Genomic DNA, 266,340 nt, shown 5'->3' with positions numbered 1-266,340 from the left:
TTAATTTTCATGCCCTAAGCTTGAAAAAAATAAAGCATATATTCTCTGTTGCTACAATGCCTTTGTCTTCTTCTTAGACATACTTTTTTAATCTTACAAACTTTAGACCCCCTTTTAAGGGCTTTTGCGAAATTTTTGACTCAAAAAAGTTTCCGATATTTATATATACATACACGAGGGAAAAGCACAAGCAAACGAATGAGGTTAAAGGATTGAAAAAAAAAAAAAGAAAAGGGAAGCAAAAAGAGCTTGCATATTATATGTTATAGTTGTTGAAAATGATTTTCGGTTTATATTTATATATAAATAACTTTTAAGTACATTACCTTTATTCAAGTCTTTGACGTTTATGGGCGGAAGACTTACTTCAACCTTAATGACTACATTAAGACACAAAGTGCTGACATTACATCCATTCGTACACTCAAAGTTATCATGTCTCTATTCAATCATGTTTCATGATTTAATTAAATTGAAATTTTAATTGAGACTAAGAATAAATATACATGTCTTTTTTGTGTGTTCAATCACTAATGGATACAAAATTTGATATTTTAAGATCATATGATTAAATTTGCATAAACTTTGGTACTACATAGATATAGGATTTTCGACCATATGTCAAGAAAAACCAAATTTATGATTATTATTTGGTAGGTTTATATTAAAAAAATGTTGGAATGAGCTCTAAGCACTTCTTGTAGAAATGTAGAATGGTCATGGAAAAATTCATAAGGAAAATCTGGACTACCAACTGTCCAGTCACTCCATGAGAGTCCTTACTATCATTACCTACTAGTTAGAATAAATTAATCCAATATTATCTAAAACTTTGGATAACTTTACAATAAACGAATAAAGTTTATATATATCTTAGAAGGAAGTGGATCTTTGACCCTTGGCTGGTTGACTGGCTATACTTGGAAAAAGGTGGATGTAGGCTGTATTTTTCTGATGATGATGGACCCCTAAAAAGGGATTAATCATAGCCAAAATGCTTTTAGGAGTGGGCTAATTAGGCTTCTTTGTTTGCTAGAGGATTAGGAGAGTAATCATAAAGTATTTATCACTATTTTATTTGCCAATTGCTTGGTATTTCAGTTTCTAAAGGCTGAAGTCATACACCAATTGAATCTTTTTGAGTGTTCAATCACTAATTAATTGCCAAACTTTTAATAAATTAATCACAGTTGGTGGAAAATTAGCAAGGCTAATGTGCTTAATTATATAGCTGCCTTTAGGGTCAAGCTAGGTCAAACTAATGGCTAGCAATGAAGGTACACCATTGGGTTGATTCATTTCCTTTAAAACCTAATGCTTATTTGGTGCAATGCATGGCTTATTTTGTTTAAAATATTGTTACATTTTTAAGTAAACACGTTTAATTTAATTATTCATAATTTTTTATTTGATATAGTAATCACTATTTATCAATTATATGAATGGAAAAATGAAAAGAGAAAAGGAAAATCAGAGAGGCTGTCACCATCGGAAACAAGAGTAAGTTGTAGTTTGAGGAAAAGGGAATCAAAGGAGGTTGCTACCGACGGAGGGGAAGTGAGGCGGTGTCGGCTGTTGGGTTTGGGTCTGGATAGGTCTTGGATTTGTATTGTTGAAGAAGACCCGAAAAAGTACATTTTTCACTAATTTTTTTTCTATCATTTTTCACTTGTTTATGTTGTTATAGTAAATAATTCTTATCATTGCAATGTAAAAACTCCTATCCAATTTCCTAAACCTTTACCTACCAATTAACCAGTAAAAAAATTCATCCATATGAACTTGTTCAAGCTTTGCAGAACTACTTATGGTTATCATCAATTGGCATTGTGAAAGTAACCCTAATAGCACTTTTTGCTATTGACTTTGCAAAAATAGAAGAAAGAAAATAATCATGAATCTGCTAATGTAACCAAGTTGGAAACCATTGAATCACCTTGCAAAGGGGAAAGTTTTTTAACCCCTAGTGTTAAAAAGGGAATGAGACTTGGGTCACTTTTTTTTATTATGTCTCTTTGTTTCTTTTGAGTTTGTTGTTTTTATTCTCATTTAGGGGGATATGATTCATCCCTCCTTTTCTAAAGCTAGATATATCCTTACTGGCAAAGTGGGCAAACCAAGGTTAAAACATATTCTCAACTATCACACCCTAGAGTTTGAGAGTTGTGGCCAATGTAAGCTGCAATGGAAATAATACCACAAAGCAAAGGTATATAATTAACTACTATCAATGATATTGTAATTGAAACCTGATGTAGGAGCAGCTTTTGTGAAATGAACCTTGGAAGATAGTGAAAACTGGGAAATATGCAAAAGGTGACAAGCAAAGGGTAAAGGAAGAAAAGCTCTCTAATATCTTCTCTTTCTCCCACACACACAATAAAGAAGAAAAGCTTTGGAGAAGAGAAAGGAAACCCTCCCCCTTCACCCTTTCCCCCCTCCCTTCCCCAGCCCAAAAAGAAGAAAGGGTTTTAAGCAAAAAGTGGGATAAATAAACAAACATAAATGCAAGGTGTGTAAGATGAGGGGATGGGCGTGCTGAGGGGAAGAGAGGAAAAAGGGGAAAATAAAAAAAGAAAGGCAAAGGTAAGGCTTGCCCATACTCTGTCTCATCTCACATTCTCCCATTCAACTTTTCGACTGATGTGAACTTTTGTGGGGACTGAATCAAATTATTATACTTTTCTTCATTTTGACAGCTTAATCAAATACTTAATTAATCTAATCCTTCATTATCCCTTCCCTCCATCTCCCATAAGCAGACAAAATAACACTTAGACAGATTTGTCATCATGGACAATCAGGATATTTTAGACCTAGGCCTCACTCCCTCCCTTCCCCTTCTCTCTTAATTATTTTATAAAATATACAGAGAAATTTATATATTTAAAATGTCTGTATTTAAATAGTTAAATATGTAGGAAATAAATAACTTTTTTTTTTGGTCATAAAGATATGTAACTTTAGTATCACTTGATCATATAATAATACCTGCCCACATGTATATATAATTATATTTGTGTCATAATCATATAGTACTCCCTCCATCCTTTTTTTTTTCATTTTTTTCTTTTGGAAATGTCTCAAAATAAAATTTTGTTTAGACAGTTAATATTTTTATCTTTATATTATAAATTTCTATTTATTATTTTTTTAACTTTTTCATATCAAAAAAATTATATATTTTATTTTAAAATGTTAATATAAAATATATTAAAATCAAAGATTTTATCTTAATTTTCGTGAAAAATAAAAGAGAGACAAATATTTAGAAACGTAAGGGAGTACTATTTTTTTTTCTTTAATGCATGTGCGTCCAAATCTTCAGAGAAAATAAATTAGGATGTTTTAATCTCATATCAAATAAGCAGAAAGATCTTGAAATACTTATAAATGTGAGTGCTACACACATTATTAAATTAACCTTTTAAAAAAAGGATTCTGTGACAAATAATTTTAGCATAATTTTATACAAGAAACTAGGAAAGAGAGAGGAGTGGGGGAGAGTCAATGAGGCAAAAGACTGAAATATAAAAATTGAAAAGGTGGGGCAAAAGAATAAATGATACAGGTTGTATATCACAAAATTATGTTGTAGAGAGGAAGCATACAGATTCTTAGGGTTATTGGCTATGTTTTGTTTTCCACTATGCCCTATGGGAAATGATTGAGAAATTAAAATTCAGAATCGTCTCTGTCTCAAAAGATTCATTAATTATGAAGATTTTGAATTACAATAAAGGAATTATAGATTTTATATATTTATATAAAAGATAAAAATAAACTTTATTGCTTACCTTAAATTGCAAGCTCATAAATTGAAAAAAAAAAGAGTAAAATTAAAATAATGATGATCTTGAAAAGTGAAAGAACACTCGACTTTAAGATAATTGATAAATTTTAATATGATTTTGAGTATTAAAATTTGATATTATATATAAAATAAGATGTGGTAATGATAATATGTAAGTGAAATTATATTAATTTGTAATTACCCTTTTTTTATTTTTCAATATTAAATTATTCATCAAATGTTGAGCAAAAAAAAAATTACTCGTCAAATCAAATCGTGACTTTAGTTGACTTGCGTATACGTATTCAAAATTATGATACTCAAAATTATAAGAATGTTTAAGACATGTTTGGCACATTTAAGTTTCATTTGATTAATATTTTATGTTATGTTATTTAAAAATAATAATAATAAATAATGAAAGAAAATCAAAGGGAAGGAAGTCTTTTAAATTGTTGAGCAAGGACAGTTCCAGTAACATGCATATATGTACTATATGCAGTAAAATTGTTATTGATTTGCAACATTTGAAGGAGCCTGGAATGAGAACAAATGCTGCTTGATATCATGATGATGACAGACCAAGAAAAACCTATTACATTCACCTTAGTTTCCTATTCTTTTTGCCCTCCCTGTCTCTCCCACAATATATATATATATATATATATATATATAATATATATATTTCTCCTTCTANTATATTTCCCATTTCTCCTCCTTCCCATTCAGGGTTTTCTTCTTGAGGGGGAGGGGGGAGAGAGGACTATACCTTTTAGATATAGGGACAAATGATATATTGTCCTTTGAGTTCTATGAAATTATACAAAATAAACTTTGGAGTGAATTAAATTTACATTTAATTAATTTTCATTATCATTCTTTAGATAATGAATAGAAAATTACAAGTATATAAAAGATTACGATATCATTATTTACACCTAATTCTTTAATCAATAAAAATTAAATATAAATTTAATATTTTTTTACATAATGTTAATTTAATTTAAGAAATACAAAAATTTAAATTATATTAGGTCAAGATCAGAATTATGTATCATAATATTAATGTAGGGTTTTAAAATCGACGCCAAGATAAGAAATTTTATTCTATTTTCATTTAGATATCTTGATTCTTTTTCTCGAATATAAATTTATCAAAACGAACAATTTTTAAGAAACGACGCAATAATTACAAGGGAGTATCAAGAATCTTATTCTTATCTACATAAATCATAATGGGATGGTGTGAATTTTCATGACTTTTTTCTTAGTAACCAAAGAAAATAAGTGTAGTTGTGCGGAGGCCCCCCTCTCACACATGGGGTATTCCGACTAACTAGCTAGTCTTCAATAAAATCATAGCTAGATAAGGTCTGAAGCTGATCAATACCCTCAGAGGGTATATCTCAAAACCTTCAAATTGGATTTCAACCACACAAAAGTTCCATGAATGGTAGTGAGAAAATGTGCAAACGTACCCACCAGCATTTGGGTAGGGCAAAGTTCAAAAACATAACTTCACCTCTAAAATGCTTAAAGTTAACACCCCAAAAAGAAAAGAAAATTATATGTTATTTGTTATAGCCGACAGAGTAAATAGAAGGGAAGTAATATTAGATTTTTTTTTTTTTTGGTTTTCTGACTTAGTACTAAGTAATGTTTCAGGGGCCCTAGTTTAGTACTTTTCAGGTGACCAATCACAATGCAAAGAGACACAAGAAATCAGTTAAGGTGTCTCAATCATGTTATTGATGAAGAATATAAAAGGTTAAATCATGTTCCAATGGACAATATTAGAGAAATGTGCAGTGTATTGAGGCCCAGCTAGCTCAGCTGATTGCTGGTGCTAAGCTGATTTAAATAGATAACAATATATAGGATTAGAAGCAATATATAAGGGCCTTTGAACATGTGGGGATGAGGGAAAAAGAGTGAGAGGAAGAGTGGGAGAGGGGGAGAGAGAGGAAGGGAGCATGGTTGCTATCATTTCTCTTCTCAGACCTTTGTTGAAAGTCTTGGGATCGAAGGCAGGGATCTTAATCATAGCGTAGAGGAAGTATAATCATCTTCCTGTAATTGCAGTGAATGCAATAACATAAAGAGAGGGAAAGAGAGAGAGAGTTTTTTAAGCAAAATCTTATATATATTGAGAAGGAGCTGCAAAAAAGCTTGCCAGAAAGGAAAAATAAATAATTAAAGTCACAGAGAGAGAGAGAGAGGGAGGTATGGAGAAGGATTATTCAAGCACTCTTTCTTTCTTTTCAAGTCTACTTTAAGATGGAAACTTGAAAGAGTAAAGAGGAAACTGAGAAAAGTTGCTAGCTAAAAGCAAGAAGGTATGTGGGTGTCACCTGAACTGTTTCTTTGATTAGAGTGAGAGAGATTCCTGGAGCAAGCTGGTTAGTAAATTTTAATTACTCAATCTTGGGATTTTCAAGCCTTTTTAAAAAAAAATTATCATTATGGAGTCTGAAAATGTCCATCACCAACACCAGCTCCAAGACCAGCTTGTTGGGTCTTCTTCTTTACCTATCCCATCCTGTTATGGAGTTGCAAGCACCCATTCTTGGACCCCAACCCCAAGTTTCGCTTTGTAAGTCACCTCTCTCTCTCTCTCTCTCTCTCTCTCTGCTTTGTACAAGTATTTGGCTCTTCACAGGCAATCATGAATTTTCTTTAACTCCGGAATCTCTCTTCTTCTCTTTTCTGATTTGATGTGCATCAATCAGAACTGTGTAGTTCAAATTTTACTTGTTAGATTTTGTTGATTATCAATTGATTTTCCTGTTACTCAGGAATATTGTCTTTGGATTCCTAGAACTTGTGGGCTCACAAAGTACAGCTAGCATATCTCATACAAGCTCTTTTACTTGCCATATCCTCCACCGACTTGTTCATTTTTCCTTCATTTATCCACCTTGATGATCTTGATTTCATTTTTTTGAATTTAAACCTTTTTTTTTTTGTGTTTGTTTGTTTTTGCAGGAGCAGCAGTGAGTTCAATCCAAATCATAATGGAGATATCTTAAACTCAAGGCAGAAAAATGACATTTTAGCATCTCCTCAAAACAGTTCCATGATCCAAGACTGGACTGACAATGGAGGGAGCTTCACCACCAGCCAGTCTTGCTATGACCTACACCTTGCTAAAATTAAGGAAGAGCTCTCAGAATCTCTCACGAGATTCACTGACATGCTAAGCAACACCTCAAGCGTCGGAGAGTCTCATCAGCTGCCTCCTTCACCAAACTACTTAAAGAATGAGCAAAAGGATCTGCATGATCTCAGCGAGAAACTATTGCTCAAGACAATATCTTCTGGTTTTCCAATGTTTTCAGCTGGAGAATTTTACTCAGCCACGCAGAATTGTTCCATCCCTGGAGGCACTGCTTTACCAAGTAGAAGGAATTTCAGCCAGATATATCCTAGTATCAATATCTCAAACTTGAACCAAGCGTCCCCAGCAAATATCCCCAGCTCCTTTGACATGAATTTGGAGGCCTTGGATCTCTTGAGCTCCGCAAGATACTGCAGGAGCAGTAGTTTAAGCCATCCTTCACATGATCATAATCTTGGTATATACAAAGAGAGCCCTCCTTTTGGTCTTCATCACCATATGCAGCAGTCAAATCAGAGGGCAGCTTATAGCCCTAGTAAAGTAAGTTTTCTCTATTCTTTCTTGCAGCATCATTCATTTCTGCCACAAACCATGCCTTTAAGTACAAAGCATTATTGCCAGCAGTATGTATAATTGTAACTGGACACAGCCATGTCTCTGATGTATGGCACTGCATGCAATACATGTATGCCTTTTTTTTTCTTGAGCAAATGGTTAGAAATGGTCAAGTCCATTTCAGAAATAGCTTTCATACATTGACCTTATATCGTGCAACACTGCATAAAATTATCAGCTTCTAGTGTAAAAAGTAATTCGGATCACAATATCTGATGAAATCAGTAAGGTCATGTTCCTAGTTGATGTAAAACAATTTAATCCTCCATTAATAGGTATAGTTGAACGACCTCGATCAACACAAATAAGGTGCATAATATGATTAGTGAAGTACTTCTCTTTAATGACAATGAAAAAGAAATGAAAAGCTGAAGACCTTTATTCATAAGTAAGAATTTCTCTTGCTCAAAGTTATTCCCACTAAAAAGAAATGGCCTTCTCTTTTGCTAAGCAATGGGGCATCTTCAGCTTTAATCGTTAGTATGCATATATCTTTACCAGATTTTCATGCCCTTTTTTTTTCTTTCTTTCTACAACTGCTTTCTTTTTTTTAATGATCATTCAACTGATCTTTATTCTTTGCACTTCAAAGTTATCACCCTTCACCAGTGAATTATCAGAGGCAAAGAGACCCAGCACTTTGCCAGAACCAAAGGCAACAGCAGCCGCAACCAAGAAATCTCGTTTGGAGTCACGCGCTTCCTGCCCTCCCTTTAAGGTGCCTAAAGGACTCACAAGAAAACTTGATTCCGAACACATTCTTAGCTCATGATTAGTGTTCATGGTGGTTATCTTTCAAAGACCAGATGGTTTGCCGTTTTCCAAACTTAAATTATTTGCTTTGCATCATACAGGTCAGGAAAGAGAAATTGGGTGATAGAATTGCAGCTCTCCAACAATTGGTTGCTCCTTTCGGCAAGGTAATTTCTGGGTGCTTTTTCTTGTCATCTGTTAAACAACTTCTTCTAGTAACAAAAGGAGAATGGAAATAAAAAAGAAGAGCAAATTCAAGAATCGAGAGATTAATTATTACTAGTTGTTTAAGGTTTTCTTTTTCGGGTTTAGTGGCTAATTAATGGAAAATGACGTGTGATTTTTGCATGTGGTGGGGGAGAATACCACAGACAGATACAGCGTCCGTACTAATGGAGGCTATTGGGTATATCAAATTCCTTCAAAACCAAGTCGAGGTACGATATCACTTCCCGAACATTCTCCTTGAATTTAGCATTTTCTTACATAATACTTTATGTTAACTACAATTATTCTCTGACACTTGCGCTTAAAATATTACTTACTACCTCAAAACGAGACCCATCAGCCAGCTATGGGAGCTAGCCTCCAACTTGCTTCTAGAAGTTAAACCCTAGATACTCAGGCAATTTCCACTACCCTAGATACTCAGGCAATTTCCACTAGGATTTTTCCCTGGGGGTTTTGTTTTCTGTTCTCCTTTGACCTGCCTTCCTCTCAAGTCCAATTTAACACCGTTGATTAGTTTATTCATCCCATTGAAGTCTGCACAGCTTTAACCATGGAAAGTTTTGTTTCTTGGGACACTCAGATTCTATAGTCTCTAGTTTCTTCTTTTGGCACAAAAAGAAAGAGACAACCTAGGTAGTAGTAGCTACAACACTACAACTTACGATCACCTGGTCTACCATGGCCAAAAGAGAGTGGTTTTTTTGTCTTTTTATGGTTCTTTATTCCTTCAGTTTAGAGTTTAGACCTTACATTCACGTCTGCTCAGAATTCGCATGGTGTGTCTGTGTCTTTTCAAGTTCCCAGAGGGGAGGGGAAGAGCATTACCTTACAGTTGAGAGAGATACCCCTACCTGGAAAACCGTGGAAAGGCAGCCATTAGTGATTTCCAAGAAGTTCTTATTCCCTGCCTAGCTAGCTGGAGACCTCAAATCAGCTTTCTGTACCCCAAAACAAAATAACACAATGCAATTTGAGACAAATGCTGTTCTATGTGAAAGATCTTGCTTCATTAATGCCTTGTCTTGCATTCTTCCATGAACAATTCGTGAGCCTGACAACATTTTTTCTCAGTATTAAAGTCCTAAATTTGTTTTAGTGACAGTTCGCCATAATCCCATTATTTTTCTTACGAATTAATGAACACTTCTGGTTTCACACTAACCTATTGTTTGCCCCATCTGCTTAATCTGAAACTGGCTTCTACATACCTAATCAGCCATTGTGAACTAATTTGATAACCATGTTTCTATCATGTTTATATGAATATGTATCTGTTTTTCTGCAGACATTAAGCGTTCCATATATGAAGTCATCTCGCAACAATGCATCCAGATCCAATCAAGGGGTAAGATGAACCGACGCCCATCTTGTTCTTGCCATTGGGAAATAACTTCTTCATGTCATTTTCACTTTGATTCTTTGCAATGATCGTGTTTAGGGTTCGACGATGGAGGACGGAAACGAAGAACCAAAGCGAGATCTCAGAAGCCGAGGTCTATGCCTAGTGCCCTTGTCGTGCATGTCTTACGTGACCAACGACAGCGGTGGCGGCATTTGGCCTCCGCCGCCGCCCAACTTTAGCGGAGGAACTTAACACAACTAGTTATAGCTCAGCTAGTTAATTTCCAACAATGATTAAAAAAAAGAATTACTGATTATTTTCTAAGCCCATATGTTTGGGTGGGGAGAATAAATTCTAGCTTTGGTTTCAATGGAACAAATTTGGTCATCTTGTTCAAACAAAGATTCCAGGATGGACCAAGTTTGATCCATTAACTACAATTCTTGTACCTTTAAACCTTTTTTTTTTTTCCTAATTTATATAAGTGCTTTTAAAAGAGCTTCTTCATGCATTCTCTTCTCAATAATTTATTGCAATTTATTACTTTTTACGTGTAAATTAAGTTTATAAATGTAAACACTGCACAATTTATCAAATTAATTTTCTAAAAAGAAAATAATGATTTGTGTCAAAATCGATAAATTTTTATTTTTTATCTAAAAAAAAAAAAACCAAAATCTGTTAAAAAACTTGAGATAAAATTTCTTGTCGATAGTAATGGAACTTATTTCATCAATCTAAAAAATTATTAAAAAAAGAATTAAAAGATATCGAAATGAAAAAAAAGTTTTTCTATCTTTTTCTTTTACACCTTTTATTAAAAATATATTAATATGTAAACTCTTTTAAATGCATCAATTATAAATCCAACAAATTAATATAAAATACATAATTAAAAATGAATCCAACTGTTTGACGAATTCTTTTTGAATATGGTTTTTTAATATTCTATTAAATTAAATACGATACTTTTCATGGATCCTATAAGGATAATGCTTCAATTTTGTCAAGTGTTGTTATAAAAATTTCATTCTTTTTTTTTATAAATTATTACATTTTGGGCTGATTTGGGAGTTGTGCCAACTCTGTTGTCCAAAGACAGGCTTCTCTGTTTTAGACAGAGCCCATCAGCCCACAGCTTATTTTCTTTTAAGCCCAGTAAGTATCAAGAAAAATACAAAACCCTTACAGTCAATGTCAATCGGTCAATTCATCTCATGATTTGAGAGCAAAACCTTAGAAATCTAGAAAAGAATTTCATTGATCATAATATTGGTCTCTAAATAAATAAATAAATAAAAAAGAAAATTAATACTTTCCCAGAGTTTTTATATTGCAGCAAAATCTGTATATCAGCCAGCTGGCTGTTTCATCACTAGTATGACAATTTTCCTTTCTTCTTTCATATTCGGCAACATCAATGTCTTCGATACCTGTTTCCTTTGCTTTAGCCACACAAATTTACTTAGAATAAGATATGACAGTAGACCCAAACCTATATAAAAAGGATATACTAACAACGTCTTACTATAATTTTATTCAGCATAAAAAGCCAAAAACCTATAATTAAGTTTTAAATTAATTACTAAAAATAATATTGGAGTTGCTTTCGTTGATCTTGTCACCCTTTTGCTGTTATGTTTATCTATCAATCACTTTGCAAATTCAGTAACGGTGCTAACAGCAAAGTTCTCGATTGTTGGCTCTTAATTTCCTTCACATTTTTTAAAATTTAATAACATAAATTTTTTGTTTGAATGTATGGAAACAACAATTATTTAATGAATTTAATATCTAATTATGCAAATTAATACTCTACTTTTTAGATGTTCAAATCTTTCCAACAAGATTAATTATTAAATTTATGAATCTATCAAAATGGTACGTCAATTATGTATTTATTTATTTATACTATTTAATGTCTTAATTAATATTTTATAAATATATATTTTTAAATCAAGTAAATCGTATATCAATAATTTGTAATATTAAGTATAAGTTAAATATTCTAATCAATTTTTTATTTTTAAATCTTCTCTTGATAACACGATTTAATCAAGACTTGAGTTGTCCATCGTGCTATATTAGCAGGTTACGGTTACGATGTACCGATCAACGCCTTCTGCAATTCACGAAAGAGTAATCGGATCGGATAAAAATAGCAAATCCTACAATGTATAATGACGGCTTTACCCTTTGTGCCAAATATATGATATTTTGGGAGAAGAGGCCAAAAATTGTGATATTTGTTGGAGGCAGAAGGACAGAGCCTTATCCAGATCGTCTGAGGGAATCAGTATACACGTGGCACTCTGTCTAGAATCTTTGATTCCTTCGGCCGCCGGCATTGTCGATCAGACGGCTAATCTTGACGTCACTATGAGAGCTAGGCTCTCCTCTTTTTTTTGTCCTTTCTTTTCTAAATCCGCTTTTACCCTCCTATCCATCACTGTATTACTAAAATGTTCAAAGTTATCTATGAGTGCGAGTGTCATTAAAAACAAATAGCCCTTGTTTGCAATGATCAATTTATTGTCATCCTCAACTCAAACGTTTGAAGGTATTGAGCCCTTTTATCAATTTTTAAAATTATAATAATCAAAAGCTATGTATTTTTTATTAAAATTAATTAAATTTAAATAATAAAAAATTATAAATTATATAAATTCATACAACCAAACTCTTATATTTTTCTTAATTTTCAATAAAAAATTAAAAATAATCAATAATTATTGATTTGATATTTTAAAATGCATATATTAACCCTTTCGAATTTCAACCGAACTCACTTTTTAGTGATTGTAATTGAAGCTTAATTCTTAATACATATATAAATACATGTACAAATTGTCAAAGTATGTGTCATATCAATAGCATCACATCTTGCCTTCTCTCTTACTTATTCAAAAAAGGTTGGGAAGTAATTGCAACTTATAGATGTGCCTTTATCTACCGTTAAATAATGTAATTAGCTTGCATTAATTAAATATTTGGTGTTTAGATATCTATTCAGCTATCCCCATTATTAGTGACATTGGAAACACTATTGATATTTCATAAAGCAATTTGCCATCAAAAAGTCAATGTTGAAATTTTGGTACACGAATTCATGATGAAACTTGCAGCCCCAAGCCCCAACCTCTAAAAAAAACGAAGAAAAAGAAAAAAAAGTCAAGACTATATAAGTTATAAACTTTACCCTTTCATTTTATTCGCAACATAAAATAAGTGATAATAAATTTATATTGGATGTACAATTTTTTTTTAATTGGGGGAGAGGAGATTCGAACTCTACTCTTTAAACAATAAATAATGCACCAATCAAATGCTCGGGTGCATATTGAATGTACGGTTAATATATAGGTTTCGTATAATATGAACGAATTAAATGTTATCATATTATTAATAATTAAAATTTAAAAGTAATTATTATAAAAGAATTTTTATTTTTACATGTTTATGAAATGATATTTTGCGGTTAAGTGTTAATGTAAAAATATTATATATTAACTGTATATATCAATTATAAATTTATAAAATATTTATTTTTATTTTACTAATTTTATTAGGGGGTGTGTCAAGGACACGTTTTAGAGTTACCATATTAAATTAATATTTTGTGTCAATATGTTGAAATTATCATGGACCGTTGTAATTAATACAAAAATATTATCATAAATAATATCTTTAACTAGGACAAAATCTCTAATTTCAAAGATTTCTATTTTCTAGTACTTATTAGTAAAAGAAAAAGTACTAATTTGAAAAAAAATTCAAAATTAAAACTGGTAAATTACCGAATTAAAAACCGCCAGTAAAATGCGGATAAGTAAGGAAATGGAGAACAGGAGAGAATCGTAATTTTGGAAAACAGTTCAGATGTTGATAAACGGCGTAGATTCAATGCAGTAGGGAAGAGGGAAGGGCTTTTTATACTATCCGAGAAGGAAGAAAGAAAAAAAAAAAAAAATCTCTTATCTCCTGCCAATCTCTCGTTCCTTCATCTGATCCCCACCTTGTCGGTTTGCATACTCTGCAAGCTCTCTCTCTCTCTCGTCATTTACTTTGATCTTTTCTTTTCTGTTCTTTGTTGTTTTTACTACTTTCGATTTAGATCTTTAAAGAGTCTGTTGATATCCCACATAGTAATCAATCAGGGACTTTCTTTGAACTTCAGAAGATTCGTGATTCTCGAGAAACTTGCTCTGATCGCTGATCACGAAGCGATCTTTCATTGTTGATCTGTATAGTTATAGTTCCTGTTTTGGAAACCTTTATCAGGTGTAGATTATTATCTGTAACCTTTACTTTAATCGATGCTTTAATTCTAATAAACACTTAACTTATTCTTGGATTGCAGGATCATCAATAGTCTTTGATATAGAAAGTTTTTAATCTTATTTTTGGATTGTTGCTGGTTTCTAATTTGGGAGCTCAAATAAAAAGAATAACAACTAAAAAGTAAAACTGTAAATTTCCTTTTGTAAGTATTTTCTATTTTTATATCATATCTCACAAATATAAAAGAACCTAATGAGGCATAAAGTCATCTATTTGTTTGTTTTTGTTGTGGGGTAGGTGGTGAAAGAGGAAAGATGGCTTCCTTGCAAGGACCGGTGATCTGCCCTGCTGTTCGGAGCAAACAAGTTGGTGTTTACACGCTGCCAGTGAATGGGCCTTTTCCGATGGCAAGGTTGCATAGAAGTGATATGTGGGGATATAGAGGGGTAACCGATGGAAAGAGTGAGGCGCGTGCTATTTCACGTCAACTCAAATTACGAAAGTGCAGGACGACGGTGCACTGTAGTTTCAGTTCATCATCAGATGGGAATGGAAGCATGGCTGAGAATTTCAACGAAAACGATGAAGATTATGTTAATTCTAGTGTGGTTGAAGCTGGTATGTGTATGCTAAGCTACTGGCTAATTCGTAGTAGTTTTTGTTTTTTTGTGGGTTGTTTTTTGCTACCTTTGAATATGTATTGAATTGATGATAGGTGGTAGTTATTAGCTGATGTATTTGAAACTTATCTCGTATAGTTGAGGTGAGGAGTGGAGCTGATGGATTTTCGATCAAAATGAGGGATGGGAGGCATTTAAGATGTGTTCATAACAATCCTCAAGGTGGTCATCTGCCAGATTATGCACCGCATCCTGCCATTGTGTTGAAGATGGAAGATGGGACCGGTCTTCTTCTTCCGATCATTGTTTGTATGTGATCTTACATGATATTGTTAGAAGATTTTTATTTGACGAATGTATAATTGGCTCTGTTTATTACTTCTCCAGTCATGTTTGATGTGAATTGTGGTTTTAATTGCAGTGGAGATGCCAAGTGTGTTGCTCATGGCGGCGGTGCGCAATGTCCACATTGTAGGTTATCGTTCTCTCTCCCCCATTGAGTCAGGATTGTTGTTTACCTGTCGTATCGGATCTATTGGATTCAGACTTCTGCCTTGGTTTTCTATTGAATATGAATGCTAATATATGTTTTGGCTATTGGTTCCAGGCTAGACCTACTATGTATCAAGTGGTGAAGGACATGGTTGACAAGATGGGCTACACGGTATGATTCCTTTCCTGCCCCAATCCCTCTCGCTCTTTCTCTCAAAAAAATGTTAGTATCATAATACCACTTGGATTACTAAATGCTGCCATTTCTATCTTTTGGACATGTCTATACTCCTTTAAGATCTGGATTGTGAATTTGTGATATTTATATTGTTCTTTTGCAGGTTAAGCTTGTCAGAGTTACTAAAAGAGTGCATGAGGCCTATTTTGCTCAGTTGTACCTCACAAAGGTATGTTTTTACTCCACTGTGAAACTTTTGTTGACTCTTTCTCTTTCTTGCTCACTCCATCACAATTTTAGTGCATTTCTCTGACTTGCAACTGTGGGATATTCATGTAGAGTAGACTTCCCTGACTCGTGTTGGATGTTCTCACAGGTGGCTGATGAAACAGAGTCTGTCAGTTTTGACCTTAGACCGTCTGATGCCATCAACATTGCCGTGAGATGCAAGGTATCCTTTATGTGTTATTATCTAGTATGATTGTTTTTTTTTTTTACCAAATAGTCTTTTGAAGCATTTGACTGGTAGCATTGGAGCATCTCAATTGTAACTGTTTTAGAATTACATTTGCTAGGTTCATCAGGTACTACAATCTATCATGAGAAGGTCTAAGATGGATACTTTGTTGGTCCTTTTTGAAGCATGCGACATAATGCTTTAAATTCTTGCTAGGTAGTATTTTCCAACAGCTAAAACATGTAAGATGGTTCAATAATGCTAATTGATGGCTTCAAAGGGAATGCATAAGATATGGTTTTTGACTGTCCCGAATTTCTATGCCAGTTTAATGATCGAGAATACCTTACATTATGTTAGGACATTGTCAGAATTTTTTTCTCCTTGTTTTATGTACTGGTATAACCTGGAAAAGTGGTAATGATCCTGGAAAATTGGCTTTGTCATTGTTGTTGATATGATTGCAGAAATGCTTTATCTTTTGCAGAGAATTATTCCTGTGGCTGTCTATACTTTTGCTTATTTTCTTGCCTATGATGACCGCATATTGTTTTTCTCTTTCTGGTTTTTTTTGGCCACTTAAACTACATCTTCTTTGTGAAATATGGTTTTAACATAAATTTTTGTATATCTATTTTTTGTTTACTTTCTAGGCTGATTAAATGCTAATCCAAATGTGAAAGATTTTCAGAAATATGACCTTGGAAGCCTACCTGATGTTCTCTGTAGGTACCTATACAAGTGAACAAGTACTTGGCATACAGTGATGGGATGCGAGTGATTGAATCTGGGAAGCTATCAATGCAATCCCCAGCTTCAGATGTCGTAGTAGTTACTGAACTGGACCGGTTAGTCTTAAAACAATTGGAGATGGTTTTTACCTTTTTATTGACGGAATTAAACGTTTTAACATGTGGAGGAGATTCTTGTTTTTGAATTTGAGAATCTAGAATGCGACGTGATTTAATTAATGGTTTCAGGCCAAGCGGTCAGCGTTGTCTCGATACAGAGGAGTTCAATATCGTGCGTGATTTAAATGAGGCTATTATTCAGGAACGCTACAAGGATGCTGGTACTCTCCCTTTCTCTACCCGCCCATTTATGTTCCATATTGCTTGTCGCGTAAAAAACCTAACCCCTGACCTAGAGTTGAGTTTCTTGTGGATGCTTCTTCTGCTGGCAGCTGTGTCTAATTTTGTGCATCTAATTTCAAGACACAGCTTGAATCATGATCCAAAATGAACTCTATTAACTATGTTGACTGACGTTTAATCATGTCAAGATCTTGGATCTTCTAATATCTATAAAACCATGTCTTATAAATTAGAAATGATTTATCTTTTCTTGTTAATATTAACACATGTATGATTCTGATGCTTGCTGACAGCTGAGTTGAGAGACAAACTTGGTCAGTTTCGGATTCAAAGGAACTTGAGGAAATATACATAGCAGGTGATGTTAATAACTTGAATTAGGTTGAATCTTGAAGGTGTAATTGTTCCTCGCCTGTCTCCCCCCTCCCTTCCTTTCTCCAAAACATTAACAAGTTACTCATTTTTGTCTCAGTTGTTCCTGGTGATTTAAATTGTAAATAGAAATTATTGTTGGAAGCTCTAAACTGGCAAGTGGCAACATTCACAGGAGCAATCACTTGTCTCTTCTTCTACCAATATGTATGTAACAAAGACTGTGAATATATGTACAGATACAGTTAAATATGCTGATGTAATGCTGTAGGTGTGGTTGGTTTATGCTTATCAATTTATCATTGTGCTACTTATTGTAGAACAAGACTTCCCAACAATTAACGGGTTTTATATTTAATACATTTCCAAAATGTAATATATGTTTATTATTATTGAAATTATAAAATATTTATTCACTAACGAGTTGATAATATAAAATTGATAAATGAAGGAGAAAACAGAGTTAGCGTAAGGTTGGAAGGCAAAGTTGTAAATAAAGAAGGCACGAGCTGGGTCCTATCAAAGCGTAAAGATAAAGAAAAAGATATAAAAGAAGAAACTCAAGAAACACCTGCCCTTAAAAACAGAATAAAACAGGGAATAAAGCAAATTTAAGGCGCCGACTGGACTCTGTTACCCGTCAGCAAATTCCCGCCAAGGCCAATTACACGCGGCAGGTCATTATCTCGCCACCTGTCAACTTTTTTTTTCCAAAGTAGGATCCATCCATTCTTTTCAACTGCCTAACAGACAGGAACATATACTTAACGACAGTCGGGACCCCTCCTCCCCCCCTATCCCTTCTCTCCTCTGCGTTTCGTATTCGCTCCCCCGTCGTTTGCTTCGCCGATACTAAATATTGCCACTCCCACCCCTTTTTTTTTTACAATCGAATCATTGCAAATTTTTTACGCTATTTATTTGTCTTTTTCTTTTTTTGTTTAGCCTCGTCGGTTCCAAAGATTGAGTCCTTTGAACTTCCGTTCTTTTAGATCCTAATAGTACTCTTTATTATTCTCGTTTATTTCAGATTTTATTTTCTCTCGTCTGTTTGTTTTAAGTGATCGCAATCGTGTTCTTGATCGTTGGATGCTTTTTGTTTATTGAACCTTTGAACATGTCTGGTCCTCTCGATCGTTTCGCAAGGCCTTGTAAGTGATTTCTCTTCATGATTCATATTCTCTGCTTTCTATTTTGAAATTCCATCATTTTTACTTATTTTGTTCTATATTTTTATGAATTCTAGGGTTTTTTTTTTGTTCATATTCGTTTTCTTGATTGTTACTGCTGTTCGTTGCTGGAGAAAATTCATTTTGAATCGGCTTTAGAGCATCGTCGATGAACTTTTTCGATTGCTATACAGGTTTTGAGGGTACTGGTAGCAATGATGAAAGGAAAGATAGGAAATCGGATTTCGAAATCTCTGAAGAGGACAGGAAGACTAGAATCGGGAACCTCAAGAAGAAGGCGATGAAGGCGTCGAGTAAATTCAGACGATCACTTAAGAAGAAAAGTAGGAGGAAAAGTGATGGTCAAATTAGATCTGTTTCGATTAAGGATATTCGAGATATTGAGGAGTTGCAGACTGTTGATGCTTTCCGTCAGGCACTAATTGCAGAGCAGTTGCTTCCTGCTAAACATGAAGATTATCATATGCTACTTAGGTACTCAATTTAGCTTTTGAGATTGTGATCTTCTTTGCTTTTATGAGTAATTGCTTGAACAATTGTTACTGTTGACAAAGATTTTTCTATAAGAAAACATGATGCAGGATTGGTTTAGCTAACTCTGTGTTTGTGCGAAGTTCCATCTCTGAAATAGGTGTTTTCTTGCAGATTCTTAAAAGCAAGGAAATTCGATATTGAAAAAGCAAAGCACATGTGGGATAATATGATCCAATGGAGAAAAGACTTTGGTACTGATACTATTTTGGAGGTGATCTCATCTAGTGATTTTATCTCATCTTATTGCAGGAATGTCCCACATCATCTTGTGGGATCTTTGTTAGTTACTATATGAAATATTTGCCTATATCATAAGTTTTTAAACTCCTTAGTTACTGTATTAAATATTTGTGTTTATCATAAGTTTAATGACATAGCTATAAATTTGTTTTTCCAAGTTGTTTATTTACTTATTGCCTGGTTTTATATGGAGCAATGCTGACTCACTTTCTAAAAAATAGTTAGTATGATTTAAGCAGGATTTTGAATTCAATGAGTTGAATGAAGTGTTGAAGTACTACCCTCAAGGTTATCATGGGGTGGATAAGGAAGGAAGACCTGTTTACATTGAATTGCTAGGAAAAGTCGACCCTAACAAGCTTATGCGAGTAACAACTTTGGAACGATATGTAAAATATCATGTGCAGGAGTTTGAAAAGTGTTTTGCAACTAAGTTTCCGGCTTGCTCCATTGCTGCAAAGAGACACATAGATTCCAGCACAACCATTTTGGATGTTCAAGGCATGGTATGTTTCATGTTGTTTATTAGATTTTATAGTCTTCCTTGCCATCATTTTATGTTTGGCCTAAGTAGAGTTTATTACACTTGCATGTTGCTCATTGCAAGTCATTTTTCTTCTTAGGGCTGTAAAAGCTTTAGCATGTCTGCACAAGATCTTGTGAGGCGGCTGCAGAAGATTGATGGTGATAACTATCCTGAGGTATGTTGTTCAAGGTGCTAATATACTTGTGTATATGTGAAAATTGCTTGTCTTTACAGTAGAATAGAAATTTTTCGGGAATCAAAATCAAGGTTATGCATTTCCTTGAATTATCTTTCCTCTGCAGACTCTGTACCGAATGTTTATCATCAATGCTGGTCCTGGTTTTAAGATGATCTGGAGGGCTGTCAAATCTTGTCTTGATTCCAAAACAGCTAGTAAGATTCATGTAAGTTCAAAATCTTTGTAGTGTTTGGCCTTTCTGTATTCTACACTCCTCAGTTGATAAAAGTTACCTTATTTTTTTTGAAATTTCTCTCAGGTTCTTGGTAGCAATTACCAGAATAAGTTGCTTGAAATCATTGATGCAAGGTAATTAATTTTTTGGTTGCATACATGTTGGTTATGTACTGGCAACTAAAGCCTTTTGATATCTTGAACTTTTTTAGTGAGTTGCCACAATTTCTGGGAGGTTGCTGCACCTGTGCTGATCAGGGAGGTTGCATGACGTCTGACAAAGGTCCCTGGAAAGACCCCAACATATTGAAGGTTTGATATGCACTCTGTGATTAAGCTTGCCCTGATTCTCTGATCCCTTTCTTTTCAGTGTTATCTCATATATGTTTTAAGCAATATGATTGTATGTCTTCATGCAGATGATTGCCAGTGGTGAAGCACTATTTTCCAGACAAATTGTGACAGTTTCAAACAGTGAAGGAAGGATAATTGCCTATGATAAGCCACGTTATCCTGTGGTATGGTCCACTAGATTTGTTTTTCACTGTGCACATCACACCTTCTCAGCTTTGAGGTTTACATTGTTAGAATTCAGTCAAATATTCTCTAATCTAGATCTGCTTTCTTACTGAGTCAGATAAAGAGTAGTGACACATCTGCAGGTGAGTCAGGATCTGAAGTGGAAGAAATTGCTTCTCCTAAGACAACTAGAAGCTACTTACATCCAATATTGGCTCCTGTTAGTGAAGAGGTAGGCCATTGCTAATTGTGTTGAATGATTATGTGGCATAACAGGATTTGAATTTTGATTCACAGTTTAAATATCATCAAACACCAGGATAGTCTTTTTGTCTATCCACGTATGCTTCACTTGCAAGTATATATGTGGATGATTTGCTCACTTCACAGATCATATTCATAAAGTAGCACAGTAACATCCTAAGATGGCTAAGTGGGAGTATGGTTACAAATACAGTCTCACACTGTAAATTCTTCTATCTTAAGTTCATTAACAACATACCATGATATTTGTATAGGCTAGAATGGCTGGTAAGGTGATCTCTGCTGGTGGTTCATATGAGTATGATGAATATGTTCCCATGATTGACAAGGTTGTGGATTCGGAATGTGAGATACAAGTGTCCCATCAGAGTCCATATAGTTCTGAAGGTTAGTGATATGAGCTTGTGTTTCAACGTTAGTTTTTTAACTCATGCCAATATGATGAGAGAAACTATTTTGTATACTGCATGCCATCTCAAGTATGAACGGAATGTTCTTGATTGTTTTCCAGCTTCTACTGCAGGATCATCATGCATGTAAATATGTTTGTTTAAAGCAAAATTTTAATGTCTTTGTCATGACCAGAGGTTTTATTTGTTGTCCATATCTTCATGCAAGACATGGTATGAAGGTCAAGATTTATTGAGAGATAATCAATCACCCACAATTAACAGAATGTTGACAGGCTATAGACATCTCTGTTCTCTTTCTCTCACTTACCTTTTCAAAGCTCCTTAGCTCATCATCACAGATTTAATCATGTCATGAGAACACTATAATCAAAACCAGAGCTCGATTATTTCTTGCCATCTTTTTCAATTTATTTGACTTTGATGAAGTCTACTGGCTTTAATTGCAGGGACTCCTCTGCCACTGGTAGAGCAAACACCAAAAGGAATTTATGGTCATATTGGTGCAGCAGTTATTGCCTTCTTGACCCTTTTTGCTTTTATCCGAACAATGGTGTTGCATCTGATGAAGAAGCAGAGTGTGACTGATTTGACACGTAGTACTCCTGACCAGCATGTTGAACCGATATACAAGGAGGAAACTCGTCCCCCTTCACCTGCTCCAAGATTTACCAAGGTAGACCTCCTGTCATCTGTCGTAAGAAGGTTGGGTGATCTAGAAGAGAAGGTAGAGATGCTACAGTCAAAGAGATTTGAGATGCCTCATGAGAAAGAGGAGTTGTTGAATGCTGCCGTTTATCGTGTGGATGCTTTAGAAGCAGAGCTAATTGCTACGAAAAAGGTAATTATTCTTGATTCCAGCTTGAGTACAGATGGTTTCTTTGATGCCACCACTTCTTATTTGATTTAAGGTCACGGCTAGCCTTGAGAAGGCATTTCAAGCCTGTCTTGATCTTTGTCCTCAACTTTCATGCTCCATTAAATGAGTCAAGCTTGACATGAGAGATCTATGATGATGCCCCTTGTTATTCGATTTAAGGTTTTCAGTGACAATGCATGTTTTCTTCCATTTGGGCATTGCTGATTGTGCTTTATATACCTGAGCAGGCTCTTCATGAAGCTTTAATGCGGCAGGAAGAACTCCTTGCTTATATAGATAGTCAAGAAGAAGCCAAGGCTCGGGTAAGTCGAACACAATAACTCTCAACCTGATAATACATGCAAACTAATTCTCATCAGCTATCTTTGAATGCATCATGATGCAGAGAAAGAGGTTTTGCTGGTGAAAATGTGATTTCTGTATCCAAAAGAAACTATATGGCGGAATTTTGATCAGCACAGCAGCATTCAATACTGTACCTTCAAGATGGACAGAAAACTACCTTTATATATATATATATATATATATATATATAGAGCTTGTTGATTCCCGGTGATATGTTGCAATCACAGAGGGGAATGCAATGTAAATAAAATACGATACAGAATATAGCTATTGTAGCACATAAGATGGCCCATACGTTTGTCATCTGGACCGGACTGGTGGCTGGTTGCTTCTTTTTTTATTATTATTATTATTTTTGTTTTTTTTTTGGGAGGTTTGTTGCACATTTTTGAATGTTGTAGTAATATAATAGATAAAAATGGTGTTTTATATTGTATGGCACGTTTTCACATTTCATATATCTGGTAATTGGAAATTGAAATAAAGGGGTATACATTAGTACACGATTTTTCCACAAAAAAAAAAAAAAAGGAAAAGGGAAAAGGGTTTTTCCTTTTCTTTTTGTTGGGTAAGCCCAACGCCCTTAACCCGTAAGCCTTGAGAGGAAGTAATCCGCAATAATCCAGTTGAGGTCGGTGACATTTTGGGTAAATAACAACATTTGACCTGACACCAAGACCGCCGGCGTTCCAGGCAAAAGGCAGAGCAACTATTACTGTTCCCAGTTCAACTAAACTTCTTGAATCTCTGCATAGTAATAACTCTTTTGATCTTTTGTTTCTAAGTTTGAAAATTTCGGATCTTGGGTCTCTCGTTCTTCTCAATGTTGATGCGAATCTATGGTCAGAGGAACATACTTTTCTCTAAGGTTTGTATATGTGTTATATGGCTTACTTATCTTCCTCAGCGTTCTTACTTTCGATTTATCTAAATTATTGGTGTCTTTCATTTTCAGGTTCTTCTGGGTTGTCGCACATATACAAATGGGGTTTCTGATCTTATCTCTGGGTCTGCATCATTACGATTTTTAAGGGGTTTCGACGAGTCTGCAATGCATGGATTTTCTTCAATGCCGGGTGATAATTTAAGGAGTCTGCCTAAGAGTGATTCCCTGAGGAGTTACCAAGTTGTGGTGGCTGCAACTCGTGAAATGGGGATTGGAAAAGATGGGAAGTTACCATGGAGATTACCTTCTGATCTCAAATTCTTCAAGGAGCTTACAATGACAACATCAGATCCTGAGAAGAAGAACGCTGTTGTAATGGGTAGAAAAACCTGGGAGAGTATTCCACTTGAGTATAGACCTTTACCTGGTCGCCTAAACGTTGTCCTGACTCGTTCCGAGAGTTCTAAGATTACAACTGGAGAAAATGTTGTAATATGTGGGAGCATCTCATCAGCTTTGCAATTATTAGCAGAGGTTCCTTACTGTTTATCAATAGAGAAGGTGTTTGTCATCGGAGGTGGCCAGATATTCAGGTAGATTTTAGTTACAGTTGCAAATCGTTGGTTATTGATGAAAGGGATATATATGATGTTTTATACTGCAGGGAAACACTTAATGCTCCAGGTTGTGAAGCCATCCACATTACTGAAATTGATACAAGCATTGAATGCGATACCTTCATTCCAGCTATTGATTTGTCTTGTTTCCGGCGGTGGTACTCATCCAAGCCATTAGTAGAAAATGGTATCCGGTTTTCTTTTAAAACCTATGTTCGTGTGGGAACTGCGGCAACTTTGTCTCCTTTAACTAGTGAAGTTAAGTCTTGTGGGGATTTAAATTCTAACGATTTTGATGTAAAAAACTCTACTTTCTTGCCAAGGATGATTCTTGAGAGGCATGATGACTAAATATACCTGAGACTCAGCAAGAAATCATCTCAAGTGGTCTGACCGGAGAGATCAAAATTCAGTTGCCCAGGTAGTCTGAAACTTTGGTTCTTTGCATCTTCTGTTCTTAACCTTACATTTTACCTTTTCTGTTCTTGCTGGTATTTAAATGTGAAAATGAGCATCACCATGTTGGGAGTTTGCAGATGCAATTTAATCTTTGGATATCTTTTCATGTTGCAGGATGTTCTGTTGTTTTCTCCCTGTTCAACTGGATATTTTTCTTCCTTTTCTAACGTGAACAAATGTTTTTGATACAAAGTTTTCTTGTCCTGTGAATGCAGATTTTGAGGATCAAAAAGCAGAAGAAAGACATATATTCATTATTGCATCTGTGATGCATATCAGAAGCTAGAAAGGAACATAGGGTTTAGAATGGTTGTAAAGGGAAAAGAGATTCACTGCCCTTTTTTTTAAGCATTGAAATTTCTTTCTTTGTTTTTCCTGAGGTACTGATATATATGCACAATACTTTGTACACAATTTTGCTGCTATGAATTCTGTTACTTTTCATATTAGATACCCCAATTTGAATGACAAGACATTGGTTTGATGCTGTAAAATGGTTCTGACATGATGGCTTCTAACTTAAGGAAAATTGCAGGAACTCCCCAGAACTTTGTTCAATGTTTAAACATCCCAGCTTTTGCCTAAACTTTGTTCAATGTTCTAACTTTCCTGCAGCATCTCAGCTTTTGCTCTGTCATGTAGGAATTTGATAAGGCCTTGAAGAGAAACATCTTGATCTTCACTCTTCATCAGCTCTCCTGCAACTGCAGCTGGTGTTGCCTGAACCTTCTCTAACAACCCCTTGATTTCCTCAAAAAGTGGATGATGTTGAATTTGCAAATAATTAGAAGCAAGTGCCCTGAAACCGCTAAATGTGCAATAAGTCATATGGAGATGCATGTCCATGCGTCCTGGTCTGAGCAGCACTGGATCAAGACTGTCCTTGTGATTGGTTGTGAACACTATTATCCGCTCATCTCCACAACTTGACCACAATCCATCAAGAAGTTCAGTAGACCCGAGAGAGTAACCTGTAAGTTAATATCAATGTCATCAACTATTCAACACGAATTAGGAGAAGAAATTTTCTTTATTGATGCATATATCTTGTCATCTTCAGCAGAATATAGTGAACTATCATTGTTCTCAATGACTATTATAGAACGATTACCTGTACCTATCAATAATCTCCTCAAATCCGAGTTGCACTGAACTTCCTTTAAATCCAAATTATAAACGTCAAACTTGAGATGATTAGCCATGGCAGCAACCAAGCTTGACTTTCCAGTTCCATATAACAAATACCCATGCGTCCATGCCTTCCCTACTCTCCTGTAAAACTCCTTCCTTCTTATGAACCTGTCAAGATCTTCTATTAGTGCCTTCTTCACTTCTGGATCCATTGCCATATCAAAAGTTGCTGGATGATCAAGATTGATCGTACCCCAATAATCTGTACCATTGTAATCAACTGTATGAAGCTTCAGAGACTTTTTCTCTTCTCTAATCTCTTTTGCTTTGTGAAGAATGTATGGCAGGTATGAACCCAGCACCATCTCCCTATGCTTCTTATGGAAACTCAGCTCGAAGTATTCTTCTTGTCAGAAACTGACTTATAATTCAGTGAAGAAAACAGTACCCACTTCAACTTCACACCATTGTATACATCAACCAGTTCTTGATTCTTATTGTTAGTCACTTGCAATCCTGTCTCTTTCTCGGCCTTGTTAGCCTTAACCCTTTGGCTCGACGATGACAACTTCTCACCCAAGTAAAGGTTAGCGGCATGGAAGATCTTGGTTAGCAGTGAGCCCATCAGACTCTTCAATGTCAACCGTGAGGTGAGAGGAGAAAGAGGAGGAGATCTTTCGAAGACGAGAAAAGAAGTGATCCTTGATGGAATCTGGGATGAAATCATTGGCAATGGTTCGTAGGAGAATGGCTGAGGCGGTGAGAGAGGCAGCTGATGAGAGAATAGCTTCGTACGAAGGCATTGTCTTGATGGAAACGCACATCTCTATTTCTTTCTAGTAGAGTATTCTCAGGGTTTTAGGGAGGTTTTCTGAATTATACACGGGCTTCGGAACCAGAATTCTCTCGGCTTTGGAGTCATGGACCAAGCGTCACACAACTGGCCGCCTTTCCAGGATATTGAAAGGAGCCCACAAAATCAAAGGCCCATATATTGGGTAGCCCAACAATCGGCCCACAAAGCATTTACCTTGAAAGCCCTGCCGTGGGTAACTTTACACTCTGAGACCATGTCAGTAACATCAAACTTTTTCAAGTAATTTTTTTAATCGAAATTCCTTAAAATGTAGTTAGACAGTTTCCGGGATAAAGGACTTTGGTGTCTTATTCATAATTTTATTTTATAAAATTTTCAATTAATTTCACTTTTACTGTTAAGTTATTTGTTTCTATTGTCAAGTTTTTAATTGATAATATAAAACTAAACACGTGATACAAGTGAAGTACCAAGTGGGGATCGATCTGTAATTTCGAATTTTTTCATGTAGTAAAACATCAGCTGAAATAAAAGAGAAAATGGTAATTAAACTATTCAAGCCCACTAAATTCTTTTATAGATGCAAGCAACACTAGTAGCCACCTAAAGTGAAACAAAATTAAAACATGTGACGATCTCCTTCCAAAGTCTTTTTCCTTGAAAACAAATAGACAATTGAATCAAATGAGCTTTCATGTTGATATCATATATTGATTTTGATTCATCAATAAATATAGACAGCTTTCATGGATTATATCATTATAACACTTTCTTTTTTTCTATTATCAAATCAACATCTCAATTTTGTATGTATAGTGACCGATCCATTGTCGGCAATCGGGATACATTTGTGGTTTTGGCCTAGCTAGCTAACCCCCTTCATTTAATTTATTCCCAATTTTAGAGAAGGAAGAATATGTAATTTCATGTGCCCCACCGGTCCAATTTGCTACTATTATTTTTTTTAAGGATTTTAGGGTTATAGAGAGAACCTAACATCGTGATCCACTGGTCACATCCGTGCTAACTCTAATTAAACCTCGATGTTTTTATCATTGTTAATATTCTTATTAAAGTGTTATTCCTTTTTATGTTTTAAAATGTATATTTAATATATTATCATGTATAAATTATATCCATTATCGATAAATTAAAATTAATGAAGAAACAATTTTGGTCGATTTTATTTAATAACTAAATTTTTCGTGAATTATCATTAACATAATATTTGAAGCAATCTCTAAATTATTTAAAAAATTTTAAACAAATCTTATTCTTCGAGTGCTTTCAAGTCAAATAGATTATTATGATTAATAATTAACTAATTATCTCGAGTCAAAATATCATTTGTTATCTTATATTCACATGATATTAATGTGAATGATGAAAAATATTACCTGATTATATTATAATGTTATATTAACATGACATGTCAATATATCGCATCAACGTCATATAATAGAAAATGATAAAATAACATTTTGATTGATCAACTATTAATCATAATAACTTATTTGACTCAAAATAAATAACATAATAAATAAATAAATAAAATTTTAAAATAATTTAAATTTTTTTAAAAAAATTGTGCCATTATCATTTAATTATTACATGTTGGTCCAAAAGGACAAAGTTGCTTGGGACGGGACATGACATCCCCATGCAAATTGCAAAGGACAGCCTTAGTCAGCACCATTTCACGCACGTCCTATAATATAAAGGTCACTCTTTTGTCTTTTGGTTCTCCTACGTTTTAATGGCAGGGGACCCTACAACTACAAAGAAGGATGGGTAGTTTCTTCAGAGTAATTGCAGCGGCTCACCGGCCTTCAAAGCAATTGACTCAGGACTTTGGGATTGTAAAACCAACTGCTTGAAACAGTTGAAAACAGTAACAATCATTGCCATTTGCATCCAACATGCCTTGGCAAAAATCCAAGGAAGGAAAAAGATCATTCAAAAAAAGAAAACAAGCAACTTTAAATATTCTAAAATTTGCAGAAGACATTTTGGTGGAAGCAATGACGGTTTCTGGTATACTAGGAAAAAGTTACTGTGCCTTATCTTTAGCTGCTGCAAAAGGAATGGAGTTCCTCTTCTGAATTTAGGGTTCTTGGAATCCATGAAACTAGAATATAAATTTACAACAGACGCTAAATTGTGGAATATGGAGATGTTAATTACAGAATGGAACAGTAAGTGTAAAGATCATCGCCCACAACATACCAGACATCACATTTATGGCACGTCTTTGGGGTGTAAACCACAAGATCTCTCCGGTCATCCTTCTTCTCGACCTTCTTCTCATCCTTCTTCTCATCCTTTGCAGCTGCTACACTTACGATCGATGCATGTTTTCGGAATTTCCTGACCTTCTTAATGATCTTAACCGGATCAGCTTCACCTGTCACAGTTACCGTATTTTTGGATGGATCGAGGACAATAGAAGTTATCCCGACAACGTCAGAGATTACCTTCATTACCTTCTGCCTGCACCTTGGGCAGAGGAGCTCCACTGACAGGATAGTTTTCTGCACCAGAAAAAAAGGAGTCAGACTCTGCAGTATTTTATCTAATCTCAGAACAGACATTCAATCCAATGTCATGTGAGCACTAAAAGTACTGTAGGATGTCAGTGCAGGGAGAGAATGGCAGAGCAGAATGATGAGTCAAAAATTAAATGCATAACAGAACAAACATCAAATAGCATAAAGCTATATGGGAGCTAAGTGGGTTTCAGGGGAAAGGAAACCTTTGACATGGTTTTGAATAAAGCACACACTAACTACAATTGTATAATGTTGAATGAGAACAAGCTTTTCCAGGATAAAGTAATGGATCCCAAACTTGCTATATAGTATAAATTGTTACTACTTCTCTCAACTTCATTTGATTACATGTAATTTTAAAAGTGTTTTTGAGTACGGTTTTTCCTATGCTTTCGGATAGAAGTTTGGTTGGAAACTAAATGGACTGACAGTGTTAGTTGGTGACAAGTAAATGCCAGTCAGAAGGTTATTGATTGGGTTACCAATGGCATCATGCTCATTAAATGTGAATTTTTTACACACCCAAACACCACACACACAGTGACACAGGCATAGAAACAAAAACATGGCTTCATTATTCTCACTCATAATGACCTTGAATCAATTTTGAATGTAACATACCTATGTAGCACTTTTCCTGGCTCACAAAGTAACTCCTAGTCATTAAGGAAAACTATTCTAATGCTAAAAGTAAATCATACAAGCAGTAGCTCATACATGTATGACATTGATTCTGTGAAAAGTTCCAGTAGGCTGCCCAAACAATCATTTATACAGAGTAGACAGTCAGATGCTTTATTTGAGGATGTTGTTAGAGTAACCAGATAGAACATTGCATTCTGATTGCACAAGGCTGTCAATCCTAGGACCTAGAGTTTTTCAGTACAACTTTAGCAGGGTTTTCTATTATTAGTAACATTTGGGAAGATGAGAGAGTTTGTGTGTGCGTCAGTGGCAGGTCAAACTGAATGGGCAAAACTAAGACTTGTACCACTCATTTAGGTCCTTTTTAACCCAAGCCTTCAACTATAAAATACTTAGGAGATTATAAGAGGAAGAGAACTTGACCAATATGGTTCAAGCAAGCCTTCTTGGCAGTCTAAAAACCAGCTGATTTTATAGTAGAGATGGCCATTCAGCAATGAAGGCAAAAGCTTAAACTTTCTAAGCTAACAAAACTGAGACCTGAAATAGGAAGTTGTTTTATCCCACTCAAACATTAATGACTTTAGGCTGTGATGTCAGATAATTATTCCCCATAATCATAGGCAAACAAAAAAAAAGAAGCACAGGTCGTTGTAGGCAGGCAGTGGACTAGAAGTTTGAGGCTTGGAGTTGCCTTGTCCACACATCCAAAGTAAGTTTAAAAGCAGGAGTAAAGGGTAGTCTAGGAATTTCCTTGAATCGAAAAGACAAAGAAAGGTAAGAAACAATCTCCAAAGCATTAAAATGGCTTTCTAATAACAAAGTCTGGAATTATCTGAACCTATAGCAAATTACATTGAAGTATAGAACATATATACCTGGCAAGCCAAAAATATGTCGAAGTTGCAGACATATAACTCTCGTAACTCAGAGTACCCCCCTTCAATGGTCCAAGCACTTTAGAACTGGCATCTCCAGCTGTCCAGCTCTGATTGGACAAAAGGTCTACAAAACTCCAATATAAACTACACAAAGGGGAATAACTTCAAAGGAACAGGAGACAGAATTGCACTAATTTGGCACATATGCAAGGCCCCAAAACATCGTAGAGCTTTCATATCTTCAAATCAAATGCTTGTATGATTACAGGCTTATGGCCGAGGAGACCATAGACCATGGTAATTAACCTCACACAGAAGATTAGCTCAAAATTAAAAAACAACAGAGCTTCAAGCTGTCTAGAAAGATGCACCACTTTGTTAAAGAAAAAAAACTACAAACATTAATGTTATCTGAAAATCAAGGTCCCCTTCATATCTTCAAGTAGTTGTTGTAAGAAGTTTATTACGTTAGATTCCTTCACATGCAAACATTACACAAAATAATCAGGCTTAAGAAGGAAATAAAGAAGGGAATTGATTAGATAGGTTTTCACACAAAAATTCTGCTTTTCAATAAGCTTTTAAGCAAGAGTACATTTAAGAAAGTCAGCTAATAACTTCAACATCACCACAAGATACCAACAAAGTTCCCACTAGAAACAGTAAATTTAACATCCAGCTGTATGAATTAATTGGGCACGTGGGCTCAAGATATAATGGCAGTGAGTAGTTGACACATCATTTTCCCTGTTAGCCCAAACCCTTATGGTCTGTCATTTTTTCTTTCTCTCCTGTTAAGCCCCCACTAGTAAATGGTGAGAAGATTTTAACCAGTTCTCCCTCTGAAACCAGATGAGAAATGTATGTGTGGTAGCATTACAATTTACAAATTTATAACATTGCAAGAATTCAAATGCATTAACTCTCTCGAACATGATTAATTATCTTTCTCCACAATACTAGCCGATAAGAGCTGAATACAAAAGCAATTCAAAGGAAACGTTTCAAGTTCAAATGGAAAAAAGGTCTTGCATAGCCTCAGCATAGATGATTCTTGACAACTTAATACCTCAAAAGTGGAAGGTGATTTTACTTCAAGGGGTTGAGAATTGAGAAATATTATAGCTTTACAAAACACAGAGAGAATTTATGTCATAGACTAGAAAGAACAAAGTATAGGAGTAAAGATTTTGGTAAATCATCAAGTAACTGAACTCTGGTAAGTGTAAGACAAACTGCATAGCGAGTTACAGAGTTATGCACATGGTTTATCTGATTTAAAGGCAGTCCATGTTACATTGGTCATTGCACAACAAATTGGAAAAAGGATTAACACATAGGTAAATCTGATATAAATCAGTGAATATCCAACTGCTGTAAAAGTAGAGGATCATTCAGTTTCCACATGAAAAGGAGGGAAACGAAAAAGAAATTAAGTAGTATAAATCTTTAAGCAAAAGATACAGACAACAGATTCCCCAAGAAAGGGAAATCCAAAAGCCCCAAAAAGAGGTGAAGGAAGAATTTGAGCCTAAAGATGAGCAATACCCATCTGCACTTTACAACCTTTACTTTTACAACAACAGTTTAGGAAACATATAAGAACTACTTGCACTTACCAGTAGAATCTTCAATAAACAAGTTGTCTCAGAGGCATATCTTTCATCTCGATACACTTCCATAGGAATCCATTCTAACAGCTTTATCTGCTCGATGCTCAGTTTTCACCTTCTGAGAATAGCAGCTAACTATCTTCTTATCTAATTTGTAATAGTACTCCATTTTCTTCAAAGGTTTCAAATCCAGATCAATGAAATACACCTAGAAATTTGCAAATTAGATAAAATATATATGTAGGAAGAGACGAAACCTTGCCACAGAGGACTTTGATTTCAGCCCAAAAACTTTTCCTCAATATAGTAAAAGAAAGAGCCATATAGTTTTTCTAGGTTCATTTAAAGATTGAGCAAATTAGAATAGCTCCTGAGAACATTTTAATTTCAAACCATCAAAAAATTTTGAATTGAAGTAGTTTTAAACAACAACCCAAAGCATGCAGACAAAGTATTTTGAGCAATTTCATTCAAATGCTATGACAATACTAAATAATTTCAGTACTAACAATGAACACTGAAACTCTATGACAATGGCAAAGGAGCTTACCTTGTACTCAAAAACCTGGTTAGTTGATCCTAGATATACAGAATTTTTAGAGGACCCTGATTGTAACTCTCCATCTTCCTTTGGTCTAAAACTAATCATCAAACTGCAGTCCTTTGCAGTTGCAGCCATCAAATAGTCCTTCACAATCTTCAAGCTTTCATCTAACGGAATGGAGTGCAAGGAGGTATACTGGTGTGATAATTTGTCATTACTTAATTCTCTACAAACCGCACAAGGTTGAGAAATTATGTTATAATAAGCATGAATCGCCCCTTCAATGTCGTAAGCATCAAGCTTCTGAACTTCAAGAAGTTGATCTAATACTCCACAAGTATAAACTGTGTCAGCAACAAGCTGTATAAAACTTGTTGTGCGCAGGCCATTATCTGCCTGAATGACACTCTTAAGTGCATCTTCAAAGGCCTCACCAACCAGAACAGTGGTGTTGTCTGTGCCACCACCTGAGCCCCCAAATACACGAGAACCATTCAAAAATACACGGAAATTGTTCTGAGGAGTGGCATATAGTGCTTTGATAGCTTTACAGATCCTGTCTCTGGATCCAGAGAATAGATCCAGTGGATTATATTCACTATATTCTGATATCTGTAAAGTAAATATTTTTAGAAACTGTCAGAATCATTAAAAAAGTGAGAATAAACATATATATCAACAAAATGGCCATATTAGGTAATATATTGTGGGGGGGGGGGGAAGGGGTGGGTTGATGCTAGAATAGACATTCATCCCTTGCATGTGGAATAATTAATAACCTAGCTCCAACAAACACCCAGTAATGTGAAGAAACAAAAGTTACCTCTTGTTTATGCAACTTCAGTGCTTGGTGCATTCTGAACCTAGTTATGATTCTTTTAAGAGCATTTTCTTCAGCTATGAATCTTGAAATTGGGAGAAATCCACATTTGGGCTACTTTATGGAAACGAAAGGAAGGTAAAACTTAGTAGAGCAAACAAAAATGTATAACGCACCAAAAATATAAGTTGATCACACAAATAAATTGAGGAAAATAGGCATAAAAGAAATCCACCTTTATCTCAACGGTTACACATGGTCCACCTTTCAGAGTACCTGAAATGAGGAAAGTGCAATGATATAAAAACCCAACAGATTCTTTGCTATTTCATAAACTAATTTAATCATTTGCAATGGAAATCTAGGTTCATATTTGTTTAGATTTAACTACTCATATTCTGACATATGAGATAAGTTCTAGGAAAATGAAAAATGCAGAAGACCACATACACGTCTATTAGCTGTTTTCCAGCTCCTGGATTTTCACACATGAATAACATTGCATGAGTATGAGATAGCAATCTAGTCAACAAAATCACATTAAGAACAACAATGCTTCAACTGGCCAGTTTGCACAAAGTAATTTAAGATATACAAATTTCCAAATAAACAATATACTGAGAGCTACTTCCAAATCTGTACTACCAGGTAAACAGTTTGCAACCTACATCCTAGAGAAAGTATGTTCTGCTAGTATGTTCGCTCCTATAAGGATAAGACTGGAAGGCAGCTAGAGACCTATCACCTATGTACAACATGGGAAAATACATCACACTAGATCAGGAGAAGGCGAAATTACCATTTGGAAAGACTGAGTGATCGGATATGATCAGCGCAGTATCACGATTTGCATCAACCTGTGATGAATCCACGCGCCAAGCGGGCCGTTGACAAATCACATTGTTATCAACAGACTCGAGGAATTCCTTAGTAACACGAACACGTATCTGCCAAACTCAAAGACCAAGAATCCAAAAATCAACCACCTTAACTTTCAAGCATAAGCAATTATATAAAACCAGGATATTTATATATTTATATACCCCAGCATCAACATGTTTTGGGCCTAACAACGGGCTCATGACATGCTTAACGTAAAGTTGCTCAACGATCTCTCTGTTTGGCGACGCCGTAAGCTCCATATCTTCTCGCCAAAGGAGCTGCTCCTGCGTTGTTAAAGATCCGTTTCCGTTCACTCCATTTTTGTCGTTCCGTGGTGACTTTTGTATTCGCATCACTTTCCCGATCTTATTATTTTATCAATAAAATTCCAAACAAAAAAAAAAAAGAAATAAGCAACGAAATTGAATAAAAACAAATTCAATTTTCTACTCCACTTTCAGTTTCTTAATAGATTCAAAATTCTCAAAAAAAAGAAAAAATCGCTGGAGGAACCTACAAATGCGGGAGATGATCCAGTGTAAGCGAGAACAAGATTAGCAGCTCCTTCCCCTCTATACACCCAATCAACTGCATCCTTTTGCTCTAAAACCACTTTCTCCATTTATCTAAGGCGGCTGCGATTCATTCACCAATAAAAAGCATAATCAAAAATAAAAACAAAAAGCTAAAATCCAATAGTAAAAAAAAAAAAACTTAAAATGCATTCTGTACCAGATCGGAAAATCTAAGAACAATGCGATTAAAGTAAAAGCACTAAATAATCGAGAAAATCACAGCCGAAAAATCGGAAATAAATTGCGAACAGAAAAGAAGGCGGAATTTTGATTTTAATAAAACGTAAAGGGTGTTGGAGCTATCTTCTTCCTTTTTTTTTTTTTTTGAAGAAATAGAAAAAAGCGAGACTGCAATCAGTATTAGCGCAGCTTTTAGTTTGACTCAATAAAATAAATTTAAAAAATAAAAAAGAATTGGCCGCTTTTTGCTGAAAGTATTGGGAAACGGGGATGTGGATTTATGTGTCATTTTACCCCCAGATAATTAAAAAAGTAGAGAGAATTTTGGCAATTTGCCCCTTTGGATTCGAGATTCCTGGAACGACATGGAATTGTAAAAGTCGATGCATAAAACGACAATTCCTTTTCTCTTTTTTCTTTTTGGTGGATCCAAAAATGGAAAAATAGATTGCCTTTTTAAGAAGTGAATTGGGATGGGGACAGTCCGAGATTAAGCAATAACACTAGTATTATTATATTTGTACTTATTTTATTTTATTTTAAAAAATTTTAAATATTATGAAGACTAAAAAAATAAATAATTATAACAACACTTTTGATTTACGAAATAAAATAAAAAAGAAATATAAATTAGTATTATTGAATCGAATCATAAAATCCCAATTTACGCAAGAATATTTTGCGAAAGCACGAGACTAGCGGTAGATAACAAAGATTCTTATAGCCTAAGGTATTGGCCTTAAATGACGAGAATTATTGACAGCAAATAATTGGGCATTAGGATGAGGAATAACATACAAAAGAAATTCCAAAATAAAATAAAAGGTAGTATTATTCTTTTAAATCTTATCTGCAAAGGGGGAAAATTAGCACGTTTTATTCCTAATAGCTTAGAGCATGACTTTTGGAGTTGAAATGCTAAGCAAAAGGGGAAAGAAAATAAAAAACACCCAATATTCCCTTTTATGTCATCAAATATGGTTGATTGAGTGGATGTCAAATTCGTAAACTTTTTATTCGAGATTGAAAAATTTTATCTTGCGTATCGAATCTCTCGAAACTCAATTGGATGATCAAAAAATTCAACATATTCTCTATATTGTAAATAAATTGATCGATGAATTTGATAAAAATAACATTTTTGGAATAATTGTTTGTGTTTAATTCAATCCAAGATATTTAAATAGCGAAAGTTGGTGCTATTCTTTTCATGAAAAAATATGTTGAAAATGAGAAAATAAAAAGTACTTTCATTTGACTTTAGGAGTTTGTAAGCAACTTAAAGATAAGTCAAGTTTACTAGTACCGTCAACTTCTTCCTTTTTGCTTTAAAAGTGGAGGAGGGGGAAAGTAATGTAACTGAAATCATGGGACACCTTTCTATTGTCGAGGCCCAAATCTCTGGGGCCATAGATTGACTTGTAGTTGCAGAAACAAAAGAATAGATTTCATTTTGTAACAGGGGAGCTAATTAAAGAGACTAAACCCTACATTTTAAGCAGGAGTTAGAGGTCATTTGCTTTTACTTCTGTATATGCAGCTGCAAAACTAGATTAATTCATTTAGGTTGATTACCTAATTAGTAGATATATAACATAATAATATTAAAAAAATAGATGAAAATAATAATCACAAATTTATGTTATGTTATTTGAGTTAGAAGGCTGTTAAAATAAATACGTTATTTTCAAATATACACGTTCCGTTATAAATTTTTTTTAAAATAAGCTCGAGAAAAATAACTGCAAATTGATTCTCATACGCATTAGAGCATGTTAAATTCCCGATAGGGAAGTAAGATCCTTTTTAGCTCGTTGTACATGCAACGCAATAAATAAACGTTTTGATTGAGGGGGGGAAAAAATGGGCGTGGGGCAATATCCTGGCAAATGCTGCATGATGACACTCATGCAGAAAGGGTAATTCGCAAGGTCCAAGTTTGGTCGAATTCGATCCCCACTCCTTATTCGTTGCTGAGGAATCGTCGGTGCTCTTCAACATGCGGTGGAAAACAATTCAATTCATGTACGCAGGCGGAAAGTTGTGTATGTCTCAAGGACACTGAATTTTTCAGTGTCCCTTAGAACTATGCAAGGACAAAAGATTATGTTCCATACAAAATGTGAAAGCGGTGTGACCTCTACGGCTAGACACCAATAGAAATGTTTTCTCATTTGATATGTATAATTTTACATTGCGTGTTTTAATTTTATGATTGATTAGACATTAAATAAAGATAAAAAAATCTCTATTCGGATTAATGTTATTGTTGAGACCAAACTAAATTTTATGGTTGAAACACTAAAGATAAACAGTCTCTATTCGGCTTAATACTATGGTGAATTGGTGAGGACCATGCTATACTTTCGGTTTGGTATTATGTTTTGGTCCAATATTTTTTTTTTTGAAAAGTATGTAAGTAAGAAAATTTACAAAATACAAAAGTCAATATGTATTGAAAGAGACCGAGTGAATGGTGGTTGTGGTTTCTATGGCTTGGTTTATTTCATAATGAAAAGATTATATTAATGTGTTATTTATAATTTTAATTTTAATTTTTTATCATAAATGAAAAATTAATCATTGAATTTAGATTATATATAAATAAGAAATAACCCTCTCTCAGTCTTGTCGTTATAAATTTCAACCTAATCACCTCAAGATTCTAACATGAAATCTCTATAATTTTATCTTCAATTATCGTATTTATGATTTGTCTTTTTGAAAAGCTATAAGAGATATTTAATTAATGAAGAGAAAAAAAAGAATGATATATTATTATAATTAAATTTGAAATTGAGATTTTTTTTGTACACAAAAGTGTTTACATTTGACATTTTTATCCTATCTCTTTTGATGAATTTCGTGTGTGTGTATATATATATATATAAATTTATTTATTTATTATTAATTTTTCATGTGGGCTAAGGTGGTCCTAAAGTAGATAAGAAAGATTAAAAGAAAGCTAGACTTGACAATTCGTGTTAACGTATCATAAATGTGTCAGATACGATTAGATACGAAACACGTTAAGGTTAAATACGAATACAACACGTTTAACATTAGTATTTTAAATTTGAAACACATACACATATACGTTTAATACACGTGTAACACGACGTAATTAACACGTTTAACACGATTAAATAAAAATATTTACAATTAAATATAATTTTATTATTGAAATTTAAAATTTATAATTATAATAAAACAAAAATAATAATAACATCAAATAATCACTAAAAGTTAAAAATTAAGATTGAGCATGTATAATTATATTATATCTTTTATAAAATTAAAAAAAATATTAAAAAATTATTTAAAATTATTTATATAAGATTAAAATAATTTTTAATTATTAATTTTTAATATGTTAATAAATGTGTCACGTATATACATTTAAACACAATAACAAGATTAAGTAAACGTGTTTATCATATTAAACACGAAACACATTAACACTAAACTCAAAACCTGTTTAATCCATATATTATCTTGTCGTATTCAAAATTACCAGATCTAAGAAAAACTGTAAAGACATTGTACATAGTCTTGATCCTTGGGTCGGGTGGTTTCAAAATGAAGATAAAAACAAAAGCTTAGCCACTTAGTTCATTATAATCTTATAATTGGACTTTTTCATTTTATGGGATTTTGAAGAACTTTGAATGTGCAATATTATCTACCGAAATTACTATCATATCAAATTAACACATACATTAAATACTAAGTACGTAATTAAATGTCACAAGTTACTTATAATTAAATATAAAACGTGATACGTGCACTTCATTCTTATCGTTACAATCAATGTTTGCTAGATTAGATATTTGCTACTAAAAGGTAGGCAAACGAGCGACTTAATCAATCAATCATGCATCAGATGCCTAAGTATGGCGAATTGGAGATAGGGTAGGGCCCGCTTTATGTATTTTTTTTATTTAAACGTTTAATGTTTGGTTACGATGGCCATTTTCTTGTCCATCTTTTAATTTTAAAATGTATCAAAATCGAAATTCGTTTTTTAGATATTTAATATTCTTAATTTTTTATATTTTAAAATTATTTTTTAATTTGTTATATTGAAAAGTATTGTATATTTATATTATAAAAAATTTTAAAATTTAATATAAAATATATCAAAATTAAAATTTTTATCTTAAATTTTTATGAAAGTATAATTAAATCCAATTATGTAAGAATATAATCAATAATCCGATTTTTTATCTTCGGATAAGTACCTAAATATAATTATATATAATACAATATTTATCTTTTTTTTATAACCATATATATTACTTTTTACTGAATGCACCTCAACCACGCAGCCACATTTATTACTTTTACAAGAGATAATTAAGCTTCGCCTCCGACCAAGCTCATCAGACCATAAATAGGGCACGAAATACCCTCCACTCTTCGTTCTGCCCTTCTCTGTACAACTCTCAGAGAGCAAAAGAGAGGACGAGACAGAGAAATAATGGAAGTAATGCAAGTACTTCACATGAACAAAGGGAATGGAGAGACTAGTTATGCAAAGAACTCGACGGTTCAGGTGGTTGTCTTCGCCTTTCGAAATCTCATATACCTGTTTGCCGTTTAAATGTTGGTTGGTTTTTTACTTAAATGTATGTCTTGCCTTTTCTTTCGATTTTTGTAGAGCAAAATCATATCTGTCGGGAAGCCAATCATAGAGGAAGCAGTACATGAAATCTCGTGCAACAATGTCCTAGAGAGCATGGGAATTGCAGACTTGGGTTGCTCGTCAGGACCCAACACCTTATCCGTGATCTCCGAGATCATGGACATGGTACAAACCACAAGCCGTCGTCTCGGCCGCCCGGTACCGGAGTTTAGGGTGTACCTGAATGATCTCTACAGCAATGATTTCAATTACATATTCATGTCATTACCGGCATTCTACCACAGACTGAAAGAAGAGAAGGGCATCGGGTGCGGATCCTGCTATATATCTGGTGTAGCAGGCTCCTTCTATGGCAGATTGTTCCCTAGCAAGAGCCTTCACTTCGTGCACTCTTCTTCCAGTCTTCACTGGCTCTCCCAGGTTAGTGTGAAATGATGGAAAAAGAGTTCACGTTTCAACAACCACCTAAACTGTTATTGAGTGACAGCCATAAATTTTTGTTATAGTCTTCCTTTTATTTAGAACCTTGATCGTAGACTCGTAGTAGATGAATTGATTCCTTTTTCATATATATTATGAGAATTTGAGGAACTTTTAGGCAGGCGATATCATCCACTGGAATTACTATATAATATCAAATCAAGATATATATGGAATACTAATCACTTAATAAATATTTTAAGTTATTTAAAATTAAATTTAAAATATGATAGTGTGTGTAATTGTTATTGTTAAAATCAATATCCGTTAAATTAATAATACTTTGCTTGTTGAAATATTTTTCATCCGATTGTTCAAAAATTATGTTAAAAAATATTATCGATACTATTTTCATAATCAAAACAAAAATGACATTTGTTATAAATACGAAAGTTTTTAATTAAATAATAAAAATAACTTAATTATTTACTTTTTATCATAAAATATTTTAATAGATTTAATTAATCATTTAACGCTTGCTGATTTTTGACCAAAGCAATAGTAATAACAGAAGGAAATAGTTTGCAAAAAAAATAATAATAGAAGGAAATAAATACCTAAAGAAATTTTAGGGAAGGAAGACAATGGTAGTTGTGCTGGGCGGTGGTAGTCTTTGATGTCCAATAACTATCGCTACCGTCGTATCATTATCCAATTGTGGGCCAATCATTCACGGGAACCGTGGGCAACCTATTCGTGTCTAATGTTGCATTTGAATTCGGTATATTATTTATATATTTTATATATTCATAATTTTAAAAATATTTATTTAAAAAAATATTAAAATTTTATCTTTATATATGTACGTATGAAAGGACACTTTATGACTAAATGATAATACCGACATTATCGAAAAAAATCTCAAATCTAATATTAGATAAGAAATTGAAATGGTGGGCTGTCCATCAATCAGTTTATTCCCACTTCTCATAGAATTAATTTGCATATAAATCTCATTAATTTGTCATTATATATCTTATGTATATATAAAAGTAAATTAAATCTGCTCTTGAAAATAAAATTTTTGAATTTCATTTATAAATCAAACTTGCAAAAAATAAATATCAAAATTATATCTGATACGAAGTTGAATTCAGATAATATTTTAAATTTTTATTGAAATTTTAGTACAGATGGAGGTCACTATCAAAAATTTCTATATTGATATGAAATTAAGTAGGGAAATTGTCCTACTTAATTAATATGTTAAACTTGTAGCCACGTTGAGAGAAATAATCTCAATGTTCTTGTTATTAATGACTAATGTACGTTAGGTTTAGTATGCTAAGGAAGGAATGCTGAATTTGTACAGGTTCCGCCTGGCCTGGAGAGCAAGGCTCTCGCTCCTTTGAATAAGGGAAAGGTCTATATATCAAAAAGCAGCCCTCAAAGCGTGCTGAATGCGTACTCATTGCAGTTCCAGAATGACTTTTCAATGTTCATAGAGTCACGTTCGCAAGAATTGGTTCCCGGTGGCCGCATGGTTCTTTCCTTCATGGGCAGGAGATCCACTGATCCCACAACTGAAGAAAGCTGCCATCACTGGGAGCTGTTAGCCCAAGCAATAATGAGCCTGGTTAGAGAGGTATACACGAAATTTCACATCATTGTTCCCTTATCTTTTCCCCTTAAAGAAAGAATCACATGAAGGATTGGATTAGAATCAATCCTTGAAAGTGGAATGAGCTTTCCAGGTTGACAAACTAACTAAGACGGTGGACTTTCCAGGGTCTGATTGAAGAGGCAAAAGTTGATTCTTTCAATGCCCCTTACTATGCTCCCTGTGCTGAGGAAATTAAGGTGGAGATACAAAAGGTAGGGTCTTTCGTGATCGATCGCCTTGAAGGTTTTGAAATCGACTGGGATGGAGGTGCTGTCAGTGACGTCCAGACAGCACAAGGGAAACTATTGATCGGACAGCGAGTGGCAAAAACCATCAGAGCCGTGGTGGAATCAATGCTGGAATCTCACTTTGGAATTGGACAAGATATAATGGATGATTTATTCAGCAGGTATGCAGAGATTGTTGGGAATCACTTGTCGAAGACTAGAACCAAGTACATCAATTTGGTGATTTCCCTTATTAAAAAGGGGTAATCAAGTCCAATTGGACGAACATCTTAACGAAAAGGTCTGCATTTTTTGTATGTCTGTTTACATAGGAGAGTACTATAAAATCCAAAGGAAAGAGATATAAGTGAAGCTTCGGGCACTAGAAGCCAGTTGTAATAGTTTGGGATAAATAAGAATGTATTGTTTCCTCCTTGAGAAATAATATTCATGAAGTTAAATTATTCTAAGTCCAACGACCAATCAGGGCATTTGAAATTTTGAACACAAGCACCAGGAAGAAACATGATGGTAGACAGTACAACAATAGTGCAATTTGTTTTGCTTCAAATTTTACCGGCGTTACTCTCATTGGCCTTGGTCAGACCGATTCAACGTGTGAAATTTTCATTACGATGTTCGGCTACTGGAACTTCTCAACGTGTGGCTCTAAGATTATCCGACATCTTTCTCCAACCTCCCAAGAAGTCATCGTCGGCGACCGAAATCTTCGAATAAAATCTGAGTACCAATTTAATGTAGAACAGACTCATAGGTACTATTGTCAGAACGTGCAGAATCAACTATCATCCTCCGAAATCAATAGGGTAAGAATCTAGGCATCTAGCCAACTCACAGCTTGCCGTGGAGGATCCTATAACGTAGGTGCTAGTAGGTACGGCTAATTAAGCTTGTGGAAAACTTGTAGATACCCAAGTCTAATGCATGAAGCTTGTGCCGCTGAAGAATATGACACTTTTTTGTTTCATTAGATGTACAATATGAATAAAAACTTTTTTGTCTCATTTGATGTTTTATTGATTTTTTAAAATTTTATGTTATGTATTTAATAAAATTTTGTTTTTAAATTTAATATTTAAGGATTAAATTTTTTTTATTGATAGTTGAAGATTGAATATATAAGATAAAATTTAAGAAATGAAACTTTCTAAGTACGTTATTTTGTCTATTGAATGGAAGACCTTTTTGTTGGTCTCAATTATATGTGTTAGAAGGAGGTGAATAGCACAAATCGACTATTGATAAAATGAATAACTAATTTTCAAAACAAAAAAAATAAAAACAGAGTATATAATGCGTAACAATTTATAGTGATTCGGTCAAAGATCTACATCCACTATCTTGATTATTCAATCAATAATTTTTTCAATAAATCCACTAAGAATCGGTGAAATTTATAAGCTTTCATCAAGCTTTACAGTGGCTTTTAGCAAGCTTAGCCAAAACCTTTTACACTAATTTTTCACGGACTAAACTAAAACTCAAAGTAATTTTTTCAAAGCTCAACCACAACCTACAACAATCAAGTTGTCCCAAGCTTTAATAATTCCTTAGAGTGACTTCCTCACTTTTAAGAATACAAGAAAAGTAGTAAAAAAAAATACTTATGATCACTGATTGATCTGAGTGATACAAGATTGAATGCAAATTATAAATTCAAAGAATATGTATTTAAGTGCAGACAAATGCAGTGAATATTTTTTGGTTTTTCAACTTTCTATAACTCAAATCTCATTCAAGGTTTTTGAAAAACTTGTTTCTAACCATTGGAATATCTTTTTATATTTGAAGAAACATCTCTGATGGCAGTTTGACAGTTTTCTAGCTGTTGTAGACAGTTGGGGATCGGTTCTAACCATTACTTTGTCTTTTAGTGCAACTTTCAAATTTGCAAGCAGAATGCTCTTAGTTGACTGATCGATATTTTAGTTGGCTAACTAATCTATGTTTTCTGCTCCCTGTTTCTGGCAGTTCTGACAATAAGCACTTAGTCGATTGACTAATTCTTGGTTGACTGAGTTGGTACTGTTTCTCAAACTCTTTAACCCGCCATTTCTCCAATTTGAATCTTAGCCAACCAACATTCTTCCTTATTCATTTAATGAGCCTCCTCATTGTTAATTAGTCATGTCTCATTATTTTTATCTCCCCTTTTCTTTTAATATACACTTTGAATGATTGATTTATTAATTTCATACATTAATTTTTCTGTACACTTAAGTAAAAGCATTAGACACAAATAAATGAAAATATTTTACTATCATAAAAAACTAATAGAGTCAACACTTCTCTCACTTGAAATGAAATCATAACTTAAAAATATATATAAAATTTAAAATAGATTACTAAACGGATATCCAATGAGATAGAGGATATCTATTTTGTACCATATATAGTTTGATCCTGAAAAAAAAATTGAATCTTAAACTTCCAAATAGTACAATTACTTTAAGCAAAGCTTAATTAATTATATATATATATTACTTGTAACAGCATATAAAAGGGATAAATATTAGTTAAAATTTTATTACACAAATATACGTATCGAATAGATAGTATATAAGCAAGTAGAGTATCAATTCAACAGAGAATTGATTTAAAATTTTATTAAATACTAAAATTAGAACAATTTAGTTTTATTTAAATAATTAAAATCTGAATTCTAATTAAATTTAAAAGTACTCAACTAATACTAATTTAATTAAAAATTAAAGCAATAAGATAATTGGGTAAAAAGCAAATCAAACAAGCTTAGAATTACAATATCCCTTACACTTCATCTAAATTTGAACTCTCTTCCTCAACTTATTTCAATAGGTTGAATTGCTAATTTAGAGTCTTCAATTATTTATAAAGATCTCTCGACTCGTTTTAACAAAATATCTATATTAATCAAAACACTATATCCTTATGTCAATTGAAATTAAAATAGACTCATTAAGTTCAGGCTCTAATCTGGTTACATATGGTCTATAGGTATATCTTTATCCTATTGACAAATCAATTAATATGATCATGTGTTATTTTAATTTAGTTTATACTAAACTCTCTTTTCCAAATTTGTTTAAGTTTCTAAATCAATTTAACTGGTGATCAAGCAATTAAAAGTATTAAGAACAAATTGGAATAAATAATTCAAATTCCATTAAAGATAAGTAAGAAAGAGATTAAAAATTTAAACTATATATGAGTTAAATTATAATATTAGAAAAAGAAAATTAACTACTCATAATTGTAAAGACAAATAACATTATATAAAATTCAACTATTAAGAGTAGCAAGAAAAATAAAAGTTAAGGAAAAAAACAAAACAATTGATTGTAGCTTGTTTCCTGAGTTTTTACCTCAACTTTTAGTCACTTGAATCTCCAAAAGTTCTCTCCCCAATATCTCATAAAAATATCCTATTCATACTAACAAACTTAATATAAAATCTCCTAAGTTAGCCCACTTATTCTAATTGGGTTTAAAAATGTAATGAAAGGCCAAAATATCAATTGTCAACCTTAAAATTACCATTCCAGCAATAGTAAACCTAGTCATCTTCTGATGTGATTGTTTTATCTTAGAGGAGAACTGGACAAAGTGATCTCATGAAAGTTATAGCTTTGTCTCTTAACTTTCCAATGGTCTAAAAATCATATCATTTGAAGTTTTATAATATGAGTTATGGTCAAAATACCAAAACATATGTAAGTAAACTTTTGAACCTTTTAACACTTTACCTTTCAAAATTAAATCAAATTCCCTTAATTCCTACAAAAACATAAAAATTAATAAATAATAACCAAATAAAAAAATAAACATAAAATTAAAATAACTCACTTAAAAATAAATTAATTATAAAAATAATTAAATTATAATTAAAAATTAAAAATTTAACTAATATTTAATAATAAATTTGATTAAAATAATTTTATAAAATAAATTTAACAATAAACTAAAATTTCATGACAATAGGAATCAACCATTGCGATAGTAGAATTCTTTATGAATAAATTAACGACTATATTTTCAAGATGCCATCGTGAATCATGATGTCTTTTTATAGTTTACATTTACGGTGAAACATCAAACATCCAGCGACTGGCTCAGAGAGTACTAACGTCCACTCAAAGCGCACTCGGGTTTCCAGCACGGGAGGCCAATCTTTTGCAGGCCAAAACACCAGCACACCGTTTTTAAACCGTACACGTGGTATCCCATTGGTTAATGTGAGGTTCAAGGTTCAAATTATATAGATGCTGTGATGATTCAATTCTCCAATTTCATCTGCCAAAGTGCAGTAGACAAGAAAAAATGTTTCAGCTTTTGCTAGATGTAGGTCCTAATTGCCATTGTTTGTACGCAGTCTTGGTTCTTGCTGCCCTGGTATTTCTTGCGAGTCAGTTGTGGAAGATGCTGCAGCAGCTTAATCAGGAATCCAGGGCTGATATTCCTCCGGGTAGTCTAGGATTGCCTTTCATTGGGGAGACTATCCAGTTTATGGCTGCCATCAACAGTGGCAAAGGATTCTATGACTTTGTCCGAGTTCGCAGTCTCAGGTGTGTAACTCTCCGCTCCCTGAGTCAATGAAAACTCCTGGAGCAGATAAAAGAACTTATTAGTTATTACAGAACATTTAGATTCCTATACTCCGTTTTCAAAACACATCTTTCATGAAAAAGTTTTGAGGTCTGGAACTAGAACAAGTAACATCTTTTAAGCATCCGACCGAGTTGTTACAGAATATAAATTGTTCAAAGTCTGCGTGATTTGAATTTGGAAATTAATTTGTTGTTTCGATGGGTCGTTGTTCTTTGGCTATGAGTCTTTTGACAGATATGGCAATTGCTTCAAAACCAGCATATTCGGAGAGACGCATGTATTCGTGTCGAGCACTTCATCAGCTAAAGCAATCCTCAACAATGACTCGGGGAGATTCACCAAGGGGTACATAAAGTCAATTGCAGAGCTAGTGGGGAATCAAAGCTTGCTCTGTGCTTCTCAACAGCATCATAAACTGCTCCGTGGCCGTTTAGTCAATTTGTTCTCAACAAATTCCATATCGCGGTTAGTTAAACAGTTCGATGAACTCATTGTTCATACTCTTAGTGGCTGGGAAGATGGAGGCACTGTAATCGTACTTGACGAAGCTCTTCAGGTTTGTTAAGAATTCAGATACTATACATAATTTGCCATGAGGGGTATCACTTTTAGACCAAAGTGGTAATTTCAAAGCCCAGATGCCCAGGCCCTGAACACGAGTGCTTTAGGGTCTTTGCATCTAAGCCCCAATAGCAAAAGGTGGAGTAAAGTTACCCTCGACTATCAGACATGATTTTGCCTATCTCAGGAAACTGTTGTGGATTTTTATTGCTGCAGATAACCTTGAAAGCAATGTGCAAAATGCTGCTGAGTTTGGAGAGCGGACTAGAATTAGAGCTATTGCAAGAGGATGTCGGTCACGTTTGTAAAGCGATGCTTGCATTCCCTCTGAGGTTGCCCTGGACAAGATTCTACAAAGGCCTCCAGGTCACTTAAACAAGCTTGTCTACTGCTCAAATCATTTCACTAATGGATTTCAAAAGTACAAATATCAGGCCCAGACTCTAGCCCAACAATCATCGTCTGAGAGTTTTCAGCCTAAAATTGAATCCACATCATAATTAGCACTAAACCCTTTCTGTGATTAAGCAGGCCAGAAAAAGAATCATGGGCACATTGGAGAAGATCATTAGTAGGCGAAGAAGAGGTTTAGATGCTGCTGCTGATGACTTTCTGCAACGTCTTCTGCTGGAGGATGATAATTCTTGTTCGGATGGATTGCATAGACTAAGCGATGCAGAGATTCAAGATAACATATTGACCATGATTATTGCAGGTCACCAGAGTCCCCGAACTAAACCATTTTGCTTCCATGACATTGTTCTGTTTCCTTTTTGTGTGTTGAGAACAAAATGTAATCAATTAGCAATTTGCTTACAAAATCAGGTCAAGATACGACAGCAAGTGCAATCACATGGATGGTCAAGTATCTGGGGGAGAATGAAGATGTCCTTGACGCAATTAAGGTTGGTGGAAAAACAAATTTCTGTTGCATGATAATCTAACTCACATTCTCAATAATTTTATTTATTCTTCTCTGCATTTCTTTGTAATGACTAAAGCAGGCTGAGCAGCTTCACCTCTTGGACAAAACTTCGAAAAAGTTATTTCTTACCCTGGGTGATCTTAACGAAATGCCCTATGCTTCTAAGGTAAACAAACTCAAACAATGCATTTAAAAACTAGGAAGGGTTGTTTAAGTTTTCTGAACTCCAAGAACATGATTCATCAACAGGTGGTTAAAGAATCACTGAGAATGGCATCTGTTGTACCATGGTTTCCAAGACTTGTACTTCAAGATTGTGAGATTGAAGGTTCATTTTCTAGCACCAGAAAAGCAACTCTTATCCTATATAGCAATAAATTTTGCTTTTTCTCCCCACATTTATTATGTTCTCTCTTTTTTTTAAAGGATACAAGATGAAGAAAGGATGGACTGTCAACATTGATGTTAGATCAATACACCTTGATCCAATGGTCTACAGTGAACCCAACAATTTCAATCCTTCAAGGTTTGATGTAAGTCTCGGTTTATATTTCTCAATGAGAAAAAATGGAAAGAATCAAAGAGAAGTTATGGGAGATTGTGTTATCCTTCTTTGCACGCAGGATGAATCCAAGCCATACAGCTTCCTAGCATTTGGAATGGGAGCAAGGACTTGCTTGGGGATGAACATGGCCAAAGCTATGATGCTCGTCTTTCTCCACCGTCTTCTCACAACTTACAAGTAACCTTCCATTACCTTACATTGTTCCCTCTTTTCAATTCTTTTGGGCAGAATTACCTTGTACGATTTTCTCACTATAACATTCTTCAAATTTACTCTTAAAGGTGGAAGGTGCTAGACTCGGATTCAAGTATTGATAAGTGGGCACTCTTTTCGAGACTAAGCAGTGGTTGCCCTGTGCACGTGACACGTCTTTAGCTTGTGCCTCCGGCAAGCGTATTTAGGGGGGATAATAATCGATTAAAAGACTTAATAATGTTAAACAAGAAGTTGGTCTCTTTCCAAGAAGAAAACAGGTGGTGTGAGAGTTAATTTTATATTTAATAACAGGTACTTTTGCTTTAAAAGTGGGAGAAGAAGAGACAATCGTTGGTATTAATATATATTATTTTATAATTAATTAATTAATTTAATTAAAATAAAAAGGTTAGGTAACTAAAATTTTGGGCCTGTTTCTCTTGTCCAGGCCCAAATTGCACAGCCCATAGATTGACTTACAGTTACTGAAAACAAAACAGTAGATTTCCTTTTGCTAACAGGGGAGCTAATTAAAGAGACTAAACCCTATTTTTTAAGCGAGAGCTAGAGATTTGTTTCGTTTATTGGTAATGAGAGCAACAAATTAAATCTTAGCCTTGCATGATCGTGAGCCCAAGTCCACGGCTCCATTTTCCTTTTGTCATTTGCTTTTACCTTGTATAACTAGAATTCATTTAGGTTTATTAACTAATCATGGATATATAATGTATTAGTATCTTTTATGTGGTGAAGAAAAGCGAATAAAAAAATAAAAAATAGAGAAAAAGAGTAATTACGAACTTATGTTATGTTATTTTAAACAAAAAAAAGTTTAAATAAATACGTTCTGTTGTAAGTCTCTTTTAAAATTCGAGAAAATCAATTGTAAAATATTGATTCTCACATATATTAGTGCATATTTTCTTATAAGTTTAATAAGTATGTATCAAACAAAATGTGAAAGGTTTCAAATCAGATTGATAGAAGCAAATTTTCTCACTATGGTCTCTATGGCCTGACAGGACCACAAATGCTCGATCTCATTTGATTTTTTTTTTTATAATTTTATATTACGTGTTTTAATTTTATAGTTGATATACTAAATAAAGATAAAGAATTTCTGCATCCGAGTATTGGACTCATGGATTGATTTATAATCTTCTACTTAAAATATAGGGTTCAAATATCTTTTTTTTTTGGATTTAAACAAAAAGATAAAAGAATTTTTAATGATTGGGACCACGTTATGCTTCGGCTTGGTATTATGTTTTGGTTCAATATTTTTTTTTTTTATGAAAAAGTATGTAGGTAAGAAAATTGCAAAATACAAAAGTCAATATGTATGGTATTGGTTGTTGTGGTTTCTATGGCTTGGTTTATTTCATAATGAATAGATTATTAATGTGTTTATTTACAATTTCATCTTTAATTTTTTATCATAAACAAAAAATTAATCATTAAATTTAGATTTTTTATATATAAAAGAATTAAGTAACCCTCTCTCTTCTCGTCCTTATAAATTTCAGCCTAAATCTCCTCAAGATTATAACATGAAATCTCTATAATTTTATCTTTAATCATCGTATTTATGATTTATCTTTTCAGATAAAAGAAACAATACATTACTATGATTAAATTTGAAATTGAGAGTTTTTTTGTACACAAAAGTGTTCATATTTGACATTCTTTACTTTTTTTTTATGAATTATGTAAAAATTTTTAAAATTTTTTATCAATTATTATTTTTTATAAGATACCAAGTCTGCTAAAGTAGTCTTAAGGTAGACAAGAAAGATTAAAGGAAAGTTGCAAATTAAGACGTGGTACATAGTCCTAACCCTTGGGTTGGGTGGTTTAGATTTGCACCGAGGGAGAGGTCCCCTCGCCCCCCCCCCTCCTCTCTCTCTCTCTCTCATCGCCCCTACGATTTGATACCACAGGAATCAGCATGTTTCATGACTTAAAGAGTTTTTATAATTAAGAGAAGAGATATTTGAATTTTATTTTTTAAGCAGGGAATTTATACACCAATCAATAAGCTAAATGTTGGAGTGCATATTTTATGACTTAAGTTTTTTTTATAAAAATTATCAAAATCATTTTCCTCATATTGTCTTATATATATGTATGTATATATATATATATATATATGTGTGTGTATGTATATATATATGTATATATGTATATGTACGTATATATATATATATATATATATGTATATATAAATGAAATTCAAGGACAGAGTCCCACACATTTAATTTTATGCAGGTTGTGTGGTTTTTATGTACAAATTAAGGGGCACGCCCACACTTGGAAAAGATTGATTTGGATTGGATGAAAACCCTACCTAGGGATATGCTACACATAATTGTTAAAGATGGGAAAGGAATAAGAAAAGTTCAGATGAAAATGAAGATAAAAACAAAAGCTTAATCACTTAGATCAATTATTCTCTTATATCTGGACTACTTTCATCTGATGGGAATTTAACGAACTTTAGGTATGCGAATTAATATATCATTATTATCGTTATGATCAACGTTAGTTAAATTAATGATATTTAACTGTTGGCTTATTTTTCATCCAAAATCGTTCAAAATTATGTTAAAAAATCTTATCGATAACGTTTTCCATAAGTAAAATGAAAATAGCATTTGCAATAAATACAAAGATTTTTAATTCAATAATACAATGATGTAATTATTTTAGATTTTGTGAGAAGAGCTTAGAAGCATGAAAATAGACTAAGATTTGATTGAGATTGATTTTCAAACTTTCGTATTCATTATTATAAAAGGGTTGGCAAAGAAACGATTTAATCAATCGATGCATCAGATGACTAATTATGGCGAATTGGAGATAGGTTAGGGCTCGTTTTATGTATTTTTTTTTCAATTTAGAAATTTAATGTTTGGTTAAGATGGTAATATTTTTGTCCATTTTTTATTTTTAAAATGTCTCATATTGAAATTTTTTTAGATGTTAAATCCAGTTATGTAAGAGTATGATCAATCATCCAATTTTTTATCTTATTCTTTTGTAATTTTTGAATAAGTACCTAACTATAATTATATATAATAAAATATTTATTTATTTTTTTAACCATATATATTATTTTTTACTGAATGCACCCGAACTTAACCGACCACATCTATAACTTTTACAAGAGCTTAGCTTTGCCTCGGACCAAGCTCATCATACTCTATAATTAGGGCACGAAGACCTTCCACTCTTCGTTCTGCCCTTCTCTGTACAACTCTTAGAGAGCAAAAGAGAGGACGAGACAGAGAAATAATGGAAGTAATGCAAGTACTTCACATGAACAGAGGGAATGGAGAGAATAGTTATGCAAAGAACTCGACGGTTCAGGTGGTTGTCTTCGCCTTTCGAAATCTCATATACCTGTTTGTCGTTTAAATATTGGTTGGTTTTTGCCTTAAATGTATGTCTTGCCTTTTCTTTCGATTTTTGTAGAGCAAAATCATATCTATCGGGAAACCAATCATAGAGGAAGCAGTACATGAAATCTCGTGCAACAATGTCCTAGAGAGCATGGGAATTGTAGACTTGGGTTGCTCGTCAGGACCCAACACCTTATGCGTGATCTCTGAGATCATGGACATGGTACAAGCCACAAGCCGTCGTCTCGGCCACCCGGTACCGGAGTTTAGGCTGTACCTGAATGATCTCTACAGCAATGATTTCAATTCCATATTCATGTCATTACCGGCATTCTACCACAGACTGAAAGAAGAGAAGGGTATCGGGTGCGGATCCTGCTTTATATCTGGTGTCGCAGGCTCCTTCTATGGCAGATTGTTCCCTAGCAAGAGCCTTCACTATGTGCACTCTTCTTCCAGTCTTCACTGGCTCTCGCAGGTCAGTGTGAAATGATGGAAATGAGTTCATTATTGAGTTACAGTCTCTTTCCTGCACGTAGAATCTATCAGTTTTCTTAATTTATAGATCCACGATGCCCTAATTTTTGTTGTTTATTTACAATCTCAAAGGTGTAGTAATAGGCCGTTAAAGAAACCAAAACCTCGGGCATAGACTCGTGGTAGTTTAATTGATTCTTTTTTTGACTAAAGTTAGGTAAGCTATATCATCTATGGAAATTACTATAATAAAAAATTAAAAAAATTGTGAAGAATAACCATCCTTAATAAAAGTATTTCAGAAGTAACTATTAAAATAAATTTAACTATTTTTAGTAAAAAAAATACCTTTAAAACTATTTTAAATAAATTAAATCATTTATCACAATTTCTCCCTATTTATACTTTCAATTTCTCTCTCTTACCGTCTAACTCTTTCTAATTTTATCAATTTCTCTCTTTGACATTTGCCTGTTATATTTCTGATTTTTCTCCTGCGCTCTCAAGACGTCAAGTGATGATATTAACATGCTTGAGGTAGGTGGTTATTTGAGAATTTTGATTTTTAAGTATTTTGGATAAAACTAAAACGGTTGAAATAATAACAGATGTTTGAAACAACTTTTAGTTAGATTAATTTGGAACCTAGACACTAATAAGCTTAAGAATTTGAAATTTATAAAACTAAGTTTTCAAAGAGAATTTTTTTCAATTTTTAGTTGAAATAAGTGTTCATATGAGAAAATTTGTGTTTTGATATATGAAAACATGTTGAAAACACTTTAATCAGTGTCAAATTGTAAAAAAAAAAAATGAAGAAAGTTGAGAAGATTTGAAGTTTTGGTTTATAAGTAACAACAACATTTTAAGCATTAAAGTGTAATAAAATTTTTGTTGAACATGATGTGTAATAACAACATTTTTTCAACATAGTATGCAACATGTTTTCATACATAACGTGTAATAACAGTATATTTTTTTCAACATGAAGTGTAACAACCGCTTTTGTGTAATAATCGTTTTTAATCATGATGTGTAAAATGATTTTGTACATAACTTGTAACAATAATTTTTTTTTTTCAACATGACATATAACAACTTTTTTTAACCATGGAGTATAACATATTTTTGTACATGACGTGTAATCATAATTTTTTTTTCAATTTTGTGTGTAATAACTTTTTTTAAACATGACGTGTAATATATTTTTGTATATGACGTGCAATAATAATATTTTTTTTAATATGACATGTAAAAACTTTTTTTAACCATAACGTATAACATGTTTTTGTATATGGTATGTAACAATAATATTTTTTCAACATGACATGTAACATTATGATGTGTAACATCATTAAAGGTAATTTTGTTTAATTTGACTAAAAATAGTTAAAATTATGCGAAAAATTATTTTTAAAAATATAATCCTTTAAGGATTATTTTTTAAAATGTCCTTAGAAAATTAATTAAAACACAACCTAAAATACGTCTAATATTAACTACTTAATAAATATTTTAAATAACTTATAATTAAATTTAAAATAAGATAAAAATTAACATTCGTTTAAATTAATAATACTTAATTGTTAAAATATTTTTCATCTGATTATTTAAAAAATATGTTTAAAAGTATTATTGATAATATTTTCATAATAAATAATAAAAATGATATTTGTTATAGATAAGGATATTTTTAATTAAGTATATATAGATGTGAAATTAAGTAGGAAAATTATCTTACTTAATTAAATTATTAATTAATATGTTAAACTTGTAACCACGTTGAGAAAAGTAATCTTAATGTTGTTTTTGTTATTAATTACTAATATATGTTAGGTTTAGTATACAAAGGAAGGAATACTGAATTTGTACAGGTTCCGCCAGGCCTGGAGAGCAATGCTGTCACGCCTTTGAATAAGGGAAAGGTCTATATATCAAAGAGCAGCCCGCATAGCGTGCTGCATGCGTACTCATTGCAGTTCCAGAATGACTTTCCAATGTTCATAGAGTCACGTTCGCAAGAATTGGTCCCCGGTGGCCGAATGGTTCTTTCTTTGTTTGGCAGGAGATCCACTGATCCCACAACTGAAGAAAGCTGCTACCAATGGGAGCTGTTAGCCCAAGCAATAATGAGCCTGGTTAGAGAGGTATACATACATCATTGTTCCTTTTTCGTTTCCTCTTAAAGAAAGAATCACGTGGAGGATTGGATTAGAATCAAACCTTGAAAGTGGAATGAGCTTTCCAGGTTGACAAACTAACTAACAACTGAACCTTCCAGGGTCTGATTGAAGAGGAAAAAGTTGATTCTTTCAATACCCCTTTCTACGCTCCCTGTGCTGAGGAAATTAAGGTGGAGATACAGAAGGAAGGGTCTTTTATAATCGATCGCCTTGAAGGTTTTGAAATCGACTGGGATGGAGGTGCTGTCAGTGACGTCCAGACAGCACAAGGGAAACTATTGATCGGACAGCGAGTGGCAAAAACCATCAGAGCCGTGGTGGAATCGATGTTGGAATCTCACTTTGGAATTGGACAAGATATAATGGATGATTTGTTCAGCAGGTATGCAGAGATTGTTGGGAATCACTTGTCAAAGACTAGAACCAAGTACTTCAATTTGGTGATTTCCCTGACTAGAAAGGGGTAATCAAATCCAATTGGAAGAACATCTTAACAAAAAAGTCTGAAATTTTTGTTTGTCTGTTTACATAGGGAGTACTATAAAATCCAAAGGAAATAGCTTCGGTCATTAGAAGCCTATTGTAATAGTCTGGGATAGATGGGAATGTATTGTTTCTTCCTGGAGAAATAAAGTTCATGAGGTTAATTATTCCAAGTTTAACGACCAATCAGGGCATTTGAAATTTTGACCACAAGCAGCTGGATGACACTTGTTGGTGGACAATACAGCGATGGTGCCATTTCAGTACTAAACTCGTTGTTTTGCTTCAAATGTGTTAACATTACTCCCGTTGGTCTTGGTCAAACCGATTCAGCGTAGAATTTATGAACCATGGAATTTTCATTACGATGTTAAGACTGTTGGAACTTTTCAACGTGCGGCTATAAGATTATCGAACAACTTTTTCCACCTCCCTTGAAGTTGAAGTCATTTTCTTTACGATGTTCTAATCTTGAGTGTTTTGTTAAAATTGAATATATGATGTAAAATTCAAAAAAGAATACCTAACGTGACATCAAATAAAATAAAAAATTTCTATTTCATATCATATATGTTTTGATCGGTGAATTTTAATATATTCAACTCACACTAATTTAAAAGTCTCTTGAAAAGTTCTAACAAAGAAAACAAAAGTTAAATCTTAAACTTCCAATCCTTTTAGATTTCAATATATTATTAGTCACACAATCCCTAAAACTAGTTATGCAATGTCAAAAATCAATTACGTTATATCTAAAAATCAGTCACGTAATATTCAAAATCAATAACGTAATACTCAAAATCAGTTACATAATGCTTAAGTTTCAGAGATGTAATAATTAAGTCTCATAATAGTTAAATCAAGTAATACCTACAAACCACTCTCGCAATACTAAAAAATCAATGACGTAAAGTCTAATAACTAATTAATTTGCTTCCTAGCAACTAGGTGTAAGTTATCAAAGTCATATAATATTCTAATTTACAAATATATCTAATTAATTTCAACCCCTCAACTTTAAGATTCTATTCTATGAATATAAACCAATAAACCCAATAACTCAAAATACATACCTTAATATTATCTCTGCTTTTTGAGATGACGAGAGAGAATCGAATTATGAGAAAAACAGTATTTGACAAGAGAGAAATAAAAATTTAATTTTAAAATTTTTATCTAAATGGTGGAATAAAGAAAATTTAAATTATTTAATTTATCTGAAATTATTTAAAAAATATTATTATCGAAACATATCAAAATTAAATAAAAATAATTAAAATTATAACATAACACATTTTTAAATTGAACTTATAAAAAAATTATTTATCACAATTTCCTTTTTTTACCTGTCTTTTGGTCTTTGTTTCATGAACCCATAACAGAGACTTTTAATCGAGCTTTATTATTCTTCTTTGCTCGATTGTATCATTTCTTTCTCTTAAAAATCTTATTCTAGTGATCATGATGTTGACTTGACCAATCATATAATTATTCTTTTCATTTGTTTATGAACCTGTTTTGATTGTCGCCGACTCAATGTAATCTAGTGATCTACCCCATATCCGGTCTCCCTCGTTGAAGTTTCTAAGAAACTACCAGCAATTACGCAAAATGACTTCTCACCCACCACAGAAATCAATATTTAAAGCTAAAAAATGAAACAGCAGAGGAGACCTTTCATGGCTGCTGCTTGATGACGAAAGCCCATGGAAATGGTACAGAAAAACTGAGAGTTCGACTGGTTTTATTCAGAACACGACATAAGAAGAAAAAAACAAAAAGAGGAAAAAGGAATAATAAGCGAGGGATGCTCCTTTGATCATATGAGACGAAGATATTAAATTATATAAGTCAATTTTTTGAGACAAAATTTTTTAGATGTAGCAGACCGTTTTTAAACCGTACACGTGGTTTCCCATCCATTAATGTGAGGTTCAAGGTTCAAATTATATACGGAATATGATGAATTGATTCTCCATTTTCATCTGCCAAAGTGCAGTAGACAAGAAAAAATGTTTCAGCTTTTGCTAGATGTTGGTCCTTATTGCGTTTGTTTTTACGCAGTCTTGGTTCTTGCTGCTCTGGTATTTCTTGCGAGTCAGTTGTGGAAGATGCTGCAGCAGCTTAATCAGGAATGCAGGGCTGATATTCCTCCTGGTTGTCTAGGATTGCCTTTTATTGGGGAGACTATCCAGTTTATGGCTGCCATCAACAGTGGCAAAGGCTTCTACGACTTTGTCCGAGTTCGCAGTCTCAGGTGTGTAACTCTCCACTCCCTGAGTCAATGAAAACTCTTGGAGCAGATAGAGAACTTATTACAGTACATTTAGATTCCTATACTCTGTTTTTAATACACATCTTTCATGAAAAAGTCTTGAGGTCTGGTACTAGAACAAGTAATGTCTTCTAAGCATCCGATCGAGTTGTGACAGAATATACTTTGTTCAAAGTCTGCGTGATTTGAATTTGGAAATTAATGTGTTGTTTCGACGGGTCGTTGTTTTTTGGCTATGAGTCTTTTGACAGATATGGGAATTGCTTCAAAACCAACATATTCGGACAGACGCAAGTGTTCTTGTCGAGCACTGAATCAGCTAAAATAATCCTAAACAATGACTTGGGGAGATTCACGAAGAGATACATAAAGTCAATTGCAGAGCTAGTGGGGAATCAAAGCTTGCTCTGTGCTTCTCAGCAGCATCATAAACTGCTCCGTGGCCGTTTAGTCAATTTGTTCTCAACAAATTCCATATCTCTGTTAGTTAAACAGTTCGATGAACTCATTGTTCATACTCTTAATGGCTGGGAAGATGGAGGCACTGTCATTGTACTTGACGAAGCTCTTCAGGTTTGTTAAGAAATCAGATCCTACACATGATTTTCCATGAAGGGTTGCACTTTTAGCCCAAAGTGGTCACTTAAAAGCCCAGAGAGACCAGTAGATTTTGACTTAATTTGGGTTTCTTTATGGGCCTGAACACTAGTGGTTTTGGGCCTTTACATCTAAACCCGGATAGCAAAAGGGGAAAAAAAAAGTTATCCACAACAATCAGACATGATTTTGCCTATCTCAGGAACTGTTGTGGATTTTTATTGCTGCAGATAACCTTCAAAGCAATGTGTAAAATGCTGCTGAGTTTGGAGAGAGGACTAGAATTAGAGCTATTGCAAGAGGATGTAGGTCACGTTTGTAAAGCAATGCTTGCATTCCCTCTGAGGTTGCCCTGGACAAGATTCTACAAGGGCCTCCAGGTAACTTAAACAAATGGATTTCAACAGTAAAAACATCAGGCCCAGATCTAGCCCAACAATCATCGCCCGAGAGTTTTGGGCCTAATATTGCATCCACATCATAATTAGCACTAAACCCTTTCCGTGATTAAGCAGGCCAGAAAAAGAATCATGAGCACATTGGAGAAGATCATCAGTAGACGAAGAAGAGGTTTAGATGCTGCTACTGATGACTTTCTGCAACGTCTTTTGGTGGAAGAGGATAATTATTGTTCGGATGGACTGCATAGACTAACCGATGCAGAGATTCAAGATAACATATTGACAATGATTATTGCAGGTGACCAGATTCCCCGAACTCAACCTTTTTGCTTCCATGACATTGTTTAGTTTCTTTTTTGTGTGTTGAGAACAAAATGTAATCAATTAGCAATTTGCTTACAAATCAGGTCAAGATACGACAGCAAGTGCAATCACTTGGATGGTCAAGTATCTGGGGGAGAATGAAGATGTCCTTGACGCAATTAAGGTTGGTGGAAAAACAAATTTCTGTTGCATGACAATCTAACTCACATTCTCAATAATTTTATTTATTTTTCTCTGCATTTCTTTGCAATGACTAGAGCAGGCTGAGCAGCTTCACCTCTTGGAAAAAACTTCGAAAAAGTTATTTCTTACCCTGGATGATCTTAACGAAATGCCCTATGCTTCTAAGGTAAACAAACTCAAACAATGCATTTAAAAACTAGGAAGGGTTGTTTAAGTTTTTTGAACTCCAAGAACATGATTCATCAACAGGTGGTTAAAGAATCACTGAGAATGGCATCTGTTGTACCATGGTTTCCAAGACTTGTACTTCAAGATTGTGATATTGAAGGTTCATTTTCTAGCACCAGAAAAGCAACTCTTATCCTATATAGCAATAAATTTTGCTTTTTCTCCCCACATTTATTATGTTCTCTCTTTTTTTCAAAGGATACAAGATGAAGAAAGGATGGACTGTCAACATTGATGTTAGATCAATACACCTTGATCCAATGGTCTACAGTGAACCCAACAATTTCAATCCTTCAAGGTTTGATGTAAGTCTCGGTTTATATTTCTCAATGAGAAAAAATGGAAAGAATCAAAGAGAAGTTATGGGAGATTGTGTTATCCTTCTTTGCACGCAGGATGAATCTAAGCCATACAGCTTCCTAGCATTTGGAATGGGAGCAAGGACTTGCTTGGGGATGAACATGGCCAAAGCTATGATGCTCGTCTTTCTCCACCGTCTTCTCACAACTTACAAGTAACCTTCCATTACCTTACATTGTTCCCTCTTTTCAATTCTTTTGGGCAGAATTACCTTGTACGATTTTCTCACTATAACATTCTTCCAATTTACTCTTAAAGGTGGAAGGTGCTAGACTCGGATTCAAGTATTGATAAGTGGGCACTCTTTTCGAGACTAAGCAGTGGTTGCCCTGTGCACGTGACACGTCTTTAGCTAATGCCTCCGGCAAGCATATTTAGTGGGGATAATAATTGGTTAAAAAGACTTAATAATGTTAAACAAGGAGTTGGTCTCTTTCCAAGAAGAAAACAGGTGGCGTGAGAGTTAATTTTATATTTCATAATATTATAGTAATGATATGAGATTAGGCAAACTGTGCCTAACTCTCACTAGTCAATGCAAGATCGATTGCACCACCAATTATGACAACATATATGTCAAAAGGCGGTGCCTTGTAAGTGTTTACCTTTTTCTTGCCAAAGTATAAAACCTATAGGTAAGAGTTTTAATTTTATATATATTATATATAATTTCTTGGGTCTTCACCTAACAATTAACCTAAGTTATAAGTTAAGATTAAATGGTAAAATCTTTCTATTTATCTAGTAGATAAACCTGAAAGAAAAAGTTTCTAGTAACAATATTAAAAGTGCAATCTTTGTTAGTTTATATAATTTTTATAATTATATTTTATTTATAATCATGTTAAAATTTTAATTAAATTACATTTGAGTATTTGGTTCATTTATTAGTGCATTATCTCGTGTTTAAAAAATAAAGTTCAAATCTCCCTTCCTCTAATTATAAAAATAAAATTTTTTATTGATTTATTTTGATAATGGTTATTTTTAATGTTATTTTCTCTTACTCAAATATATGAATGAATATCATTTTTAACTTATATGTGTGTATTATCATAAAAGTATGATGAAGATTTATCGTTTCAATTAGAGTTTAATTCGCACGCTTGATCTTAAGCTATTGAGGGGATAAAGATTATTCGCACTCACATATATGGATTTGATACTATAATGCTTGCTACAACTTTATTTGATGCGAATGTTCTAGTGCACCAACCTTACTCAGGCTTGTAGCGCTTCCACTGCAAAAGCTTCCCATCAAGATGATCTACATGAGAAAATGTAAAATCTAAAAGATAAAATGTTAGAGATTCAAGAGCAAATAAAAGAGAATGATGAAAATCTGAAGAATTGTGAAGGATTTTGTTGAGAGAATCATGTTGATGATGGGACGAGGTAATGAGATGTAGGAAAGGTTGCAATAGGAGACGACGATGCATGGCAGGCTTGATGACCTGGTGCATTCATATTTGCATTTCTTCGTAGAAATTCATTGTATTCTTATTTAATTATAAAATTGAAATAATTGTGTGAATTTTTGAATTAAAATTTATTTTTTCCATATCTTGTCATGTTATAGAGATATATTGAGTCTTAACTAATTATTTCACAATGTGTATGCTTTTCATCGTCACGATACAAATTATATCAACAAACCAAATCCAAATCCAAATCCACTCTTCCAGATTTATGATTCCAAACATATAATAAGCTTTACAAAATAAAAAAACTATATGGTTTTGATCATGTTAATTCAAGATTAGGATGATTAATATACAAATTCAGAAGAGCACTTAGCAACATTAGGGAGTTATGTCGGTACAGAAGAAGCAGACCTGGTTGTAACATAGCCTTATTTTAATTGCGGCTTCAATCATGAGTTATGACACATACTCTTGTTCATGTTTGCTAGCTACTGATAATGTCCTCGGAAAAACCATGGCGGAAAATATTAAATAATTAATGTACTGCATAATTTTTCTTTTTGCTCCATTTTAATATCCATAGAGCTAAGCTAAGATAGCATAAAAATATATAATAGGTTGTCAGCACCTGCCAGAGTTGATAAATCAAAACAGATAATTCCTTACAAGTTAATTTAAACTGTGATATCAAATAAAGATTTACGAACACTTGTGCTGGTAGTGGTTTGGTGATATGCAAGCTTATAGCTTAATAGCCTATCTTGTCCACCTGCTTGCGTATTGATTCCAACAAAACCCCAGTGCCAACCCCTTTTTCTCCACAGTTCAATTTGATAAAAGCCGGCGATCTCTCCAACCACGCAAAAACAATTAATGGAATGGATCCCCCTCACCTCATACCTAATCATACCCTCCAATCATATACCATACTACAATAAATTTAAATTTAAATTTTAATTATATTTCTTTCGGTAATATATCTTTTTATGTACTATTAACGTTCATGATTTACTTTGTTGAATTGTTGATGGACCATTTACGTACGGTACTAAATGGCGAAATCTTAGAAGGAAAGGGTATAAGTAGGTGAAAAAAATCACTACCCCGAAAAGAAAAAGGTCAAGAATTGTAGCTAGTTTTGGTTCTACTAGTTGACTTGCTTCAGCAATGTGCTTCTCCAATTTTAAAAGCACATGCCACCAGTTTCTTTGCAAAGGTCCACAAAAGACAAAGACAGGTCCACCGGTGATGAATTTTCTTCTCTCCCCCCTTTTTTCTTCTTTTAAAAGGGAATGGTTTATTGAACATTGCACTGTATGCTAAGGCCAGCAGAAAGAAAAAATTAGGAGTTGGGGAGGAATTATGCTATTAAATAAGTCAATAATGAAATTATACAATAGGTTTAACCAAACAGAAACACATATAAATAAAGACTTGGGTACAGTTTGGAAGCTAAAGAACAAGCGTGGGGACAAATTTTTCTTTAAAAAATTTTAAGTCGCAAACATGGGTTAAGTTTTTCTTTCTCTTAAAAATCTTATTCTAGTGATCATGATGTTGACTTGACCAATCAAATAATGCTTCTTTTCATTTGTTTATAGACGTCTTTTGATTGTCACCGACTTAATGTAATCTAGTGATCTAACCCCATGTCTGGTCTCCCTCGTTGAAGTTTCTAAGAAACTAAGAGTGATTGAGCAAAATGACTTCTCACCCATCATCAGAAATCGAGATTTAAAGCTTAAAAAAGGAGCAACAGAGGAGACTTTTTATGGCTGCCGCTTGTTGCAGAAAGCCCATGGAAATATGGTACAGAAAAACTGACAGTTCTAGTGGTTTTATTCAGAACATGAAAAAAGAAAGAAAAAATGGGAAAAATAAATGATGGGTCCTCTGTTGATAATATGACAGCTAGTGAGCAGTAGACTTAGACATGAAATGACACTCTTCAGAGACAAGGACATTATTGCTCCTACATGAAGACAAATTTATTGTGTTATATAAAGAAATATTTTTAGATTTGTTTTGCCCTCGTTTACCCGTTCACTTTTTCTTATTATAATTGTGGTATCAGTACTATTACTATGATTATAACATGAAAGTTACACGCAGCATACTTTCGCAGAAACAGTAAACTTCCATTTTCCATTCTGACAGATACTGTATTGGAATTTCAATGGTAGAGGTTTCTAATATTCTGAGGTTCACAAGACACAAGCTGCAACTTGCAAAAGATCCAGAATCATAGAAGTTCACAGCTAAGGCTCAAAATCTAGAGAAATGAGATTTGACAAGTTATTTTGCTCGCAGTTTTATCTGCAATTATAGTACTTGAATGGCACTAACAGGAAGGAATGAATTAAATTGTTAAAGAATATAGTCAATTTGCTGGTGCTGAAGTGAAGCAGATGGGGATGGTCCAAGATAGCAACAATCATGCTGAAATGTGGCATACACAATATTACTGATGGGTTATTTAAGGACCCCCCAGACTATGTGCCATTTGTACGGAACAAAAAAGAGCTTCTGGCAAAGGAGCGAAATAATTGAGAAGTTTAATGTTTATGTATACACCCGTTGGCGGAAGTGACAAGCTGAGGAACAACAAAAGGGGAAGAAATGTTGGTTATTGCTAATAAACAAGAAGAACCTCTTTTTCCCTTTTTGTTGCAGAATTTTCAGAACAAGTGGATAAGAAGCAGGGTACTCCATTACAAAGAAGCTTACGTATATAGCAATACCCCACAGCCCACAAGGCCTCAACCCCACTCCAAAGGCAATGTTCCCCTGCAGCCACCGCCCAAACCACTATTTGCTTCAACCCCAACCCCTCTTATTTATCTCAAAAATGGGTCCCCTTTGTCAAGCACTGAAGACCAAATCAAACCCAAGTTTTTCTTTTGCAAAGATTAGCTTGCAGCCTGGCAGGTAAATAAAAAATGCTTCTCTGAATTATTGTACTGCCCAACGGTTTCAAATTTTTCAGGAAAAAAGAAACTGCTAAAAGAAGAATTTATCGCATGTCACTTCAAGGGACAACATGAAGAATTAAGGAAGAAAAAAGAAAAGCTGGTGGTGGGAACTTTGTCTGGGATTGCAGAAAAATATCCTCTCTTTTTTGGCTATAGGAGTATCTAAAATTTCCTCATAGCCCCACTAGTTAGTGTAGATAATGATGATAAACACAATTTAAAGATGGATTAAGACAAAGCTGCTTAGTTATAGGGACAGGGCGTGCCCAAAGTAGAGCAAAAGTTACTGACTTTTCCGTGGAAGATTTCAAGCTTTTGGTAGTAAATTCCATCTGAAACATTCTAAATTATTACTCCATTATGCAGGAGTAAAGTGCTTTTAATGCACTTTAAGTAGCAGCGTAAAGAATATTATAATCAGAATAACAGTGTCATTTTCATGATTGGGTATTCATGAAGCATATGCCCACCCCTTTTTGCTCTTTCAATGTACTAGAGATTTTCTCGTAGCATTTTTACACTGTTGTTGGCCTTTCATCATTGTACCTTTGGGTCTTTGGGGTTTTGATTAGGCAAAGAGAAAAAGAAACGGTCAAAACACGAGCTGGAAGAAGAATCAAAACTGGAAGTTGGTGGACCCCAAGAAAATGATATGGTAACTGAAACTGGAATGCATATCGATTTCATAATCGTGAAGAATGGAAGGCCATAGGAAAATCGAAACATAATTCAAATTAACAAATGGAATGATTCCTCCAGTTAAACTTGCATGAAGCTGAAGACATTGCCATGGATGTAAAAGGAAGTTTTAAAGGAGTCGAAATGGTTTCTCCTGTCAGTAAAAAACAAACAGAAAATGGAATAATCATAGTCTCTTTTTCTTTCTGAAAAGGAAAACCCAAATATTCCAAAATCTGTACACCCAACCAAAAGCAGCCCAGCCAGCAGGACTTCAGGAGCTTTGTTGTCCCTGAATTGCCGTGTTTTCTAGTTCGTATTTTAAGGCCTTTGATAAACACTTGCTTGTCCGAAAACCCCAAAAAAAGAATAAAACCAGAATTGCATATGATTCAGAGTCAACTGAACTCAGCAAAGCAGGAACACCATAGATTCACAGAGCACTTAAAACGGATGTCCAATTCAAAGATTAAGGCAACAGGCAATAAAAAGACAAAAAAAAAGAGGAAAAAAACATAAAAAAAACTGCACTAGATCGCATATAACTTGTCTTAATTTCTACTCCCACAAAACCAGGGAAATTTTTATCACTGTACAATCCCAGACAGTAATTAATATCTGTCCCGAAAACCTAATAATTCTGAAAATGGAGATAGATTTTCAGAATTTAACTCACTAAGTTTACTCTAATCTCCATAACAAATTCCTAGTTCTTGACCACGATAGACATGCACTTTTCTTTCCTCCTAGTGTAATGAGCAGTGTTTTCCTGCATCAGAGTTCTCTTTCTGTCAGCAATGAAACTATCTACTATCGACCGAAACTCTTCGCTGCTCATCTCATCCATTGATTTCCTCGGCGGGTCTCTGACTGAAACCACCAGCTGCCTGCTGATAGCTGTGTCGGATCTCAGAAACTCCCGGGGTAATTGGGTTCGAGATTCTGAGACCATTGATCGAGTTCTTCGGTACTCCTCTGTCTTGGCTTCAGTGGTCGAAGAAACGGCAGGCTTTGTCTTTTTCACTGCTGTACGGAACATCGTAGTTTGTTTAACTGGTGAAAGGGAACGTTTTGTTTCTGTAACTGTGTCGACTGTCGTACGTTGCTGCTTTACATGGGAAAGAGCAAGCGCATTTTCTACCAGGACGATTTGCTTGTCAACTATGGTCTCCTCCTCAACCGGAGAGTTGTAGGTGGCGGCGTTGGCGGTGGCGACGATGGACGTGGGGTTACTCCGGCTAGAGCCGACGTACTCGTCGTAGAGGTCGGGGCAGCTGGTTTGTTTCTGGGACTGTTTCTGGCTAGACAAAATATAAACAGCAAGGATGATGATGTTTACAAGGATGAAAGTGACAAGAGGCTTGTTAAAGGTGGAGACGAAACGGCGGCGATAGAGTCCGGCAACCTCGACTGTATCAGGAATCAACGTGGGGAACCATGACCACAACAGCAAAAACAAAGCCAAACAAAACCCGCATAATCGAAGACCCATCCTCAGCTTCCTCTCCATGTTGTATCTCCATACAGCATCTTCTTTCTCTGCCTTAACGTTATCAAATTCAGAGGAAGCCATGCCTTGCTCAACAAGACAATGAAGGAATAGGAAACGAAAGGAGAAGGTTTAAGGTTGCTTTCGAAGGATATTAAACAGAAAGAAAAACAGAGTTGGAAGCTGGTAGCAGTCGTATACTTAATAATTCTTGGTACGGTGCTTCGGAAACTGATGCATTGAATAGATTCGAAGGGGTTTATATACACATGGTCCCATGCTTTTTCATTAAAAAATTTAAAGGGAAATGAAATGATTATTGAATAATTATATAGGCATGGAGAGCGAGTAAACCTGAAGGAACTTGGGGTGAACCATGGGGCAGGCCCACACGTGGGGGGGAACGGCTGTGATGGGGGTTGAGTTAGGTTAGGTGGTGCGCAGTCTGCAGGCAGACACCACAGGCAAACGGACGGGCTCGAACGGGTCCAGTGCTTTTTCTCGCGGTGTCGCATGTCTATCTCTCCCATTAGAAAAGTATACTAGTGGGACCTCCTTTCACCTTTCAGCTTTCTTTGTTTCTTCTTCTTCTTTTTTTATTTTTTTTAAACTATATGAGAATTAATAAATCATAAGAAATGTATTTATTATACATTTCCTAATGACCCACTGTAACCTTAGTTTACAAAATTAAGCCCTACCCAACAACATATATATTCTGAAATTTTTTTGTGCACCAAGCTTAGGTTTAATTTGGTTTTGCTTATCAACATTTTCGGAAAAGCATTAATCGGGGGTATTAAATTGATGATATAGGATAAATAAATCGGTTTATATTCTATACATTATCAACGAATTAGATATCATGATTTCGTTAACAAATTTCAAGATTTTTAATTTTTTATTTTTATATATTTATGAAGTGACAATTTATAATTTAGTGATGATGTATAAAAATATTACTAATTTTGACAAGTTTAATTAGCATTATACTGTTGGGAACGTGTGAAGTATTTTATTCTAATTACTAATATTTTTGGGATGGGAAAGAATGGTATTCATCTGCAACTTGTTGTTTGATATAGCTGCAAATTTGCATTGAATTCGAAGGGATTCTCAAAAAATACAGTTGCACATAGTATTATTTAATTATGCATGTTGAGGAAAAAGTTTTCAACTGCTTTAAGTCTTTGAATTTTTTACCAGCATAATAACTAAGAGTGGGATGTGCTCCTAACTTTCATTCAACTCTTGTTCCCAATTTCAGTTTCCTTATTTTCCAACATAATTATATATCAAAAGCAATAAAGCAATTTGGCTTCCTGGACAGTGAATCCTTTAATCATAGTTTCAACCTCAAAAATCAAGAAGTTTTGGAGGAAACCTAAAGAAAGTCCAAATTTCCTGCATATTATTCCAACAAGACAAATAGTTTTTGGGAAACTTTTTGCTGCTTTGCAGTATGGAAAATGGAGACTGGTTGTCTAATTGATTGCAGACATCCTGGAATTGATTGATAGTGACCAGCAGATGAATGTGTGGTGTGGGTTTTGATCCTGGAGCTTTAACTTTATTCCCTGTGGTTATCATACAAAATTCTCATTGTTTTGGAATGATTTACTCTTACTCCTTAATCTTTCACGTTTTGATCCGGATTATGGGGATTGGAGAACCTAAAGATATTTAATCCTGATTGGTGATCATGATTCTATTAAATTATGAGTAATTAGCAGCTGATTGTATATAAAATTCATCACATGGGCTAACTTTGTTTTCAGAATTGGCAATGTATCACAGGTACATTCGAAAAGCTCGAGAAACTGATCAACACCCTTAGCCTATCAGGAATCTCAGTTGGCCATAATCATTTTCTCGAGAAAAGGAGACGGGGGGAAAAAGGTAGTCATGGAAGAGTTCTGAACTCAACTTTTGTGTAGGTTTAGGTTATCACATTCGAATTAATGAGGTGCGAACCGAAAGGAAAAGGGAAAGGCAAATGAAAGCTCATCCTAAGCGTGAAAAATTCTACATCCCATCGAGCTTTTTGCATGGGAAAATCATGAGTTCTGATCAAATGGGAAGACTCTCAATGAAAACAGGCCGAAGCAGGCATATGTAAACTCGTGGTTTGGTCGTGGAAGGTGATGAAATCGATGAAACATTGATTGGTTCAAGGCTCTCACTCTCTCAGAAAAGTGAAGCACCCCCCCTCTCTCTCTCCCCCACAAGCAAGGCAAAAGGTTTGGTTTGAAGATCACGCGCGGTTTCCTTCGAGAAGGCATGACCAAGTAAAGAGTTGAAGCAGGGAACCAGAAAGGAGGTTCTATCACGTGAGGCCTGAAGCAACTGTACGAAAGCAACCTGACAAAAGCTAAGGTAAACAAAAAAAACTGCAGTTTTTCCTTCTGTAGGAAATGATCGCACACTTCAAACTTCAGCTCTGGTCAATGCCAGACGCTGCCAACCGTGAGATTAGGTATCGGGGCAACCCAGTCAGACACGCCCACTCAACCTTTTCCCCAACATTTAATGGTTAAATTTTCGTATACTATAGTAGTTCAGTCAGGAAAGAATTTCAGAGTGAATTTCCACATAAAGTGGTGTTAATCATGTATAGCTTTATATTATTATTGAGACTAACAAAACCAGAAGAATTCAGAAGATTTCGTTGCTTGAGTAGTCAAGCCAGGACAAACAACGCGATGACAGAGAGGGAGACTCCACACAGGGTCAAGATCTTTGGTGGAGGATAAGAACAATGTTAATTCTTAATGCTAGTGCATGTCACTTGAACTTTCCACACTCCTTCTCTTTCAAGACTTTTAACCCTCTGTTCCTAATCAAGTTTAACGTTTTCTTTCTTGTTTTATTTTGTTAATTCTCTGATTGACCAGCTGATGTTGATTCTACTAGTGATCTAAACCAATAACCTTTAGCAATTTGATGACTAAATGGTAATCAAGAACCATTTGATTTTATATTATCTTAGTTAAACTGTCAAAAAAAGCAATAACCCGGAGGATAATTCTAAAGATTAATTCAAATGTGGCATGTCAAGTCAAGGGGGGCAATGTGAAATCAAGTGTCCTCTTAAATAAAAATAGAGAGGTGCTTTAATGAATAATTTAATGTCGAAAATTTTGTTTGCACCTGTTTCAAATTCCAATTAGGCAAGAGGAAGGGGACCATTGGTTTTCTTTATTTTTTCTCTCTCAATTAATTTGTCATAATTGATTCAGTTTTCATCAATAAAAATAAAAAATATGATAAATTTGAGACAGAGAGAATATTAAATTTGTTCGTGTTATAATCTTTGAATTCAGGTTCAAATCGATAATTTTTCGTGTATATTCATCGAAAGCACGACAAATTTGATTAGAGGTATTAAGAACTTATGCAAATTGCTTGTTGGCTTCCTGCAAAACTTAAAGGGAAAAGCCTTGCAATTCCTTGAGAAACAGTCGGCTTTGAAGAAAGTACACGTCTGCTGTTATCTGCTTTTCTGCATTAGGACATTGGCAGGCCATGGGGAAGGAATAGCAGATTAGTTATTTCAGAAAGCAAAAAGGATGATCAGTAATTAACCTTTTGGCTTCATGATTAATTGAGTGATTAAGATTAGGTAAAGGGTGATGTTTGATTGTTAAAAACTTTTAGTTTTCCTTGGAAAAAAAGGCTGCGTTTACATCCAGATGGGTCCCAGAAATCAATAGGTTATGGTATCGCTCCGGGGTTTTATTTTGATTCTGCCGACCCATCTTATCACATGCTACAACCTTTTTCCTACCACACTTTGCCCACATTTCCAGAGGGTTCAGTGGAAATCATGATGCCTGCCACTGGCAACAGTCATCTCACTAATTATTCTAATAAGAGAACAATCTGGTCCTGTTTTAACAGGCTTAGAGATTAACTAATAGACAAGCCAAATTTTTGTTAAGAATCGATTGAAAATATACCAAAGCTCCCCATGTCCGTAAAATTGGTAAAACTCTTTATTGGGTTTGGTACTTTTCACGGGAATAAAACCTAAGACCTGTCCACAAGTTAAGTGTATCAACTTGCAAAGGCTGAGCTCAATGCTTTGACTCCAGAGTCAAGGAATTGAAAGTCCACATATAGTTACAAGCAATGCATTCACATTTTTTATCACAATTTTCTAAAGAATGACTTGCTAGCCAATTTGTACATAGTCTTCAACAAAAATTTATTTACCCGGGGCCCCTCTCTTGCCTCCTTTCAAGGCACACCAGCCAGAAAATGAATAAACAAACTTCTGCCCTGAAATTGGGATTCAAGTCGCTCCATAATTGGATTAGATTGGTTCTTGCTCACCTGTTGTTTTGATGTTTCTGTTTTGAGTTATTGTCGTATCCTGGTTGATTTTGTTTAGATGTTCTTAACTTGTATTAAAGCAATAGATATATAGCAGCCATGGATATCATTCTGTTTATATTCACCATCAAGCTACCTAGTTGAGTTATTTTAACTATAAAACGTTATATTCATGTCCCTGTTTAAAGCAATGTCATGCCATAGCAGTACACAAAATAGATTATTCCCCAGATACCAAATTGGTCGATCGATGAAATCTTATCCGAAATATATTAAGACTTTGAGTCGATTTCAAGGCTTCGCACCCTTTTACAAGAAAAAGGGTTGGAGATTTTTAAAATGCAATGACTGGTTTCGATTGAAGCCTAGAGTATTGGATAAGAACAAGGCGATCCATCTTTCTTTTTTCCCTGTCTATATTCATGCATTACTATACTTATTCTGCTATTGCTGAATCTGCTGCAAACACTTTATTTGATCTTTTCCCCTTATATACTAAGGAAACTATCTTTCGAGACAAACTATTAAGAAAAATTCTTCTGGTTCTGTTACTTTAGATTGGTTCACTAGAAAAGAGAAGAGAAATAAATGAAAGCACTTCATCTGTAACAGCATGAATAAGATCAAAGTCCCTTAAATTTTCAAGGGGCACGAATTGTGAGAACAAATCTGTGTTTGCTGCTATCATCTTTTACAGTATCCATGTCTACCATCATTCACAACTTTGGAAAAAGAAGAAAAGAAAGAAACTATTGTGTGTACGAGGTCTCCACCCGGTGAAAGCTGCGTTGAATGCACCCACGAATTGTTGGAGTAGTAGAGTTTCTACTTTTGCTTAAGACCCATCAACAATAACGCAGCTTCCTGACTTTTTGACCCCGGTTGACACGTTTGCATTGTTTTTAGGCTACATGATTTGACGTCAGAAATTCAAGTGTTGCTGTGGTTTTAAATCTAAACTTCATGCTTTTGCATATGGTTGCTAGTTAAGGTGTCAATTGTGTAGAAAGGGAGTGACAAAGGAAGGAATCGAGACTGGCATATACATACGCAAGTGATCCATTTCCTCTATCATGCTCTCTAGCTACCAACTCAGACTCTCAGATCTTAAGAAATCAATGGTTTCCCAAATTTGTCAAGTACCCAAAAATCAAAATGCATAGGTTTTCAGAGGTAAAACGTTTCAACTATCTGTCATCCTAGATTTCATCCCTTGGTATAGAGATTAAAAAGATGGATAAAAATTATAATTCAAGGTGTCATTGTGTTGTATCCACTAGGGAGACAATCTGACTCAAGATTCGGCGCTGGGATTTTGCTTTGCTTCATCAGATGAATATAAGGGATCCTCTTAACTCAATTCCTCTATAATTTATGCTGTCTTCTTCCGACTTTAATATAAAAAGCTCAATTCATTAGATTATCCTTAAAGCAAGACTGGAAAGCCGAAAAAAAAGAACAAAAAGGCTTTAGTGGTGGAAAATACTGGTTTAAAAAAGAGGGGAATGAAAGCCACTTTTCTCTAGAAACCAGAATTATTGTTCATGACCCTGGTAAAACAAAAAAGTCAATTTATCATAGCTTTCAAGGCTAAGATGGAAAACAAATCAAAACCAACTGAACTTTCTTGCTGGAAAAGGTCTGAATTCAGAGTGGTTGATTCGATGATAATGTTCATCGGAGAGGATGGAGTACTTGTTTGGTGAAAATCTTGAAAGTCCAAGTTTCAACAACTTTTCATCCATATGCAGGTTTAGCTTTGGGAAAGAATGTTGGCACTTGGCAGAGTGCATACAGGAAGGGTTTCAATTGGATTTTTGAATTTGATTGCCTGCGATTAAGGGGTGTAAAAAATAATTTAAAATATACAGATTGTGGGAAGAGGATTAAGAGATGGTTGGGCAGTACAAAAAGCAAGAACTATGTATGGTCAGGGATGTATGAAAGAATCCTACTTCTTGAACTTTAGTTCCAGCTATTATATATTTATTTTCCATGTACCAAATTCCCACCGACCTACAGAGATGATAACATATTATATTTCCTCCTGGAGAAAAAATGCACATCTAGCTGAAAATGGAAATGAGTTTAGTTCACAAACGAGTCAAATGAGCAGTCAAATAGTATTATCATTTGGTTTTATATATATGGCTAAAGAACAAGAATTTTCTGATAAAACGATCTATAAGTAAAATGGGAGATAAGGTTCATGATTTCATTCCATATATAACCAGGTTTAACTTGTTAAATGCCTGGTTATCAGCTATCCGGGCTAAAGACCCTGATTTATGGCTTATCAGAATTTCTTCAGGCAGTCAAATTCCATTAAGAAAAGGAAAGAAATCTTCAGGAAACTAGGCTAACCCCGCAGGTCAGTTGGATCTCTTAAGGGAGTAGATCAACCTGGGAAAAAGCTTTGGGCTTACTCCTTACAAAGAGCAGGCCCTAAGGTCAGAGGAGGAACGTCTATTTGGGCCAAACTATTTTCCATAATGCATCCTTGTAAACAGCAGTTGCGAAAGATCAAAGAACTCACCGCTCTTTCATACCTTTCATCACCAACTAAGAATTTCAAGTTGTTCCAGAAGAGAGTGACGAGCACAACTTGGATTTGAACTCTGTTTGAAGCCAAATATGCTATGCATGTTCAATGTATATCATGTTTTTCAGATAAAGATGACACTACTTCCCAACATTGTTTTCTTGTTTTTTCCTTCTGGAGCATACCGTGATCGGTGGAAAGGAAATTGATCCACCTGTCCGTGATAAAGATAAATGTCAGTTGCGTGTAAATGACTGCTCCATAGCTCTACTTCCATTTTCAGATATCAGAAAGATTGACAGATATGGCTAAGTCATTTGGTCGTCTACCAGCCTATACCTTTCTTTTCCTCTTTTTCCTCCTCCTGGTTTACTCTGGTATTGATCACTATCTTTGTAGTCCGTCACCTCTTTAATTTATTCCTAGCTACTTTCAGAATTCTTTTTTCTATGTACTTATAATACCAGCTTAACTTGAACGAATTGTGGAATGCAGATATCATGCTATTAGTGGAAGCACAAATTTGCCAGAGGCGGAGTTTAACTTGGTCAGGTTTTTGTGGGAACTCTGGCAATTGCGACCTTCGATGCAGGAGCTCGGAAGGTGCCCTTCAAGGAGCCTGTCATCGCCAATTTTTAGGATTTGCATGTTTCTGCTACTTCAGATGTTGATCATCATCTCTACTATTGCAGCAAAACCCTTAAAGTTATGTAGACAGAGTAATAATATTCCTGATAGCAGTGTTATCCAACACCATATATGCTTAAGTGAATGTTTTTCTTTCACCCTTATAAGAAGAATGATCCAATCTGATGCAAGATGGCCGGCATGTCTGTATGAATGCTAGTAATGTCACATATATGATGTATGCTTGTTAGTAGGGACAAAAACTGTCCTAAAAAATTATAACATATATAGCTAAAGAGTTTTAATTTATATTAGTAAGTATAGTAAATATGGGACTCCAAGAAAAGTATATTTAATCCAAATTACAAATACTCCCTCCACTCATCTCATCAAGTGATGCATGGTATGAGCAGAGAGGACCAACTAATTAGAAGTGTCAATCAAAACAATGGTAGCCCTTCCTCGTCATGAATGTTCTCTTCCATCATCACTTCATTCCTTTCAGCAATGAAAGCCTCCATCGAAAATGTAAACTCTTCATTTCTCATATCATCCATTGATCTCCATGGCGGTTCTCTCATCGTGATCACCACTTCTTTGCTCATCCTTCTCTCCAATCTCCGCAACTCTAACCCATGATGACTCCACTCGAAACTCTCAGAACTGTCATCCGAACAGACAGACAGAATCTCCCCAGCAGCATTCTCTACTGAGACGATATGTTTGTCAACAAAGATCTCTTCCTTGTGTTCCTCCCCAGGAGGAGAGTCATCACCAACGTCGACGGGGCGCACGTTCATATGTGATCCGACGTTGTCATGGTAGATGACATAAGGCGGCTCCATCTGTTTTTGGCTAGACAGAAAGGAAAGAACAAAGATGATGAAGTTCATGAAGATGAAAGCAAGCCAATGCTTGCTTGAAAAGGTGACGACAACCTGGTAGAAAGCTCTAGCGATATCCACATGGGTGGACAAATGAAAGAGCAATACCAAAGCCAAGACAACCCTACACAAGGTAGCGATATCCACATGGGTAGACAGTTTTTGCTGCTTGTTGTATGAGTATGCCGTCATTTAGGTCTCTATATAACTCAATGAGTTAAGGCAAAAGGGCAGTGCTCGAAGATGGGGAAGTGGCAATCTGTTTATATAGAGAGGGAATATGCTTAATCCTTATTGTAAAGCTTTTGCATATTTCTCCAATGGAAACAACAACGAAAATGATTGTTTAGCGTAGGTACAGGGAATGATCACATCATGTCGTTTGAAGTTTTCTAACCGGATTGATCGTTCGCATGCAAAGTATATGTATTTTCCAGCGGGTTTCACAATTGAATATTCGTCAGATATGAAGGTTAATCCTGAACGACAAAGTCTAAACCTAAAACTTAAGTAATTTAGACTCGTTCAATCGATTTTTCATGTTCTTTTCAGTGCTTGATTCATAAGAATCGTATTTTATAGAACATTAAAATATTAACTTCACACGAACTATTAATTTTACATTGTTAAGCTATAGGTTCTATACATTATCTTGAATCAAATATTGTTATTTAAAAAAAAACTTTTTTAAAAATTTTTAACTCTTAAATTTATTTATTAATAAAATGATAATATATATTTGATTCACCAACAATATACATTAAATATAAATCTTAATACCATTAGAATAAACTTTGTTCAGTTTTTCAAACACGAGGTCTTTGACTGCATTCTATCAATTTCTTTTCTTTTCATTCTTGAATTTTCAAGTTTCCTTAGTCCTTGAACTTATTGACTTTTAATTTAAAATTCCAGACAGTTATTTGCTTACTTTTTAATTCTAGAAACGCGTTAATATATCAATTGTAAAAAATTATAAAATTATATATTTTATTAATTAAATATTTGGTTATTACCTAATAAAAAAACATATAGATTTTCTACGTTATTAGTGAACTAAATGTTGTCATTTTATAAATACGTTAAAATAAGAATTCAAAAGTCTTTTTAAAATTATGAATATTTATATTTTTAAGGATTTTAATTTTTAATTTTATTTATTAATAAAATGATAACCTTTGATTCACTTTGTTCTATTGTCCAAATACGAGGTTCTTTGATTCCGTACTAGCAATTTATTATCTTTCTTTTCTTGTATTTTCGAATTTCCATGGTTCTTAAAGTTATTGACTTTTAATTTCATTTGGAAAGCGACCAATTTCCCTTTTTTTTTGTATTATTTTTCCTCTTTCTTCGAAAAAAGTCACCACAAGAGTAACCAATTTCTAAATTGGACGAATATTTGAAAGTTAAGTAAGAAAATAAAGCTATATATTTTATTAATTAAATATCTGATAATTATTCTTTGGAAAATACTTTCAGTACAGAACACGCACTTGACCGTAACTCTTTTTGTCACTATCTTTTTCCTAGAAAAAAGGAAAGAGAGAAGTTTTCAAAATTGTATTGCGAAGACGAAGAAAAAGAAGAACCGCTGGGTTGACAAAAAGAACTAACGAGATAATTGTGAAATCTCAGTGCAAAGGGTTTTCCTTTTGCTTTAAAATGTATTTTTACCAATAAACAAGAAAGCCCGGTGTTAGATTACTAATATGAATTTCTTAATATTTACATAAAAGTTATATGGAGAAGCAATGAGGTTTTCGAAATAAGAAACATGAAAAATAAGTACATAATTACTTTCAATTTTGGGGTGAATTGGATTATTTTTATTTTATTTTGTAAAACAAACGTGTCGTGGTTTTTTTTTTTTGTTCGTTTTTTTTACAAGAATGCGAAACCTAAAACTCATCCACGATTCTTTGAGAAATTCGTTTATGCGATGCATGGAATCTATCCGACAAGCTCATTTAAAACTCGAGTATTTGACTTGATTGTGCATAATTTCCTATCTAAATAATATAATTCGAATCCTCTTCCTCTCAATTATAAAAAAAAAAATCCAACAAGTTCATTTGGAATCTAAAACTCAACCTTATTCAGCCGTTTTGGCGAAAATAAAGCCAACAAAAATTCAAGTGAGAAACGAAAGTGCATTGCAACTAGGAATGACAAATTGAGCATTTCCATATGTGATCAGAAATTTACTGCAGTCGGCCAGCATTCTGGCAATTCATCCAAGAACTTAGTTTATTTTATTTTATATATGATTTGCCAGAAAAAAGATCTAAATCCGTCAACGATATACAAGAAATGAGATGATTGTTTACTAATAAAATTGACTTCATACCCAAAGTCTACCAAAGGATGCTGTTCAGATAAGCCAAATGCGTAATATAATAGAGATTCAATTCAACGAAGGAAGAGTATTAGTTTGTCAGGTTTTCCAGTGTTCATGTCGACCATGTACCTAACCTTAACAATGAGTTTAATGCTGAGGGAAATGCAACCAGTTTCCCTAGCTGGGAGCCTGGGACATGTCACTCACTTTGTAACAGAGGCATGGACTTCCTAGCACAAGCTCTGCATGACTCAAGAAACAGAGAGACCCAAAAGTGTAATGGGTTAAGAGACTGAAGCAGGTAAGCAGACACTACAGTTACATCCCAAAAGAACGACCATAACAAGATCATAGCTCCCTTAAAAATTCATGAATATAGCAAAGATGAGCCTTTAGGACGGTATCAGAATGGCAGAATCTGATTGACAAAACCATAAACAGAATACTGACTCTTCACCATATGTTCAACTTCCAATTTCATAACATTCAATGAGTTAGTCATCTTTTTCTACACTTTTTGCGACTAATTAGCATGACCCAAGTCCCAAAATGTCAAAAAGGACTAAAAGAAATAAGTTTTATACCCTGTCGGTCGTCACGAGCCAAGTCCAACCACATCCACATAGCAAATCAGGCATAATGTCAAACACAAACCAAGCATTCTAATACACAGACAATGTTGAGAAAAAAGAAAATCAAGTTACTAGCAATGAATCTACTTCTTCTTGCCGCCTTTAGCCGCCTTGCGCTTAGTGGGCAAAACAATCTCACCCTTAAGCACAGGGATCTCCATAATCTCTGACAACTGCCCGAACTTCTTACGGAACTTCTCGACCTGGTCAGCGTCCACAAGGACGGCCGACCTGTTTCCGAGGTAAAAAGGATGGTTCCCCGACCAAACATCCACCACGTACTCCTTCTGGGTCCCACCAGTCGTCATCACTAATTCTCCATTGCAATAAACTTTCGCATCCTCGTAGAATTCCGGGTGGATATCCTTCTTCCGACACGTCACTTGTGGCCTACAATTCCCCGCCGCTGCAGTCACTGCCTATAAAGAAAAATGAAAAAAAAAGGGGATTAATTGTATAATTAAGGTGTTAAGATGGAAAAAGAGGGGGTTTGGGACCTTGGGTTTTGGTTCATTTACCTTTCTGGGGGCGAGAGACGAGGGAAAAGAAGGTTTGATTTGGAGAAATGTGTTGTGGAGAGTTAGAACCATATCTTCTCTGGGTGGGTTGCAAAGGGGTAGAAAGAGGATGATGGAGACTTTGAGGTTGCCTTCCTTGAAGTTCTGGATTTGCAACAGAACACCGGGGCTTTCTTGTAATGGGCTAAGGTCAATACACTGAATTAATGGGCTTCAACTGGGTTTTGAAAAACAGGTTAGTAATGGAAAGCATTGGGGTTTAGGCCTGTCATTTGGTGGACAGTATTGGGTTTTGGACGAGGTTTCCAAATCTTTCTTTTCCAGAATTAAATTACGGTAGGAGTAGGATTTTGGGTATTGGATCTTTTCTCATTTTGGCAAATTGAGGTTTGTTTGTTTGTTTTGGTGTCTCATTCTGGGTGGCAGTGATGGGTTCATGGCACTGAATTTCAAATGCCTCTCTTCCTACGTTTCAGCATTCTAGTCCACAAGTTTTCATGAAGCAAACTTTTCAGCAGCTGAACATGTGGAAATCCTCAAAGAAAAAGCAAAATCTTGCTGACATTTCAATAAAAACCACCAATTTTACCGGTCCACCTTGCACCAGGCCTTTGCAATTATACGTATTTGTGGTTGCCAATTTGCATCTACCAAACTTTGAAGGTTCTACCGATGATTTCAATGGACATGGACTGCGACGGGGCCAAAAACTATCTGTCTCTGACAAAGAGTAGGCCCAAGTGTTTGATGCTCTCATCACTTCCCCTTAAGATTGTGCGGCATTCTCCCTCAAATCAGAAACTTTTGATTAAGAGGACACTGACATGATGGCCTGACCTTTCCTAAAGCATAATGTCAAGGTATGTACCAAGGTATTCTCTATTTGATCTATTAAGTTTTTACGATTTTATCTCACAAATATTCCATTGAAAGTAATATGAATATCAATTTCACTTTAACATATAATAATATGAGATTTATGATTTTTTTTTTAAGATAGAGCATATAACAAGCTTCTAATTTCGAGAATACATATCATTTTTACTTGTTATTGTTGTATCCAATAATGAGTTTAACACTGTCAATTACAGCTAATAATCAAATCATCAAGTCTTAATCAAGTTTTACAGCTCATGCCCTAGTCTTCAAGGCCTTCATGCCTATTTCCTTCCCACATTGTCACCTACTATTTGATCATATCCCATCGTTCCAGTAAAAAAATTTCATTTGGCCACCATTAATTATATGCTTTCATTGTCAAAATTGACAGAGACACAGATACTGAGTAGGTGACAACCACATGGCAAATTTCGGGCACCCTGCTTCTGTCAGCGTCGCTCACCGCCACCCACCTGTCCCACACGTCGCTCTCACTCTGACGACGGCCCATCGACGGATTGCCTTCATATTCGCCGCAACGTGGTCTTTTTTTTTTTCTTTTTTTGCCTTCTTGGAATATAGTCCGTACAAAATAATCTGATCTCTTGATTTGAACCAGTGACAGGGACAAAATTTTGTATTTTAGGGATAAATAGTCGAAGACAATATAAAATAATTTAGGTGAAAAAAATTTATATAAAAATATATAAATAAATTTTAAAAATTATTTAACAATCAATTTTAATAATTTATTTTAAAAAATTAACTAGTATAATTATAAATAATTTAATAATAATAATAATCTAACTTTTAGATAAAATTAACAATAAACAAAAACTAACAAATATAATATCAAAAATCTCAATGAAAAGTAATCCATTAAAAAAAATATTAAGGATTATCAATAAATAATTCAATGAAAAGTAATTTTTTAAAATTAATTATAAAAATTAAATACATTATCAATGAACAATTTAATGAATAAGTAATCTCGAATATAAAACTTAATTGTTCATAACAATATAAGTAAATAAAAAACACAAATAATTTGTAAGAAAGCAATCAAACAATTCCTAAATAAATAAATAATAACTAACATTAAGTACTTAATCAAATTCTTGTTTTATTGCTTTCAACAAAAAATGATTAAGATGGTAAATCTTAAATCAAAATCACAAAATAGAAATTATTAAATAAAGAAAAAAATTTAAAATTTAAAATATTAAAAATAAAAAAATAAATAAATCAAACTTACTAATTATCATAATATAAAATTTAAGTTATCTACTAAAGGTTTTTTGTACAAAAAATATTGGCAAGCATAAAGGTATAAAAAATCTTTTTTGTTCTATAGTATTTTGTAAAATGGAAAAAGAACGACAGGGGTGGTAGTTAGGTTTTAGAGAAGTAGGATTTGAAATAATTTTATTACAATAGGTTTACAAAAATTTTTAAAATTTTTGTAGAAACAAAATTATTAAATTTTAAAAAATACAAGTAAATTAGAAAAAATTTTAAAATTATTGGTTAGCGGGGGCACCCACTAGCTCCCCTCCCCTTCGCCTCTGGTTTGGACCGTTTAATTGCTCAAATTATTGGACCGTTTTGGATTTTTTATTTTACATTAAAGTTGAAAGATTATAAGACTAGTATAAGAATTAAGATTAGATCTTTATATGATTTAAGAATGATTAGATCTGTTTTTGTTTGCTTTTTGGTGTAGCATGTGAACTATGAAAGGTGACGAGTATCTAATTATATTGAACAGTACTATTGCTTTTATTTAATATCATAAGGAAAATAATTAAATTTTCAACAATTCCAACATGTTTGGCATGAGTGATGTGAAACCTTCACTCTAAAAAGGAGATCTTTTCCACAAGGATCATCACAATTGAAGAAAAAAGTTCATAATCAAGTACCCTTTCTTGTCTTTTCTTATCCTTGATGATTGATGAGTAATGTATGCCTTGAATTTCAATTAAATTTTCTGAATTGATGATTTAAAAAGAGATATAGTTAATAATTAATTAACTATATTTAATTAAAATGTTACTTATTACTTATTATATTTATGTGACGTTGACGTAGAAAGGGATCATGTAGTCATGACAAATTATTGTGTCATGACAAATTATTGTGTCATGATGCTATCCACTTCATTTTGTCAACGTACGTAGAGAATAATAAATAATATTTAATTAATAATTAATAATTATTAATTAAAATAATTTAATTTTTAAAATATTATGCCAAAAATTTAAAAGAATTTTTTATTAAACTAATGAACGTTCCTTCATAAATGGTCCAAATACACTGTGAAATAATGTTCATTTGTTGGTAGGAAAGTGTTGAACCTCGAGCTTATAAATAGCGGAATTTTCATTTTCCGCCTAGTGCCATAGAAGTCTGGGGAACTGCAAGCTCTGGAAATTTAGAGTGTAATCACATACAAAGCAAAGAAAACGTACCGTAATTATATTCTCATCAGATGCAGTGCCACTGTTGGTATATAGGGAAAATAGAGTACACCACACCGGTGCTTCTCGTGACGGCTCACAAGCCGATGTTATAAGTTATAGAAAAAAACTACTACGAGTCTACTACTATTCATAACTCGTAAGTCATTACTCTCTCATTCGTGCTCGTTCCTGCTTGCTTGTTTCCACTTCCAAGTTAAGCAAAGGAGCTTTCTTTTAAATCTTTGATCACATTTTTTAATTACCCATTTCTCTTCTCCCCGCAAATTTTGTGATCCAAGCAGCTTCATGTAGTGTTTTAAAAACAAAAAAAGGATCTTTTTTGCATATGGGTTCTTCGGGTTAGAGTTATTCTCGGATCTGGGTGTTTCTGATTTTTGACTTAGACACAGTCAAAGGTCGTCTCAGCATTTTAATCTCTCTTTGATCAGTACTCTTTTTAGTTACATTTTGTGGCCATGAAATTTTGGGACCACTAACAATGTAGTTTTTGCTTTTTGTATGATCTTTTTTTTTTGTTTTTGCTTTCTATACTGAAGATTCCATTTCAGCTAAGTTTTTATTTTTTTAAAAAAATTTCTATTTAGAATCTTCGGAGAATCATCTCGTTATTTTGGTTTATTGATTAATTAATTCAGCAATGGAATCTTGCTGCATGGCACTCAAGGCAAATGCCAATCCGATTAATGTTAGCAAAGGTCGTAGTCACGGAGGCTCTGTTTTCTGGGGTGAGAGTATCAGGGGAGGTCTTAAAAGCAGGGACCTTGGAGCACAGTTATGGAAGAGTTTGAGAGCTGCAAAGGGTGTCAAGAATGCTAAGCCTGGAGTTGCTTACTCTGTTCTCACCCCAGATATTGACAAGAAGACTCTGGTAAGCAAGAGAAAGCGTTTTTAATGTTATGTTTGTCCCGAGGAGTAGAAAACTAGTATTAGATTTCTTATAATTAGAGTTTGTGATTTTTCTGATTATCTAATGTCTTTTGTTTTGTCTCAATGTGGGCATTTAATCATCACTAAGCATTTGAATCATTCCTGTCAGAAGTTTCAGGCACCAGTATTCGAGACTCCACAAGCAGATCCAAAAAATGTGGCTTCCATCATATTGGGTGGCGGTGCTGGGACACGCCTGTTTCCTCTTACTAGCAAAAGAGCCAAGCCAGCAGTAAGGAACCACTGCCCATAAAAAGTTTAAAACTTTATTTTCTTTTGAAAATAAGCATTTTTTTGTTATAAAGAAAATTATACCGAAATGAATCAAGTTTGAAAATTAAACCCAATTATTAAGTTTGAAATCTCATGATTGATAAAGCTTTTTAGATTTAAAGTTTGCTATGATTTTGTTTGGTTTGCAGGTTCCGATTGGAGGTTGTTACAGGCTGATTGATGTTCCAATGAGCAACTGTATCAACAGTGGCATAAAAAAGATATTTATCTTAACTCAATTTAACTCCTTCTCCCTCAATCGTCACTTAGCTCGGACTTACAATTTTGGAAACGGTGTAAATTTTGGAGATGGTTTTGTGGAGGTAAGCTCCTATTGATTTAGCAATACTAGGAGAGATGTTTGCAATTGTACATATTGCTAGTTGAGGTTTGGCTTCTCATTTAGACATGCATGTTTCTGTGTGGATCATGATTTTTTTACAAATTCCATCCTCATGAAATTCAACTATTTTGTGAAAGTTTAATGAAGCCATGTTGAATGTAACAGGTTCTTGCTGCCACTCAAACACCAGGAGAAGCAGGGAAGAGGTGGTTCCAAGGAACAGCTGATGCAGTGAGGCAATTTGTGTGGGTCTTTGAGGTTAGTGATTAGGATTTTGCATTTGTGCTGAAATCATCAGAATGAGCTCTGGAGTTCACCAGTATGACTTATGTTACTACCAGGATGCCAAAGCCAAGGATGTGGAGCACGTACTGATATTGTCTGGCGATCATCTGTACAGGGCAGACTATATGGACTTTGTGCAGGTACTTAATTCAATTGCTAAGAGCTGCAATAAGCCTCTTCTTTTTTCCATTTCTCGCAGCATGAATATTGTACCTTGAAAATCTTGCTAATCCACGGTTACTGTGCTTGCAGAAGCATATTGACTCAAATGCTGATATCACCGTCTCATGTTTACCAATGGATGATAGGTGATTGTTTTAAGACAGAGTCTAATGGTTATAATATTTATAAATTATTCTCTTATTGTGACATGTGAGTTGCAGGGAACTGAAATTAATTACTATCAAGTTTCTAAATACTGATCCTCTACCTGGCTTTTAGATTCTTTTGATATAGATTATAAGTTTCTGTTGGTCAGAACATAAAGTATATGCCATTGGTTGCCTTCCTTCAGAACTTTGGAATTTCCTTAAATTTTGGTTTGTTGCAGCCGTGCATCAGATTATGGATTGATGAAGATAGATGAAACAGGGCGCATCATCCAGTTTTCTGAAAAACCGAAGGGCCCAAATCTTAAAGCAATGGTACATGTTTGAACTACTTATCACTTCTTAACCCACATTTCCATAATTTTGTTGTTTCCAAACATTATTATAAGTTTTCTTTAATACTGGCATCAATTATTTTCTCTAATCAGGGGTCTTGCTTGTTTCACATTTGTACTACAGCAAGTTGATACCTCCATATTAGGGCTATCAGCCCAAGATGCTGCAAGATATCCATATATTGCATCAATGGGTGTGTATGTGTTTAAAACTGATGTCTTGTTAAAGCTTCTCATGCGGAGCTATCCATCATGCAATGACTTTGGCTCTGAGATTATTCCATCAGCAGTAAAGGAACACAATCTGCAGGCAAGATGACTTTTACTAGAACTTTTACCTCTAGTTTTCTCTCTGGATTTTTCAGTAGTAATCAGATGTTATAATTTTGCCATAATGAGGACTTCTAATCTGGTGATCAAACTGCTGTGTTTCTGGCTGTTTGAATATTCGCAGGCATATTTGTTCAATGACTATTGGGAAGACATTGGGACAATAAAGTCGTTTTTTGATGCCAATTTAGCCCTCACGGAACAGGTTGCTCTAACTTTTTTTGTAAAAGTTAATTTTCTATGTGAGTTACTGACCATCACAGATAATAACATCTCCATATATTGGGGATGCACAATAATTAGAAGATCTTAAAAAAGCTGGCTGCAGTAACAAAAGTTTACAAAATTTTCATAATAGTTCTGCTAAATAAATAAATAAAGATTCTTATTAAGATGCTGCCATGTCGTGTTTGCATTATTACTTCATTTGTCATGTTGCACTATGGGGTACCTCACTCATCCCACTCAGGTACCCCTCATAAGCCCAAACATGGCATTTGGTATCCATTTCCTGAAAACTGATCGTTTTGTATTCTCAATGCAGCCACCAAAGTTTGAATTTTATGATCCAAAGACACCTTTCTATACATCTCCAAGATTCTTGCCTCCTACCAAAGTCGATAAATGCAGGGTATGACTTCAAGCTTTAGTTTGTATCGTAATTAATAATTTGGTTTTCTCATCTCATGGCTAATTGGTTGTTGCAGATCGTTGATGCCATAGTTTCACATGGTTGCTTCTTGCGAGAATGTAGTGTACAGCACTCTATAGTGGGTGTGCGCTCACGTTTGGAGTCTGGTGTTGAGCTTGAGGTGATCCAACATCTTCTATTTTGCTTAGATCTATCTAACAAGGGCTTTTAGAAGGACCTCTTTTTTTGAATTCATCTCCTTATTTCAGGAGTAAGAAATTATCTTCACTTTGATTATATGTTTTTTCTGCAGGATACTATGATGATGGGAGCAGACTACTACCAAACTGAGTATGAAGTAGCTTCTCTGCTAGCAGAAGGAAAGGTTCCCATTGGTGTTGGGCACAACACCAAGATCAGGTGAGATTTAGATTGAAAAACCACATCTGTCACCCAACACCACCTATTTTTTGTGCACTCTAAAATGTTTGAATTGATCATCTCCATCATATAAAATGTAGTATATGTTTTTAAAACAATTCCTTACTCTGTTAACTAATGACTTCTTGCTATTGTGTTTGGAAGGAATTGCATAATCGACAAGAATGCCAAGATAGGAAAAGATGTGATCATATCAAATAGTGGTGTAAGTATTGCTTTCCTCGCTTCTATGAATCATAAATGTCTATCATGTCTAGATATCTCTTTTTCTTTCTATAATCTCTTTACAGATATGTAGAATGCCTGTTCCTAAACAATATACTTTGACCACCCAGGCTGTTCAAGAAGCTGACAGACCAGACGAAGGATTTTACATTAGGTCTGGGATCACAGTCATATTGAAGAATGCAACAATTAAAGATGGAACCGTTATATAAAATTTTTGTTCCAGAGGCTGCTATGTTAGACCGAGGCGGTGACAGAAATCTGAGAATTCCAGTCTGCTGCCTTCTGCTGTTTTGCAGTAAAAATATAGGAGTAATGCTTTGTATATGTGAATTATTAGTTCCTACGCAATTTTCAAAGAAATTCAAATTCCCATTTGCTTTATTTATCTCTTCCTAAATTCATTTAGTAGTGCAAACACTATTGTAGCTTACAGCACAAAAAAAGTTGGTTCATCAAATTAGTACTTAATCACAGAATCTATTACACTTTTAGCTTTTGATGATTACAGTTCATGTTTAGGAGAGAATTCGCCTCCTTATAACAAAACCTCGCTATAAAATAGTAGCACATCAACTTATAACTTTTTTCGTTCTCTTATACTTTACTATTCAAACACCATAAGGACTTCTCTGTCTCAATTTCCTGTGTTACTGCCACCATTCCCAGCCCACCATTGTGCCCTTCTGATATCCCTAGCTTTCTTCCATTTCTCCATGTTCCTTAACCTCACATACATCTTCCTAATCCGATTAAGTTTCTGAGACTCTTGAGTGATGATGTTGACGGTTGAGGTGCCTTCGCTCAGGATTACCTCGTACCCATCTCGGAAAGAGTCCATTCCTTCAGCGAAAAGCTGCCAGAATAATCCACCGATTGCTGTACCTCCACCCCTAGCTGAAGAGTAAATTGCTGTGTACACGGTGTTGAACAGCTCGTCTCTTTGGCTAGGACCAGAGATTTTCAATGATTTTCCAAACTCAGCAAACAGCAATGGCTTCTGGAGGATGTTCTGAGCATCCTGAATGTGATTGTTCAGCCAATTATTCAGGAAGGCAATTTGGCTTTCTTCGCTTGAGCTTTGTAACCTGCTCAACAAGCAAAATCATTCAGGTTCAGGGAAGGATTGGGTACATTGGTTGGCTTCAAGGTGTAAAATTTCTACTGAGTATTACCATTGGTCGGGATAAGAGTGAACTGTAGCGAAATCAATGCCCGGGATCTGATTGTTTGCAATGAAATCAGTTCCTACTTGGAAGTTAGGGTTATACTGCTGCTTTTGAGACGATGATGGGCCATAAAACCCTTCCAAACCAGCTTCTAGCAAGTGATTTCCATCAACGGACTTCACATGAGAAGCCATCTCTGTAATCCAGGACTGTTCAACAAACACAATCAAGTCAAGTAATGGACTAGGTTACCAGTCCCATCAGGCCACCAAGACATATTTGAACATGGGACACGGGTAAATGCTACTCCATCTAATTAAAAAATGCTACTAAAAGTTGTGCAGGTGCAACTTCCAACGCCACTATAATGGATATCATGGGGGTAAGCAAAAAGCACAAACTAAAAACTAAGACCATTCACATTAAATTCAAATGAGAAAATAGTTTAAGGAATTTGTCAAAAATATTGCATTGAAAATAACCCAGAGGAAACATGATGAAATTGATTGCCTTACCTGCATGGTCCTTCCTGATGGGTCCGAGTAGCACCTGGGCTCATTCATAAGCTCCCATGCCATTATTGTTGGTTCATCTTTGTAAGCCACTCCGGTCAGGCTGTTTCTTCTTGTAAGAACAGTCTAATTACAAACACACAAAAGAGAGAGAGAGAAAGAGAGAGAGAGTGAGAGGGAGAGAGAGATTATCAGAATGAGTTAGTTTCTATATATTTAATTTTCCTGTTTGTAATTATTTAGAAATTATTTTAAAGCATGAAGCAGGCAATAATTTCATCAGTTGCATGGAAGTTATTTTTCTGTATGCAGTGTTAAATGACATTGCTGCTTTTACCAGCTAGAGCCGGAAAGGTTCATCTACCACTGTTCAATTTACTACTAATAAATTACTTAATCAATGCAAAATCCATCTTACTAATGTAGAAAAAGTTTTGATTTCACCAACCTGCAGCCGTTTCTATTACTGTCACTCATAGTCATGGAAAGAAGAAGGAAAAGATGAAACAGGCAAAACGTTCAAAATGTTTTATATCAGAGATGGAGACAGGGAGAGTAAGAGAAAGAGAAGGGAGAACAGTGACTGACCTTGATATGGTTCTTGTAATATTCCTTCACAACAGAGTTTGTAAAGAAATCTTCGTCAGAGCCAAGGGACTGTCCTTGATTTCTTGCCCAGTTCACATACTGTTTTTTCCCTCCAAATTGATCATAGTTATTCACAAAACTTAAGATTAGCTTAATCCCATATCTCTTAGCCTCAGACACTACAAAATCCAATCCCTTCAAGGAAATAAAAAGAAAAGCAATCAGAACCCAGATCATGGACAAGACATGGACCAAAAGTTTAATCTGAATTTTGGTTTTTTTTTTTTAAACCTGGAACATTTGCTCATTGTAGGAACCAGGTGAGTACTGAAGAGGTCTGTCTCCACCATCACTGAAAGCCCAAGTTCTGGCTATGTTGAGGCCATGCTGTTTAGCTTCTTGAAATGCAGTTGAGACTTTGCTTCTCTGAGATGGATCAGCGGCCATGTACATGAGCCAGTAAGCATTGAACCCATTTGCATAGAAGGGGCTCCCATCCAACATAAGTTGCATTCCTTTAGTTTTGACAAACCCATCATCAGCTTCCACACGCACAAAACTTCCTTGCTCTTGAAACAAAAGAAAAACAAACAAAACCAGACCCCATTGCTTCATCTCTCTCTCTCTCTCTCTCTCTCTCTCCAAAATGAGCAAAGAATCAAAACCAAAACTAAGCTCAAAAAGAGACCCTGGAGGTTTATATAGCGGTGGAAGTAGAGGTCAATATATTTTGCTTTTTTAAAAAAATAATAAAATGAACAGTATTAGCAATAAATATATATGGTTGAGCTATCTCTACCTTATAGTTGTTTTCTTCATTAAATTACCTATGGGGTGGTTTCTTTCACAAAAAAAGGGAATCGAAAAGCCTTTAATGCCCTCATTCGGGGCAGTGCCCCATCAGAAAAAGAAGGGATTTCCAAGTGTCTTACTGATGCCTGACAGGGTAGGCTGTGGGGACAACCTAAATATCATTTATGGCCGTCCATTTCACTTCCATTCTGCCAGTGCGGTAGTGCCCATTACGTTCTAGATCCTCCCTCGCGAAGCTGTCAAAAAGCCAATCTAGATAAAGGAAGGGGTTACTGTTGTACTTCTATCCATGGAGACGAAACAACCACGAAATTTAACACGAATTTTGTCGTCAGTTGTTTGCCGGGACTTGATCAAATGTATGTAGTCCTGACTCCCTGACAGGTCACGGTTTGAGAGTTTAGTTCTACCATAAAAAAAATGAAACTGCTACTCGAATTTGTCAGAGCTCAGACTGCGAGACAGATTTTGATGAACAAAGTGAGCTAGATTAACAAGCCTTTATTATTTCCTGTTCTTCCTCTTAGCATGAATGATCATGGTAAGGTAAGTTGAAAATTCATCGAAAGTCAAAAGGTACGAGAGGATTTGGAGCCTTTCGGTTTACCCACTCTCGATTTGCTCTAGTGCCTAAAAATCATCACTAATTGAGCGTACATCACGGCGGCATATGGTAATCCATGACAAAACGCTGAGGAAAATCATCAATCTTGACTTAAAGAATAAAAATCTGGTGCTACTTCTTTTCTGCCAACATCAGATTTGATCATGGGAATACTTTTTCTTTTCTTAAACATGTCTATGGAGACAAAATAAAAGGTTCAAAGTCACAATGAGAACCCAAAGCAATAAGAGGGCAAGGAATAAAGAGGTCTTCCAATACTTGACAAAGAGGTTAAAGGAAGGAGATGTGGTCGCTTTTGTGGGTCCTCCATTCTCCATTTTTCCCACTCAATGAGCTCCATCTTGGTGTTAGAGCCTTCACTCCTTATGTCACGCTTGCATAAATTCTGCTTCTTCTTCTTCATTTTTTCTTACATTGGGTGCTGTTTTGTTTGATTTATGTGCAGTTCTTAGCGAAATACTATGTTTTCTTTAGATAGTTTACACTTAAAAAAATCATGGCATCTTGCATTAAAATTTGTTTTTCTAATTTTGATTAATTGATCCCATCATGTGATCTGTTGCATATCATCTTTCTCCGTTTAAAGGCAAGCATTAGAAGTTTAGAATTTTCAAATTCCTTTCTTTCCTTTTCAATTATCCTCCTCCAGTAGTTCATTATTTCTAAGATTTTGGCCTACAATTGATTAGAAACATTAATGGATACCTTACAAAAGAATATCTTGCATTATTGAATCAATTAAATAAAATTAAAGTATTTTATAATAGAATTCAAGTAAAGTTTGGATAATAAATTTATTATTATATTAATAATTCTTTTCAAAAGAAAAATCATTTACTTATCAATTGAACTAAGTCATGTGAATATAATTATATTAATTGTGATACGCGTTAAACTTCATTTTGTGATTGAAAAGAACCCCTTCACGTGCATACGGAAGAAGCAGGCTTCTCTAAACACATGGCAAAATCCATGATGAAAACCAACCACTCCACCTCAATGAGGTCGACCTTATTCTTAATTAAAATCATAATCGTTCGATTAATGGGATGAATTGCTTTAGATTTTGACTGCCCAAAGTTCCAATTATCAACATTAACATGTCTTGCATGCCCAAAAAATCAATTGGTAACTCGAAATATTGGAAATCTTTTACACTAAAAACACAGCATATGAAGGTGTTTTATAAGCCATGTGCGAGGTGGCCCAAACTCGTTAACATTGTTGGGAATCATGTTAATCTTTCTGCTGCTCAAGAGAAGGAATCTATTTTCTGGCATAATGTATCTTTCCCTACCTTTAAGTTAGTAAAAAGGATGATAAAACAATATAGTTTGGTTTACTTGTTGAAGATAAACCAAGCACCGACGCCGCACCCTCCCATTTTTCCAAACATAGTGGTGTGATTTACTGAGTCATGCTGCGCCCAGGTCCAGTGTTCATGGGCCGGGGGCCTCGTGCTCTTGTCTGCTTCTTTGTTAACTCATCAATCAATTCATTTGGCGGTCTGTAACTTCAAGTCGGTTCTTACTGCTTAGGGTCATTGGCGCAAGGTTTCCATTAACCTTGTAGGTTGCTGATGGTACTGCCACTAGAAGTGTGATGTTTTGTAGATATTCTGCAACTGAATCAATTCTTTGATCTGACTGCTCGAGATGGAAGGACCCAGGTTATGGATATGGCTACTGCCGACTGATCATAGGGATTCGTGTAAGAAACCTTTGCACCCTAACCACCCAAATGCATTAAAGAAGGATTGATGGAGAGCATTGTTCATACGAAAATTTGATAAGTCGTTTTTTTTTTCGTACTCTTTAATAAATCTTTGATCGTTTACGATTCATTAATGAATCTTATACATATAATATTCGATCGATTACTTTATAATATATTTTTAATTATAATTTATAAATATAATTTTTATTATATATACGCATGTGTAATAATTAAAAATTGAATTAAAAAATATAAGACAAAAAAAGTCTAAATTGGGATATACCCCAAAACCAAATATATTTACTTCTCTAGGCTCTTTCTCTTCCTCTTTCCTAGTACTTGGGCCCAAATTTCAAGGCTAACGACCTGAATTCTCATGGCATGAGCCGAATCTGACTAGGCCCAAATTCTAGTTAGTGGCTTAGTGGGTCTACTTTTGCATGGCTACAACATCGGACTAGGCCCATGAAAGATCAAGTCACATCCTCCAGAGAATTTCTCCACTCATACAATTTACCATAGTTATTTATTTTAGTAATTAAAATTAATGCGTTGTGTAATGTTGACTATGCACAAATTAAATCATTTGTTGCACGTTTTTATATTTTAGGGGCCGACAGGCCATGCACCCTAAACTAAGGCTGAATTAATTTCTTGGTTGGAAAATGGAAATGCAATCTTCAAAACAGACACCTTTTGAAGACTGGCGGGGAAAGCCTTGAACACTTTCTGGTAATAAATTAGACTTCTGGCCAAACTGGTCGACTTTCACCTTCAAAATCAAAAGTAATTATGTTTTCTGTAGATGGAAGTTGAAACCATGATGAACAGAGTTCACGCTTAATGACAAGAACCTTCATTATCACAGCACCGAACTGGTAATATATATACAAATGACTTCCTCAGTTCTTCACTGACCCACAAATTAAACATTTATAAACATTTGATTGCGGAAAATGATTGGTTTTCGTTCCCAATAAGCCTCTAGTTTAAGTTCAGTAATTTCTGTAAAAAAAGGGTAAAGGAAAGTCCAATAAATGGAAATCTAACTGCAGAGAAAGAACCTAGCAGAAATGGCTTCCATGCCAAGCCCTGTAATCTTTGACATTCTCGTTCGACTTCCAGTAAAATCTCTAGCAAGATTCAAGACCTTAAACAAGCTTTGTGGCTCCTTCATCAGGGATCCACGTTTTATTGGTACCCACTTCAAGTACGGTGCAGATGAAGGTAATGATGTCTGCTTGATCCTTTCATACATGCAGCATGGAAATCTTAACAGCATAGTTCACATCCTCACCGTTAGAGACAATGATGAGCTTGCGCTTGTTGAGTACTCTGCTCCTGTAAGTTTCGACTCTTACCAGATTTTACCTTCTTGCTATGGCTTGGTTTGCTTTTATGGTCTCCATGGCGGCGTTCTTGTTTGCAATCCTAGCACGAAAAACATACTCAGACTCCCAGATATTGATGCTGAGGGCATTCGATCTTTGAGCTGCGGATTTGGGTTTGATCGAATGAGTGGTAAGCATAAGGTCATCAAATTTCTGGAGCCTCTGGAAGCAGAGTACCCTTTTACGGATAATCTCAGGATTGAAATATTCACAACGGGCAATAATTCTTGGAGGACAGTAAGGTACCATCCTTGTTTTCGCTTTCTACACCACCAGCCACCGGTGTTTGCTGGCGGGTTCTTTTTCTGGATTACAGCTGATGCTACCGATCCTGGTGGTCCATCTAGTTTCTCAATTGTTTCCTTTGATATTGGAAATGAAATCTTCGAAGCCATTTCTCCACCAGAAAGTGTTTCAGAAAAGAATTGGTTTAACTTATATCTGGTGGAACTAGGAGGTGAATTATGCTTGGTGGACTTGGATTATGAATTGGATCAAGACAGGAAAAGAATGGACATTTGGATCTTCAAAGCCAGCATTGCTGACAAGAAAGAGCAGTGGGTGCAGGAAACGATCGTTCATCAATCCGAACCTATCGATACCACTCGTCCTGTGGCGTTTGATGGTGAAGAGATTTTACTGCATGGGTTTATCAATGGCCTGGGTAACTTGAACTGGTACAATCTGCGGACTGGTAGTTTTAGGCAACTGAAAATCAAAGGTGTTCTTTCGCAATACTGTCACGCAAGCCATCACGTAGGAAGCCTTTACCCGGTTCTCCATTAATCCATGTGAAAAGCAGGTCGGTCAATAGATAACGTATATTCATCCAGGGCAAGCTAATCTCCAGGGTGTAGACTTGCCCCAACAGACGTAAAGTTGAAGATCCAGCTCCCACCCTCGCCTCCCCTCTTTTCCACCTTTTTTTTTTCTTTGTACTTTCTCTTCCGAGTGCAATTAATGTTTTACATGGTTTCAGCACTTATTAATTAAAGATACATGGCCCCTGCCTCCTGATTCTCTTTGCTCTCTTGATTCCTTGTTCTTGTTCATTGTCTTTGTGTTTCTGCTGCGATGTTCTGCGATTGCTTCTTTCATGTTCCTGACGTTTTTGCCCTGGGACTTCCTTCTCTGCTGATTGATGTCGATGGTTGCTGCTTTTGTTTGCTGCCTTGCTGTGGCTACTTGGTTCTTGTTTTGATTTGTTGTTTTTCTGCCTCCTTCTGTCTTTGTTCCTCTTGAGGGGTTTTTTTATTGCTGCTGATGCTTGTTCCCTTTGTTGGCGGGATGCTTTTTCATCTCCCTTCTTTTTCTCTTTTCTCTATGTTATTGCTTGTTTTCTGATCTTCTTTTGATCAGATCTTGTGTCTTCTGATACTTAATAAAATTCTTCCATCTTAATTACCTTTCAAAAAAAAAAATTAAAGATACATGGGTAACCACAGGTAACCTCAGCTAACCTAGAATCAACCTGAATGGCCAGCCAATCTGTGCAGAGATCAAATGATTATTTTATATTTTCTAGTTCCATGTTCTGCCACCAGTCATTCAAGGTATGATTCATGAACAAGCTCCTGAAAACAAAAAAAGAGGCAACTGTGCTATCTGAAGACGAGTTCAACTCCATTAAACATGTAATTGCAATAATACATGTACAGATTTGTGAATTTGAGTGCAGGCCCGTATTGCTGCCCTGTTGCATTGAGCACGTGATCCACTAGTCCTTGTACAGTAGTACTAGTCCTACTGACCCAGTCCGTAAAGTCGAAGTACATTCCCACCAAAGGCCCAATTAGACTTAGAGATGCCCATAACGCAGACCAGTGTCCTTTTGACAGAGAGAGAGAGAGAGACCTAGGAAGAAGTATTACATTCAAATTAAGTCAATAAGTTTAAAACCATTGATTTTACATACTAGAATAAGTGTAAACCTTCAAGTCATTGGGTTGGTGGTAGGTTGGTAGCCTTGCCATGGCCTAATCCCACAAGCCGATGATCAAATTTCAGAGAAACAATCACCTACCCCATGGTTAGATTGAAATTGATGTGAAGAAAGCATCTGACTAACAAATTACGAAGAACATTTGTGTTCCCAGTGCTTGTCCAACTATTTCAAAGCAGTACAATCATGGCTGATTCGAACATACAAGTGTAGGGAATAGGAGTAGGTAACGGCTCAACCAACTAATGCTCACGTGCAAAACCGTCAGCTGACCACGTGACGAGACCCATGGGTTAGATGGAAAGAAAACTTCAGCCTTTCGTAAATACTCGGCCCATCCTACCTTAAAATGAAAGTACGTGGAGTAATAGTAGTAGTATTAACAAATACTTTTGCGTTTTGTCCAGCCGTTTCAGAAGAAAATTCGATTATGGGATCGGACGGCGAGATGGTGTGCATGACAGGCGCGTCATTGGATCATGGCTCGTCATGCTGCTCTTGGAACGCAGTTATGTCGTACGCGCCACCCTGCGCGACCCTGGTCGTTTTCTAAGTCACACTTTCTTCTCCTCCTTCCTCCACGTTCATTGGCCCATCAATATTTATTTTAAAAGAACAAAAACAATAAAATATCTTGGGGTTTAGTACTATTTTAGTTGTTTTTTTTTCCCATTTGTTTGGTAGCAGACAACTTGAAGAAGGTAAATCATTTACTAGGGCTACCCAAAGCTAAGACACATCTGAGTCTGTGAAAGGTTGATTTAGGCGAAGAGGGTAGCTTTGATGATGCAATTCAAGGTTGCACGGGTGTGTTCCATGTCGCCACACCCATGGATTTCGAGTCCAAGGACCCTGAGGTACTAAAGTAGAAAGCAGCTTAGCTTGGATTGGATGTGTTTTGAGTCCCTGTTAAAGTGTTAAGTGAGGGTTTTGGCTTCTAAGTTCTAAGCTCTAACACACATATGAAAGCTAAGAATACTTTCCATTAATGGTAAGCGCTAAGCAGATGGCCGGAATATGATCATACATGGTGGCTTAAAAGTCAAGAATTAAAGTAAACCATACTCAATATTTATCTTCTATTTGGTTACTATAAACAAAAAAAGATGTACTAGTAATTTAAACCATTGGTAATGTAAGGATAGACCACAGTATCCGACCTGATAAAATTATTTAAATTCATGAGTTTTAAGAACTGTAATTAATAAGATAAAAGCAACTCCTTTAATTTGAAGGAAACAATAGGGTAAACTACATTAAATGAGGAAAGAGAGAGTGAGAAGGGGGCGTCATCTTTCCATTGCTTAGTGCACCGTGTCCTTTATGCCAACTGCCAATCAACGGATATTTTAGTGTTTTCATGCTATAAATTGGAATTCTACATATAATAAGACAGCACCTAAGCTAATCCAGCTGTTGATAGACTGGTAAAGTATCAAATTGAGTGCGCCTTTCTTTTGTTGTCAAAAGTAATTGCTTTCTGCTGTGCAGAATGAAGTCATAAAACCAACAATCAATGGGGTGTTAAGCATCATGAAAGCATGTGCTAAAGCCGAAACTGTTAGAAGGTTGGTGTTCACATCATCTGCAGGAACTATTGATGTTGCAGAGCACCAAAAGCCCTTCTATGATGAAACCTGTTGGAGCGGTCTTGCATTTATCCAGGCCAAGAAAATGACTGGTTGGGTTAGTATGCTGCTAGCTTTCCAAGTTCCTAATTAATCAAGGGGAGAGAACAAAAAAATGTCGAATTCTAATCCTTTTTCCTGGTTGATATAGATGTACTTTGTCTCCAAGACCATGGCAGAGCAAGCCGCCTGGAAGTTTGCTAAAGAAAACAACATCGATTTTGTCAGCATAATACCACCTTTAGTTGTTGGTCCATTTATTATGCAGTCGATGCCGCCAAGCCTTATAACTGCACTTTCTCCCATCACTGGTACAGGCTTCTCTGTGATTTTCCACAGTGAGTGATCAGTGCTTGAATTTGTACACAGAAGATTTAACATAATTTTTCTGCTGAGTTGTTTCAATTCAGGGAATGAAGCTCAGTACTCGATCATAAAACAAGGCCAGTTTGTTCATTTAGATGACTTATGTAGAGCTCATATCTTTCTGTTCCTAAAGCAGAGGGCCGCTACATTTGCGCCTCTCACCATGCTACCATTCTAGATATTGCAAAGATGCTTAGAGAAAAATACCCTGAATACAATGTTCCCACCGAGTAAGTTCCTTACCTGGTAAATATAACTTGTAAAGGTTGGGATTATTTTCTCACACATTGTTTAGAGTTTCGATTGAATTGCCAGAATTTCGATTCCTGGCCTGATGAGACAATTGTGATCAGGTTCAAGGATGTGGATGAGAGCCTGAAGAGTGTGGAATTCTCTTCAAAAAAGCTCACGGACTTGGGATTCGAGTTTAAGTGCAGCTTGGAAGACATGTTCACAGGAGCTGTTGAAACATGCCGAGAAAAGGGTCTGCTTCCTCTTTCCAATGAGAAGAAGATCGATATAAAGTAAAAGATGTACCGTCTGGCAATGATTGCCATTGTCTTCCACTTCGGGCTTTGGAAAATAAAGATTTGAATTGGGCATCAGCTATAGCGGTATTGTAATATGGGGTCGACCATATCTATAAATTATCTTATGTATTTCGAACTTCGTAGAAATCAAGGTCCCATATTCTTTTTCTCTAATTCTTTCCAATTCTTAATAAAAAGGGGAAATTGCAAGCTTTGATCCATGGTGTTCATGCTCAAAGCACAGACACAAGTAACCTTAACTTAACTACCAAGATTAATGGGTTTCCATTTGTTGAAAAACATTAATCAAATAAAAAAAATTATTAAGGGTTTCTACCCTTCAAATTATATCTTCTCACCTGATCAGCTTCATTCCAACACGAGGAGCTGTCACCAGAGAGTCAAAAGACACTGCTGGAAGCAAAGATGAGATGGGAGAAAGGCCCTAACGAGTTAGATTTACTTTGATTAGATGCTAAGTAACCACAGTACCATTAACCAATTCTTGCATACAAGTTTGATGTACATGTTTAATTGAAAGCGAGAGTCCAATTGACTAAACTCTCGCCTTTCAATTGGACTAACAATTATTTAAATATGTATTCAAGTTTGGGCCTTATTCTCTATACTGAGGTTGGCTTGAATTAAGTGGTTCTCAATAGCTATATGTTTGGCAATTTTGTTTGTATAAATGAAATACCTTTTTAGTGATAAATAATTACCCTCCAACTCTTTATGATTTGAAAGACTTTTAATTGAATGAAAATGAGGGTTTGGAGACTTCTGAATAACCTGTCATTTCCATTAAATCTTCTCCAAATGATGTCATTCCTTCCCCTCCTACCTTTCTTTCTTTCTTAATTTTTCCTTTGTGGTGGACGAGATGGAAGACAGACTAACTTCTTGGAAGGAAAGAGGGGTAAAAAAAGAGCTAGAAAAGTCAAACATTGAATTTAGTTACTAGTGACATGAATGAGCAATAAATCTTACATTTCTTAATATGAAACCTTAGTTATAATAGTAGATGTATTATTATTATTTTATTGTTTTAATCACTGTTAGTAAGAAGTAAAAGGCTTCAGTTCTATACCATTACTATTACTGTTTTAATTACGATCATAAATTTATAATTATAATGAAATAACAACAGGTAATTCATATTTAAATTATTTGCAAAACATAAAACTCCACCTACTGTTCAACCCTAAGCTTAATTAGTATTGCTAATAAACTGTAACCGAGGAAAGCAAAGCATAGAATCATAATTTCAATGCGACATATTACCATAAATAGAACTTACAACATATTAAGACAGTTAAATTTAGTTTATACCCTTCTCAACTGAAGACATGTATGTCTTTGTCTGGTATTGAGATGATTTCATTATGAAGAGAATAAATGAACTCCTAAGTGATTGAATTCAAAGGCATCGATGACTGATTTTGAACCTTCTCTAAACAAATTTGAAGTTAAAACCAGAAGTAATTTCGCTTGAAAAGAACAGATTAATTATGTTGAAGGATCGGTTCCTGTTTATTACCAACAACCAAACACGTGCGGATTCGTCAGTTGACCACCCAGGTTTGGTGGGAGTTTTGCTACTGTGTTCTGGTGTAAGTTAGATGGAACTAAAGATCAATCTGCTTGGACCATCCAAGGCTCTTCCTTTTCCTCATTCCAGTTTCGTCAGTTTTCCGGACGCACGTATCCAATCTTATATAAGCTACCAAGGCCGAACCTTATGAAGGCAAACGATTTTTCCTTGAATTGTTATCTCCCTATCAGTGGTCTGTAGGGCTTCTTTAAGCTATTTCCCAACCCCAACTTATCAAATCTTAGGAAAGCCATGGGATCAGAACCTCAGAGCGTTTGTGTCACGGGAGCATCTGGTTTTATCGGATCATGGCTCGTCATGAGGCTCCTGGAGAACGGCTATGCGGTTAGAGCCACCGTGCGTGACCCTGGTTCGTTTTCCTTTCTACCATGATCTTGACCAATCCATGTTGACTCGGTTTGCATCTTTGGGTCTGTTTGATGTATACTCAGCACAACTATTCTTTTTTCTTCTGATGATAACAGATAATGTAAAGAAGGTGAAGCATTTGCTTGAGCTGCCTAAAGCCGACTCCCACTTGACTTTGTGGAAGGCTGATTTATCTGAAGAGGGAAGCTTCGATGCAGCAATCCAAGGCTGCACTGGAGTGTTCCATGTTGCCACTCCAATGGATTTTGAGTCCAAGGACCCCGAGGTTTAGTCTTTTATCTGTTGAAATTTGTCAAATATTACTAAATTTATACTGCTTGCTTTACAGAGGAATTGCTTAACAAACAAACTTGTTTTACATCTCTGGGTTTCTTCTTTTCACTGCAGTATTACTATATTGAGTTTCTTACTTTTTAGTAATCATAAGCAAATAAGTAATGATGGGTTATGGGTTATATTGAGTTTGGTGTGCTAATTCAACTATGGTGCTAAATATGGAACACCATTTTACACTCGAAATGGGTTTCACTGTCATGTTTCTTTAGTTCAGATGATATATATTTTGTTACTGTAAAATGGAAATAGCAACTCTGTTTTTTAATTGGTAGGTAGTTGTTATCTTATTTGAATGATTGATTTTGTTCTTAATTTGCAGAATGAAGTGATAAAGCCAACAATAAATGGAGTATTGGACATCATGAAAGCATGCGTCAAAGCAAAGACGGTCAAGAAGTTGGTATTCACGTCATCAGCTGGAACTGTCAATGTTGAAGAACGCCAGAAGCCTGTTTATGATGAAAGTAACTGGAGCGATTTGGAATTTGTCTACGCCAAGAAAATGACAGGATGGGTTAGTGATTAAGCCTGGTTTCTCCCTTTTCTTTCATCGTTCAAGAACAAAAAAGAAACTTAAAGCCCTTTCTTTCTGGTTTCTAGATGTATTTTGTCTCCAAGACTTTGGCTGAGCAAGCTGCTTGGAAGTTTGCTAAGGAGAATAACTTGGATTTCATCACTATAATCCCTACTCTTGTGATTGGTCCATTTCTTATGTCATCAATGCCACCTAGCCTGATAACTGGCCTTTCACCCATCACCGGTACTTGCCACTGCCATTGCCATTTTTGCTTGAAGGAAATACTAATACAGGGAATGAGTTTTAACATTTTTTTTTTTTGTGAAACATTGTTTCAATACAGGGAATGAAGCTCATTACACTATTATTAGACAAGGCCAGTTTGTCCACTTGGATGATCTCTGCATGGCTCACATATTCTTGTTCGAAAATCCTAAAGCAGAGGGCCGCTACATTTGCTCCTCCCATGAAGCTACTATTGTCGAACTTGCCAAAATGCTAAGAGAAAAATACCCAGAGTACAATATTCCTACAAAGTAAGCCAATTCAATTCTAACAGAATACAAAAACTTGGCATTAAGATTTTGTGCTACTCCCATGGATGTGTTACATATTTGGTTGCTTGATTCCTCAGGTTCAAAGATGCGGATGAAAACTTGGCAAACGTAGTCTTCAGTTCCAAGAAGTTGCTGGACTTGGGTTTCCAGTTTAAATACAGTTTGGAGGACATGTTTACAGGAGCCGTCGAGACATGCCGGGAAAAGGGATTGATTCCTGCTCCTATTAAGAAGGATGCTGTCGATGTCAAGGGTTGTACAACCCCTGTTCCTGTTTAACCTGCAGTCAACGGCACAAGTTAGAAAAACAACATCAATTATCTAACCATGGATGTCATCATGCTCATGGCTTTCGTTTTGATTGATGAAAATAAAAGATTTTCCTCAAGAATTATGGAGTTTGTTCTTGCTCATGTATTGCAACTGAGTTAGGGGGAGGGGGGGGGGGGGGGGGGCAAATTATGTAAAATCTACCCCATGATTGTGGGTTTTGGAAGTGGTTGCACTTTCGGTAATATTGATTATGTTATTTATTCCAGGAATTGGTCAGATTATCATACTCATGGTACCCTAAACTAGTATCAAAGATTCAAATATGATTACGAATACCCTTTTATCTCTCCCACAAAGAACAACTAGACTGAAAACATTTGGTAAGGTAATAACTCGTGACTGGGAAAATTAGCCGTGAAAACAATCAGATGGTGATCACTATTTTGCAAGATATTGAATTGAAACAAGGTTTCCTATTCGAAACGAGGATGTATAGAGCCTTGATTTTGTGAGAATGATGGTTCCTGATCCTGACTGACTGTGGCTGGTAGATGGAGAAAGTTGGGTGGCCGGTGCATTCAAGAACCTAGCTTGGCAGTTGGGTGTGGATTAATTGGGTATTACCATTAAGTTCCTTCTGTTTATTTGGTATTGGATGATTAGAATTTGAATAGGGTTCGAGTTATAAAACTACTATCAATCATGAATTTAGATAATGTTCCTAAGATACTTACTACTTGAATTCGATTTTAAATAATTATTTTTAATATTAAATTTTAATTTATGTAGGACAAGTCAATGCAGAGGTTATATCTGGCATTTGCTTGGCTACATCACACCACCGATTAAGGTAGTTTTTTGTATTCTTCTTATTGACTAAAGAAATTATTAGAATTAGCTTTCAAAAAAATATTAAATTTTAGTTATATTATATTATTTTTAAAGTCTTTATAATTAATATAATATTTGTTAAAATTTATTAATTATTTTAAATATAATTTTCAATTTTAATTTATTTTTGATAAATTAATTTTAATTTCTTTAATAATTTACATAAAAATTGATTTTAAATTTATTTTATTCAGATATTTAACCGATAATGTTTAAGATATTTGGGTAAGATTTGAATAATAATTTTAAATTTTAATATAATATTTTTCAGGCTTAAATACTCCGTGCATTATTATTTTAATACTTTAACAATAAACATATGAGTATGGATCGGGCCAAGTGCAGGCCCTTTACAGGCCTGGCCCATTCTCATGTCCAGTTATTTTATTTTGAACAGCACTCTGCGCCACTACAACGGAAAGGCAGGGGCATTTGAGTCAATTCGGGACTTTATAAAGTCTCCCCTTAAGCCCCTCGCAACTGGTATTTCACTTTTCTGCTGTTAGTTCTCTCCCACCGAAAACAATGGCGGCGATCTCTGGCCACTGCACATTCCGATCACACAAATTGCCTCTCTCCTCCTCCTCCTTCTCCTCATTCTCCGGCGGAGCTGACCGATCTTCCCGCATTTCCTTCGCTTCTCCTCTGTCGGTCCGCCGAAACCACATCCCTTGCCAGGCCTCCTCCGCCACCTCACCACCTTCTTCTTCCGTCAATGGGATAGGTTCGTTTTTTCGTTTTTTTTGAATTCAGTCTTTTAACTGGCTTCTCTTTGTTTTGATATTGGATGAACAATTGTGAAGTTAATTTGGTAATTGTGCTTAGAATTAGGGTTTGCATGCTGCTTTAATTATGGTCTAATCACAGAAATGCTCATTAGATGAAGAAATTTTGCTATTTTTGAATAATGTAGGCTTTATTATACGCTGCTCTATGATTAAGCAATTGAAGGGTTAGGTCTTTTGATTGATTAAGAATACGGAAGTAATCAATACTGAATGCGTCAAAAACTCTTGCAAATTTTTGTTCGAAATTCTGAATGAACAAATTGGTTAGAGTTTACAGATTTTATTGTACTTTTATTCACTTTTGTTTGCTATTTTACAGCAAAAGGGGAGATGAAGGATTTTTTGCATATTAGCGACTTTGATAAAGCTACCATAATGAAGATATTAGACAGGGCTGCAGAGGTCAAGGCACTGTTAAAATCAGGAGATAGGTCATTTGTTCCATTTAAGGGTAAGAGTATGGCAATGATTTTTGCAAAGCCATCAATGAGGACACGAGTTTCATTCGAGACTGGATTTTTCTTGCTTGGAGGTCATGCTATATATTTGGGACCAGATGATATCCAGATGGGTAAACGTGAGGAAACTCGTGATGTTGCTCGTGTTTTATCTCGCTATAATGACATCATTATGGCACGTGTATTTGCTCATCAGGTATGATGGTGAGTTTTTTTTTTCTTCCAAGTGATTATATCTTAGGGTGGTCTCATTTTAATTTGATTTTTTTTTTAAAAAAAATTATGGTTAAAGGTGCAATTTCTTTATCTGTTCTGTTGCAGGACATTCTTGATTTGGCTAAATATGCTACTGTACCTGTCGTGAATGGCTTGACAGATTACAACCACCCTTGTCAAATAATGGCTGATGCCCTCACAATTATTGAACATGTTGGTCAATTGGAAGGGACGAAGGTGTCTTTCTTGCTAATTTACCTTGGTTGTTAGCTTCTATACTGTGGATCTAATATCTGGTTGTATGATTTAACTTTGGTTTGATGTGAATGAAAATTTCAGGTTGTCTATGTTGGGGATGGAAACAATGTTGTGCACTCTTGGCTGTTGTTGGCTGCAGTTGTTCCTTTCCACTTTGTCTGTGCCTGCCCTAAAGGTTTTGAGCCTGATAAAGAGACTGTTAAGAAGGCACAGCGAGCTGGGATCAGCAAGATTGAGATTACAAATGATCCAAAAGAAGCAGTCAAAGATGCTGATGTTGTGTATTCAGATGTGTGGGCTAGCATGGGGCAAAAGGAAGAGGCTGCCTATCGTCGTCAAGTATTTCAAGGATTTCAGGTGTGCTTTAGGACAGATTCTTCTTTCAAAATATTGATATCAACATTGACTGATAGGGGAACTCATTTGGCTCATATGCTATTCCTGATTGATGCCAATGGTGGATTTGACCATGCAATCACCAACTGCACAATTCAAATCCTTTATGCTTTTTTCCTATCCTCTTCCCACCCCTTAATATTTTATTCTAAAATTTATAATGAGAAATTCTCTGCCTGAAACATGAATGAGTTCTTCTTGTGAATTTTTCAGTTTGTGTAGTGTTAAACATGAATTAACTGCTTCTCATAGTCAATTACGTTCTTATACCTTCTGCATTAAAATCTGATGTGCTGTGTTATATGTCATGCCTAATCTGCAATCTGATATTTTGCTTGTTATCAAATTTCTTGCTGTGTTTTGCAATCGCATTGCAGGTTGATGAAGCTCTTATGAAGATAGCAGGCCCCAAAGCTTATTTCATGCATTGCTTGCCAGCCGAAAGAGGAGTGGAGGTGACTGATGGTGTTATCGAGGCTCCCAACTCCATTGTCTTCCCACAAGCGGAAAATCGCATGCATGCACAGAATGCTATAATGCTTCATCTACTAGGCGTATGATTCCATTGCAATGCTGCATTTTTTAAGGCTAGTGCTTCAATGTTTAAATGAAAACCGACTAAGGCGTGTTACCTCTCTAATTCCATTTTCAGCTTAGATACAAACTTTTATTAGTTGAGTTTAAACTTTTTATTCTGGTTTTAAGTTATGAAATATTAGTATATTCTCTGGCGATTATCACCCATATCAATAGCTGTACAGTGCTAGAGTGTCAATAGTCTTTCTCTCTTGGTGCATATATTCGTTTAATTCAATAACAATATGGAATTACAGCTTGCATATTAAGCCAGACGAATGAGTAAAAAAGAATGCCTCCACTAAGACTTTGCTTGCTTCGTGTACCAGGGAGTATGCAGTCACTGTAAGCTTCCACCAAAGTGGATCTCTCTCTAACGTTCTTCTGCACTAAATTTGTTCCAACCCTCCTGGAGATTACACACGTACAACAGGCAATTTAGATTATTTCTTGTTTCCCTCCCGTTGTGGAAGAAATAAATTACTAGCAAATCAATGAAAGAGTCGTATGGGGGGGGGGGAGGTACACACCTTTAGAAGATCAAAAACTTTCTCACACGTGTACTTTTGCTGTATGCTTGCCCCTCGTTGCTGCAACTTGTCAGGATGAACACAAAGCGTGGCTTTTCTGTATGCTTTCTTCACAGCTGCAGTAGCTATGATATCTGTAAGTGGTATCGGCTGCCAACCGCAATCTGGGCCAAGGATCTGCCAGCAGTGCGACGTCAATGTGAAAAATATGATACTACGATCCTATGATACTTTCCACAACACTTGCATTGGGTGAATTAACTGGGCATTCCTGACTAGATTTATGCCCATACATGTTGTAATGTGGATAGAGACATTAGTGAACACAAGTAGAGAGCTGTTACATACATATTGCAAAGTGGATAGCAGTGCGCGTAAATTTCCTTGCTTCCCACTTGACCACCTTTTGACTTCAGCATCCAGGGTTTCTGCTAATCTCTGCAATATATAAATTAGGGTCTAAAACTGTTAGACAAGAACTGAAGCCTTCCTCATAGGTTGCAAAAGATTTCTCATTTCATTTGAATGGATAATTACATTTCTTTCAGCTTGTTCTTTCTGAGCAAGAAGATCACGCTTGTTCTTCTCTGCAAGAGCTTTCGCCTGGAAACGCCAAACCCAAGCAAGAGAGAAAAAAAAAAAAGTGAGCTTTTCACGTGTCTGGAAATACTTGTCCTGACATCCACCAGGGGTTTGGGGGCAGGGGAAGAAAAGAAGAGAGTTGAGAGAGAAAGATTGCAGAACTCGTACCGCTCGTTCTGCTGTCCTTTGATGCCTTTCCAACCTAGCTTTACATCTTTGAGCTGACTCGCCAGTAGCTCCACCCAATCCCTCAGAAGAGTTCGAAGCTTCATGAAGCAAAATAAAGATGATTCAGGAATCAGGATTTATAGGTTTTTTTCTTTTTCTTTTATGCCAAATAAGTAGTCTAATCTTCATAAAAAATGATGGTTTTGCTTCTCTTTTTTGGTAAGTACATGCAGGGGTATTTTTGAATACCACGTACCACTCTGATTTGAAGAATTAGGATATCTGCCAGTTGCAGGAGGACATGAGCCTTTGTAATGTGAATCCTGCAAGAGATTCTTTAGATCATTTCTTTGCCCTTCCATTCCTTCCAAAAACATGCTGAAAGATTAACAGGGAAGATAAATGCATGACAAAAGGAGACACTCACATAAGATTGGAAGCTTTGTTTTGCATCAGAAAACTTTTCAGCCTGGTTTCTGGCTCCAAAGGCGGCCTTCTCAGACAATGCTTTCTCTAGGGCACGCTGCCGGGCCTCTGCAGTTGCTCTCTCTACTGCAGCACGCTCAGCTTTAAGTTTAGCTTCCATAAAAGCCTTATCATTGACCTCTGCAGAAGGCTTGGCTGACTCACCTTGGGCGTCAGCCTTTACCTTACGCCGTCCTTCTACATTTGTTCTTCCAGCAGCAGCCCTTTCACGGGCTTCTGCAAATGCCCTTTCACGAGCTTCACGAATTGCTCTTTCAACAGCTATTCTCTCCTTTTCTCTTTCCCTTTTCCTCTCTTTTGCTTCATCTACTCTTCTTTGTTGTTCCTTCTCTAGCTCAACGTCTTCTTGGGAATTATTTTTGGTTTCCCTCTCTTCCTTTGTCAGGGTTTCATGATGATTCTCCTCATTGTTTTCTGTACTTTGACTTGTTTCAACATCATGAGCTATTTCTGTGGTTTCATGTTTCTCACCAAACTTACCATGTAGCAGAGAATCAACCAACCTTCCCTCATCAGGGAATTCAAAGTTGTTCTTGTTCTCTTCCTGTTTCAACACAACTTCAGCATCCCTGACGTCTTCTTCTGATTCACAAGCCAGTTCTTCAACATGCTTCTCCAGGGTGCAGATTATTTCAGACTCTTTGGAATGCTGCTCATATTGCTTTTGCTCAAAACTTATCTCTGCTGTATCAATATCTATACCATTTCTGTCAAAATCAATTGCCTCGGTTTTATTTTCTGATTGCTGCTCAATCTCATTGAGGTTAAAGTTGCTTTCAGCCAAGCCAGTATTATCAAATGCTAGGTTTTCTTCCAAGTTACCAGCCACTTCAACTGCTTCTGAATCTATTCTAGTTTCCTCACAGCTGTCTTCGTTTCCTTCTGCTATCCCCCCATTTTCTTCGTTTACAAGTAAATCAGGAGTCATTTCACAGCTGTCTTCATTTATAGAGGATTCCAGAGTTTCATCTAGGTTGTTGATTTCATTTTCCTTGTATGCATCATTGGCTGCTTCAAGATCTTCCTCACAGCACTCTAGAGCAGCTTCCGTTAATTCTGTCATCTCATCTGCTTTTTGATCAGTCAGTTTTTGCATCTCTTCAGTTCCCACACTGTCAGGAGCTTCTTTTTGTCCCTCCTCCACTGCTTCCATCTGATAAGCATCTTCAAACATATCACTATTCTCTTCAGCCTCCATAAATTCCTCATCCTCCAACAAGTCATCATCCTCTTCAAGGCTCCCCTCCCTTTCTTCCTCATCATCAAAATTATTATGTCTAAGATCAATTATTTCCTGTTCCTCCATTTCGTCTGACATCTGCTCATTGTCTTCTATATTGCAATCATCTTCTTCTTCTTCCTTGTTTTCTTCTGCTCCACAAGCCTCCTTACATTCTGCCTTCAGTTCTGATATCTCAAAAGCTTCTTCAGATCGCTTCCCCAATTCTTTCTGCATAGAAACATCTGGTAGTAGCATCTCATTCTCTTCCTTCTCAAAAACATCTTCTAATCCACAACCATTTTCTTCCTGTTTAAGCACATGATTACGTTTCTCCACATGATCAATATCCTGAGCAATTTCTAGTGTTTCCATATTATCAATAACCTTCAACTCTTGCATTTCAACTTTTCTCTCATCTTCTGTTGGTTTCTCTGGCTCTTTCAAGTTACTTTCACATGCTTCTAGTTCACTGGACATTTTATTTTCAGTTTCTTCCCACGGTTCAGAAAATCCTAGTTTAGTTTCATCTTCTTTCCGATCATGAAACTCTACATCTAACTTCTTTTTATTCAGACATTCATCCTTATCACATAACTCTTTTGATGCATCTAGTTTCCTCTCAACCTCCTGTTTAGGAACCTCCTCAACAGCTTCTGATTTCTCACCATATTTTTCTAAGTTTTCAATGATTTTTTTCTCTTCTCCTTCATATTCATTCAGAGCCTGCATCACTTCCTTTTCTCTTTCTCCCTGTTTTGCTGCTTCCCTTTTTTCTGCTTCTTCATGCCTACAATTAGCTTGTGGTGATGTGAAATTCTTTGCACATGTTCCTCCTGCAGCTTCTCTGGCAGTGAAAATTTTCTCACTGTCATCTGATTCGGCTGCCACTTGGCCAACTTTTATCACATTTTGCTTTCTTACTTCAGGAGGGGTTTGCACAGAAGCATCTATCTTTTCACATGTCTCCTGCGCCATATCTGGCATGATATCATTTTGTTTGACAGTATCTTTACTTTTCTTTCTCGCCTCAGCTTTCAAAACACCATTAAAGCTTGGTTTTGTACGATTTACATGACCTCCTTTTCTTCTTTCCATCAATTCTTTTGCAATTTTTAACCTGGCTTGAGCCTCCTCTATTGCCTTCTTGACTGCAGCTGCAGAAGTAGCAGCAACTGAATTTGCATCCACTTCATCATCCAAGTAAGGTGGGGAAGAGACACCTACATCACCATCTAAAGAATAACTCCTAAAAACCCCAAGCTTCATAGAACCACGCTTATTACCACCCATGTTATTCAACATGCTTGAAGCGCGAGGGACTTTCGGAGGTGTTCTATGGCCAACATCATAAGAACCAAATAATACATCATTAAAATCAGACCCATTACTGCCAGATTTGCTGCGCAATTCTTTAACAACTGTCGAAGTCTGTTTACTACTGGACACTGGCTTCTTATGCATGCCTTCTACTGTCCCCTCACTGGAATTGCTGGACTTATATGTCTCATTTACAACTGAGGAATCTGGCTTGTCCCTTGATGAAGTGATTTTTTCATCAACTAAACGTGTATAACCAGGAACAGCATGAAGCTGCGCTACATGTGTTGTTCCATTTGCCCCGTTTTTGCTTCCAGGGCTGATTTTATTATATGACATTTTGAACTGCTTCACACCATTACCGGATTCATGGGAGGTTTGATCATTCGACCCCACCGGAATATTCAAAGGATATGAGAATGACCCTTCTGAATACGATCGTGTCTTAGCTGGAGTCCTACAAAATCAATTAACTCAGGCTCAATCTTTCCATATATAAAAGTTAAAAATATTTAGTACTTTCCAAAAATTCAACATTCAACAATCTCTACTCTTGGCAAGGTCTTAAATAAAACTTCTTCTGAAAATACAAGGCCAAAGTATCAATGCAGCCCTTCTCAACCATCTAAGCTACGAACGAACAGTTTAAACAAAAAGGGTGTGCTTGGACTTTGGAGAGCCATGAAAGTTCTCACCTTTGCATAAAAATGTAAACTTCTTTCTACATCAAAACCCGCCCTAACACCTTGTTTAACTATCTAACCATCTCAATCCTCAAATTAACAGAATAAACAGAAAAGAAAAAAATCTTACTTTTTAGCTCTTGGTGGCTTAGCAATGAATTCCTCATGAGAAACAGCATACTCGAAGTCTCCAAAACCGCCAAAAATGTTGGAATATTCAAGCTTCGAGCTCGAAACATCGACCGAGAACTTCCTCTCATTCAGCTCAGGGACATCAAGAACCGGAATCGAAGAGCCGGAACCGCCACCAAATATCTCGGCGTAATCTTCAACACTCGATCCTACCTTACTTTGACCACTGAAAACGCCGTCGTACATGTTTTTACCGTTGAAGCTGTGACCATGGCTAAGTTTCTTAGAAAAGGCCGTAGCAGCCGAAGCTCTCTGGTATTCCATTGAAATGAAAAAAAAAAACAAAGAAAATCCTTAGGGTTTGCTTTCCAGAGTTCTATTATAATTTTTCTCTTGTTTCTGTTTCTCTGCAGAGGAAAAAAAATGGTCTGCAGAGTTCAAAGACCAGGAGAGAAGAAGACTGAGGACGAGAAAATGAAAAGAGTTTTTGATTGAGACGAGAAAACGAGGAGAAGAGGAAGAAAAGAAAAATTACTAATAAATGGAGCATATTTGTCAGTGTACGGCATTCAAGGAAAGGGCAAGGAACGGGGTGGGAGGGGGGATGGTTGAAAGAAAGGGAGGGAAAAGATCGGTCAAGTGACCGGCGAAAGCCGGTGAACCGTTGGTTTGTGTGAGGGGTGAGTTTGGCATTTGGCTGTCACTTTTATCGATAATCAATTTTTAGTTTTGTCTGTTGTCGTTTGTACTAGAATGTCTTCTTTCCATGTCATCCAACCTGTCACCAATCGTCGACGCCGACGCGGTGGTCAATGAAGGGTACTTTCGAGTATTTACAATTTTCATATATTTGTATATTAAAATTATTAAAATTACAAATACAAAATATATATATATATATATATATATATTGGTTATATGATTGAGTACTAATATTAAAAGAAAGCGAAATTATTTGACATTCCAATGCTCAATAATTAGAAAGAAAGAATCCCTTTGATTCACATGGTAACATGAGAGAGGGATGGGACAGTGGGAGTGGGGGGAAAGCCTTTCAAACCAGAGGAGTTCTTGGGACCCCAACCCCATTCCTAGCCTGTCCTAAGTCCCAGTCCCCCACCAGGATTGAAGGAGTACCGAGTAGGTGAGTTTTCCATTCCAGGCAGAAGTTGGTTTTGAACGTGGTCCTGATATTTTTGTATGAAACAAACATTCAACAGCTCCTTGTCATGACATTTTGGTAGACTCAAAATCCCTGGTAGTAGTACCATGTTTGGTACATCTTTCTCTTTCTTTATAATGATCTCCAGCTTCCACATTGCTGGCTCCAGATGTGAAGTTACTGCCAAAATGTTGTGTGAAACCTTATGAAAGTTTTAGCCATCATTTCCAAGAGGATAATGGTTTTGTGACAAGCCAACAATTGTCCCCATTGAAGAAGTAAAAAAGGCAGGGAGGTTAGTGATTGTCAGAGTAGATTATCTTTAAAGGGTTAAGAATCTGTTTGAACGTTTGGTCTGTGGGGGGAGAGGGACCTCTTTTCAATAATTTTGAGGTAAAAATAATCAAATTATGCATTGCTTTTCCCTGTTCTTATCATTTGGGTCTTTATGACTCGTCCGAGTTTAGGATGTTTAAGCTTTCTTTTGCCATTTGAAATTGGCCATGGTGACCCATTGAATGATGGGTGTCTCTTCTTTTCATAAGCTTCTGCCACACTTCCTTCTTCCTCATTGTCCAACTATAACCAAAGGGTAAAATAGCTTTTAGAAAAGGAACTAGTCCTGGAGGTTGGTTTTCCAGGAACTCCTAGGAGAGGAAAATGAAAATAAGTTAAGGCTTTCCATAATTCTTCCTCCTACACCTTTTACTTCCTTTTTCTTTCTGTCAGTACTTTCTCCAAAGGTGATCCAGGAGATCTTGGCTTAACCCAAAGACAATCTTGCGTGGATGGGACATGCATTGAAGATGGAAACCAATTCTTAATGTCACCCCATTTTTGGGTTTTCCCAATTCACTACAACAAAATCTAGATCAAAAATCTGGCAGGCTGATGCATTCAATAATGGGAAGAGAAAGGGATGGAAGAACTATTTCAAGCAATGATTAGGGTTATACTAATTCCATATATGATAATTATTACTAACATGAATCTTAACAAGTTTAAACCAGAAAAGGGAATCACGAGAACATGGATCTTAACATGCTCAAACAAAAGAAAAGAAAAGCAATCTTTTTTGATCTAAGGCCTGGGGAATCTGAGAAAGTGAAATACTTTATGAATTATGATTCAAGGGAGACTCATATTCGTGAAAGTAATGAAAGCCCATTTGATCTAAACACCAAGTGAATCTGCCAGTATCATAAAGAATTCAGAATCCAAAGCACAAAAGCAGAAGCCGATTTAAGATTTCTGCTTTTTTGCTTTGCTTTTGGTCTTAACTACTAATTCCCCAACCCAGTGACCACCAACTCAGCCATGTTGGCCCCTTTAACCACCAAAATAAGTAGCGTTACTTAGTCTACTGGCAAATTTCTTATCTACTGTCAAGACTTGTAAAATTCAAATTCATTGAAAATTATCATCATGGAGACATTACTTCTAAAAAGGACACATTGAGTTTGAATTCCCATTCCTTAATATTTTAATATTTTTGAAACGCACTTGTAATAATTTTTATCAAAATTTTCATATCCAGCCAAGTAAGTACTAGGATGAGAAGGGATACTTTATAGTTAGATATCTTACATTATCCAACCTACTTAAATAAAATTAAGATATTCAATAATTAGATACGAGATAAAGACATAGATAATAAAACTATTACTCATTACGAGTTTACATAAATCTCGAATAAAAATTATAAGATACTCGAATTTGATTGTAAATAATAATTTATAATATTATTTTTTAATTCAATAAATCATTTTAATTAATGTAATACTTATTAAAATTTAATGTATTATTAAGTTGGGGCTTTGATTTGAATACTTCCAGTTCAATAGTATTAATTAATGAATTGGTTTTAATATGAATTTGGAATTTTGTCTCAAAAACGGGCTACTTCTAGCCCAATAATTTCAGGCCAATCGGCCCATTTTTCAAATATTAGACCTCCATTGGGCCATTTACTTATTCAGTGATCCAAAAACTACAGGCCTGTAGGCCCATTTGTACCAAAAAAGACAGGCCAGTTGGCCCATTTACTTGTCGGGTGACCCAAGTTGGATAAATTGTATCCGGGCAGAACCGAATCAACAAAGGGGCCTTTGTTTTTTTCTCGGGGTGTTTTCTTCTCTCTCTCTCTCTGTCTTGAAGAAGAAGAAAAGAAGAAAAACCCTCTTAAATACTTCACTCCAGCGAGAGGGAAAAGAAAAGCAAGTTTTTTCAGTCCAACGAAACCAGCAATTGGAACGGTGCCTTAGTGGAAAATGTTCAGGAACCAGTACGATACCGATGTGACGACATGGAGCCCTGCAGGGCGGTTGTTCCAAGTGGAGTACGCGATGGAGGCTGTGAAGCAGGGCTCGGCGGCGATCGGGCTCCGATCCAAGACCCATGTGGTCTTGGGTTGCGTTAACAAGGCTAACTCCGAGTTGTCTTCTCACCAGAAGAAGATCTTCAAAGTTGACGACCACATCGGCGTCGCCATCGCCGGTCTCACCGCCGACGGACGCGTCCTATCTCGGTACATGCGAAACGAGTGTATCAACTACAGCTTCACGTACGAGTCGCCGCTTCCTGTGGGGAGACTCGTCGTCCAGCTCGCCGATAAAGCCCAGGTCTTTCTTCATTTCTGAAAATCTCCAATTTCTAAATTTTTTCTTAAAAAAGAGTGTAATTTAATTGATGGGAGATGTCAGTGTTTGGGTTTTTTCGAGAAATGGGAAATTGTTTATGGTTTTAAACCCTAATTGGTCTTTGCTGAAGTCTTGACAAGCATGAGGATTTCGAGCAATACTTTGAAACGAATAATCTACAAGATTGAAGCATAAAATGGTTATTGACTTGACCAGAATAGTGTTCTATATGAAAATGAGCTCACATTTAAAGCTGTTGTGTTGGAAACATTGATAGATCAGGTATTGTGGCAACTATAAGTAAATAGCATTACCCTTTTGCATTATTGCTGAAGTGGTCAATGATTAGCAATGTAAAATATATTTTACATCCGAACATTCTATCTGGAACAGAGGAAAATGAAATGGATAATGAGGATTAATATGATGCAAATTAAAAAGGGTTACAATTGTGAATTTCCAACTTATGGTTTCTATATTCCATTGGTGTGTTAGATTTACTTGGAAGTGTAAGGTAAGAGGTTGAGTGTATCCGGCATCAGACTAGGGAAACAATCTCATGTATGCTTTTTGTTTGTGACCAAAAGCTTCAGGCAATAGATTTTGTGATACAAAGAATGATTTTTGAAAAGAATGTTGGTGGCAAGGAGTGTTTCACAATGACCATTTTGTTACCTTGCTTAGGCTTCCATGAAGTGAATGATTGAGAGGATATTAAAATACAAGCTAAATTTATAAGGTTGGATGAGCTAATGGTCTTTGCATCATACTTAAGGAGCTTGGCATGCCTTTGTGTGCTCAGGTTTAGCTGTGCCAGTGTGATGTGATCAAACAGCATTTTTCCAACTTTTTCATAATCATTTGATATGGACTCTGCACATTTGTTGATGTAAGAGTTGAGGTTGTTAGTCTTACTGAATTAAGTGATGTCAAGTCTTTGAAGTTGGTTATAGTTATTAACAATAAGTTTTGATAGATGATATGTGTTTACATATGCTTCTTTCATAGTTATTTAAAAGGCATGGAAGCCTTTGATGTTTATCTTTTGTTTCTTTTCCTTACTATTCTGTGCTTACCTATTTAATTTGCTGCTTAGATTTGGTATATTTCTCAGAAGTATTAGGGGCATGTTCTTAATTCAGATATGTTACATATTTAAAGGTCTAATATAGTTGTATATCATTTTCTGTATCAAGCATGATTTTAGATAAATCTTCTCCCGTTAATCTAGTGAGTTTTATCTTTTAAATGAAACACGGTTGATGCAGGATTGCTAAAACTAGCATTTGCGTGTGGAACACCAAACCTACTGGATTTCTTGAAGATAAACTGTTTTACCACTAGTATAATAATTTTATTTGTTTGTGCAATTGAAAATGGGAAAATGCTTGTGTTTTCGTTGCAGGTGTGCACCCAACGCTCTTGGAAACGACCTTATGGTGTTGGCCTGTTGGTGGCTGGCTTGGATGAATCTGGTGCTCATCTCTACTACAACTGCCCAAGTGGAAATTACTTTGAGTACCAGGCTTTTGCCATTGGATCCCGCTCACAAGCTGCAAAGACATACTTGGAACGCAGGTTTGAGAACTTTAAGGATTCCTCACGGGATGATCTGGTCAAGGATGCTCTTATGGCAATAAGGGAGACCTTGCAAGGAGAAACTTTCAAAAGCTCAATATGTACAGTTGCTGTGGTAGGGGTTGGGGAGCCATTCCATGTTTTGGATCAGAATACTGTACAACAAATGATTGATGCCTTTGACATTGTGGGAGAGCAAGAAGACCCTGCTGCCGAACCTGATACTGATGCAGGACAGGAGGCTGCAGCTGAGCCAGGTGCTGCTGCTGATCAGGGCGGTTCTACTGATGAAGGTGTGGCCCCAATGGATATTTGATGATGAAAGAATCAGTGTTCCACCCTTCTCTTTAGATGACGTTTTCTAGCATGTGTTTGCAGATTTGAGTTAGGCACTGGTAGACATTATTGTGTTGGATGTTTTTTCCTACTTTATTATGCAAATTATCTTTACCCTTGGTGCAAAGATGCAATGCTACCCTGAACTGAAACTTAAAACTACATTTACATTTATACTCAAGATCCAGTCATTGAAGTTGTTGACTTATTTAACTGTTACTATGTTGAATTATGAAATTTGTTTAGTCTCTTGGAAGATTAAGGTGGAGTGGGTGGACATTTGGGATTGGGAAATTCGCATCAAGGGTACATAGGCACCCATAAACATAACGCTACAAAATATTTCCTTGTGGTGATAATGTTAGGTAATTTTGCGAGCTGAATTTCTTATTAGAAATGTCAACGAGTAAACTACTCATTATTTTTCAAGTACTTTGCCTTGAATCCTATTCAACTATAGAGTACTTGAACCTTATCAAATGAAATGAAACCGGAATTTGGCACAGTAGGAGCCATAGCTAATCAAAATCTGGCAACCTTCTGAATTTGGGCATCCACTCCAACTGGGAATTGCATGTTCAAGAAATTTCAGAACTAGTTTGGTAGTCTTTAAAAATTCATGCACAAAATGACAAATTTTCTTTTATGATGCCATTTGATATATCAAGGAAAGTAAAGAATGAGGTAACAGAAGGCATTTGCCTCTGGTAGCACTCAATAGATGGACTGAAGTCCTTGCAAAGAAGTTTCTACAGAATAATTCACTAACATGACTGAACATTGCATATGTTAATGTTTCTGTTGAAAGCGAGGAGTCGTGTGAACAAGTCAATCCAGCCCCAAAACGCAACTAAAGCTGCCTTTTTCTTCGGAAAAATAAATCATAGCAAGGGAAGTGAAACTAAATGCTTCTTTTGTTATGGAGACATCAGTTCCGAATATCAGGAAGTGAAAGGCCCTTGACCTGCATCTGCTTGTACATCCATTGCCAATTCTCTGGCGTTACCTCACCCCCGAGCGAACGAATCACTGAGCCACCACTGCATGAGCCCACTTTGCAACATTCCTCGAGGGATAATCCCTTGACCAATCCATATAAGAAACCACCAGCAAACAGGTCCCCAGCTCCAGTGGCATCAACGGCTTTTGCCTCCCCTATAGCTGGAACTCGGACAATCTGGCACAGAAAGTTTAGTTGGCCTGTCATCAACTATGGACCAAAAGGAGGTGTGATAATGACATCCATAGGCAAAGGCCGGTTCATGCATCACAATTCAACAAGGATATTTATGGAAAACAGCACAATTTGGCCATACTTCCCAAGTTGAGAATGGCACGTAACCATGTTAGACTAGGAGGGCATCCCTAAATGGAGGCATTGATAAGTTGAAACTATCTCAAACAGTAAGAATTTGTAGCTAGTGGACCACAAATCAAAACGATAAGCACTGAAAAGTATGAAAAATGCCTATGAGTTTACAAGGTTGAAAGTGACCGACCTCTTTTCCATGTTTAGCGATGCATCCATTGGGCCCTAAGGTAACTACAGCCCACCGGCAATATTTAGACAGATATTCTAATGCAGCTTCAGGATCAGCATTTTGCCCACCCCTAAAGACGTAAAACAGAAAATAATATCAGCAGCTAGCAACAGCACCAATTTCTGAAATCTTGAAAATCAGGAAGACGAACCCCCTTCATTAGTTATTAAAAAGAAACAGCCACCTTAGTAACTCTCTAGCTTCATCCTCATTGGCAAAACAGAGGTCTATATCCCCTGACTCCAGTAACTGTAGAAGAGGTTCTCTAAAATTACGAACCATCTGACCAAAGTTACAGACTTTGTAAGATAAAATATTCAGACCTGGAAACTTCGATATTAAAAAGCACAAAAATGAGGAATCAAGGAGCAGTTAGATGCCAAACAGAGATGAAATACCTGCACTTTATCAACTATAAGTCTAAAAGTGTACCAGTATGATCATTTTCAAAATTTCTAAGAAAAGAAACTGTTTTGAGTTACACATTAATCCAGGCTAGCTATTTCATTCTGTGCATAACATTGCTTTCACCCTTAAACATAACATAAAGTTATTCCAGTTACTAGAAAACCACACCTCAAAACTGGCCAAATCCAATGAGACAGAAACACCCTCTTGTTTGGCAAATTGAATAGCTGCTTGAATAACTTCCAAATTGAATATCCCATATCTCAACACCAACCACTGCAGTGAAAGATACATCATTAAGTTGAATGCTCTGCAGATATACCAGCCGCAAAGAGCTGACTATGTAATGTGGTCAAAAAGTGCAAATTTTATCCAACTATTTTCATAATTAATTAAAAAAGCATGACCAAAGGAATATCATAATCAGATAAAATGGCATCCGATAAAACAAGTCTCCTTCATTTACAAAAGACAGGAAAAGAATTGGAAAAAGGTCCACAAACATATAATCCTTAAAAACAACTTTTTTGAAAAAAAACACAAGTTCTATAAAATAGGCCTCACCTTAGAACCACTAAAATCCTCTTGGGTCAGTTCATCCGCCTGAAAAGAAAAGGTAAATAAAATTGCTCGTGAGTGTACATCACTAAAGAGCAAACATAAATCCTTAAAATAAAGAAAGAAGCAGGTTTAACCTAAATACAACAAAAAAGGGGGTGTTGTGATATTCACTTGAACTTTTACAGCGGTTGATAGGCAAGGTCGCATCGTTCGATTGCCCAATGCATCAACTAGGCAAACACACTGCATCATAGCGTTCACTAAGAACATTTTAGCACTTACCATTTAAAGCACAATTCAATTTCATAGAAATTGTATCATGAAGATCACCTGAGCCGTAGGTCCATTCTTCTTTCTCAATCTTGAAATATTAACTCCACTAATGCTCATGTTACTTACAAACAATTGACCTTGCTCATCATCCCCAAAAGCCCCAATCATTCCGCAATTAACCCCGAGGCCTGAGCTAAGTCCTCTAATAGTATTTGCAACACTTCCCCCGGCCATCGTCTTCATAGGAGATAAATCATCAGCTGAAGCAAGGATGTGCTTTTTCAACTCGCTTAATATATGCTCAAGCTCCTCGATAGCCACCTACACAATTGATCAATTACATTGTCCTTAAATAAGCACAGAACCTTGCTCGTCCCCAAGATACGTATGATTATTCTCAAGCTTATCAAACAAGATAACCGTTCTATCATTTTCAGTACAAGGTTGAAAGCCATTATTTTTCTAAGGACAAAACTTGGGAAGAAAACAAGAAAAGATTAAAAAGGGTAGGAAACAAAAATGGAGCAAGTTTGGTACAGAAAAAAAAAAGGACCAAAATACCGAAACAGAAACAGATAGAAAAGGCCAAGGACATTGGGATTCGAAATTCTAAAACATGAGAACAAGTAAAAAAACAGAGAATGTGGGAAGTTCAAAGCAAAATAAATCTTGTCTGCAAGCCAAAACGGCCAAAGAAATTACATTTACTGAGAAAGCCCCCCACCACATGCATCAACCAATAAAAAAAATGCAAACACTGACTCTCAAACAAAAGAAAAAAAAATTATTTAAGCCCTTTTTATGGTACACAGAACACAGCGGAAAAGATGGGGGGGAAAGCTTAATCCAGTTAACGGATTGGTGGGAAGTCTTGATGAAAAAAACCCAGAGAGTATACCAATCGCAAAGGAGACAAATTAAAGAAAATTAGCATAAACCCAGTAAGCACAATGCAGCAAATGATACAAAAAAACCAAAAAGAACAAAAAGTTAAAAATGGGAAATTACTAAGAAGGGAAGTTTTAAGGAAAAAAAAATAAAGGAAAACTACCGGAATAGAGCCACCACGTTCACCGGGAATTTGATCGAGCAAGGACAAATCAACACGAGCCACGTGGTCGATGAGGGCGGCTGGTTGGAGTCCAAGTATAACAGGAACCTTGGCCTCAAGCTGAACCCGAGCCTCCCCGTTCGTTAGCAAGGTTTCTGCTCCCATAGTTTTGGTGGTGGCTTCCCCTCAAAATAATATTTCTATCCTCCCAGGACTCCTTTGCAGTGGTCTCTACTCTCTAGGAATTTTCCAAGTATTATATAGGCAGAGGGCTGAACAAGCGTACTCCGCACTGCAGCAGGTGGGGAAGGTCCACGAGAAAGGCCGCTCTTCCGCTGCCCCTATTCAACGCCCTTTATTTATATACTTTATTTAATACGTAAAAGTTGGGCCTTTCGGCCCCTTGAATGGTGTGGATTCTGAATTGTGATTAGGGTAGCCCTAAAAAGGTAAGGAGGTTTTCTGCTCACAACGTGTTCTTTGGGTCTGTCGGTTATTATCCCACGCGGGAAGTTTCGGAGTCGTTCGTTAGTTTCGATTGAACTTGACTTCTCAAGTTCCCAAGATGTCGGTCCAATAGTTTTGATCGACAGGGTATGGAAACTACCCCTTTTTGTTGTTCAAAAGGAGTGTAAATCGGTTAGAATTGTGCAGCTTTACCCGAAGAAACGTTGCTGTCCATTGTCAGAAACAATATTGACGAATTGCTGTCGATGATTAAAGCTTTTTGACGACTTTGGGGTGAATTTGTCAAAGCAAGTCACTGTTTTACAGAATTTCATGGAAACTCAAGCCCATGCTCGACCTTTCTGAAAGCAACTATGGATATTCTTGATGACCAACAACCTTAATCATCACAATATGTCTACTTATGTCTGAAACTCCATATATATCAGATATCAGATATTATGGATGTACTCAGAGATGATAAGGAGTTTTTGGTAGAAGTCATGTCATGGAGAGGAACTGATAACTCATTAAGCACAAAATATATTGGATCCTTCGTCAATTTTGGCTCAATGAGATGTTAACCTTGCAGCTTGTGTGTGGGTGGTGTGTCATCGCGGCTTGACCTCGCTCTATCTTAAAATATATGTACTTATTCGAATCAATTAAAAGAAAAAAGGCCAAAAACTATTTGCATGGACAGAAACAAAAGTAGGGGGGCGTAGGACTGAAAGACAAGGAAAGAATGGCCGTATACTTCCACTGCAGGCTTCAAATATCCATGGACCAATGATCACGCACCCAGCCGAAAGATACAACAACCATTTGGATGTAGCTTTTCCTCTAGATTCTTGCTTAAAACATATCCCAGGCATGTGCCATGACCATGATGTTTTTGTTTGATTGCTCGGCTTTGTCTGCTTCCCATCAGGGAGCTTTCTAGGTTAATCATTGGCTTTTCTTTGCACCTCCCTAGTGCAGTCTATTGACCAGTAGTGGTCACTTAAGCTTCATCCACTGCACTAATGATGCATAATTAAATAAACTATTCTTAAAGTCCAAGGTATAAAAATCTAAACTCGTCCTAAACCAGCCATTATCACCTTGACAGAAGTGCTTATGGTCAGCTTACGTAAGAATTTTACTTTTTTCTGTAGAACATACGTAATGATGGGGCACAAACAATGGGAAAGAAACAGCACTTTACACGAATGTAAGGGAAAGAGCAAGATTACAAGAGAACCAAACAAAGGAAAGACAAATTGTAATGCAGATATGTCAGATTTTGGATGATTTGGAGGAGCGCGTCCTTTTTGTCGTGGCCAATCAGAAACCAGCTGAAATTACGGGGAATGGTTTGGTTGGCCTTTTGTTTTAGATTCCCGAATCAGACTTTAATTATTGCAGAAAAGATCGGATCATTAGCATTAATATACGAGTTATTAGTGCTTTAGTAAACATTAAATGGGCTAAGCATTTTCGCAACGTGGCTAGGATTTTCGCACATGGGTTAGGTTCCAAATTATTGGAAGAAATTGCGCTTGTCTCAAACTTCTCAATCTAGTTGTGAAGTGTCACAGATTCTATGTCAAAGAGGTGGTACTCTTCATTAACGTGAGAATTGAGATTCCATGAGAGATATCAAATGTGAAATATTTTCGAACGCAAGTACAATTCAAAGTATAATTCTCTCCTATATAGATAAAAAAGCCTAACTGTATGAATCTCACAGTCGAAATACTCACATCCACATACAATCTAAAATATGATTCCTTTCTTTTATACATAAAAGAGTCCAATTAAATGAAATAGAATATCAAGTAAGAAATTATTACCTTGAAAGAGCTAAATTCTAACGGCGAAACCAAGTTGGACTACACAAGCAGTCCTTTACCTCCTGAGGCCCAGGGAAGCACGCCAAGCCAGTTGCTTTTCTTTTAGCCCATTTTGAGAACTTCCAACCTCAGTCTCTGCAGCCTGCCATCAAGTCACAACCAGTCACGAGAGATATCTTGAACTTACTAAGCTTCGTGGTTTCGCAAAAGAGAGCAATATGAATGTTTCCCATTCAAACAATTGCTCTTGACAAATGACATTGCTGCACCAACTTGCCACTTATGCAAACTGACACACCAGCTATGGTGTTTGCAATACTTATAAATGGTGGGAAATGACTTTAACAAGTACAAAATGACAATCATCATGAAAACAAGAATCTTAGGTACAAGGAACATTAGACATCAAAATACATTCTTCCGGTCATGGAAAGAGTCTCTGAGTAACCATATGAGGAGCTGAAAGCTAAAAATGAGCCATGTTTCTATCCTACAACATGCCCGGTATTATTGGGAAAGAAAATGATCCCTCCGCCATGTACTTGCACATAACAACAAATATTCCTTGATGCCATATCTCAAGGGTTGAGGCAAACAAAAAAAATGACGTGAAAAAGATCATTTTTCAGAAGACTTCTGTGCTTTATCTGGTAGGACGTTGTCTGGAAGAATTAGTTCTGGAGGAGTTTCTCGTACAACGCCCAGCATTGAGTCATACTCTTCATCCCGATGAGCAAACTTCTTGCGGAGGACTTTCTCAAATTCAATTTCATCGAATGGCTTTGCATTCTCAGCTGCATGTACCTGTGCAAGGTTGGAATAATTGGTGGCTGACTGAGAAATAAAAGCTATCTCCTCATCAGTTAGCTTCCTCAGGAACTTTGCAGGATTGCCACCCCATATCTGTTAAAAACCAACAAAGATAGAATACCAGCATCATCTAATCAGAGATAGTCAAGGATATTTCTATAAGAACAAATTCCAAGTAGGGTTCATAATGTACCTCCCCAGTAGGGATCCTTGTATTTTGTCTGACAAGGGCTCCAGCAGCAACCATAGCATGTTTCTCCACAACTACACCATCAAGAAGTGTTGCTCCCATTCCAACAAATGCTTCATCCTCAACAGTACACCCATGTAAAACAGCACTATGACCTGATCATTTCAAAATTTCAATCATAGCCTGTGAATGGAAGGAACTTTTATCAGGTTAATTCAAATGAAATTTATGGCCAATGCCATTACACTCACCGACTGTAACATTGTCTCCAATAATAGTTGGTAGCACTTTCCCACTTAGATTAGACTTTGCCACATGCACAAGGGAGTTGTCTTGTATATTAGTTCCAGATCCAACACTAATGCTGTTGACATCCCCTGTTAAAAGAAAAAATTAGGATGATAATTAACAAAATCTAGTTAAATAAAATGTCAAAGAAACATCCCTAACCTACACAACTACAATTTAAACTTGTTAAACAAATTCAGATGGACAAGAAACTTATAGCTTCCCATCCACAGGGTGGTTGAAAAGTGGAATATGCTGATCTCAGAAAACTTTCTCTTCCTCGGACATGGTACTGAAGAGTCAATCAATTTTCCTATGAGTTAATAAATATTAACAAAAAAAAGGGGATTTTTCTTTGATTTATTCAGGAGAGATGCCCTGGCATGTTTAGTGCCTCAATTTATGAGCCAAGAAATCAATTATGTGAAATACCTATGAAGTAGAATCCCAATATTACCACCTTCATAGTATAAATAAAGAGCTTCATTTTACGGTTAAAGAGAAGAATGATAAATACTAATAACATAGGTCTACTCTGCAGGAGAATGGAGAATAAGATTACCATCTTATTTATTTTGGTCATACTTAAGTTTTAAGAAGCAAGTGGAGTTGGGTAGGACATGAATCGGGTGGAGGATAAGGTGCAAGATACAAGCATCCTGCTTGTATGAATCAATACATTGTTTAGGCAAGCTACAAAGTTAATTGAATAGTATGCAGATCAGGCAGACAATATCCTACATCATCAAGAGAAAATAAACTAAACATAATACCAACAATTAAAAGTTGAAACTGATAGTTAAAATTACAAGCCACATTCCTCTAAACCAATAGTTAAAGTTGAAACAAGGTACATCCTTCATTACCACAAGCCATATTCCTCTATACCAAAGTGATGAACATCCAACATTTGCTAAAGTTAAAAGATTCTGATGTGCCAAAATAATCAACTAAAGTCAACTATCTTTATTCAACATAGTACTTCAAAATAAAACACTTTGAATAAAAACCAGTACAAGTATTACCATTAATAGTACCTATCTGTTCCTTATGTCACAATCTAAAAGTTAATTAGCATAACACTAAACCTTTTATATGCTAACTTGTAGACATGAAGTCTGACACTGTCCTTTCTTAAGGTAGACTTATACAATTCTGTCATCAAACAAAAATGCCAGATTGTGTACAAACAAGGAGTCAAGGATCTTACCCCTTAAAACAGATCCATACCAAATAGATGATCCTCTTCCCACCTGAACATCACCAATGACGGATGCGCTAGGGGCGACAAATGCATCCTTGTCAACCACAGGAGCTTTATCAAATATGTTCATCAGAGTCCGATGCCTAGAAACTAAGAAAAGAATAATACCATAAGCGCATAGTCAGGTAACAGAAAGCAACCTAAAGCAACATAACCAAATATCCTATCTTTGAAACACAAACCACAATGGCAACATATAAAAGTAAAATGCAGCCGCGTTTCCACATAAACTTAGCAAGTAAACAAGCAATTAACCAGTATAACCTAAACAAGGTCATTATAGAAATTTTTAGGAGGGATTTAACTGTCAGCTTATCATCCATAACTAGAAATTACGCTATTATACAGAGCCAGCTAATAGTTTAACGACAGCATCAAAGAAAACTATAAGCTTAAAACGAAAGAAATTGAAAAATTACAATACAAATTAGTATTTGCTATCAAATCTGCAGAAAATCCCTAGCATTAGGAGAGATTAGCTTTGGCTACATACTTTGAAGAGGAAAAAAGAGAAGCTGAGAAATGGATAAAAAAAAACTCACTTTGCTCTTGGAACAAGTAGCTGCCTTGTAGGCGGCAGCCGAGGCGATCGAGCGCCTGGCCGGTCTCACGAATCCAGAATCCAACGGTGTATACAGCTTTCCCTAGGGTTCCCATCTTCAGCTTCCTTCGGGAAAAACTTGTGATCGGTTAATTCTTTTTTCCTTTCGAGTTCCCAGGTGCGTGCGTGATTGGGAGACAAAGCTCGAAATGGAGGAAATGATGCTCCAGTGGTAGGGTAGAATATACTGGGCCTCCCTGAGGGCAATTTTGGGTTTCCACAACGGTGTCTGAAATTTATTGACGGGGTATAATTGGGCTTAAGCAATTGGGCCCCTTAAACCATTTAAGGTAGCTTTCTATTTTGTGGCCCAATTAATTTTTTCTGCGAATTTACTATTATTAATTAATCAGAAGTAATATCTTCTTTCTCATTTTTTTCTTTTTATAAAGTTTAAATCCTTTAAATTCTATTTTTCTTTTAAAAAGTTCATTTTTACATTATATATATTCAATAAATAAAGAGTAATAACTAAGTTTGGGTTTCCAACTTATTTAACTACTTTGGGAATCCATATTTTCCAAATTCACAATTTATTTATTTAACTTATCGTAATTACATGTTAAATTAAAAATGATAAATATTTTCTAAACTAAATGAGCCCTAGATTTTATAAATAAGGTCTTAATTAAACATTAAAATATTTGATAATCATAGGAAATTATTAGGGTTCAAGGTTTTTGGAATTCCTCATAATTTGATTGGGATAAAAACGGAATAAAAAAAAGAACTTGAAATTCAATAGAAAAATAAAAAAAAATCATTAACATTAAAAAAACTTTTTTGTATAATCATTTATACATCAACAATTTAAACGTTTCAAGAAAATTTTTTTATTAAAAAATTTTTCGTTCAAAAAATTATTATCTGATTACCAAACGGAGCTTCCATTTTCTTCCCTTTCTATACACAAAATAGCAAATTTAATGTTAATTTTTTTTAAGCAAACAAATAAGCACGTTGAAAAAAAAAAGGATAAATCAAGCAAAACATGGGTGAAGTGGGCATGTTTTAACCAAAACGTCGTCGTCGCGATGATTTTGATGAATACGCGCGGCACAACCCGTTTAACCGTAAACTGCCTGCAATTTTGTCCTTTTCTTGTCTCTTATTTCCGTGAAATTCAGCAGATCCATAAAAAAAACTTCTTACCATCATTAGATCTCTGTAATTAAACCCTAACTACATCTTCAATCAAAGGTAATTCGTGATTGTCTTTCCTTTTTACTTGTTGTTTCCCTCACATTTTTAACATTTTGATTATAATTTTCCATTGAAACAGTAATTTTCCTACGTTTTTAATATTAATTTTCTAAATTATGATCCATAATTTGTTTCTTTTTTCTTAGGGATATTAGATTTTAGATTATATAATTAATTTCAAATGGAATCATTGGGGGACGACGCTGCCACGGCGGTGGCGCCGATTGCGAAGTGGAAGAACGATTTCTCGAGGACATTTCAGTACTATTTGGATCGTTCCACGCCACATCTCGCCGAAAGGTGGCTTGGAACTCTTGCCGTTGCAGCCATTTACGTTCTACGCGTTTACGTCCTGCGAGGCTTTTACATCGTATCCTATGGCCTCGGAATTTACATCTTGAATCTGTTAATTGGTTTCTTGTCGCCTAAGGTTGATCCTGAACTCGAGGTGTTGGATGGAGCCTCATTGCCTACTAAAGACTCCGATGAATTCAAGCCTTTCATCCGCCGGCTTCCTGAGTTCAAGTTTTGGTAATCTAATGCATCCCGTTTTCCGATTTGGGAATTACTTTGTCTTGATCAATGAATTATCTTCGGTCGGTGTCTTGCATCGCCAGTTCTTAATCTATGATTTCATGTTGAATGTTCTGACATGCAAAATTCAATGGGGAGGTTGGGAGCATCTTATTTCTGCTATTAATATCAAATTCTTTGCAAGGTTCTGCTCTTGATATGTGTAACTTGAAAGATGTTTAAGAAACTTGGTCGTTGTTGATTGATTACGGTCTTTCACAGTTATAAACTGAGACAATTGGACCTTGGAGCAAGTATATTTATACAGTGTCATAGGATCATGTTTTCTGCTAATGAACATACCGCCGGATTAGTTGATAACTAGTAATCAGATCATCAGAATACTACAAATTGCATGAACATGTTTCAAGCTGAAGATGAAATGATGAATGCATAAGATATGCATGTAGTATGTGACGCGAGGAGACTGGATTTGGTAGAAATTGTTCTGTGCATTGTCTGTTCTGTTTTTCGTTGGTCATGGAATTTCCCTTAGTTATGCAGGCTCAAAGAGGACTTGCTTTTCTTTGGTTTTTTGGTTTCAGGTACTCCATTACAAAGGCTCTCTGCATGGCCTTCTTGATGACCTTCTTTTCTGTATTTGATGTTCCTGTATTTTGGCCCATATTACTCTGCTACTGGATTGTTCTGTTTGTCCTCACGATGAAGCGTCAGCTAATGCACATGATCAAGTATAAATACGTCCCGTTCAGCATGGGGAAGCAGGTGAGAGCTTGGGAATTTGTTCTAATCACCATATTTTGATTCTGCTGTTCCTCACTCTCCCTCCTTTGAAATTTGGAATATCCTATTAATTTGTTCCTTTGTGGCTTTCAACAGAGGTACACTGGGAAGAAAACCACTGCCAGGGGCTTAGGTTCTACGATGGACTGAAAGTTGGAGCCTTTCCAACTTTCATGCTTTTAGATTCTAGAAGGAAGCGTTGTCAGTCACGTATATATGTTGGGGATTCTGTTTTAATTCGCTATGCATGGCCGACTTTGTACCAAAATTTATTTGTATTTTCCTTTTTCTTTTTCTTTTAAGCTTCTTGCAATGTAATTACGGTTTTGGTCGTACAAATTTCAAAATAAAGAAATCAATGGCTGCTTTCCCCTGCATCTTCTTTATTTCCATTGGTTGACCATAGCATATGAACTCTTAATCAAAAGACAACTTCCTTCTAATTCTCTAGCGAATGATTGGTTCCCCAAGGCGATCCTGCCAATAATATTGCTAGCCTATTTCTCCCATAATTTGCTTGCATAGTTGTTTGTTGACCTGGTATTGGCTTTGTTGGATGGGTATAAACAAGGGTAGGCCTATGCTACATTGCCGTTTGTTATGGACCAGCCACCAGGAAAAACTCTCAGGAATCTTTTAAGCTTGATAACTCAGTATTTTGAAGCTTAAATTATTGTCGATTATCAGGTTCTCCATGGTAGTTGTAAACTGAGTGCAGGGGCAGCCTTGGGGAAAATTGACCCAAGGATGATATGCCAGATGGATGCCTAATCATGCACACACGTCTTGAAATAACAACTCTCCAACAACTGAACAAAGAGTAATCTCCATGAGTTTGTTGTTTGTACCTGACTTTTGATTAGTTTAGGGATAGAATATAACGATTTGAATATTAATATTAAGTTTTATAATAACATTTGCTCCTTAAACATGGCCAGCTAATTTGTGAAAGGTTTTGCGTCAGTCTCTTTCCCTCTCAAAAAGGGTACTTTAAAGCTCTCTCAACAACTAATCAAAAATTGAATCAGGGTTCCTTTGAAAAAATGGAAGGGAGAACCTTTGTCGTGATATTCTTCTTCTGGGCTGCTCTCACAGTTATCACCCCTACCCTTGTTCTCTGGTCAGAGTCCTCCAAACCCGAGTTGGAGTTTAATGGTAAGAGCTGGAAACTCTTCTCCACTATTTTCTTTGTTTCGAACCTGGTTTTCACGTCTGATACTGCTTCTGGTTGAAGGATTGGCAGTTCTCCCTTCTTTTATCGTTGATTTCTTTTGCTTTATATTTTGCAGGTCAGAAAAGTGAGGGAATAAAGAATAGAAAAATGATTGGATATGGAGTGAAACAAGTAAGCAATGCAACAAAATCTTCGACTCAATTGGAGGCAGCAGCCACAACTGGGACCCAGAATTGGAGCTGGCTTCAGGAACTTGAAAGCTGTGTCAGCAAAGTTTTCCGAAAAGCAATGGGACTGCTTATCAGGGTCAGCTAAATCCAATGATAAACCTTCCAAGAAAGCGTAGGTTTGCACATCCCACCTTTTCCTGATACTTGAAACAAAATCCTTTAATTCAAGAACTCAAGTTCATCAGGTTTAAGTTTGTCAAGTCGTTACTGAAAGAAAACATGTAAAAGAAGATGAGAGGGGCAAACTTGCAAATATCTTACCCTTGTATACAGATAGCAACTGCACAAAAATTTACATATTTATTTATTTTCCCGAAAGCTTTTTCATCGTGGAAGTTGATTGGTAGAGGTAGATAACTTGATGATGAAAAACTGGGTAGAGTAGGTGAAGGATTTTCTTATGTTAGACAAGTTCAGACTTCTCAAGCAGCAGCTTGTCTCCTGGATATGGCACAGTTCATTTTACCAGACTTTCAAAGACATACTGTACAATTAATGGTTAAAAAACAGGGGATGTTTGACAGCTTCGTTTATAGGAGCTGCCGAGCTGATTTTGTCCTAGTCCGAATTGTCCAAGTTTGCTAGAATAACATTAGTTGGAGAAGTTGACAGATGATTTGTAAGTCATAACTACTGATTCGAAATAAGTTTTCGAGATATATTTTGTTAATCAGAGACCATTGGGACCATACGCTCTTTAATAATCAGGAATCTTCTTGTTGGAACACGAGGTGCCGTGGGATGAATTCAGATAGCTGCAAGGTTTGTCTTTCGTTCCATATCACGAGCAGCACTGGTTCTAGTAATTATTGCACGAACGGATTCATTAAAAGAGTTGAGAATTGAAGATGAAAGTTAAGAAGGGGAGAAAAAGTATTACTAAAAGGGTAATCTTAATTACATAAACAAGTATGGCATTGTGTTACAAAGCCATTACCTTCTCTCCACACCCTTATAAGCTTTCCAAGATCCCTTTATTTACCCGACCTGAGATTGAAACACCCTGCGTACTTCTTTCGAGGCCCTTGCTGTGACAATTGCATGTTGTTGTATAAAACGTGGGGTAGCTAGATTTGATTTATTAGATGCTTCGGTGTTATGTTTGACAATCTTTTTGGGGGGGAAGATAGCTATATCAATTGGGTTTCTTTAGCTTATTAAATTGGATTAGAGTACCTCTTCATAATGTATAAAATACTCCCTAAACCTCTTAAGACCATAAGTTTGCTGGCCATAATCTGCTGTTTTTCCATTAGTGGTCAGCACGTTCACAGACCTGTTAATCCTATTGAAACTTGAAAAAATCAAGAGAACCGTGCGAAATGGTTGGTTTGGCTTTGAGAAATCAGACCATCTCTTTCTATTTAGATAGACTCGGCTCCCACAAACGCTCCTTGAAGACCCAGTGTTAGAGATCTATTGCAGGACAATGAATGATGGTCCAATGCTCATTTTCCATTGCTAAAATGAATTACTCGCTTTTGAAGTCCTGGGTTAGATGCCAAAAGAAAGGGTAGCATTGTATCATGATTCATGTTTTGGTTGAGTAGACCAACATAAGAGGGTAACACCCTTCTGCATACTCAGGCAATTTTACAGTCCTGGGACTCAATGCTTATGGTGGAAATTATATAAGGAAGTAAATACAAGAGCGGCTTTTAGTTTTATAGAAAATTTAGAAGAGCAGCATGGTTCACAATCTGTGGGATGATAGTAGTAACAAGCTTATGAACAAACATACACACACTCTCCTCTAGTACTCTCCATAAATCTCGTTGGCGAACAGATTATTTTTAGTTTAATTAAGAAGAAGAGCCACGGTTCAAGGTTCTTTTCTCAAACAAAACGACTAAGGTATTCTTCCACAGTGGTATATTTCACATCAGGGTACAGCTCAGAAGCCTCGAATCCAAACGATGGTTCGATCTCAAAGTTGGTGTGATCGCCTTTCAAAAAGATTGAGTGATTGATTGACAACACCACATTGATTGGAATTGGGGCCTCTGCAGGAATTGATGAATACCAAACAACACCAATTAACTGACATTGCCTTTCACGTTTGAAAATGGAATAACAATAACAAAAGTAAGAGGGCATTTCACCAACCTTGGATCTGTTTGAGGAGTTGGTCCTCCGGAACATAAGTTTTCTCAAGGGTTTTGCCAATCAATTTCTCCCACAGGGCAACAAGCTCGTTAAGTGAGTAGGTGTTTTTAGGAGGCCTAATGAAGAGGACCTTGTTCAATGTTCTGGGGTCATCAACAGCTTTGATGGTGAAGGTGCCGATGTCACCTTCATGGTTGAAAACAGCTGCAAGCAGAACAGGATGCAAATAGTGATTACACATGCTTTGTTTAATGTCTACAACTAACTAAGCCCTTCAAAACTTTCTGATCGAGTCCTCAGGATTTCTTTTATTTTCTTTTTTCCAGGAACAGATGCTCTGTTTTCCTTTCCTTTTTCTAGCTCACTACAATGACCCATTTCCATTTCGATCAATCCAAGGGTTATTTCTAGCAATGAAGTTAGCATAATTCACAAGCAATCAGCAGAGGTACCGCATGTCAACCTTGTCTCTTGTGGGTTATTGATGAGCTAATAAACACTATTTACCTTTAGGATTTCCATCCCCTAGGATAACGACCTTGTCTCTAGGGGGAGCAGTGGCTCCTGCCTGACACAAACTAGGAAGAAAATAGCCTGCAAAGCAGTTAGCCGGCACGTAAGTGTAAGGGATTCCTTCAGCCTCGATAGCACGGCGGATATGAGCCTTCATTGCAAATGCTGATGTTGCTGGCTCAACGGCATGAACCCTGTCCACGTCATTCCCAAATTCCGAAGGGAAAAATCTCTGTCCAAATAAAAAGAAAACACCATTAGAATGGAATACCAACAAAACTGCACTGTTGCTAGTTTTTTACTACTGTATGCAACCAGGGTGGGTGATTATCTACTCCATTGACAATTTGACAATCAAAACCAGTACAAAGAGGGTCCATTCCACCAAAATAATGTATTAAAAATGAATCACTATGTATACATTCTTGGTTTCAGCAATTTGCAGAATATTATGCATCCCAATAATGTTCATCAATTAATTTGTTTAATCAGCAGAGTCACAGATAAGTTTTTTCTTTTGAAAGGCAAATTTGTTGATGAAGTTTCTTAAAGAGATAAACAAGCTGAACAGCTTTCAAAAGAAGCAAAAGAATCCTCACATACGAGGATTGGCGAGTATCAGAAGTAGTCTGATGTGCGAACAGGGAAAGTGTAACATTAGTGCATTTTGAGTCACAGATAAGTTAATTCTACATAATTACATGTAGTTGGATCCCATGAAGACGTATTAAAAACCAGACTTTAAGTATGTAAAGTAACTAGAAAAAGAGAAAATGGAACAATATGAGCAAGCAGAGAAGCACCAACCTTCACATTCCCAGCTTCTTTGATGGCAGCAATGATCTTAACTTGATCTGCTATCTGCATGTGACCTACGGCTGATATCACCACATCGACTTGCTTTATTGCCTTAACCAAACTCTCGTGATCGTAAAGATCCCCCTGCATGAAAAAAAACATCAAAAGAGATCAAACACCAGAACATTTCACAGCCAGGAAATACACACAAGAACTAAAATATATACTTACGTACAACAGTTGGACCCCTAAGGATTTGAAGTTGTCAATAAGTTTCCCCTTCACAGGATCAGAGAACGCACTCTCTCTTACTAGGGCAAAAGTGGGATGACCCTCTTTCGCACTGGCTTCAACAATGAACTTCCCGATGTACCCAGTGCCCCCAATGATCAAAACCTTGCTCTTTCCGGCCATTTCGAACAACTTTTCCAGCTACAGAAATGAGAAACAGCCTATGAGAAGTAAGCAGAGAAGGTTTTGGATTGTGTTTCCCCGTAATGGAGCTTAACAGACCAAAATGCAGCACTATTTATGGATGAAATGAAAGGGGAAGTGCATTGGCGAGAATATCCTCGGGTATGGGAACCCAAAGTCCTGTAGTTCGAAGAAATTCAATTTTTTTTACCAATTACGCACCACAAATCATTCTCATAGCGGCAGAAATTGTTGGCCTGTCGTCAGGAAAATCTTCATTGGAAGCAAACGGGGAGGTTGAGCTGTCTTTGTTATTGACACTCTTTTGCCTGAAAAGTCTCCATTATCCATGCACCGTTGATCTAGCTGGGTTCGGTGAAGGCCACCATTGACATTTCACTTAATTTATTATGTAGCTTCAAGAGCAAGTACAAAAGGAAATGTAGCTTCAAAGAGAAACAAAAAGGAACTAAAAAAATGAAAAATTGAACACTCTAGATGCCGGATGAATGTGGCCCAAAATGCTGATGAAATTCATGGCCTATTTCAAGAATTGGTACATAGCCCTATAAAGAAAAAAAATAAAAAGAATAGCTAACAGTCCTACTTATAAAACTACAAAAGAATTTAGAAAAAAAAAAAGCTTTATATCTGAACTGTGGTTAGTATATTAATATCTATATACTACCATTTTACCACAAAATATGACATCATAAATGTGTACTTAGTGATTAAACTTTGTATTTATAATCTAATTATCATTATTTGTCCATTTTTTAATCTAATTAAAAGAAGAGCTACCTAACCTAACCTAACCTTACAAGTTTTTTAAAAAAAAGCACTAAGTCCATATTAACCAAGAATTCCTTATCAAGTTAGGTGCCATGAAGACGATAATTTGGCTTGGTTACTGCGTACCATGAGAGATTAGATTCAAACAAAAGTTACAGATACTCTTAATTTTATTATAAAAAAATAATGGATTTTATCAAAAACAGTTTAGTACTATAAAAATGTTGAAAAAGTTATTGGCAAAGATTGTATTAAGCGAAGAAATAGACCCATGGTCATTGTTCTGGTCCATTGGGCTGACAACGAGTTCACCTCTCTTTGTTTCCATGATTATATTATGCTGGCGTCGCAAGCTACCTTTGGAAGAAAGCTCAAAGCCATCTCGGCCGAAGCATGGGCAATGGCCCTACACTTGATACTCCTTGCGTTGGGCCCTAATCTTTAGATACCTTCAGCAAAAGAAGGTGGGTAACTGAGTCAGCATGGGCCACAGCACTCATAGTTTGTTTACTTTTATACTCTCGGTAACGAGGTTTACAGCTGATTATTGTCTGACAATTGACGAGATAAGACTCCACCATTTTTGCCCAGGGCTTAAGAAATCATGATTAAGGGAAAAAAGAAAGATACCTAGCAGTAGGAGATAGGCAGCGTAGAGGCCAAACTTCCATGTCCATAAGGTGAAATTCCTTTTCACCAACATAGTTGGCTTATCTTGGTGATGACATAAAGATGGTTATGATGCGATTGAACATCCTTTGGGATTTCAACATTTTGATTTAGACTGCATAGACATGACGTGTTTCTTCAAGTAGAAAAAAAAATTGAGAACCTCACAGGTTTGATTTCAACACAATTTCAGCCTTTTTCTCTTTGTTTTCTAGTTGTTCTTGTTGTACAATTGTTTCCAGTTCTTGTTGGAATTAACAAGTGACAAACCAAATTATGGATTCGTTGATTGTTGTTAGACATAAACAGAAAGCCAAGGGCTTAGGATGGACCTTGCAGAGCAGAGTCATGCAATCTGGTTAGTGTCTTTTTGATTTATGTTTCCAAGTTGTTGAGCAATTGACACCAACACAAATGGAAGTTGGAACCACACTCTGGGACAAAGAGAATTTTAAGAGATAGATGAATCAGTCAGTCAGAAACAAAGCCCCAGCACAAAATATTGCCACCAGGTAACAAGATCCAATCTCAGTGATCATTCCCAGAAGAAAATCTACAGCTGATTCTTGCCAGATGTAAGTTGTTCTATTTCCTTTGATTGTAACTTATACATTGATGCACGAACTACCACACATTGCAGTGAAAAACAATGAAATCAGACAAGATTTCGCATAATTCTTCTTGTTTTAGAAACGAGTCATCACTAGAAGAATACCTTGTCCTACAAATCTCTATACAGTACAGAAAGCTTAGGAAATATCAAGTGGCCAAAAGACTAGGGACAGATTCATCCCCCTGAAAATATACAGCTACATTTAGTACTACTTTGTACAGACTCCAGACTAGAACACACTCAACACACACACACACACCAGCACATAATAGAGTAAGGTTCTTAGTATACAGATTAGGTATACAAATACGCCCACACAAGATAGGATTAGGAGCTAAAGATTAAGTACTGATTCCAGCATTTGTGTTAAGCTTCGAAGCTGCAAGGTTGGCAATGTGGTACTGTGATGTGTAACTGTTGGTAGGGCGTTCAAGAACAGGAGGTTCATTCAGGAATGCCCAGTTGCTCCTTGTCCACCTGAAATCGTCCACAGTAAAATTATAGAATGTTAGTATATTAATCTAAAATTCTTAACTTAAAGCTTTCTGGTAGTAACGAGTCAACTAAGATTTAGATTTAGCTACTCACCAGCCGTTTTTCTTTATGATATTCTCCAGGCTTGTTTCTGTGTCCGTATCCAGGAAACTCTGTTTTGTATTGGGCAAAGGCATGGAGCTTGATCTCATATACTGTCTTCCATACTTCTCAAATGGAATTTCCTGTCATAGATGTCATCATAAGGTACTAGTTCAGTACCATATTTTCCATGTCTGGTTTTCAAAAACATGAGTAAAAAATGGGGCTAGGCTTCAATTAGTAGTAAAATCTTTTATACAAAACTGTACCAGCTGGCTGCAGCTATCCGATGGACTAGATATAGCCTTAAGATGCTCTTCCTCCGTTTTCTTCTTTGATCTCCAGTAAGCATCAATCTCTTCCTTGGTAAGTGATCGATTTCTTTTGCGTATTACTGAAATATTTTCACACAACCAGAAATTAAACAACAGGGTTAAGCAGAAAGCAAAACACCATGGAAACACTTTGCCAGATAAAATAAACCAGATAAAAGTTTCACTGAAGTCACCTGATTTAGGATCTGATACAGGAGAGTCCCATCCTGACATTAGAGAGCCCATTTTGCTGATGATCTTTCGCTTGCTTGAACCAAGACACAGTACTATGTATCCTTGCAAATATCTCGAGAAAGCCTTTATATATGTGGTGGGGCCTTATCTTTTCCTTTGTTTTCTGTCGGGAAGTCTGCCTTTTTACTCGTTCTTATCCTCAAGAACATGTTTTTTCCTGTAGAAATGGAGACAGCGGCCAATTTATTGAAGTGGTGACAAAAATGATTTAGTCATTTGATTGTGATATTCTCCACTAACTCTTGTAAATGAATACTCTAGTCTTTAGCTGCCCACAGACTCCGCGGAAAGACCAGGGGGATTCATAAAAGTTGTGGGCCTGATGCACGCGTTTTGGTTTTATTTGTCTGTGACATTCTTATCTCCCCTTTGAAGTGTTCAACTCCAAACTATTGACATTCCATATCCATTAACATACCAGTTCCTAAGCCGAGATCCGTGGAGTCAGAAGGATAAACTATAAACAAACGTTTCATCGTGTTGGTATACAGTCAGCAAATTTAGCTGTGAGTCCGAGGTTAATGTCCAATCATCACATATATGTCAGGTTCTTTTGATGAGTTATCTAACTAATATCTATAGATAGTAAGATTTCGTCATGTATATTTTAAATTATCTTGTAATACCATCTATCATATATTTAAAAAAAACTCCAAAGGGCTTCTTCATTTTACCACATCTTAACTTAGAGACTGACCACATCTGTATGTTTTGACAGGTGGAGTCTTGAGGAGGGGGTTGAGGATTAGGTTGGGGGCTGACATGTGATGGGTTGGGTCAGAAGGGTTTTATAGTTGAGGTGTGGAGACTAAAAGAGAGTAAGGATAAAGTGGAAATAAAAAGAAGAATAAGAAACAAAAAATGGGTGAAAAAATCAAATTTGATAAAAAGGGAATCGGTAAAGAAAAGGGTAGAAAGAAGGGATGGAGATCCGTATCTATATCAGAGAAAGGTAAGTCGGGGTTGAGAGGGAGATTTGGGAGGAAAAAATAGAAAAAAAAAAAACAAAAGAAAAAATTGAGAGAAAAGAATGGGTAGTTTTTTTAATTGAGAAAAAATTGAGATTCAATTTTTTGTAATTTTTTGTTATTTTCTTTAATGTTTAATTTTTTTACTAATTACATTTATAATGTTATCTTTTCTATAACTTTTTTTTATTACAATGTAGAAAATAATAAAAAAAAATCCTAACAATGCATTATATAAACTTGTTAGTAATAGTATTGCCTATACATGATAGCACTGTGAAAGATTAAACAAGTTCAAATTTGATAAACAAGTTCATTTTAAATAAGTTTAATACATCATCACAACTTCTTTTGACTTTTAAAAACCTTTCTTTAAACATTAAAATGTAATTTGTGAATGATATTTTTATTTTTTTTATTTTTAGTAATTATCCTTATTAATGTAAATTAATTTCATATTTTGTTCTTATATAAAAAAATTGTGCCCAACGCGTAGCATGGGTTACACTCTAGTACATCTTAATAGTACCTGCTATCTTGGCTATTGTAATAAAATAATAAAGAAATGGAAATGTTTTCTTAATGGATGCTTCATTGATCTTATCAACATTATTCCTCTCCATGAATGATACAAGGGAAAATCACAGTATTTTTAAAATAATAAATAAATGAACGAATCACTGGTTACATGAACAAATTTTCTAACAGGTTCAGGAAAGTAGGAGAACAACATATTCCCATTGTTCTTCATCAGGCATGTTGAGTGGAATTGTTAGAAATGGCAGATGAAGCTTTCTTGAAACGGGTTGGGGTAGACCTGATCCAACTCTTGCCACCGATCATGTTCTTTGTCAAGAAAAGCTCGGCCTCTTGGCTCGTCAGCTTTTGTGACCATTCAACCCTTTTCTTTGTATTGGCTCCAGGTCCGTAACATTTGTATTCTCCGTAGAACACCGTGCTGTGGAATGAAGAAACCAGAAGGAAAGATAGTCAACCATTTGTTCGATTTCAAATTTTTACAGTAATAATGAAAGAAAAGAACAGATTGTTGTTGTTTAATTTTGTTAAAATTATCGTTACCTTTGCTTGGCAAAGTCTCCCCAGTCATCCCATCCCTGGGGCAGTATCACATTAGACATATAGGTTAGGGCAAAGACGACCCTGGAATATGGACCCCATGGCCTTCCAAGTACAGCAGTCCTGACGCCGGTGACCTTGCAACCCAAGAAGGTAAACCCTGTCTGCTCTGAAGGAGACTCCCTACGTTGGGCTGTGATAGCCGCATCTCCTACTGAGAGTGAATGCAAATGGCACCTCTGAAAACAAAAATCGCAAGAGAAATCCATATGTAAATTGGTCGCTGAGACAGGCTAGCTAGCTATAGGAATATTGGCAAGTAACAGATTCCTGAACGATTTACCTCAAAAAGGGACGCCGCGTTCCCACAAATGAAGTCAACGGCTCCTTCAATGTAACAATGGCTGTAATAGTGTCTTCCAGTGTCATCTAGCAACGTATCCTGATAAGATAAAATACTGCACCCAAAGAAAGCTGCCCTATCTCCAGATACCCTTAACGCAACTGCTTTAGCACCAGCACCAGTTCCGAATGTATTCTATTTATGAAAAATAAAACAAAAAAGGCCGGTTAACGAGTGGTATTACAAGTGAATATGTAATATGAAAATTTAACATTCAATGACGTTAGGGATCTTATTTATACCTGAATTGTAAGGTATCGGCCAACAAAATCTGAAGCCAGCACAGTGAAGGTAGGAGATTCAAATATATCCCCACTATCATTCCAAGTTATTATCGTTGCATTTGCCTTTGAACCACTTATTGTAATGAAGGGCTTGTCGGCTGGCACAACAACCTTTTCTTTGTAGATGCCGGGCTTAACCAATATGAATATAAGTTCTGTGTTGTTTGATGGCACGGCGTTAATGGCGTCTTGTATCTTCCGGTAGTCTCCCTTACCTGATTGGTCAACGCTTATAAGTAAGGCTGTGGAAGTTTCAGCAGCATCTGCTCGAGGATGACTAGCCATGAACATGAATAAAGTCATGAAAAAGATGCAAGCGTAGCTAGAATAACCAAGAGCCATTGTTAGGAAATTTGGAACGAAAGCTAAATAGTATATCCTGAGGTTTGTTTTTCGATCAAGGTGATGAAGTAAACCAAAGAAATGAACTACACTAAGACTGGTTTATGAACAGATTATGGTGGACATTGTTCTTTTATACATACCAGGTGGCCGTTTTCTTACCATGGAAGTGTGACAGACATCAATTTCAAGCAAGCGTGTGTGTACATAAGATCAGAAAAGGCTAGGGTAGCCCCCAACACAAGTAGCCGGCAAATAGAAATTTCGGAGGAACTCGATAGGCCATGGCCGCCGTTTGATTTTGTTATATTCTTCTACTTGATTTCACCTTATAATGACACATAATTCGTTTTAAGTAATTACAAAGGTTATGTTTCATTTGTTTACTTTAGCCCGACTTGAAAGGAATTGATAGTTTCGGCTGCTTGAGATAAACGTTACAAATGTTAATTGGGAAAATGAGTGGGATTCAGCTCAGCTAAATCCCAATAATAATATAGCAATATCCATGTTGCAGAAGTCATGAGATAGCTTAGAAACTACCCTTATCAGGTACTTTCTGGTTCAAATTCTTTGTTTCTGTCATCTTACGATAACCCGGTGGCTGTAATCTTTGTTTGAATGGTTAAGTTGACCATGGCTCCGCCGGTTTCGTCTGCTATTAATTGGTGTTGGTATATGTCCAAATTGTCCCTCTGACCTTTGCCAGGCTTGGGCTCTCTGTATATTTTCCTATTTTTGTCTCAAGCCTTTTGTCTCAAGCCAGTGGTTAAGGTCCAATATACGAATGGACTGAAAAGGTATCCAGAGTCCAAGCTCAATCAGTTTGTGAAGAATATCAGATCTTGACCTTGCTTAGGCCCAATATTCAATGTCCATAGACTTTTACATGTACAGGGAAAACAAAGTTTTCCATTTGTTTTCCATTGGCTGCAAGGAGCTTTTTTCACTTTTGTTTAGCTAGAGCCTTGGAGCATTGCTTTTGCTTTTGCTTTCTCACCGACCTTCCTAAATCCTGTGCAAATTCCCATCTGAATTTAGTCAGCAGTGCCTCAGTGAATGATATTGAAGCAAGAAAATCAAACCATTAATTAGAATCTAGAGGAATAAAGAGAATGACATGACAAAAAGCTTAGGGGAAAGAACAAAAGTGGGTTTACTTTCTCCTTTGTTTTTCATTACCAAGATGGAAAAAAAGGTTCCAGCTTGAGTCAAATCCTCACTTACCTGCTCATCATTGGGGTATGCATGGTCTCATGACTGTTAATAATTAGAGACCTTCACGAGCTCTTGATGGCTCCTTAAACCAGTGTTGTCTTTTTGAAGAATTCTCTGTCCCATCCTCGTTTCATCATTGCAAAGAGCTTCAAATTTCTCACTCTTTTTAAAAGAACAAAGAAAGAAATTAATACAATCCAATAAATTTAACACAAAATTAGATCAAACCCACGATTAATAAAGACTTACTCTCTTTTCAGTGGTGAGTTTACAGCGCAGATTTTGGACAGAAAGAGAATACTTTTCAAGGCTTATTCCACTCAAATATCTGGACTGCAGCAGCCAGTATGACCTACCCAACCTGGTTTCTTGAATGCCACTGAATTCAACCCATCAAAATTCAACGCCAGTTATTCTCAAATGAGTAGCTTTCAGCAAGGAAGCCATATAAATTTATGTGGGCTACCAAACAGAGTAAACCATTTATTCATGTCATCAAAGGCATTGGGTGAGTAGGGACAGAAATTTGGCAGGTTTAGCTGGCATGTACTCTGAATTAATTTCTGGCATCCATACTCATCATCAAATCAAGAACAAAACTCTTTTTTTGATGGGAGCTAGCCTATAGTTCCCTAACACCAAACCTTATCCAGGTCGAATATGCCGATCAAGTTCATGCCGATGCACCACCCACATTTTTTGTCCTTGTGGGCATCTCCTACCAGTTGGCAAACTTCCAACTGCAACAACATGATTTCAAAGCCAAATTGGCAATGCCACAGTGCTATACATGAAAGAGAAAAGAAGAAGAAAAGGGCTCCACATTTCACTTCCCTCAGGATGATAGGTCTTAAAAGACACAATCAATAGTTTGCTTTGCTTCTACTTGACCTCATCCTTAGCTTTGGCTGCATTTATTTGTTTTGGTATGACAAAAAGCTAGAAGAATTCGTAACTAAAGCAAACCGGTCCCCTTTCTTTTTTTTTCTTCTTCTTGTATGGTACAAACAGACAGGCACCTAACTTAGCACTTCAATTTTCTCGAACCAATTTGATTCATGCAGCTCATTGTAGTTGTCGAGCCAAGACTCACTCGCCTTGTCATTGTTATTCTAAGCGTTTGTATCTGAGCTGGAGAACCATTTTTCAGGTACCAAATTCCATCAGATCACGCAGGATTTAGTGGCAGTCTGTAGCCAGCAGCCACCAACAGCATAAACCCCACTAGACTCATGAATTGCTTATAAATTTCCTTTGATATTAGCAAAGAAATCCCCAAAAACAAAAAATCCCATGGAAGAGAACACGAACTACTATTTAAAATCACTAGCAGCAGTCTCAGTAGTCTGGTCGAGGTCTCCTCCATTGCATCTAGGTTTCGCCAGTTGGTGAGTGGACCCTAATGTTTGGATGGCCTGTTTCGAAAGCCACAGCTAACATCAAGTCCTAATAATTGATTTCTGCTTGAAAAAAAGAGGAAATTTAACTCTGCAACAAAATGGTTTTTCTTTTGTGTAGAAAAGAGGAAAGGCCATCCTTAGCTTTAATTCAAGCATGCCTTGACAGAATGAATCATGATTCCCATGTATTTTGGTATAGCTTTTGGAGTGAAGAATACAGCCGATGGAGGGGACAGTAATCATACAATTTGTTCATGCTGCCTATCTTTATATACTTCTGCTATAATAATATAGCAATAAATATTCTTGTGGGTCTGTTTAAACATTTTCTTTTTCGGGTAGAAATGATGTAAAACGGTCAAGGGTTTAAACCCATGGACGAAGTACATTGAGGCTCCTGCATAAGCTTTTCTTTTTCCTGATGGAAACTGGACTGATTAAGTTTAGTTCACATGGATTTTCCCACAATTAACCTGCCACTTTCTCAGTGAATTATGACAGGATTAGATGCTCCCCACTCTCTGCCACTTCTGCAGATTAAAGATAAGCTATCATTATTAAGAAAAGCTCCCATTAGCTCTCTCTCTATCTAATAAGCCCCACGAATCGAAATCAATGGTTCAGGTCCCTGAGGAACAAGGCCCTTTGATTATTGACCGAGACAAAAATGACTAATGATTGAACTATGTGCCTGTGGCACGTGCAAGTGTGAGACCTCTTACGTTTCAACTTTCACCATAACTTATCCTTCATCTGACACCGACTCGGTTGTCAAGAGTCGTGGGGGCTCGGGCTCGTCGCCTTCCGCATGCTCTACGAATCTAGAGAACCTAGCTACGATCCACTCGTGCGGGGGAAATAAGTAACTAGACTCCACCGATCTCGGTTGTTGCATACATGCAGCTTCCAGGAGTGACTTAAAAGAGCCCCTCTCGTAAGTCTCCGATCTCTGGTCTTTGGTCATGTCAACCTTGACAGTGGCCTTGGATCAACCCAGTATAATGCATCTCCATTTGTCTCCTAAACGTTTCAATGAACAGCAAAAACATCGAATACAAAAGCTCATAGTCTTGTTCACATCACGTCTCATGTTTGCATGAATTTTCTTCTTTCTTTTCTTTCTTCGAGTTGTTTCCCTGGAAGGTGGGGAATGTAAGAGTGTTTCTGAAGTACGCTTAATAATTTGTGTTAATGAGTCATTATCATGTCATATTTAATTAAAATATCAATCTTCATATAAATAAATAGATTAAGATTTAAAATACATATAAAAATACGTTTGTTATCTTCATTATATGATATGACGTGATTAACATATTTTTTAAAATAATTAAATTAGTTTTACATGACATTAGTAACATAATAAACTTAGCTTTCTCATGATTAATATATTTAAACATATCAACAAGTTTAATAAACAAAATTATATATCTTGTGAATCTCAAAGACTTATTTGGGGATAAGACAGTATTTACTTTACTAATTACCAATTGGTATTAATAAACGAAATCTTTTTGAAGATTGAAATATTCTTTGATGCTAGGGAATCACGAGGGACTCTTTGATTCCAAAGAGCCTCGTGATTATAACATCTAGTTATTATTTTTCTTTAAAATTATTAAATAAAGGAAAATTTTTAATTTAAATACAAGTTAAAAAGAGGATTCTAATCATACTAATTAAACATAATAAAGTAACCATAACAATTTTTTTATTGAAAACTATATATTAAAATTCAATGTAATGTGTGTAAAAAATATTAAAAACATTTTCAAAGAATTTTATTTGGCCATATTTTTATTTTATGTACATGATTATCATCATTTATAATAATAATAATAATAATTAAGTAGATTAATCATGGGTTTTTCTTAATCAGGCAAAATAAAATTGAAAGGGGCCCAATGTCTCTTTTGTCTGCCACGCGTCCCCGAGCGCAATTTCCTTCTAACTCTGAAAACACACACAAAAAACCCGCCAATTAAATTAACGGACAAAATTGAAAATTAAAAAAAAAGAACCGTTTTTTCCGAAAATCACAAGTTGTTTAAATTAGAAGATGAGATAGAAGAATCGAAGCGGAAAAAGAAGAGAGCTTTCATTGTGTGGTAGCCGCTGGTGCAGAGCAGCTTTGAGGCGGTGGCAGCGACGGAGAGAGGCGGAGAGAGGGAGAGAGAGAAAATAAATAAACGAACAAACCGCCGGCGATGAAGGTTTTGAAAAAAACGGTTGACAGTTTCTAGGTTTCGAATCCCATTAGATCCTCTCTCTTTCTCTCTCTCTCTCTCTCTCTCTTCCTCTCTTTCGTTGGAGATTGAGTACATTCTCCATTGTTGCCTCTCCTCTTCTTTCCACGATCCATTGTTTCTTCGATCTTCTCTCTGTCTCCGTTTCGTGTTTTTCCTATGAATTTGTCTCTCCTTTCTGTAAATTTCTGACATTTTCCAGATCTTCCTGTCAACATATTGAAGATTTTTTGTTTGTGTCAAAGGTTTCTCCTTTCAGTTTGGATCCAAGAACAGCAGAAAATCCTCACCTCTTAGGTAAGCTTCGAAACCGAAAAAGAAAAGCAGACTCTTTAAAAACATTTTGCCTGATTGAATTTATCCTTTTCTTTCTTAAGCTCTGGTAGGTCAAAATTTGAAAAAATGCCTATAAAAAGCTTTGTTCGGGAGATTGGAAACATATCAAAGAAAAGTTCAGAGAGGAAGCATAAGCTTCGGCGTGGGCGAGCGCATATCGCTCCTGAAGCTTCTTCTTCTTCTTCTTCTTCATCTGGTTTTTCAACTGCATTAATTGAACAAGGGCAATGGGCAAATTTACCTCCGGAATTACTTTTAGATATAATACAAAGAGTGGAAGCAAGGGAAACATGTTGGCCAGGAAGGAGAGATGTGGTTGCTTGTGCTTCGGTTTGTCGGTCATGGAGGGAAATTACTAAAGAGCTTGTTAAGACACCTGAACAGTGTGGCTTCTTAACTTTCCCCATCTCTTTAAAGCAGGTAAAGTTTAATCCTTTTTATTTTGCCCTTTACTATTGAAAATCCGGTTTGTTAGTTAGTACTCAGCTTTGGGCCTTTTTTGGTGTAGCCTGGACCAAGGGATACTCCGATTCAATGCTATATTAGGAGGGAAAGAGCAACTTCAACATATCGATTATATATGGGTCTCAGTCCTGGTAATTTTTCCTTTTTCATCTTTTTTTTTTGTTTGTGTATGGAGATTATTTGTTTTGGGTGTTTTGATTCTTAAAACTATATTTTTCGGCTTATTAATGCATCTATCATTTGCAGCTCTGTCAGGTGATTTGAGTAAACTGTTACTGGCAGCCAAAAAAATCAGAAGGGCTACCAGTACTGATTTTGTGATATCCTTAGTTGGAGATGATTTCTCTAGATCAAGCAATGCTTATATTGGAAAGCTCAGGTAAGCTTTTAAATCTCTAAGATTATCTTTTATTCTTTTTGAAGGACTGGTTTGTTCTTTTGTGCGTGCAATTTAAGAATGAAGCTTTAACAGGTCTAATTTCCTGGGAACCAAGTTCAACATATTCGACAGTCAACCTCCAGATGACTCTACAGTCCAATCCAGTTGTCAATCCCATAAGAAAATTCATTCGAGTCAGGTGCCTCACAGGGTACCTTTGAGTAACTATAACACAGCCAATATATCTTATGAGCTCAATGTTCTTCGCACCAGAGGTCCAAGGAGAATGCAGTGTACCATGCACTCGATCCCCATCTCCGCAATTGAAGAAGGAGGAACTGCTCCAACTCCAATGGCATTCACAAATTGCCTTGATCAACATTCTTCTCCCTTGTTAGGTTCAAAAGGAAAAAGGCTACGAGTTGGATGCAACTCAACTGGCTCTGGTAAGCCTCTAAAATCAGTGCAAAGTGCACCCCTGGTTTTGAGAAATAAAGCTCCTAGATGGCATGAACAGTTGCAGTGTTGGTGCCTTAATTTTAAAGGACGAGTTACAGTGGCTTCTGTAAAGAATTTCCAGTTGGTGGCTGCTGTGGAGCCAAGCCAAAATGTTACCCTAGTGGAACAAGAAAAAGTGATACTGCAATTTGGGAAGATTGGTAAGGACATTTTCACCATGGATTATCGATACCCACTCTCTGCCTTCCAAGCCTTTGCAATTTGCTTAAGCAGCTTCGACACAAAACCTGCTTGTGAATAACAATTCTCTTGTTACCTCTACGGGCATGATGATGCTAGTGTTCACTACAATTTGGTTGTACATATTCTCTTTGGAAACACATCAGGCTTTGCCATTTTCGTCAGTAACAGCCTTTGTTACTCCGCATCCTTGTTCTATGTAATGAGGGTTACACACATGTATTCTAAGTTTTAGTATCTATTAATTTTTAAAAAGCTAAGTTCCAGACTCTTCCCCTGAGCATGTAGCTTCATCACATTCTGCGAATTTTATATTTAACATCGCGCAATGTATAAGAGAACTATGTTGTTATAGCAACTTTTTCCCTCTATAAGTAGGTATTCAATTGCAAATTGCAGTACAAAGTGCATTGGGTTTTACATTACATAATAATATAACATGAAAATACGAAAGCCATTGGGCTCAGGAGCTTGATTTTGGACAATATGGCATCCTTATTATCAATTTATCATAATCATTCTTTTTATCACGCATGCACATGCTGCATGCAAAGTGATAGGTAAATTATACGGTCAGAGAACCCCTATCTCTGTTTCTTTGTTCTTCTCCCCGCAGCTGTAGCGACAACCATGTCGCCGAGGCTTTTCAGGATTATCAGGGTCCGAGTCACTTGGTTCCGCAAAAAGCCCTCTGAGGCATCTTCTTCTTACTGTGGGCTCATATGTAAGCTTCTCTGCTGGGGTAACGTTAAATTCAGCCTTGCGTGTCTCAAGAGGCCCTGCCTTTGCATTAGACATGGTTGGTTCTGCTGAATTTTGTAAAAATTCCAGATGAACGCCAGGATTTCTTTCGTTCACAGAACTTTCAAACACAACTGAATTATTGATGCTCTGTGTGTTACTATTGACATATGCTCTTGGTGCTGGATTTTCTCTGGTCATTGAATCCTTAGGCTTTCTTCCCCTGGAGCTTCCTTCTCCATCAGTGGTAGTCGCATCAGGGCTGTCATCTGGGTTGATCTTATAACCCCGGTGAATGTGGACTAATCCATCCTTTTTGGCTGATTCTGAACCCATATAAAATGATGCTCCTCTGTTTTCTCCTGCTAGGGTTAGAACAGCGATTGATTTTTCATCTGTAGGCAGCTTTGGTTGCCCTGTGGCCATCTTATGAACAAACTTAGAAATATCTTCCCTGATCTCTTTGTGCAGGGGAACTTGTTCCCAAGTGGAGGTGGCATGCTTTTGATGAGAATTAGTTGGCGTGCTCCCTTCTTTTGGATATGTTGAACTCACAGTTTTGATTTGTTTTTCATCAGTGCTTGAGGTTGTCCATGTCTTCTTTCGTTCAATATCTTCTTGCTTTTCCTGGTGTCTTATTCCTGTCTCAAAAGCTGCCCCCAGTAGCTCTCTGGTTTTTGTCCCAGCATCTGCTGCTGCAGCAAGAAGTTTAGTAATTGTTCTCTGCTCTGGCTCTTCATAAGTTGAACCCTTTGTTTTTGCTTTCCTCCGTTCTTCAGCAGCCTTTTTTCTTTCTTCCCTTTCCTTTGGCTTTAGTGGTGCTGAAGGTGTTTCTGTAGCTGCAATAATTGGTGCAACTTCTTTTACTTGGGCTGATGCCTGTGAAGGCTCTACTGCCACGCCAAATGGTCGAAAGGTGGTTTCTTGTGAGGCAGATAATGGGGGTAGAGTAGAACTTGGAGGCTGAGACCTTCCTTGCGTGGCTCTACGTGATGGAGAAGAGGGTTGTGAAGATGTTTGGCCTGGTGGCTGAGAGGCCAAACGGGATGGAGATTGTTGCTCGGACACTGTCTGCGCTGTTGATTGGGGCTGGGAAGCAATGCGAGATGGGGAGGGAGGCACAGAGGCAGCCCTTGCTTGTGTGGGTGCACGAGTTGGTGCTACTGGCTGAGAAGTGACTTGAGTTTCAGTGGCTCTAGGAGATGGTGATGGTGGAACTGAGGCAGCTCTGATTTGAGTTGTCAGGCGAGGCGGTGATGCTGGCCGTAAAGTAGCTTTGCTTTCAGTGGCTGCACGTGAAGTTGCGGCTGGCGGAGGTTCTGTTTTTTGTGGTGGTGCTTGACCCTGGCTAGGAGTGGTCTGTACCGGGGCGATCCCTGCAGGCCGAAATGGTGGCCGTTGGATAGGGATGGTAGTGGTTGGCTGCGCAGGGGCTTGAGTTTGAGCTGCAGGTCGAGGTTGTGGTTGAGCTGCAGGACGCGGAGCAGTAGCTGCTGATAGCCAAGGGAGTCGAAAACGAAACATTTGCCTCTGATCTCCCATATCTGATAAGAAAAAGAAAAATAACAATGAATAACAATGGAGATGGAAGGTATTTGGGATATTTGCTGATGATGACTCAAGGCTGATGTGAGGTCTGCATATATAGGGTTCGAGTTTGATGCCTTGGAAACTCCAAGTCTACGAGTCATGTTGCATTTGTGACTTTCTTCTAGTTCACAATCCCAACTTTCTTCTTTCTTTTATAAAAGGACATAATCATTTGTGAAACTTTCTGGATTCTTTAGACAGGATTTCCTTGTCTGGAAGGGATAGCATCTAGCTTTCGTTGCCCTTCATACGTTCCATGTCTCTGTTGCCCTGAGTTTATGCTACAGGACCAGGAGTTGTTATTCCTTTCTTAAAGGCATTCCGATTGTTTACTTGCCTCAATGTCTGCTTAAAGAGCATAATCATTCTTCCACGTGGTTCATTTCAAGCCTACTCACAAGTGAAAATTCAACGCAAACAACCCAAGACATTGATTCTATCTTCTTCAATTTCAGAAGAAAAACAAAACCTTTGGGAGAAAGTTTCATACTTTATTCTACTTTTCTAATCCATTGATGCAATTGTTAGCTTCCCGTGGTAATGCCTAACAGGGAGGCAAGGAACATTCCAGCAAGATGGAAAAGCAAAAACCCAAGATTTGTCCTTTAACTTCATCTACTTAATCAAGTAAAGAATTCCTTCAATATAAATTTAAGACAAGATATTCTTGCTTCTTCACCATTGAAATCCCTAGCTTCATTGTCAAAGGAGCTCCCCACAGTCCCAATACCAGCTGTTCATCAAAGGTATGTAATGCAACTTCTCACTTTATTTTTTCTTTCATTTTTAAGCATTATAAATCTATACATACACTTTTAAATTGTTCATTGTCATAGTAAAAAAGGGTTTAAATTAAATTATTAAAAAGTTCTGTAATCTTGATTTTACAGTGCCAAAATGCAAGGGCTTATCCGAGGACTAAGATCATGCCAGGAAACAGTTAAGCTTTCGATTTTAAAGAATTCACTAGGCAGAATCTCCATTGAGGGGAAAAACATGTTCTCCCGTTTTGGGTGCGTGACTTCCTCTCCTTCACCATTGGGAACGCAAGAGAAGGGATTAGAAAACATGACAGTAGCAGACGTGCTGATGACCAAGGGAGAAGAAAAAGTTGGGTCTTGGCTTTGGTGCCGCATCAATGACAATGTTGATGATGCCATGAAGAATGTAGGTATCAACCAACAATCTTTTCAGAAACTAAAATGGACACCTGTTTTTCACCAAGTTGTTGACATGGTTTGGAGATTGTTTACTAAAAGAAACAAGGAAATTTTGCAGATGGCAGAATATAACATTGGGTCATTGCTGGTTTTGAAACCTGGAGAGCAACAACATATTGCAGGAATCATCACAGAAAGAGGTAAAGATCAGCATAACATTCCCTTATGTTGCCTCAGAATCCAGAGTCAAACGACAAAGTTCATCAGTATCTAGGCTCCCCGGGATATAAAACAAACGAAATTCGTGTTCTAAAGGCTTAGGGGCCCATTGTCACGGTCTCAACGAGAAACCATCATCCAATATTGACTTCAGATAATCAACATGAAAGTTTAACTATAACCAGGAATTTCTGTATAAATTTTTCTAACTTTGAGGCCTGTTAATTTCTTAATGCTGGAATGGATGACTGAAAAGACTACCTGAGGAAGATAATTGGGCAGGGAAGATCACCTAAATACACCAGAGTTGGGGAAATCATGACCAAGGAGGTAATTTCCCTCTTTGCAAAACTCTCTTTTTCTTATGATTTAACCTGTCATGAACTATCATTTGTCAACAGAACAAGTTAATCACAGTGACATCTGATACAAGCATTCTTCAAGCAATGCAACTTATGACAGGTAAACTAGTTTGTATGGTGATTTCTGTGATCTGAACACATGGAAGATGGAATCAAAACTCACTTTACATTTGATTTAAGAGAAGAAATGACTATCCTGAATCATCACAGACAATCACATCCGGCATGTTCCAGTCATAGATGGGAAAATAGTCGGCATGGTTTCTATTGTAGACGTTGTCCGAGCAGTGGTGGAACAACAAGAAGGAGAATTAAAGCGACTGAACGAGTTCATCAGAGGAGAGTACTACTAGAGAATGCTACCAAAGTTTGGCTGCCAGTATTCAAACAGGAGCAACGACATCAAATTCACTTTATCCAAACTTTGTACTTTACTTACACTGATCATTCTTTCATTTCTTTCTTCATTTTCCCCCTTTTTTTAATAAATAAAAAGGGCAAACAGAAGAAATGAATGACAAATGGCAAGGGTATGCAGCTGCACATATTTGTATAGCTGCCAAGATGGTGCCAACTTGCAAAAATACCTCTTCCTGTATGATCAATGAAGATGAAAATTACATAGCAAAAATTCTAGAAAAGCACACACCTACATTAGTGTGAGCTATTATATATGTGAGATTAGCATAATCTGCCATCTAGATGCAAACATTAGGAAAACAACAAATTTGCATTACCATGGGGGAAAGCAACCTACATCTATCCGATGATTGTTACCAAAAAATACCGTGATTCCACAAAGGGGAGAAAAAAAAATCAATAATGAGAACCACAGCCAAGTCTCAAAAGAAAATTAGATCAACAAAACATCATAGCTTATCTCACCTCTTCATCAAAGTACATTCCACTGACCTCTCAGTATGCTAAGATATCTAAATTAACTAACCATCCCATTGATGATCGATTGCATGCAAAGGTTTCTGAATCATGTTAATGACAAGGCTATCCCATTGTTGGCCGTCTAGGGCCGTGAGTCTGAGATACCGATAGGGCAAAGTTTAATTGCTGTGATGCAGTAAAGCCCCTGGCCTCCATCAGCCCATGGATCCTTCGAGCATCCTTCACAAAACCACCTGCTATTAGTGCATGTATAGTTCTCTCAAACTCGTGGGGCCCCAATTCATCCTTCTTTGCTTCCAAAACTCCAAGAGCCTGAAGAGCCTTTCTCTCAAATCCAGCCCTTGAATACATATCACAGAGGCTTACATGAACCTTTAATGGAGGAACTTCACCCAGGTCAGCAATCTTGCCCAATAGCTGCTCAGCCTCATCAACCAGCTGCAACTTACCCAACCAATCCACAAGAACTGTATATGTGGCAATGCCAGGTTCAAAACCATCCTTCTCCAGCTGCAGTAGAAGGTCTAAGGCTTTATCCAATAAATTTTTCTTCTCATAAGCTGCAATCATGCTAGCAGTACACTTGTCATCAGGCTTGTGGCCAAGTTTTATCATGTTGTTAAAGTTGCTCCTAGCTTGATCGGAGTCACCAGCCTGCCCATATGCCTCAACAAGCAATGAACAAGACTCCATAGTCGGTTGGAATCCTGCAAACTGCATGGTGATTGCAATTCGTCCAGCTCCGATAACATCACAACTATGAGCATACGACCGAAGCAATGCCATGTAAATCTCCTCTGAGGGTTTGATGTCTCTTGTTTCCATCTCTCTCATCAACGACTCAGCCAACTTAGGTTGGCCAGCATTAACATATCCCATGATCATTGAGTTGTAGAGCTTCATGTCTGGTTGGAAGCCATAGCTCCTCAAGCTTTCAAATGCTTCTTTAGCACGATCAAGATTACCCACTTTGCTATACATGTGAACCAGAACTGTGGTAGTTAAAATATCCGGCATGACACCATTTTCAACCATCATTTTAAGGATTCTCTCAGCATCTTCTATGCGATTCTCTTTAGCATAGGCATCAATCAGTTTTCTATAGTCAGGAATGTTGGCTTGGAAAGATTTTTCGCTCAAGACAAGTTCTGCTACCTATAAATATTCAACATCATAATAACAACTTCAGAATTCGTAGCTCCACTAATCAGAAATTTAATTTCGGAAATACTCTTATTTACATGCATGTTATTCAAACAGGTGGTGATAATAAACATGCATCCAAATGCAAATAGAACAAAATGTAGCATAAAAAGATATATAATTTATCCTGGACTCTTGACTCTTCCTTCAAACAGACCCCTGCATCCAAGGATCTGTGATTTCTCTCTTGTTCTTCATATTAATTATCCTTATAAATACAATCTAAAGAGAGGTAAAATGCTACACAAGAGACTTCTCACCCTCAGTTAAATGCTGGTGCTCTAGTACTAGTATGAACAGGATATAAATATATAAAACAAGAAATGGAAATAAATATCCCCAAAAAGCATGTCTACAGGAACCTTTCGACTAAGAGACAAAAGTCAACTAATATTCTCAACAAACTGCTTTTCAAACTAAAATGCCGATCTTATCAAGATGGTCAATATGGGAAGCAAAACAATATCAATAATGTATTCAGATGGTACTTTTATGATCTCCAGGAAGAAAAAGGTCTAAAACTTCATTTTTTTTTGGCATGTTTTGATATATCACCAACTTATGGAGGACAAGAAATATTCAACACTGATAACGCCATATTTTTTCAATAATAAGGGATGTCAACAGGAAAGCATGCAAAATGTGTGACAACATGAGCTGAACATTAAGAAAACTGTACCTTTAAGTGTATGTCAGGATTCTGTTGTTCCAATCTATCAAGCAAACTGATCCAGTCAACACGACTAGGTTGCAAAAGCTCTGTCCATTCAGCCAAAATCTGTGATGGATCATCCTCCTGTTTTAATGAAAGGATTTTCTCTATGACCAATTTGCACTTCCCAGATAATGACTTTGGCTCCTGAGGCCAAACCATTGCCTCTCTCTCATGAATTTTATCAGCAACTTCAGCCCACTTAGGATCTGATAAATCCAGTCCATAGATCTTATACTTTAGCTTTCCCTTTCTTTTCGGAAGAGATACAACCCTTTGTTCATCCTCGGCTACAACAGCCTGTTCATCAAAGGTCTTTCCATCCTTGGGTTGCTCTTCATCCCTAAGACGTTCCAAACTCCTATAAAAATCATTCTCTTCCATCTTCTCTATCGCCCATTTAAACCGGAGTTCCCTCAACAAATCCCCATGAATCCCAACTTCACTAGCAAACCGACACATTTCTTTCACTTCTTCGGATTGCAAAAACTGCTTTACCTTTTCCTTCTTCCTCGCCTTCTCCATATCCTCCAACACCATATTACTCACTTCCCATACCGTCCTCCACAAATCTTCACTAAAATCCTGTGATGGCATTGCCACTGCAGAATCAAGCATCTGCTGAATACCACCCTTTTCCATCTCTTCCACAACCTTCCCAACAATAATCAAAAGCATCCCATCAATTGTCTCCTCATTGCAATCCCTGTAAGCATCGGATAACTTCCCTCTCATTATCCAAACGAATCGCGATAAAAACTCATTCACCGTTCCATCCTCCTCTTCCTCAGAATCACTAGACACAAGTTTTGCTTCAACACCAGCATAACTTAGCTTAGTTTCTTGGGTTGAGTGAATATATCTAACAAAAGGGAAAATGGGTTTACGGTTTCGAAGAAAAGCAGAGCTTTGACCACTACTTAACGAATAAAGGGGAGGAGACCTTGCGGCGGCAATGGTTGACAACTTTTTGGGATTATAAGAGATTGATTTTCCATTGATTTTCGATAAATTATTGATTGTTTTCCCAGAAATTAAATGCTTCAAGTTCATGGCTACTACAAAAATAGTCAAAACTCTAATACTAGATAGTCTAGATTCCTCAGAACCCTAAAAAGGAACAAACGAAACACTGATTATAACTGAAAATACCTGTGAATAAAAAAAAATTGAGATGAAATGAAGTACGGAAATCAGCTAGTGAGAGTGTAGCCAGTCTGTTTGGTTATCTGGAAAGAGAAAAAGAAAAGGCAACCGGCCGAGAGAGACGGGCGTAGGCTGATCTGAAATTAGAAGAAGCGCCGGCGTTTGCCCGTAAAGCGTTGAAATGGACGGCTAGGATTTGAGGGGTTTAGTGGGGGGGGAGTGATGATGATTAGGGCTTTTCGTTCGGTTTCTGCCTCTTCTTTTCTTATCCCTTTTTTAAATATTCAATTTACTTTTCTTTTTATTCTTTATTAAATATCAGTGTAGCTATTTATTTCATTTTCGAAATTTCTAGAATTTCATTTAGCCATTTAAATTTTTATAATTGTCGTTATTAATATGTTTAAAAGTTAAAACCTTGGGAATTGGCATAAAGTTTGTATATTGTTTTTATTTACTTAAATATGAGTTATCAACAAATTATTTGATTGATTTGAATATCCAAAAATAAGATATTGAATTACAATTTGAAATGAAAATACATATTATGATACAATATAGATTTAATATACTGATTTTGTGTATCAAAACATACCCTTAAAAGTAAAATTACTCTTCTCTCAACCACTTTTTTTCTTCCTCTGTAAATATCTAAACTAAAATCTTGCTTTTCTTCTTTAATACTCTATTAATGTATAATACTCATATTTTATCAATTAATCATATGTTATTACCTCATAAATGAAATATAGCCTATTTTAGAAAATAATCTGAAATAATGCTTTTTTTTATTTAAAAAAAAATTCGAACTCTTCTCTTCATATACCGACCTAAATATTAGAGTGTAAATATAAAGTAATCTAAAATAATGTTAAAACTATAACAATACAAATTTCACACATTAAATTACATATATGAAACAGAAGAAAAAAAAGCATTCTATACAAAAGAAAGCATGGGAATATGAGAAACTACAGCGCTATTACTATAAAGATCAAAATGGAGCAAACAAAATTTCCTGGCTAATCCCCGATTCCTACAGTTAATGGGTTGGGCTAGCATCCTGGGTTCTGAATTAGGAAAGCCATTCAAAAGGGGAAACTCACCACTTGCCACGTAAAAACCTTGATACCTTCTTTATGAGAAATCCAAAAGCCTTGGAAGATGATGTTTTACCTTCATTGCTGCTGGAGATGTGTGAGTTCTCTTGACTCAGGATGAAGCTAGGAATTGAACATTGAGACGCATCACTTCTCGTCATATGTTCCACGAGTTCGATCAGGTGAAATGCGTTATCCTCTGCTCTGGAACTGCCATTGCGATGTATGCTGAACAAGGATTGAATTATGCTTCCTGTCATTATCATTTGACAATACCTTGTATCCTCATAGCATAGAGACAGAAGGACATCGACAGCAAGTTCCTGTTCCTCCTTCTTACCGTCTTCCAAGAGTCTGGCTATTGAAGTAAATAAATTGGCTTCAGTAACTTCAAATCTAACCTGGTCGATATTGCATATATTGTTTATGATCTCAATGCAATAGCCTGCAACATTCGAGTCCTCAAGAAAAGAAACCAGCTTGGGGATATAACCCAAATATGCAATATGGTAACCAACATCACTGCAATCTGATAAATTACGTAGGATCTTCATTGCAAGTGTGTAACATTCTGTGGCTGTAGTGTCAAGGACTTTTAGGATGGAAGGCAATACGCCAGATGCCACAATTCTGGACTTATAGTACTGTTGCCAGGATAAGACTTCCATTATTGCAAGGGACTCTCGAGCCGGTTCAGAATCCAACAATGATGCCAACAAATAGATAACATCTTCATGACAGGGAGGTAATTCGATTCTGCAGGTAACAACACATACTTTTATCAAACTAGTAAACTAGTAGTGTCTTTACTTTGTGTAATATAGTCAATGCAATCAATTATTACCGAAGGGTGTCATTATAAAGTTAGGTACATGAAAACATTAAGAGAAACCAATATGCTTGTTGGCTCCTTACACATGTACCTATTTTCTATCATCTGCATTTAGTCTCCGCATAATAATTGCACATTATTTATTGCAATATTTGTACATTTTCTAAAGATGGATTAACCTTTTTTAAAGAAAAATCCAAGCATTGATTCTAACATGGCCCCTTCAGGTCTGATTATTTCTCTCTAAACTTGGAAATGTGTTTACCGACAACACCTAAGTAGCTAATGAAGGAAAAAGGATGCGAGATATGAATGTTACCTGTTACTGCTCAAAATTGCTAAAAGCACCTCTGCTCCATCTTTTTGCATTTCTATATCACACATTTCGTTTGCATCCTTCAAAAATGTAATCACAGGATTGACATGACTACCTGAAAATGTCAAACGCCTGGCCTTATCATTGTCTTCTAGAAGGCCTTTAACCTTTTCAACAGCCTTGCATTTAGATTTCCAGGAATATTTATCGAGTTCAGAAAGAAAGGCTGCATTGATGTCATGACTACTTGAAGTCATAGAAGAGAGATGACATCTTTGACAGTGAGAATCTGCAGCAACCTCATCATTGCGTGTCCTGTCAGACGAATCCAAAGTAGAACCAGTACTCATCGAGCCAATTGAGACATTTCCTATTTGAAGTTGCAACCCAAGCACTGAACTGCCAAAGCTAGCAATGGACCTGGAAGAAGTTTCCCATGAGGAAGGCAGTGAAGGGATTGGTTTTGCATGTTCAGGAATATTGATTCCATGCCTCAAGCACCACTTTGAAATGAGGCCTTTCATTGCTAAATTTGGAGTGATGGACAACTGCTCCAACCTTGTCTTCGTCACAGGGCATATCTGATTGCCCTCATTAAACCTCTTCTCTATCCATACTCGTTCAAATGTTTGGCCAGAAGCAATAATTACAGGATCATAAAGCAGTCTCATAGAAAGAGGGCATTGGAATTCCTCAGGAGGTTTAGGAATGAAGAAGTCATTAGGTGGAGTCTCATCTTCTTCTTTTCCCACTCCTTGCTTCTGCTCCATGGATGAAGAATAGTTGTCTTCCTCAGGAGGACTGGTGATTTTAGATTGGAGTTGCCAAATTAACTTTCCATGTTTTTTCAGAAGATATAAAAGATAATTCAAGATTTTCCACTTCATTGTCTCCCTATCATGGACTTTTCCAAGTAGTATCTTGATAGATCTTTCCTCTATCAAACGAGCAAAAGGAGATAAAATGTTCAGCCTCAAAGCTGCAAGTTGAAGAGCCTCAATTTCTGATTGGAGTTTGGAGCCTGATGCAGATGTGTCCTGTTGAAGCAGTTCAAGTATGACTGCACCAGCCTCATATTCCGAAGGTTCTACAGGAAAACTTGCACTCCTAAGTTCATCTATAATTCTAGATATCTGTAAACAAAAATTCCCAAATACAATTAAGGAAAGTTTTTAAAGAAAAAGGCTGAAAAAGAATGAACATAGTACATAAAATTTAAGTTCTCCAATATATATCTTTCCACCACTAAAGTAACAACAGCACCAAATAATACATGGAATAACACAAGCAAATCAAGCACTTTACAATTCACCCGCCAGCAAATTTAAAAAAAATGGAAAAAGAAAAATTCATAAAGTATTACATACCTTTTCAGCCAACAATGGTGGAACCATATCTTGAACTTGATTCATAGAAATCGCCAAAGTTTTCCGAATTTTATCACACCTCAAGAGTATCGCTTTAGCTGTAATTGCCTAAATATTTCATTGATAGAGTTATTACCCAAATAATGTCTACGGAAACCTGATAATGATAAATTCACTTGATTATAGATTAAACTCTGTGTGTATAACTTACTGCATAAATTTAACAGTTACAAACCAAATGGCAATGTGAATTTAAACTGCCAAGATATTTGAAATTAAATGCTTACCATGGTGAACAAAAGAATGCAACTGGAGGATGAATATATCAAGAATGTAATGGTGTTCTTAACAGCCCATTTTGGTTGATTAGAAAACAAAAATTATATGCTGCATGAATGTAACATTGGTATAAATTTGATAATAAAACAACAACCTGGGACTAGTGCTATTAGTTTCTGAATTCAGCAGGCATTCATTTCATGCATGTCTTTTATTTATTTTACAAACAGAAAAGTAACAATTAAAAAAGAAAGTACCAAGTAGAGTTTGCTGGATTCAGAACAGTGCTGGATTAGTAACTTGGCTTTATCCACTGCCGATTGTAATAAGCATAATGCCTGCATTCCTGATGTGCATGGCCGAGCAGACTCAAGATCAGAAAACATGTGCGAAATGCTATTAATGATTTTCTTGAGCTCCAAGCACATTAAGCGATGCACCTGCATCCACTGCAATTGTCAGAAAAACAAATACTACTAAACTGGCTTCCTTCTCAGTATGGAAAGATAAAGCAAGAATTTGAAATTGATGACTAGAAAGGGAAATAAATATAACTCTGTTTTTTGGGACAAAAACAGAAGTTAAGTTTCTTTCAAAAGGGGATCTCTTCTAATATCTATTCTCCTGGACTCTAGTGATTAACAACTGGCAAGTCATATGTACCTAATTCTGAAGGCAGCCCAAATCATTCAAAGCCAAAATGAAACCATCCGTTCAGCTAGAGAAATCTGAGTGTGATTCTATTATGCTATAGTGAGGAGAACTAAACGTTTTTTCATGAAGTTCAAACAAATTAGATATTTAACTGATGAGAAATCCAAAAATTAAAAATCCGGTGCCCTTTCTTACAAAGTATCCTATATATTTTCACTCTTAAATTCAACTTGAGATGCTCTAGGATTTTTACTGAAAACACTAGACTATATTAAACCCGATTCTTCTTGAAAAAGTAAATCAAAGAAATATGGTCCAAAAGCTGGATAAAGCTGTTGAGATTTACCTTAATGGCACTGTAATATGGAAGCTCAACACTCTCAGCAGCACGAAATTCCATTTTGTAAAAGTATCCTCACTCTGCACATTGACCAAAACAATTTGAGTCCTCAGAGAGACGGTTATATATGCATAATACACCATTACAAATTTGAATTACAGTTACATGAATACTTCCACCAATTATTTCACCAAAATTATGTAGTCTACTAAGAAAATTAAATAGAAAGAATGAAAACCAGAGGATGGTTGTGAACCAAGTCAAATAAATAGTTTACATCATAAATACTTAAGAGTATAAAGGTTTCTTGTTTAATATCTTTCTAGTTAAAATACTGACCGAAAGAGGCTCATCTAAACGTCACAAAAATTTCTATGAAGTAAAAGGTTGTAATCATAAAAGCAAACTAAGGTCATTTTGGCCTCATTGCCAGAGCAACAAAATTCTGGTAGCAAATTGTAATGATTAGGAGGCAGCTTCAACGTATCTTTATATGCAACCAAGTCAAGATCGTGACTCCTTAGGTGAAGTTAAAACATAACCACAAGCAGGGGCTAAAATTCATTGCAAAGGCAAGCTCTCGAGGAACTGAAAATCAAGCAAAACGGCATCTATGATATGCATGCTCATAATCAGTTTGATTACTAAATATTTCAGTAGGTAAATCACTGCTTACAAGTTAAAGGATAGAGTTACAATATAATTAAAAAGAAAACTTACCCAGTTACTCTACTGGCAAAAACTCAGCGTGAGCTCCACAGAAGACCCAATATAGAAACACCAGAATGAACAGAGAATAAATTGCAAAACTATCAGCTTCTTAACGTCAAGAAGTTCCTGTCATTATAACACAGTTCAAATACCAGCTTTTCTAACATGCACCCCATCAGTTGGCCAAGAGAAGGAAAAGATTCTAGTAAAGAAAGCAATCCCGATGAAAATATAATCTATAAGCACCCCATGGCCGTCGAAGTGGTTGCTGTTGAACCGTTTTATACTTTTATACAATAAAATATAAAAGGAAACACAGTTTATGAGGAAAATTGTTACTGTCTTCCTGAGGAGAAAGCAGTTCATCGGTCAAACCCTACATTTCAACAAGAAAGTTTCCAGAAGCACGTTTAAGTACCCGTAAGAGAGAGAGAGAGGCTGTCCATCTACCTTTTGACTGCTTTAAGGCCCGCTACAATGGTACTCTCAGCACGTTGACTTCTTCCAACATGGGAAAGAAGGTTAAAAAACGAAAATGGGCGGTAACGCCACTAACTCTCTCTCTCTCTCTCTATATATATCACCAAAGTTAGACTTAAGTTTAAGTTTATTATTATGTACTATATCTACCTTTCCTTTGGGGGGGTTTTCTTTTCATGGTGTTTTTCAATAACATATTTATTTCTTCTGCCACTTATGAAATCAGAACCCTGAATCTATGATCCTATTGAAACCGTAAATGGTATAATAACTAACTGGTAACTACATATGTTAAGGATGGTAATTTTAATTAAGTCACTGATAAACGAAGTCAACGGTCAACACTAATTACGAGCACCATAACCTTAAGATATCTTTCGTATAGAGATTCTTAAACGTGTGCCAGCCGCCAAGAAACAACAGTAAACAGACGCAAGCTAGAAGTTAAAACAACTTTCATTGTCACATAGGTAATAGGCCAGTGTCGTTTGCAACGACAGAATTTCCCTTCGAATCTTGAACCAATAAACAGAAGACCTTAAAAGCAGGCATCTCGATGACCCTGGAGTGGACCTAGAACAAGAACAAATTATGTCTTAATCAATTCACGCTGCGGCCTTCAAATAGTGGAATTATTGGAAATTTTGCAGGTCATCTCATTTTCAATCGCTCTTTTAATTATTATTGGTTCTTAACCCACAGGATAAGCAGCATGCACTACCATTAGAAGTACGTTTCTACTCATTTATCTGTATCCTGCCAAGTATGAGTTTCAGCTACACATTTCTAACATTCTTTTCATCTACTTTTTTTGGGACATTAGAAATAAATATCAGAAGGGTTTATGTAAGTATCGGCAATTTCATGCAAGAGAAAAGTACCCGATGGCCAATGGAAACTCTGAAATGGCTGTTTGCACGCAAGAAATTTCACTGAGATGGTACATCCGAGGATTACTTGAAACTTTAATGCTGCTTTAATAGGTCTCGTCCATGGAAGGAATCAAATGAGCAAACGTCTGGAAAAAGTTCAACATTAGAGGATCAATAACCACAGAAATACTTTGTAGTTCCCTGGCGACTAGAATCTAAGCCCATGGCAATGATTAGTACATCTGCAGTTCTGCATCAAAGGGCTCATGCTCATTTTGTGCGAGGCTCCTTAAGAATTTTAAGCAACAAGGATGCTATGAGCAAGGTCTGTGGTCTACTCCATTATGGGTGGTCAAACTTGTTCTTCTCACTCCAATGCCATTCCTAAGAAGTTACTATGAAATATTGCCATATTAGATATTCTTAAATTTATATAAGCATCAAGCTTTCACTTGTATCAAGTTGTGGTCGGTCCAAATAAACATGGCAGAGCAATGCAATATATGCACCGAAGCAGTAGTGAACAAAGCCTATAAACTGATACGGAAAAAGATTATTGGAACCTTAGCAAAAAACACAAACCACCCAATGAAGTCACCAAAAACAATAGGACCCGGTGTTCTTCCCTCCAACCCTTTTGGACTCTAAAGCAGATTAAAAGCAGAATTCTCGATAATGAACAAAGTATTATTTCTTCGGTGATATTTCTTATTTATGCCATTATTCGGATGATGAAGATAATCTCCACTTTGGTCGTTTGAACTAACGTGGCACTTTACTGTCCAGGGGACAGACATCAATAAACTCTTGACTCTATTGTCCCAAACCTGGTCAACAGGGACTAAGAACAATCGTCGGGGCATGGATCGAACCTCTTTGTTTAAAACAGAGGGTTTGGTGGCATAGAAAAGGGAATGACACTTTAGAATCTTTCCTTGTATGCATCAGTGAGGAACAACACAATTATGCATTTATGCTCTAGCTTAGCCACTCACAAATCTCTGACCTATGCCCATATCTTCTCTATAAAAATAAAAACAAGGCAAAGTCATTCGAAGGAGGGCTTTTAAATTAATTGGTGGCCAAATTATTGAACCGATATTCAACTCGACACAAAAAAGGCTTCTAATTCAATCACTTCAAGCTACAAGACTTTGTACAATTCCACTCCATTTGGTTGCTTCACGAACATCAAGCATCTGCTCCTTATCTTTTTGGGACATTCCATGAGCAAAACGCGCTTTTTTACTACTTTCTTCAAGTAGATCCAACGGTATGAAAATCATGCTTCCCAAAATACTTTTCTTTATTGAAAGATTCCCCTCCAAGTGTGGTCCTCAATGCCTTTAAATGCCCAGAGAGTGAATTGTATGTCAGTGGAGTAGACTCCTCCAGCTGCTCAAAAGGAACTGGTTCTTTGGTCCTGGTATTCAATATCCACAAAGGTACAGCAAAAGTTATAGGTCTAGACTTTTAAATCTTTCAAACTTTTGGAACAGTCCACACAAATCTTCCTATCATAAAAAAGGACCCACACTGCCACGATTTCCACAAGGAAAATAGAAAGGAACCCCCTGACTTAACTTTCGCCTGATGCGACTTGAGAAGTCGAGATGAGAAGGATTCAATTGACGGCATTAAGCTAAGAAACATTATAGCATGGCCCTCCTCCTAAAGAGTTATAAGAGTATTTTTGCGTCGAATTTACCCGGTCATATCATGGTTCTCCTCCAAAAGAGTTATAAGAGTATTCTGGCGTCGAATTTACCCCGACATATCATGGCCCTTCTCTGGCTGCTATGGCCAATATCAAGCTAAGAACCAAAGCTATTTGTCTAAAATTCCCCCATCATTTGACACCCAAAAATATAAGATAAAGATATTTAATTACCCCTAAACCAAACGAGTTTAAACAAATTTTAAAATTGTTACTGTTAGGCTATAATATCAACCATTATAGCATATATTGAATCTTCCACAATTCGTTTGATTCACAAAAAGTAGGGGAAAAGAAAAAGAAATACACAAAATTGACATACTTCAAGTATTTAAATTGAATTTCCAATACCGAATAAAGGGTACTCAATAATCATATAATTTCTTGTGGCCAATGTAAATAAAGGCTTCGTTTTTCTCCTTTCATGATTAATTTGTTTTGAGTTTTTCTCCCTCATGCTTCGTTTGTTCTTCTTTGGTCTTTCCAGACCCTTATGTAGCAAGATAAATTGGCACCCTAAATGCAATAAAGGTCTAGGATATAGCAGAAAATCATTCAGTGGCCAAAGCTTCAGTGTTGGTTGAAAAAGTAAAATAAACAGTCTCTTCTTTGATCTTTCAATGAGTTGATTATTATTGATATAGCCTGACTACCTGTTTGCAGAGGACCGTTTCCTCAGATGGCAAGAGCCAACAAGAATAGCTGACGAAACAAAGAAAAAACTTTGATGTGTACTCAGTCCTACCAAGTACCAAGGAGGAAAAGTTTCAAGTGCAAGAGCCAGGCTCGCATATTAAAAAACATAGGAAGGAGCTAAGCATACTAAAAACTTCGATGATTTATTATATGCCTATGGAAAAGGTTATAAATGTAATGTTGCCTTAAAAGAAGGAACTGATGAAGCCCCTTTGTTGGAGGTACGAGAATGCAATGCAAAGACTTTTCAAACGAGGGAAAACGTCAACAAAATGGACCCTAAGCTATACAAGAAATGTCTAATTGTATGGTACTGAATCTCTAATTGACTCATTCCAAGTGTCCAATCACTGACAATGTTAGTAATGCGGTGCCTCAGAATTAATCAGTTTATGAAAGGACATTGAGTCTCATTCTATGGGAACCAAGGAAAATGAAAATCACCTGCCTCAGACTTAAAACTCTGCAGGAGCTGAAAACTAGACTAACAAATTTCCTTTTCTTATATACCTATGGAAATATTGATATCTCAGACGGAAATAGGGGATTCAAAACTGATAATCTTCTAAAAAGTTTCTATTTCTCATTATTTTATCTACGTTTTTTTATAATTTTAATTTTTTTTACATAATATGTTATATTATTCTTTTTCAATTATCATCCTAGAGATATTTTTTTCTATTAACACCTTATGAATAATTTCTATTCTTATAAAAAATTAGATTATTAATTTTATTCAATAAACTTATAAAAATATTCTTAAATGTAAAGGAATAAACTAATTATTAACAAAAATAATTTAATAAATTTATTAAACAAAATTAGCAACTTAACTCTTATAAAATAAAAATTATATACAAGGTACAACTGGGACAAAAGATAATGTGCTAATTGAAAAAGAACCTATAAGGAAAATATTAAAACTATAAAAAAATTATAAGTGTAATTTAACTTAATTAATTAGAGAACCCTAGTGAGAAGGGAGAGAGGCAAAGGGGTAGTGAATGCAGGAAGGGCAACATGGTAATTCAAGGATTTTACATGGCAGCAAGCAAACTGCAACTCATACTCAAAAGACTGACACAGGATCTTGTAATAAGAGCTACATCTGTGGACTCTGCCGATTTACAGGCAATAGGATACAAAGATAAAGACTATCACCGCACGTCTCAGCAAACAGGCAGGCAGAAGAGATTTGGAATGTGGTTCAGAAGCCAAAACTCCATTTTCCAACTGCCCGCATCAATGACGTACTCAATTCACAAATCAACTTGATCAAAGTTAAATATATAAAAAAAGGAAAAGGAAAAGTGAAAAATATTTCTGATGGTAACAACACAGCCGAAAGTCCAAAAATCAGAGCCGCCATTGCCAAGAGAATCATCCCTTGCATTTAACAAGGCTTCTGATTTATGGTTTCCTGTATTCTGAATCATAGGCCATTCTCAGCTACTACATCAGATCACATTATCGTCCGATCTTTGCCATTACTATTTTTCTCCATATTAATATGAGAAAAGAAGAATAAAACATAAATAAATACTCTTTAAATAGAGTATATTTTACCAAGTTGCTCAATTAAGAGAGGGAAGAAAATCCCATCTTCCCACTCAAAAGATGGCAGAATATCTTACTGTATATTTTGCGGGTTTCAAAAGGAGGGCCAGGGATCATATTGTTGGAGCATCTATGCTAATGAGTAGACTCTGTTTTGGGATCAAATCCCCACCATCTGATAAATTCTCTAAGAAATCAACTTGGTGCTGATGATATTATAAAAGACCAGAAAAAGACTTTTATAAAGACTCAGTTGTTTGACACTGGATGCTTGTCCATCAAAGCTCTTGTTTAAGCAGGCGAATCACATCTCGTTGAAGCCCCAAAAAAATATTCGCCAACTTGCACAACCCCACCACCGTTGCTTCTTATAAGTAGCGAGCGTTACAATTTCTTACCTCTACCACCCCTTGACTTCAGTCTTGTCCCTTGACTGAGGCAGCAATCTTTTTTTCCTTCCTAGTTTCTTTCTCTTTTGTTAGTTTCTCCCCTTTTACAATCTTGATAGGCATACATTTCTCTTCTCCAACTTTTCTTCACCTTCACATCCAACTCATCCAAGCTTTACAATATTCGTGTTTGTTTTCATTCATAATCCCACAGCAATGGCATCAAGCTCGATGACTTCATCACGTGACTCTAACTCCTACTGGACTCCAAAGCAAAACAAACTATTTGAGAAGGCACTTGCTGTATATGACAAGGACACCCCAGACCGCTGGCAAAAGGTGGCCGCTGCCGTGGGTGAGAAATCTGCCGAGGAAGTAAGAAGGCACTATGAGATCCTTGTTGCGGATCTCATGTATATTGAATCTGGTCAAGTCCCTATACCCAATTACCGAAGCACTGGGAGTAATCGAAGATGAATTGCTGGTGAGCAAAGGTAGAGTACTTTTGGTATAATTAACTATATCTCTTTATTTGCTAACTTAATATTATTCCTACCTCTTTTGTGCTTTGAAAATTATTACTCATACAACTCTATTTTCTGGCTCAACAATATTCTATTCTCATTCAATAAACTAGCAAAACCACCATATTCACACTGTAATCTTTTTGAAGACTTCCTGTGCAATGCCAAATGCTGTCAACTTATGACAGGGCCGTGGCAGGGCATGGAACCAAGGTCTTCACAAAGTGATCAAGCGGAATATGCAAAATCTGAGAAAACTTCATGTGTTCAACTCCTCTAAGAAGATTATTTCTCTATGTTAATGAGCAGTCGAAAACCGTCGTTTTTAGGGGACACCCTAAACATGAAACATGCACGTGCCCTCGAGCTCCAAAACACAGCATATATATAATATAACTATAAAAGAGATTTCTTGTCTTTCCTGCCTAATTATATGTGGCCGGCCTCTCCTCCCCTTTTAGCTACAGGGGAAATCAATTAAAGTATGTTATCCAGTGTTCTTCCCTAGCTATGATATATGGTATGATATTGAAGATCACATTAAAAAAATTTTCAAATCTTTACATTGTTAACTAAAAAATAACCTTTTAAAGCGGTTGCAATCATCCGTATTTCCTCTAACATGTCATGCACTCTCCTTTCCTATTCTAGTAGCTAGGGTTCAAACCAAACACCGATCCCCATCACCCCGCAAATTTTTTTTATTACTTTATATTGTTTTTATAATACTCTATCCATACCCAATTTCAACTTACTAAGAAAAAGCCCCCATGAAATCCAATCCTCTTGTGTTTAGATCACATGCACATGGTCGTATATAATTCGGAAGAGCTTGAACCCAATATCATAAAATAAATAAACTTCAATGAGGTAGTCCTTAGCCGGTGCTTCTAACTTGTATTCATGCATGACGTAACCCCATATTTTTTAACTTGGATTTCACATTCCTCTGTAACCCTACATAAATAATACGTAGACTTTCCTCTCATGACACTGATTTTTCTTGGATCATGAAGCTAATGTCCCATAGGTCAGCTAAAAACAAATGATTCCGCAATCTAAAATAGGCGTTTGCACATGCTCCACCTCTTATAATAATCATCCAAGTTCTAAAAGGCAAGACAGTTATATTAATTGCTCTAATGCTCTTGTTCTTTTAAATCCTCCACAGGTTCATGAAGAATCTAGAGCTCCAATGAACAAGCAAAGGTTTCTGCTGCATGTCAGAGGATCTTTAAAAATTGGAAAAAAAGAAGAAGAAAGGTATAAAAATATAAAGAAATCGAGAATCCTCAACGTGATTCCCCCCTATCTTTGGCTCCTTTTAAGTGTGTATGTTACCGTTGAGTCAGTTTGTTAATATAACAAAAGGTTGAACTCTATAATTATTAAGCTTGTAAGTATTCTACTGTATTTTCTAGTTTTAAATAAAAATACTCAAGTGTTCTGTACTTTGTGCATTAAGTCTATGATCTCTTTACCTTGTTTGTTTCCAAAGAAATGCAGTAATTGAATCGCCTAATCAAGAGGAAGATTTAAAAAAAATCCAAAATAATATTCAAATTAGCGGATCAAGATTATGGAGCTAAGTATGAAGAGATCAACACAGGATCAAAATGTTTACCAAAAAACAATAACACTAATAATCAACAGAGAAAATTTATGCCTAATTGTATGAAAAAATTAAACGTAGCCAATGAAAATAAAAATAAACAAATATTCATGCGGCTTTATCACAAACATTCAAGGAACAATCTCAAATTTTCATTTTCTTCTTCACCATCAACAGCAGGGCAACAGTTTATTCATTAAGCATAAATTTGATTTCGATTATTGAATCGTAATCGCATCGGATTTACAGAACAAAACGCAAAGTTTCATCACTATGAAATCAAATAACGGCACTAAAAAGAAGCTTAGCAGCTGACCTTTTCGAATTCCAGACTCCAAAAATTGTACTCTGAGATCTGAAGAGACAACCGATCAAGCAATTAACTGAAAATCTCGGTTTGACTTCAACTGAAATCTGGATTTGGTAAAAGGGCAAACAAGGAGCCATTGATTTTGCGAGGGAAAATGAGAGAAAGCCTAAAAATGAAAAGAACGTAATAGAGAAAACGAATTGGCGTGTTTTTAAGTCAGATGGAAAGGCGGGAAAAAATTTTGTTTCCTTCTCAAACAAAAAACTTGGAAAACGTTTCGTTGTTTAGAAAGAGTGGAGATGCGGGGTATCGATCCCCGTTCCTCTCACATGCTAAGCGAGCGCTCTACCATCTGAGCTACATTCCCACGTCGCTGGGGAGTGTTGAAGGGCCACTAATCGAAGCGTAGCAAAACAAATTTGTTTCCGTTTCAAATAAAAGTATGGGAAATGTTTAAACAAAAATGGAGATGCGGGGTATCGATCCCCGTACCTCTCGCATGCTAAGCGAGCGCTCTACCATCTGAGCTACATCCCCACACTGGGAGGTAGGGCTTTGTTGATTGTTCTTTTCGAAAGTTATGTGAATTATTGCTTAAAATATCCAAACCCTTAAGTTTCTATCATAATTTGACGTAGATTCATTAATGTTTAAAATGTATAGTCCACTTCCAAAAAAGATATGTTTTTAGACACAAAAATACTATTGTTAGTCAATCGTTAATATTTTCATAAATTTGATGATATGATAATATTTTTAAAATAATTTTATTTTTCATTAATTTTAAAAATTACCAATATATAAAATATAATTTCTTTCATTTTTACAATTTCTTCCTCTCTCTACCCCAACATTCTCTCTCTTTTTCTTACTAAATTTTCTCCATCGTAGATAATAGTGGCATACGACAACGGCCAGCATGAGAAGCATTGACCAAACATTCCCTAACTGGATCCGATCATGAGAATATTGAAATGCGGTGGATGGGCTCCCATATCAAATTCGGTCATGGGAACGTTGGATTTGGTTGCACTAGAGGAGCTCCTTAAGTGCCGTGGGAACGTCGAATCTAGTTACGCTGGAAAAGCTCCTCTGCACCACAAGAACACTGGATTTTGCATTCTCGACCAAATTCGACCACAAAAATGCCCAATCTAATGTTCTCGTAGTGCCGACGAGCACCAGATCGGGTTGGAGGGGTACAATCTAGCACTCTAGTGACCAGCAATCATAAAATAGCCTCGTTGGCAAACTTGAGAGAAAGGAAAATAGTGGAAAAAAATAATATTTTAGACATTTTATATTTACTCGTTAACGTTATTTACGCGTTCAGAGCAAACTATCCATTTTGACTAAAATTTAAGGGGTTTGGATATTTTACGCTAAATTGTTAGATATATTCTTCTTTATCTTACCATTTCAAATAAAACTCATTAAGTTAATAATAAATAAAACATTTAAATTATGATATTAACAATCATGATTTTATTTATGTATTGATATAACAATTGCGTTTAGCTTTCTTATTTGCTAAACTTAAACTTAATGTAGTGTAATACATCAATGTACAAATTTAGTGTATAAACAAGATCTAACTAAGTAATAGACTATTACATAAACTGTGAACCACAATTGTTACAAATATTCTCTTTGTGTGTGTGACTTAGTTTTGTATTCTTCCTTTTACTTAATAAAAGCAAAATTATACTCATATTAACTAATAATAGTGCAACATCTATTATTAAAAATTGTTGTACCAAATAGGCCTTAATTCATTTTGGTTTTCTAAGTATAGAATTGAGTTAAAATATGAGAAATAAAACATTTCATATTATCATTTTGGTTCAAGTAATTTGGTGTAATTAATATCAAACTATTCCCTTGGTCATAAAAATTAGTATAGTATTTGGTTTTGATATCTTTATAAGCCAAAAAAAAATATTCACTAACATATAATGTTAATTATTTGGTCCAAATAAATGAGTTGATTTTTTTTTAATTGGGAGAAGAGAAATTTGAACATGTTATTTAAATAAAAAAATTATACATCAACTAATAAATCAAATACTCGAATGCAATAAATGAGTTAAAATTTGGTACCGATAAGTCACATAACAAATTTACCCTTGAAATTGACAAAAACTTTTCCACGTTGACTTAATTTCAATCTCTTATTTGTCAAATTGTATAGAAATAAAAATGACACACACATATATATATATATATATATATTAATTTCCTTTCTATAGCATCAAAATTAAAAAGTAAAATACCTTTTAGAATTTGTGTTCAAAATTCTCTTAGGATAAAGAAAAAACGAAAGAAAATTAACCATAGTCAAATGAGTTTATGACGTGCTAATCAAGTTCTAATTAACTTCAGTAAAAGCATATTAAATTTTATAGAAAATTATTAATTTTGCAACCATCGGAACTTAAAAACACATTCTCTCTCGCTCGTAAATCGTTTCACGACTCTCATGCAGCATCGTGAACTAAACAAAGAAAAGCAAATAAAAATCACAAATTAACAGAGAAAGACGCGGCGGCCATTGAAAATGTTGAGAAACTATCTCCGTTTTACTCGTGTTCGCCGATTTTGGTAACCACACCAGTCACCAGGCCCTGGGTTTCGCCGCAGATGTCTCCTCTCCCAAAAGCTATAAATATCTCCCGGTTTCAATCCGTAAGCACTCAGATTGTTTTCATTTGTTCTTTCAACAAAAGTCATAAGTTTCAAGTTTGAAATTTTTAAGTAAAGAAAAAATGGGGAAGATAGTTTTGGTTCTTGCATTCTCATTGACCCTGGTTCTATCAATCCGGTCCGTGGTAGGAGAAGACGCACTTTCACCGGAGCAGATAGACAAGGCTACTACAGAGTTTAAAGAAATGACCCAGTCCCTGTCACATGGTGCAGGAAATGCGGCGGAGAGTATGAAGGAGACCGCGTCGTCCTTGACTGACTGGGCTAAGGACAAGCTCAGGTAAAACGACTTGATGATCCTATTTAGTACTAATTAATTACTGATTACATGCTAATTTGGTATTTGCTTTCTTGGCTAATCACTCTTTTGCTGCCTCGTTCAGGGATTATGGCTGGCTGTCTCCGAAGGGAGCTCCTGCATCCGCCCCGGTAATAGCACCGGCACCAGCATTGGCAAGGGCATTCGGACTCGGACCCGGACCTGCCGCTGCACCCATTGTTTAAGTCTTCTAAGATAGGATATGAACCAAAATGGCAAAGCATATGACTAGTATATTATATTTGGATGAACTTGTATGTATAGGTTAGCCTTGGTCCTCGTCCAATAAATTTGGACTGCAGAAATTTTTTTAATACTTTTTAGGTCTGCGGTTCTTCAGACTTCAGCTAAAGTCTGAATCGAATAATTACTCCAATGTAATATTGGCAAGAATTACTAATATTACTTTCTCTTGTGGTTCTTAATTAACTTCTTTCTTTCTCTTTCTCTCCTTTTCTTTTCTCTGCAATGCACCATGGATTAATCTGAAAGAGAGATGATGAAATTATGTTTTCTTCTAATTCCTCCCACAGTGTGATGATCACCCAAGTGAAAGCACACACAAGCCTTACCATAAAATCATTGAGCAGTTGCTTACCAATGGCAAGAACTTTTGTCCTGGCGCTCATGAGAAAAAGTGTGGCCCGGGTAGGAAAGGGCGCATTTGGGGGGTTTAAGCAGGGTTTATTTTAGAGGGTAAATTGGTTTCGGCTAATGAAGGTCAAAATCAAATCAAATCAAATCAAATCCCCATTTCTGCAGAAACCAAAGTTGTAAACGTCTGAATTAGGTAACAGGATCAAATTATAAACCTGATGGAGAAAACGGTAGGGAGCAAGGTGTTTTCTCCTTCGTTTGTTGTTTAAACATGCCACCACAAATTCAAGCAGGAAAGATGTGTTGGGTTGGGTCACAATCTCAGAGAGAGGACATTGTCCAATTCCATATAGCACTTTTTTTGTTTTGGGATGGAATTGGTGAGCATTTTTTTGTTGAAAAAGAAGCCAAGAGATAGTTCCAAAGTCCAAATAAAAATGCCAAGAGATAGTTGTTTAATCTGGCCAGGTTCATATCAAACACAATAGATCATAAGGCAAGACTTAAATTGTCCCCAACAAAATGACCCTACTCAAGTTTTTTTTGGTTGGCTACTCCAGATTCAGGCTGGCTAGAGCTAATATATATACCAGCTGGATCGAAAGGAACAATTGCACAACAACAGCCGGCATGCAATGAACTCATTCACCATTTCAATCAGGCATTAAACATGAAGAAGTAGACACCATATGCCCATTTGATATTTTCTTTTTTCTGACAGTGTTTTCAGAAGCAAAGGGGCAGAGAAAGGCACTAGCATAATTTAAGGAGAAACAATTAATACAAGATTTTTTTTGGGTTTGAAACAGTGCTCAATGCCAAGAGATAACCAAGGCATAAAATGAAGAATTATACAAATATTCAAGATGAAGGCCAGCTCCCTCCTAAGTCCTCACTCTAAAATGGCTCTGATTAATCCAGGCTAGCTCCTTCTATACATATCTCACATATCGTCACTCTACTCATTTAAGCAAACCATGAAGAGCTCTTACTCCTGTGGCTGCTTCTTCACATTCTTGTTATTATGCATCCAAACCTTGAAAACCTGCCTTTTCACCCCAACCTCAGCGCAAAACTTCTCCACTTCCTCCTCGTCTTGCTTGTTGATCCTCCAACCCAATTTCTCCGCAAACTCCAACATCTTATCCTTCTGCTCCTGTGTAAATTTGGTCCTGAACCTCTTCTTGGACAAAACATAAGGGGGTGGTGGCGGCATTCCCTCAGCGTTAGACTGGAACATAAGATCCTCGCTTGAAGACTCGGTCCCGCAGCCACCGCCGCTGCCGAACGCCACATTCATGGGTGCAACCATTGCACTTGAAGGACTTGTATGAACTGAATACCTTTGATGGTGGTGCAGCATGGTTGGAGATGGCAATGGTGGAGGCAACTGAAGAGGGTTAAGCATCAGGCTTCTTCTACTGGAATTAGGCCCGAATTGGGTCTCTCCATCAACCTCTTTGCGGTGAAAGTTGCGGTGACAGTCACAGGCAGCACATTTCAAGGCCTCGAGAGTTCCTTCTTCTCCACTAGGCATGAACTCACCGCAGCCATCGTAAACGTTTCCACCGATGCTGGCTGCGTGGTTCTTGAGACACTCTCGATATCTGATGACGCTGGATGGCTTTGTGTTCGAACTAACTGAAATGGGTGCAACAGCTGCACCACTGGCAGTGACTCGATCCGGGTGCGGAGATCTTCCTTGGCCGAGTGATTGTTGTCTCTGTGGACGATGAACCTGATCTAGGGTTTCAGTGCAAGTGAGAACAGCAGTACCATTATGATTCCCATCTCTTCTTCTGTCTGCTCCAGGCGAGTGATGACCGAAGCCTGAAGAGCCTGGCGCTTTAATATCATGTTCTTGACCTCTTACTTCCATAATTTAAGAAGTAATTGTTGGAAAAAAAAGATAGAGCTTTATTATGATCTTTTATCCAAGCTAAACGGAAGCTCACTGTTCAACTAATCATGGATCTCTTCCGTGCTTCTGTGTGTATCATAAAAGCTTGAAACGTTTCAAAAGAGATGATGCAAGTAGCTTATCTAGATATCTTGTTGTTTTCCCCTATCCTCCTCCCGATATTCAGCATTATGCTGCCAAAATCCACCGACCCATGCCGCTAATTTCAACCGTTACACAATCCGTAAGCTGAGATAAAAGAAGAGAGAGAGAGCTGTTATGGCAATAAAATGATATGAGAATAACCCTCAAATAACAAACGAAGACATTAAAGTTGAAATGGGACCAAACTCACAGACATGAGAGAGAAAGAGATGAGCAAACGGCAGCAGGCAGGCAGGCAGGCAGCAACCAGCTTTTACGCCTTTACCACACCATCAAGGGGCCTAAACATCTCTAATTAGCAAGAAAGAAAAAAAGAAAAGAGAAGATAGATTTTGGGTTTGGGTGTTTTGAGGTTTTGGCCTTTGAGTTCTAGGTTTAGGATTTGTGCTTCTGTGCTCCCAACAAGCCAACTACATATCCAACAAGAGACAGCTTGGTTGCTTGTGGTGAGGCCGGGAAAGATAAGAGTCAATCTTTTTAGAGAGAGAAAAACAGAAAGAGAGAGAGATTCTGATGAGATTAAGGGGTCTTTCTCTGTACAAAACAACCGACAACGTCATGTTCATCCCCTTCCCACGCCCTGCCACATTTGGGTCCCACTCTTACCCTTCATTATTGCCCTTCCTCTCTTCCTATTTCTTATCTTAGCCCACTTGACCACCCCCCCCCCCCACCACCCCCAACCCCTAAATGACCAAGCAGATGGTCACAGCACTCTCAGCCCTGATGCGACGTAGCTTTGCCTCTCCCATCATCCATAATCCTCCCTCCGCCTAAATAAACCTCAACTTTTCTTAATAAAAACAGGTATCCAGGATCTAATAAACACCCCATTACAGGCTAAAGAATCATCTTTAACCAAGTGCTTGCAGATTCAGATCTCAAAAGAGTAAGAGAGAGAGACGGGAGATAATTGAAAAGTTAAAATAAAAAATAAAAATAAAAATTTTGGGGATGGTCCACCGTGGAGCTGTTGTCCTGTTGCTGAGTGTATGGATCTGAAGCATCAAAGCTTAATGTGCGCATTCTGCAACTCTCTGGCAGCACCACGCTTGCCCCCAAGCAATGTCTTTACCTTTCCGTGATGCAATCGATGGCTTTATTTGTCTCTGCCCTTTTCCACGTTGTTGTTGCTTTGGTACTTGGTTGCTCACTGTTCATTTTTTTTGGGTGCAGTACAGCTCCAACCAATGGCATTTCGAGTTCAAGAATCCTCTCCCCCAGGACTTTATCACATTTTTGTTTTATCACGTCAGTTCTTTTACCAATCTGAAACTTTCCCTTGCGCTTCGTATCATAATTCCCAACTTGAACACCCCCCTCCCCAGGCCTCCCTTCATTTATGTCTTCTCTTGTGATCGCCGGATCATTGGCTAGCTTTAGTGTAAGAAAGCCATACTTTTAGTGTCCTAAACCAATGTTGCCATGCAAGGTTATTACAAAGCTAAAATCACATTCGAGTACACAACCAAGCTAATTCTTTTAATTTCCATGTAATTCTAATGCATGCGCATGCATGAAATGAGTACAAAAAAAAAAAGTATCCGGTAACTTACCATGCTCTTGTACCAAAAATAGTATGTACAACTACAGATTCCTCTCTCTTTAACTTTAATTTGATTGACATATGGAATCCAAACCCATCTTCGATAGCTTGACCCTGAAGTCTAAATGACTTTTGATTACAAAGAAATCATACTAGGTTGACTAAACTCAGGTCGTTCTTTCTCTTTTTCCGAGAAAATAATACACTCCCTCCCCCATAGCCACAACAACAACATCTCTTGAATCATATAGAAGGGTAGGAGTATAATGTTATTATAACGAGAGTAGGAAAATCAAGATGAAGCATGATTTTTTTTCCCCAGTGAGTGAAATTTTCTGAAAAAGATATGTAATAATGCAAATGGCAATTGTGATTTGATATAATCTTAAGGTGATTTTCTTATTACTTAGCAAGAAAGCCATGGTTTACCCCAAATATCTAAAACCAAGTAAATACTAGGATACCTTCCATTAAGCCCAGTGGTAGTCCCGGTGGACCTAGATACTCTAACCCCAGTAAAATGGGCTGGACTGAAGCCATAGACTCTTGGTTTTACTTGATTAACTTTTTTTTTCTCTCTTTTCTAGGAAAAAAAAGTTTATTTTTCAGTTGCCAAGCAAGAAATTAAAGAACCGTGGAAATGGAGAACAAATAAGTTTTCTGCGTATCAAAAGCTTGGCACGCTTTCGTCACCCATCTCCGCCATACTTCCCCTCCCACCACCTCTTCAGGCCATTGCCTTTTCCTTCAAGAAACCTTCACAGACGGAACATTACACCAACTAACTTTGGCTGACATCAAAGACCAAGGCAAGAGCTGCTCTCCACACACTTCCATAACACGTAATCTCTCTTGGGTTGATTGATTCTTGCAACGGTTTGCTTCTGTTTGGTGAGAAACATGGAAGTTCTTTAACACGTCATGTTTTTTAGCCCCATGGAAAAACCAATGGCTACAACTTCGTGTGGCCTTGCGTCCAGCTTCTCGAGTGGTTGCCTTCGATGGGGTGCAACCCCACTTTTAGGTGATATGTCACTTCTTTGAAGAAGCTGATACCAAGAATGGGACTATTACATATCAGATTTTCTCGACAGAGACTTGGGAATGGAGGGAATGTGCATGGATGCCCAAGTCAGCTTTATTGCTTCGTTAAAAGATTTCAACAGTAATGACTCGTCTTGCCCTAGTACTTAACTTAAGGGACAAGTATATTGCCTTTTGTGCCTATACCTGCTGGTTTTTCAGCTCATGGAATTTTTTTTTTTGAAAAAAGTTTCATGCACATAAGGTTGGGGAACCCTGTACATTCAAAGTGTCAAGACTGGTAGGAGATCAGTCTAAACTCTCAGCAAACAAACTGGCTAACAAAAAAACACCATCAGCTCATGGAATTACCGAAGAAAATGCCTATAATGTCTATGTACTGTGGGAAACGCTTATGGGAATCCAAAGAGCGTCTGCAGTATTGTGATTCAACCTATATGTGTTCACGACTAGCACAGCAAGGACTACAGATTAATGTGGTAGCCCAAGCGATGCATTCTATTTGATGAATAGGTACGCAAGAAATTATGACGTTTTTCAAATTCCTGGGGAAAGGAGGATTTCAATCTCACCTATCACAGATAAACCTGTGCTTTTCATGAGGATTTGGAGCTTTTGTATTTACAACTGCCTGGAATCATTGCTGCTTACAGTTTTGTGACTAGAAAACTGGTAAAAGCGCAGTCTGATAGTTCTTTTACTCATTTTTAAATACTTCTACCTTAGGGATTGAAGGGTGTATGCAGCTGAATACTAAAATAATAATATTACTGCCGCGTGATTTTGTCTTGCTTATTGTCAAAACAATGGCAATTGGGGATAAAATGTTAGATAGATCAATTCATAATTGTATAATGATGATAGCATATGGAGCATTGTTATGCAACGCAGCGTAGGAAAGGGATGAACCCTGTTTTACTTCCTGCCACTGGCAAAGATAGAAAGGTTTTCAGTCTTTCTGTTTCTTTAAATCCATTTTCCTATAGCACAGAACAGAGATGAACTAATACTATATTGTATATATAAAGTTGTGCAATAAGCCATTTGGTTTCACCCTTGTCGACCATCCCGAAGAAAAGGAAGCAAGGAACCTAAAGCATGTTCCTTCCCCAATATTTTGGGGCACAAGCAAAACATAACATCCTAGTCCTAGACAGATTTTTAAATGCTTTCACAATCGAGACAACCAGGGATGACGAGTTGGAGCACTTGACAGTGAAAAAGGAATCTCTTCTTTCTCTTCAGCTATCAGGGCTCTTCCCTCTTCACCTTCTCTTCCTTTTCCTATCCTTTGTCCTCTTCCCTTACTTGCTAGTATCATTGCCCCAGGGGATGGTAATAAAACCCCATGGTAATTATCAAACTTCATTTCCATTAAAACTTTCATTTTACCTCCTAGAAAGTTATCCTTGGCCGCCCATCTTTGAATTTTACCTGAAGTAGTTTTCGGAACACTTCCACTTTTTACAAGAACTACCATCCCTAATTCGACTTTCTCTTGATTCAAAACCGTTTCTCTCATTTTTTCACATATGTCCCTCAAAATCTTGTTATCTTTTTCACTCCTCTGCATCTCTGCAACAAGAACGATCATTCTCGAGATATCAAATGCAGCAAGACAACCTCCTCTAATAAGCTGTGGGCAAGTATTATAAGCAGTGGTCTCTATGTAATGAGGGTGCATATCCTGACCGTTTGGGAGCTTAACGACGTCTAGGCAACGACCTGTCACAAAGAGAAATCTTTCTGCCCCTTTCACAATCCCTCTGTCTCCTGTTCGAACAAAACACCGGCCAGCCTTGTTGCTCAGTCTACCTTTAAATATATCTTGAGTTAAGAAAGGATGGCCTAGGTAACCAGAAGCATTGCTTGGAGATGAAACCCAAATCTCACCCTCAATTTCGTCCTCAACAGGCTCATGGGTGTCCTCATTTACAACAATAATGTTCATGTCCTCTTCTTCTTCTTCATTAGCAAGTCTTGCACTTGGTAGCAGCTTGTTGTGAGAAGGAAGATGAGGGAAACTGGAGTTTCCAGAGTTGTCATTGTTTCTCCACGCTGTGGAAACAAATGTGCAATTCTCTGCTAAGCCATAAGATGGAGAGATTGACGATGGGTTTAGTCCAAATGGCTTAAACACATCAAGAAATTCTTCAACTGATGCCTTGTAAATGGGCTCATTGATGATTATGAGATTTCTCAAGCTCCATAGATTAATAGGCGAGCTTCCTTTTTCAACTCCACCACGCTTCACGACTAGTGGAAGGGTGAAGGATGGAACTGGAGTACAAGTAGCCTTGAACTCTGTAATTAGCTCAATCCATAGCCTAGGCCGGTTAACGAAAGCTCCAGGTGATGTTAAGACGCATGTTGCACCAGATACAATGGTCAATAACAGAAACATTAGGCCACAATCGTGGTATTGAGGTAACCAAGAGACAATAACACTATTTGGATGCAAATCATAAGCTTTCCTTGCTGTCCTAACATTGTGAGCTGCTGATCCAGCTGTCACAAGCACGGGCTTTGGGATCCCTGTTGCACCTGAGGTGTATTGAATCAAGTAAAGTTCGTCAGGTTTGCAACCATTATAAAACATAGAACCCGCTGTTGAATCTACATTTTTATGTTTGATATCTCCAGTCGAAATCCATATCAGGTTTTGTAACATCCCTGCAAGCCTCTCGTCTTTAGAGGGCGAAGAGAGATATTGCTGAACCCTTGTGATGTAATCATGGTGAGCTATGGCAGCTTTGAGCTTTGTCTGGGAGAGAACTCTGACTAGGTGGTGATAGTTTTCTTTGGCGAAAGAAGGGTCTGGTGGGATTATGGGTACGCTTAAAAGGCCAGCTCGTTGACACCCAAAAATGATCTCAACGAGCTCTAGCCCAGGTGAGCATAAAATGACTATTGTGTCACCTCTTTGCAATGAAAGGAGTAGCTGAAAGGAAATGGACTGCACTGAATCATTAAGCTGAGCATAGGTAAGTGTTGAGCTCTTGCTTACATCGGTCGAGCCATCGTCGGGCCAAATGAAGGCTGGCTTGGACCTGAAGGCTGGTAGGCTAGCCCATATGGGAAGGTATTGATCAACAACTGGTTGGTCAGGGAAAGAAGGATCATAGTTTTCATAATTCATGTCTTTTCTCTCTGTTTCATTGATAGGTTGTCTACCTGTTAACTCCACCTTTTATAGTGAGAAATGTGAGGTCAGCATAGGGGATTAGGTGTTAAATGCTGTCCTCAGCGAAGACGACGAAAACTGAAAGAGAGAACAAGGTAATATTCTGTGAGAATATCCCAGTATGATCCTCTGCCGAGCTTTCACAGTAAATAAGTAAAACAATGTCAACTTATTGATGTTTGTATGTACATCAGTGTCATTTTGAAGAATACCTCACATTCCATGCAGCTGTTTCTCGACTAATTCCAGCTTCTGGCCTTCCCCAAAGCCGTCCTTCTGGCTTTGCTCCCATGACGCGGCGGGTGATGGATACATAACCATTTAAAAATATATAAAGAGCCAATAATTGGTTCTTAATAAAAGCTACTTTGAGGTTTTACCAGGGTAATCTAGACTCGAACAGGGAGAGAGTTTGCGGGAATTCCAAGAGGCTGAAGGTATCTTTTGCTAGTTCAGATCTTGTTGGCCTCAAATTACGTCGGGAACCAAGTTTCTTGCTCGAAAGAGTCGAAAAGTATTTTATTTGAGTTTGTTCCTTGATGAAAAAGACTACCATCAAGTGTTCAAAATGACAAATTACTCGGATTGGGTTGGCCTTCTTCGACCCAAATGCAGGCTCGCTTGGACCTGAAAGATGCTAGTAGGCTCATCCAATACGTGGAGACATTGCCATATGTTCCTGTTATGTTAATCTTTGCATTCCAGGTTAAGCATTCTTCAACCATGTTTTCCATTTTTCCAGTGTTAAAAGTCAGAAACCACAAAGCCATTATAGCTATTAATTAAAGTAAGTAGGGGCTTTAATACGAATGATTGTGGATTGATTGACAAAGAAGGTTCTGACTTCAAACATGTGCAGAGTTGTTAAGATTTACAAACATGCAGGCCAGACATTAGACAGTTTCAAGAGACGCAAAGCCACATCCAGCAGTGAATTGCATTCTATTAATGTCCTATATGAGACAGTTGACAATTAAAAATGATGTCCTTTTACTAAGACCAAAGAAGTTGGCAGTGTTTATTCGATCTCATAGTAGGTTTACCAGACCAAAGTTGATAGACTTGACTCTTACGGCCTATGATGCTAATGCCTTTCTGAACAATAATATCACACGAACATTTTCCTATGAAGTGCGTTCCCTTCAAGTTGACCGATGGATTGTGACAAATGCCACACGTTCTGTTTCCAATGCCAATCATTGCCCCCAAGCACAGGCCCTAGTAACATAACGACAGGAAAATCATTACAAAAGCATTGTAAACAAATGTTAAAACCAACAGAGTTCAAACTCCAATCATGTACAGGGTAAATAGCAAAGATAAGCATCCAGGGAGCATGATCATGCATTTTAAGAGAGGATTTTAAAAAATGCATCTGGTACCATCATAACATGAGACATTAAAGAATCTTAACTCAGGGTGATTTTTGTAGTATACCGGTAACCCCAAAAGAATCCCAAGCCGCTACTATGGCCTCATGTGTTTACATTTCCTCCATTGTGTCTTTTGGCAGCAAATGTTTGAATAAGGTAGAGATATCAAAGCCAAGGAATAAACTATCTCTATTCATATCTTAATATCAATTAGATCGATGCTGAAAATTACTTCTTCAACTAAGATTTCCAAATGGAAAATTTAACTTAACATCTTTAATCAGAGGATAACAACAATTTAAAAAGTACAGAACGTTTGGCATATGGAATCCAGTACCTTGTTCAAAATTAAAGAAACAAGATAAGAAAAAAAAAAAAAAAAACCTTAAACTAATCCTTATTCAGGTTTTTCACCTTAAACTAGTCAAACAGATGCACCTTCCTAACAAATTCAGAATATAACTAAAGGAGAGGTGCTAAAGTGTAGATGATCAATCAGCAGTAAGATTCTCTAAACTTTGCATAAAATTTACCAAGTAGAATGGGAATCCAAATCCTGAACACTCCAAGATCATGAACATAGGGGAGCTACAGCAATGACCAGTATAGCACTTGCATCAGAGATTTTACTACCATTCCCAGCAATGTTGCAAAAGAGTCTCAAGAACATAAAACATACAAGGCTGAAAAGCATATATTGATTGACAGGCATTTGCCATTTATTCCAACATGAACCTTCACTTATACCATTATGTAAACAAGAGGACCACCCATATGGAATCAAGGCTAGATATGACATACTGGATCCATGCTAACTAACACTCGTAAAGCAACCTTCACCAACGAAATGATCATAGACACAACAATAAATAATCATAAACAATTACTAGTTTCAACTTTGAACATGGTATCTAGAGTATCCACAACATCACAAACTTCACACTCTAAAAAGAGCCTCCTCAAAGGTGATGTAGCTTGGAATGTTCCACTTTTAGGCAAACTAATATCTAGTGGTAGCTCTATTCAAATTATAAATACTTCTGTTTAACTCTACTTGAATTGAAGACCAAACTCTTCTGAAGTAGAGGTTAAATCTATATTCCAAACATCTATTCATTGCCTACTTTCAAATGCAAAAGCATGACTAAATTACCTTTATGTTTTCCTGCCAACATGGACACATACCTACACATGCTCTCCCTATTATATTCTCCATCTTGATATCAAGCACTGATACCTTTAGATAGATAATATATCAACTATAACTCAATGCCAAGCTTAAAAATAAAAGAAGTAAACTGGATCTCCACAGAATGTACATCAAAAGAATATAGGAATGAGAATGAAAAAATAAAATTGGCTTTACTCGTGTAACATTCTAATATATGTTAATAAAAATATACCATTAGCATCTTTTTATTTAGTAATTTTCAATAGAAAAAATCTATTCTTTTTTCTGGCTTCTCTTAAATCTTTTTAGATAGAAAAATCCACCTGTTTGCTGCCTTTCTAACTTTCTTTGTTAAGCGTTCTACGAATTAATATCGCCTTTCAGAATGCTTTTCATATGTTGACGCAACTCCTGTCAGTTTCCTTGAGTTAGAAAAAAACTGGTTCCCTTTTTCTCTATTTCTTTCCCTCAAGATCATGTCAACACATTGCAAGGCATGTATAGTATCCAAGCATTGGAAATATATAGTCCGTTACAGGACGTTCATATTCTATTACTTCCATAAATTTTTTAAGAGCTAAAGACAGCAAAGCAATAAATTTCAAGACTAATAAATAGCACTTGAAATAAATGTATGAGATGCCTCTTAATTACTATCAATCCTACTTCGAAAGCATATAACTGTTCAAATGAATCTTCTTTAAGGCACAAAAAGCAACAATGAGTAAGCTCTTAAGATGGATAATGTCAAATGCCTCTAACTTGGCATCAACCGAGCTCCTAAAAGGCAAGGAAAAAACATTTCTTTTTCATGAAATGCAGCTAATACTAACAACACTAAAATTTGCAATAAAGCAAACATTTTTTTTGCATATAAAAAAGGAAGAAGAAGAAGAGATATCATACCCAAGGTTGAGAATGCTATTAATGGGGTCAAGAAGCTGGGGCTGCTGCTGATGCTGCTGGTGTTGCTGCTGCTCCTCTTGCTGAGGCGGTGGAAGACTAGCACCAGCAGCAACCGCGGCAGCACTCGAAGGCGCTCCTTTGGCCTCAACAAACCTCCAAAGATACCACGATGCAACTGATCTATACGGCCTCCACTTCTCACACAACAGATCCATCTGCGAAGGCCTCGGCAACTCCTCCAAATTGTAGAGCAATTGAACCCCTTTTCGAACCCCAAGATCATTAATCGGCAAAACATCGGGTCTATGAAGCGAGAAAATCATAAACATATGAACCGACCAAGAACCGATCCCATTTACCATAGTAAGCATGGTGAAAAGTGATTTGTCATCCATATTTACAATCGCCGAGTCCGATAAAATCCCCGTCTGGTATTTTCTCGCGAGATCATGAAGGTAACTCGCTTTTCGTCCAGAGACACCAATTTGTCGGAGCTGTTGAGCGGTTAGGGAAAGAACAGTTTCAGGAACGACACCGTTTTCTCCTCCGCAGAGAGCGATGAAGCGATTGTAGATGGAAGTGCCGGCTTTGAAAGCAAGCTGTTGGTAAAGAATGCTTCGAGTGAGAGCCAGGAAAGGGGTGTGGAAAGTGTCGAAGGTTGGAGGTGGGTGGATATCGATTAAGGAAGCGAGGAGGGGATCGGCGTTGCGCAGGTGGCGGATGGCCGTTTCGACCTCGCCTTCACAAGAGAGGGACCGAGCCATGATTCGTGGAACCACCGCTAGGGCTCGATGTTGAGTGAGTTTTGTTTTGGGAGTTTTGGCGACGGTTTTAGGCGGTTCCGTTGCAGATGTTGCGGAGGTTGTTGCTTGTTGGGAGGCATTAGTGTCGGAGTTAGGGTCTGGAGAGAGTTTCCGGATTTTTCTAGGGCGGAAAGGGATTTTGGAAGGAGGGGACGAGGTTTGAGGAGGGACATTGGTCAGTTCCGTCGGAGCGGAGGCTACGACGGCGCTAGTGACGGTGGTGGACACTGCAGCGTTGGAAGTATTATTCGGGTTTTGAGTTTGGGTTTGACCTTGGGATTGCTCTTGGGTCGGGGTGGAGGAAGAGGAGTCGTTTTGGGGCTGAGATTGAGCCTGTGGTTGAAGCTGTGCCCGGGTTTGTTCGCCCATGTGAGATCGATCAAAATCTGAGTCACAATTTAGAAAATCGGTGGTTGACTAGGGTAATGACAGGCGGCGTTGACGGTTGCGGTAGGGTTATGGGGAGGCGTAGTGGAAGGAAGACATGAGCGAGTGGAGTGATTATGAGAAGTTGAAAGACTCGAAACAGAGAAAAGTGAAGTAAACTCACTTTTTTTTTTTTTTTAATTTACACTAATAAATAAAAACCTCAAAACTTTCAATCTCAACTGTGTTTTATTTTCGCTTCTCGGTTGTTTCTCAACAAGTGTTATCTTCCGAGAAGGAAAAGTATCATAGCTTTTTGACGCTCCACGCTCGGTTACAGCGCGTGTAGTAGCAGTCCCACGAACTGTTTACCGACCTAGCCCAATTCAAGCGGGCCAAGCCGTAGCCCTAGTTCATAACTATGCCGCAGGGTCCTGTACAAGGTACAGCAAATCAGTCTAGGTCGTACTAGTTTGGCCCAAAACGTTCTCATTTTGGGCGCCCGGCCCACTAGGAAAGTCTTAGTATTTTAAGGAAAGAAAATTCATACAGTTTCTAATTGGACCGACCAGTAAATAACATTTGGTGTGCACATGTCCCACGGTATAACTAGTTAATCAGTTTCTGCTTTTTCATTACCAGGGCCCAACCTCTTGCCTTGTTCAGTTTCTCATTCATATTTTTCAAGTGGACCCTTCTAAATTTCTTGTACCAAGGTTACAAAATCAGACAACGGTAACTTTCTTAACTCCAACGAAGCCGATTGCCAACTCCCAGGTTTTCTCTTGATTCGCTTAAACAGCGAGTGACTGGTAGTTGGACTTCCAATCAAACAGCATGACCACACTCCTTGGCGCAACCAATGTTTTTCCACTTACAAACATGGAAATGCATAACGAGTCTGGACTGTTCCGAAAGGGCAAAAAGGAGAAGTTTCAGACAAATGGGGTCCTTGTTTTTTAAGTTTTAACCTGCTAGGATTTCGATTTTTAGATATATTCGGCACGCCGAGGTTGAAAGTGTTGCTTATGTGCTACTGATGCATCATCACGTGAATATATATATACATAGATCAAATCTGATTACTTTAATTTAACAAGAAATCAAACTGTTGCTTTGCTTAACTTGCTTTCAATGATTGAACTTGGTTTATATTTTACTTCCATTTCTAGAATCTTAGTTGGACATTGATACGTTTTGCAATCATAGGAACAACCAAAGGCCTATTCCTCTCTGGTAAAAGAAATTCCTTGACTCTCAAACAGAACCAAAGATGGTTTTTCAATCAGTAACTCTCTCTTTCTCCTCTTAGACATCAATAAAACAATTTCGATTCAGGAGGGCGTGTGACCCCATTTATGGTAAGTTTGAGCTGGAACTCACGGACCCTTTCTATTACAGCGGAGCAAATGGGCTACGAGACACGTTTTACACGTCTGGTTCTCTGGTTCTGATTTCTCTTTTTTCTATTTTCTGGTTGATGGTATTTTATAATTAATAGTTTTTTTTATAACTCCATGTTTTACTACTTCCATGTCCCAGCTCATAAAATCTTCTCTCTCAGCATATATCCAATCTGAGAGCCTAAAAGGACAAACAGAAAGGCTCCTTTTTCTTCTCTCTGGGTGAGCAGAGAGTGTTTGCTCATTGAAAGAGACTGTTGGTATAGAGAGAGAGAGAGAGAGAGAGAGAGAGAGGAGNAGTAGTAGTAGTAGAGAGAGAGAGAGAGAGAGAGAGAGAGAGAGGGGACAGATGAGTTTCAGGGACGATTCTGACGATGGGAGGGATCTACGGAAGCCGTTTCTACATACCGGAAGTTGGTACCGGATGGGTTCCAGGATGGGGTCCAGTATGCTGGGCTCATCTCAGGCTATTCGTGATAGCTCCGTCTCTGTTGTAGCCTGCGTTATGATAGTTGCTTTGGGTCCTATCCAATTCGGTTTCACTGTAAGTTAAACTTCATTTTCACTTGCCTTGCTTCTTTTCTGATCTATCTTTAAGGTTTACTATCATTTGAAACAAGAAATGAAAGTTCTGAACTGGGTTTAATTTGTTTGTAGTCTGGTTATTCTTCTCCTACACAATCTGCAATCATCAAGGATCTTGGCCTAACAGTCTCAGAGGTGAAACTTATATATTTAGTTTTGGTTTGGTTATCTGGGTTTTCTCCTTGATTTACCTCAGCTAGTAAGTCTTATTTTTGGGACAGTTTTCTCTATTTGGTTCTTTATCAAATGTGGGTGCCATGGTTGGGGCAATAGCCAGTGGTCAGATAGCTGAGTACATCGGACGAAAAGGGGTAATCCAATCACTGATTTAGCTTCACATTTTTGTTTCTTGTTTGGATTTGGATTGCTAATTTTAGCTTCTTACATTCATTGCAGTCTTTAATGATTGCTGCTATTCCTAATGTAATTGGATGGCTTGCTATATCTTTTGCAAGAGTGAGTTCTGTTGATTATATTATCCAGGCTTCATGTAGCTACTTTGGTAAAATATAACTTGATCATTTATACTTAGAATATCACTTTCTGCATTTTGCAGGATTCATCTTTTCTTTACATGGGAAGGTTGTTGGAAGGTTTTGGTGTGGGAATAATCTCTTATACGGTAATGTGGAACTATGCTTTGGTTATTTAGATTGCACTTTTCTGCAAACAATGCTGAGAGTATTTGTTGTGTTAATCATGTATAGGTGCCTGTCTATATAGCTGAGATAGCACCTCAAAACTTGAGGGGGGCTTTGGGTTCAGTGAATCAGGTTGGCTCTGGCTCTGCTTATCATGAGTATTGTTAATGAATATTTGTAGAAGGCTCTAATCACTTATTAGACAACTCAAATTTTACATGTTGTACTGTGTAGCTGTCTGTCACAATTGGAATAATGCTGGCCTATCTGCTGGGACTTTTTGTTCAGTGGAGGGTACTTGCAGTTTTAGGTAATTATCCCACTTTTTGTTCAGAGAATGATCTCATATGGCTCAGTCATTTCAATATTACTTCTCTAGCCACTTCTTGTAGTGTGATGGTCAGCTTTTCCCTCCACATTTCTGAGTCCTGTGTAAAGCTTTTACCAAGAAATTTTATGAGATTTGAACATTCTAATTATATCACCATTCATTTTCAGTGCTAAGGTAGTTCACATTTTAAATTTATTGTTATATTGCTTTAAATGAGTAGTTGAAGTCATTCTTTCCTCTAAGAATGGGAAAAAGTGAAAAACTGAATGTTAGACTTTCAAGTTTCTAGATGATGGCAATGGGAAAATATTCAAAAGTAACTATTTTTACTGATGGAAATTGCTAATTTCTTTCTTTGGCAGGAGTACTTCCTTGTACAATTTTGATACCTGGTCTCTTTTTCATTCCAGAATCTCCCCGATGGCTGGTAAGCTTGAGAAGTAGATTGTTTACTCAAATATGCTCAGATAGATAGTTATGGTTACCTGATTCAAGTTTCCATTCCTAATTTTAGGCAAAAATGGGTATGACAGAAGATTTCGAAGCTTCTTTGCAAGTTCTCAGAGGTTTTGATGCTGATATTTCTATTGAAGTGAATGAAATCAAGGTAATTATAAGCAGTTAAACAGCTTTTCTTCAATTTCACACCTTTCAACCTGGTCAGCCACCTCTATATTTTCAAGCTCTTGTTTAAACTTCTAATTCATTAGTAGGTATCATTCTGCCCCCTTCCCTTCCCTCTTTCTCCTAAAGTTACTGCTTTAGTTAATTTTTTTTAATATCACAGAGGTCTGTAGCATCAACAACTAGAAGAACTACAATTCGATTTGCACAACTCAAACAAAGGAGATATTGGTTCCCATTGATGGTATTTTAATCGTCTCAAAAGTTTTATTGTGACTTTTCATTCATCTGAACTGTCCTAGGACTTGATAGCACCAGGAAAAAAGAGCTTAATTGGTTTCACCGGCCGATGTATTTCAGGTTGGAGTTGGATTACTTATGCTGCAACAGCTTAGTGGCATTAATGGTCTTCTATTTTATTCCAGTACCATATTTGAAGCTGCTGGTAAGATTAATCTTGTTTCCCCTCTCATGGAAACATTTGCCAGACAAGATCTGTTGATAGTATTTGTCATTAGCGCTGGTTATTTCCTTAAACCGATTAGAAGTATGTGAAAGTGGATCCCCCTTTTTGCCAATCCTCCTAAAGAAAGAGTTATGTGCTAACTTCTGAAATTCAATGCAAAAACTCAGACAAACCTAAGATTGCTGATCTGTGTATGCCTGTCTTGTAATATTAGTATACTTTGTTTAACCATATTGTTTCAAAAGTGTTTTGGTGAACAAGGCTATCAACAGTTTTGTGTCAGCCATCTTTGTTGGCTTTACCTGACTATTCTTTTTCCTCCTCTTTTAATACCACAAGTTTAGCGTTCAAGTTAAAAGGCTTAACCAGATACTTTAACCTTGAACAGGGGTTAAATCCAGCAATGTAGCTACCTTTGGACTTGGTGCCGTTCAGGTATAGCTTGGAGAAATGTCACAGCTTTTCTTTTTTTGTTAAATTTTTCTGTTCACAATGAGAACTTCTAAACAATTTTGATCATAATCTGAATCATGCATGGTTAGGTCGTTGCTACTGCTGTAACTACATGGTTGGCGGACAAAGCAGGACGCCGGCTCCTGCTTATAGTAAGTTTATTCTACTTTTGTTTTTTGTACTTTGTTGGTAATAACCTAGAACCAAAACAAGAGTATTGGTTTTGCCTTTTCTTATTTCAGGTCTCCTCTTCTGGAATGACTCTCAGCCTCCTAATTGTTGCAGTATCATTCTATATAAAGGTAATATAATATGGACTGTGGAGGATTCTGTTGACACTAATGCTCCCCGCCAAATAAAGAAAAAGAAGTAAACTGAAATTATATTGCCTTTTCCATTTCTTTTACAGTTTTACCTAACATGGCAATTCTTGGCTAATTGATCCAGGACGTAGTATCTAGTGATTCTACCCTTTATAGCATTATGGGCATATTGTCAGTAGTTGGAGTTGTGGTATGTTACTTGTCCTTTTTGATATGGTGTTATTGCTTTGAATCTTTGTTGCTAAATCGTAATTGTATAATTTGTTCTTCTTTCAGGCTGTGGTGGTTGCCTTCTCTCTAGGAATGGGGCCCATTCCTTGGGTTATAATGTCAGAGGTATCAACATGCTGTGTTATTTAGCATCATCTTTCATCCATTTAATTGATTTGCTATGTTTACTTTTGTCATATCTGATGAAATGGGTGGCAGATGTACCGAAAATCTAACTCTTAAAGCTGCAAGCTTTTACATAGCTGATAACATACTTATTTTATCAAACCTAAACCAACCGTTTACCAGAAAAATTTTGGTTTCCAATGTTTTCACTCAATGTCCATTGATCTTCTCCATGGAGTGCTGATTCTTACAGCATAACCTCCAGTGTAATGGGAATGATAACCATGATCTCCCTTTTAAAGTTGCGTCTCCCGATTTTGCTCATGTCCCATTGCAGATTCTTCCAATAAATATCAAGGGTCTTGGTGGAAGTATAGCAACGCTTTCCAACTGGTTCTTTTCTTGGGTGGTTACAATGACTGCCAACCTGCTTTTGGATTGGAGTAGTGGAGGTCCTCTCTCTCTCTTTCTCTCTCTCTCTCACACACGCACACATCTACCCTCATGCACCCACATTGAATCCACCTTAGACAAAGTTGATAGTATGACAGAAAGCAAAAACCAGAATATCGAATTTGCCAAAGTTTAGAAGATTTTTAAATGTTAAATGGCTTGGACACCCTAATAGGAGCTACGGTATTACTGCTTTCTCTTCCTAATTAACTCAAGCTCCCTCCACCCTTCAACAGGAACCTTCACGATTTACATGATCGTGAGTGCTTTCACTATCCTATTTGTGGCTCTTTGGGTCCCCGAGACAAAGGGGAGAACACTGGAAGAAATCCAATGGTCTTTCAGATGAGCTTTTCTTCTCCTTGTTACATTTTGCTTAGAAGAAGCCAGTTCTTGCATCCATTTTCAAATTATCTCTCACAGGATCTCTAGATGTAAAATTTTTGTTTGCAATTTATCTTCTTTTTGGCATAGAAAAAGGCATATTCTCTGGCTAGCATCTTCTGTTCCTGGCTTTGTATTTTTACATGACTCCGTTTCATCCTCAAAACAAATATCTGTATTGTCTGCTTATGTGAGTGATTAAATTCATTTATATACTTTCGACGAGCAAATTGCTTTCGCTTTCATTTTGACTCTACGTAGAACAGATTAAGCTGTTAGAATAGAAGGCAAGGCACTGGCACCAGGGTCTCCAAACTCAAGTCTTTAAACAACTGATATGATTCATATACTGCAAGTGGTCGTGTTTGGTTTAAACATTTGAAGGAGATGTACAGCTAACTGCTTCGTAAAGGTTAGGTGAGGCCTACCAATGGCAGATGTCTACCTTACAGTTCCTTGGGCCCAAATTTTTGGCAGCCAATGTGACCTCAAATCAAACTAGAGAGATCGTTTCTAGTATCACGTTCATGCGTAGAATCCGAGTCTAAAAAGGAATCTAAGCTAGTACTCCATGATTAGATGTTTCAGTGTCAAGAAATGTGATCATTGTACGTTTGTCTTACGAGTTTGTCTCCATCTTTTGACAAGGATTGTTGCGTAGGAGAGTAACTGTCTGATAGTAGGCTGATGTGAAATGACAAAGCATATGATAATGGGGAAGCATTCCTTTGAAGATGCTAGATACCCTTCGCCAAAGGCAGCAAGCATCTTAGAAAAGTGCAGCTAAAGATCAACATGTTCTTCCCCTGTTTTGAGGATTTGTCTTTCTTCTCTTCGTCTCCTTCCGACCACAAACCTAGAAATGATTGACAGGCGTAGTTTGCTAATTTAAGCTTTTAATATAAACCTAGGCAGCTAGGCAAGATATTCTGTTGTTAATACAGGCAAAGATTGCAGGGCAAAGAAAGATGAAACACTCTGATGGCACATTGATTAAAATCTCGTAAGTATAAATCAAACAATCCTGGATGTATTAGTCTCAAACAGGTCAATGACCAGTAAAATACAAGAAGTGTTATGGTACAAAATGAGCGAGTCTCACATGATAGTACTCCAGACATGCATGCAAGTTCAAAAAATGAAACACAAAGGTATCCACATTTGATAACAAGCTGAGGAAAATGACTAAGTACACATCAAGACTTGGATAAAAGCAATATATTCCGGTCTACCTTCCAATTAATACTGTGTCTGAATGTAGAATCTAACTTAAAATGTTGTTCACCTAGGTACTTATTTTCACAGGATAGTTATCAATGCAATCTTCCCAGGGACCATTACCAGATGGCTTTACATTCCTAAGTGCTTCCCAGACTGCACTATTACATTTGAAACCACTTCCAAATGCAATTTGCCAGACACGGTTGCGCTTCCGCATCCTCCCCTTAGCCTCAATGTACGCCAATTCATACCAAATGGAGCTCGAAGAAGTATTTCCGAAACGATGGAGAGTCATCCTGGAAGCCTCCACATGTACCGGTAGCAGCTGCAGATTCTTCTCCAGCTCATCAATCACAGCCCTTCCACCAGCATGTATACAGAAATGATCAAATGCCAACTTGAAATCCGGAATGTAAGGCTTGACACTGGCATTGAACAGTTTCTTCACCAGCAAGGTTGTGAAAAACAAAAGCTGCTCACTGATTGGAAGCACGAGAGGGCCCAACGTGGTGATATTGGTCTTTAGCGCACCTCCAGCAATTGCCATCAAATCTTTAGACAGTGAAACACCCGTCTTCCCTGCATCATCCTGCTCCTGATACACACACCTAAACGCCTTATCATCTGCACCACGATGTGTCCTCACCACATGAATAAGCTTATACTTAGCCCGCCTCCGATCCTTGGACTTATTCGACAGCAAAACCGCAGAACCCCCAACGCGAAACAAACAATTAGGTATCAGCATAGACTTCTTATTCCCAAAATACCAATTCTGAGTAATGTTCTCAGTACTCACAACAACAGCATACGTATTCCTGTGCACCTGCAACAAATCCTTAGCAAGATCCACTGCGATAACCCCAGCGCTACATCCCATCCCACCTAAGTTAAAACTCCTAATATTTCCCCTCAGCTTATACTTATTCACAATCATAGCCGACAACGAAGGCGTTGGATTGAACAAACTACAATTCACAACAAGAATACCAATATCTTTGGGGTTGACATTCGTGTTCCGAAAAAGAATATCCAATGCCCCAAACATAACCTCCTCAGCTTCTTCCCGCGCCGCCGCCATGGACGGCGTTGGAGGAATATTGTGCATTGCTTTAGGCACATAAGTCTCTTCTCCGAGCCCCGAGCGCTCCAAAATCTTGCGCTGGAACTTGAGAGACGATTCATCAAAATCACCAGTTAACCTTGAGTGCTCCATGAAACGACCGCAGGGAGCTTTAAGATGGTCCGGAGCACGGTAACAAGAATAATCGACAAGGTAAACCGGTCGGGGACGGGTCATGATATACACCGTTAACCCGAACACTAAAATAGCAGAGCAAATGATTATGCTGACTAGATTGTATTTAAGGTGAAGCCATAACTGGCGTAAATCATCGAGATTCATTTGAGAACCTTCGATTGAAATAACCGCGATTAGAGGGATAAAACAAAGGGTCAAAAGATTGGAGATTAGATAGTGGTAGCCTAATTTCACGTACTTGAGATTGACGCTTTGAAGGAAATCCGGGAGCCTTCGGGATTGTTGGATCTGAACACCGACTGAACCGCTTCCCGAGCCACCGTTTCTGGTGGCTGCGCCCCCTTGGTCCATGATACCGACCTTGTCTGTTACCACTAATGAACCCCGAGGCGGTTGTCTGGCGGGCTTTAGACGGCTCTGAAAAGTTGACTGGCAGAATCTAGGAGGTAGATTTCCAGGCCTCCCAAGGTTAAAAAAACAGTTGTAATGTTCTGGGAATTGGAAGCTGAGAGAGAAAAGTGCAAAGATGGGTATCTAAAGAGTGCGTCTTGAAGGTGGACTCTTTTCCTTTGACGTGCGTTGTGTCTTTTAACATGGCAAAATGGTAAGAGGAAGACTTTTCATCATTGTTTCAGGTTACTATTAAAGATTGGTTCTTTTTTTGGGATTAACATCCACGTGAATTTTCGTGGCTTTGAATCATTTTGTTTTTTTGTTTTTTTTTTGGGTTTTTTCAAAATTGCCAGCTATGAAAACTCGAGTCGGTAATGGTAGTTGATGTTACTACTACGGAACTGTCAGCCCTCGCCATTGCCAACGACGCTAACGGGATTAACGCGGGGCCACCTATGATGAAGCGTCAGAGACAGAGCCCGTTCAAGTCTTACAACGATAAGCTTTTGTTTCTGTTCAATGTTTCTTTTGATGTTTCCTTTGTTTAATCAATCGTGCATTTATTTCATAATTTATGCAAAATCACGTGGCTAAAACTCATAAACGACTACGGACGGGACTTGTTCGATCAAGTGATGGAAGCCTGGAACATTGTCAAAGATGCTATGATTTGGTACAAGAAAAACCTGCCCGAGCTATGTCTTAAGAAAGTTCGCTTTCTGAGTGAGAAATTCTTGATCTGTCACACTGATTTGATCCCTGGGAACCAATGGAAAAGGTGGTTATGGCTATGGCCGGCTATGGCGGGAGCTGTCATAAATCCAAGCAAACCACATTGACATGACAATGATGATGCTGCCACTATAGAAACTCATCCTCTGGTTTTCTTAACCCTTCCTTCTTTGATGCTTCTCGAGTAAACCTTCAATACTGGCAAGTTTCCTCTCTTTTATTCTAAATTGAAAGTGATCAAATTCACCTAGTAGTAGCCCTGTTATGCCGACATATAGACAGAGCTTTGGATGTAAAGTGGCGTTGACAGTAGAGGAGATTAAGCAAAAGTCTGCCCTGGATAACAACTTTTAAGCGTCAAAAGTAATGCGCAATTGAGGGGGGTATGGATGATTGATCAGAAGTTAAGAACAGTGAACACAATTTGAGGCAAAGTACAATGTCTAACACAGACTATCAAATGCCTTCAGCTTCATCAATGGAACCCAAAATGATGCGGCTCCTAGAGGGCTTCCTTGATGAGTTTCTCGGTGAGAGCTTTGGGCAATCCCATCACACTGTCTGTTGTCCCTACCTGCATAGATACCAAACGACACTTTATCTACCTCTGATTTTTGAATAGATTTTTCAGTAAATGAGAATCCAGCAGCTACCACACAAAAAGATGCTGTTCAGATTGGACGCATGCACAATAAGGGAATCCAATCTAAGGTTTGCTTTGAGAGATTTGAAAAAGGTTTGCAGGGGCTATCAAGGCATTCTATCAAGCTACTTTGTCATGTAAGTATTCATCTATTGCCTAAGATCACACGTTTTGAGCATGTCGATTTTACAAAGTACCAGACAACTTGGAGGGCAAATCATATTCACTAAATCTTGCCTCAAAACTTTTTAGAAAGTGGCACATTCTGCACCAATGTAAATTATTTACTCATTTGTTAGTTCCTCACCACGTGATTCACAGAAGTAATGAAACTAACCACTTGTTTAACATACGGCTTTATCAAAGGGTGCTCGATAAGCAGTCCTCCAGCAACATGTAGTACAGTCCCTTCCTCAATCTGAACAACAAGAAAGAAAACAGATAAAGAAATTTGATATTGCTCATGCAATAAAGGAAAAGGAGGGTGACAAAAGGAGAAAAATTCTTACCAGTTTCTCAATAACCTCATCTGGTATTTCATGGAAATATATCTGCATGGCATCACAAATGAAAATGGTATTAAGCCACATCTGTATGAACATTCTTTTGTCACCCTTACAATATGTATAAACTCTACAATGGATCCCATAATTCCAGCTTACAAGGCCTACACAGTGCAGATCTTACTGATGACTGTTTTTAACACTATGGGTACATGATGATTATGGTGAATGAACATGCATAAAGTAGGTCGAGCAAAAGACATCCATCATAATTATTTCATATGCACTTGATGCTCTTTCTGTGGCTACCATAGGTTGATGCAAGTACAAATAATTTGACTAAGAAAAGCTGGAGAACAGTTGCCAACACACACAAAAGGAATGAAAGGACATTGAAATGAGAGTGGAGTTCAAACAAAACATTTTCATTATATATATTCATACTTGGAAACAGTGTTTTAATATGTTCATCACATATGTTAGGGTTCTTAAAAAGATATTTTTCTCCTGATTAAACTCCTTCAAACAGCTGAGAACATAAATACATAGTGAAATTACATGACAGCACATCATTTAGTTTAGGTTTCTCTGATGCTCTCCATTCATTAACATCACAAAAGTTTGGTAATTACTCAAGCAGGTGCTAAGATTCCTTGTTTGGCACGTATTCAAATCAAGAATGAAAGCCATTAATACCTCCACTCTATCCCATTCCCCTTTTCTGAATCCAGTTTTAAGGTTTGTAACTAGAACAGATCCCACAGTTGCAGCGTGCCCACTGGAATAGCCTGCACATTGGTAAATGATCAGTAAAGTTTTGAAAGAGTAAAAAGTAGGGATTGGATTGAAGAATATCAAGACAAACCTTTTATATATTCACGTGCTTCTTTCTCATTGGCTGGTTTTTCCCTTACAGCACCTTCATAGACCACCACCTCAAGATCATTTAACAATAACAGTAAGGAATAAAAGTGGAAGAGTTATTATTCCTACAACATGAAAATATCAAATGTATCTATGCTTAAAAGCATGAATTATCACCAATTGCCATCTATGGTTGAGGATACATTTCGCAAATGCATTTAGGCACACAACACATCAGTGCAAGATATGCCCACATGGCAGTCCTGCACATATTTTACAGATTATCTAAGTTCTTCCACAGAAAAAAGCACTGCTACCTTAAAGGCAATGGTAATTGGTAAATCTGATCAATTGTGAGACATTGGCCCCTTAAAATATTGAAAAATATGGTCAAAAGAATTCACACTAATTATGAAAAAGAACTCATGAGTTGCAGCATCTATATAAGGGATCATTAGAATTATATGGACCTGCTGATAGGTAGAAGATGGGAAATAATTGGCCTATATATGGTTCAGGCTTGAACTTCCTTCCAAAGAGCCATAACATGTGTAACAGATATAAAATAGATATTTATCAGCAAAAAAGGGTTTATGGTGGTAATAGATTACTTATGAACAGTTCTTCAAAAGTTTGACACATAAAACAAAGACCATATAGCATAATTAAACATGTCAGGAACTCTAAAGCATATCAAAGGAATAGATTTATACTTGGTCAGAAGTAATTAGTAATGTTGGCTCAGCTTCCTTTATGTAATCACCAATGGGGAGTCTGTGTAAGATGGCTTCTGCCTGAGAAATTTTCACCAGCTAAGTATACACCAAGACAATACCATGCAGCAGGCAAAAGCAGCAGTGGAAACAGTTAACCAAAAGTGCATGCATGTAGTGAATTAAATGGGAACATACAAAAGCCACATTTTAAAAGCATATGTTATATGAAACTTGAATGGTCCCTTATTTAGGCCTACTTTTCTGATTCTTTTCTAATACATCTACCAAAGATCACAACTAGCTTCTTACCAAGAGAAATATGATTTAAACTAAGCAGCCCATAGATTTACTTCCTCCAAAAATATATCCTCAGGCCATAGATGGCATTTGGTGAAAAAAGGCCGGATTGTCTAAAAGGGGAACACGGTGAGTGACTAAAAGATATCAAGACATACTGTGTCAGCAGCAATCAAAATAATTGGTCTTTCATCCTTCTCTTGGTTATTGATAGTTTGTAGCTTTGATAAAATAGAATCAGCCTGTGATGTCATTCACACTCAAATCAATAACAGAAACACGAAAAACTCCCTCTCCAATTCACAATACGAAAGAGAGAACAAGACCATAAAACACACCCACAAGCACATTAAACAAGATGGTAACCCTGCTCAAAGCAAATGATATAACATTGATTTCAGACTCTTAGATCCTTCTATCAATCACAACAATCATCCCAAACAAGCACTCCACAATAAAGTAAAAACGGAACCTTTGCTTCAGCAAGAGCTATGACCAACTCCTCTGGCGTCTCCTTTCTGATACCTTTCTCGTCAATATCTGCACTCTACAAAAGGAACTAAATTGAAACTTTTTCTTTCTAATTACATTAACCTTTAAATTTCCAAAAGGATATGAAAATTACCATGAGTGTGAATTCATATCCCATTTCAGCTAGTATTTTACGACGAGCTATGGAAGATGACCCCAATATTACCTGCATTACAGCAAAATATTAATTAATTAAATATTAAAAAAAAAACCTCCAAAATTTTTGGAAAGCCACTATTTCTTCTTCTTCTTCTTTTTGGGTTTAGTCCTTCGTATAAAAGATTTACGACAAGCAAATAAAAACAAAGATATGTTCGAGCAAGCATACGATTTTAGCGTACCTTAAACGGAGAAGTTTTGTCTTCCATTTTTGTCTTTCAGTTTTGCCTTCGCAAAGGTCGAGCGAGAAACAGGGTTCAGAGAAGGAAGTGGAGACGGTGTGGTGGTGCGCGTGTTAAGTACGCCGACCAAAATAGGAAACTGGTCTCAAGCCCTAATTGTCGGGTCCAGGAGTTCAGGTTATGGGCCATTAAGCCCACCTGGCTAGTAAAACAAAGTAAAATTTTCTTTTAACGTGAAGCCCAAGCCCATGCCCCGTCAAACTTAAGATTTAATTGAAAATCTGGAAAAACTTATTTACACAAGGTTTTTTTTTAATTACAAGGATGAAATTTTCGATTTAAAATTATTAATTGCTTGTTATTTATATATTCAAATCACCCATTAAATTAAAATAAAAAATTAAAAAAATACTATAAAGTTGGAAATTTATGTCAATTCTTAACAAAGAATATGAATTTAGAACATCAATAAAATAATTATTTCGTCCTCGAAAAATAAAAATATTATTATATATTAAAATAGTTCAATGACTTCATGTTAATAAGACAACTAGGCGCAGTTGGAAAAGTAATTATCAAACAGTCATCATATTAAATTATAATTAATTTATTAAATTTAATTATAATAAAATTCCGTTACAAATTCAACTCGTGAGAAACATACATAAAGGTCATATACACATGTTAAACACCATACGAAACTTAAGTCAGTCGGCTTTTTGTTAATTCTTTATGTTTGTATTTATAACCTCGATTATAACACATATTTAATGAATTTATTATAGCTTTAATTGTTTCACTATTTTTCTTTAAAGTAACTGTTTCACTGTTAATAAACGGTTTCTATCTAATTTATATTAAAAAAACAATTTTTTTTTTTCTAACTTACTATAGTAATAATCATGCCTTACTTTTGTCTTGCTCACCTTCCAACACATGCTATGTATGTAAATTACCATTTTTTTTTCTTCTTCTTCTCATGCTTTTTGTAAAGTCAAAATCTATGAATCATGCATGATCTGTAGTTTCCTCAAGGCCTTTTGTATACTCCATGGGGTATAACCATCCTTGCTAAAGCATTCTCAAAGCTAGTCAAGATTCTCTCTATACCCATTATACTCCATGGGGTATAACCATTTTTGTATACTCCATGATCTTTTCCCTCTTGATCTTTTTCTCCTTGTACCTATATGCAAGAAACAAGACTGAAAAATCTTTCTTCAATTCAAGTTAATCAGCCAGCATCTGATGCTCATACGTATATCATGACAAGCTTGACCTGATAATAATATCGTATCTTTGATTTTCATTGTAAAATGTATGTTCATACTAATATAGGATTAGGAGTATATCTCTATTTTATTGAGAGAGGGGGAAGAAGGAGAAATCATCAAAGACTACTGGTTTAAAACTTCCCTATATCTACCTAAGAAATGAAATACAGATACATGCAGAGAAAGAGAAGAATGGCTTACAACTTGAACTGTTGGTAATGGAAATGATACTCAACAGAAAAGACAATTAACTTGTGATATCTAGCAGGGAGAGGTGTTCACACACATTCTATTACTCCCTTCTCTTTCTCTTTAAACATAAAAAGTGGGCTCTCCTTATTTTCCGCATTGATTAAAACTTTGGTGAGAAAAAGATGGATGATGTTTAGGTTTAGTGGCAAGGCGTACTAAATTTGGATATTTTCACTTTTATGTTTCTGTTTATGAATATGAATATATCCAAGTATTAAATTTACAAAGCCTGTGTGTTCTTTAATCCATTCTGCATTAAGGTATTGCAATATATATCTGGGTATTTCAAGTATCCATGTATGGTCAGATGATAGAAGACAACAACATTTAATCTGAGGATATTCATTAAAAACAGGAGCATACAAGGAACTTTGGGTCATGTACCAATGCCATGAGTTTATGAGTCATCCATGGTACATTACACGAAGCACATATACATATAAAGGAGGTATCGGAAGGTACAGCTATGATCAGGAATGAAAATGAAATAAGGGCGATACATTTGTTGCTTGTTGCTCAGTGCTGCATTTGCTTTATTAAAGGTCAAGATTGATGGGCTAATCTTTGTTTTCCACGTACGGTTCTGGTTCGTATACTCCACTAAAGCCTGAGATTCCTCAGCCTGCGCAAGAACAAAAGAAATCAGTCCTGGCCATGAGGAAATCCAACAATATACACCAAATAATGCTTGAAACCTATTCTTTTGACTTAAGGCTCAGCCACATATTTAACTAGCAATTAAGTAGTATAATAATGTTAAGCTAGCTAGGCATGCATTAATTTAGTTAGTACTGTATGAAGTACATTGATACGAGTAAAAGCAAGCCTTTTATTTTCTCAACTTGCTTAGATATGAATTCCTGAAATTCTGACCAATTACATCTGGGCAAAAGAAAAAATAAAAGTTGATGGCGGAAAGACTCTCTGAATTAACATTCTTTGAAAGTGAAAATACTGGGGAAAGAAGGTGTGAAAAGTAGTTGTAATTTTACCTTTGTTCTTCATCCATGTAACTGTATCCTTTGCTTCCTCCTGCTTTCTTGTAAGGGGGTAAGGGCACTTGGCCAGACTCAATCTGCTTGATGTCTTCGACAAGATTCTCGTAATGCATCTTGACTTCCTCCACGGTTTTCCCTCCAACTGCCCTGGCTAGGTTGTGCCAGCGGTCCGGTGTATCCTTGTCATAGATAGCCAAAGCATTCTCGAACAACTTGTTTTGCTTCGGTGTCCATGTCGAACCTGAGGCCATTGCTGAAAGCTACAGTGATAAATCAAGAAGGATCAGAGAAAAACACAAAAAGAGAAAGAAATGTAGAATGATTGTGTGCGCAAGGAGACTGCCTATGGTGCTCCTTATATAGTAGAGGGAGGAGAGAGAAAAGGAAGGGGGAAAGGGAGGGCTGGAAATGGTGGGCCGGTGGGCTTCTGTCTGGTACTTAGCTGTTGCTTTCCTTGCAAAACAGCGGGACTTTGTAAAAACCTACGTGGTTTTACTTTGCTTTCCAGGTAATTTCATGGTTTTGCTGCAGACTTGAACCTCAAGAAACTTACTCCTGGTCGGTTTTTATTTACCCGAGAAATATTTCTTCCTATATATTTCACTTCACACCCTTTGTTTTTCCCCTCACACATTAGTAACCGTCACTAGCCAATAACATATATCAGTTGGCTTTCTGGGATTTTGTTTATACAGTGGATGATGAATTCAGCCGGCGGTTGCAGCAGGCTGGAAAAAAATTTTCTCATCATGATTGCCACATAATGAAACAGAATGGAAAGGGTCTCTCGTGATAAATGTGCTGATCAAACTGATTATTTTTGTGGACAACACTTCATAGAAAGGATCAAAATCCAATATATTTAAGGTGTTAAATCTGTGGCCACCATTAGTTTTGCTGGTTGAATGCTGTGTCCAAACCCCCTTTTCCCGGATACATGCTCTTAACCAAAATTTATGTACAACAACTTCATCATCACTCGAATCGAAATCAGCACTTTGTTATCTACTACTTCTCAACTTGTTTAAACATTTAAGTAAAATGGTGTACCTGTATCAAGAAAATCTCTTCGAAGTGAAGTTATGAAAAAGCAACTAGTTTCAGTACGTAGGGGATAAAGTAAACAAAGCAAGCAGAGAGTGCAGTACGCCAGTGGTGCTGCATACAAAGTATGAGCTACAGCCTTCATCAGGGTGGGTCCAGGTTAAATCCAGTGGCTGTGCTCTTTAGTGTTCACGGGTGCACCATTTCTGCCCCAGTAAAATCTTCACGTTTAGAGTGCTGTTGAGCTGTATTTACAGAGAGAAAAAGGGGAGCACCCTGCAGCCCCCATTCCCCCCTCCCTTCTTTTATTTGTTTCTTTTTAGGCGTTTTGTGTGTTGTGAATCAATCTTAAACGTGACAGAGGCTGCCCTTATTTTGTTAGTTGTTACTCTCCTATCAGCAACATTCCAAAACATTTTTAGCTGGCTGCTAGATCTTTCCGTACAATTGTTTGTGCTTGTTCATGTTTTTTTCTACTGAGAATAAGTCAACAGGTGTATCTCTTTTACCATGTAAAACTTTGCAGCCTACAGTAACAATCTGTCTGGTCTCAGATACTAGTAAAATTCTTTTGTCACTTTATTCACTTGTTTGTTTGTTTCTTCGTTTATTTAGGCCAATTATTGAAGGAAAAACAGTATAATTATTGAGAAGGAAAAGGAAGTAATTTCAAACTGATCCTTGGAGTTTATGGATTTTTGGTTTCTGGAAGAATAAGCACCCCCAACCTGAGGTTTCATAAAAATTAGCAGTTCTGCTTTCACAGGCTGCACCCAAATTTTCCTGAGCAATAAAAATTTTGGCCAAGTTACGACAGTGTCTAGAGGTGCACTCAAAAAACCACAGCAATCTTTGTATGCTTATCGACATTTTCTTCTGTCTTCTAATGCAAATGGGGATTCCCGCATCAGTAGCTACAGTATAGCTGTCATGCCTGGTGGATTATAGAAAGACATACGCATTTGATGCTCGGCAGTCCACTATCTCCAGCAAGCTTTTGGCATCTGGGTCATATGCCTAAGCTAGCAAATGAAAGTGTGATGAGATATGAGTCATTTCGTTGCGGTGATTAAACCAAGCAAGTCATGCATTTCACTTTGTTTTACAGTGCCAATGCTGGAACCGAACCCATTAGATGTCCCGGACTCATCTTGTACCTAAACTCCCTGGAAAACCATCATGTGGCCCCATAATAAATAACTTCATGTACCCTCAGGAAACAAAGGCTAATTATAGATTTGATCTCAAGTAAGTTAAGTAATTGCTGGTAGTGGGCCAGGCACTTGTTTCACTTTAGAATAACAATGATCCTAGAACAAAATGAAGGCAACCGAAAGTTGCCACTTGATCATACGTTGAATTGATCCAGGATGGAGGATTAGCAAACTCATACTACTATATAACTTTAGCTTGGCAGAAAAATCTGTAGTCATGATTTAGGAGACCATTATGCTATAATGCTACTGGCCAGAGAGACATGCTTGTACCCTTGCGGTACCTCTTTATGGCTTCTTGTCAAACTTGACAGGCTGCTAAATGCTAGTACTTCAGTATAACTCAATAATTGTCTTACACACATTATAACAAAGATTCCTGAGGACCAATTGACCATCAATGAAATGGTTAAACTTCATTCGTCCTCTAATTTGTATGAAATCACAATCAAAACTATCGAATGACTTACTCGTGCACATGACATTGGTGATCGATGGGCTTGAGATGTGTTTGCACCAGAAAGTACTAGTACAAATTTTTCCCTCAGAGAATATTACTATTTATATTACAGTAGATAAAGGATAGGAGCCATCAATTCATCTTGTTCTAAACCAATTTGGATACAACTGTCATGATAAAGCTTCCTGTGAAACGCAAGGTAAGTATATCGTGGTTTCTTTGTGAACATCGAAAAGGCTTGGTTGTTTTGCATGCAATTAAAAGCCTATTTTGCTTTGGTTTGGATATCAACTGGGGCAAGACAAGAGCTTACGTGGTTAACCATGAGCGTTTCCAACTTTTTGGGGAATATCTGCAAAGAAGATCCATTTCAGGCCCCTATCTTTTTGATGATTAGAATCCTTATCATCCACGTCCACTGCAGGAAGAATTTTTTTTTCACATAATACATTTCTTTCTGATTCAAGATCTTTAAGGCCCTTCCACTTTTCCCCGGATAGCCTACCATTCTTCTGCAAGTTGAGGGCTTGGGGCTACGGAATCCAGGACTTTATTTTAGGGGAAAGGTCACCATTCTAGACCTATCAGTATGAAAAGCACATAACCTATAAAGGTGGTCCTGTTTAACTCAGGAAGGAATTTTGCTAAACTTGCTGAAACCAGATTCTTTGAGTTTTTTTAAGTAAGAGGCTCAGAGTTAACTTTAAATTGGAATGCTAAGTAAATTCCACGTGGGAACAAGTAACAATGGACTACTTCGTAACTTGTATCCACTGTAAAGCAGTCCATTATTTCTTCATTCTAATGATATCAAAGAGTTAAGCCACTTGCATAGGGCTGTGTTCTCACATTATTGCCACAAATTTTGGTCGAGATAAATGATAGAAGTCATCTGGTTTTTCTTGCTAGCCTCTTCTGTTATAGATTCTAAATTAATTTGGCTTTGTACAGATTAGAGAAAACAAATCCTTCAAGCACATTGGTTTTTCTTGGAATTACATGTGGTAATCATGATTACTGCAACATTAATTCATTGAAAGGTTATCAAGCACATGCTAGTACAAATTAAATTAAATAACTAGGTTCTTTCTTTAAGAAAGAATATATATGATCAGCACCTGAGGCTGAGACCTTCCCTGATCCTTTAAGAATAGTATTGTTGATTTCAACCTTGTTAACATTCACTTATTCATGTATATATAGTTAGGTTGGCTGTATATGTAAGAGGCAAGTGTGGGTTGTGACCCTTGCTGCAAATGTAATTAGGTGACAATCTCTGGTTCAATGTCCAGTACTCCAGAGTTCAAGTATGGGTTAGCTTAAACCTTTGCAATGAAGTTTGGGACCAGATTCAGGATGTGTTCCTTTTAGTTAGACTTCGATACTACAGTTTTCAACTCCCTATGTGAGAATTCGGTGTTCATTTGTGTACATAATTAGGTTGATATTGATTAATGTCAGAATTCTTGGAATTGCAAAGCATTGGCTATCATCTAATGCAGGTGCTTCTTTTTCTTCTTCTATTTTCCTTTGTCATTCATTCTTTGGGCCTGTTTGGGAAGGGGGCGTTTCTCTTTTGTATCAAAGTGAACTTATCCTGTCCTGGAAAGTGAACAATGTGGTGATCATATGTTGACAAGTACATCTGGAACTTTAAACACATATTGCTAAAATGTGATATATCAGTCTACCGAGATTTTGGAATCCTTATCATCCATGCATGTCATTTCCACAATAAATTGATCTCTGCTGATACCATTTTGGCATTTTCCCTCTATGAATAGCTTTTAAGGACTTAAATAATACATTCGCTGCTGCCCCTCCTTTCATCTTGGAGCTCTTTGCCAATGTGGGCTCTCTTTAAATCATGGTCTCAAGTTTCAAGATCTGTCCGTTGGATTCTCGAGCTAGCTAGCGAGAGATCGGGGGAAGTCAATTGTTTCGCCCGAATTATTCCTGCTTAGGATCAGCGAACCATGAATCTGCATAACCTTTTTGCAGTGCTAAGTCTCCACTGTGGGGGGCCTAACTGATGATACATCCAACAAGCAAAGAAGTTCTTGGGGGAATATTTCAGGAAAACGAAGTAACCGGTTTAGGAAAATTCGAACCTGTTGATCCACTGGCTGAAAGGAAGGGAGAGCATTGATGGGAATAAGCTGGACCAAGTACCATTCCAATGATGAATGATGAGAAGAATGGAACTTTCCTCTCAAATTGCAGAAGTACAATCTTTGGAACGGCAAAAGAAAAAGAAATAATAACTCATTGTATGAAACTATTGTTGATAAAGGTTGTGAAAAGACAAAAAACATTTACCTGGAACATGAAGGAGGGAGCCAATAGAAATCGAGATAGATAACTATAAAAGTAGATACCCTTCCATCTTAGTTTTGTGCTATTCCCACTTTGGCTGAGCAAATGAAGTTGGTTCTCGTCCAGTCTTTCTTCATATCACATCATGAGCCATCTCAGTTGGCTGAGTGATAAGAGTGGCAAATTCTGCCAGGCTGTATGAGATGAGCAGAATCTTCAATTTCCATACAGTTGATAATCAGTGCTGAAAGCCTCAATTGGACCTTATATGCGATATGTTCAGATGAAATATTCGTCGTACCTTTATGCTGTTTTGTGTCAATGTCATCACTTTAGAACAGAAAAACAAAAAACCTCTGTGGTCTCTCCCCTTTGTATGCACAGCACATGGAGTGTATCATCATTTCAAAACACATCACATGTACTACTGGCTTCATCTGTTGAAAGCCTCTAGGCCTCTACGCAATCCGACTAGGTAGTTTCGGCAAGGCCCAATTTCCCATTCAGTTTATCCTAGCGTAACCACAGGTGACACTCTCCAAACCCTATCGAGCCATAGCCCATTACTTTAAGTCATTCCACTGCAAATTTCATTTCCAAACGAACCAATTCGGGCCTTCGCCTACCAAGAATTAATTATCCCCTTAGCTTCCTAAACCTGACGACTGAAGAAAGAAAATCCGAGCAATCTGCTTTGTTTTTGCAGCAATTCCATACAATGTTTTTGGTTCTTATGAAGGAATATGCTCTTTCTAATCTAATACCCTAGAGCTTCTTGCCATAGCCAATTCCACTTCGTTCTGAACTTTTGTTTTAGTTGTTAATCTCTTAGACGAAGCTGCTCAATCATTGAAAAAAAGCTAAAACCGCATTCGGTCATGAAACTGAACTCACTGCTTTGCATACGACGCCGTATGGTTATGTTTAATCTTCAATCATGGACTTGGGTTTGGCTGGTTGTGGACTGGCCTTTCAAGCCATGTCCCAGTCCTTGAAGTTAAACATTTTTTTTATTTTTTATTAACCACAAGGAGAATTTTGATAAAGAGAAGATTAAAGTATACTTTTTAAAGCAGTACCCGCATATTTAATTATGTAGTTATCCGATTTGTCTCAAACTTTTGGGTGAGACCAAGTCAAGGTGGCCTTCTTCATCTTCGTGGCTGCTACGACAAAACTTTTGAGCTAGTCCGATAGTGCCACGTCGACACTGTGATGAGACAGCAGAAGCTTTTAGTCTTCTTTGGTCGTTGCTAAGTAGTCGCAGGCCAGCCGACATCTTCCTAGTAGCCAAGTTGGACACGTAGCTTTGTTCATTTTTCATTTCAATGTCAGTGACATTTGGACACGTAATTTTCATTTATTTTTCTTTTCTATTTTATATTTCTTCATTCTACCAATTTTCTAAGAATTTTCTTGTGCAAATCGATCATGTCATGTCCCTATCATTTATAAGAAATAAGGTTCTTAATTTAATTCATTTGCTTGCAAATTTATATAATTTTTATTTACACGTAACTAATTTTAAAATAAATAAAAACATAACACTTAAATTTTTTTTCTAAATTAATTATGTTTAATTTAATTTTTATATTTTTATTTTAAATTAAATAATTTTCTTATAATAATTGATTAATTACTATTAAAAATATCAATTATCAATTTATATCACACGATATTAACATGTCTTAATAATGATAATATAGTATGATAATATATTTATATATTATTTTTTATATCGATATCACGTGATATAAAAATAATAAATAATTTATTTAAATTACAATAATAATATAATAATTTGATTATATAAAATAAAAAATAAAAAAAATTACATTTTTGTAAATAATTCAAAAAAATTAAATATTATATGTAAAAATAATTAATATTTTTTTAATAAATTATTCGATTTTGATGATTTTTTTAATGTTATATTATAATTATAAATCCAATCATGGCTTTTACTCAAAAAATCTTGAACTGTTAGAAATGATGTTACACGTGAGCTAATGAATTGTCTTCTTTAAAGATAAAGCTAAGAATAAATAGATAATAAAGTCCAAAAAAAACAAAACCAAATAAAGAAAAAAAAAAGGTTTTCCAAGTGGGAAGAAAATGATATAAACGCGTTGGCTGTCTGGGTCCACCTGGGTATCCGCGTTGGAAATTGCCACGTCAGTCACTATCTTTTTATTTTTATTTATACTTTAATTTCCTTTTTGCCATTTCGGTCAGTGTAGGCCTTGACAGCACTCCCGTCTCGTTATCGTTGGATGGAAAGGTGCTTCTTAGATTAAGACGTTTGACCAAATAGCAAACTTAATTTGGTTTGACTCCCAATAGTCCCTCGATGCCTACAATTTCTTTTCCCATGCATAATAATATTCCTAATGATGTAAAAAAAATTCCAAATAGATACATTTGAAGTTTTCTCCATAGTTTACATGCAAAATTCAATGATTATTGAGATAATACAAAGAGAAAAAGAAAAAAAATTAGATGACTTGACGTAGACCATCAAATAATTTGAAATGATTTGATTTAAATTTGATTCAATTCATTGAATAAGAACTCAAAACTTGCGATAAGGGAATTATTATTTTTTTATAATCATGTTTTAACCTTTGTTAACTTTTTTTCTCGTGATATTAGAGTTTAAATAAATTTTTTATATGTAAATTTCATTTCTTAAATGATTTTTGCATATGAATAAAAGGTAAGTCACGATTTTTTTAAAAAAATTAATTTAACAAAATATGTAATGTTTACATTTATATATTTTATAAGGTTTTTTACCGATTCGGTATAAAATTAAAATATTACTTAATAATAACACGAATGCTTTTGTATATGGTAAATTTTGTTAATAAATTAATGTTTGGACAGATTAACAACAGTTGATGGAAAAGCTTTCATTCCAAGTGCAATGGCATGCTCGACTATTCAATCCATGGAAAAGAGTGAAGAGACTATGGATGGATCGTTTCATCAACCGAACAGAAAACCCAAAAATGAACATGAAGCAAGTGTTTGCTCAAGTTGGTCCCAAGGGACCAAACTTTATCAAAAAAAGACAACTTGGGAATGGAGGGGTGGGTTCCAAGAAAAGAAGGAAAAATCAAAACTTTAGGAAAAAAAAGAGAAAGAAAAAAGAAAAAACTTTCGACATGCCCTTAGTATCCTTGTTACTGTTTGATTGATTAAGAAATCTGCAATGATATGAAATGAAAGGGAGTCTTGTTTTCGTATTGTTGTTGTTTACCTGAGCTGGCTTTCGCGACCAAGACACAGCCTTTGTTTTCCAAGTCAAGGAGCCAGGCATAAAAGTCCACCGCGCCCCGAAGCTCCCTGGTTGAACCCATGGCTGGGTCGTCTGAGTAAAAGTAGTAATAAGTAAGGCGTTAGAATCTTTACAGTTTGTTGAAAAGGCAGGTTCATTAAATAGCTCCGGTGGATAGTGAAAGCGACGCAGTATTGGCAGAAGGCCCGGCGGTTGGAAAAATACCCTTTTTCTCATTAATGTCACCACTGTCCCCCCTTTTCTTAAAAGCCCGTGCCATCTTTCATTCTTCTTTTCTCTAGAAACAAACAGCAGCGGCAGCAACAACAACCCTTTCTAACCTTGTAGCTTAAACTTCAAGACTATCGTTAAAATCTTACGTTTTTGTTTTGGTTTGGTTTGGTTTTGTTGGACTGGAAACACATGCAAGTTCAATTTAGTTTTTTTTTAATTAATTAAATTATTAATTTTGGGGTCGGCGGTAACAAAGGAACAACATCGAATGCAGAATCAAAGCTCGTGATTGGAGGTAAGAATTTACGAAGAACAAGGAAATTCAAGCTTTAAAAAAGAAAAAAAATTATTCTCCAATGGTATTTTAAAATTTCCCATTTATTTTATTTTCCGTAAATCAAGTAAGTACATGAAATGTACAGAGTAGTAAAAGAGAGAGAAAGAGAGAGAGAGAGCTCTTTGTTGGTAATGGTAATGGTCAACATCAGAAACTAATAGTTGTTTCTTTTCTCTTCTTTTGTAAAGATTTTGATTTCAAAGAAGAAGAAGGAGAAGAAGAAAATGAGCCAGAGACTGAACCTCCATAGAACTTCATGAACAGCTGTTTCACATTACCAATGGAAGCTCAAAGAAGTGTGCTACCAATCTTCTTGTTAGCTTTAATCTTGTTCTTGATCCAGTGCGGGCTAGCTCAGAAAGTTTCGATAAGTTCTCCCATCGAACGGCGGGCATTGCTCGATCTCCGGTCGTCATTAGGTCTCCGAGCCAGAGAATGGCCCATCAAGGCCGACCCTTGCACATCGTGGCTCGGCGTCCATTGCCAAAACGGCACCGTCTTGAATATCACTGTTTCCGGTTTAAGAAGAACCCGACTTGGACGACTCAATCCCCAGTTCAATGTAGATTCTTTGGTTAATTTCACCCGGCTAGTTTCCTTCAATGCTTCCGGGTTACCGCTTCCGGGGTCAATACCGGAATGGTTCGGAAACCAGTTGGTTAATCTCGAGGTTCTTGATCTCCGGTCATGCAATGTCTCTGGTTCAATCCCTGGTTCACTCGGTAACTTGAGTCGACTCACTTCTTTGTATCTTTCTAATAATGGTCATGCTGGTTCAATTCCTGCTGCATTGGGACAGTTAAGGAATTTAAAAATTCTTGATCTTTCGAGTAATTCGCTTACTGGTTCAATTCTTCCTAGTTTTGGCTTTCTTATTGAAAGGCTTGAACTTGCTTCAAATTACTTATCTGGGTCAATTCCACCTGGTTTAAGTTCTTTACAACGTCTTCAAGTGTTTAATGTCTCGGATAATAATCTTTCTGGTTCAATTCCTGTTCAGTTTGGTAATCTTTCAAGGTTGGTTGAGCTTGATCTTAGTAAGAATTCTTTTTACGGGTCGTTGCCTAAGGAATTTAAGAGGTTGAGAAGCTTACAAAAGATGGTGATTGGGGACAACGAGTTAGAAGGACAGTTGCCAGTTGATTTGTTTTCTAGTCTTGTTAATTTGCAATTCGTGGATTTGAGTGGGAATAAACTTGATGGTACTCTTAGTGCTACATTTTGGTCTATGCCTAATTTGCGGTTCCTTGATGTATCGGGTAATAATTTTACGGGTCCTCTACAAGTTCTTAATTCTAATGGTAGTGATGCTGCAGCTGCTGTGTTCAATCTGTCAAACAATTTATTATATGGAACTTTGAATTTTTCACTTGCTATGTTCAAATTTATTGATCTATCTGGTAACTATTTTCAAGGCAAGGTAGTTGACTACAGGGAAAGAAATGCTACTGTTGACAAGAATTGCCTTCAGGGTATGTTGAAGCAGAGAACTCTGGATGATTGTAGACTGTTTTATACAGAAAGATGGCTAAGTTTTGGTAATTTTGGAGAACCAGACACAATACAGCCGCCACCTCTATCAGAATCTGGTTCAGAGAGCAGGAAAAGATGGATATTTATCTTGGCAGGACTATTTGGTGGACTTGGCTTCATTGTAATTTTGGTTCTGGTGCTAGTGCTGTTCTTGAGACGGTGTGATAAGGGCATTACAAATCAAAGAGGGAGTGCAGATACAGGGCCGGTTCCAGAAGCAGATAGTACTCAGCTTCCAAAAGATCCCACCAACATAGTTGGTTCTGGGGATCCATATACATATGAGCAGTTGCTCCAAGCAACTGGTAATTTTAGTGAGACGAATCTTATTAAACATGGCCACTCAGGAGACCTTTTCCGTGGTATCTTGGAAGGTGGGATTCCTGTGGTCATCAAAAAGGTCAATTTGACTTCTTTCAAGAAGGAATCATACATCATGGAATTGGATTTATTCAGAAAGCTTTCTCATACGAGATTTGTCCCTCTCTTGGGATACTGCTTGGAGCATGAGACTGACAAGCTTTTGGTCTACAAATATATGCCAAATGGAGATTTGGCAAATTCCTTTTACAGGGCAACCAACTCAGAGGATGATAGTTTACAGTCCCTGGATTGGATTACAAGGTTGAAAGTAGCTACAGGAGCTGCTGAAGGTCTATATTTCTTGCACCATGAGTGTAACCCTCCCCTTATTCACAGGTATCTTGCAACATGCTTTTGGCTATTATATTCTCTTTTCAGCATAACGATACTTGGTATTGGATGCTAGTAACCACGAAATGTTTATTTTCTGTAGTAAACTCTGAATCTATATGCTAGTAGCTACTCATTGCTGTCCCTTTCTCCATTTTAATTAGCATTCTTGCTCATATTATTATTTGTAACTTTTCACTAGCTTTATGATTTCCTTTTCAATAGCATCAATCTTAAATGCAATTATACTTTTGGTGGTTGAAGGGATATTCAAGCAAGCAGTATCCTTCTTGATGATAAATTTGAAGTGAGACTTGGAAGCTTGAGTGAAGTTCATAGCCAGGAAGGGGATACACAACAAAATATGCTCACAAGGTTGCTGTGGAAGCCGCAGTAAGTATTATAAAAGTTACTCCTTTTTACCATTTTCAAGCTGTCTATTTGCCAAGAAGCATTATGGTAGTTTGTATATCCCCTTTTATTTTTGGAGTTTTTTGAATTAATCCAGGTATAACTTTTAATCCGGGTATAACTTAATAGATTTACAAGCTATCATATTGTTATGCATGCTGCTTTTGACGTATTTAATTTGATTTAGAAGGGCTATGGCCTGGTAATTTACATCTACTAGAATTGGGATATACTAGTATGCTGATCTTCTTAGATGTAAATAGTGGTTTTGATTCTAAAGCAGAATTTCCTTGTCAGGCAGCCCACCTTTCAGCTCAGGCTGTGCCTACTTCAGGCCAATACATTGGAGGCAATAGCAGGCCCAGCAATTGGCTCAAATTTTGTATTAGTGTTGATAAGATATATTTGCTCCTATTATTGAGATAATATTTTAGTTATATTATTAATAATTAATGTAATTGGCTTGCTAGCTTTGGTGAGTTGCATGGCCCTTGACAGCTCTGTTGCTTTCAATTGTTTGGGGCATGTAAACATTTGACAGATTTAGTTTTCAATTTGTGTTACAGTACTGTTAAACCATTATAACAATGGCAACCCTGACATAGAAACACAAACAATAAAACTTAGATTCTTTCCAAGGGCATTAGAGTGGTGAAATTGGTTAATGGATGAAATAGCTTAGCACAGGTGATACAGCTTTAGTTTCCCACTTTTTTCTTCACAGCACTAGTTCCCTTTATAGATTATTTGTATTTTTCATTGATATTTGAACTTTGATGCCTCATGAAATCTAAAATAATATGCATGAGAGACTACTTGGCAAGAGACAAGTTCTTTTACTGTATTTTTGTTCAAAGCCATAATATATTTTGCTCTTGGTGATGTGCAGGACCTCCGAGCCAGGCCCTTCAGGTTCAGGTACGTAAAATTCAATTTCATGTTTATTGATATTCTTCATTCTTTATATACCATTTGTCAACATGTGAAATTTAATAGTAATTATTAACTAGTCTGTTCGGATTCACTTCGTTGATTTATAATCTTATCCTAGAAGAGCTGGAGCTAACGGCCTTGGTTGAAATGGTCCACTAGAAAATTTTTTTTTTTGAAAGGCAGTGGTCCACTAGATTGGCATGTTAAGCAGTTATAATTCACGCTTTTACTGTTGTATTTGTGTGCTAGCGGATGATATCCATTACTAGTTTCCATTACTGAACCTTTAGATTTCTTTACACCAATATATCCTTTGTTGAAACGAAGTGAATTTGCCCATGACTGTGAATTACTTTCAAGTGTCTCCAAAAACTGTAGTTGGAGAGGGGAGATTCTGAAATATAAAGCATACAGCACTTCATAAGCTTTTTTCTGCATCATTTATATGTTGGAAAGAAAATAAATCATAATTCTTATAGATTTCTTTGGAAATGGGCAGGCTCTTCTTCGACTAGTTGTGCTTACGACGTGTACTGTTTTGGGAAAGTATTACTTGAGCTTATAACAGGCAAGCTTGGCATTGCTAAAGCAGAAGATGCATCTACAAAGGAGTGGCTCGAGCATATCTTGCCTTGCATTAGTATATATGAAAAGGAAATGGTGACAAAAGTCATGGATCCATCCTTGATAGTAGATGAGGATCTATTGGAAGAGGTGTGGGCAATGGCAATTGTGGCTAGGTCATGTCTTAACCCAAAGCCTTCCAAACGACCCTCAATGAAACATATTCTTAAAGCATTGGAAAACCCTTTGAAAGTCGTAAGGGAGGAGAGTTTCAGTTCCGCAAGGCTGAGAACAACTTCATCTAGGAGATCTTGGAGTGCTGCCTTCTTTGGTAGTTGGCGACAGAGCTCATCTGAGAGTGCCACCATTGCAGGCCACCCAAACAGAGAGGGCTTTAGTGGTTTTAGGCAGTCAAGTAGAGTAGGTTCTCATGGCAGTGGGGGAATTGAACACTCATCTTCAAACAAAAGGTTGTCAAATGAAATTTTTCCTGAACCAGTGGAAATGCAAGACATGGAGAGGTTAGATGAGAACTAGCCGAAACAGAGTTCTCTATTAATGATTTTTAGGGGGGCTTGTGTTTAAGTGCTTGCTCAACCATTGAATCCCAACTGTATTTAGTTGTGCACCCATTGGGTTCTAAAGCCATTTTGCAAGGATATCTAGCAGGTGAACCAAGTTGGTTGAACTGATGCATCTCTAAGCCTAACGAGAATGGCCAAAGTCAGCCATGAAGAAGGGACGGCAGACCAACCATGTCCGGCGAGATTCTTTCACATTTCAAAGCTTGTTTGCAGTCTTACTGTCAAAACAAGCAGCAATTTTTCATTGTAATTGGCACTTTCTCTCACATATCTTAACATGTAGTGTAATGTAAAATTGTAAAAGATTAGGACTCCTTGCTGCATTGTTAAGTTTCCATCTTGTTAGTAGCAATCAAGAAACACATTAACTGTACCTCGAAACATTTTTTTTTGATTGAGAATTCTAATCTAGTTAAGGAAATATTTGACATCCCAGAAAATTCTCAACATAATTCTGTGGCTGTATTACACACTGCCCATCTCAGTAACTTAAGTTAAAACAAAGATGAATCCCCCAGAAGGGTTTATCAATAACTGCTTCAGTTGAACTGCCTGCCACTCAACTAGAAAGGCTAACACTTCCTACCCTATCAGAAAGAGCCTTCGATCTTAAAACAAAAGAACAGTTATAGTTTTCCAGAGTTCTTATAGCATGATATCTTTCTCATGGGTGTGGAATGCTAGAGTCTAAAACCATGCTATGCACTAAAGGCAAAAGAAAAAGAGTTCAATAACAGAAAGGAAACCGAAACAATAATTACGTCATAAACAAAAAATGGGGTGGAAAAACCCGAGGTTCTTTTCATTTCTAACTCTCAAATCCATGAATATCATGCAAAAACAAAGTATAAAATGCAACTTGATTGCTTTCACAAACAACAATGCTACAAGTTTATGTGGCTGTCTTCAGCTCTTCTGAAGCAGCAGTTACATAAACAGGGTGGAGGACATGCCCTTCCTTAGGTTCAACATGTACCCATTTCCGTCCACTAAGCTTATGCGTTTCGAATTTCACACAACCTTCCTTCAGGGCATAGAGAGTATGATCTTTCCCCATCCCAACATAGTTTCCAGGATGGAACCGTGTTCCTCGCTGTCGAACTATAATGTTCCCAGGAATCACCCTCTGCACAACAAAGTAAACATAATCAAATCAAAACAACATATTCTACTACTACTAAAAATAGAAGTACTTGAATCTGGATCATCCACTGACCTCGCCACCGAACTTCTTCACCCCAAGATTCTTGGGTTTTGAGTCTCTTCCATTCTTCGTTGATCCAGCAGTTTTTTTAGTAGCCCAACGCTTAAACATCAAGCTCAAGCCAGAGGAAGACCCATCTAAGCGGGGAAAATAGAAACAGCACCATGAAAACAGTTCACTGAATAAATCACAATTCACAACAATAAACACAGCTTAATCTCAAAAGGTAATTGAAAATACCGGTGATGCTGCCGTATACAGGAGCACTGGTTACTAGCTCCTTCACGCTTACTCTTTTGCAGAATGTTTTTGCAATGTTAAACATATCTATATATTCGTAATATACAAACCTAAAAAAAACAAAAATCAATACAATTACGCCCTTAACTTGAACGCCAGATGACTTCGCCAGATATTAGGAAGTAGAAATGGGATCAGAAATATAGGAAAAAGCAAAATCTTGAGTCGGCCTACCATAAACCTATCGAAATGTATATACTAGGGATTTTTTGAATCTAAAATAGATATAAAGGGTCACACCTGTATTGAAATGCAAAACAATTGAATCGTCCCAACTGATCAATCGAGGGATTAGGCAATTCTCTGGTTGTTTTAGGGTTTTACTTGCCAATCTAGAAAAAAAAAATTTTCATTTTTTATTTGAATGACTAATTTCTTCAGTTGGGCGGGTCGACATGTAGCTCTAAAACTGCTTAGTCAGCCTAAATGAAATTGGGCCGTAAGATTGGATCAAACCCATCAATTTGAGTCCACGTACAAATGCATCAGATAATACCGCAAACCCTCTACCCCAAATCCCAATGGGTGCCTCTGCTTTCCTGCCCATTTCCTAAGGAATCGAAATCCTCTGCCCCAGTTTGGTCCCCCATTTGTGCTCCCTTTCTATTACTTTACAAGCAAAGATCAATATGGCTGTCCTTAAATGTACATTTCAAGCTGAACCAGCCGCACGTACTTTCCCAACTCATCTCCACTCTCCATTTCTGCCGCCAAAACGGCGTCGCACAAAGTGATGCAAAGACACGAAACCTTTTATTAGAGCAAAATGGTGGTAATCTCGAAGTTCCAGACTTTTGATCTCTCAGCTCTCTCTCTGAACAATTAAACCACAGGCTTCCAAATCTCCAGAGGTGGTTTAGAAGAAAGGGTACAATGGCTCCAAGGCGGATGCTTGGTCTTGTGAGGTAATTTTATTTGTTTATCCTTTGATAATAGTATGGTGGCTACGCACAAAAGGATTCCTGGCAGGAAGTTTCACTTCGCATCCCAGGTATCAAAGCTTGCAAAGGCTAAAATATGACAGATTTTAGGCCCAAACCCAGACACGAGACTGGGCATAGAAAAGTTAATGGACACTTCGTGATTTATGAACTTTCCACCAAAGGGAAGCAACCATTTTTCGAACTTCATGATCAGGGTGAGGTCTGGTGTACAATCAAAGAGATATCTACAATCAAGGATAGATGGCTACAAGCATCTTTTTTCTGTCAAGTGAGAATACAATTGAGCAAATCTAATTACATTGAATCCATTGATTGAGGGACAAGAAGAAAATGATGATGTTGAGGCTTTTCTTTTACACCTTCAAATCCCTAAAGAAAAGTTATTTTGCTTCTTTCTGAAATGCAACACCTCCAGTTATCAGGCTGGGAACAGATTTCACAAGGGAAGAATATGGAATTCGTGTGGCATGAAATCTTCACTTGGTCTATAGTATTTGTCTGGGGAATACAAGCTTAAGTTGGAAACTTGGCTGGTGTAAAGGCAGGCAAATCTCTCAACCTGCAAACATGCGAAATGTACACGAGAAATTACTAGTGATATTTCATGGCATAAGTATACTGCACCGATGATACAACAGACTAGACAGTTTTGTTAAATCCTTGTTAAACTGTATCACGGGGATGATGGTTCAGCCTTACTTGATGAGCAAAGCGGGAGTTTTGATAGCCAGTCTTCATGAGTTGTCCCCAGATCTTATGGAACTGTATTGTGAATAAATAAAATAGTCGTGGTTAGTACTCAAACTCGTTAGGCCCCTTGGCAACTGAATGCAAATGAGTTCCTCTACCTTTTGGTGACACTCCCGTTGAGCCTGCTGATGAGCAAGTCGCACTTGATCTTTTTGAGACTATTAAAGGAAACCATTGAAAATAAAATCATGAGAAGGCTTCAAATCATCCATCTGGCATTACATTAAACACGTCAAGGTATAATGCCCTAACCTCCAGTTCATGCAGAGCGGAAGTCGTCTTCTGCTTTTCATCATCGTGAAGACTTTCAAACCTGAAAAACAGGAAAGCTACTCTTTGTTAGAAAAGGGAAAAAACGAACCAAAGCAAAAAATAAATAACAATAGACAAAAATTACTAAAGCAAAGCTGAAAATTCTTCATTGTGGTCTTCACATGGAGGCAATGGGGTACTAATAATTTGATGCAATCAAGTAGAAATTAATAAGAAAAAAATAGAAAAAAAATTAAAAAATCAATGACATTTCCAACAGAAATCAAATCCTGGATTAAGATATCTATTTTTCACATATCCATCATGTGCAAAATACAGGAAAGAATAGTAATAACATAGTTTTGAATGATAGAATATGTACTTACTTGAGAGACCATTTCATATGATGAATATGGTCTTCAATGAGATCACGTTCATTCCTCAACATCCTTAGTTGCTGCATGAAAGTACTCGTATTAGTTGTAAGGAAAATAAAAATAATAGTGATCAATCAGGATAGGTAGCTAGAGCTCTCATAGACTCGACACTCAAGTATAACAATTATCTTCAACACCTAGTACATTGTTTGTGCACAATTCCCTCAAACTAATTTGAGAATAAAAAGCACTAAACATGGTGCCAAAGAAACAGGTGATGATAACAAATTATCATCAAGAGAAAAGCAGCATGCAAACTGCTCATTACTAGAGTCTTATCCTAGTTATGGCATCAAATGTTATTCCAACATGCTCTTACTGATGAATTAAAATTTTACAACTATTATCAAAACAAGATGACACAAAATTAGAATACCATGACCAATATGTCAGCATAGCATCATATCCAACATGTAAAACTCACCTTCCGCATATTTCTTGATTCCCAAAGCAATTCAACCTCCCTCTCAAGCTCTGGAACAACAAGCATCGTTCTCCATCCTTATCATAGATAAATAACAGGACCAAAACAAAAAGAAACAAATGTTAACAACAATGACCACTTTTTTAACCTACAGTAAGGTAATGAGGGAATGAAAATAGAAATACATACCAAGAACCTTCTTGCTGCGCAAAATATCTCCATAGATATGATCCCCAACATAAAGAACCTAATAGAAGCATGAAACTAATTAGATTATGAAAGAAAACATTGAAACAAAGGCTACCTATTAACTTAGGGACAAAATTATGTATTTACTGTTGAATTCAACAAGTCAAAGATTACAATGATCTAAGTAAAACAGCTTATAAAATTAACAACTCATAAATGATTCACCACATCAAAAAATCACCTGTGAACTTGACTCTATGGAGAGCAACTTATGTAGATGACCAACACTGCCTCCCTAAAGGACAAGTTAAATGAAATTATTAGCTGTTATCTCATGATATTTACTTCTATCCTTAAAATAGTCCAAGGTAAATCTCTCACTGGAAGTAAAAGCTCATAATTTATTTCAAGTGTACTCGTATAGAAAACGCCACTATTTATTAGATAATCCTCAAATACCTGGAAGACTCGACAACTTTTGTTTAATCCCTTTGGTTGCACATTTGGTGAAGTATTTCCCACCTTTTATCCAAAGATAAGTTACCAAATGAACATTAGACAAAATCTTACTACTGACGGATTACATAATAAAAATTTAGCATATTTAACCCAACCTGAGGCATAGGAGTTCCATTGTCAGTATTGAGGAGCATTCCAGACTCAGGTTCAACCTCAAAAAGATTGGCACGGTTGTCATGGAAGAAGCCAGGTTTGGCACTGTACAGATGATTTCATCTTCAAGGTCAGAAAGCAAAGGATAAAGCACATAAAATGTGCTATAGATATTAAAAACCAAAGGGTAATACAAGAATCGTGTTGAAGTTAGGTAAAAGATGACCTGCCAGTGATGACAACATCAAAATATTGGAGCCAATCAAAATTGCATTTGTTGCCACCATCCATTGTACGGGATGCACAGAGAAAATTCATTACAATATTTGTGTAGTCCCATAAGCTGCAAGAGATGTAATCAAGGATTAACTGATCGTTTCAGACAGCCTTTTGGAAATGGAAGTCAGATATGGCAACATACAGTTGCATCTGAATATCATCATTTTCAGTAAAAAATTAAACAAAAAACAGAATCTGAATAATCACTTAAAATGAAAGCAAAACCATCTTCAGTATTGTACCCTCTTAGACTGCTAACAAATTTTTCCTCCTAACTTAGGGCAAATTTTCTTTGAAGAAAGGAAGAGACAATTTGCATTGAATCACAAATACTTTTCATGCCTAAACAATTAACATTTGCAATCAGAAAGACATATACCTATTTGTCACCAAGAATGTTGAACGGCCAGAATCTCTTAGCATTTTGAGCATAGGTACTATTGAGGTGTCCTCGTTGATATACCTGACAGTGGAATGGGAAACAACTAACTGAAAAAGGTCCAAAATACATGCTAAGAATATGTTCAACAAGATTAAAGCCCCATTTTGCAAGCTGCCTGTGAATTTAAATAGAGATTTACATCCATTCTTAAACTTAGCTGTAATCTTAAATTATAAATTAAGGCCACATCTTTCCAATTTACCTTTTAGGATCCTTTGCAACCATTCGCTTTAAGGTTCCATCCCGGTGGCACAAATCAACAGCAGCCCGAACATCTTTGTACATGCGAGAGTAACTGAAGAATCATTTATAATAGACATTGCTTAATATTCAAAATCTGATCAAAGGAATTAAGATTTCAATAACTAATAATACCCTCCGTATCTTAATTTAGCATCAAACTATGGACCATGTTTATTATATTAATGTTCAATATCTGGATCATGTTAAAATTCCAACCAGAATGTGCTACTTTCAAACTTAATGTAATTTTTTTAAATGTTTCTATTACCAATGACTTCCAATTGCACTAATGGGGAATAAATAGCAACCTAGTTTATTGCAACTCTCAAAAAAATAGTAGGATATTTGTCCCACAGAGGAGTAGAAAGAAAACTGTGATATAGAGACTAAAAAAGTTATAAAAAATCTTGAAGAAGCAGCAAATAAATTTCTTACTCAGCACCCTCTGGAACTTTTCCAGGATTATTGTCCTTAAAATCAACAAGTTGAGCAAACAAGTACGCTTCAGCTAGTGAAAAGAGTGTATCAATAAGGGCATAATCTGGCTCATCAAAAGAATCTCGTATGAGTGTATTGCCGTAGGTTCCAACTTTATCTTCTTTGGACAACTCTCTGAACCCATGGTATGCAACTTTCACATACTTATGCCGATCCATCTGTAAAAGACAAAGCTATCAACACAAATCATATTCAAGCAAAGTAGATGAACAAGAGAGAGAAATGTTAAGTCCAGTTGGCTAGGGAGAAATGGTAGCCTAAAAGATACAATTTCAGCCAACCTTTAAGATGTTGCCTCTCTTTTTGTCTAGAACCAAGCCTCTAACCATGTACTTCCAATCAAATGTCCATGCCAGTAACTGCATAAGATTTATCCTTGTCAGCATGCCTCTACATATCACTCAAATTTTGGCAGCTTTCTTCCACAAATGATGTACAAACTGTATTAAGTTGACAAACCTCTTGAGGATAGCCCAAATCATAGACCAATTTTCTGGTTGTGCCTTCATATGCAAGGGACTCAAAAGTCTCAGGTTTGTATTGTGCCAATGTATAATCCATATCAAAGCCAACCGCAACAATATTCCTCATATTCAATGATCTGTTGCAGAAAATCTGTTTTCCTATGTCAATTTTACATCCTCCTTCGGGAGATGACCATACACATGGATTCTCACCACCATTGCTGTTGTCCATGAGATGAGATTGCAATGCTTTGTCACCTAACTTGGTACTAGGGCTATAGTCCATTGAGTAATGGGCGTGCCACTGATTAGCCCCTGAATTCAATTTAGCATGAAGTAAAAAGGATTAGCATTAATAATAATAATAGAACTGAAGTCCCATTAAATAATACTCTAATCTATCAACATGTGTCTCGTGACAACAACAAAAGTCATGCCCTGAAGAATGAACATAAGTTGCAGTGTTATATGTAGAATGAGCAGAACTGCACTTTTTGTTAATTTTGATGATTAACTGTGAAAATAGAAAGCCTAAGTAACTGAAATTCAATCAAATGTTTCAACTCAAAACTAATGCCATCTTTACATTTTAGCCAGATTCATGTGAGAATACAAATCTTAGAACGCAACAACCGAATAACTTATATCAACTTGTTCTACACACCACCATGTAACTGAGGCTTGAAACTGAATAATTCCTTTTCACTACTTAATTTATACAGTTAAGAGTAGTTATTACAAATTATGAAAAATCAACTGTTTCCTTCTCATAAAAAAAAAAGGAAAAAAGAAATAATCAAGAAAAACCAAAGAGTAAGATTTTCCTAGAGACAATTAGACAAAAACCTTGACATCTTACCTTAGGTGTCAAATCAAAAGATCACACAGTGCACCACGTTATGTTCCGAGCCTAAGAATCTTCCAACATATGCTCCATGTAACACCTAAAAATCCAATTTCTCAATCAAAACTAATCCAATTCCAACTAAATTACTTTAACTCTAATCCCCAAACTCCAACCAAACAAAAAGATTCCATAACCTCAACCACAACAGCCAAACAAAGAAAGAAAAAGTGAACTCCAAATGCAAATGTTAAATGCAACAACCAAAAGAAAGAAAGAAAGAAGAAACTAAATAGACAGATATTAAAGAGTAGCTAGTAACCTGCAGCGTGGATAGCTTTAATTTTGACGGGAAATCCGGGGGAGAGACGAAGAATCCGGGAGGAAAAAGGAGCGGGAAAGTCTGGGGAGAAGAGGGAGAGGCAAAAGGCAACGGGTTTCTTGGGAATTCGCATGGTGGAACTAAATAGGCATCTCGGGGAGAGAGCGAAGGAGTTGAGTGGAAATGGCGAAAACAGAGAATCTGATTCTGATGATGAAAAATTTGGAAATGTGCGGTTACAAGTTGGCAATGAGGTTACAACTGACACAACAAGATGAGAAGGTGGAGGAGCAGACATCTAACAATTAAATTGAACTAATTCCGTTGTTTGGGAAACAGGAAAAAGAAGGATTATTCCCATCTGGAATCGGAATCGGAATCGGAATCCAATTATCCATGTTGGGAGAGAGGAACGGCAGAGCAAAAGGGAGGGAATTAATTCTTCTGATCCCAGCCACCCGGGGGAAAAATGAAACGTTGCAGTAAAATAAAAAAGATAGAGGATGGAGTGACACGTGGCCTAAATACTTGCTCGGTGGATCATGAAAAGTTTCGTAATGCGTTTCTTGTTTCTTTTGTCGTCTTATTGACGCGGGAAGGATTTGTGGTGAATTATGCATGGTTTTTATTTTCTCTTTTTTGTACATTAGAGGTGGGATTTTATTGAAGAATTTTCCTTTTATTTATTTCGCTTTTGGCTCCGCTGAGACTGATACCATAACAACAAAAAGAAGCCTTTCTTCCCCAGTTGGGTTGCGACCTTCCTAAGCGAATCCTGTCCAACGTCTTTAGATAAATGGAGATACATCAATTTCAGCGTGTTTTCTTCACATGAAATTTTTCAAGTATTGATAAACTTAGATGTAACATTCAAAATTTTTTTTAATAATTATTTATTTTTATATTATAATCAATCAAATTTTTATATTTTTATTTTATTATTTTAAAATTTACATGACACTGATATAATATTATATAAAGTTGACGTAAATGATGAAAATATAACATTATATATCATCATCAATATTTATTATAATTTATCAACATATTATCATAAATATAAAATAATAAATAATATTTTAATTAATAATTATTAATCAAAACAAAAGTATAATAACTTTTATTTAACGTAATATTATACCTTAAAATTTTGAAGATAAATATTTTGAAAATTAACATAATGAGGCATTATAGTGTTTAGTGAATTAAATATTATTATGTTATTAATACATAAATATAAAAATTAATTTTTAAAAAAATAAATATTTATAATTTTAAAAAATTTTAAATTTTTATTTTAAATTATAAATTAACATACTATGATTAAGTGATAGTGTATAAATATTATATATTATAATGTATTGCATATAACCTCTTTTCATATTAAAAATTATTAAATATTTATATTATAAAAAAACAAAATTTTATTTTAATTGCTATAAAAATCAGATAAGAATCAACATTTTAAAATGGAAAGAATAATATAGTTGATTACACTAAAACGTGGTTAATATTCTTTCTTAGTATAATAATGTGATAATTAAAATATTTATATACTTTCCATCAATCAAAATAAACGTGATGGAACACTCGTTAAACAATGCATAAATTAAACGAATTGGAATCGACGCCTTTTCTTTAAAAATTTCATTTTAATTTAGCAAGTCGTGGCTCGTTATGCTAACCATAAAGGTACTTTAGTGAAGGTGCTATTAAGAAAACGTAGAACTTACACACAAACAAAGGCTTCCCTAATAATACTTCAATTACTAGTTAGTGCTCACGCCTATTTTTGTGGATTGATGTGACCTTTCCAGAATTTTACTTTGGAGATTAGTTGGAGTGGAACAAAGGCTTTATGTTGCTGTCACTGATTGAGACTTCTATTAAAGCTATAGTTAATTACATAATTTCGTAATCTTTTTGTCTCGTAAATATTGTTTTAGCTTTAAAAAAAAAAAAACTTTGATATTAATTATTTTAAAATATATATTTTAAAAAATTTACTTCACATAAAATTTTTAAATATAATATTAAAGGAAGTTCATAAATTATTTAAAAAAATTTAATTTTTTTTTACTATTTTATTATGTTAAATGATGTTAACGTGACATGATGATATGTTGTAATAAATGATGATATGATATATTGATGTAGTATAATAATAAAATTTTAGGATATTTTTATTATTATATCAATATCATGTGATATATAACTAGTTAACCGTTATTTATAATAGTCTATTTAATTAAAAATAAAAATATAAAAGTTTGATTGAATATAATAAATAAAATAATAATAATAATTTGTATAAATCTTTTTAATAATTTAAGAGTTTTTTAAAAAATATTGTCAAAATTTTAAGAAGTAATTTTTAAAGAAAATTTAAGATGGTTTATAAATAAAAAGTAATTAAACTTTAAAAAGTTTGATTAAAATAATTAATTCAAACATTAATTATGAGATGGAAAACTTTAAGTATTAATGAACTCCCTAGTAAAATTATGAATCCTATCTAGAAACTCACAACAAAATTTTGGTTCCCTGAAAGAGTCTTGATTGCTTTATAATTAAAGTTATTGATTCATGCATGCATGGATGTAGAACTCCAAAGCAAAAAATTACTGCAAAAAATAAAACTTCAATTTTAATTTTATTTTATATTTTAATGCAAAAATAATATTATATTAAAAAGTGCTTTAAGAGGATTCATTAACAAAACTCTTTTATTAAGTACTTTTTTATTTTGAAAGTAAAAGCAAAAGATGTTTTCCCATTACAGAAAACAAGTTATATGTTTTTTTTTTTAAATGTTGATGAAAGTTTGCGATTCATTTATCATGATTAAATTTCTAGATGAAATAATTAATATTTTAAATAAGTATTAATTCCTTTCATGAATTTAATTATATATGATTTTAGCTTTTAATATTGTTTCCACATTATAATAAATTTTAAATGGTTAAAACACAAAAAAAAAAAGAGTAAGCAATAAAATTAACAATTCAAATATTTTCAATAAAAAAATCTTTATCACGTCAGCTTGAATTTTCCGTTAAAATTGGTCGTTTACTTTCTGTAGGCTTGGTAGTTGCCAACATCAGCCATGCCGCCATCTACACTCCGCCTTACCTCTAGCTCCCCTCTCTCCACCGTTGCGGGCCACCCACCAACGCCTCCCAAACAGCTCATTTCGAATCAAAACCTCTCCGTCAGAGGCAACCAAGAGAATCGGCGGGAAGATCAACGCCATCTTGTAAATCAATTGCAAATCTCTCGCAGAGACGCTGCTTTTCTCTTCTTAATCTCTCTCTTTCCGTCTCTCTTCCAACCATCGCATGCTTCTGCCTTCTCCATTGGAATTTGTGAGCAACTCTCTCTTTACTTTTTCATCGATGTTTCTTTTATTAACCGTTGTTTGTTGCTATGCGCAGCAGGACCTAAGGAATGGCTTAAAGAGCAAAAAAGGAAGTCCTCGAAATTTCTCGTGGCCCCAATCGATGCTTCTCGACAAAGCCTTCGCTCTGCCTATCTTTTGCTCAGTACGTACATTTCCATTCTCTTCTGCAATTATGCGAATCTCTTAATTTGTTGTGTTCTTCGAATAATTTTGTTTTCCTTTCAATATTTTTGAATAGTGGATAAGGAATCAACTAAGGATTTGGAGGAAGTTCAAAAGCTCTTGAAATCTGCGGCTAGGGATTGCGTTGTACAAGAGAGGAATTCCTTTGTTGCATTTCAAGCCAGTACCGGAGTCGAGGTTTGTTCTTGTCCTCATTACTACTAAAGTTAGATTAAAGTCGAAATTTCTTACGCACTGTCAATTGATTCGGAGTGAATAATTGTTTAGGCTCCTAGGTTACATCAGTTTAATAGATACTGTCAACGATTTGTTCACTAAATTTAAACTTAATACAAAATCAGACAGGAGGAAATAAATGCTGAATATTCGATCAAATTTTAGATTATAATTTTGTACTCCTAATTTCTATAATGCACAGGTTTGCACATTTCGGTTGATTGTGAAGAATGCGTCTTCATTGCTTGAGGATAAGAATCCTGTTAAGCTGGAAGCTGAAGCTATGCTAGATGATCTTATAAGGTATCCACTTTTCTAAGCAGATAGGCTTTGTGCTCCTATTTGTCTTTTCATACTCATTTTATACTTACCTTGATCGTTTGAAATCCGAAAATGTGAAACATCTTTGTAAAATTTTGTGTTTCAAGTCTGGCTGTTAGTTTGCTATAAATATAGCAGGAAATGCTTACGGTGTTTCTTTCTCGATGTACATTGTAGCATGTTTTTCTTTTGAATGTTTGTTGGGAGAAAATTGACATCTACATAATTTAAAAGCATTTTGTCATTTTTAGTCTTCCTGTGTTCCAATGGTTTGGTGGTTTCAGAGCTATCCACCCATAAGTGTGTTTTCTTTCAATTGTTGATTCGTCTTGTTGTCACCATAATTTGTGTCACTGCATATTTTGTTAATGCTTATTGTTATTTTCTTTCTTGGCAGCTCGTTTACCTCTCTTAATAGTTTGGCAAATGAAACTGATATTCAGGTTTCTTCCAGTAGGTATGCTTTTCCAATAATGTGAATCGATGCTGTTGCTTCTTTCAGTCACAACTTTAACCATTACCAGATAATGGTTGCTGATAAGTTTTATGTGCAATTAAGTTATTTAATTTCTTTTTCCACAGACAAAAGGTTGCAGATGCACTCATGGATACCATATCTTCCCTTGACAAATTTGAGCAGGGGGTTAAGGACTGCCTCGAAGTATGACGATGCTAACTTCCTTTTGTAACTGAAATTTTATGGTGTTATGTGGTGCTTAGAGATTTGGCAGATGCTTTTGTCCTTTGGACCTGGAGCATGGAAGATTGTGAAAATGCATACGTATGTAATTTGACTTGATCTTTGTTGTAAATTTTGTTCTCTATCCCATTTATCATGTGTTTAGTTTCATTGTTCCAGTATTTTTTGACCATTCTTTGCTAGATACAAGATGTGCATAGTGTACTAAAAATTTGGAAAACACCTGATCTAACTTTCATGGTTATAAAATTCTAACTATGCTTTACCCCAACAAAAAAGGTGTTCGAAGTATTGGAATTTATGATATGAGCACATTCTCCAAATTCATGTCATTCGTCTTCACCTCAGACCAAGAAATTGTTTACAGTATAATTTTACATCAAAGTTCTGGATTAGTGCTAACTTTCACGCTATGTACGCTTTGAGTATACCACTTAGGCTACATAATTTTAGATTACATAACTACCACAATGAATAACATCCTGGTGGTACTATTTCTACCCCTTGTATAACCTGCTGAATTACCATTGATAATAGAAGCTTGTATGTTCTAAAATCTTAGTTCTTATTTTATTTGCTTTCTGCATCAAAAAGATTTGCAGTCAAAAACCAGATAGTTGGCAAAGAGAACCTTGTCAATGGACAATATTCTTCATCTGCAGATTCAGGCTGAACATCGATGCCTACCCTTTTTATTGGTAGGAAGTGAGTTTACTATTGATACTTTTCCTTTTAATATATGCTTTTTGCAGGCTAAAAGAGATCAAAGTTTGAAATAAAAAAGAAGAAGGAATACAGGCGTAATGTTTACCATTTCTCCATACTGACTCAACAATAAACAGAATTTGTTTATGATCAATCAAAGTACAGGCATTTTTCTCTGGGACAAAGGATTCTTATGCTCAAATATTCAGGCAAAGAGAAATAGTGGAGCAACTGCTATGTGGTAGTATATGCTTATAAAATTTAAAAAATCGTTATACAGCTCAAAAGTCTTGTTGCATCTTGTTGTTCAATTGAATTTTACATTGAGCAACACTAAAAATAATGATTCCTGCATCTACATTACAATGATATCTATACTACATTGGAATGGTGCTCAAGGAAATTGTTTGATTTGGCGAACCAGAAGCCTGCACCAAATACAAGCGACAGCATGGTGTTCCATCATCTGGGTTGGTTTCTGCGGATCTTGGCAAGTTGCGGAGCTTATTGAACAAATTCAATGGATCATGCATGAGACCAAAATGAGCATCTGGGTCACCTATTTGTGAAAGTTTAACATGAGAAAATCCAAGAGATGGCAGAAGATGATCGGGCCAATCACTATAGAAGCGGAAGATAGAACTGGAGAGTGTGGTTGATGCTTTATTCATAAAGTCTGCTAATAGAACTGTATGGGTAAGGGTACACTTGTCAGCTACAATCTTCAGTACCTGCATGGCTTGAGAATGGGAGAGGTAGTAGATGATACCTTCTAGAACCCATACTGTGTTTTTTTCTGGCACAAACCCAGATATCTGAAGCTTTTCAAGCCAGTCATTCTCTCTAATGTCAGCTGCTACACTCGTTAAGGATTTTGCCATCATCCTAAGATGTTCTGTGGACTCCAGAGCTGCCTGAAGAAGAGCAGCTTTTACTTGCAAGACTTCAGGAAAGTCTACTTCAAAGACGTCACTTTCCTTCAAGCAGCTTAAGCGGTATGCCCTTGCGTCCATTCCTGCAAATGAACATCATGCATTATTTATTTTAAAATATGTCCTGTGTTTTTGAAAATGATGTGTTCTGCTCTTTTAATTTGTCATTTCATAATGGGGGAGCTTGTTTGTTACTTGGAAGGAAAGCCTGTCTGGATGCAAGCTTACACTGAGGCATGTAATTGCAGTTTTTTGTAGTATAAATGTTCACTGATTAGATGAATCTGGTTATTGGCTAGCATTTGTTACTCTTGGTTGTGCAATCTAGTTCAGTAACTATCAATGTGACAGCAGGATATAAGAGATCAGTGCTTTCCAGGAAGCAAGGGTATATGCAGAGCTTCATTGCTTCTAATATGAATGCTGTGAGTATAGTGCATCAAACCTGGCGTAGAGTGAATACTAACCTGCTCCAAGGAGAACAACTTGAGCTGCACCACCAAAGGAATCAAGAGCAGCTTCAATTTTTGAATCAAACCAAAGGGTTCGAACAGCAAGAATCACTCCTGAAGTTTCTCGAGCATTGTTGTGGCGGTCTTTCGTAATCTTCTCGTGAAGGTTTCTTAGGTATGTTTCTCCTGCAAGCACGTCTGCAAGAGGGTCATGGATCACATGCTTCCACAGGGCTCTTCCAGCTGCTGTTTGGCATGCCGACTTTTTGAGGGAATCCCACTCATTCACAATCTTTCCATAGAGTTCTCGAACTGTTTTTGTAAATAATAGGTGTGGAAGCTTCAGCTCCAGTTCGTGGTCCTCTGGCAAGGCATTTTCTTGTTTCGAATTGTCCATAACACAGAAATTTAAAGACTAATAGGGGAAGTGAAGGAGATAATGCAATGCAATAGATAATGCAAAACGTTCATGGGAGAACCAAGGAAGTCTGCGCAGGGGATAAGGAAAGAGAGCCACACATAAAACTAACGTTTGAGAAAAGCGCTCAATCATATTCATATCCGGCTTCCTCGCCTTGATGAAAAGGAAGGTAACGAAGTCGTCCACGGGTGCTACCATTTCTTGTACCTGACTTGTCCTTGTCTAATCTGTCCTTTTTTTTGGTTCGAAAAGGCAAAAGGCAACAATGAATGGCTCCCAACCCACAGTTCCACTTGAAACGACTAGATTTTAGGTGTGGGGTGGCTCCCAAGTTAACTAGCAATAAAGAAGCCTATTGAAACAAAGAAGCCAGTCCACTCTCAGGTACTCACTTGTCTTCACTCATCTTGGTGCTTGATATATAGAAATATTAAGGCAATTGCGACTTGAGTATGATTTTGTTATCTAAATTCGTCCTAAATTAAAATATAAAATATCCGTATTTCATATAATTAAATTAAATATATGCAATATTTGTTTAAAAGATATCTATTGTCATATCTACACTGTCTGTAATATCTCTTTAAAAGATTCCCATTGCCATCTATACGCTTAGAGGTAGAATCGGTGAAACAGTACATACGAACTACGGTAATTTATTGACAAATTATGTCCCTAATAACTCTTTAAACAGGTTAACCTTGAAAACAGTTTGATACTGGAGCCGAACATTCTTCGCGCTTATACTCATGGGGCTCACGGCCTACACGCATATCCACCACTGGGCCAGCAACAGCTCAGATTTCAGTGTTTAGTCAGTGAAAAATTAAATTTGGGAGAGAATTCGTTGGACCAGTCAACAGACTTTAAGCAATTCCCCCCTCATCTTCCCATTCATAGCCACAAAATTTACCCAATGAAATACCAAAAAGGCTAAGGCCCAGGCTTACAAGCAAACCTCATCCTTGGCTGTATTTAATTACTAGGCTGCTAAAAGTCCAAAGCTAATTGGGTCCACTTTAAGCTTTTATGCAAATTGGACAAAAGCTAGATGCAGGCCCACATGTTCAAGACATCTATTCCCCTGTAAACACCCAACAAAGGCGACTACCAAAATTACAAGTGGTCGTTGCATTGATTATTCATTTTAAGATCTGTCTACTAGATAAAAAATCTGCTTTATGTGAGCATTTATTACCTCATTGACCTTTTTAAACTCAATCTTCCTAGACCTTCTAAGACCTATTGTTGACTAATTGGATTTTGTCATTAAAGGCAGTTAACTCTCTAAACATTTTTTTCTTATCTATTAGAGATTGAAACATTTTGTTTATTTTATTTGAAGAACTTGACATGATATTTATTTTATATAAATAATTAATTGAGAATGTGGGCAAACATTTCCTCTCTCTCTCTCTGTTTGTAAATTAGTTCTTTACTTCAGTTAATATGCCATAAAGTTTTACTTTGGGCACTGACTGACCAAGGAATCTAGAAGATGCTTTAGCATCAAACCCGAAACTGTTTAAACTGTTAAACCTGATTTAACACCTCAACCTCCATAAGTTATTATTACAAAAGATAAAGAGAGTTTTACGGGTTTTTTAATATAAAAAATAAAAAGATTTAGTTCTAAAAGACAGGCTGGAAAAACGTAAGCATTTCGAAGTTGCAGAGATACGTAATCAAGTGGACATAGGCTGTAAGGAAAAAAGGCTGGTCGCGTATGAATTCCATTTTTCCAAGTAGGTACCCTCAGTTTGAGCAAACTAACCTTACAGGCTTGCACGTGAGCAGATTATTGGTCCATTTCTTAAACTCAATTTTCCACTCTTTTTCTCTATCCGATCAGAATTCCTGGAACCAAGGGATCTTGAAAAGACAAAGCAACAGACAATCCCCTCTCCGCCTGGCCGCCAAAAATCCTTTTTGTTTTGGGTACTAGAAAAGAATTAAGACGACAACACACTAAGCAGAGGCCAAAAAGAGAACGATGGCTTCAGACGTGCCCTGTTGTGGGGCTGAATTCTCATTATATCTGCTGATTATAGTGGGGTTGGTGTGCTTTGCTGGGTTGATGGCCGGGCTAACACTGGGTCTCATGTCGCTGGGCCTCGTCGACCTTGAAGTCCTCATCAAGTCAGGCCGTCCTCAAGATCGTATCCATGCCGGTAACCATCTCTTTCTTTAACTTTCCTTTAGTAGATGAGTTATCGATTGGAATTTTCTGTTTATGGTAGTCTGTTCTTTTAATTTTGTCTAACCAGTTGCCAGATGGTTTCCAATATAACTGGTGATTCCTGGTTTTTAGCACTGTTGTATTGAATAGCTTGTCGGTGCTTTAAGTAGGGATGATGTAGTTGTTATCGATTTAAGGTGGTTTGATCATATATTGTTTATGGTTTAGAGAGTTTAGAAACAAGCGGGTAGTTCGCTTTTGGAACTGAGTCGATTCACTGAGTCCCGACTGCCCTCCCTCTGTTGCTTGTATGTTAGGCAGATTGCATGTGGATGCAGAAGGGAGTCGGCTCGTTACTGAGTTTAGAGTTTTTTAAAGGCTCCATTTGGTTGTCGTTTTCGCTACATGTTATTTGCTTTTGAGTATTTTAGGAGCAAAAAGCAAACAGTAAAAGTAGCAATCAGTTCCTTGGAGAATCAGTACTGAGCCAACTCACTTGAGGTTTGAGTTAGCGTGTGATCTGATCTTGTAAGCATGTAGGTGAGAAATTCATTTAGATGTATTTTTAATAATCAAAAGTTTTATTTTGTTTTCTTTTGGGCAGCCAAGATATTTCCTGTGGTAAAGAATCAGCATCTTCTGCTATGTACTCTATTGATTGGAAACTCATTGGCAATGGAGGTACTACACTAAAGGATTGTTATCGCTTTCTCTGTTAACGTTGTTGCTTGTTTCCTTAACTTCTTTCCTTCCCTGCAGGCTCTTCCCATTTTTTTGGACAAGCTTGTGCCTCCTTGGGCTGCAATTCTGATATCAGTGACTCTTATCCTCATGTTTGGAGAGGTTGTTTGTTAACAGATTAAACTGGCCATCATTTCAAGGAAGTTGCAGCATTCTTGTTAATATATGCTTGGATGTTTGACTGCAGATACTGCCACAAGCCGTTTGTACTCGTTATGGCTTGAAAGTTGGAGCAGCAATGGCACCTCTTGTCCGTGTTCTTCTTTTTCTATTCTTACCAATTTCTTATCCAATTAGCAAGGTATAGTCATATATGAATTTTCTATTATGTTGTGGTGAATTTGTTTATTGCTGTACCTTGTACTTTCTATAAGTTGTCATATACATAATTAGTGGGATATTAAATTTCCTAGTATTATTTTCCTGAAACTGGGTTTTAGGTTTTATATTTTCTGAATAAATGCCATGTGCTTAGTAGGTTTTGGACTGGATGTTGGGTAAGGGACACGCTGTCCTCCTACGGAGAGCAGAGTTAAAGACTTTTGTGGATTTTCATGGCAATGAGGTATTGAATTTAACTCAGAAGGTCTTGAATTTTTAAGTTTAGTATCTAGTGGCAATTGTCTTCAAATTCCGTCTTCTATGAATTTGTACAAGCAACATCCACCTTGTGCCTTATGTTTAAAGGTTTTACCCATTTCGTAGCTTTTCTTTATTCGTCAGTATATATATGCCTTGCTTTTTAGGCCGGGAAAGGTGGGGATCTAACTCATGATGAGACAACTATCATTGCCGGGGCACTTGAATTGACAGAAAAGACTGCAAAAGTTGCCATGACGCCAATATCAAATGCATTTTCCCTTGATCTGGATACAACTCTTGATTTGTGGGTTTGTGGATTCCAGCATATTTGCTCCCTAAGATTTTACCTCTCTTTTTATGTTCTAAGCTTCCTCTCTCTCTTTCTCTTTGCAATGCAGGGAAACATTGAATAAAGTAATGACAATGGGTCATAGCAGAGTTCCAGTTTATCATGGAAACCCGACAAACATAATTGGACTCGTTCTGGTAATTTCCTTTCTCTGCATAAGCTATCATCTTATAATAGTTTCTTGCTAGGATACTTTCTATTTATTTGTCATTTGTTCATTCTTTATTCTTTGTTAATGTGATATGGCCTCCCATTGTCCTGTATTTAGTTCTGAAAACTTTTACTGGAAATCTCTTTCCTTTATTTTTGTTGGTATTTTATTGTTAACAATGGTAGTTTATATACTTTCTGGAGGGACAAGATGATGGATAATGTAAGAACCATGACAATGAGTTGCAGTGGCATGAGTGATAGCATTGATAATCAAATGTGGTTCTTTTTACCTAAATGGTCGTGAAAGCTAATAAATGTATGCATTATTAATTTGAAATCGAGCTACAATTGCTTCTGTTTATATTAATGAAGATTTCTTGGAGTTAGAAAATGCTGTGATGCTCCTTTGGAGCTTTGCTGAATGCTATGAGCATCATGTTAACCATGCTGAAGGTGTCTTGAAAAGGCCTTGTTATTTGCTTGCCTGCTCCTATATTGATAAGAGAGTGCTAACTGTTCAACTTGAAACCTTTCTTTGAACAAAGATCAGATCTTGGGTATTATTAGAAAGTATATTGTGTTAGTATAGTTCATAATGCATGATATTGATTTTTGTCACTTGATGTATCAAATTACCATTAGCTCTTGCATGGATGCACTTTTCTTTATTGTCCGCATCTTTTTGTCTAGTAGTTCTCCTAGAAAAATATGAAAGAATATTTTAATTTCTGCTTCTGTAATATAAATGGAAGTATATTTGTTATCACCTCTTCCACATAGCTTTACTTCAATTTCTTTTCTGCTTTCCTATCTTTAATATGTGGGTTCTTCTTCTTGGTCTGGCTTGAATAGGTCAAAAATCTTTTAACAATTGATTCAGTAGAAGCAGTTCCTTTGAGAAAAATGATCATAAGAAAAATCCCACGGTACAAAATCTTCTCTTTTTTGTTATAGTTTATTTTTTTGGTATTTTAATAGGTGGAAAAGAGATGAGAACATGAGATTTAACACTGGATATGTGACTTTGGGGATATGTAGAATCAGCTTAAAATTCAGTCAGTTGAATTTCTGTTTTTGTTCTCCCTACTGCAAGGAAGTGGCTAAATTCTATTCTTGTCTATTATTCATTCAACAGGGTATCAGAGGACATGCCACTATATGATATTCTTAATGAATTCCAGAAAGGTCACAGCCACATAGCTGTGGTATATAAGGATCTGAATGAGAACAAAGAATCAGTGAAGAAAGGTAAAGAGGGTGAACGACTTGAGTTTAAGGACAGCTGTAAGAAGCGGAAAGGTCAACCTGAGACAGTGACATCAAGAAAAGGTGAGTATATAGATGACTGAAACAGAATAATTCTTTAAACAAAATTTTCTAGTATATTGTTATAGCCGCTGCCATCTTCCTATCTTGGTTATATCTACAAACTCAAAGTGTATGTTTCTTCTGAGCTTTTTTATAGGTTCATTGTATTACAATGTTAATGGAACATATTATCTGTACACTGTACCCTGTATCGTCTATGATTTATGATCCTTGAAGAATTATATATTCCCATGAATTTTCTCCTCTTTGGTTCCTGAAATTCTAAAACATTTTTGCTAATTATTGATGGTTCATAACCCTGTTTAATATAGTTTGTTTATTTATGTGATTTATTTCTGATGGGCATATTGAACCTCAAGTCATTAATGCACTACAGATAACTTTACCTTTTTCTTTTATCTTTTGTTCCATTGATTTTTGTGCTCAATACTTGCCACAGAAGGTTTTTTTTTCTTAAAAATGGCCTGTACAAAAGAAGCACCTGTTCAGTTCCCACCAATTTTACCTGAGTTACTATTGCATCATTGATTAGTTAAAGAGTTTATCTTGATTGTTGCTGTAAGGTTGGTTCAGCATACCTTCATTAGGTTGCCTGATCTGGTTCTTTTAAATTAAATATAACCAATTGTATTTCCAGATGATCGTGAGGCTGGTTTCAGTACCCAAAAACTAGGGCTTACATTGGACTCACAAGATGTTCAGACACCCGTGACTAACAGTGATGGAGGTCAACAGACAAAGAAGAGTCCACCAGCTACTCCTGCCTTTAAGAAGCGGCACAGAGGTTGTTCATACTGTATTCTGGACATTGAAAATGCTCCTATTCCACAATTCCCTTCCAATGAAGAGGTTGTAGGTGTTATCACCATGGAGGATGTTATTGAAGAACTTCTTCAGGTAAATCTGAAAACCTGGCATACAGGAAATTACAGTCTTGCATTCTGGGGGGAGTGTAAGGACCAGCCATCTTTCGGCGTTCATAAGGGTGTCTTGCCTTCCCCATGATTATAATACTGGTGCTTTTATAGTGATATTATCATAATGCATTCCTCTTCCCCTGGTGGTGGCCTGATAGCTGGGAACAACTACTGCCAATATGTTAAAAAGGTTTATATAGGAATTGCATGTTAATTTTGTTTGCCCATGCTTTCTTATGACAGGAGGAGATATTAGATGAGACAGATGAGTACGTCAATATCCACAACAGGTAAACTTCACCATTTATCCATGTTCATTTGGAATGCTATCTTGTTGAAGTCAATGTTATAGTATCTAACCATGCTATTAAATTGATTTCTGTCTCTTTCACTAGTTTCATAATATAGTTCTAATTTTAGCTGTAGGAAAGATTAACGAGTTAAGCTCTGCACAGATTGGTCTTTTAACCACCCAACCATTGTCTCCCATGCAATTGCAAGCAGAGGAGTAAAGTTGGTTAGCATAATCATCATTGATGTCAAAGTAACGACTTTGGCAATTTTGTTAATGCAGGATAAAGATCAACATGCACGCATCCCAGGAAGATGCTTCGAATTCGAATTCGACACAACCTTCTCCAACTGGCACCCTGACCCCTGCATCACCAACGCCTGCGGGACATCTCCCTCAACGTTCCCCCGTCTCCCCCAACTTGGCAGCCCCTGGTCCCACACCAACCCTTTCAATCTCTACCAGTACTTCAAATGCAGGTTCACCTGCCACAACACATCAGACTTCTGGAGAAGACTCATTAAAGGATAGGTGAAACTTCAGCTTTTTCTCATTTTCCCTATGAAGTGATAATTAAATATAGACCAAGTTAGAAAAAAAACATACAAGCTGAGGATTAGTTACTTGGTAAGAATCAGTGGCGGACCCTACTTAAATTTCAGGCAGAGGATTAGTTACTTGGTAAGAATCAGTGGCGGACCCTACTTAAATTTCAGGCATACTGCCTGTAGGATACATGCAATCATATAGAGAGAATGGATGCTTCATGTGTTCTGGTTTAATAGATAAGAACTCAACTAGACAACGTTCTATATAGATAGATCATGATTGTTTTGTGTAAAGTCAGCATGAAATCATCAGTTTTCATTTGTTTCAAAGCATTCATACTCAAAACTCATACTCTTATCTTGAAGAGAATGGCATGAAGATGGCAAGTAGAATGGAGAAGAAATGTAGTTGTTCCTTTTTATCCTTTTTATTTCACAAATTCATATATTAGACACTGGGAATCTGATTTCCAAGAAGATCAATCAAGTCATACCTCTTATCAGCCAGACACTAGTACTCTGAGATTTTTCTTCTGGTCAGGAGATTTTGCTTTCAAGTTCGAACTGAGTAATCAAACGTGGTGTAAACTATTAAGATTTCAAGGCCTTAGATTTAATGGTCGTCTTCCTCCTTTAACCAGGTAAAAATGGTTACAAAAAGTTCTCATAGTTCCTCGATCTTAACCCCTTCCTCGTGCTATGATCCTACTATGCTAGTATCATAATTGCCCATTTAAAGAGGTAAAAATGGCTAATAAAATTCCCATAGTTCCTCGATCTTAACTCCTTCCTGCTATGATCCTACTATACTAGTATCCCTTAATGAGATACAAATGGCTACAAAAAACGTATTCACAGTTCTTTGACCTTACTGTCTCACTCAAAATAAAAATTTAAAAATTTAATCAAATATAATAAAAAATAAAAAATAATTTAAATTTTAAAATAATTTTGTAAATTGAATCTCTTAATAGTTTTTTTCCTTACCAAAATAGATTGGGACGCTTGCCATGATTCCTGGGCTGTCTTTCGCAGACCATCGAGATTCAGGCCGGCTGCACATTGTCTTGCGCGAGCTGACCAATGATCCTATTTAGGGGCTTGCTTTGCTAGACGGCTGGAGTCTTGACCATAACAAAGTCCAAACTAAAACAACCAAAAGAAGAAATTCTTAAACTTTAAGGACTGAAGACAGCAGGGATGCCCGATGGGTCACTTCCGTAGAAAGCGGCTATGATAACTGCGACGTAAATGTGGCAAACTGCCATTCCTTTGCACCGAAGTGACGAAGCCCCTGTCTGGACAAACGTAATCTCAACGGTTTTCAAACACTTTCCAGTTCTTTGTCTCTCTTTATAATCAAAGATATTTACTCTTTTTCCACCATTACAAGTTTGGAATTTGGAACCTAGTAACAATACTGTTCTCTGTCGCCTTCTGTTTCTTCCCCTCTTTTTTACCTTAATTTTGGATAACTTTGTCTTTTTTGACTAAGATACTAAATCAATTATAAATTCGGTTGGTGACACTTTTCCAATTCTACCTAAGGCCGGTTGGTTGAATCTCATCTTTACCTTTGATTTGACTTCACTAGAACAAAGACTAAATAGTATAGAACTCAGCTTTGCTTTACCCGTTTTGCCTATCTGGGTACTCCAAAATTTTACATCTTTGAAAAACAATTATTTATTGGAACTCTAATGCTGACTTGAAGCTCCTTGTTTTTTCTAGTTCCACTTAAGATCTGTTAGATCTCCTTACTTCAGGAAGATGGGTTTTTTGAGCCAAATCTTGTTACAAATAAATACATTTTGGCGGGTTCGTTCTTTTTTTTTATTTTTAATCTGAGTATATTGGATATCGTTGTTGGGTGTGTTGTTTTGTCTCAGAAGTTGCTTGCTTCAAAGAACATCTTTTGAGAGAGAAACAGAAAGAAAGACATGGCTTTGGCTCGGTTTGTTCGCCAAGGTAAGCGCCCACATGGGGTTTGTGTGAAGATGACAGCAGTGGCAATATTGGGTCTTTGTTTTATTTCTGTTTGGTCCATGTTCTCTTCTCCTTCTACTTCTGTTACTGTGCAAAGGGAGAGCTTTGATGACATCGCTGAACCTGTAGCTTCAGGCACAAGGGTAAGCAAATCCAAGGGGAAGGAATTAGAAAATCATAGTTCAAGTGGTCAAAGGAAGAAGGTTGAATCGGGTTCGAAGAAAAAAGATGAGAAAAAGGTTAATGGGTCTTTGCCTTTACCTGCTCATGAACATAAATCTGGGAAAAAGAATGAGAAACATGAGTCAAATAGGAAAAAAGAGAAGGATAAGTCAAAGTTACCTAGTGGGGCGTCAAAAGAGCATCGGGAGCAAGAAGAGTCTCAGGGTGAAGAAGCAGAAAAGGAGAATGAAAATGAAGAAGAAGAAGTGGTAGTGGATGGCAAGGAAGAAGGATTGGATAGTGAAGAAGAAGGTATTGGGGAGATTGAAGGCGATGGTGATCTGGATGAATCGGTAGATCAAGAGACTCAGGAGAAGGTGGAAAATGAGAATGAAGGATTAAAAAGCGAAGGGAAGAAGAGGAAGATCAAGGGTCCGGTTTTCGATCCGAAAGCACATTATAGTTGGAAATTATGTAGCACAAGGAGCAAGCATAATTATATGCCCTGTATTGATGTTGAAAGTGGCTTCACAAGGCTGCAGAGCTATAGGCATAGGGAGAGGAGCTGCCCAAAAGCCCCTCCAATGTGTCTTGTTCCTCTTCCCCACGATGGTTATGATTCTTCAGTGCGCTGGTCTGAGAGCAAATTCAAGGTATATATATTGAGGTTTATTCGTTCTATGTTTTGAGTTTGACTATTTGCGGGTGCATTTTGAGTTCTGATGTGGGGTCAATCTAATCGTTTTGCAGATATTGTACAAGAATGTGGCACATCCAAAACTAGCTGCATACTTGAAGAATCATAACTGGTTGATTGAATCTGGAGAGTATATGATGTTTCCTCAGAACCAGTCTGAATTCAAGGGTGGAGTTGTTCACTACCTTGAATCCATTGAAGAGGTGAGCCTTTCTTGTTGCCTGATTTGAATGAAGGTTTATGGATCTTCTGTGCCTTCTTAGGCTCCAAACTTCATAAGTGATTCAAAAATATCATTAGCTTGTAGCATATATACTGGAGGAGATCATTCTGTTATGATATGATAATCTGGTTACCATGTTAGAAGTAGACTATACCTATTTCATCTGTGTGACAAAGTTCTGCTGTGTTTCACATCTAATGTCTTGGTCAATGAGGGAACTGGTAAAGATAGGTGAAATTCAACTCCCTTTTTCTCCCTGATTTAGTTTGGCCTAGTTTAAAAATGCCTGTTCATTTTGCACTGAGCTAACTGAAAATGAGATTTCTTAAGTTTCTGCTGCCGAGAATGGACAATTTTATAGATTGTAATTTTAGTTTTCTTAGGTATCTAGAAAGTTAAAAGCTGCTACACTGGCTAATAGTTGAACCTTTATGTTGTCACCCTTTCCTTGTTTTAGCATTTTTTAAATTTAAGTGGATTTCATAGATGGTACCAGATATTGAATGGGGAAAGAATATACGTGTAGTGCTGGATGTTGGATGTGGAGATTCAAGCTTTGTGGCCTCTCTTCTTGATAAGGATGTATTAACGTTATCACTGGGCTTGAAGGATGATCTGGTTGACCTAGCACAGGTTTCCCTTGAACGTGGTTTTGCTACAGTTGTTGGCCCTTTTGCAAGAAGAAGACTTCCTTTTCCTAGTGGAGTTTTTGATGCTATTCATTGTGGTGGGTGTACCATGCCTTGGCATTCCAACGGTATGTGTTCACTTATCCCTTTTTTTCCTTTTCTTTTAAATTTACTTCCCATTACAATTCTCATTGATTTTGATAAGATAACAACTTTTCTTGTTTTTAAATTTCAGGGGGGAAGCTTCTTCTAGAGATAAATAGGATTTTGAGGCCTGGTGGATACTTTATTTTGTCAACTAAACATGACAGCATTGAAGCAGAAGAAGGTTTGTCCTTTTTTTTTTTTTGTAAGATTTATTATGCTTGAATACAGAAATGATGTTGCCATATGCCTTCCTTTGAAAATTATTGTCTGTCAGTGCACCAAAAATTAAAAAAAAGAAGAAAATTCTTGTCTGTCATTTTTGCCTTTTTGATTTATGGTGATGCTGATTTTCACTGATGTACATGTGCTAAAGTTTTGTGAAGTTGTATGTGTATGGCCTCCATTATGATTCTGAGGCTGTCGTCCATAGGAGACCATTGAGTGGATAATCATGGGTTGGTTATTTTAGGCAGACAAAGCGATGGATACACTGGACGGTGTTCCAGACCTTAACAAACTCAAAAGGATTCTGCTCAAATGCAACTATGACCTGTAATATCCGACGGACCGGGTTCTAACAACAGAGTCAAATAAAGTCCTATGAGTTTTATAATTATTTATTCTTTCTATTAACAAACATTCTCTACTTCAATAAGAAAAATATGAACTAGGATTTTACATTCTTAGCATTTTTGTACAGTTTATGGAATTTATCTAGTTGCTTCTGTTAGACTTCATATGCTGTGTGGTAGAAAGACCTGGCCAACTACATAGAAAATTTAATTTCTGTAAAACTTTCTGCTATTTCTCGGTTGGTTGTCTGCCCCTGGCCATGTGTTTAATGTGTTTTCCTTTTTCGTTTTTGGGTGCAATGTTTTTTGCTTCTTTATTTAGCAAAAGAACTGCACTTTTATTGTATGATGATTTTCACCTCCAACACTTTTGTTTGCGCCAGCTATGAACACATTGACTTCTTCTATCTGTTGGAATATTCTCGCTCATAAAACTGATGAAGTCAGTGAAGTGGGTGTTAAGATATATCAGAAGCCTGAATCCAATGATATATATGAGTTGAGGAGGAAGAAAAATCCACCTTTATGCAAGGAGCATGAAAATCCAGATGCTGCCTGGTAAGCTAAGACTTACATACTTTACCACCAAGTGTATCTTTCCATTTTTAACACAAATTTCGTCGACTTGATTATACTCATTATTTAATATACTTTATTAAAAAGGGGGTTGACATTTAATTCATCTAAAAACAAGAATTAGTAGTTAATTTACAAAATACCTAGCATTTGCCCCCAGTGTTCTTAGTGCCTGGGTAAAGTAAGATTCTCAATTGTGGGAATCAGGTAGGAAGTTAAATTCCTAACCACCTAAAATTAGGCATTATAAATCATTATTAATAATAATTGTAAGAGATGATCAAATTGAGTTTCCATGAAGCATAACCGTGCTTAACCTAACTTACTGATTTTATTGGTACTCTAATTTACTTAATGGCTACAACATTTTGTTCTGATAGGTATGTTCCTATGAAAACTTGCTTGCATGCCATTCCATCTGCAATTGAACAACACGGAACTGAGTGGCCTGAGGAATGGCCTAAGAGGCTTGAAACATATCCTGATTGGTTGAATGACAAGCAAAAAGCCATTGATGACACCAAGCACTGGAAAGATATTGTTAACAAGTCCTATTTCACTGGAATGGGAATTGACTGGTCAACTATCAGGAATGTAATGGACATGAAAGCCATCTATGGAGGGTATGGCTACTGTACAACTAAATACTAGTAATATATATTCCTTACATAATATTGTATCAAGAAATGAAGTTGAAATGTTTCTGTTAAAATACAGATTTGCGGCTGCACTCTTACAACAGAAGATTTGGGTGATGAATGTGGTCCCTGTCCATGCACCAGATACGCTTCCCTTGATTTTTGAACGTGGACTTATCGGAATCTACCATGACTGGTGCGAGTCGTTTGGGACTTACCCAAGATCATATGACCTCTTGCACGCTGATCATTTTTTCTCCAGGCTAAAGAGCAGGTTAGTCACCATTAAAGTTTGCTTCTGTGCTTAATATGCCACAGGATGGTGGATCATCTGTCCTGCTAACTCCATTAGTGGGTCATCAATCATTATCAAATCATAAAATATCACTCTTTTTACAGGTGCAAGCAACCTGTTTCAATAGTTGTTGAGATGGATCGTATTCTACGTCCTGGTGGTTGGGTAATCGTGCGTGATAAGGTTGAGATACTCGATCCGCTAGAGGGTATTTTGAGAAGTTTACATTGGGAGATCAGAATGACTTATTCTCAGAATAAAGAGGGTATCATATGTGCACAGAAAACTACATGGCGACCTTGAGAGATCCCTTCATATGTACATTCCTTCACAAACTTCACAACACCATGCATTCTCGTCTCTTTTACGGAAGCATTATTGAGAAGCCTCTTTTTTTTGCCTTCCTTCTAGACTCTGATTGTTCATTTTTTTTTTCTGGGATATCTGTAAATTAATCATTTAATTATAACACAGTCAATTCAATTTGATCTTCTCAAAGTTCATCAGTCGTACTTCAATTTGTTTTTACTTTGCAGCCCTTCAATTTGTAAAGGGGAGGTTCCCATACTCTTTGATTACCAGACGACAAGATTATTAACAAGATCAAATATTTCTCCATAAGAAAGATCAAAGAATATGCCATGAATTCAAACAAGTATCAAAGCAGGGGATGCTGATTAGCAAGGTTGGGCCCAGAAATCCTAATCAAACAAGTGGATTGGAGGTAAAAAAGGGGTATCATTTGACAACCCAATAAGCCCAATTGTACTTGGATTTCGGTTTCAGGCTTTCAGAATTCAGCTCAGGATCTTTGCATGCCAAGCTAGTTCTAATAAGCTCCGACTGCCTACAATGGAGGACAATGCGATAGGCCCACTTTCCCTGTTTTTTAAGCCCATAATCTTAACCATTAATTGTGGTCCATTAAGCCCAATACGTAAATTCTGGTGTTAGCCCGCGATTTTCTGCATGCCGAAGCTTTGCCACAGCGCCGCCGTTTTCTTCCATCCCCTTCATCACCGAGTTTACTCACCACGCCAACGGCAGCCGTTTGCACGCTCACGTCTCAGTTCCTCTAAAACCCACCGAAAACCCAAACCCTGAACAAGAAATACATAAGAAATCCCAAACATGTCCCCATCTTCACTCTCAGCTCGCCTCACCCTGCTGGCCCTCCTCTCCGCCACCACTTTTTACTTCCTCTACAAGTCCCGCCGCCGCCTAAAACCCCTCAGACAACTCCCTATAAACCCCAATCCTAGAAAAGGCAAGCTCTTTTTCATCACTCAAACAGGAACATCCAAAGCCTTGGCCCAACGCCTTCTCAACCTCCTCTCCTCCAACAATATCCCGTTCGACCTCGTCGATCCCCAAAACTACGAGCCCGAGGACCTCCCTAAGGAATCCCTGATCCTTATCATCGCTTCGACGTGGGAAGATGGAAACCCTCCTCAAGGCTCAAAGTTCTTCGTCAATTGGCTCGCAGAAATCAGCACCGATTTTCGCGCCGGGAATTTGTTACTCTCCAATTGTAAATTCGCCGTCTTTGGAGTCGGGAGCCGGGTGTACGGAGAAACGTTTAATGCGGTGGCGAGGAATTTGGGGAAGAGGTTGAGAGGGTTGGGGGCGACGGAGATGGTGGCAGTTGGGGAAGGTGACGTGGATGGGGGTGCATTAGAGAGTGTCTTTAAAGAGTGGAGTGAAAAAGTAGTCAGGGTTTTGAAAGGAGGATTGGTGGTGGAGAATGAGAATGGAATTGTTTACGCTAGTGATGCTGAAAGCTTTGAAAGTGACGATGATGATAATGGTGGTGGAGGAGGAGAGGAAGAAATTGTTGATCTCGAAGATATTGCAGGCAAAGGGCCGTCGAGGAAGAAGTCGGTTAATGTGGCTGAAACTAATGGAAAAATGGATGGGAAAAGAGAGATGGTGACTCCAGTTATCAGAGCCAACTTGGAGAAGCAGGTAACTTGGTTTAAGTGGATATGAATCTTTTGTTGATGAAGGCATTTCATTGTAGTGATTGCCTGATGTTAGTATATAGTTGCATTCTATGGTATAATTCACATCCTTTAACTGGTGGGATTTTACAGGGATATAAAATTATTGGTTCACATAGTGGTGTTAAAATCTGTAGATGGACCAAGTCACAACTTAGAGGACGAGGAGGTTGCTACAAGCACTCATTTTATGGGATAGAGAGCCATAGGTGATTGCAACTTTCTTTTGTTCCTATTAAGCCTTTGATGATCATTTAGTTGAATCTGTTTTGAATGTCATGTGATATGTTAATATTTTCTTTACCCACCCTCTTCCAAAAGGAAGGTTGGAGATTTGGAAACATGCATCTTGTTGTTCTATAATTTGCTGTTAGTTGCTCTCGTGTACATCTGTATATGGTGAGTTTGATTTTTTATATAGTTCATAGTGGTGAATCGTCATTTTTTATTCTACTTCAATTACATTGTACTTGGTTTTTGTCCATTCTATACTTTGTGATTGTGGCTTTAGACCTGCAATTGAAATTAGTTTAACTTTCAAATGGAACAGATGCATGGAGGCTACCCCTAGTTTGGCATGTGCCAACAAATGTGTTTTTTGCTGGAGGCATCACACAAATCCTGTAGGAAAGAGTTGGCAGTGGAAGATGGATGATCCCTTAGAGATTGTCAATACTGCCATAGATCTTCATACCAAGATGATTAAGCAAATGAAAGGAGTTCCCGGTAAATGTCATATATTTGTTCTAATTATAGTATCTCTTTGGGACCATGGGATTTACTGTACTTAACATTTCCTTCTACTAAGTAAGTATCTGACTCAACACATTTTAATAATCATTCAGTAACAAGTAATATCTGACAGGATTAGAATGTCCCCAAATTTATTTCTTACAACGTAGACACTTAGACACAGGATTGCAACAAAGATTTGTCCATTGCATTTAGAGGAGAATTTTACTCATTCTACTGCTGCAGGTGTTACACAAGAGCGATTGACAGAAGGTCTAACTCCTCGGCACTGTGCCTTATCACTTGTTGGTGAACCCATTATGTATCCAGAGATTAATATGCTAGTGGATGAGCTGCACCGAAGGCGAATCTCTACCTTTTTAGTAACTAATGCACAGTTCCCTGATAAAATCAAAATGCTGAAGCCTATAACCCAGGTTTGTTGGCTGTGAATCTATGTTGTTAAGAAAGAATAAATGTCAAAAAGTCTTCTGCTCTTGATTAACCTGTTCAATCTCTTTTACTCATGCAGTTATATGTGAGTGTAGATGCTGCAACCAAGGATAGCTTGAAGGCAATTGATAGGCCACTCTTTGGGGACTTCTGGGAAAGATTCATTGTGAGTATTTTATTCTTGAAAAATAAGAAAATTGAGCTATATCATTAAGGATTGGCACAAAAACAAATGAGGGATGGAGAAGAGATATGATGTCAAGTAGAAAGATAACAGGATCAAAAGCCTTGAATCCTAGACTAGCACGCTACATGGGGGTGTGAAACGTACTTCCTGTAAAAACTTGATCTCGAAGCTATAGCTGCCCTTACCCCACTTTGGAGAACATATTGGCAGATCCCTTAAATCCCAATCTAAAACAGCTTTCTATTTGCATTATTATGAAATGGTATTTATTAACTGCAATGTTGAAAATCCCTAACATGTCATGGTCAGTTATATTTGTAAGAATGAACTCCTTCTTCATGTTCACAGCAGCTTGTACTATGAAGAAGTTTACATATTCCATAGGCATTTTTGAGTGTTTTTCTTTGGGTGGCCTGAAGTTCCTGTTTCCTTACTGGTAATATCTGTTGTTCAGGATTCCTTGAAAGCTCTCAGAGATAAACAACAACGAACTGTTTATCGCTTGACTCTCGTGAAAGGGTGGAATACAGAAGATGCAGATGCTTATTCTAAACTATTTAGCATTGGGAAGCCTGATTTTGTTGAAATCAAAGGCGTAACATACTGTGGATCGTGAGTCTCTTGGTCTTATTGTTGTTTGTATCATTTTATATCTGCAACACTGCCTGCCCTTGGTCAGTCATGTTGATATTTTTTTACAGTTCTGCCACCTCAAAGTTGACAATGGAGAATGTGCCTTGGCATTCTGATGTGAAGGCTTTCTCAGAGGCATTGGCTCTGAAAAGTGAAGGGGAGTATGAGGTAGCATGTGAACATGCACACTCGTGCTGTGTCCTCTTGGCCAAAACAGATAAGTTCAAGGTCAATGGCCAATGGTATACATGGATAGACTACGAAAAATTCCATGACCTGGTTAGTAACAGCATCAATTTAATCATTTGCAGTGTCTCCGGACTATAATTTCTTTCTGCTTCAAACAATTTGTTTCTTGTCGATGATGCAGGTGGCTTCAGGTGAACCTTTCGACAGTGCGGACTACATGGCTCTCACTCCATCCTGGGCTGTCTATGGAGCTGAAGAAGGTGGATTCGATCCTGATCAGTCTCGGTACAGAAAGGAGCGACATCACAAGTCAAATCGCTGAGCAAGTTGGAGATTTGTGTTTTTTATTAGCCAATATATCTATTTTTACTAGCAAGCATTCTTTGCATTTCAACAGGTTTGCTTTAGTTTGGCCATACGTAATGAAAAAAGTTCTGATCAAATGATAGTTTTCTGCGTGCAGGCTGTAGCTCTGTTGTATCCAACAATTTTGACGTTAGTTTGGCTATACGTGTTTGATGGTTCAATTTGGTCTCCCCATGTGGCCAAATTCAATCGGAAACAAGGCATGCTATTAATCAAAAAGGCAACATAAATTAAAAGCAAAGTTTGGTCTTTACGGTCTATGGCTGGGTCTAACCAGTTTGCCAATCCTAAAGAAAAAGATCATTCTCAAAAGATGTCCAGGCCTTTGTACAATCGGCATCTGACTGGACGAGATTAAGCAGCTCAATAATTTTCCCTAAGCCCCAAGCAACCCCTATAAATTTATTGACTTTCAGAGATGGGTCAGCCCCGACTCGGAAATGTCACTATCAATTGTAGCACTGGTTTCTTGTTTAAACGTAATATTCTGTCCTTTTGTTGGACTTCCTCGTATGTTTTGTCCCCCCACTGTTATCTTAAAACATGGTTACGTGTCATCTTTTGATAACCTTTTAGGATAGAGACGATTGCAGATTACAGTGTGAAAAATAACCCTTTAACTGTTGTTAACAGGGTGAACTCCTAGGTTCTCTTTATGTCCTGAATGTCTCTGCGATTGAGATGCTATCAAAGATTTGCAAGAATCAGGTTGGCCATTTCTTGGGCCTTCAATTGTTAAATCAAAAATTAATCAAGCCCTGTGACTGGATGACAGCAAGATTTGTGTTGGAGGACACAAACTCAAGCCTGTGCCATATATGCACCGCACTACTTCACTTGCTGCATCTTTGCAAACACACAGTGCTTGCTTAGCAACATCTCAATTCTCAACTCCGGCTCGAACTTGCCCTTGCTGAGTATGGTACTGTAATTTGCAAAGTTTCACTGACAGTGTCAAGCACGGAGAAACAGTACTTGCAAAAATGGTTATCAGCTTCCATTTTAGTGCAGCTAAAGTGATACTAAGCAAAGGGTTTTCAAGCTCTAGAATAATATGGTGAGATTCTAGTGCAGTGTGCAACCCAATCCAACAGTAGCTTTAGCTTTGAGACTTTCAGGTGGGGCCATTGAAACAACACAACTTGTCAAAGCTATCCAGGGTACGGATACGGAACGGGTCCCACGGGCAAGAGCGCGTGTCTAATAACGCGTGGGCATGGTTTGCGGCAAGTTGCAATAACTCTTCTCTTGCTTCTTCTGCTACTTCTTTTTCTTAGAACAAGTCGACAAGTGAATTGAGTAAAAGATTTTTTGTACGCAAAAAAAGTTTTCCTATAAAAGGTCATCTGTCATACTATCCTACCGTCCTCTTTCTCTCTTTCTTCTACCCCCAGCCCCTCCCTCTCTTACTGTTACTTCGTCTTCCCCTTTCTTGACTTTTGTCTATTACCAGTAGCTTAAAACCATCAACTCCACGCGCCACGATAGCACTTGGGAATTACCTGCCACTCAAGTTTCGTGGTAAAGCAAGAACCCATCAGAATCAGAGATTGCCCATTGGCTTACTGAGGCGGCTGGAGGCTGGTGTTGATTGCTTGGGCGTGGCAATCACGTCCAAGTGGAAATGGAAATGAGTTGGCAGCGGTTTTTCTCCCCTTTATTATTTTTTGCCCTAGCAAATTATAAGTTCATAACTCAGCGGTAGCGACAGCAAAATACCTCTCCCACTAAGTTTTTCCCTCTTCCCCCCCATTTCAATCCCCTTCACTTACCCCTCTCATTCAATGTCACCAAACATTAAAATTCCTACGTTGTGGAGTAAAACTAAACAAAACCCTTTTTTGGGGTCTCAGTTTCTTTATCCACCAATGTGCTAATAGCTAGGTTTCTTTTCCTTTACTAAGTCTATCTTTTTGTTTAGTATTATAATGACAAAAGGAACAAATGCAGTCAACTAATCATAATTAGAATGAAAAGAAGCAGTATAAAAAGAAAAATATGTAGAGTTGAAACAACTCTAATCTGGTTTGAGCAGTGTTATTTGGCTAACTTTTTTAGCTTTGTTTGCTTATACAGAAAACATATGGGGAAAATTAAGGAAGAATGATTAGGAAGCCCAATTACTACAATAAAGAGAAGAAAAAATAAGCAAGACCCTTTCTATTATGCTTTTCTGTTTTTACATTTGAAAGAAATAAACTGATAAAGCAACAAATTTCCATGGGACCAAGAAGCTTCATCTTCAATCTTTAATCAACATGAAAAGCAAAACCATTTTGATGTTCTTTTCCTGAAGCTAATCATATATGTATTCGAGAAAGGAATAAAAAACCAAAAAGAAGAAGAAGGAAGGATTTACCAGAATTTGTAAAGGCAATTAAAACAGGAGACAGCAAATACCAGTTAAAAGCAATTTTAGCTGCTCTTTCTGGGTTGGCTTTTTCTTCTTGATCTCCTTCTTGGAGGCTCACTCGTCATGGATTGTCCCACAGGAGTTGATGATGCCTCTGCCTTTGCTTCTGGCTTTTCCTCATGTTGCCCTTCTTCTTCTTCTTCTTCTTCTTCTTCTTCTTCTTCTTCTTCTTCTTCTTTCTGTTGTTGTTCTTCCACTGAAACTTTTACTTTCTTTGATTGGTTCTCACTAACTTCCGCTGCTTCCTCTTCTTTTCTCTCTTCAGTTTCAGTTTCAGTTTCACTTTTCTCAACATGTTTTCGAGGTCTACCTCTCTTTCTACGAGGTTGAGCCTGAGGCTGTGTTTGTTGCTGGACCTCTTCTCCTCCTCCTCCCGTTGAAGCCTCAGCGATTGCTACCGAAAGTTCCTTGGTCTTTTGAGGCTTCTTACCCATCAAATGTTTTCCCTATCGATAAAGCTCTTATTCAACAACCAATACCAGTTATCATAAACCCAAACAAACCGTCAAAATCAAATCTTCAATGACTCTTTTCTCTTTGATGTTTGCAGCTCTTTTCACCCTTCTGTATATTGAATCCAAAAATCCATTCCAAGTGTTACAAGAAAAGAAATCTTGCAGTATTCCCCCTTGGTTTATATTTTTTATGCAAGAACCCAAAGCAACTGGACCAATATCTTTGACTGGTATCCAGATTCTGGAAACCCCATTAACTCAATCTCTCCTTTTCCCTTTCTTTTCCTCTCCCTCTCTCTCTCTCTCCCTTTCTCTTATTCTATTCTATATATCAACAACCCGATACCAACAGCAACAGTAACTGCTTCTATTCGCAAAGAATAAACAAAGCTCAAAAGCTCAAAAAAGCCATTAAAATCACCTGTCCTTTTCTTTGTCCATCAACCCCATCCATCTCTATATATCCTATTCTTTTGCAGCAGAAGAAAAGACAAAGCACGAGGAAATGAGGTCGAAAGCTATCCTATTTCATTCACCCTCTCTTTTTTCTATTTTGTTAAACATATTATATATATATATATATATATATATAATGAAAATAAAGAATCTCTTCTAATTAATAAAGGGGGCTAGCACTAACCATGGTTAAACGCTTTGGTTTGTGTTTCTCTTTATATAACGAGGCATTTGGATTAATTTGATTTTCCCTAGGAAGAAATAAAGAGTCCTAACCGACAGTGATAGCCATAGCCTGATAGGGATCATGATGTAGTAGAGAATAAATGATTCTTGAATTCTTCGTTTCATTGCCTTTTTCTAGAAAAAAATTAACATTTGAACTTTAAACACGTCTGCATATAATCTAAGTTATGTTTATTTACTCATAATTGAGTTTGCTAATCATATAGAATCTGGGTTTTGTTATACTGACTGAACATACACATTCAACAAAGGAGTAGACAATATAACATGCCCGGCAGAGCTTGCGTGCATTTTCTTTTCATATCGTCAGGATGATACTCGAAACTTATTTGATTTCGATACAAGTATTAAAAATCTTATTCAAATTCTATGTTATTCGAATCAGAATATACGAATATCTGTATAAAATCAATCGGTTTACATCCCTGGACCAATGCCTGATACTAACACAAGGGTAAAAGAAGTTGAAATCGTAGATTGGCCGAGCAAGGGTGTCATTGTCGTTGTACTTACAGGAATGGCTAAGACAAACCATGGTTAAAATGGCTAAGACTTTACTCCAAACTGAGTTTGTCTTTCACATCTAGGGGCTTTTGCCGCTTTGGGTTTGATTTTACGTGGGTAAAGGTTGGTGTACTGTACGACTCAGACCAGTGTCTCAGTCTGACCACTTGTGTCCCTTCGCGGGGCTTCGCGTCCAGCAGCTATATTCCCCTGTTGTTCAAGTGCACCAGGCTCATAACTCTCGACCGCCGATCAGAGCCCGAAGAAAGAAATAATTATTGCAAATTGTAGGCATTGACACTAGACAATTAGGTAAGTAAAGATTTCCCCAAAAGAAACGATGATTGGGTGAGTGGCACGAGTTTCTTCGCTATCTTTCATTCTCTAATAAGAATCATAATGATGGACAACGAGGAAAATATCGTACTAGTACTACTCTCAACTGCACTCAAATTTGTATTTTCCTTGCATAAACAATAGTAAAAGAAGAATAAAAAGTGTACTCAATCTAACTTGCATATGCTTATGCAGGAATTATTCTACAGAGACAGCAAAGATTGTCCTTCTTGCCTCAGCTGTCTAGTTTGCTGGTCCTATCTACCACAAACTTATGGACCTTTATTTTCATTAAATCTATAAGATCAATCACACAACCATTTCATAAGAAAGATGAATAATCCTTAAAAGGAGGCATTTTATCAAGCTAATAAGATTCTGCAACTCGTCAATATCTGCAGCTTACGAGATCAATTATGCAGTGTTCAAGAGCATTCCTCATGCTATGCAAGTTAAGCAAACTCTAAAATGCAGGTATAAAATGTACAGTAAACTTGGCAGACAGCTAAGAGCAATACAACTAACACAGAAGCAATGGATTGCAACACATTCATGTCAAATCAACCAGCTCTTCCGTCACTTGGTAGGGGCCGTGACTCTAAGAATAGTCTTATGGTCGAGTGGATTAGAGAAGGTTCTGCCATTGCGCCATTTCCATAGTCCCCACAAGCTAGTCGCTTTGTGACAGGTGGGATGAGAGAAATTCCAAGCTCATCAATTGACATGAGATGTTTTTCTGTGAAAGGGTTGGTCCACATGAAAGTGTTCATAGCCGGTGCAACAAACAGTGGCTTGCTATAGTCCCATGCTCGCACAATGCAAGTTAGCAAATTGTCACATAATCCCCCCGCAATCTGCTTTAAAGATCAAAAAATGCTTAAGTGAAGAGTTACAATCATATCAAACAATACAACCATTTAGGCAACAAAACAGCTTTACAAAAAGGGGTCATCAAAAGCATATGAGAGCAGAAAAAAAGTAATTCTCAGATACATGAATACTTGCAAGTTCATTTTCTCATTACAATAAACTAGTGGTCACCCAAAAATATAATCGACAGAAAGCATCAAACAAGTAGTATCTCTCCAAATAAAGCACATCCTAACAATTCAAATTAAGTGACTTTTAGGCATTCTCTCCACTCATTTTCAATCTCCTTTCATTAACATGCACGTATAATGTGAAGCATCCCTTCAACAGTATACAAGGTACAAATAGAGGAACAAAAATTATAACAAAAGATGGCCAGATCATATTACCTTGCCAAGTGTGTTTGCTGACAATGGGGCAATGACCATAATATCGGCCCATCGACGAAGCTCAATGTGAAGCACATTGTCACCTATTATTTTCCAGCTGGACCATTCATCCTCATCAGTATAAACACTTACATCCCTAGGAATCGATGCTCTGTCAATGAAATGCAAAGAGGCTTTTGTGACAACTGCTTTTACTTCTGCCCATTCAGAGAAACAATGGCAGAGATTGCCAAACTTTATGGCAGCTACACTTCCACTGGCAGCAAGTAAAATCCGGGGTTTTCTGTTAGTAGGATTGACCTGCATCATTTCCCTCACTGCATTTTGAGGTTCAGGGTATGCCATAACCTATACAAAAAATTGCCATCAATTTCAAAGTTGATAAAGCACAGAAAACATCAATTTTGAGAACTAAAAGATAGAAATGCAGCAAGCCAGCAACCAAGAACCAAAAAACTATCTCTAACCATTTTAGCTCCGCATCAAATACAATTAATTGTTATATGGTTTACATAGATTATTAAGGATTTTAAACTGAGAAAAACCGTGAGCTAACCAAGTTATAATCCAAGCTCTAAAATTTTTAGTCAAATCCACAAGCATTTCTCCCTATTCAACGCCAGAGGATCAATGAAAACTTACAAATCATCAAAAGAAAAATGCTATGAAAAATAATAGTAATAATAACAATAAAAAAGATATCTTTTTACCGCTCAAAATCAACTGTCAGTCTTCTTTCTAATTCAACTACCAGTTAATTACAATCCCAGAAGAAGAACGTGCAAGAACTATACAACTAAATCGAAGGTAAAAACCCAAAATCCATCCCCACAAGAAAAGCACTTTCTCACAAGAACAAATTGAACTTGCATTTCTTTGACTCGAAACTTTAAACCCACCTCAAATTCAGGATACAGAACAATTAGGCTTGCAGAAATTCAAGATTAAAAAGGAAGTTGGCAAGACTGCTCCAGTTATAGAACTTTTGTTTTGCGTAATAAGAAAAAGAAAAAAAAAGAGAGATACTGACTTAATCACGTGGAATCCAAGATCAGAGAAAAATAAAGGATCTGGGCTCTGGAATTCAGATTCTCTTGCGACGCCAAAGAACCAAAAGAAAAAGGAAGTAGCAGAGATTCGGCTGACGAAGAAGCGCGAGACTGGAGCTTTCAAAAATGCCCCCTGTTCAAAAACAATTGTTAGTGATCTGTTGGTCTAGCCTCCTTTTCTACAATTTTTTTTCCCTCTTTCACGGCAGAAATGCCGGGATTTTCATGGTTGGGCTGCCGCTCCTTTTGTTCTCACCTGCACTACACGTGACAAAGGGTTGTTGGCTTTGGGCTTTTGGTTTTGGGAATTGGGTCATCTCTTTAACCGGGTGCCGCTCTATCCACATAGTTGGGTTTGCTCTGGTTTTCCCATCTATATATGCGAATGAAGGCGGGTATTAGTGTTATGCAAATGAAAGATGCTCTATGGTGAAACCAAAGTATTCATTCGGGGCAGTTGAGAGTTGAGCAATTTATGTGAACTACTAGCATTGATTGTGCTCCATGGATTGGAACAATAAAGCGGTTTCCCATCTCCCATGGTTTTCCCCCACCCACATCAAGTTTAAATGATTGCATGATGTCTTAAATCTCTTTTACAAAGCTTTAAATTTACTCACCCACTTTCAATAGGAAAGCGCTCCTACTTTTGTGCTTATGAAGTGCAAACAGGGCAATATTAAGGTTAGCAATGGCAATTGGCTCAAAGGTCATTGGGCACAAACTCCCATTTCTGGTTAAGGGCTTGTTTTTACAATTCCTCAGCAATGAGGCCCAATGGGTGTGAGGGGCCTATATCTAAATTTTATTGATGAGTTCATGACAGGACAGGCAATGTGCCAAAGACGATGTGGACATAGATAGCCGTTGATTACTCCTGGAGACAGGGCAGGGCTGGGCATCCCTTTCAAACGACACCACCTTGTAAATGCCAAAAACTCTGTGCTGCTAATCGGATAAGATCACAGAATACTAATGATAATGAAAAGGTAGCCCATCTCCCTCAGGATATCCAACCATTTGACACCAATAACCATAGAAAAGTAAAAAAAAAGAAAAGTCATCAAAAAGTCCCATCACTCACTCAATTCGAAATTTTGGGGACAACCCAATTTGGTGATGTCAAGGATACTATAGCCTCTATAACTAAAAATTAAGAAAATAAAAGACAAAGATTGCTACAGTAGCTATATATATAAAGCTAGAGGTATCTGGAGTTTAGGAGACTTAAGGTCTTGCACGTACTTATCCACAAATTGTCTTAGAATCAAAAGCTTTAATTTTAGAGGTTGAAAGCAATTTGAGAGGCCACTAGCTAGAAGAGTTGGATTATTTGAATTGGTAGGAGACAATTTATGTTTCTGCTTGCTGGTATATTCGTGGATGGAAGATTTTCCTGGTATGATTATTATTTTTTTACGGAAAGCAATTTCTTTTTTGTGTTTGTGGTGCTCTGTGTTTCTCGAGAAACTTATATTTACAGAATTTGGCTAGTTGTCTGACGTGTATGTTTTTTTTTGTTAATAATAGGCCGGTTTTTTGTTTGTCTTAATATCTCTGTCTCTTTTTGTATTCTCTCTCCTTTATATCTTCTTTCCCTCGAAAGAAGAAGGTAGTTCAAGAGTCAATAAGTTTTGTTCAAGAGTCAATAAGTTCTTCAATTTGATCCTCTTGTTTGCCTTGGTTCCAAAACATGGAGATAGAGAAAGCTGAGTCCTGGTTTGGTTAGCTGTAAGATCCCCGGGGGGCTGCTGGTGGGTAGTTTTATATCGATTTTCAGATGATGGATGTTGTTTAGAAATTGCTCTGTCTTTTAAATTGCCACGAAATTGTCTGAATTATTTTGTGGTTTTGTTGAAATCTGAGACAAGTGATAGAAAACCATTTCCTTGTTTGCTTCCTGTTGTTCCTTAAAGTGTCTGCATATCTGAAATCTGAACTTGTTTATGTTATAGATAACAATATATTGTGTATATTTTCCAAAAAAGGAAAAAAAAAGGAATTATGTGTACTTTTCCATGATCTCTGCAGCCAGTAAAGTTGGAATTTTTTTTCTTCCATCTTTGGCCATAGTGTTATACTGTTTGATTTCACTTCTTTTTTCTCTTATGGTTTTTCCTTTTCTTTTCCATATTTTAAGGGTTTCTGTTCCTAGAAATCAGGTCGTTTTAGTATTTACTTTGTTACTTGGGAAACCACATATCTAGCTGCCCTCTGGATCTTTCTCATATATTCTTTCTTCCCCCACCCCCTCCCTCCCCCCTAATTTCCAGCAAGCTGATTTTGATGACTAATTTTTCATTATCTAAATGGCATTACTCTCCTAATGTTGTAACAGGTTTTGACAGGCAACTTACTACCAATTTGTATGGTGTTTCCCATGTTGTGATTGTAATTGATGTTAGAGGGTTTCAGTGAGGATTAAGCTCCTGATCATGGAGGGTCCTTGTGAAACACCAGAAAATGGTATGGTAGCAGATCACAACCTTCAGATTATTAGGTACTCTCCATTCCAACCATGCGCCAGATTATCATCACTCTGGTTTGATTTGAGAGTCTTCTATGTGAGAGTCAGCAATTTTCAAGTTGATGATTTAACTCCAGAGTTTCTAACTCTCAATCATATCCCTCTAAACCCTGACACCCTTTTGGAAGTTAATGGCACTAGATGCGGCATATACTCTGATGGGGTCTCTTTACTCCTTAGAAGGGATCGGGTAGATAAGAAATCAGACGAAGCCACCTTTGTGAGTACAGATAGTATTTGGTTGACAGGTAGTGTGAAATTTGAGGTGTTTGATGGAAAGGATCTCATTCTCTCCGGTGTATTGGAAATGTCTAGTAGTAATGGCTTCATTGAGGAATCGAAAAATAATGTGAAACGATGGAGCATGAATTGTGAATCAGATATCACTGCTGGCAGTGGTTTCCTGAAGGGAAAGCACATTGCTGGTCCTGAATTATCACCACCAACCATTGAGGTTTATGTTGCGGGTTGCTTCTCTGGAACACCAATCATCTTGACCAAAACATTGCAACTTAATTACCGGAAGAAGCATAATAGGAAGGGCATGTTACATTCAATACCGGAATATGAGACCACTGAATGCCAGAAAGATATGTCACCTGGACTTGATATGCAGGTAACATACTGGACAATTCAGTGTTAAGATTTCATTTGTTTTCTGTTCTCTTTAGTGGACTTATTTTGAGGTATACTATGTTTGAGCCATGCTAGGGTGCTGCATTCTTAATCTTACATTTTAGCAGCAGATGTTCTATATATTTAAGGCTGGCCTTTTATAAGCTTTGGTAAAAGTGCTGTGATTTGAAACTCAGTGAAGTTTTTTTATGTTAGTTTCCTCCTTTTTATGGCTGCCAACGTGCTTCCTGTCTTGAAACATGTTTCATTTTTCAGTATGGTCCATCCTTGTCAAGATTTGATGCATGCATTGGGAAACAGAATCTTTATATATGTGTCATATGAGCGTATGGACAATGCACATTTTTCAAGTGATGGGATATACCCCCCTTTCCTTTTCCATTTGTATAGTTTTCAATGTCATTGTTCTGCCAGATCCTGACGTCTATAGGCCCACTAGAGCCATACTGGCTTGGTGTCATGTAGAGGCCCCACCATCTCCTGGCTTTTTCTTGCCATTTTCTTGTTGGAGCACCTCCATTCTTTGCTCTTAAAGCAAAATGCTGGGTTTATAGAGTTCATTGTGATATGAATATTTGATTAATAGCAACTTGCAGACCAATTTATGGTCAATGATGTTTATCTATCTTGCTTCATAGCCAAGCTTTTATCTGTGAAACACACATCAAATTGGAATTGCTTTGCTTGCCTGTAGTTAGACCTTCCTTAGAAAGTATCAATTGATCGTTTCTATTCTTTTGGCTTCTGCACAAAACTTCCTTTTGCATGAATGGATAGACTGAGCTCTTGTGACCGAGAAATTGCCTACATCATCTGAGCATACTATATTTCTCAAATAGTTGGTTTGAGTAAGACCATTCTTTTATAGATTTCAATTATTGGCAGCTGTTTTAGCCCAGCTGATATATTCAAAGTAGATGTCTTTTTCTTCAATGGCATCTAGTATCCTGGGGAAAATTGATTTGTGTGGAAACCAAGTGGAAGCATTTCGTTTAAACTTTTGGTATATGTATTTGTTGTTTTCTTCTTTGCCATCTTCTGGATTAGTTATTGTTTGTCTTAGAGAATGAGAATGAAATATTCTCACTCCTCCTTGATTGATGATCTGTGGCATCAGATCAGACATTCTCTTCATCCCCAAGAATCAGCCTGGCTGGCAGAAGGAAAGAGGTAACTTTGAGTGGATGATATTAAAACCAGGCTGATTCTTACTGAGGATCACCAAGCATTGCTTATTTTTTTATTGTGTAGGATATGTTTTGAGAGGGAGAGCAGAAGAGATGAGAAGAGAAGGGCAGGGGATCCTTCCAATTATGATTTCTGTTAAAATTTGAGTTTTTTTATGGTTTGTTTTGTTTCATACCGGACATGCATTTGCTCATCTCTAACTTGTTACGTTACTTTCCTTTCGAAGGTAGTGGAATACAGAAACTACAAACAAGAAAATGATGAAGACTACAGCAATATCTACTGGAGGAGGACAGAGTACATAGATGGCGAAGATGGTGAACTCTCGTGGTTCAATGCAGGTGTAAGGGTTGGTGTAGGGATTGGTCTTGGCGTTTGTCTTGGCATTGGTATCGGAGTTGGCTTGCTGGTTCGTACGTACCAATCAACCACTAGAAACTTCAAAAGGCGGCTTATCTGATTCATTTCATCTACCTTGCGAGTACCATCTGCTCCCTTGAGATCCAAAGGCATCTAACACCATCTTGTTCAAAAGGATGCATCTTTAACTGCAGATTTTGACTGAGTGATCCCCAGAAGTTGATATTCTTTTTTTCCCCCTGTATTTTCCCTTACTCTGTTGTCAGTTTGTTAGATAGTTTATTAGCTGCTATTGGGAAAGTAAATGATCGTGAGGCTATATATGTTGGAAATCTGTATGACTTGTACTTCCCTGTAAATAAATATGTATTGCAGAAAAATGGGGTATGGTCTGTTACTAAGATTTACATGTATTTCCTGCTATTGGGAAGGTAAATGATTGTGAGGCTATATATGTTGGAAATCTGTATGACTTGTACTTTCCTGTAAATAAATATGTATTGCAGAAAAATGGGGTATGGTCTGTTACTTAAGATTTACATGGACTTCTTAACAATGCTTCATTTCTTTGATGTGAATTTATGGGAAAAACCGAATAACTAGACAAAGTTTATAGTCAAATTCCTCCACTTCCTTGTCTTCAACTTTGTCTGAAGAGCCCCGTTCTCACAGTTTCTTTGTTCCTTCTCGGGGGATAGTCCTGCCTGCACACATGAACCCAAATGAACCCAGAACTTGCTAATTCATGCAAATGAGTCAATCGAAGTCTCTCAACCCCTGAAATCTTTCTCCTAACCCTGTCGACGGTTTATGATAGCATTCTCTATGGGGAACCTGGTATTCTTCTGATCCAACTGGACATGTCCAGTTTTCCAAAACTCCCAGGAACCTGGTATTCTTTTGACTCAACTAATCATCCTTAACCCTGAATTCCGGGTCGCTGCAATGTTAAAATGGAATTCTACCACGTAGAGCCAAAATGGAAAATCCAAATCCATTTTCATTTTCCTCTTTGGGGGCCAAAGAATAATTATTTTTTTTTCATCATCGACCTTTTCAGTAAGTCTCGTCTGATTTTTTCTATATTATTTCTCTTACATTAAAATCCACTTGTTTGCTCTGATTTTATTATCACAAATTGAAAACAATGCGAACCCTTGAACGTTCAAGGATTTAAAACTCATAACTCTTTTCTAGACCCGCGACATCCTTCTCAACTCTGCCGGACCACTACATCTTGGCTGGTTTGATTGGTCCTTGGGTCTCATATCTACCGGGTCGTAACGCCATACGCGGTACAAATACAGTACGGAAGCGGACTTGAAATTTCAGCATAATGAGAAAAGTAATGGGGTAGTGTTTGTAGTCTGTTGTTGAACAAAAGCAGAACAATCCAAATGTAATGAAGAATTTCGATACACCAATTGTTAGGTGCGCATGACTTTTTGGATCAAGTCATCCTCACCTCACCTCACCTCACCATTGAAAGGTATGTATATTCTTCCTCCTTTTCGGACTTTGCTATTACACGTGCAACTCCGCGTTATATTAATTGATTCAATTTGAATTATTTACTAAATTTTTTTAAAAAAACGACACATAAATATTTGTTAATTGCAAGTACGAATTTCTTCATCCATCAAATTCACTTAATTTTTTTTTCTAATTCATTGATTTACGATGAAATAATTAATTTAATTACCAAAAAATTTAAATTTTATACAAAACCCCAAAAAAAAAAAACCTCTTGTCCATTTGATGTGTTACTTTTGTAATAATGTATCTCTTTAGCACTATTTAATTAGTTAAATAAATTAAACGAATTACATGAATCCCATTGCGTAAACATCAGTGAATGTTCTATTTGGTGACAATTATAAGGTTGAAATAATTAGTACTTGATTTTTCACCTATAATTTTCAACATAGTAATCTTTGAGGTAGTCATCATCATATCATATTTTGAACATGTCAGTCTTTGTCATTAAAAAAATCACGACATATGCTGTGAAAATGAACGTTTATATAAATTAAATGAATATTTGATCCTCTTTAATCGAAAAAATGGTATGCAAAATTATAACTCAAAAACCATATAATATAAATAATTCATACAATAATAAATAATAATAACAAAAAATGTGCTTGGTTTGCTCAATTATTAGACATGAAAGGATTTATATAAGATAAGGGTTAGAGACTATAAGATTTCAATGGTGAGCTAGCAAAGCAGTCACAATAGGTTTGGTGTGGCTTTTCCCAATTTGTATACGTTAACCTAAACAGTCTAAGAAACTTGGGTGCCCTCTGATTACAACAAAGAAAGGAAAATGCATGTACCTGGGCATGGGCTTGATGGGATGGACAGACAGATTACTAAAAATAGATGGTTGAAGTTGAGTCAATCTTCATATTTATCATAGTTCAACCTTTTCTGATGCACCAACCCCACATAGGACTTGCTTATATTTTAGCATAGGAAGTGCAGCATGGAATCTTTGCTTATAATTCCACAGTTAGTCGTTGATCACATTTTATTAATAAGACAACTTGAAAACCAGAAAAAAATATTTAAATAATTTTAATTTCGAAGGTCGACCAACCGTTGAATGAATTTATTTTATCATGTTTTAATATTCGTATTTCTAGTAATAATAACATACAGAATGTTAGTCTTAAATAGATTATTAGTTTGAAAACAAGACTTCACATTTATTTCCTTTATCATACATAGTCAATAGTTGCAGCTGTTCTTAATCTTAATTTCTTTTAATTTAAAAAAAAATAATTAATTTATCTTTTGACCCAATGAAAATCAGCAGTATACCTACCAAATGTAAATTTGGTTTTAGAGAGTTCACTCCTTTGCGGCTTTATCTTTTTCCTTCATTATTCCATTTTGCCAATAAACATGGATATAGTACAAAGGAAGTGTGAACATTTAGGTTTAGATCTTGTCATAGGCTGGAGTTGGCAAAAGGGTATGAGAAAACCTTCCCATTTATTCAACCGATGGGTCAGTAAATAGAAGAAAAATGTTGGTAGTAATAATTACCATTATCCCAAACTTAATAATTACATTTTTTTTTTCTTGGTGTGGTTGAAGGGATATAATAATAGCATTACGTAGTGACGCCATTGAAATCGAATTTTTGCCTCTTTTTTAAACAAATGAAAGAAAAATTGTACTTGAGTGAACATCAAGATATGGGATTCTAATATTGATCAATAAACCAAATAAATAATATATAATATATATTATATATANTATGGGATTCTAATATTGATCAATAAAACAAATAAATAATATATATATATATATATATATATATATATATATATGTATATGTGGATGCATGTTCAGGGGTCTGGGAGGATGTTTGACCGGCACCATGAAGCTAGCTTCCTGTAAGTTTCTCATTTGCGTCTCTGATTGCAATTTATTTATATATAAGGGAGCCATTGCTCTCTATAGAAAAAACAAACATTGAAGAGATTAGACGGTTGCCTAAAACCTCTTAGAAAAATCTGCCTGTCTTTCTTTCTTCTCAGAATCTGCAACTGTTTTCTTAGGTGCACTTTTTCTTGATTGTTTCCAGTCAATTTTTTGTTAGTCAATTCACAGCAGAGGTACCAATTTTGAATACTTGCCTATAAATTGACAATCCCATTTTTTTTAATTTCCAATAGAACCTTTGGAAAAGAAGAAACGAAGGAAAAAAAAATGAGGAACGAGGATGGGAGAGGAGCTTATTCCGAGAACAATTCCGACACCGAGAGCATAGCAAGCGACAGGGCAGCGTTTAGTGGACCATTAGGCTTAGGTGGTGGTGGCCCTGTTTCCAACAAACGAGCTTCCAAAAAGAGTGCAAGGTTCAATCTTCCACCTGAAATTACCTTGGCCAAGACGAACTCCACAGGCAGCTCGGCTAGTTTCGCTGCTGCTGACAATGATTACGTTGAAATCACCCTGGATATCCGAGATGACTCGGTTGCGGTTCACAGCGTTCAAGGTGCCGGTGGAGGTGATGAAGACCCTGAGTTGGCGTTGCTGGCTAAGAGAACTCTGGAGAACAAGTCGGCTTCTTTCCGTTCGTATTTGTTTGGGAACACGTCGGCTCATATCAAGCAGGTTTCCCAGGAGCTGAAACGTGCACTTTCAAGACGCTCTTCTAATGCAGGCAGGAGATTTGATCGGACCAAATCTGCTGCAGCTCATGCCTTGAAAGGACTCAAGTTTATCACCACCAAAACAGGGGCCTCCGGAAATGGATGGTCCTCTGTTGAGAAGCGATTCAATGATTTAACTGCCTCTACGAATGGCCTTCTTCACCAATCCCAGTTCGGTGAATGCATTGGTACGTACTTAGCTTTTCGGTTTTTTCTTACCCTTGAAGACGCATAATTTCAAAAGCTTTACAATATTTCTTCTTCCTTCAAACACAGGGATGAACCAGTCTAAAGAATTCGCCGGCGAGCTGTTTCAAGCACTTGCTCGGAGGCAAAATATAACCGGTGACTCAATCAATAAAACACAGCTCAAACAGTTCTGGGACCAGATGTCTGACGAAAGCTTTGACTCTAGACTCCAAACCTTCTTTGACATGTAAAGCTTCCTCCCTTAGAGTATTCGCAACTTTTACTCGTTTTCTTATTGTACAATTGTCTCCCTTTGAATTTGATCAATATTTGAAAGAAAATCTCATGATGATCATAGTGCTTGTTTACTAAGTGTAATTTGTAATTATATGCAGGGTGGACAAAGACGCTGATGGAAGGATCACAGAAGAAGAAGTCAGGGAGGTAGGAATCCATGTACTTGGTCATGCCGACCTCATTCAACTAACTAGCAATGACAAACATATACTTCCCATTACGGAACTTTTAATATATTTTATTATTTTTCTAATATTTCTAACAATATGAATTTTACATTGCAGATTATCAGTCTCAGTGCTTCTGCAAACAAACTTTCTAACATTCAGAAACAAGCTGAAGAATATGCAGCTCTGATCATGGAAGAATTGGATCCAGATAATGTTGGATACATCATGGTAAATTAGACCACCCCAAAGACAAATCTTTCTTGCTCGTCCCTATTCTGTCTTCATTTCCTAATGTTTTTTTTGGCACCGAACAGATTCACAACCTGGAAACTCTGCTATTGCAAGCGCCAAATCAATCTGTCAGGGTAGGAGATAGCCGTATTCTGAGTCAAATGCTGAGCCAGAAACTCAAACCTACTCAAGAGAACAACCCGCTAAAAAGGTGGTATCAGAAGACTAAGTACTTTATAATGGATAACTGGCAAAGGGTCTGGGTTATGATGTTGTGGCTTGGCATTGTGGGGGGTTTGTTTGCATACAAGTTCGTGCAGTACCGCAACAAGGCTGTGTTCGATGTGATGGGCTACTGTGTTTGCGTTGCCAAAGGAGGTGCAGAGACTCTTAAATTCAACATGGCTTTGATTTTACTGCCAGTGTGCCGAAACACCATCACTTGGCTTAGAAACAAGACTAAATTGGGTGTCGTTGTTCCTTTTGATGACAACCTGAACTTCCACAAGGTAAGTGATAACTATTACCGAGCAACTTGTACATAATGCTCAACATTATCTAATGAATTAAAGCCTTCTGTTACTTTTTGGAATAGTGATTGAGCTTCGTAATCTGAAATTAGATTGTTCTTATAATGTCTTGTTAATATCCAGGTTATTGCGGTTGGAATCACCATTGGGGTGATCCTACACGGAGGCGCCCATTTAACCTGTGATTTCCCGCGGCTTCTTCATGCCACTGAAGAAGAATATGAACCCATGAAGCCTTTCTTTGGGGAGGAGCAACCTGAAAACTACTGGTGGTTTGTGAAGGGAGTAGAAGGTGTAACTGGCATTATAATGGTGGTGCTAATGGCCATAGCCTTCACACTTGCCACTCCTTGGTTCAGGCGCAACAAGCTCAACCTTCCCAAGTTCCTTAAGAAGCTCACTGGGTTTAACGCATTTTGGTATTCCCATCACCTTTTCGTTATAGTCTACACTCTCCTCATTGTTCATGGCATTTACCTGTACCTCACCAAGAAATGGTATCAGAAAACAGTAAGTTCTTTTTTCCCTTCTTCATTCTTCTCATTTCTGTTCCATCGCTTAATTCATTGGATATATTATTAGTACAATGTCATTGACAGTAGTCAATCTCCGTTACTTAATTGCAGACATGGATGTATCTGGCTGTGCCTATTATTCTTTATGCCTGCGAAAGGTTGATTCGAGCTCTTAGATCAAGTATCAAGGCAGTCAAACTTCTCAAGGTATATATAAAAGCCTATATCATATGCTTTAAGTATCATACATTCCACCCAATTGCACTTAAAGTGTTCACTTTTCTTTGAAACATACTGATATTTCATTTCTTTTTCTTCATAAATATGGAAGGTTGCTGTGTACCCCGGAAATGTATTGTCACTGCACATGTCGAAGCCCCAAGGATTCAAATACAAAAGTGGGCAATACATGTTTGTCAACTGCTCTGCAGTCTCCCCATTTGAGTGGTATGTACTTTTTGGTCCTCAATGGCTCTCTCTTCACGATCACCCTTTGCTTCAATTCTGCCGTTTATTTAACCAAACCAACCATTGGAAATTGCAGGCATCCATTCTCCATCACTTCAGCACCAGGAGATGACTACCTTAGCGTTCACATTCGAACTCTGGGTGATTGGACAAGGCAGCTCAAAACTGTCTTCTCCGAGGTTGGTTTAACTTGCTTGCTCCTCTTAGTTAAAACTTGAAACTGAAATGAAAGTGCCTTATCAGTTTTTGCTTGTATCGGATGTTGAATAGGTTTGTCAGCCTCCGCCTGCTGGGAAGAGCGGACTGCTCAGGGCAGAAGGAGGAAACAATACTAGGTAAGGTTTCCTCATCTTTCTATGTAAGTTACTTATATATATAGATAATGATGTGTCATGATTGATTCCTAACGTATTAGAATCAGAGTACATTAAGATTATACATTATTTTCTTCTACTGAGAGTGACAACTGTATTAATCGATGCACAGCTTCCCAAAGATCTTGATTGACGGTCCATATGGAGCTCCAGCACAAGATTACAAGAAATACGATGTGGTGCTCCTGGTGGGGCTCGGAATCGGTGCCACCCCCATGATCAGCATTGTCAAGGACATCATCAACAACATGAAAATGGAAGAGGATTCTGTTCCAGGACCCGCCTTGGAGAACGGAAATTACAGCAAGAACAAGAACAACAAAGGGTTCAAGACAAGAAAAGCCTACTTCTACTGGGTAACAAGGGAGCAAGGCTCGTTCGAGTGGTTCAAGGGGATAATGAACGAGGTGGCGGAGATGGATGAGAAGAGGGTGATCGAGCTCCACAACTATTGCACCAGCGTGTACGAGGAAGGAGACGCCCGATCAGCACTCATCACGATGCTTCAGTCGCTGCACCATGCCAAAAACGGTGTCGACGTCGTCTCCGGAACTCGTGTCAAATCCCACTTTGCAAAGCCAAACTGGCGTCAAGTCTACAAGAAGATCGCTCTACATCACCCTGACGCAAGAATTGGTCAGTTTCACTTTCACCCAACCCACCTTGTTGAAAGACTATCACCATCACCCTTATCATCATTATTATTGTTTACTTACTACCTTTTCCATCTATGAATTCAACGATTGCAGGAGTTTTCTACTGTGGGGCACCCGCACTAACCAAAGAGCTAAGACAATTGGCTTTGGACTTTTCTCACAAGACCTCCACCAAGTTCGAGTTTCATAAAGAGAACTTCTAACAAAACCCAGGCTGATGCTTCTTCTTTCAAAGTTCAATCATTTCTAGAGTTTCCTATACGGAGGATAATATTCTTACATACATTTTCATTGAGTAGTTCCAAGTGGATATAGCTTTCTTTCTTCTTTTTTTGGTTCTTTTTGTCCCTTATTTTTAACATTTTTCCATATACATAAAGGTTCCTTCTTCTTGTTGGAGAGATCAGAAATCTTTGATTTAGTATTTACATAGACTTCTCTAGCACTCTGAGAATTGTAACAATTTCTACTACTACATTAAAGTTTTTACCCATAGTTGAATGGCCTCTTCTGGTTTTCCTCTTTCCCTTTCATGGTTTGGGAATTTGGGGTAAGTTCTAATCAAGGAGCTTGATCAAGAAAATTTAATAAAAAAACTAAACAGAATGAGGGGGACAATGAAGATAAGAGTATTTGACTTTAATGTTTGGCAGCAACTTTATCTGATCCGATGACTTTCTTCATTAGCTGCCACCCAATTAGCTACCTGCTTGGGTGGAACAATCCATATTTGATTCCAGCTCTGAATCATATAAGTAAAGTTCGTTTTGGCCACATTTTGTGGTGCGCCAAAGCCTAACAGTGCCCACAAATCCGTTATAGATTGAATAGGGCTCCTTACGTTGGTGGGGGAGGGATCAGCATAGCTGCGTCTCATTGGATTTTGATTGAAAAGACAGGGAATCGCATTTGTGAACAAGGATGATGAATATAAAGAGATAAATCTACCCCAAAACCCCCAAACCCCAAGACAGGTGGAGGAGGGTCTTGCTCTTTAGAACGACTCGGCCCCAAGTGGAAAGACAGGCCTAGATTTGCCAATAAGTCCATACAAAATATTGCATTTGCGTGAGGTGCTGCTTTCGATTTGCAATCTTTCACCAAGGAAGTTCTTCAAGTACCATTTCATCATGGAACTGCATTTCTTTGGATCACTCCTCCAACCCTTTCTCTTAGAACCCCGAAATTCAACTATCAAAGCTTATTCGTAACACCTATATATATAGATTGCTATAACGTGTCCCTTTTCTTCTTTGCAACTCGGATGAGCCCTCCCTGCACAAACCCTCGTTATTTTTTCTGTGAGTTATTATAAGTCTTCAAACAAGACAAAACGCAATCCATATGTATTTGTTTTATTTAATCAGTTTATCTA

General features: G+C 36.6%; 52 protein-coding genes, 1 non-coding gene and 2 pseudogenes across 78 annotated transcripts; 28 read left to right on the top strand and 27 right to left on the bottom strand.

The window, feature by feature from the left end:
- On the top strand, positions 5,708 to 10,359 carry LOC18591436 (transcription factor bHLH110). Its single transcript, XM_007017551.2, has 7 exons — positions 5,708 to 6,386; positions 6,779 to 7,451; positions 8,119 to 8,244; positions 8,381 to 8,446; positions 8,651 to 8,716; positions 9,796 to 9,855; positions 9,949 to 10,359. The coding sequence occupies exons 1-7, from the start codon at positions 6,256 to 6,258 to the stop codon at positions 10,102 to 10,104; spliced, it is 1,278 nt and encodes a 425-aa protein (XP_007017613.2). The 5' UTR covers positions 5,708 to 6,255; the 3' UTR covers positions 10,105 to 10,359.
- On the top strand, positions 13,778 to 17,708 carry LOC18591435 (bifunctional nuclease 1). 2 transcript variants are annotated; one of them, XM_007017549.2, is made up of 11 exons: positions 13,778 to 14,133; positions 14,431 to 14,751; positions 14,892 to 15,062; positions 15,175 to 15,224; positions 15,361 to 15,417; positions 15,587 to 15,652; positions 15,800 to 15,874; positions 16,610 to 16,728; positions 16,861 to 16,952; positions 17,268 to 17,332; positions 17,447 to 17,708. In XM_007017549.2, the coding sequence occupies exons 2-10, from the start codon at positions 14,448 to 14,450 to the stop codon at positions 17,327 to 17,329; spliced, it is 996 nt and encodes a 331-aa protein (XP_007017611.1). In that variant the 5' UTR covers positions 13,778 to 14,133; positions 14,431 to 14,447; the 3' UTR covers positions 17,330 to 17,332; positions 17,447 to 17,708. The 2 variants fall into 2 exon arrangements, with proteins under 2 accessions (XP_007017611.1, XP_017981302.1); XM_018125813.1 differs by having other exon boundaries at positions 13,785 to 13,870.
- LOC18591433 (phosphatidylinositol/phosphatidylcholine transfer protein SFH8) lies at positions 18,121 to 23,099 on the top strand. Its single transcript, XM_018125812.1, has 14 exons — positions 18,121 to 18,497; positions 18,710 to 19,010; positions 19,182 to 19,281; positions 19,550 to 19,816; positions 19,934 to 20,011; positions 20,139 to 20,240; positions 20,334 to 20,383; positions 20,461 to 20,560; positions 20,668 to 20,766; positions 20,886 to 20,999; positions 21,286 to 21,418; positions 21,891 to 22,282; positions 22,549 to 22,623; positions 22,707 to 23,099. The coding sequence occupies exons 1-14, from the start codon at positions 18,464 to 18,466 to the stop codon at positions 22,725 to 22,727; spliced, it is 1,866 nt and encodes a 621-aa protein (XP_017981301.1). The 5' UTR covers positions 18,121 to 18,463; the 3' UTR covers positions 22,728 to 23,099.
- LOC18591434 (bifunctional dihydrofolate reductase-thymidylate synthase) lies at positions 23,188 to 26,961 on the top strand. Of its 3 annotated transcripts, none has more exons than XM_018125816.1 (5): positions 23,188 to 23,534; positions 23,622 to 24,145; positions 24,237 to 24,590; positions 24,844 to 25,601; positions 26,095 to 26,961. In XM_018125816.1, exons 1-3 carry the CDS (start codon positions 23,490 to 23,492, stop codon positions 24,241 to 24,243), a joined length of 576 nt encoding a protein of 191 aa, XP_017981305.1. In that variant the 5' UTR covers positions 23,188 to 23,489; the 3' UTR covers positions 24,244 to 24,590; positions 24,844 to 25,601; positions 26,095 to 26,961. The 3 variants fall into 3 exon arrangements, with proteins under 3 accessions (XP_017981305.1, XP_017981304.1, XP_017981303.1); XM_018125815.1 differs by having other exon boundaries at positions 24,217 to 24,590; positions 25,271 to 25,601; XM_018125814.1 differs by having other exon boundaries at positions 24,217 to 24,590.
- On the bottom strand, positions 25,204 to 26,598 carry LOC18591432 (annotated as a pseudogene).
- Positions 28,536 to 29,585, bottom strand: LOC108663126. The gene is made up of 2 exons (XM_018126169.1): positions 29,329 to 29,585; positions 28,536 to 29,107 (listed from the first exon to the last, which is right to left on the bottom strand). The coding sequence occupies exons 1-2, from the start codon at positions 29,335 to 29,337 to the stop codon at positions 28,757 to 28,759; spliced, it is 360 nt and encodes a 119-aa protein (XP_017981658.1). The 5' UTR covers positions 29,338 to 29,585; the 3' UTR covers positions 28,536 to 28,756.
- LOC18591431 (inositol-pentakisphosphate 2-kinase) lies at positions 30,655 to 35,539 on the bottom strand. 3 transcript variants are annotated; one of them, XM_018126167.1, is made up of 9 exons: positions 35,243 to 35,539; positions 35,028 to 35,145; positions 34,672 to 34,875; positions 34,428 to 34,575; positions 33,864 to 33,904; positions 33,632 to 33,742; positions 32,815 to 33,420; positions 32,271 to 32,472; positions 30,655 to 30,795 (listed from the first exon to the last, which is right to left on the bottom strand). In XM_018126167.1, the coding sequence occupies exons 2-8, from the start codon at positions 35,130 to 35,132 to the stop codon at positions 32,314 to 32,316; spliced, it is 1,374 nt and encodes a 457-aa protein (XP_017981656.1). In that variant the 5' UTR covers positions 35,133 to 35,145; positions 35,243 to 35,539; the 3' UTR covers positions 30,655 to 30,795; positions 32,271 to 32,313. The 3 variants fall into 3 exon arrangements, with proteins under 3 accessions (XP_017981656.1, XP_017981657.1, XP_017981655.1); XM_018126168.1 differs by lacking the exon at positions 30,655 to 30,795 and having other exon boundaries at positions 31,989 to 32,472; positions 32,815 to 33,041; positions 33,243 to 33,420; positions 35,243 to 35,538; XM_018126166.1 differs by lacking the exon at positions 30,655 to 30,795 and having other exon boundaries at positions 31,989 to 32,472; positions 35,243 to 35,538.
- Positions 39,651 to 42,690, top strand: LOC18591430 (jasmonate O-methyltransferase). The gene is made up of 4 exons (XM_007017538.2): positions 39,651 to 39,820; positions 39,926 to 40,330; positions 41,703 to 41,975; positions 42,119 to 42,690. The coding sequence occupies exons 1-4, from the start codon at positions 39,746 to 39,748 to the stop codon at positions 42,485 to 42,487; spliced, it is 1,122 nt and encodes a 373-aa protein (XP_007017600.2). The 5' UTR covers positions 39,651 to 39,745; the 3' UTR covers positions 42,488 to 42,690.
- Positions 46,499 to 49,421, top strand: LOC18591429 (abscisic acid 8'-hydroxylase 4). 2 transcript variants are annotated; one of them, XM_018125370.1, is made up of 10 exons: positions 46,499 to 46,785; positions 47,063 to 47,384; positions 47,606 to 47,755; positions 47,921 to 48,104; positions 48,215 to 48,294; positions 48,391 to 48,480; positions 48,564 to 48,642; positions 48,741 to 48,847; positions 48,938 to 49,056; positions 49,161 to 49,421. In XM_018125370.1, the coding sequence occupies exons 1-10, from the start codon at positions 46,541 to 46,543 to the stop codon at positions 49,252 to 49,254; spliced, it is 1,470 nt and encodes a 489-aa protein (XP_017980859.1). In that variant the 5' UTR covers positions 46,499 to 46,540; the 3' UTR covers positions 49,255 to 49,421. The 2 variants fall into 2 exon arrangements, with proteins under 2 accessions (XP_017980859.1, XP_007017598.2); XM_007017536.2 differs by having other exon boundaries at positions 48,394 to 48,480; positions 49,161 to 49,420.
- Positions 52,285 to 55,791, top strand: LOC18591428 (jasmonate O-methyltransferase). Its single transcript, XM_007017535.2, has 4 exons — positions 52,285 to 52,443; positions 52,549 to 52,953; positions 54,827 to 55,099; positions 55,234 to 55,791. Exons 1-4 carry the CDS (start codon positions 52,369 to 52,371, stop codon positions 55,600 to 55,602), a joined length of 1,122 nt encoding a protein of 373 aa, XP_007017597.2. The 5' UTR covers positions 52,285 to 52,368; the 3' UTR covers positions 55,603 to 55,791.
- Positions 57,531 to 60,620, top strand: LOC18591427 (abscisic acid 8'-hydroxylase 4). 2 transcript variants are annotated; one of them, XM_018125371.1, is made up of 11 exons: positions 57,531 to 57,545; positions 57,683 to 57,875; positions 58,145 to 58,466; positions 58,721 to 58,870; positions 59,006 to 59,189; positions 59,299 to 59,378; positions 59,475 to 59,564; positions 59,648 to 59,726; positions 59,825 to 59,931; positions 60,022 to 60,140; positions 60,245 to 60,620. In XM_018125371.1, the coding sequence occupies exons 2-11, from the start codon at positions 57,730 to 57,732 to the stop codon at positions 60,336 to 60,338; spliced, it is 1,371 nt and encodes a 456-aa protein (XP_017980860.1). In that variant the 5' UTR covers positions 57,531 to 57,545; positions 57,683 to 57,729; the 3' UTR covers positions 60,339 to 60,620. The 2 variants fall into 2 exon arrangements, with proteins under 2 accessions (XP_017980860.1, XP_007017596.2); XM_007017534.2 differs by lacking the exon at positions 57,531 to 57,545 and having other exon boundaries at positions 57,631 to 57,875; positions 59,478 to 59,564.
- On the bottom strand, positions 65,493 to 66,828 carry LOC18591426. The gene has a single exon (XM_007017533.2). It carries the CDS (start codon positions 66,631 to 66,633, stop codon positions 65,767 to 65,769), a length of 867 nt encoding a protein of 288 aa, XP_007017595.2. The 5' UTR covers positions 66,634 to 66,828; the 3' UTR covers positions 65,493 to 65,766.
- On the bottom strand, positions 77,740 to 78,623 carry LOC18591423 (50S ribosomal protein L31, chloroplastic). Its single transcript, XM_007017530.2, has 2 exons — positions 78,429 to 78,623; positions 77,740 to 78,329 (listed from the first exon to the last, which is right to left on the bottom strand). Exons 1-2 carry the CDS (start codon positions 78,498 to 78,500, stop codon positions 77,994 to 77,996), a joined length of 408 nt encoding a protein of 135 aa, XP_007017592.1. The 5' UTR covers positions 78,501 to 78,623; the 3' UTR covers positions 77,740 to 77,993.
- LOC18591422 (glucose-1-phosphate adenylyltransferase large subunit, chloroplastic/amyloplastic) lies at positions 81,659 to 86,293 on the top strand. 4 transcript variants are annotated; one of them, XM_007017528.2, is made up of 15 exons: positions 81,659 to 81,926; positions 82,426 to 82,658; positions 82,830 to 82,949; positions 83,140 to 83,313; positions 83,499 to 83,591; positions 83,675 to 83,758; positions 83,871 to 83,926; positions 84,169 to 84,262; positions 84,407 to 84,592; positions 84,737 to 84,817; positions 85,157 to 85,243; positions 85,320 to 85,424; positions 85,557 to 85,663; positions 85,829 to 85,889; positions 86,020 to 86,293. In XM_007017528.2, exons 2-15 carry the CDS (start codon positions 82,428 to 82,430, stop codon positions 86,119 to 86,121), a joined length of 1,581 nt encoding a protein of 526 aa, XP_007017590.2. In that variant the 5' UTR covers positions 81,659 to 81,926; positions 82,426 to 82,427; the 3' UTR covers positions 86,122 to 86,293. The 4 variants fall into 4 exon arrangements, with proteins under 4 accessions (XP_007017590.2, XP_017981384.1, XP_017981386.1 ...); XM_018125895.1 differs by having other exon boundaries at positions 82,827 to 82,949; XM_018125897.1 differs by lacking the exon at positions 81,659 to 81,926 and adding an exon at positions 81,933 to 82,185 and having other exon boundaries at positions 82,827 to 82,949.
- On the bottom strand, positions 86,269 to 88,855 carry LOC18591421 (mannan endo-1,4-beta-mannosidase 7). The gene is made up of 5 exons (XM_007017527.2): positions 88,470 to 88,855; positions 88,179 to 88,373; positions 87,594 to 87,716; positions 87,085 to 87,287; positions 86,269 to 86,997 (listed from the first exon to the last, which is right to left on the bottom strand). Exons 1-5 carry the CDS (start codon positions 88,791 to 88,793, stop codon positions 86,547 to 86,549), a joined length of 1,296 nt encoding a protein of 431 aa, XP_007017589.1. The 5' UTR covers positions 88,794 to 88,855; the 3' UTR covers positions 86,269 to 86,546.
- Positions 92,150 to 93,756, top strand: LOC18591420 (F-box protein CPR30). The gene has a single exon (XM_007017526.2). The coding sequence runs from the start codon at positions 92,406 to 92,408 to the stop codon at positions 93,507 to 93,509; it is 1,104 nt and encodes a 367-aa protein (XP_007017588.2). The 5' UTR covers positions 92,150 to 92,405; the 3' UTR covers positions 93,510 to 93,756.
- LOC18591419 lies at positions 95,034 to 97,363 on the top strand (annotated as a pseudogene).
- LOC18591418 (bifunctional dihydroflavonol 4-reductase/flavanone 4-reductase) lies at positions 98,841 to 101,142 on the top strand. Its single transcript, XM_007017524.2, has 6 exons — positions 98,841 to 99,153; positions 99,269 to 99,438; positions 99,829 to 100,023; positions 100,110 to 100,269; positions 100,370 to 100,562; positions 100,661 to 101,142. Exons 1-6 carry the CDS (start codon positions 99,036 to 99,038, stop codon positions 100,860 to 100,862), a joined length of 1,038 nt encoding a protein of 345 aa, XP_007017586.2. The 5' UTR covers positions 98,841 to 99,035; the 3' UTR covers positions 100,863 to 101,142.
- On the top strand, positions 102,204 to 104,600 carry LOC18591417 (ornithine carbamoyltransferase, chloroplastic). The gene is made up of 5 exons (XM_018125800.1): positions 102,204 to 102,471; positions 102,855 to 103,189; positions 103,315 to 103,446; positions 103,549 to 103,824; positions 104,241 to 104,600. Exons 1-5 carry the CDS (start codon positions 102,273 to 102,275, stop codon positions 104,421 to 104,423), a joined length of 1,125 nt encoding a protein of 374 aa, XP_017981289.1. The 5' UTR covers positions 102,204 to 102,272; the 3' UTR covers positions 104,424 to 104,600.
- Positions 104,628 to 110,048, bottom strand: LOC18591416 (auxilin-like protein 1). The gene is made up of 8 exons (XM_007017521.2): positions 109,558 to 110,048; positions 106,147 to 109,201; positions 105,976 to 106,042; positions 105,720 to 105,817; positions 105,507 to 105,572; positions 105,318 to 105,407; positions 104,970 to 105,146; positions 104,628 to 104,848 (listed from the first exon to the last, which is right to left on the bottom strand). Exons 1-8 carry the CDS (start codon positions 109,881 to 109,883, stop codon positions 104,813 to 104,815), a joined length of 3,915 nt encoding a protein of 1,304 aa, XP_007017583.2. The 5' UTR covers positions 109,884 to 110,048; the 3' UTR covers positions 104,628 to 104,812.
- Positions 112,820 to 115,503, top strand: LOC18591414 (proteasome subunit alpha type-1-B). The gene is made up of 2 exons (XM_018125966.1): positions 112,820 to 113,342; positions 114,766 to 115,503. Exons 1-2 carry the CDS (start codon positions 112,992 to 112,994, stop codon positions 115,252 to 115,254), a joined length of 840 nt encoding a protein of 279 aa, XP_017981455.1. The 5' UTR covers positions 112,820 to 112,991; the 3' UTR covers positions 115,255 to 115,503.
- On the bottom strand, positions 115,936 to 119,443 carry LOC18591413 (uncharacterized sugar kinase slr0537). Its single transcript, XM_007017516.2, has 8 exons — positions 119,109 to 119,443; positions 118,115 to 118,378; positions 117,956 to 118,027; positions 117,788 to 117,826; positions 117,392 to 117,499; positions 117,000 to 117,097; positions 116,774 to 116,885; positions 115,936 to 116,451 (listed from the first exon to the last, which is right to left on the bottom strand). Exons 1-8 carry the CDS (start codon positions 119,271 to 119,273, stop codon positions 116,203 to 116,205), a joined length of 1,107 nt encoding a protein of 368 aa, XP_007017578.2. The 5' UTR covers positions 119,274 to 119,443; the 3' UTR covers positions 115,936 to 116,202.
- On the bottom strand, positions 121,671 to 124,737 carry LOC18591412 (gamma carbonic anhydrase 1, mitochondrial). The gene is made up of 5 exons (XM_007017515.2): positions 124,485 to 124,737; positions 123,889 to 124,032; positions 122,642 to 122,767; positions 122,394 to 122,545; positions 121,671 to 122,293 (listed from the first exon to the last, which is right to left on the bottom strand). Exons 1-5 carry the CDS (start codon positions 124,597 to 124,599, stop codon positions 122,009 to 122,011), a joined length of 822 nt encoding a protein of 273 aa, XP_007017577.2. The 5' UTR covers positions 124,600 to 124,737; the 3' UTR covers positions 121,671 to 122,008.
- LOC18591411 (protein RER1B) lies at positions 125,660 to 127,440 on the top strand. 2 transcript variants are annotated; one of them, XM_007017513.2, is made up of 4 exons: positions 125,660 to 125,743; positions 125,893 to 126,277; positions 126,865 to 127,045; positions 127,160 to 127,440. In XM_007017513.2, exons 2-4 carry the CDS (start codon positions 125,928 to 125,930, stop codon positions 127,211 to 127,213), a joined length of 585 nt encoding a protein of 194 aa, XP_007017575.1. In that variant the 5' UTR covers positions 125,660 to 125,743; positions 125,893 to 125,927; the 3' UTR covers positions 127,214 to 127,440. The 2 variants fall into 2 exon arrangements, with proteins under 2 accessions (XP_007017575.1, XP_007017576.1); XM_007017514.2 differs by having other exon boundaries at positions 125,666 to 125,743; positions 125,902 to 126,277.
- On the top strand, positions 128,022 to 128,751 carry LOC18591410. The gene is made up of 2 exons (XM_007017512.2): positions 128,022 to 128,218; positions 128,353 to 128,751. The coding sequence occupies exons 1-2, from the start codon at positions 128,107 to 128,109 to the stop codon at positions 128,550 to 128,552; spliced, it is 312 nt and encodes a 103-aa protein (XP_007017574.2). The 5' UTR covers positions 128,022 to 128,106; the 3' UTR covers positions 128,553 to 128,751.
- LOC18591409 (isoflavone reductase-like protein) lies at positions 130,048 to 132,596 on the bottom strand. The gene is made up of 5 exons (XM_007017511.2): positions 132,116 to 132,596; positions 131,894 to 132,028; positions 131,081 to 131,318; positions 130,574 to 130,777; positions 130,048 to 130,470 (listed from the first exon to the last, which is right to left on the bottom strand). The coding sequence occupies exons 1-5, from the start codon at positions 132,296 to 132,298 to the stop codon at positions 130,304 to 130,306; spliced, it is 927 nt and encodes a 308-aa protein (XP_007017573.2). The 5' UTR covers positions 132,299 to 132,596; the 3' UTR covers positions 130,048 to 130,303.
- On the bottom strand, positions 134,323 to 135,646 carry LOC18591408. Its single transcript, XM_007017509.2, has 4 exons — positions 135,457 to 135,646; positions 135,218 to 135,342; positions 134,961 to 135,091; positions 134,323 to 134,849 (listed from the first exon to the last, which is right to left on the bottom strand). Exons 1-4 carry the CDS (start codon positions 135,506 to 135,508, stop codon positions 134,714 to 134,716), a joined length of 444 nt encoding a protein of 147 aa, XP_007017571.2. The 5' UTR covers positions 135,509 to 135,646; the 3' UTR covers positions 134,323 to 134,713.
- Positions 137,194 to 138,591, bottom strand: LOC18591407 (putative pectinesterase 11). Its single transcript, XM_007017508.2, has 4 exons — positions 138,208 to 138,591; positions 137,906 to 138,100; positions 137,566 to 137,801; positions 137,194 to 137,443 (listed from the first exon to the last, which is right to left on the bottom strand). Exons 1-4 carry the CDS (start codon positions 138,589 to 138,591, stop codon positions 137,236 to 137,238), a joined length of 1,023 nt encoding a protein of 340 aa, XP_007017570.1. The 3' UTR covers positions 137,194 to 137,235.
- LOC18591405 (tubby-like F-box protein 5) lies at positions 143,269 to 145,692 on the top strand. Its single transcript, XM_007017506.2, has 5 exons — positions 143,269 to 143,752; positions 143,833 to 144,211; positions 144,300 to 144,387; positions 144,503 to 144,635; positions 144,729 to 145,692. The coding sequence occupies exons 2-5, from the start codon at positions 143,858 to 143,860 to the stop codon at positions 145,393 to 145,395; spliced, it is 1,242 nt and encodes a 413-aa protein (XP_007017568.2). The 5' UTR covers positions 143,269 to 143,752; positions 143,833 to 143,857; the 3' UTR covers positions 145,396 to 145,692.
- Positions 145,668 to 147,681, bottom strand: LOC18591404 (AP2-associated protein kinase 1). The gene has a single exon (XM_007017505.2). The coding sequence runs from the start codon at positions 147,615 to 147,617 to the stop codon at positions 145,908 to 145,910; it is 1,710 nt and encodes a 569-aa protein (XP_007017567.2). The 5' UTR covers positions 147,618 to 147,681; the 3' UTR covers positions 145,668 to 145,907.
- LOC18591403 (CBS domain-containing protein CBSX3, mitochondrial) lies at positions 148,328 to 150,032 on the top strand. Its single transcript, XM_007017504.2, has 6 exons — positions 148,328 to 148,411; positions 148,556 to 148,832; positions 148,944 to 149,025; positions 149,301 to 149,374; positions 149,446 to 149,506; positions 149,617 to 150,032. Exons 2-6 carry the CDS (start codon positions 148,563 to 148,565, stop codon positions 149,757 to 149,759), a joined length of 630 nt encoding a protein of 209 aa, XP_007017566.2. The 5' UTR covers positions 148,328 to 148,411; positions 148,556 to 148,562; the 3' UTR covers positions 149,760 to 150,032.
- LOC18591402 (protein NUCLEAR FUSION DEFECTIVE 5, mitochondrial) lies at positions 150,244 to 153,628 on the bottom strand. The gene is made up of 2 exons (XM_007017503.2): positions 152,189 to 153,628; positions 150,244 to 151,461 (listed from the first exon to the last, which is right to left on the bottom strand). Exons 1-2 carry the CDS (start codon positions 153,272 to 153,274, stop codon positions 150,409 to 150,411), a joined length of 2,139 nt encoding a protein of 712 aa, XP_007017565.2. The 5' UTR covers positions 153,275 to 153,628; the 3' UTR covers positions 150,244 to 150,408.
- Positions 154,195 to 159,500, bottom strand: LOC18591401 (U-box domain-containing protein 5). Its single transcript, XM_018126407.1, has 7 exons — positions 159,417 to 159,500; positions 158,976 to 159,092; positions 158,262 to 158,335; positions 157,519 to 157,701; positions 156,983 to 157,090; positions 155,619 to 156,748; positions 154,195 to 155,223 (listed from the first exon to the last, which is right to left on the bottom strand). The coding sequence occupies exons 3-7, from the start codon at positions 158,313 to 158,315 to the stop codon at positions 154,470 to 154,472; spliced, it is 2,229 nt and encodes a 742-aa protein (XP_017981896.1). The 5' UTR covers positions 158,316 to 158,335; positions 158,976 to 159,092; positions 159,417 to 159,500; the 3' UTR covers positions 154,195 to 154,469.
- LOC18591400 (protein RADIALIS-like 3) lies at positions 164,704 to 166,657 on the top strand. 2 transcript variants are annotated; one of them, XM_007017501.2, is made up of 2 exons: positions 164,704 to 165,171; positions 166,373 to 166,657. In XM_007017501.2, the coding sequence occupies exon 1, from the start codon at positions 164,894 to 164,896 to the stop codon at positions 165,152 to 165,154; it is 261 nt and encodes an 86-aa protein (XP_007017563.1). In that variant the 5' UTR covers positions 164,704 to 164,893; the 3' UTR covers positions 165,155 to 165,171; positions 166,373 to 166,657. The 2 variants fall into 2 exon arrangements, with proteins under 2 accessions (XP_007017563.1, XP_017981098.1); XM_018125609.1 differs by having other exon boundaries at positions 164,704 to 165,161; positions 166,373 to 166,453.
- TRNAA-AGC lies at positions 167,588 to 167,660 on the bottom strand. The gene has a single exon. It is a non-coding gene; the product is annotated as a tRNA-Ala (tRNA).
- LOC18591398 lies at positions 169,641 to 170,574 on the top strand. Its single transcript, XM_018126320.1, has 2 exons — positions 169,641 to 170,106; positions 170,210 to 170,574. Exons 1-2 carry the CDS (start codon positions 169,889 to 169,891, stop codon positions 170,328 to 170,330), a joined length of 339 nt encoding a protein of 112 aa, XP_017981809.1. The 5' UTR covers positions 169,641 to 169,888; the 3' UTR covers positions 170,331 to 170,574.
- Positions 171,374 to 173,441, bottom strand: LOC18591396 (zinc-finger homeodomain protein 5). 3 transcript variants are annotated; one of them, XM_007017497.2, is made up of 2 exons: positions 172,998 to 173,441; positions 171,374 to 172,891 (listed from the first exon to the last, which is right to left on the bottom strand). In XM_007017497.2, exon 2 carries the CDS (start codon positions 172,619 to 172,621, stop codon positions 171,731 to 171,733), a length of 891 nt encoding a protein of 296 aa, XP_007017559.2. In that variant the 5' UTR covers positions 172,622 to 172,891; positions 172,998 to 173,441; the 3' UTR covers positions 171,374 to 171,730. The 3 variants fall into 3 exon arrangements, with proteins under 3 accessions (XP_007017559.2, XP_017981807.1, XP_007017558.2); XM_018126318.1 differs by having other exon boundaries at positions 171,374 to 172,916; positions 173,002 to 173,441; XM_007017496.2 differs by having other exon boundaries at positions 173,002 to 173,441.
- On the bottom strand, positions 176,300 to 178,583 carry LOC18591394 (long-chain-fatty-acid--AMP ligase FadD26). The gene has a single exon (XM_007017494.2). The coding sequence runs from the start codon at positions 178,534 to 178,536 to the stop codon at positions 176,569 to 176,571; it is 1,968 nt and encodes a 655-aa protein (XP_007017556.2). The 5' UTR covers positions 178,537 to 178,583; the 3' UTR covers positions 176,300 to 176,568.
- Positions 179,386 to 183,456, bottom strand: LOC18591392 (probable DNA-3-methyladenine glycosylase 2). The gene is made up of 2 exons (XM_007017491.2): positions 182,032 to 183,456; positions 179,386 to 179,799 (listed from the first exon to the last, which is right to left on the bottom strand). Exons 1-2 carry the CDS (start codon positions 183,201 to 183,203, stop codon positions 179,778 to 179,780), a joined length of 1,194 nt encoding a protein of 397 aa, XP_007017553.2. The 5' UTR covers positions 183,204 to 183,456; the 3' UTR covers positions 179,386 to 179,777.
- On the top strand, positions 184,331 to 189,444 carry LOC18591391 (sugar transporter ERD6-like 6). 4 transcript variants are annotated; one of them, XM_018125716.1, is made up of 20 exons: positions 184,551 to 184,647; positions 184,743 to 184,897; positions 184,942 to 185,147; positions 185,261 to 185,323; positions 185,410 to 185,499; positions 185,585 to 185,644; positions 185,745 to 185,810; positions 185,896 to 185,961; positions 186,064 to 186,139; positions 186,523 to 186,587; positions 186,675 to 186,767; positions 186,948 to 187,028; positions 187,145 to 187,229; positions 187,639 to 187,685; positions 187,793 to 187,855; positions 187,946 to 188,005; positions 188,151 to 188,216; positions 188,303 to 188,362; positions 188,700 to 188,814; positions 189,052 to 189,444. In XM_018125716.1, the coding sequence occupies exons 3-20, from the start codon at positions 184,953 to 184,955 to the stop codon at positions 189,162 to 189,164; spliced, it is 1,464 nt and encodes a 487-aa protein (XP_017981205.1). In that variant the 5' UTR covers positions 184,551 to 184,647; positions 184,743 to 184,897; positions 184,942 to 184,952; the 3' UTR covers positions 189,165 to 189,444. The 4 variants fall into 4 exon arrangements, with proteins under 4 accessions (XP_017981204.1, XP_017981205.1, XP_017981203.1 ...); XM_018125715.1 differs by having other exon boundaries at positions 184,331 to 184,561; positions 187,793 to 188,005; XM_018125714.1 differs by having other exon boundaries at positions 184,946 to 185,147; positions 187,793 to 188,005.
- On the bottom strand, positions 190,208 to 192,929 carry LOC18591390 (3-ketoacyl-CoA synthase 4). Its single transcript, XM_007017488.2, has one exon. It carries the CDS (start codon positions 192,030 to 192,032, stop codon positions 190,485 to 190,487), a length of 1,548 nt encoding a protein of 515 aa, XP_007017550.1. The 5' UTR covers positions 192,033 to 192,929; the 3' UTR covers positions 190,208 to 190,484.
- Positions 193,126 to 196,825, bottom strand: LOC18591389 (maf-like protein DDB_G0281937). 3 transcript variants are annotated; one of them, XM_007017485.2, is made up of 10 exons: positions 196,702 to 196,825; positions 196,455 to 196,526; positions 196,302 to 196,376; positions 195,988 to 196,071; positions 195,530 to 195,610; positions 194,818 to 194,887; positions 194,649 to 194,740; positions 193,959 to 194,000; positions 193,787 to 193,867; positions 193,126 to 193,380 (listed from the first exon to the last, which is right to left on the bottom strand). In XM_007017485.2, the coding sequence occupies exons 1-10, from the start codon at positions 196,726 to 196,728 to the stop codon at positions 193,309 to 193,311; spliced, it is 696 nt and encodes a 231-aa protein (XP_007017547.2). In that variant the 5' UTR covers positions 196,729 to 196,825; the 3' UTR covers positions 193,126 to 193,308. The 3 variants fall into 3 exon arrangements, with proteins under 3 accessions (XP_007017547.2, XP_007017549.2, XP_007017548.2); XM_007017487.2 differs by lacking the exon at positions 195,530 to 195,610; XM_007017486.2 differs by lacking the exon at positions 195,988 to 196,071.
- On the bottom strand, positions 198,539 to 199,557 carry LOC18591388 (protein RADIALIS-like 3). Its single transcript, XM_007017484.2, has 2 exons — positions 199,220 to 199,557; positions 198,539 to 198,849 (listed from the first exon to the last, which is right to left on the bottom strand). The coding sequence occupies exons 1-2, from the start codon at positions 199,474 to 199,476 to the stop codon at positions 198,828 to 198,830; spliced, it is 279 nt and encodes a 92-aa protein (XP_007017546.1). The 5' UTR covers positions 199,477 to 199,557; the 3' UTR covers positions 198,539 to 198,827.
- Positions 207,420 to 213,254, top strand: LOC18591386 (probable LRR receptor-like serine/threonine-protein kinase At2g16250). Of its 2 annotated transcripts, XM_018126021.1 has the most exons (5): positions 207,432 to 208,068; positions 208,299 to 210,342; positions 210,601 to 210,729; positions 211,637 to 211,665; positions 212,180 to 213,254. In XM_018126021.1, the coding sequence occupies exons 2-5, from the start codon at positions 208,367 to 208,369 to the stop codon at positions 212,779 to 212,781; spliced, it is 2,736 nt and encodes a 911-aa protein (XP_017981510.1). In that variant the 5' UTR covers positions 207,432 to 208,068; positions 208,299 to 208,366; the 3' UTR covers positions 212,782 to 213,254. The 2 variants fall into 2 exon arrangements, with proteins under 2 accessions (XP_007017544.2, XP_017981510.1); XM_007017482.2 differs by lacking the exons at positions 211,637 to 211,665; positions 212,180 to 213,254 and adding an exon at positions 211,045 to 211,244 and having other exon boundaries at positions 207,420 to 208,068.
- On the bottom strand, positions 213,572 to 214,689 carry LOC18591385 (50S ribosomal protein L27). The gene is made up of 4 exons (XM_007017478.2): positions 214,573 to 214,689; positions 214,273 to 214,382; positions 214,045 to 214,169; positions 213,572 to 213,954 (listed from the first exon to the last, which is right to left on the bottom strand). Exons 2-4 carry the CDS (start codon positions 214,355 to 214,357, stop codon positions 213,721 to 213,723), a joined length of 444 nt encoding a protein of 147 aa, XP_007017540.2. The 5' UTR covers positions 214,358 to 214,382; positions 214,573 to 214,689; the 3' UTR covers positions 213,572 to 213,720.
- Positions 215,414 to 221,525, bottom strand: LOC18591384 (5'-nucleotidase domain-containing protein 4). Of its 2 annotated transcripts, XM_007017477.2 has the most exons (18): positions 221,033 to 221,524; positions 220,726 to 220,810; positions 219,862 to 220,181; positions 219,684 to 219,761; positions 219,340 to 219,560; positions 218,864 to 218,956; positions 218,599 to 218,682; positions 218,167 to 218,283; positions 217,943 to 218,045; positions 217,788 to 217,850; positions 217,570 to 217,623; positions 217,329 to 217,386; positions 217,140 to 217,216; positions 216,665 to 216,735; positions 216,279 to 216,339; positions 216,125 to 216,184; positions 215,976 to 216,038; positions 215,414 to 215,835 (listed from the first exon to the last, which is right to left on the bottom strand). In XM_007017477.2, exons 3-18 carry the CDS (start codon positions 220,150 to 220,152, stop codon positions 215,713 to 215,715), a joined length of 1,617 nt encoding a protein of 538 aa, XP_007017539.1. In that variant the 5' UTR covers positions 220,153 to 220,181; positions 220,726 to 220,810; positions 221,033 to 221,524; the 3' UTR covers positions 215,414 to 215,712. The 2 variants fall into 2 exon arrangements, with proteins under 2 accessions (XP_007017539.1, XP_007017538.2); XM_007017476.2 differs by lacking the exon at positions 220,726 to 220,810 and having other exon boundaries at positions 221,033 to 221,525.
- LOC18591383 lies at positions 224,101 to 226,010 on the top strand. The gene is made up of 6 exons (XM_018126224.1): positions 224,101 to 224,397; positions 224,467 to 224,574; positions 224,671 to 224,792; positions 225,034 to 225,134; positions 225,550 to 225,609; positions 225,735 to 226,010. The coding sequence occupies exons 1-6, from the start codon at positions 224,139 to 224,141 to the stop codon at positions 225,817 to 225,819; spliced, it is 735 nt and encodes a 244-aa protein (XP_017981713.1). The 5' UTR covers positions 224,101 to 224,138; the 3' UTR covers positions 225,820 to 226,010.
- On the bottom strand, positions 226,778 to 228,489 carry LOC18591382 (putative S-adenosyl-L-methionine-dependent methyltransferase Mjls_1072). 2 transcript variants are annotated; one of them, XM_018126223.1, is made up of 3 exons: positions 227,957 to 228,489; positions 227,327 to 227,572; positions 226,778 to 227,245 (listed from the first exon to the last, which is right to left on the bottom strand). In XM_018126223.1, exons 1-3 carry the CDS (start codon positions 228,336 to 228,338, stop codon positions 226,935 to 226,937), a joined length of 939 nt encoding a protein of 312 aa, XP_017981712.1. In that variant the 5' UTR covers positions 228,339 to 228,489; the 3' UTR covers positions 226,778 to 226,934. The 2 variants fall into 2 exon arrangements, with proteins under 2 accessions (XP_017981712.1, XP_007017536.1); XM_007017474.2 differs by having other exon boundaries at positions 226,778 to 227,572.
- LOC18591381 (DUF21 domain-containing protein At1g47330) lies at positions 230,007 to 235,882 on the top strand. Of its 2 annotated transcripts, XM_018126139.1 has the most exons (13): positions 230,007 to 230,107; positions 230,215 to 230,533; positions 231,146 to 231,222; positions 231,301 to 231,384; positions 231,470 to 231,583; positions 231,761 to 231,847; positions 232,029 to 232,168; positions 232,263 to 232,350; positions 233,219 to 233,292; positions 233,502 to 233,695; positions 234,333 to 234,592; positions 234,856 to 234,902; positions 235,187 to 235,882. In XM_018126139.1, exons 2-13 carry the CDS (start codon positions 230,356 to 230,358, stop codon positions 235,437 to 235,439), a joined length of 1,596 nt encoding a protein of 531 aa, XP_017981628.1. In that variant the 5' UTR covers positions 230,007 to 230,107; positions 230,215 to 230,355; the 3' UTR covers positions 235,440 to 235,882. The 2 variants fall into 2 exon arrangements, with proteins under 2 accessions (XP_017981628.1, XP_017981627.1); XM_018126138.1 differs by having other exon boundaries at positions 230,012 to 230,533.
- On the top strand, positions 236,477 to 241,889 carry LOC108663120 (probable methyltransferase PMT28). The gene is made up of 8 exons (XM_018125888.1): positions 236,477 to 238,253; positions 238,351 to 238,500; positions 239,007 to 239,277; positions 239,385 to 239,477; positions 240,252 to 240,426; positions 240,825 to 241,067; positions 241,162 to 241,356; positions 241,482 to 241,889. Exons 1-8 carry the CDS (start codon positions 237,393 to 237,395, stop codon positions 241,678 to 241,680), a joined length of 2,187 nt encoding a protein of 728 aa, XP_017981377.1. The 5' UTR covers positions 236,477 to 237,392; the 3' UTR covers positions 241,681 to 241,889.
- Positions 242,017 to 246,097, top strand: LOC18591380 (S-adenosyl-L-methionine-dependent tRNA 4-demethylwyosine synthase). Its single transcript, XM_018125889.1, has 8 exons — positions 242,017 to 243,342; positions 243,471 to 243,586; positions 243,928 to 244,103; positions 244,356 to 244,546; positions 244,642 to 244,728; positions 245,204 to 245,361; positions 245,451 to 245,661; positions 245,753 to 246,097. Exons 1-8 carry the CDS (start codon positions 242,509 to 242,511, stop codon positions 245,891 to 245,893), a joined length of 1,914 nt encoding a protein of 637 aa, XP_017981378.1. The 5' UTR covers positions 242,017 to 242,508; the 3' UTR covers positions 245,894 to 246,097.
- On the bottom strand, positions 248,067 to 249,348 carry LOC18591378 (glutamic acid-rich protein). Its single transcript, XM_007017468.2, has one exon. The coding sequence runs from the start codon at positions 248,782 to 248,784 to the stop codon at positions 248,353 to 248,355; it is 432 nt and encodes a 143-aa protein (XP_007017530.2). The 5' UTR covers positions 248,785 to 249,348; the 3' UTR covers positions 248,067 to 248,352.
- Positions 250,668 to 253,178, bottom strand: LOC18591377 (probable phosphopantothenoylcysteine decarboxylase). Its single transcript, XM_007017467.2, has 3 exons — positions 252,637 to 253,178; positions 251,607 to 251,954; positions 250,668 to 251,201 (listed from the first exon to the last, which is right to left on the bottom strand). Exons 2-3 carry the CDS (start codon positions 251,949 to 251,951, stop codon positions 250,908 to 250,910), a joined length of 639 nt encoding a protein of 212 aa, XP_007017529.1. The 5' UTR covers positions 251,952 to 251,954; positions 252,637 to 253,178; the 3' UTR covers positions 250,668 to 250,907.
- Positions 253,856 to 257,877, top strand: LOC18591376 (uncharacterized protein At1g01500). Of its 3 annotated transcripts, XM_018126239.1 has the most exons (4): positions 254,182 to 254,409; positions 254,994 to 255,798; positions 256,936 to 256,988; positions 257,070 to 257,226. In XM_018126239.1, exons 2-4 carry the CDS (start codon positions 255,091 to 255,093, stop codon positions 257,143 to 257,145), a joined length of 837 nt encoding a protein of 278 aa, XP_017981728.1. In that variant the 5' UTR covers positions 254,182 to 254,409; positions 254,994 to 255,090; the 3' UTR covers positions 257,146 to 257,226. The 3 variants fall into 3 exon arrangements, with proteins under 3 accessions (XP_007017526.2, XP_017981728.1, XP_007017525.2); XM_007017464.2 differs by lacking the exons at positions 254,182 to 254,409; positions 256,936 to 256,988; positions 257,070 to 257,226 and adding exons at positions 253,856 to 254,054; positions 257,233 to 257,877; XM_007017463.2 differs by lacking the exons at positions 256,936 to 256,988; positions 257,070 to 257,226 and adding an exon at positions 257,233 to 257,877 and having other exon boundaries at positions 254,190 to 254,409.
- On the top strand, positions 260,728 to 265,490 carry LOC18591375 (respiratory burst oxidase homolog protein D). The gene is made up of 13 exons (XM_018126267.1): positions 260,728 to 260,773; positions 261,056 to 261,723; positions 261,812 to 261,971; positions 262,120 to 262,168; positions 262,306 to 262,419; positions 262,506 to 262,931; positions 263,076 to 263,462; positions 263,579 to 263,674; positions 263,799 to 263,914; positions 264,012 to 264,114; positions 264,206 to 264,270; positions 264,422 to 264,945; positions 265,059 to 265,490. Exons 1-13 carry the CDS (start codon positions 260,742 to 260,744, stop codon positions 265,166 to 265,168), a joined length of 2,850 nt encoding a protein of 949 aa, XP_017981756.1. The 5' UTR covers positions 260,728 to 260,741; the 3' UTR covers positions 265,169 to 265,490.

This window comes from Theobroma cacao, chromosome 8, assembly GCF_000208745.1.
Source record: "Theobroma cacao cultivar B97-61/B2 chromosome 8, Criollo_cocoa_genome_V2, whole genome shotgun sequence".
In the NCBI taxonomy this organism is placed as follows: domain Eukaryota; kingdom Viridiplantae; phylum Streptophyta; class Magnoliopsida; order Malvales; family Malvaceae; genus Theobroma; species Theobroma cacao.
The sequence above is the reverse complement of the archived record's forward strand: the minus strand, read 5'-3'. Positions and strand labels throughout refer to the sequence as shown.

Excerpts from the sequence above, each read along its gene's own strand:
- LOC18591436 (XM_007017551.2), top strand. The coding sequence starts at position 6,256 with ATGGAGTCTGAAAATGTCCATCACCAACACCAGCTCCAAGACCAGCTT. Across the intron at positions 7,452-8,118 it reads CAGCTTATAGCCCTAGTAAA|TTATCACCCTTCACCAGTGA; the intron begins GTAAGTTTTCTC and ends TGCACTTCAAAG. Across the intron at positions 8,245-8,380 it reads CTTCCTGCCCTCCCTTTAAG|GTCAGGAAAGAGAAATTGGG; the intron begins GTGCCTAAAGGA and ends TGCATCATACAG.
- LOC18591435 (XM_007017549.2), top strand. The coding sequence starts at position 14,448 with ATGGCTTCCTTGCAAGGACCGGTGATCTGCCCTGCTGTTCGGAGCAAA. Across the intron at positions 15,653-15,799 it reads CTCAGTTGTACCTCACAAAG|GTGGCTGATGAAACAGAGTC; the intron begins GTATGTTTTTAC and ends ATGTTCTCACAG. Across the intron at positions 16,953-17,267 it reads GGAACGCTACAAGGATGCTG|CTGAGTTGAGAGACAAACTT; the intron begins GTACTCTCCCTT and ends GCTTGCTGACAG.
- LOC18591433 (XM_018125812.1), top strand. The coding sequence starts at position 18,464 with ATGTCTGGTCCTCTCGATCGTTTCGCAAGGCCTT. Across the intron at positions 19,817-19,933 it reads TTTTGGATGTTCAAGGCATG|GGCTGTAAAAGCTTTAGCAT; the intron begins GTATGTTTCATG and ends TTTTCTTCTTAG. Across the intron at positions 20,767-20,885 it reads ATAAGCCACGTTATCCTGTG|ATAAAGAGTAGTGACACATC; the intron begins GTATGGTCCACT and ends TTACTGAGTCAG.
- LOC18591434 (XM_018125815.1), top strand. The coding sequence starts at position 23,490 with ATGTTGATGCGAATCTATGGTCAGAGGAACATACTTTTCTCTAAG. Across the intron at positions 23,535-23,621 it reads GGAACATACTTTTCTCTAAG|GTTCTTCTGGGTTGTCGCAC; the intron begins GTTTGTATATGT and ends TTTCATTTTCAG. Across the intron at positions 24,146-24,216 it reads GGAGGTGGCCAGATATTCAG|GGAAACACTTAATGCTCCAG; the intron begins GTAGATTTTAGT and ends TTTATACTGCAG.
- LOC18591431 (XM_018126167.1), bottom strand. The coding sequence starts at position 35,132 with ATGGAGAAAGTGGTTTTAGAGCAAAAGGATGCAGTTGATTGGGTGTAT. Across the intron at positions 34,876-35,027 it reads CTGGATCATCTCCCGCATTT|ATCGGGAAAGTGATGCGAAT; the intron begins GTAGGTTCCTCC and ends TAAAATAATAAG. Across the intron at positions 33,743-33,863 it reads GTGTAACCGTTGAGATAAAG|CCCAAATGTGGATTTCTCCC; the intron begins GTGGATTTCTTT and ends TCCATAAAGTAG.
- LOC18591430 (XM_007017538.2), top strand. The coding sequence starts at position 39,746 with ATGGAAGTAATGCAAGTACTTCACATGAACAAAGGGAATGGAGAGACT. Across the intron at positions 40,331-41,702 it reads GTCTTCACTGGCTCTCCCAG|GTTCCGCCTGGCCTGGAGAG; the intron begins GTTAGTGTGAAA and ends GAATTTGTACAG. Across the intron at positions 41,976-42,118 it reads TAATGAGCCTGGTTAGAGAG|GGTCTGATTGAAGAGGCAAA; the intron begins GTATACACGAAA and ends TGGACTTTCCAG.
- LOC18591429 (XM_018125370.1), top strand. The coding sequence starts at position 46,541 with ATGTTTCAGCTTTTGCTAGATGTAGGTCCTAATTGCCATTGTTTGTAC. Across the intron at positions 47,385-47,605 it reads TACTTGACGAAGCTCTTCAG|ATAACCTTGAAAGCAATGTG; the intron begins GTTTGTTAAGAA and ends TTATTGCTGCAG. Across the intron at positions 48,848-48,937 it reads TCAATCCTTCAAGGTTTGAT|GATGAATCCAAGCCATACAG; the intron begins GTAAGTCTCGGT and ends CTTTGCACGCAG.
- LOC18591428 (XM_007017535.2), top strand. The coding sequence starts at position 52,369 with ATGGAAGTAATGCAAGTACTTCACATGAACAGAGGGAATGGAGAGAAT. Across the intron at positions 52,954-54,826 it reads GTCTTCACTGGCTCTCGCAG|GTTCCGCCAGGCCTGGAGAG; the intron begins GTCAGTGTGAAA and ends GAATTTGTACAG. Across the intron at positions 55,100-55,233 it reads TAATGAGCCTGGTTAGAGAG|GGTCTGATTGAAGAGGAAAA; the intron begins GTATACATACAT and ends TGAACCTTCCAG.
- LOC18591427 (XM_007017534.2), top strand. The coding sequence starts at position 57,631 with ATGTTTCAGCTTTTGCTAGATGTTGGTCCTTATTGCGTTTGTTTTTAC. Across the intron at positions 58,467-58,720 it reads TACTTGACGAAGCTCTTCAG|ATAACCTTCAAAGCAATGTG; the intron begins GTTTGTTAAGAA and ends TTATTGCTGCAG. Across the intron at positions 60,141-60,244 it reads CGTCTTCTCACAACTTACAA|GTGGAAGGTGCTAGACTCGG; the intron begins GTAACCTTCCAT and ends TTACTCTTAAAG.
- LOC18591426 (XM_007017533.2), bottom strand. The coding sequence starts at position 66,633 with ATGGCTTCCTCTGAATTTGATAACGTTAAGGCAGAGAAAGAAGATGCT.
- LOC18591423 (XM_007017530.2), bottom strand. The coding sequence starts at position 78,500 with ATGGTTCTAACTCTCCACAACACATTTCTCCAAATCAAACCTTCTTTT. Across the intron at positions 78,330-78,428 it reads CGTCTCTCGCCCCCAGAAAG|GCAGTGACTGCAGCGGCGGG; the intron begins GTAAATGAACCA and ends TTTTCTTTATAG.
- LOC18591422 (XM_018125895.1), top strand. The coding sequence starts at position 82,428 with ATGGAATCTTGCTGCATGGCACTCAAGGCAAATGCCAATCCGATTAAT. Across the intron at positions 83,592-83,674 it reads AATTTGTGTGGGTCTTTGAG|GATGCCAAAGCCAAGGATGT; the intron begins GTTAGTGATTAG and ends TGTTACTACCAG. Across the intron at positions 85,425-85,556 it reads AGTCTGGTGTTGAGCTTGAG|GATACTATGATGATGGGAGC; the intron begins GTGATCCAACAT and ends TTTTTTCTGCAG.
- LOC18591421 (XM_007017527.2), bottom strand. The coding sequence starts at position 88,793 with ATGAAGCAATGGGGTCTGGTTTTGTTTGTTTTTCTTTTGTTTCAAGAG. Across the intron at positions 87,288-87,593 it reads CATCAGGAAGGACCATGCAG|TCCTGGATTACAGAGATGGC; the intron begins GTAAGGCAATCA and ends TTTGTTGAACAG. Across the intron at positions 86,998-87,084 it reads CACTCTTATCCCGACCAATG|GTTACAAAGCTCAAGCGAAG; the intron begins GTAATACTCAGT and ends CTTGTTGAGCAG.
- LOC18591420 (XM_007017526.2), top strand. The coding sequence starts at position 92,406 with ATGGCTTCCATGCCAAGCCCTGTAATCTTTGACATTCTCGTTCGACTT.
- LOC18591418 (XM_007017524.2), top strand. The coding sequence starts at position 99,036 with ATGGGATCAGAACCTCAGAGCGTTTGTGTCACGGGAGCATCTGGTTTT. Across the intron at positions 99,439-99,828 it reads TTGAGTCCAAGGACCCCGAG|AATGAAGTGATAAAGCCAAC; the intron begins GTTTAGTCTTTT and ends CTTAATTTGCAG. Across the intron at positions 100,024-100,109 it reads CCAAGAAAATGACAGGATGG|ATGTATTTTGTCTCCAAGAC; the intron begins GTTAGTGATTAA and ends TCTGGTTTCTAG.
- LOC18591417 (XM_018125800.1), top strand. The coding sequence starts at position 102,273 with ATGGCGGCGATCTCTGGCCACTGCACATTCCGATCACACAAATTGCCT. Across the intron at positions 102,472-102,854 it reads TTCTTCCGTCAATGGGATAG|CAAAAGGGGAGATGAAGGAT; the intron begins GTTCGTTTTTTC and ends GCTATTTTACAG. Across the intron at positions 103,190-103,314 it reads CACGTGTATTTGCTCATCAG|GACATTCTTGATTTGGCTAA; the intron begins GTATGATGGTGA and ends GTTCTGTTGCAG.
- LOC18591416 (XM_007017521.2), bottom strand. The coding sequence starts at position 109,883 with ATGGAATACCAGAGAGCTTCGGCTGCTACGGCCTTTTCTAAGAAACTT. Across the intron at positions 109,202-109,557 it reads AAGCCACCAAGAGCTAAAAA|GACTCCAGCTAAGACACGAT; the intron begins GTAAGATTTTTT and ends TTGATTTTGTAG. Across the intron at positions 105,818-105,975 it reads TAATTCTTCAAATCAGAGTG|CTTCGAACTCTTCTGAGGGA; the intron begins GTACGTGGTATT and ends TGCTTCATGAAG.
- LOC18591414 (XM_018125966.1), top strand. The coding sequence starts at position 112,992 with ATGTTCAGGAACCAGTACGATACCGATGTGACGACATGGAGCCCTGCA. Across the intron at positions 113,343-114,765 it reads AGCTCGCCGATAAAGCCCAG|GTGTGCACCCAACGCTCTTG; the intron begins GTCTTTCTTCAT and ends TTTTCGTTGCAG.
- LOC18591413 (XM_007017516.2), bottom strand. The coding sequence starts at position 119,273 with ATGGGAGCAGAAACCTTGCTAACGAACGGGGAGGCTCGGGTTCAGCTT. Across the intron at positions 117,827-117,955 it reads CAACCGCTGTAAAAGTTCAA|GCGGATGAACTGACCCAAGA; the intron begins GTGAATATCACA and ends TTTTCTTTTCAG. Across the intron at positions 117,098-117,391 it reads TGGATTTGGCCAGTTTTGAG|ATGGTTCGTAATTTTAGAGA; the intron begins GTGTGGTTTTCT and ends AACTTTGGTCAG.
- LOC18591412 (XM_007017515.2), bottom strand. The coding sequence starts at position 124,599 with ATGGGAACCCTAGGGAAAGCTGTATACACCGTTGGATTCTGGATTCGT. Across the intron at positions 122,768-123,888 it reads GTATGGATCTGTTTTAAGGG|GGGATGTCAACAGCATTAGT; the intron begins GTAAGATCCTTG and ends TTCTTTTAACAG. Across the intron at positions 122,294-122,393 it reads CAAGGATCCCTACTGGGGAG|ATATGGGGTGGCAATCCTGC; the intron begins GTACATTATGAA and ends GGTTTTTAACAG.
- LOC18591411 (XM_007017513.2), top strand. The coding sequence starts at position 125,928 with ATGGAATCATTGGGGGACGACGCTGCCACGGCGGTGGCGCCGATTGCG. Across the intron at positions 126,278-126,864 it reads CTTCCTGAGTTCAAGTTTTG|GTACTCCATTACAAAGGCTC; the intron begins GTAATCTAATGC and ends TTTTGGTTTCAG. Across the intron at positions 127,046-127,159 it reads CGTTCAGCATGGGGAAGCAG|AGGTACACTGGGAAGAAAAC; the intron begins GTGAGAGCTTGG and ends GGCTTTCAACAG.
- LOC18591410 (XM_007017512.2), top strand. The coding sequence starts at position 128,107 with ATGGAAGGGAGAACCTTTGTCGTGATATTCTTCTTCTGGGCTGCTCTC. Across the intron at positions 128,219-128,352 it reads ACCCGAGTTGGAGTTTAATG|GTCAGAAAAGTGAGGGAATA; the intron begins GTAAGAGCTGGA and ends TATATTTTGCAG.
- LOC18591409 (XM_007017511.2), bottom strand. The coding sequence starts at position 132,298 with ATGGCCGGAAAGAGCAAGGTTTTGATCATTGGGGGCACTGGGTACATC. Across the intron at positions 132,029-132,115 it reads TAGGGGTCCAACTGTTGTAC|GGGGATCTTTACGATCACGA; the intron begins GTAAGTATATAT and ends TTTTTCATGCAG. Across the intron at positions 131,319-131,893 it reads AAGAAGCTGGGAATGTGAAG|AGATTTTTCCCTTCGGAATT; the intron begins GTTGGTGCTTCT and ends TTATTTGGACAG.
- LOC18591408 (XM_007017509.2), bottom strand. The coding sequence starts at position 135,508 with ATGGGCTCTCTAATGTCAGGATGGGACTCTCCTGTATCAGATCCTAAA. Across the intron at positions 135,092-135,217 it reads CGGATAGCTGCAGCCAGCTG|GAAATTCCATTTGAGAAGTA; the intron begins GTACAGTTTTGT and ends CATCTATGACAG. Across the intron at positions 134,850-134,960 it reads ATCATAAAGAAAAACGGCTG|GTGGACAAGGAGCAACTGGG; the intron begins GTGAGTAGCTAA and ends GGACGATTTCAG.
- LOC18591407 (XM_007017508.2), bottom strand. The coding sequence starts at position 138,591 with ATGGCTCTTGGTTATTCTAGCTACGCTTGCATCTTTTTCATGACTTTA. Across the intron at positions 137,802-137,905 it reads ACGCGGCGTCCCTTTTTGAG|AGGTGCCATTTGCATTCACT; the intron begins GTAAATCGTTCA and ends TTTTGTTTTCAG. Across the intron at positions 137,444-137,565 it reads GGAGACTTTGCCAAGCAAAG|CACGGTGTTCTACGGAGAAT; the intron begins GTAACGATAATT and ends TTCATTCCACAG.
- LOC18591405 (XM_007017506.2), top strand. The coding sequence starts at position 143,858 with ATGCCTATAAAAAGCTTTGTTCGGGAGATTGGAAACATATCAAAGAAA. Across the intron at positions 144,212-144,299 it reads TCCCCATCTCTTTAAAGCAG|CCTGGACCAAGGGATACTCC; the intron begins GTAAAGTTTAAT and ends TTTTTGGTGTAG. Across the intron at positions 144,388-144,502 it reads ATATATGGGTCTCAGTCCTG|CTCTGTCAGGTGATTTGAGT; the intron begins GTAATTTTTCCT and ends TATCATTTGCAG.
- LOC18591404 (XM_007017505.2), bottom strand. The coding sequence starts at position 147,617 with ATGGGAGATCAGAGGCAAATGTTTCGTTTTCGACTCCCTTGGCTATCA.
- LOC18591403 (XM_007017504.2), top strand. The coding sequence starts at position 148,563 with ATGCAAGGGCTTATCCGAGGACTAAGATCATGCCAGGAAACAGTTAAG. Across the intron at positions 149,026-149,300 it reads AGGAATCATCACAGAAAGAG|ACTACCTGAGGAAGATAATT; the intron begins GTAAAGATCAGC and ends ATGACTGAAAAG. Across the intron at positions 149,375-149,445 it reads GGGAAATCATGACCAAGGAG|AACAAGTTAATCACAGTGAC; the intron begins GTAATTTCCCTC and ends ATTTGTCAACAG.
- LOC18591402 (XM_007017503.2), bottom strand. The coding sequence starts at position 153,274 with ATGAACTTGAAGCATTTAATTTCTGGGAAAACAATCAATAATTTATCG. Across the intron at positions 151,462-152,188 it reads ATCCTGACATACACTTAAAG|GTAGCAGAACTTGTCTTGAG; the intron begins GTACAGTTTTCT and ends GAATATTTATAG.
- LOC18591401 (XM_018126407.1), bottom strand. The coding sequence starts at position 158,315 with ATGGAATTTCGTGCTGCTGAGAGTGTTGAGCTTCCATATTACAGTGCC. Across the intron at positions 156,749-156,982 it reads CACCATTGTTGGCTGAAAAG|ATATCTAGAATTATAGATGA; the intron begins GTATGTAATACT and ends TTTTGTTTACAG. Across the intron at positions 155,224-155,618 it reads GCAATTTTGAGCAGTAACAG|AATCGAATTACCTCCCTGTC; the intron begins GTAACATTCATA and ends TGTTACCTGCAG.
- LOC18591400 (XM_007017501.2), top strand. The coding sequence starts at position 164,894 with ATGGCATCAAGCTCGATGACTTCATCACGTGACTCTAACTCCTACTGG.
- LOC18591398 (XM_018126320.1), top strand. The coding sequence starts at position 169,889 with ATGGGGAAGATAGTTTTGGTTCTTGCATTCTCATTGACCCTGGTTCTA. Across the intron at positions 170,107-170,209 it reads TGGGCTAAGGACAAGCTCAG|GGATTATGGCTGGCTGTCTC; the intron begins GTAAAACGACTT and ends TGCCTCGTTCAG.
- LOC18591396 (XM_007017497.2), bottom strand. The coding sequence starts at position 172,621 with ATGGAAGTAAGAGGTCAAGAACATGATATTAAAGCGCCAGGCTCTTCA.
- LOC18591394 (XM_007017494.2), bottom strand. The coding sequence starts at position 178,536 with ATGAATTATGAAAACTATGATCCTTCTTTCCCTGACCAACCAGTTGTT.
- LOC18591392 (XM_007017491.2), bottom strand. The coding sequence starts at position 183,203 with ATGGGCGAACAAACCCGGGCACAGCTTCAACCACAGGCTCAATCTCAG. Across the intron at positions 179,800-182,031 it reads AATAGCATTCTCAACCTTGG|GGCCTGTGCTTGGGGGCAAT; the intron begins GTATGATATCTC and ends TTATGTTACTAG.
- LOC18591391 (XM_018125715.1), top strand. The coding sequence starts at position 184,953 with ATGAGTTTCAGGGACGATTCTGACGATGGGAGGGATCTACGGAAGCCG. Across the intron at positions 185,645-185,744 it reads TTGCTATATCTTTTGCAAGA|GATTCATCTTTTCTTTACAT; the intron begins GTGAGTTCTGTT and ends TGCATTTTGCAG. Across the intron at positions 188,217-188,302 it reads TGTCAGTAGTTGGAGTTGTG|GCTGTGGTGGTTGCCTTCTC; the intron begins GTATGTTACTTG and ends TTCTTCTTTCAG.
- LOC18591390 (XM_007017488.2), bottom strand. The coding sequence starts at position 192,032 with ATGGACCAAGGGGGCGCAGCCACCAGAAACGGTGGCTCGGGAAGCGGT.
- LOC18591389 (XM_007017485.2), bottom strand. The coding sequence starts at position 196,728 with ATGGAAGACAAAACTTCTCCGTTTAAG. Across the intron at positions 196,377-196,454 it reads GATATGAATTCACACTCATG|AGTGCAGATATTGACGAGAA; the intron begins GTAATTTTCATA and ends TTCCTTTTGTAG. Across the intron at positions 195,611-195,987 it reads TTTTGATTGCTGCTGACACA|GCAGAAGCCATCTTACACAG; the intron begins GTATGTCTTGAT and ends AAAATTTCTCAG.
- LOC18591388 (XM_007017484.2), bottom strand. The coding sequence starts at position 199,476 with ATGGCCTCAGGTTCGACATGGACACCGAAGCAAAACAAGTTGTTCGAG. Across the intron at positions 198,850-199,219 it reads TACATGGATGAAGAACAAAG|GCTGAGGAATCTCAGGCTTT; the intron begins GTAAAATTACAA and ends GTTCTTGCGCAG.
- LOC18591386 (XM_018126021.1), top strand. The coding sequence starts at position 208,367 with ATGAACAGCTGTTTCACATTACCAATGGAAGCTCAAAGAAGTGTGCTA. Across the intron at positions 210,730-211,636 it reads AGGTTGCTGTGGAAGCCGCA|GACCTCCGAGCCAGGCCCTT; the intron begins GTAAGTATTATA and ends GGTGATGTGCAG. Across the intron at positions 211,666-212,179 it reads GCCAGGCCCTTCAGGTTCAG|GCTCTTCTTCGACTAGTTGT; the intron begins GTACGTAAAATT and ends GGAAATGGGCAG.
- LOC18591385 (XM_007017478.2), bottom strand. The coding sequence starts at position 214,357 with ATGTTTAACATTGCAAAAACATTCTGCAAAAGAGTAAGCGTGAAGGAG. Across the intron at positions 214,170-214,272 it reads TGTATACGGCAGCATCACCG|ATGGGTCTTCCTCTGGCTTG; the intron begins GTATTTTCAATT and ends TTCCCCGCTTAG. Across the intron at positions 213,955-214,044 it reads TGAAGAAGTTCGGTGGCGAG|AGGGTGATTCCTGGGAACAT; the intron begins GTCAGTGGATGA and ends TTTGTTGTGCAG.
- LOC18591384 (XM_007017476.2), bottom strand. The coding sequence starts at position 221,330 with ATGTCTGCTCCTCCACCTTCTCATCTTGTTGTGTCAGTTGTAACCTCA. Across the intron at positions 219,762-219,861 it reads ATTTGGGCTATCCTCAAGAG|TTACTGGCATGGACATTTGA; the intron begins GTTTGTCAACTT and ends AATCTTATGCAG. Across the intron at positions 215,836-215,975 it reads ACTCCCGCTTTGCTCATCAA|GTTGAGAGATTTGCCTGCCT; the intron begins GTAAGGCTGAAC and ends GCATGTTTGCAG.
- LOC18591383 (XM_018126224.1), top strand. The coding sequence starts at position 224,139 with ATGCCGCCATCTACACTCCGCCTTACCTCTAGCTCCCCTCTCTCCACC. Across the intron at positions 224,398-224,466 it reads TGCCTTCTCCATTGGAATTT|CAGGACCTAAGGAATGGCTT; the intron begins GTGAGCAACTCT and ends TGCTATGCGCAG. Across the intron at positions 224,575-224,670 it reads CTCTGCCTATCTTTTGCTCA|TGGATAAGGAATCAACTAAG; the intron begins GTACGTACATTT and ends ATTTTTGAATAG.
- LOC18591382 (XM_007017474.2), bottom strand. The coding sequence starts at position 228,338 with ATGGACAATTCGAAACAAGAAAATGCCTTGCCAGAGGACCACGAACTG. Across the intron at positions 227,573-227,956 it reads AGTTGTTCTCCTTGGAGCAG|GAATGGACGCAAGGGCATAC; the intron begins GTTAGTATTCAC and ends GTTCATTTGCAG.
- LOC18591381 (XM_018126139.1), top strand. The coding sequence starts at position 230,356 with ATGGCTTCAGACGTGCCCTGTTGTGGGGCTGAATTCTCATTATATCTG. Across the intron at positions 232,351-233,218 it reads ACATAATTGGACTCGTTCTG|GTCAAAAATCTTTTAACAAT; the intron begins GTAATTTCCTTT and ends TGGCTTGAATAG. Across the intron at positions 233,696-234,332 it reads GACAGTGACATCAAGAAAAG|ATGATCGTGAGGCTGGTTTC; the intron begins GTGAGTATATAG and ends TTGTATTTCCAG.
- LOC108663120 (XM_018125888.1), top strand. The coding sequence starts at position 237,393 with ATGGCTTTGGCTCGGTTTGTTCGCCAAGGTAAGCGCCCACATGGGGTT. Across the intron at positions 239,278-239,384 it reads CATGCCTTGGCATTCCAACG|GGGGGAAGCTTCTTCTAGAG; the intron begins GTATGTGTTCAC and ends TTTAAATTTCAG. Across the intron at positions 240,427-240,824 it reads GAAAATCCAGATGCTGCCTG|GTATGTTCCTATGAAAACTT; the intron begins GTAAGCTAAGAC and ends TTGTTCTGATAG.
- LOC18591380 (XM_018125889.1), top strand. The coding sequence starts at position 242,509 with ATGTCCCCATCTTCACTCTCAGCTCGCCTCACCCTGCTGGCCCTCCTC. Across the intron at positions 243,343-243,470 it reads GAGCCAACTTGGAGAAGCAG|GGATATAAAATTATTGGTTC; the intron begins GTAACTTGGTTT and ends GGGATTTTACAG. Across the intron at positions 245,662-245,752 it reads ACGAAAAATTCCATGACCTG|GTGGCTTCAGGTGAACCTTT; the intron begins GTTAGTAACAGC and ends TCGATGATGCAG.
- LOC18591378 (XM_007017468.2), bottom strand. The coding sequence starts at position 248,784 with ATGGGTAAGAAGCCTCAAAAGACCAAGGAACTTTCGGTAGCAATCGCT.
- LOC18591377 (XM_007017467.2), bottom strand. The coding sequence starts at position 251,951 with ATGGCATACCCTGAACCTCAAAATGCAGTGAGGGAAATGATGCAGGTC. Across the intron at positions 251,202-251,606 it reads CAGCAAACACACTTGGCAAG|ATTGCGGGGGGATTATGTGA; the intron begins GTAATATGATCT and ends TCTTTAAAGCAG.
- LOC18591376 (XM_007017464.2), top strand. The coding sequence starts at position 255,091 with ATGGAGGGTCCTTGTGAAACACCAGAAAATGGTATGGTAGCAGATCAC. Across the intron at positions 255,799-257,232 it reads CACCTGGACTTGATATGCAG|GTAGTGGAATACAGAAACTA; the intron begins GTAACATACTGG and ends TTCCTTTCGAAG.
- LOC18591375 (XM_018126267.1), top strand. The coding sequence starts at position 260,742 with ATGTTTGACCGGCACCATGAAGCTAGCTTCCT. Across the intron at positions 263,675-263,798 it reads AGGCAGTCAAACTTCTCAAG|GTTGCTGTGTACCCCGGAAA; the intron begins GTATATATAAAA and ends TAAATATGGAAG. Across the intron at positions 264,115-264,205 it reads TCAAAACTGTCTTCTCCGAG|GTTTGTCAGCCTCCGCCTGC; the intron begins GTTGGTTTAACT and ends GATGTTGAATAG.